We start from the raw sequence: 233987 nt of genomic DNA, 5'->3' as shown, positions 1-233987 counted from the left end.
CACAAATATCAATTAATAAAGTGATAAGAAATGAACTATTTAGTTAGTGTTGCTCACCTAGCTATTTTTCACTTTTATCAAAATTATCATGAATCTAATTTTCATAAAATTTCACTTAATTTCATATAGAATGATATTGTACAAAGATAAACATGACATGATGATGATGTAATATGAATATAAGGATGACATATAATTTAATAATATAAATATATTTCATGCCGATAAAAGTCTCAAATTATGATATATATATATATATATATATATATATATTTATTTATTTATTTATTTATTTATTTATCATTAAAGGTTTGTATATATGTTAATATATTATATGTAGTATCACCTAAGACATAATGTTGTTATAAAGTAACGCTCATAATGAAAATGGCCAACATTTTCCTATCACTATGTATTACTTTTTCTCTTTAATGCTTCTTTTTGACTTACATATTTATTTTATACTCGATGAGTTCACATCCACCATTTTGAATAGAAGGCCTTCTGATTAGAACTTGAACTAGCATGAGTATGGATAGTCATAATACGATGTAGTTGGCCTTTAAATGTTTGAACTTGTACTTGGCTCTCGGTAACGAGTTTAGTTTCAACATTTCAAGTAGAGTTTAGAAAAAAAATGTTCTTTGATGTCATGGTAAAATATTCACGTATATTTGAATTTAATATCTCTTATAATACTAATTTACTCAAATTAAAGCCACGTTTTACTTAATGGTGGCATAATGTCATGTAAATATGGTATATTATAATAACATAATAACATCCAAGTATGGTGAAATTAAGTGTGACCATTGAATTGTTTCTATTGTGAATATAACATAGTCATGGTCTTATAATGAAATGCCAAGATGTCACAAAAGATGAAAAAGATTACATACCTCGACCATCATTAGGAGTAGGAAAGCATTTAGTTTTGTAAAGTTGTGTTCCTTAGTGAACCTGAACCTAGTTAGATTAGCACAGTCTTCACACATGATCTTCTAAAATTTTGGATTCGCACCAAAGTCGAGACTACAGTGTCATTTATGCTTCCTTCGACTTCAATTGGATTTGGAGCATTCTATATACACATATTTTAAAGCAAACTGAACTTAGTTTAATTGTCCAAAACTCAAAACTGGTTCGTACAACATCATCCAACACCCATTATAAGACATCAATGTAAGTAAATATTTTTGGTTTTTTTTATGCAGTCAACAAATTAATAGTAATTTTGGTAGCTCAGGCTTCCTTGTACTTGGCTCAAAAACATGAATAAGGCAAAGAGTAAATCAAGACAACATATAAATTGTGATTAGTAGTCTTGCATGTTCTCTGTAGAAGGAATATAAAGGGAAGGTAGTGCCAGTACTTGTCGGTATGTAATAATCACTTTTGACATTTCACAATTAAAATGTATGATATCAATAGATTGTGCTACTTTCAGGATGATAGACACATATTTACACAAGCCATACCTTTGATTAAGAAAATCAAACTGGGACACATTGATAAGGAGTAGTAATTATTTTGAGAAAATTTTATTAGAAATTGAATTTTAATATAGCCATAAAAGGCCTGCACAATGATGTGTAATTTGTCACTGCTTTGTTAGGTGTTTTATAAATTTTTATTCAATGGTCCACTTATCATAAAATAGTATTACCAGCAAGTAAAAAATGAAAACTATCCTGAAATCTATTTCCAGTTTTACTAGCAAGGAAAAGATCAACTGAAGCTTCAAAGATTCAACTGCTCACCAAGTTGAATGCTTCTCGGAATTTCGTTCAATAAAACATACTGAAAATGTAATAAAATCTGTGTATATACAATTATAATGATGTTTTTATATACAATCACGCAACTAACTACGTAAATAACAAACTTATATCAATCAACATATCACTTTATTAGCGTGTGTTTGCTTATACGTTGAAAACGTGGAAAACCACGTTCAACGTAGAAGCTATTAGTAATAGCTTCTACGTTGAACGTGGTTTTCCACGTTTTCAACGTATAAGCAAACACACGCTTAGACTGGATTAAAGTTTCCATCTTAAATTCGATTTACCACCGATCATCTTAATTAATTATAAAAAAAAATGGTTAAATACAAGAAACCAAAGCAATTCAACATCATTCTCGGCTTCACATACTAATTTTTAATATCAATAAGCATTAATTTTTTATCTAACTATGGAGATGTCATACAATAAAGGTGAATAGTTTAAGTAGCTAGATCTGATCGAATCACAACATGTGACCTATTTCAACCAGATTAGCTATCAGGTATCTCAAGAGTCTGTTAAACAACTCAATTTGATTTTTCAGGTTTTGTCACTAAAATTAGGAAGTCTAGTACTATTTTCAAGGTATAATAGTTTGGATACGAGTTTACCACAAAATTAATTTGCAACGCTAAGTCACATATAAGATTAACTCACCAATTATCCTCCAAATACTATACCTTTTCAATACTTATTAGTTAGAGAGACAACTTAAAACAACTACCCATTTAGAAATCATTTTACTTATTGAAGGGTTTTAACTTGGGCTCTCAAAGCACCACAACATATATCCACACAATAGGATTTTTAGTTTTGTAAAACAATTTTTACTCTCCTCTAACTTTTATGTATCTCAACAAAGACATATATCTTCACCACATGCCTAACATCTTAACAACTTAAGTAACTTAAAATAATACACAACTTTACAACTCAATCATCTATCATCTCGAAACTTAACGATATAAACATCATTAATCATGTATCAATTTACAACATATAGATTCATCATCATACATCATACATCATCGTCCACATAACTTATTCACCATCATTCAACTATAAAAGAACTTAAAACAACAAGTTTTCATCATGCAACTCGCGTCCAACACCATTCATAGGATGCCCAACACTATTGAGATAAGGGGCTCCCTATCTCGCCCATGTCTAACACCAAACTACGCTCGACGTGATTGAGGCAGTTAGTTTTCCACCCTCTCACACCTAGTATGGCAAGAGCCCATGCCCGACCCTAATCAAGTAAAAGACCTTCACTTGACTCACGTCTAGTGCCACTCTACTAACGCTCGATGTGGATCTAAGCAAAGATGATTCTATATCTCTTCATGTTTGACGTCATTCAAATTACACCCGACATGATTTCAACCATAGACAATTCTCTCTCTTCACACCCAACACTATCAATGTTGAGTCCAACACGAACAAGATAGAATTCCTTGGTTGAAACCACACTACACACCATGAAGGTGGGCTTGACGCGACATCAATTCTAAACTTATGTAGAACTGAATTTCACCCAACATATATAACCCTTTTACACCTTCATAAGCAACATGCATGCATCACAACCAAAAATCGTCATATTACAACTCATGACCAAGTTCAAGAATAAAACCAAAACTTAGCAAACCATCATGGTTCAATCAATCTCAACTATAAATAGATGATCCTCAAGCAATTAACAACCATCAAAATCAAAAGATCTTCAATCCACAAACTTCCTTTATCTCCTATCGATCCACAAGCTCTAATCTCTTAGTTCAACTACTTGAATTAGTTGTAGGGAATGATCAAGGTAGGTTTTTAGTAAGAATTAATGATGAAGAATGGGTTTTGTTCTAAAGAACTTCTTGTTAACCTCTCTTTAACTTTTTTTAAAATATGAACTTATGAGGTCCATATCTATAAAAAAAAACTACTTATACCCTTCCTTAAGTTGAGCCAAAGTAGTTTCAAACCAACTACCTCAAAGAAAAACTTAACTCTCAAGGTGTTTGGATCTTAAAGTCCTTAAATCACAACTAACAACTAAACAATCCAAATCATGTAATCACTCATATAATTAAATTAAACGTGACAAAACTTACAGTTTTACAATTCTCCCTTACAAAGAAAACTTTTCATCCCAAAAATTGACTTATTTTGGAAGAGAATCGAATATTGATCTTTCATTTTATCTTCTAGCTCCCATGTAATCTCATTGGTGGTCACATCCTAGACAATTTTGATAAAATATGTTATAAAATTATTGTTGCTTTTTTTAATGAGATTAAAATGAATTGTCTGATAATTTGTTTAGAAATAACTTATTAATGTTATTTTTCAACAAAAGATTGAATTTTATTTATTTATTTAATATTTTATATGAAATTTTGTATAAAAATTTAAAAATTAATATTTGCTGTTGAATAAATTTTAACAAAAAATAAAATTTTATTTAATTATTTTAAATACATTTTGCTAACAAAATTTATTGAAATGATTTTGCATAAATGAATTTTCCATGAATAGAAGAAAAAGAGTTGTCATACCAAAAGTTGGCGGCCACCAGTGAGTGCTCTGAACCTAAATTGGTCGTTCTTCACGTGCCATCTATCATTCTATTTTCCTAAATTAATCATTTAAAATTTAGACTCTATATTCTGCATTTTACTTTTCTATGTTTAATTTACTTTTAACATTGTATTTTTATAATATTACTCCCTCTAATATGTTTTATAAGTAAAAATAAAAAAAAAATCATATGCCTTTGTTTCATAACTCGTATTAACACGTCAAACTTCAATTGCATTCGTAAACATTTATGGCTGTTATATAATGAACTCCAACGGTAAAAATAAAAATGTATTATTAATTTTGTACTAGGATTGTTACCACTACAATCAAACAGATTTTGCACGAATCAAACACATGGTCAAGTATTTTATTCAATGAAAATTAAAAATAATAAAATTGAAAATTAAAACACATGGTCAAAAAAAATGTTTTGAAAATTTAATCTGTAAATAAGGGTTAAATGTAAAAGTAAAAATAATTTTCTCAAAAAATAAAAATAAAAATTGGTCCCATAAATAAAATTGTCTTTGTTCTGTATTTTTCGTAAAGTCTCATTCCCATTAATAAAATTCTCTTTCTTTCTGTGTTTTTGTTGGTGTGATGTTGGATCTGGATTCTCTGACTTTGGAAAAATAAAGTTATGGTAACTTAATACATCTCAACCGTTAAATGTATTAAAATAAATCAGATTGTGACACATGTATAATATATATTTTAACTTAAATGTACACGTGTCACAATCTGATCATTTATTATAAATCTAACGGTTGAAATGTATTAAGTTACTCTAACTTTCCCTCCACAAAGTCAGGAGGTCCATTTCCTGTGATGTTGCCTGGAATAAAAGTGTCTTTGTGCAGGAATCACGTGCCTATTAAAATAAAACTATTTGTGTATTTTGGTGGTGTCACCCTCAAGTGGGGAAGAAGAGATTTCAGAATCTCCTTCAGGCTATCTTTTTCGGTGACAAGAGTTTGGCTATTTTGTTACCATAAAATAAAATTCTCTTTCAATTTTTAATGGGCCTGGGCCTGGGTCCTGGCCCACTTTTTGTTTTGAGTGGGGAAGCACATATTTGGGAAGCATATATTTGAGAATCTGGTAATGTACAAACCTTGGGTTGGGTTATTGTGGCCACGTGGCAGACAAAAATGTCAGAAAAGTAGCACAAGTGACATCATCTTAATTTCAGTTTCCAGAGCCTTATGTAATATTTTATAAATCACTTCTAAGTTCTAACTCAACTTACCCATAATGTTTTGATTACACCATCATTTCGAAAGAGTTTTGTAAATGTCAACTGATGATTGATTTAAAGTACCAAAATGAAAAGTTCATATTTGTTATATTAACAATATTTAATCCTCAGTCTGGTCTCTGCCACCAATATGTCATTCACATCCTTTTCGATAGTGTTGCGTGTCTTTGCATTTTATCAATTTTATTCTATAAGAAAAGTCTATAAATTTTTAGGAATTTTAAATTAAAAATATTATAAATAGATCTTTAATTTTCTTTTTGTAAATTTTATGATTAATTTATCAAAATTAATAAAATCTTCACAACTTGATATTTTATCATAATTTGAAACTGCCACAAATTAACTATCCACAATGTTAATTTGATCTTTAAGTAATAAAGTATTAAATAATTTACAAATTTTAAAGAAAATAAAAATTAGAGTTTGTTTAACTTAGATAGACAGAGAGAGAAAAAGTATTTCAATTTATTATATTAAAGTATTTTATTTTAGGTTTAAATCCTCTTATAGTCTTTATAATTTTGTAAACATGTAATTTTAATTTTTTTTTATTTTTGCTATATATTTTTAAAATTAAACAATGTTAGTTGACTATTAACATACAATCTAAAATTAAATATAAAAAAATATTGACATGTATGTAAATAGTACTACATAAAAGTAATTTGGTCAGGTCGACTTTCATGTGAGAAATAACATTATTTTTTTACAATATAAGTGTTATAGTTTTTTACTTCAATTAAAATTTATAATTAATTAAAATAAGCTTATTTTAATTTTAATTTTTTTATCGTGCGTATTTGTGTAATTATCAAGTAGTGTCGCACGAATATGTCAATCTTTTCTATTTAATTGGTATTTTAATGATTGGCCAACATTACACAATTTTAAAACTTAAAGGACTAAAATTGCAATTAAATTTTTTGAAGATCAAAAGTATACATTTATGAAACTATATGGACCAAAAGTAAATTTAAGTATTGTTTTGGTAAAGAAAAGTGAATTTAAGTCTTTAACTTTTAGGTTACAAGTTTAAGAATTTTGATTAGTATATTAATAATTTTCAAGTATTTTGAATAAATTGATTGTTATAATTGTTTCATATTCGTTTTATCTCGTAACAAATGTTGTCCTACTTATTTTATACAAACCAATAAAACATAATAAGATAGATGAATGAGGGAATAATAATTTTATAAAATTAATTAATCTTATTATTAATATTTATTATTAGAAACAATGCAATTTAACAACTTTTAAAAGAATATAAGTATTACTAGGGATGTAAATAAATAGAAGATAATAAATACTACATTAAAAAACTAAAATAACACTTATTTAAAGACTTTTTTTCTTACAAGACATTTATTATGAGAAAAATGTATTTCATTGTTTAACATAATCAATTAATTAATATATTCTGATGTGCAATTAATAATGACCTCGAAGAACAAAAGATTTGATAAGATCATTTTGGCAAGAGTTGTTACATGCATCGCAAATATTAGAACAAATGAGGCTTATGAGGCAAGAAGGAATAATGAATGGTGTATATTTAGCCACATGAAAGAACAATAGCAAAAATAAGAAGATAGAATTGCTCTAAGAGAAAAATCAAAAGAATAGCACTTAAAGATTTTCACTATGTCTATATTACAAAAAGACTAGTCATCAAGGTGTTGGTGGAGACCTGACACAAAATGTTACAAGTGCATGCAATTAGAACACCTAAAATATCTATGCAAATCTCACGAGCAATAAAAAAAAATCAACATTGTTGAAAATCAACAAGAAAATGAAGAAGAACAACTACTTTCAATGTCATATTTTACAAAAAAAAAAATCCTCAAAGCTTAGATTATTGATAGTGATTGTACAAATCATATGACTTATCACCGAAAACTCTTTAAAGAATTCAACAAAAATGACATCTCTAAAGTTCAAATGGGAAATGGAATATATATACCTTACGACAAATTTAATATCTATATGTTCTTGGTATTACTCAAATTTTGTTGAGTGTTGCTCAATTGTTAGAAAAAGGCAATAGAATGTCATTTGAAGATAAAAATTGTGTGATTAAAGATATAAACAACAAAGAAGTATTCAATATTCATATGAAGGCAAGAGTTTTGCTTTAAATTTGAAGAATAAAGATGATGAAAAATCACCTTCAAAAGAGAAGTTAAAGACAAATACTAAAGTAGTCCCACTCAAGAAGGACTGTAACAAAAGTTACAAGAAAAATAAAAGGGAAAAATTAAACAAAAAGATAAAAAGTAGATTTTGTAATTCAAATTCAAATTAGGTGATAAAATATTCAAACAATGAGGAGTATTGAGAATATGCCTAAATATCTTTAGGAGAATAAATTAGTTTTGTTAAAAAAAAAATTTTATGTTTCAAATAATTAAATTTAATCTATTTTAATTTTTTTAGAATTTGTTTCCTTATTTTTAGAATAAAATAATATTAATATTTGATTTTATAAAATACAAACCTCATGAATAAAATAAGATTACGCTCATTTGATAATAAAAAATATATATGTACAAAATACAAATCTAAAATATCCCATCATTAGTTAATATTCAACTAATAAATTTATAAAAAAAGTTTTTTTAACTATAATATTAATACGAAATATTCATTATAAAAAATAATGACTAATTATGGTAAAAAATTATAAATATATATAAAATAAATATTTTATTTTTTATCCAATAAAAAAAATATAAAAAGAAAGATATTGATAGGATGAGTAATTTTACTTTATCACTAATCAATCTATTATGAAGCATGTGAGTGTACCTCCATTAATTTATTAAAACTGTCACACTCAGTCCTTTAATTAAATTTGGATGCTATCAAGTACGCCCAATGTGCATCAATTTCCATTTACATGCACGAGTACACAAAGTATTATTTTGCATAACAATATGCATACTTAAAGGCAGAGGATGGTAGGTTGATACATATTTAGAATTCCCTATTCGCTATATGAAGTGAGGATGATATAGTATTAGATATGATGAACCCAAATTAGAAATGAACATGCAAGTATGTATTTGTGGAAAACCAAAAGTAATAATATAAAGTAATAACAGGTCAATGGCCTACCATGAGATTCTATATATAGAGCATTCGTCACGTGCTCTTTTTCCATCCCCATATTCCGGTATCTCAGTAAAGCCATTAATTCTCTCTTAATATTAAACAACCTTGGCCCATTACATACGACAAATAGCCTTAGATCTTGCCAGATTGTTTTTCAAAAACAGGCCCACATGTGTTGCTTCAACTTCCCACACATTGCTATTTTACTTTATTTCTTCATTTATTACAGTTAGAAAAAACATACTTTGCTTTGATGTACATTGATTTAATTATTTTTTATAATTATATTATTAATGCAAAATATTCATCTACTTAACCGAGATCAATATCTCACTGATATCGGTTCTTAATTTAGTTATTCTTGGATAATCATAGACAAACAAAATAATGTATATGTTCTTAATGTCTTAAATACAGCAAATGCTAAAAGAAAAACACAACAAAATGATTCTTGGCGTTTAATTTGTACTTAATTGGGAGAAAGTGTGCGTGTCATTGTGCATGTAAAGTTCACAGATATGTTAGCATGAATGTAGGCACAAGTCACAACGGCTTGTTTTGTCATTCATGAACTTTTTAAGGTCATGTGATAAGTTGTTATCTCAACCATGTGATTTGTACGATTTCCACATAACAATGGCAGAGTCGCCAATTATTTTGTCATATGAAAGAAATTTTCGATCACGAGTGTCTTGATCGAATTATTTGCTAAAAGAATTCTGGTATTGTTTGCTAAAGATTTGGGGTATTATAATAAAAAATTATTTGCTTCCTTTTTATCTCCTTCCATCAAAACAACTTAAAAAAAGTTACCCTTTTTTTTTTTAATTTTATTCTACTTCTTTATATTATATTTCTTTCTTCTTGAAATCCTTCTTTGTCCAAACAAAACATTAGTATTTGATATTAGGTTTAAATATTTTTGTCATCCTAAATATTGCTCTCTTTTTTTTTTTTTTTTTTTCCATGCAATTATTTTTTGTCATTTTTAGATCTTAACAATTTTTTAGTGTTCTCTTTTAGTCTTTGTCACTAACTTAAGTTAGTTTATAGGTAAAATAATTAACAAAATATAAAATATTAATTAAGATAATTAAAATAATGAACAATATTTTAAATTAGATTATAGAGCTATTTTACATAATACTCACCAATAAAACCCTCTCATTGACGAGAATCAAATTCATGTCATTTTGGGATATGAGTTTTTTTTTTAATCAATTGGATCAACCTTTATTTTTCAGGTATGGTATTTATTCAAATAAATCACACAATCAATCTCAATAAGAAAAAAAACTAAGAAAGAAAAAATTTTGGTAAAAACTTGATGAAAATTGAAAGAAAAAAAAAACCTTCACAGTTCAATGAAAAATCAATATTTAATAATAAGCATGTTTAAAATTTATTTTTATTCTTAAATAATAACGACGAATAAAATTTATTGAAAAAGAAAATAATTTTTTTTATCCATAAGAATCATAAAGAGAACACTAAGCTTTGAATCTAAAACCTAGACATATTACTCAAATTATTCTACCACTAGTTGGCCGACCTTATATGTAGATCACACATTGTTCAATTAAACATTATTGTACAAGAATTATAAAGACATACTAAAGTTCAAATATTTTTTTTTGTTTTATAAGAAAGTGTAATTCATTCCCATTCAGTCAATTATTGTAAAGGTAAAGTTGTAACTTGATTGTGACTCCATATTCAAGTAAAAAATTGAACCCAATCATTGATTAAATATTTAGTTACATCAGAAAAATACTTCTTATTAAAATAATTAACATTTATCCTCTTGAAAACTTGATTTTACACAATAGAAAATTACATTAAAATGCAAAATGTATTTATAATGTACAATTTTTTTTATACTATCATCTAATATTAGATTTTATGTTGAAAAATTATTTATTTTTATAATAAATACCTTACGTAATATATAAAATGTATTTTTATTATTGATTGATGTAAAAAATCTTTATAAAAAACCTTATACATCATTTACTTTATATATATAATTTTTTAAATTGACAAGTCATTTTAATCCAACCCAAAATCCTGGATGGATGGTTAAGTTAAATCTTTTTTAATTCAATCTTAAAATGAGTTTGAGCTAAGTCGACACTTTTGTTTTTAGAAGTTACAATTAATAGGTTTAGGTTCGGTTATTTGACCTAGGGAAGGTTTAGGTTGGGTTATTTGACTTAGGGGAAGGTTTAGGTTGGGTTATTTGACTTAAGGGTGAGTAGAGGACATGTTAGGTTGAGTTGTGTTTTACCTTAACCCATCCTTACATTTTGATTAGGATACCTTTTAGATCTTAATTTACCATATTAGGCTTAAATGAATTTAATAATTTATGGGTAAAATTAGGATATATATTTTAAGACAATAATGAGTTGATCCGGAATATGAATTCTTATTAATGTTATTGAAATTTCTCATCATTATGCATAACATTTAATAAGTGATAATTACTTATCATATAAAAAAAAATAGTATTGACTTTAGTGTGAAAAACATAAATAAAAGAAGTTAATAGCTATAATTTTTCTAGTACAATACGAATAATAAAATGTGTCACAAAATACAAAGACAGATTGCGACAGGCTATATTTGACGCTAACTCATACTTAAATAAATTTAAATGAGGCCAAAATTTAAAATCCTAACCCATTCTTAGATTCGAATGAAGTTGATAATGTAGTAGTGTTTTAAAACCCGGACCGACCCGGCCGGTCGGATCGGTTGGACCGGGAACCGGTAGTCCAGCTGGTCCGAATCTGAAGTTGGATCGGTTATGTAGTTGACCCGGTTCAAACCGGATTGAACCGGTCAATTTTCCGGTTCAACCGGTGAACCGGTGGGTCAAACCGGTTCAACCACTTTTTTTTAATTTTTTTTTTTTTAAGGGACCATAAATCACAAAAATAATAATGAAAATCGAATCTCTTAATGAAAAAGCAAGGAGTCTTATTAAATATAACAATGACTACTTGTTCTAATATATTTATTTGCAATATATACAACTTAAATAACTTTTATAGTATATTATTAATTTTAAATTATATATTTAATAATTCAATATTTATGTAAATATTACATATATTATTTTGTGATATTAATTGCAAGCATATTATATATGTACATATTATTTATATTTTTAATTTGTATTAATATACCGTTTAACATGTAATTTTTTTATGTATTTTTTTACAAAATAAAAATAAAAATAATTTTAAATAAGATAGAAAAATTTAAATTTAAAATAAGATATGAATTTATTAAAATTTATAAGTATAAATATATTTAATATGAATATTTTTTAATAAAAATAAATAAAAATCAAGTCATGCGATTCAACCAGTGACCCACCTGTTCAACCTTTGACCCACTGACCCAATACCTTAACCGGTTTGATACCGATCCGGTTTTTAAAACTATGAATGTAGTTGATAAATTAGGACGAAGCGTATGAAATCAACGGCTGACCCTTAATTCGAGCCATTGAACATTTTGCATGAGGTTTCAATTAATAGTGTTATTTAATGAAAATTACATGTATAAGGTTGACGAGAGGAAAGCAATTATGTTGGTGAGTTTAAATAAAGATGAAGGAAGAATGTTAGTTAAAGGTAGCGCAGAAAGAAGTAGTGGAATAAATGAAAGAGAAGGAGTAAAGAGGTGAAGATAATTAATTTATTGAATTTATTTCATGGCATTATTCGTCTCTTAGTTTTTCGTCCTCAAGGAAGGAAGAGAAAGAACTAAGGTTGTTGGTTTGGTCTGAAAAATCGGTTTGCGTCCAGTCCTTGAGAACTTGATCAGAGAAGACGTGATTGGCGTGGTCGGAACAAGGTGATAACTGGTCGGGATGAGTGAAGGTGAAATTGTACATGTTTGAAAAATCCAAATCCGTGTTGAGAAGATCAGATAAGCAAACATCTCCGACGTTGAAATCTATGAGCAAATCCGTGGAGAGGTCTTTTTCATCGTTGGGAAATGAGAGGAAGCCGTTGCCGTTGCTTATGGCATCCATTGCTTCTTCTGCTTCAGCCTCAGCCTCGGTGTTATGCAATTTCATTGTGGGGTTAGGGAGTGGGTTTATGAATAATACCTTAGAGCACTTGCTAGCTTTTGTACGGACAAGATGAGAATCTAGGGAGGGTGAGGGAGTGGGCATAGGGATTGGATTCTGTGTTTTGTTTCCATTTCGATAACTAGTAGTAGTGCTTTGGTTCTGGTTTCCATCTTTCACTTTTTTGCCTAGGTTCGTGTTCCAATAATTCTTTATTTCATTGTCTGTTCGCCCTGGAAGCCTCCCTGCTATTAAAGACCATCTGCACACAGAATCAAACACATCATGTCCATGTCACAATCACCATTATAATGCTACACTTTATACCTGTTTCCCAGGAGCTTGTGAAGCCTGATGATGAGCTCTTCTTCGTCTGAGGAAATATTTCCTCTCTTGATATCTGGTCTCAGATAGTTCAACCATCGAAGTCTGCAACTTTTCCCACACCTTTTCAAACCTGCATGAACCAACCATATTGTATAAAAAAAACCTTTTTCATTTTTCAGTACAGAACATTATGATTATATATGTTGTAACAGAAGGAACATACCTGCTCTTTTGGGAAGGTTTCTCCATCTTCCTTCACCGTGGACTCTAATGTAATCTCTCAGAATTTTGTCTTCATGAGCTGTCCAAGCACCTCTGTTCAAGCCTTCCTTTGAACAACAAGGACTTCTTCCCATTCTCTCTCACTGCCCTTCCTCAAGCTGTGGAGTGTTTGGCAGTGTGGATGCTTATATAGCAATCCTTTTAATAATTGTGGTGTGCTCATCAGTGGTCCACACTTGAGGTCACTTCAACTTGCAATGACAAGTGAGCCACAACAGATTTTATAAAAAATTTATATTTATACGGTTTGGACACACTCTATTTCTATATTTATTTCAAAATTATTTCAATTTTAGATTTGAGTCGAATAATTAATTTTTAATATTTAAGGTTTAAATAATTAAACAGTTTCACGTTGAAGCGTGCATCGAGGTCTTTGGTTGGTTTCAATACGGGACTTTGGGATCATTTGTCCCCATGGAAAAATGCAGAATTTCACCCAATGATTCCTTCAAATCATTAAATGCTCCAGAGACTATGCTGCGCCTTTTGCGAAACGAGTCACATTCGAACCAAAATTTATTTTATTTATTTTATTTTTTTATCATCTATAGTTGATTTTTTTTTAGGTATTATTTTTTGAGTTAATCATTTATATATTGTTAGTATAAATTTTTTTTATCCCAACAACTAATTATATTTCTTAATTGTACTATGTCACAGTTAAAAATAAATGTATCTACAGTAACATGACACAATTAAGAGATATAATTAGTTTTTGGTGTAAAAAAACTTTACACTGACCGTATATGAGTGATTAACTCTTTTTTTTTTTCGGTTGGAAAGTAAATTAGTATTTTTAGTTGTCTAAAACGGAGTTTGATTTTTAGTGGAAATTGGTTTTAGTTAAGCATGTGTTATTTTTAAAGACCGATTCTCGTGTTAACAAAGTATATCGGATCAATTAAAAAAATTTATTCTCTAATTATTTTTATAAGACTTAATTACTTAATTTATTATTTAATTAATAATAATAAATTTATCTTATATATATATAATTATTCTAACTTTAATGACACACTTTCGCATTAACTACCTATTATATTAAGGGGGTGTATTGGTTTAGGATTTCGTAGGATTTTAAAAGACTTTTTTTGAGTAAAAAAGTTCATTGGTATTCAATCAGGATTTTATGTCACTTAAAAACAATCCAGTGGTATTCAATCTGGATTTTCAGGATTTTTTAAAGAGTCCATTAAAATCCACTGGTATTCATTTGAGATTTTTTACAACTTAAAAACAATCCATTGGTATTCAAAAATTTAAGGATTTTAAAGGATTGTTGTGTGAGAGGGATTTTGAAAGACTTTCTAGTGTTATCTATAAATACCATATTCATAAAACAATCCCATCCAAACCCATCGGATTTTGAAGGATTGTTTGAAATGATTTTTCAAGTGTTTTAAAAATTTTCAAGTGAGTTTTTCATCTTTTTTTTCTATGCTCCTGTCTTCTCCATTTTTTCTCTACTAATAATACTACACTATTGTTCATTGCTCATATATAATACTATTCTCATACCATTCTCCTATTTTGTGAAACTCTAATATGTAAATGATAGTGTCATTGACTTGTTTTATTTTTCTGTTCGTTCTCTTTAATTGACTTACTTTATTTTATTCTATGTAGTTGAATTTGTTCCTTTATATAACACAAAAAAATACTTGAAATTTTAACTTTTAAGTGATAATTTTTTTTATGACACACGTTAAGAAAAGAAAAAGGTGAAAGATAAAATTGATATCATAATCTCAACAATATATATATATATATATATATAAAAGATGAATTTGTTAGGGTTTTTGTGAGTAGAATGAGATAAAAATGGATCTTAGTAGGGAGAAAAACCCTCTTAGCATAAAAATTGCGAATTCTCTCTTTCCCTTGAATTTGTTACTCTTATCCCTCCTCCTTTTATGACTCAACAATTATTTTATTTTTTTTACTATGAATTTTTCTTTTTTATTTTTATATTATGAAATTAAGATTTTTTATATTTTAAAAAAAGAAAATTAACATAAGACATTGCAATATCTAATTTTTTAGGGTTTAGGATTTATGCCTTCATTAACTTATTTTTTAAAAAAGAAAATATTGTTAAAATATTTGTTAGAATAATTTATATTTATAAATATCGTTAAAAATTATCATATATATATATATATATATATATATATATATTCTCTATATCTAAATACTTCTGTTTATATAAAAAAAATTATATATCTAAATATTTTTTCAGTATCGAATATACTAATTTTTTTATATAAAAAATTATCTTATGTTTCTATATTTTCGTTTTTACATTTTTTTTTTATAATAACTGAGGTATTTGATCCATTTGGATAACAAAAATATATTCGATCTTGTATGATGGTGTGCTTCTAAAAATAATAATATAATTTTATTGATTTTGTCTATTATCCGTAATTATTTATATAACTATTTTTTAACATATATTGTTTTAGTAATTCAAATGGGAGATTCACAAGGAAATAATAAAGAAAAATGAAAAGAGAAAGAAAACTATGAAGCTTGGATTAAGGATGATTCCGATGAATTGTTACAATTGATAGTGGATGCTATAAAAAGAGGATAGAATATTATAGAGAATTATTATTATTATTTATTTAGACATTATTTTTTTTATTTATTATTTTTATCTTTGACTCTTTTTAAATTTGAATGTATAATTTTTTTTAAATCTTATCAAATGTCAAAACTCCACAAAATCCCACAGAATCCATTAAAATCCTAATTTAAAAGTCTTGCAGAATCCATTAAAATTCTGATTTTAAGTCTTGTAGAATCTTGCAAAATCTTAAAAGTCATGAAAATCCTGCAAAGTCTTTTAAAATCCGCAGGATTTTTTTTAACTAAAAAAGTCCTTTAAAATCCTAATCCAATACACCCCCTAAGATAAATGATTTTAATTAAGAAAAACTTCTGTTAAAAATAATTAATTTAAAGAAACACTTTTAATTAGTTTTTGTATAAGGAGTCGAGCGATATTTTTTATTTTTGTCTTATAAAAAGGTTAGAAGTAACTATATATCAAAATAATTTTAGCACGATTTCTAACAAATTAATAATAATATTATTATATTTATTATTATCATATTTTAAACTTTTGGCTAATCAACCAACAAAGTATGACATGATTGATGTATAACACATTTTTCTTAAAATATGTGGTCCAAAGTTATTTACCCAAAAATATCAACTCTTAAAATGAATCTCATTACTTAAATGAATTAATTCAAAATCTACCTTAGTTTTTTTATTAAAAAAAAGTTTTTTATTAATCATGTTCAATTGATAAAATTAAACTGCACTATTTTAAAAAAATGTTTAATATGATTTTTGGTGTTAAATGTGAATTAAATTATGTTGAATGGATAATACTTATTTTATGTGTACTCACAAAATTTCTGATAAATTAGTCAGAACTTTTAATGATAAATTATTTCATATTAATATTATGGATGAAAAAATTCTCTTAGATGCTGTAATTAATTATTATATATCATTATTATTATTGAAAGTTAATTAATTATTAGCTAAGTGGTTTAGCGTAATTAATTAAATAGTTGGTTAATTAATTATTATTAGTAAATTATATAATTAAAGCTTGTGTTACATGTACGCAAAAAAATATAACAGATAAATTAACATATAAATACAACACATAATTAAATTTAGAATATTATCACCCTTATAACGAAATCATTTTAGAGAAAATGAAAATAAGAAGACACATACTTTGAGTTTAAAATGTTATTAGTTCAAATAAACATGAAAAAATATTTTTCAAAAAAAAAAATTTCTTAAAAAATCTCAAAATAGTATTTCATAGTTAATCTCTTAAATATATTTCTTTAAAAAAATTGAAAATTAATTCTTGACCTATAATCGAAAAACATCTTGGGTTAATAAAAGTGATTTTATTGAATTTTTAAATAGTTATTCATAGTTTAAAATCATTGAATGAGATGTTCTATTTTAATAAAATTTTCAATTAAGTTCTTGTTAAATAATTGTACTGTGACTTTTGTTAGTGTGATAAATTTTTGCAAATGAAGAGATTGGAACAAAAAAATTTCATTAAAAAGATCATCACTACGATGATTATGTCCGATATCGTATTTAACTATTACGTTCATCCATAAAAAAAAATATTATATTAATAAATCCTAAAATTTGTAATAATAACCTAACATAGGTTGTTGCGAATTATTATAAAAATTTTCTTACTTTGATTCTAAAATTTATTTACGGTATGTTTGAATAGGAAATTTTAGATATTCAATAGATTTAAAAATTTTGGAATTTAAATTATTTTTATTTTAATTTTCATTATTTATTAAATATTTTGTTTAGATAAATCAATTTAAAATTCTTAAATTTTAAATATTTATTTTGGATAAGAAAATTTAATTCACATCATAGGAAAATTTGATTTTAAAAGAATAAATATATATTAAAATTTTTAAATTAAAATTTATAAAAATAAACATTAGAAAAATTTTATATATTTAATAATTAAAATTTTATATTAGAAAATAATTACTATTTAAAAAAAATTGAATATTCAATAATTAAAAAGTATCTTTATGTTAACATTAAAAGAGAGGAGAGAGAGATAGGAGAAAAGAAAGAAGAGAGAAGATAATTTTAAATTGTCAAAAAAAATTTAAACTAATAATAAAATTATTAAAATATGTATAAATTTGAACCTAATTTAAATTAATGACACATATAACAATTTCAATATTCCTAGCTACTCTTGTTTTCTTTTTTATATTTGAGTTATATGAATAATAAATAAATAAATAGCAAGAGTTATTGACTCGACTATATTAAATTAACGTTTAACGTGACTCATAAACACCGAAGTCTTTTCTCTATTTAAAAAAAAAAGAGTCTTTAAGAAAAAAACATAAAAATTAAATTCTTAATTATTTACATCAACAGTATAATGTACACTTAATATATATATATATATATATATATATATATATATATATAAATTTTTAAAACGAAGAAAATTATCTATTAATATACGACATTATATTATTAATATACACATAAAATATTATATACTAATAATTTAATTTTCTTTGAATAAAGAATATACTAATAAAAGTAAATCGCCCAAAGCATATGCGTTTGTTTTTTAGTAGTATCCGGACCTTTCATTATTAACACGTGTACTTTTGTGCTTTTTTGTCTTGACCTTCAATTTCTTTGTAATAATAAATTTGGAACATCTCCTAACGGAAAATATATAAGATATTAATCTCTCAAAGACATTGAAAAATTCATTTAATTAATTGATCTCTTCTAATAAATAGCCTTGTATATAAAAAGCTTGAAGTTGGAGCTTCTAAATACTTATTTAAGAAAAATGACACAATATTAGGCTAAGTTTGGAAAAGAAAAAAAAAAGTTTAACACCATTCATACTAAACTGATTTTATTATAAAAAATTGATTCATATTTTTAAAAAATTGAATCAATATATTTTATAAAAAAAATAGATTAATTAACTAATTATTTTTTTAATAAAATAAATCGACTCCATTCCATTTAAATTATTCGATAAATTCGATCTATAAATACTCAAGCGTTGAAAAATGCCAACTAACATGCACAACACTTTGGCCTATATCATTTCTAAACTTTGCATGCATCACAATTCACAAATATGATATTCCTTTTCTGCTGAGGTCGAACTTTTCGAAAAACCTGCACTAACTTTCAAAAATCTGTCAAACTTTTTCACGCTACAAAAATGTAGTACCCAACTAATTAATCTGTATGATTAACGGAAGGTGAAATATTAATATTACATTTTTTTTATGAATTAAAATTATAAAAATTACAAAATTTTTCAAGAGTATTTTATTTTTAATGATTTAATTTAAATTTAAATTAATTAAAAAACGTGTTAAAAACATTGTTGTCGTCTTGGTTTACCTAATTATGTCTTGTAATTTGACTGTGAAACTGACTTTCTCACGAAGGTGATGGTGTTGGAAAGTTTGTTGCAGCAGCCTCGGCTGATATGTGCAGTAACAGTCCCAAATGACGTACATGTGACAGCATTTCGACTGTTTCTTGAACCCCCATTTATTGTCCAGACCAAGATGTCCGGTAAGAGGTTTCCACCGTTCACGTCACTGTCACATTTATTGTCACATTTTTTTTATCTTTTACTACCACGTTACACTTGTCCAAATCCAACGCGGCTATGACCTATGAATAATGTTAAACAAGTAACAGAAAATTTTTAATTATTTTTTAAAAAGAATTTTAGGTGAATTTTAAGGTAAGGGTCTTAAAAAAACTTACCATCTTATTTTTAATTCAACCAAGTCTTTTGAGCTACTACCTACAAAGTCTACTTTAAGATAATTTCAAGATCGATTTTCATAACATTAAAATAATGTATGATTAAAAAAAATCATATCTCACAAATATAAATTAATATTTAATTGTTAATTTCTGAATATTAGTTGGAAAATGTCTATGAACCTCAATTTATTTATTTATTTTCTACAAGTATAAAGATCTTTAAAATAATATACAATTAAAGAAAAAAAAATTATTTCAAATATGAATTTTAAAAATATTCATTGTAACATATATATAATTAAATGAGAATGTGTTAATAAATTTTAATATTTTTAATAAACTAAAACATATATATTTTATTCAATATATTAATTTTAAATAGAGAATTTAAAATTATATTATTGTAATAATACACATTACATACTATGTTTACTTATTTGAAAGTTTTATTATCATTAAATCTTATTATTCTAAGTTCTAATTAAATAATTTAACAATATGATTCGATTAAATTAATTATATTGGCATAATTGAAAGAAATTATTAAATAATTTTATCAAGTTCACAGTGGCATGTTGATACGTTGATGAAGCATGGTAGAGAATAAACACTAACCATAACACTTTGAGAGTGAGAGGAAACCTTAAAATAGTAAGAGGAGTGGTACACAAGTTTATATTTCATATATGGCCTAGTTAATGCTTGCTTTTTAACTTTGGATGCTACAAGTGGAAATCAAGGATGTAGAAAAATAGTTGATTAGATTGTTTAATTTTTTTGTATATATTATTGTTTTTCTCAAAGGAGTGACTTGATCACGAGAGTTGTTGCATAATTAAATTTATCATTTTGAATTTCTATTCAAAACTATTTATTTGTACGGTTGATCATTCGTTGAGATGAAACAAAATTATAAGTTCGAGGTTGTGATCAAATTTACCACACAAGTAAATTTGTAGCTACTTCTAGAGAATATATATATATATATATATATATATATATATATATATATATATATATGTTAAGTTCGTTAATTTTTTAAAATATTTTACAATTTTAGAAGCAAAATGCACGGGTGGTGATTGAGTTTTAGATTTGGCTCGGGCAGAAATTTCCAAATTCATCACTTGAAAACCCAAAAGTGAGTAAGCATTAGGATCCAAAGCTAAGTTGCCTGACCTAGAGGTAGGTGTAATATAAAGGATCTTATCATACTTACAAACTCATAATTATTTTATTTAACTTATTTTATAACTTAATTATTTTTGTTTTATATATAATTTTTCTTAAATTATTTTTAACTTTGTCAATATATAATATTTAATAATTATCTAAATACTTGATGAATATTATTAATAGAAAAATATGCTTAACATGTAATACGTGGAATTAAGTTCTTAATTACAAACATTTTTGTTAAATAAAATTATTTAAAAATATTTCACATAATATAGTCATTGATATTTGCTTTCCGAGGGTGGATGATTAACCTAGGGCAAACAACTCAAGTTTCATCAAGGGTCGAGTCTTAATAGTTTGTTTTTATCAAGTCCATGTGAATATGTGATCCGATTCATATGAGTAATATATATGGTTACCAGAGGAGGAAAAAAAAGGAAAAAGTGTTGCATGCAGAGCACGTGCATGGAAAAAGATACGTAATTTGGCAGCCAGCGCGAAGCAATAAACGGTGCAAGTGTGGCAGTGTCATGTATTTTCATCGGTAAAAGAAAAATATATATTTTCATCAACGAATGAATAATTGAGACGGCCAGTTACCATTCAAAGAAAGCAAAACATGAGGTCAAAGAGAGTCCACGTGGAAGTATAGTGGAACTTTTTTCTCTTCTGTTCTTTTTTTTTCATCCCTAGAGTATTTAGGGCTGATAGGCGTGACTAATTTCCTTACTACGTTAGAGACATTTTAAAGATGGGATAGCTAATTCCAAGATTTAACGCGACTACAAACACAGAATATGATTTAAACTCTTGATCTTACTTAAGCGTGGATAAGTTCTACCACTGAACCACAGATATTCCGTTCCTATTCCTATGAGAGAGAAAAGAAAGCTAAGCGTAAAAAAAATAATAAGTTTATTTTCTTTTACTCACTTTTCAAAAGTGACTAAAATTTCATATAATTTACCTGGATACGAAAAGTGATCGGAGATTTGTCTTTCTATATCTTTAGGTAGATCAATTATTGTTGCGGCTGATTATGTTAAAATAATGGATGTGATATTTTTTTAATGATTTTGAATATATTATCTTAAAGTAATCAATCTAACTTAATTTTATAAAATTAGTTTGTAAGATAAGTATTATTCTTCACTTATATACTTTTTAATTATTTTATTTTTAGTCGATGTATGACTTAAATTTTTCGGTTTTAATCCTTTTATTTCTTTGATTGTTTTCTCACATGAATCAGAACTATCCCAAATCATTAAAAAATAGTCACTTATCTTAAATTATTAAAAAATATCACCTACCATTTATTCACGTACCAAACTCAATAATACTGGATGTAAGGAGATGTAATGAAAAAATCTAACTCCTACATCAACTAGAGATTAGACAATTAAATAATATATAAGTGAAGAATAATCTTCATCTTACAAGTTAATTTTATAAGATTAAATTAAATTTAAATCTTCTATTTTAAGAGATTGATTTATTATTTGGAGTCATTTTCTTGCTTTTAATATCATGGAGTGTCCTTTGTCTTTGAAAGAAGTCTATTTTCCTTTACTTCATGATACGTTGGGAGTTAAATCTTCCCATTTAATTATATTCCAGTTACTATATATGTATATATCACACTATTGTCTTTATATTAACCAAAAAAAGTAAATACAAGTAAATAGTAACAAATCATCAAATTTGTCAAATGAAATTTTATGTGACAAATTTAATAATCTAGTTAACAATATCTACCTTTTAATTTCATTTTCATTTTTATAATATTTAATAGTGTGAGATAATTTTAGTCATTTTTAAAAAGAACATAAAAGAAAAAAAAACACATCAAAAGTAATAGTTTTTAATATAAGACAGTAATTTATATACTTCATTTAAAACAATTTTACGGTGAGAAAAAATAATTATTTTTTCACACTTATAATAACAATCAGTTAATTTTTATTCGTGTTATCATACTTTTGTGAACATAAAATCAATTCTTATACCTCTAAACTCAAAATCGATTAGAATAAATTGTTTTATGTGAATTATTGTATCAAGACAAAGACATATTAACTTTAATTGTTTTAGAACTATAAATATTTTTAATGGAAACTAAATTTAAATATAATCATGTCGAGAGTTTAATACACATCAACATAAACATATAAGAGTTAATTATTCCTACACGGTCAGTGTAAAATTGTTTACACTAATAACCAATCATATCTTTTAAAGTTATTTATTTTATTATTATTTCATTAAATAAGCAACTGACATGTCACTATTAAAATATATTATTAGTTGCCAGTATAAAAACTTTACACTGAGAGTGAATAGGTGATTAACTTAACATATAAACACGAATTACTGTTTGTTCCAAGAAAGCCTTAATTGCTAGCGTTGGTTTCAAGCTGTAAAACTTCTGCTCCTCATTTTGTAACTCAACTGCCATTCTTCGTTGACATTGAAAGTTAGATGGTCCGCTACCGTGTTGCAATTCTGGTGAACGTTACTATTCTTTCATTTTTAATATTTTTATTCCTCGAAATGGAATTATTTTAATTCCTAGATTTTCTCAGGGTTTATTCATCTAAAAATATTGTTGACGAAATGATTATGATGGCTGGTCAATAATTAAATAATGTCTAGTACGATGAATTGAAGTATGAAACGCACGAAACAGGTCGTGTGCTATTATTTTTTATTTATAATTATTTAAAAAATGCTTAGTTCCAATTCGCATAGTACGCTGGATCAGACATATGTGTAGTTCTAGGGGGTATCGGCCCCCTTAAATTTTTTTAATTTAAAAAATTGTAAAGCTTATTTGTTTAGTTAGGGTTTTTAAAAAGTAAAAATTAGTTTACTTAGTTTATGAGGTTCTTAATATTTATAGACACCAAGACATTTAAGTACATTTAATATACCTCATGTCAAGGCTTTTGAAATTTACTCAATTCCTTCATGAATTTTTACTTTTTAAATATTTATTATAATAATATAATTAGAATGAAATCTAAATAATACTTATTATTGTTATTTTTTAGTTATTACATTGAAAAATTTAAGGTAAACACTTCCTCATTATTCGTAATCTTTTATTTTATTATGTATTTATTATTCATAATCAAAGAGATTTAACATAAATTTATTAGAGTATGATTAGAATTATGATCATAAATATAAAAATTGCTAAGAGAATTTAGTATCCATTTAATTATAAATAATTTTCGTGATATGAAGGATAAATATTCTGTATTCTGATAAACTATTAATGTAATTAACATTTCGAAATAAATAAATATAAATATAAATATATTTATTTAAAATTTAACGTGCATATATTTAATGAAAAACTTTTTTTTTTTTAAATCGTCTCCCTAAGTCTGGCTTCGCCCCTGATAGTACGAATTACTCGAAATAGTTTGACCACCCATAATTTCTGCTATTTATAAAAGTTTTATTATTTTTTAATTTATATTTAAACCAATTAAATGTTTGGTACCAGTTAGCATTATTGTTTCGAAACTAGTAAACTGAAATGTTAAAAGAGTAAAAAAAAAATGGAGTAAATTCTGAGCTTTTCATTTGATGAAGCAATCATTGGAAACACTTTGAAAAAAATTTAAACTAATTTGGAAAATTTGTCAACATTAAAAGGTACGTAAGAAGATGTGTTAAATTTGAAAGTACGTAGAGGTATCGTGATGGTAGCTAGCAAGAGGACCAGGAATCCGCTGTCAAGCCAGGGAATAATATGTTTTACAGCGTTGCTTTTGAACATACTTTATTTTCATCATTTTACTAGTACATTTCATTTCTAGTGTTAAATAAAATGTGGGAAAGGACCCCATTGTGATGGTGATGCTCGATGCCATGACCAAAGAAAAATAACAAATATCATAGCTGTGTTTTTTAAGTGCAGACTACGATAGGTAAGTCCTTCATTATAACTAGCTTTCTATGCAACTTAAAAGCTCTTTTCAGACTCTTACTATTAAAGACATAATACTTTTTTAATAAAAAAAAAAAAAACTCTCAAAAACATTCCTATATCTATATCTATATCTAATAAGGCTTTATGTATTTAAGGACTTGTTTGAATAAACTTTTCTAAAATATTTTTGAAGGAGAAAAAAAACTTTCTCATCAACTAAAATTAGTTTATATATGAATTAATTTATAAAAAAATCTCTTTAATTAGTTTCTTCAAAATGTTAACTTAAACTTATTTATTATTTTATAAAGAATATTTTTTATATTTTTTTTTAGAGTGGCATAGCCCTAAGCATGTGGGTGTGCACGGATTAATGTAGCATGAGAAGTGGTTTGTGTGAGTAAAGGGAACTTGCTCCTGCGGCTAGGGTACAGATATAAAGTGTTTGATAAATGGCGCATCATGTGCATTATGATTATGAATTGAAGACAAAGCAAAGTTTTACCCTTTTGGAATGAAAGGGTGGCAAATGGCAAAGTTGCTCCATGTGGCCAAGCACATAAGGCTGTCAATGGACAAAACACGACAAATAAAACTGTAAAATGTGTCTAACCAGCTTCAACAATAAAAAAAAAACAAAACACGTTTTCTGCTAATGTAGGCCCAGAGATAAAAATAAATAAAAATAAATAAAAAAAGAATTACACAAATGTATTGTTCTTTGCATTGCTTTATTAAGTATCTTGGCATGAATTAGAAGACGAGTATATAAAACAAGAAAGAAGCTTTACCTCTGTTTTTTTAATTCTTTCAGTGAAAGTTCTTGCAACATTTTATTTTCATTATTAGATAAAAAGAAAAAAGAGTGTAGATTCTTTATTTTAGATAATTAATTCTTCTTAATCTATAATTTATAATATTTGTATTCACATACTCGTTTCAGTATATTGAGAAAAAAAGTTCACATTAAAGATCATCATAGTAGATAGACTTTGAGTAGGATACTATTATAATTATCCTCGTACTCACATTTTTTAAAAAACATTCCTGTCCAACCTTTTTTCTCATGGATATAATAACTTTAATCATCACTATCATACCCGCTACTTTAATAATAACTTTAATTTAAATATAAATTATATTCAAAATATTTAATATAATATAAATTATCAAATTTCATTGTTTTTTTATTATCAATTATTAAATAATTTTTTATAATTAAGTATTTCTAACATTTTACCATCAATATAAAAAAAATACATTATTCAATCATTCATTTAAAGAATTTTTTTTAAAGATATTTAACATGATTAATATCAAATAAATTTTAATTTTAAGAAAACGATGACTACAATAAAAATATTTGTCTATAATATATTAGAAGCAATGCACGTATTTGAAGAAAATATATAAATAGTTTATATAATCAAATATTTTTAGCAGTATATATGAATTATTTTTAAATTTTAATTTATATACACGGTCGTTGCAATTTTTTTTTACGTGTAATAAAATTTAACTATTTTACCATACCTATTCATTAATCTGATCTTGCAATATGATAATTTTTATTGAATATTTATGTAAAATATTTTAAACTAAAATTGCATATATATATATATATTAAACTTTAATAATTTTTTTGGTAGTTCTTTGGATATATTTGTTTTTAAAAAAGAAATAAAGACACTTAATGCTATTACCTATTTTTATCCTTAATCTTAATATTATATTAATCACCATAACTTATTTTTCAATATATATAAATTTATTTGTGTGTTATTGTGAGTATAGAAGGGGTTGGTTACTATAATAGTTACACCTGCAGTCATCTTTATTAAAATCTGTAGGTAAATATTTAGTTTCGGACCCATCTCTATTGAGCAGGTATTTACTCGTTCTGAATATTCTTTAACAGATACCATAGAATTTGGATAGAGTTGATCATCCCTAGTTCACATGAACGGGAAACAGATACTTTAGTACGACAAGTAAGAGTAGGATGGGCCAACGAAGTGACGTAGGGTGGGCAGCGTTGGGTCAAGCTTCCCGACTTGGGCCTTTAATTGATTATTGTCCAACATTCATCGTATTATATTATTTCTAGGCTCAACTCTGTTACTGACGACAAAATTGCGTGTGCTTTTGGGTTATATTAATTGATGAAGCTTGCTCCGACAAGAAAACAAATCAGAAAAATAAGAAAGCTGAGTATAAATAACAACTTCTCTTCTAATATGAAAGACACTAGGCCCTCAAGTATCTTTCTTTTTCCTTCCCTATTTTACCAAAAACAAAAAAAATAATATCACATTTATTTATTTATTTATTTATGTAACATTCGATAAGTGGAGTCTAAAAGGGTTGCTAGGCTTTCGTTTTCAGGCAATTAATGTTGTTCTTGTTCATCTTCACTCTTTATTTTATTTTATTTTTATCGGAATAAGTTCAAAAAACTATAGTTCTGCGTTTAGTTAATGTTATAGGGGCCGTTTCTAAGGATGTAATTTTCTTCTTCTTCTTCTTCTTTATTTTTGGATTATTTATCTTCCTTTATCAAAATAAAAGTCAGCACTCTTCCTAACTAATAAGTGTTATGCAACAAATTATTCTATTTTCTAAACCAAATAAAAATTATTGTTCACTGTTGCATAATACTTAGTACATTTATGTGGCCTTGTACTAAAAATAATATGCATATAGTAGTCAAGCTCAAAAAATTATGACGTCTTTGCTAAGAAAATTTGAACTATACCTTCACAACAACGATTATTATTATAAATATTATTATTTGATAATTATATTATTGATAAGAAATATCTATTATTAAAAATAGTAATTAATTTTCGTTAAAGATCTCGTGTGTTTACAAGATAAATATTTTCATATCAATATAATCTATTTCATATTCAAGATCATGATTCAAACTTTGAAGATCTTAATTAAGAGATACAACTCGTTACAATTTATATTAATTAATATTGATTAACAACTGTTATTATAATTTATATCTATTATTTCTTAACTGAGAAAAAAAATCAAATCAATAACAGAATAAATTTAGATCATTGCTGTTTAGGGAATTAATTTTTTTTTCTTCTTTTATTTCTTTCTATTTACAATTCTCTATTACTTTTTATTTTTATTTTTTTTCTATCTGTTCTGATGAGAAATTGGTTAAAAATAATAATTAGCATCATAATAATATTTTTAAAAATAAGATAAATTAAAATAAAAATATCTATCAATAATAACGCATAAAAGATGATAGTAAAAACATTTAATTACACTACTATTAATGTATTTTCATTATAACTTATAATGTACCCGACGTGATTTTTAATAAAATTGTTCTATTTACTGTAAAAAAAAAAAATTGTTCTATTTTTTAATTTCTTAACTGATGTACGTTTTTTTTTTTTTTTTTACTGAATTTTAACTGATGTACTTAAAACACTAATTATTGAGATTTTTATTAAAGGTAAAAATAATTGTTTTATGAGACTTTCACTTTCCTAAATCAAATTTTTTTATGTCTTTTGAAATGCATTAAATAGGGAATTTAATTGGAAAACACTGTTCGTGTAAAGATTTTTTTTATTATTATTTTTTTCTATGAACAAAGTTGACGTAATCTTTCGACGATCAAAGACTAAATAAAAACTATTGATTTTTATAATAATTATTCAAGAAAATAATTTTTAATTAATTAAAGATATAATTTCTTTTACGCTACCATTATATCAAAATTAAACTCTTAAACGTGAGATATAGACAAAAATTTAAAGGACCATTCAAAAAAAATATATGCTGATAAAATTTTCATGAAAATCTAATGACAAAGTGTAAATAATCTATAACATTAATAAAGAAAATATCTTGATATCCAATTTTTTTTACTCCTTTACCTTTAAATATTCTTCAAAAAGTTATTATAACCAAATTTATAATTATAGATTTTCAACTAACACTTCTTTTTGAGTAATTATATGAAGGTTTTTAGCTTTTTCTTTTTAAGTAACCACATACCACCACTTCTATAAAAAGACCACTTTTTATTTTTAAAAAAACATTTTTTATTTAAATAAAATCTATAAACACAAAATATATCAACCCCAAGCGTGTAGTTCAGCGGTAAGGGTTGATCCACGCTTAAGCAAGCCTCCAACGTAACGAGGAGATTAGTCACTGCTATCGACGAACCAAAAAAAAAAAAAAACACAAAATATATCGATACAACTAATCCATACTAATATATATAAGAGATACTCTTTTCAGTAACTACCTTGATCTCCATTTTTCTTAACCATTATACCTTTTTATTTTAAAAAATTATAAAAAATATTTTTTAATCAAATTTAAAAACTTTAATATCAATTAAATTAATATATTTTTATTTTTAATAGAGGTACAAAATACCTCAACCTCACTAATATATATATATATAAAGATAGTATAAAGATTTTTTATATTATCATTCAATCATAAGTTAATGACTTTTAAAGTCATATGAATAATAATTTCGTAATAACTGATAGTCTAAAATTTCTTACACAACTAAAGTGTATAAATTAATCACTTGGACAATATGGACTTACTTTTGCAAGGGTGGACAGCATAAAGCATAAACAACCAATATTTAACACCCACAATTCATACACTGCCCTTGTAACAGTAGATATCTTTTTATCTCGCTTATTTTTTATAACATCACTCGTGTCGTGGCATAGTATTTCTCCTGCTCCTATCTCTCTCCCTCCCATGAACTTATACAACTCTTACGAATGTAAAACAATTTTTATTTAATCTTAAGTGCTCTCTGAAATCTGAATCTTTTCTGTTTCTACGAAAAGAAACAAAAAGAAACATAATTATATTATTCATATAATGTTCTTTTACAACACTTTTTAAATTATATATATATATATATATATTTTTTATCTTTTACAATAACATTAGACATTTTATATATTTCTTTTCCTTACCTTCCTATCTTTTGTTCATTGTACAAAAAAATTATATAAAATACAAAATACAATTTCTCAAAACAGATAACTATCATTTTCATTGCAGCTATGGCCATCGCCATTGCCTGAATTGCTCTAGCAACACCACTTTATCAATATCATGTAAATCGCAATCTTTCACTTTTATATTTCGTTGTCCTTCGCAATTAAAAAAAACCCTCTCCAACCATCAATAGCAGAGAACAAGACGTTGTATATAAGTAATTATTAAATAAAATACCCCTGTAAATGTAAACCTATTTTCAATCACAAGGATGGGTTAAAGGGTTATGAATATAATTTTTTTGTTTGAAAAAAAAATAATTCTTTTCATAGATATGAGAAAAACCATTCATAATATTTAACACTTACTATTTTTTGAGTTCTTACCTGTGCATGGTGTATAAGATAGGAAAATCGACATTTCTAATCTAACGAAAGTATAGGCTCGTCATAGAAGACTACAGTTGAAAGTACATATATTCATCTCAATAGAAAAAGGAGAAGAAAAAAATACATGAATTAAGTTTAACAAAAGGGAAAAGAAGGCCCCGAGGGGGGGTGGAGTTCAAACAAAAAATAACAGCTACAGACACTCAAGACTTCAAATATGGCAAACATCAAGTTCATCAGAGATCAGAAATTAATCAAGGTGATCTGGTTAAGACACTACGATGACATGCGTTTCGGACAAAAAAAATTCCATGACATTGAGACTGTCAGTAAACAAATTCACAAAAATATTACTATGAAATTAATTTTAATAATTTTCTCTAATGTCATTCTTGGTTTGCCTCTATTCCTTTTCACATGGCTAAAAATCAAGTACTCTCCTTGCTAATGTTTCCAGTGGCCTTATGTATAATCGAAGTCGATTAAACTGGTCTTTATCTTTTCTTCTACAGGTATCACACTAACATTTTCTCATATGCAATCATTTAACTTTTTCTTTCGATAGCCAAACATTCACAATCATGGAACATAAATAGTAGTATAGCCATACAGTAAAATTCCCTTTAAGCTTTGTAGGTGCTTTGTGGTAAAAAATCGCCCCCAACGCCATTGTTTTCTTCATATTTTAACCATCCAGTTTGTATCTTGTGTTTTGACATTTTACTAATTTCTCCATCTTTTTGCAATATCAATCCCAAATAAACATGGCATTATCTTATATTTTTACCTCCATATCTTTTTCTTCTTATTTCTTGCTAAAGTTGCCATGCATATACCTATATTACTCCTCGAGCAAAAATACTATGATTCCAAAATCTATCTCCAAAGCTCAAATTTAAAGTTAACCTCTTCCTTTAATTCTTCATTCAAAGACTATATCGTCCACACAAAACATTCATTTAAGAATAATCTTTTTTATATACCCAGTAAATACATCCAAGATTAGATTAAACAAGTACTAAGACCGAGCCTTAATACAAAGTTATCACAACAAAAAAGTCTCCAAGAAAAACCACACTAAATTATCACAACAAAAAAGTCTCCAATAATTCACACTGATAGTTATTCCATCATAAAGTGTCTTGTACAGTTATGAGCCCCATACTAAATGAAATAAGAAGCTTATAATGATACTTAAGCCACTAGACTAATGGACTAATCTTCTGAGTTAAACTTCTCTTGTGTCTAAGTCATAACAATTGGTATTTTTATTGAGGGTCAAGCTATTGAAAAAGCTAACTATAATTTAAATTAAGGTATAATGTACTTAATACTAATAGGTGAACCAAGTTGTCGATGTAAGGGGGAAAATGGCCACCATGAACATCTATTCTTAAAAGAGGTGACAATAGTAAAAATCTTATTCGAGTACAATAAGAAGTTTAATGTAGACCTAGTAGTTTATGTTTTGAAAGCTTAATCGTTTGTGTTCTGAAAGCTCTCTCAAAAAGTTAGACAAAAATAAAGCATTTTTATTTAAAATAACTTGGAATAAATATGCACTCAATCTTCACCTAGAGTACAGTGAGGATCAAGCTGGCCTCAAGTATGATACTAAGTCATTGTAAAGGCTCCCCGAGGATACATAAAACTATGGTGTGGGGATGACACCTCTGAAGACCTAATTTCACACGTCCAAGGAAAATGGAGACCTCTCAATGGGATATGTATGCTTGGTAAGGACACGTTAGGCTTCCTCTTGTGAAGGAGTTAATGAGCTTCAGGCCATGCGTGTATTTTAAGGTTGCACTTGCTGAACATGTTTATAGGTGAATTTGGGTAGTACTCGTGCACTGCAGACTGAATATGCTTGATAAATAAAGAATGACAGAAGCGATAATAGTCATGTTTAGGCGATAACGATGAAGAGGGAGTATGAGCCGGGTGAAATGGGGAAGGAGGGGTTAACTGTGTAACTGTGTATGAAGTTGCTCTTGCTCTCATACACCATTTACTATTACTACAAACTGGTTTTGAATAATAGCCAAAAAACTAGGCATTATAACATTATTATGTCTTCCCCTCGATATCAACTTACAAATCAAGCAAAAGATTAAAACTAATAGTTACTAGACAATATTAAACTTGGTGCCATGTATATACTACTGGAACCTTTCTATCATTTAATTTAATGTCTAAGACGCCTAGCCCCTTCTGCTTTATTTTCTAATACGAGAATCATATAACCAAATACACAGTCCATTCTGAAGCTAAAACACACAAGCAGCAAAAGACCAAACAAGTAAAGTAGAGTCTAATACAATGTGACATAGTGAGTGAATCATAATTATTAAGCATCAACACTCACGAATCATTATCCTGGCAAAAAGGCACAATTAAACAGAACAGAGCATAGCAATAACCTCGTCAAAGGCTTGCACTCTGAGCAGGAGGCGGCACCACATAATCAACGACGACCACACTCTCGATGTGATCCCTAACCTTATCCTTCTGGTAATTCACCAACTCCTGGTTCGAATCCACCGCCTCCAACTCACTCGCCCCGGGAAAAACCGCGAGTGAAGCAATCGAGAAACCCTTGGCCCTAGCCGGCGAGAAATTCTCCCCGAAACTGAAGTCACTAATCTGCTTGAAACTCTGGGGAATCCCTCCGACCACGCCCAGCACGTCGTCCTTAGCAGCGTCCTCCTTCAATTTCAAGAAGCTGACTCGAATCGCGGAGCCCTGCGGCGGAACGAGGGCGGAGAGGTCGTGGGCGAGCCAATCGACGGCCATGATGTCGTCGATGATGGGGAGCACGTGTCCCTTGACGACGCTGACGTGGCTAGGGTGCGCGGAGTAGGCGTCGAGATCCTCTTTGGACTTGTAGCGACTGTGGAGCATGTGAGTGAAGGTTAGGGATGAGGATCGGTTGCGGAGGAGTGGGCCCACGCTGAGGTGGAGGACCTGGTCCAGCGAAAGGAGGGAGCTCAGCCCATTCACCATCTCACTCACCTTCGAAGCCTCGGTTCCCTCTTTCACCTTGAACAGCACAATGTGCTCCACCGTTTTCGTTGACGTCATCTTCACGGAGGACCGTACCTGAACCTTGCTGCGGATGTGCTTCGAGGCTGAGAATGTCAGAGAAAACGGATGTGACAACAACGGCGTTCTCAGACACAGCATCCTACGCTTTCAACGATTGTGATTTCTGACCCAATCAATTATGACTCGCCTTAGAATCGAATCGAATCTACCTCACGCTTTGCACGTTCTCGTACATAGGGGCTGAGGCCCGTTCATTTTTTTATATGGGCCGAATGACCCAAACGAACTTAATTTATCATTAGAGAGCCTTTTTTTTTTAATAACTACATTCAGTGGAAGTCATTAATTTAATTTATGGGAAGAATTAAAATTCAAGATACACAGTGCAACCACACATTTTCCTTTTGGTTTTAAGTATACAATGATAGATTTAGAACACGACACCACGCATATCTTTATTGGTTTAGTGTAACAACAAGTGACAAGTCAAGTAATTGAAGAAAAGATAAAATATATTTTTCATTTAAAATATTTTTCAAAATTACTTTATCTTTTATAAAATTTTAATATATTTTTATTTTCAACATTTAAACAGAAATACGTGTTCTTTTAATTTCTCACAAGAGAATAAATATAAACTAAAAACATATTAAATTTTTATAGAGTTTAAAACTAAATCTTAAAATATTTTGAAGAAAAAAACATGTATTTTTCCCTTAAAAAAATAACCTTATGTTCGATCCAAAACATGTATTTTAAGAGAATAATGTATTTTTTTAGGGCCTTCATAATTTACTTATTTGGTCCATAAACTTTGTGTTTACTTCTTTTGTTTTAGATTTTCTTATAGAGACATTAAGAAAAGTTAATAAAACATTTGTTTTTTTTTTAAAACATCTATAAAATACGTACATTTCTTATACATATTTTAAAACAAGCATGTATTTTATTGACTGTTCATCTCTTTCAATTTATTCTTTTTCATCTCCATTCGTAAATTAATTTTTTATATTTTAAAAAATATGAAATAGCTAAAAAGATGTGAAAATCGATAAGATTGGATGTGAAAATGTAAAAATGAAGAAAAAGCATCCTGAGGTTATATTGAGAAAGAATAGAGATGTAGCGCAACCACGTGAATTTGAAATACCGAGATTCAAAATTAGCTCGGTATGAAGTAATGAGTGATTAATTAAATCACATGAATTTGTATAAATTATACAAATATGAACACACATATATATATATATATAGTTATATACATTTGTATTTGTGTTACATATGTTAAAATGTTTAAGTGATTCAATGGCAAGTAACCCATTTATCTTGTGAAAAAAAGTTGTCCATTTGCTTGTCGAGGAATGAGGGGTCCGTCCAAGGTTGAAACATAGTGACAAATATTTTGCATTTTCTGTATGTAGAGACACGACGTAAAGGTACATGCACGTGAGTGGGAATGATTACTGAATAAAACTTACAAAGTATGGTGTCTGAGTGAAAAATACAACTGCAGGAGTGGGATTTTAAGCGGGAAAATATAAGCGGAATAGATCGATGAACTAAATGTAAAATTAGCAAAACTACTACAATGTTAAACTTAATTTAAATTTAATGAACTATTATTCAGGCAAAATAAAAAATCGTTTGGAGATGATGCAGTAACAGAGTCTATGCGTGAGTTTGTTGAATGAGAGTACCATTTTTTTTATGAGGGAGAGAATACTCAAAATTTTGTCACTTCACTTCCAAATAAGCCAAATTCTACTGAGCCGTCACAATTTGACGTCATTGTTTAAACCAAAATTGTGAGAGGTGTGTCTGTGCAACTTGTGCTGGTGTGTGTTGTAATATAGTGTTGCATTCTGAGCGAGTGAGAAGAAAAACACGTGAGAAAAATAGTGTTGTAGTGTATGAACGAAAAAAATTTATAAAAATATGTGTCATTCTCAGTGAGAACTTATTTATTTATTTATTTAAATAATCTAGACCCCTTTTTATTTATCTAAATAACCAGGTTAGGAATGGGTTTTTTTTTAAAAAAATTTAAGTTCATTAAGAAATTAATTACTCAATTTCTCAAAAAAAAAATTATATATTTTTTCTGATTTTGAAAATTATAAAAAATATTTTAATTTATTTTAATTTTCAGAAATAAAAATAAAAAATATTTCAGTTTCAAATTCTGAAAATTAAAATAAATTAAAATTATTTTTAAATTTTAAAAAAACTGAAAACAAAAAATGAAAAAAAAAAAAAAAAAGATCCATGAAAAATCGATTATCTATTGGGCCTGTCAAGTGGATCATTTGTGTGAATAAAAAGGGATCCAGTATATTTAGATAAATAAAAAAATTATATATTTATATATAAAAAAGAAAGTCTCTCAGTGAGAGGGTGCGTGATATTGTGAGACAAAACGAGTATGGCTGAGGAAAAAATAGAATATTCTAATTTGTAAATGATAAATGTGTTACCCCATTTCTGTCGATCAAAAATGTGACATGTTGCCGCATGTGATGTGCCTGTGCCTCGGAGGAAATTACCTCAAGCAGAATACTGAGAATCGTGTGAAAACATCTAAGTATTTTATTATTATTATTATTATTTTTTAATGTCTATCCTCTCGATCTGAACTAAATATAAGTTAAGAAAAATTTATTTACGAACGAGGATAAGTGATTGAACCATAAAAAAAATACTCTCTCTATTTCTTTTTAACTGTTACTTTTTAGAATATCTTTATTTTTATAATTTGTTTATTATTTTCAAATTTAAAATAATATTAATTATTTTCAATTACCCTCTTATTTTCCACTTAACTTATAATTATTTACACATTTACATTAATATGCGTGCATTTATTATAGAATAAAGATGAATAATATTATAATAAAGACTTCAAAACATAAGAAATGGAATTACTCCAAAAAATTAAGTAATTATGAAGATATTATTTCCACCCGTCCTTCTTAAAAGACCCAAATACCTACTCAATTCACTAGAAATCAAGGAGGTTAGTTTATGTGGTAGTTTTAAAATTATCGTTAATTTATATTTTTAAAAAAACTACAACTAACATTAATTAATGAGATTCTTATTTTACATCATATAATTTTTAATAAATTTTAACTAAAAATAATGAAAGTGTACGTTAGAGAGTATAATCAAAGCATAAAAAATAATTAAATTTAACCTATTTATTGAAATCAAATATCAACTAAAAGTATTGTTTAAATAAATTATTACTTTTACATTTTCAAGTAATTAATTTAAATAATACATATAACTTAGAATAACTCATACAATACATTCAATATATATAAAAATAGCTTATTAGATATAGATATCATATACAATATAATACATGAAATAAAATTATAGTAATTAAGTTGAGAATCATAATAATTAATTTAATTTAGAGTAAAATTATATATTTTAAAGGAATAATATAAAATAATAAAATATGGGCAATTGTATTGGTATATGTTAGTAATCTTATTTTTAATTTTAATATTTATATAAAATAAATAATTTCATTTTTTCAATTATTAAAATATTATATATTTTTATAGTGAAAATGATTATAAGACTGGGTTTTATAATAATTGTTTATGACGTCAATAAACATACAATTTTAATGTGATTACCGTTTCAATATAAATATTAAAACTATATCCTTTCTATTTATTTTGTAAAACAATAATGTTAATAAGTATGTTAAACGGAAAAATGTGTATAAAAAAAGAATACAAAAAGAAAATTGTGAATAACAATAAGAGTATAAAAAATGCACTAAAAATTAAAATAAATAGTATATAATCTTTAAAGCCGTCATGCTTTTAAAAATGTATAGGAAAATCAAATAAACAAATGTTTTACCAGATTCATTTTGGTTAGAATGTCGTATGGTTAAAAAAAATGTGCATAAAAAATAAAGACTACAAAAACAAGTCAAAATAGAAATGAAAATGAAAAGAAGTATCTATTCTATAAATAGAAAGAAAAATGTATATTAATATTCGTATTCAAAATTGAGATAAACTTAAACTATAAATAATTTTATTATAACTTAAAATATTTACTTAAAAATTTTATTTAATTTTAAATCATGCTATTGAAATACTAGTTGATGAAGTTGTGAACTTTATTAATTAACAAGGGAATGCACACGATTACAAACACAGAGGAAGAACCTCTTAACTAGTCTTTCTCACTAGACTCAAGGAGAAAGAATGAAGGTTGTTGGAGAAATCTATGAGAACTTCATGAGAGAACATGGGATGATGTTGGTCCGAAGAAGGAAGGCGATAATTGGTGGGTGTTGTTAATAATAATATTACCGTAAGTAGGTGAAATCATAGGTGTCTGAAAAATCTAAGTTGAGAAGGTCAGATAAGCAAACATCCCCCACGTTAAATTCCATGAGCAAATCCTTTGAATCGTTGGAAAACGACAAGAAGCCGTTGTCGTATTTTATTTGGTTACTGACGTCATCCACAACCCTAGTTGCTTCTTCCTCGGCTACAGCCTTGGAACTGTTAGGCACTTGCATTGCTGGGTTTATGAATAATGCTTTAGAACACTTTCTAGCCTTTGTACGGACAACGTGGGGAGTGGCCACGGGGGCTTCTTGCAACTTTGTTGGATTCTTTGGACCTGAAATACTCGTTTGTTCCTCATTTTTAACCTTTTTTCTTAATTTGCTATTCCAATAATTTTTTATTTCATTGTCTGTTCGCCCTGGAAGCCTCCCTGCTATTAAGGACCATCTGCATGCAAAATCAATCAAAGATTTAATTACCAGCCATTATGTCCAACACCCTTCTCATGATTCATGTCTATATATGTACGAGAAGAACAATAATTCTATATTATGAAACAAACTTTGTTATTAATTTATATATAAATTTAATATCTTAAAATCATAAAATACATTAGAAAGTCGATCTCGTCAGAATTAATTAGTTACTCTAGAAAAATTAAACTTTTATTTATGGTGCATGTAGTAATGGAGACCTGTTGCCCAAAAGCTTGTGGAGCCTGATGATGAGCTCTTCTTCATCTGAGGATATATTACCTCTCTTGATATCTGGTCTCAGATAATTTAACCATCGAAGCCTGCAACTTTTCCCACATCTTTTCAAACCTGCATAGCCAGCCATCATTTTCAAAATAAAATAAAATATTATTGAGATTTACTCATCTCACTTTAATTTCGTACAACAAAAAATTATTATTATTATTATTATTATTATTATCATATATTTCTTTTTAACAAATTATTGATTCGAGTATTATTGTAAATTATTATTTTTTAAATAAGATCTCAAATTTAAATCTTATATATATAAAAAAATATAGTTGAAAATGAAATTCTACTAAAAATAACTAATCAATTTTTTTTTTTAAAAATAATCATTAATAACTATAAAAAAATTATATATATAATAAAAATTTATTGATACAAATTCACTTATTGCTTAAACCAACAATGAACCTGCACTTTTGGGAAGGTTTCTCCATCTTCCTTTACCATGGAGTCTGATGTACTCTGAGAGGATTTTGTCTTCTTGAGCTGTCCAAACACCTCTATTCAAGCTCTCCTTTGAACAACAAAGGCTACTCCCCATCTGTCTATCTATCTACAGGAGTCGGTGTGTGCGCCTTTCTCTCTCTCTCTCTCCTATAATTTGATGTTATGCTCAGGTTGATACTTAGCTTCCATCGAAGACACTTATATAGCAATTACTTTATGTTTTCAAGAGATCCACTCTTTATTTTAGTATTTTCTTAAGAGAAAAGTTTAGATTGGGACAAAATGTTATTCATACAAATGCATTAAGCATCAATTTTTTTTAGAATTACGAATTATTTATTCTCATTTATACAAGTTTATAAAAAAAATATAAAATACAAAAAAAAATTGGATTCAATCTCAAGTAGTAATTTATTGGAATAAATGAATTTAATCTATTGTGTCTAAATACACTTTATATATATATATATATAGACATAATTCGCATAATATTATAAAACTAAAAATCAATTACTAATTCGTATTTATAAGACATTTTTTTTTGCCGGCAAAATATTACAGGGGAATGACTAATAAGAATATATGATTAAATCACAAAATATCTCTGTACCAAAAAATATCACAAAATATTTAAATTATTAATCAAAAAAATTATAAATACCGTCATCACATTCACGTGCAATCATGGCCCTTGGAGTATTTCGATTGCATATGCAGTTAGCATTAGGGATGGCAATTGAACAGGTCGGGTACGGGTTTCATGATATTCGTTCCTGTTTTTGTGAGTTAAATCTATTACCGTCTCTGTACCTATACCTGTTGAGTATGTGATTTTTATTTCCATTTCTGTCTACGTCGGGCATCAAGTATACCCGTACCATCAATTTTTTTATTTTTTATTTTTATAAAAAAAATGATATTTTTAAATTATTTTTTATTATATTATAATTATAATTAAGTTATTTTTCTATTTTATATTATAATAAATAAGCACACATTAAAAAATATTAAAATTCTTTAATATAATTAAATTAAAAACGGGAATTAAATTAAAAACGGGTATTAAATTAAAAATAGAAACGGGGACAAGTACGGGTACGGGTACGGGACGGGTAAGTACATATCCGTATCCATACCCATACCTGATTTAAAATATCAGGTTTTATCCGTACCCGTATCTGTACCCGGTCAAACCGGGTATTCCTCGTCAAAGTCGGGACGGGTTCAAATATTACCTGCGGGCACGGATATATTTGCCATCCTTGACATCATTTGTCTCACTCGAAACAGCGTTATAGTGTGTTTGGATGAGGAATTTTAAAAATTTAAGAAATTTTAAATTCTTGGTATTTGAATTACTTTGATTTCAATTTCTATCATTCTTTAAATATTTTGTTTGGATGAGTCAATTCAAATTTCTTAAATTTTAAATTGTTAGGTTGAATATGATAATTTGATTCTATCATAGTAAAATTGATTTTAAAAATATATTTATATGTTGAGATTTTTAAATTAAATTTTATAAAAATAAATATTAATCCTTTTTTAAATATTTAATAATTTTAAAAATTAATATTAGATAATATTTAATAATTTTAAAAATTAATATAAGATAATATTTAATAATTTTAAAAATATTTTGAATATCCAATAATTAAAAGAATGAAGAGATAAGATAAAATATATAGGTGAAATAAGAAAAACAAATATGAGGAATTTCAAATTCTCCCATTTTTGGGAGAATTTGAAATTCTACTATTTTAAGAAATTTCACAAATGCTTGGATTTCAAATTCTTTGTAAATTCCTCATCCAAACAAAGCATTTCACCTCAAAGAATTTGAAATTCTTCAAATAAATGAATTACCCTATATAAATTCCTCATCCAAACACACCATTAGGGTTGGACGCCAACGATTTCCTATCCCTGCAACAACTTTTTTTTATTTTCTTTTAAGATATATGTAAAAATTCTCGTATTTAGTATATAATTTTAAAGTGTCATTAAGAAATATTATTTCTTATATTTTATTTATTCATATTTCTTACGGATTTTTTCTTATATAGGAGGGATAACAATCTAACTTTTTAAATTAAAAGAAAAAGTTTTACTAGACTAAAAACATCACGTTTTCTTCGTTAATTTATTTCATTTAGTAAATAATTAAATATTTTGATAAAGTTTTGTTAAAACTAAATGTAAAGATGTTTCATTCCTAAATATTATATATAAATATTTTTAAAAATATCAATCAAATAAATTTTATTCATTCATAAGAATTATATATAATTCTTGAAATTCTTTTTTTTATATTTTATACGTTAAAGTTAGCCTAGTGATTGAGATTTGAATAGTATATATAAGGTCTTAAGTTTGAATCTTGTTGTTGTCGTTGTAATTCATACTCACAAAAAAGTGTTCGAACTTAAGGATATATATGTATGTTAGCTTAACTTTAGCTACTAAACTAACTCTAATAATTTATATTATCTTAAGTCAATCTCAAAGGTCCAGGTTCTTATTAAATAGAAAATCACAAAACAAATCTCCAAAAATTGGACTTTTTTAGTACTATTAAACTTTTTCAGTTTAAGTGATGAAACCTGAGAAATTAGTATAAGTTGTCTACTAGGCACTCTAAAAGTCCTAATGTTGTATATACCTGATATGGTTATAATTAATAGGCCAATTAATTGTAATAATTCGATAAGATCAAACCACTTAGACTGTTCACTTTTATTGTAAGAGATCTTTGTAGGTTGATATATGTGATAACACATTAGTTACTTAAAGTTGTTCATGTTGTGAATGTTGTTATATGTTGTAAATTGTTGCACTAGTACTCTTGTGTTATTCTTACAAGTTAAAAAGTTGTGTTGTGCTATAAGTTGGTATTGTGTTATAAACTAGCTTGAATGTTGCTTGAGTTGTTTATGTTGCATAAGTTGAAAGTTTATGCGATGTTATTATATTGACTCTTTCACAAACTTGTCCTTTCTTTTCCTTGTGATTAAATTACAATTATCATATTTGATATATGAGAATAGGACAATGTTATTTTGATGGCTTGAATGTTGGTGGATGGTGACCTATTTTGTGTATACAACTACTTTGATGCAGTATTTATTGTACAAAGACGCTAATCGATAATAGGATTGTTTTGTTTACAGTTTCGTACATTTCATGTATATTGCATACATATACAAGATATGTAGGTAGATCCTTAAGAAACTTTATATTTTCAGTCGTATTGATAGGAATTGTTTTAAGTTTTTTGTATCCTATATATACTTATATTTGTTACATAAATGTTCAAGTAACTATTGCATAATAATTTTAACAGTCAAATAGATTATGTTTTTCGTTATTTAATTATTGTGTTATATTAAGTGTAATGAAATGTCGAATTATTACGCTTATAATATCAATCATTAATTTTTTTACCACTTTAAAAAAGCAAAGTCGAAAATTCTTTTTAGATTCTTCTAAAACTATTAAACAGTTTAAACTTAATAACTTGTCTCAAATTTTTAAATTTTTCTTAAAAAAAAAACTTTAAAACTTTTTAAACTTTAAAATTTTGTAAAATTATAAAAGTAGATATTTTATTTTTTTTATACGAAAGTATAATTATTTTTCATTATATTAATTATTATTATAGTCTGAACTTTTTAATTAAAAAAAATGTATTCGATGACAACTCTCTATATATAAGTAAGAGAAGTTTAATTTTCATTATTTAATGAGCATAGCGAAAATAGCAGAAAATCCAACACGTACTTAACTGTTAGCAGGTTATTTGTTTTTTCTTTTACACTATTTAGTGTCTGGACCTTCAATCTTAATACACGTTTCCTTTTGACTATGGTTACAATGTTTAACTTGCGGAGGGGAAAGAGAGAGGTCGAAACAGATGCATAAGAAATTTGATAGATGACTATCTTTGTAATATTTTGTATGAATAAAAAATTAACGGTGATTAACTGGCTTATACTATTTCCAAACTATCCATGAATCACAAATACGATCCTAGTTTTGGTCTGCTTTGGCACCTCATAAGGTCTTATAAACTGACTTTCAAACCAAGATCATGGCCATATGGAAAGTTTGTTGCAGTAGCCGCCGCCGCCTCAAATCTGTCAAGTATAACGGCAACCGTGTTAAGGAGGGGTACAAGGTGACACTCTTATTTTTTTGCTGCATGTCAACACCAAATGGCCAAGAACGTGGTTAATTTCAACCAACGTGTCCCTCTCACATTTATTTTTCTTAACTTTTTCTTTCTATTCTTGTAGCCACAGGTCCCTCTTTTTCACTTTCAACTTTCAACCCTAACTCCACTGTAATTTTCTTTCGAAAATTTTGCAATTACTACTTTATGCTCTATTATTTATATTTTTATTTAGTAAATTATACAACATTCTTAAGATTTTGTAAGCTTGTGCACACTATTTTGTTTTAGGTTAACATTTAAACTCATGTATAGGGATCAATGTTATATTTTTAAACAATTAAGTTAAGTTGGTATAATATTTAAAAAGTGTTGGTCTAATATTTTTTAAATAATTTAAAGGTGTTAGGTTGCTCTTTGTAGAGACCTGATATGTTCTATCTCTAAACAAGTCTTTTATTTTCTTGTAGTGTTAGTAAGAGGTATAGTCCAAACAAAATGCATTTTTTCTACAAAACTTCTCAACAATACGTTGAATTCCTTGACCATTTTAAAAATAAAAATAAAAAATCTTTCACCTTAACAATTAGGTTGTGTTTGGTATCTTTTAGAGCAGGTGTTTTGTTATTTTTACATAGAATAATAAAAAGGATTGTGTTTATATGAGCCAAAAATAAAGGAAGAAAGAAGAGAGAACGAAAGTGTTAAAATTATTTGGTTACTCATTAATTAAAAAGAGAATAAAATAATATTTAAAGAATAAATGTTATTTCTACAATAAAATATGCAATAAATTTTGTAGCTTAAAAAATATGAAATTCAATTAATAAATGATATGATAGAAAAAATAACTAATTAAAAAGTTTATATATATATATAATGAGTCTGCTTCCGAAATATAACCCTTTCAATATGGTCTACTAACATCTCGAGATTGATTTATTAATCTGATTAACCCAATTATATTTTAGCATGCCGGATTAGATTATTTCACTTAAATAACAAATTCCAAGTAGGTATGCATATACAATACTTCACATACAATACTCATCAAATATACATTCATAAAATATATCAAAGAGAGAGATATATGTAGAGAATTCGTGATTTATCTCCTACGCTAAACATAATTGATATTGAGAGTTGCTTGAAAATGCAGTTGCCTAAGGTGCCTAATTGGTAGGGCCATCTTTTTTAATCTATCATATTTCAAGAAAAAAAAAATAGAAAAACTTAGTGTTTTATTTTCATACGCATGTTAAAACCACGAACTCATTTTTATATATTTTAAACGTTTTTAGAAAATAGAATTGCATGTTCGTGTTTTAACTGTGTTTAATTTATTTATTTATGAAAAAGAATGGTCATTAGGTTTTACATTAAACAATGATACTAAAAAAATTGTTCTGAAATAAAAAACAAATTACGCTCAATAACACATTACATTCACTCATTAAGTTTGATAAATCCAAACACCAAAAACTACACTTAATAAAATATGTACTTATACTTGATAAGACCGTTTTAAAAATAAGAACTACGGTTAGGAATGGAAATAGAATGAGATGGGTGTAGATTTTAATATTTTTGTTCTTCATACTACTCATTCTTATTCTCGAGTTTGATAGGTATGAAATTTGTATTTCATACTCGTTTTTATCGAGTATCAAGTATACTTATACACAACTTGTATAAATCTAGAAATTAATTAAATATTTTTTTAAAGAAAATAATAAGAAAAAATAAGGGATTTTTTTATCTATTAGAATTACATTGATAACACAAGATTTGAACCCTATACATATTATGTTAACCCCTTAGTACTAGGTCGACCCTAGTGATTCTAAAAAAGTTACATTAATTAAGTTTCACTACAATAAAATAAATTTTTAGTGGCATTTAATATGATTTTTAGTGGCAATAAAAGTTGTTACAAAATCTTTTACCGGCAGTTTACACATTAGTCATTGTATGCCGTGTCGCTAAAACATTTACCGGCAATTATTCTACATGCTGGTAAAGACCCTCATAATGATCGGGAAAAGTGTATAATTTTTTGTGTCATTTGTTATTGGCATTTAAAATTGTCGCTAAAAGTTTAAGAAAAGATTTATAATACTCTTTAATTATCTTTTTTCTAGTCAATGTAGGACTTGTAAGATGAGTACAAATACTTTTTAGTTACCTTATTTCTAATTGATGTGAGACTTAGAAGATGAAGGTTATCTTCTAAGTATATATTCTTTAATTTTTTTAATTATCTTATCTCCTAAATACCAACTTAGAATAGTTATAGGTCCAACTCAACCTTATAAAACATACTTGTAAGGTGAGAGTTATCATTCACTTATATACTCTTTAATTATTTTATTTCTAGTCGATGTGGGACTTTAGTTTTTTCTAACAAATAATTATCGCTAATAGTAAATTTTGATGTGATGTAAATACATTTTTAGTGACAATTATATTATAGTCATTAATATTTTTATTAAATAATAAAATAGAGACAATTAATTTATTGTCATTAAATAATTATCGGTAATACTAAATTTTGTTGTAGTGTTTTTGACATAAACTTAAAATAGAGTAAAAATTATATAAATCCTAAAAAAATATAAATTAAGTTTTTAAAAATTTAAAACAAAGATTGAAACAAAGATAGATAAATATATATTCCCTTATCTTCGTACCCAATTTAATAAATCAAATATTATTTATACTTATATATGCTCGCACCTAATCAAACCAAATATTTTTTGTTAAAGTTAGAAAAGATTCAAATATTATAGTGAGTACAAATTTATTTATTATCTCTAATTGTAGTACATACTATTATTATATATTTTTTGATCATCTCTAAAACTATATTAAGCACTTAATATAATAAGATGTATAATTTTTTTAATAAAATTATATATCTATTTATCATATAAAATATTTATACTTAAAGAATCCTAATTTATTATTTTACCTGAGACTCATAAAATTTAGCGTCGAGACAAAGTCGGACTGGGATGATTAATTTCCAAAGTCACGCATGATGACCAAGCCAAGTAGCCAACACATGCACGAAAAGATTTTGTCCTATAATTGTATGGGAACTGGTACCCATGATAATTGAAGGGTTTTGATACCTTAATTTATGTGAACAAATAAATTTAAAAAAAATAAATTTAAAATAACATAAATTTTAGATTAAAAATTTGTAGAAGATGAATCTATTAAAAAGACTAATTAAAAAAAATAATTAAAAGGTTAATTTTTATAATAAATTTTATTTATATGTAATATAATTAAAAAAATTAAAAAAAAAAGTATAATAAAATTATAAAAATATTAAAATAAGAAAGAAAAATAATAAATAATACAACTGAAAAACTAATTTATACTATAAATTCAAAAAATTAACAAAAAAAAACTAAAACGTTTTAACAAAATATTAATATTAAACTATTTAATTATAATAAATGCTATATTAAGATAAAATTTAAAAATATAAAAATATAAAAAAATTTATAAAGATAAATTATTAAAAATATTAAATTAAAATTAAAATAAAATAAATAATTACAATAAAAAAAAATTTAAACGGCTGTACCGGTACCCAGTGGGTACCGTAGAATCTTCCTAATTGTATTCAATTGGTTTAATAAAATATAAGATGTGAAAGAGCATATATATATATATATATATATATATATATATATATATATATATATAACATCGTTGAATTAACTTTAACTTTTTTTTTTTTTAATTCTTCATGAAGTTAAAAGTAACAAAAGAAACACACAACATTTTGTTTGTAGAAAGTACTCCAATAGTATATGCAAAAAACAAATTAGGCACATCCTATGGACAATCATTAAAAATAGCTAAATTTCCTTCAAGTTGAACCCTCTTTTTAGCTAGTTCAGTTGCCACATAATTCTCTTCTCTAAGGATGTGCTGAAAGGTAAAGTTCCAATCTTGAGTTATGTATGAACATAATTTGTCCACCAAAGGAACAAGTGGATAAGTAATAACTACTCCTAATTTGTGATTAAATTCAAAGCAGATTTGGAATCCGATTCACAAATCAAATTCCTTATTCCCCTTGACTATAAGCAACGCAAAGACCATTATATATTCCTTGCATCTCAACATTCATACTGGTAGTTACTAAACAAGATCAAGCAAAGCTAACTATCCAATCTGCACAATCATTTTTTGTGCCACCATCAAAATCTAATCAATCCAGATTGCCAACTGAACTGTTGTCTGTATTCAATTTGAATACACTTGCAATATAAGAAAAATGTTAATTATCGAGAGCCAAAATTTGTTAAAATTATGGTTTGGAAAAAATAGTTCATCAAAATATTTGAATGTCAAAAAATTCCGTGAAACATTCTATGAAAAATAATCTAGTAGTTACTGATGGTTGTTTCAGTCGAAAATTAATAGTCATATCTTTTATCGATAAATAATTTGTTAGTGACACATTAATTTTTTTTATAGGTATATATCGATAACAATTTCATCGATAATCATTAAGTAATAAGTAGTTTGTCGACCAATAAATGTGTCAATAAGTATTAATTAGATTACCGAAAAAATTTCGGTTTGAATTCCTTTATTTATGTTATGGACAGATTAATATCTGTTGATAGTTTATGGTTAAATTTTCTTTCTTTTACATAAATTTATTAATCAAATTATTATTCAATATTACAACCTGACTAACAATATTTTTTTTTATTAATTAGTAAAGAAAATATATATTAATAATACTATATGAAAGGACAAATACAAAGATAAGAGCATTTAGAACAGCTTTCATCCTAATAACCTGACTAACAATATTATATAAACAAGAAATGATACTAAGAAAGCTAAAAGTAAAGAAGAATTTAAATAGCATAATTTAAGATAAAAACTTAGATAATATTTAATAACATACATCTTAAAGTATTTAAATATAATATTTAAACATAATTTAAAGCAATTTACTGAAATCCATCTTAAATTAAATCTCCAAAAAATTATCATAAAAAATGAATATATTATTATTCAATCAGCCTCTGCATGATGATACCAATATCAATTACTTATGAATTTAATTAAACATTAATAAAAAAAATTAATACAATTATAAATAATAATGATAATAATAAATAATACAATTATAAATAATAACAATAAACTAATACAATTATATATAGTTGTGCATAATAGACTTAAAACAGAACTTCAAACTCGCCAAGAACGAGATTGCTTCAATTCAAAGTCATGTCATGCAAATTCCTCTCTAACTCTCCAACTTTGTCCAAGCATACGACCTTGATCTTTCAATAAGTATTGTGGCAGGTGAAACTTGTAAATGATAATAAAAGAATCTCAAAATGAAAGGAAACTCAACAATATTAAGAATTTAAATCTGCAACAAAATCAACCTAAGAAGACAGTTAGTTTTCATCACATTTAGACAGACAAATAAATACAAAAAAAAACACATATAGAAACAAAAAAAATATACATCCTTCATACAAGCTCTTTTTTATCTTAGCTTTCTTCAACAAGCTTCATGTTAAAGCTTATCAACTCCAGATATTTCAACCCCATTAATAGTTTCATGCAAACATGTCTTGTTAGCACATTAACCAATACGAAGGGTGGAGGGGGCCGATAAATGTCAAAAAAAAAATTCAAGCAGATCTTTTCCACACCTAGTTAATTTCAAATCCTCTAATTCAACCAACAAAATAGTCAGAAAGTACAATTTAGGAGGAATGTAAATAAGCACGAGAGAGCAATAAGTTAATTAAAATGATTATGAATTTTAAGGACAACATTGGTATAAGTACTACCTCTAAACTATTGGAGATTTGAATGAACCATGAATGAATAATATAGATGTTGTCCAATATGTATCACTGCCAAATAAAAAGGAAATTAAGTATAACCGATAAGCAAGTTACACCACTCCCACCTGAAATAGTCAAGGAAGAGAACGAATTTGTGATCAAGCACACAGGCCTTACAATTTACAAACTAAACTACATATAGTAGAGATAGTTAACAATTCAGCATATAAATGTTGGTAAAGTCATGAGCATACCACATGTGTTACAAAGCACGTACGTTTGTTTGAAATGTTTTTGGTGCATCCCTGGACAGCTTCCATAAAAGATAGTTCGACGAAAGTCTGAAAAATGGAACAAAACAAGTCCTGGCTCACTTAAATTGTGTCCAAAAATGTACCCCATTAAGAAACTAAATAGACCTTTCTGCCTTTGGATTGGACAAGTAATTAATGTAGTTGAATGATTAGCATATGACTGTTTGTACAACACACTATCATTAAAACTATATACAAAGTTGACTACTATTGCTGTGAAGCACAATTTCTAATAAAAATTTATACAGCAATGAAGACTAGACTATTTAAAAAAATGAAATAAAATCAACCTATATACAATTATAGATATCACCAACAAAAAGAATATGAGAAATGATTCTTCCTTTCAAACTTAACATTCGAAAATTCTTTCGAGAGTTTAAAATTTCAAAATATTATAATTAAAAAATATATATATATTATTTTATCTAAAATGATTGACACATAAAAGTCATTCGCTGATTCAAAAGATTTTTCGGAAGATAACATTTCCCAAAGAATATAAAAGCTAGTAACTCATTACATGATCACGAAATATCTGCCCAAATGGATTAAAGCTACTGTTGCCTCCAAAACCAGAACTTTGTTGGTTTACAAACCCATCATGGCCAATCTACATATCCATGATAAACAAAATCAAATAAAGAGATTGGAAATAAATAAATAAAATAACAACGAACTCAAAAAAGGATGCCATTGTTCTCTAACCCATTCCATCTACTTTTTTTCTCTCAAATATCTATATCCTCTAATATCCATAAAACAGATATCTTTTGCTCAAGTCCTACTATTATTTCCTTTTTATGCTCTTGTGCACCTATATGCTCTTTTGTTCAAGGTTTCTCTTTTTAAGTATTTTTAAGTTTTATTTTTTGCTATAATGTGTTTTTATAATCATGTGAGTGTTTTATTCACATAAGTGCTTAGTTACAATGGATTTAAGATTTCTATTTTTATATTTTGTATTTTATTTTATAAATGTATGTTATATAATATGAATTATTATACAATAAAGATTTAATTATTATTTAGGTACTTTAATTTATTTTTATTCTTTAATTTTTTATGAGGTTCAATTTTTGATAACTTATTTCTTTTAATTAAGTTTGTATTTTTTTAAAACATGTTAAGTTTGATTAAATTTAAAAATTAAATTTGGAATTATTTTTGAAAAAATATTTAGAGCTCACTAAGAAAAATGAGACCAAATTAAACTTATCTTTAAAAAAATAAAATATGAGTATTAAATATCTACGAACTTTTTAATCATTTCAATAACTTATTTACCAAAGGACATTATAAATATAATGAGTTAATGTACTGATTTTGAACATTAAGCGTGTAATTTGAAAAATATGATCAGAAGGAGTTAGTGTTAGTATTAAAAAAAATTACAATACATAGTTATGTGTAATTTGAAAAATGTTCAAAAGTTACAAGTGTCTCCATACTAATTAAGATGGAAATATTATGGATATTTGACCTAAAATTTATATTAGATGAATTGATTGCTAATTGAATAATTAATGATTGTGATTAGAAGTGGAGGAGGAGGATATAATCACTTGACTTCCCCTTACATAAGGTCTGGAACGAGAGTATTTCAATAAGAACAGTGTGAGTATGCAGGCTACGTATTTGAATAATTAAGAACAGTATGAGTATTTCAAGCAAGGTCTTGAAAAATGTGCTTGTTTTTTGACTTTCTATATGCATTAGCAAGTAACTGGAAAAAAAAAAAAAAAAAAAAAAAAAAAAAAAAAAAAAGTCTCCCATCACCGCCTGTTGAGTGGTGACGAATCCAAATTGAGCTGTCATGTTGAACTTGATGTTGCTAGACTTCCATATATTCATATAATTCTAGACAACCCTTGAAGTTAGGCAGTCTGATAGTAGGTGCAAAATTGTCTCTTGAGGGGCACGTACCACACCTCCAAGCCAAAAATAAAAAACAATTTTTTTTTAAAAGTTTTAATTAAAACTCAATTTCAGATTAGTAATTCAGTATTACTATGGAGAGTATATCGTATCATTAGTCATCAATGATGTAATTAATTAAGCTCCATGGCCCATTTAATTAGCTGAATATATACCTATACAACTAGTAAAGTTTGGAGAATAAGATTGAAATTAGATACATCTGGGAAAGCTTAACTCTTAACCCTAAGTAGGTGGAAGGAAAATATCCGAAATTTTTGAAGTCCATATATTATTATATTCCGACAGGAAGTGATTATTATTAAATAAATAAATATAACATGATGATGATGGTAGTGGTAAGACATAATGAATTAGTCCGTCATCAGGAAGCGCTTCATTTAGTTAGCGTAACCTTCATGGGAAGCAACAGAGAAGCCTTTGGGTCTCTTTGAACTCATTCTGAATCCCTCTTATAGCCTCTAAAACCTCATCTTTAGCGTGATCTTCAAGACCCTCTCCTTGAGCTTGAAGAAGGTGACACGCAAGGCGTGACCACCGTGGAGGGAGCGTCGATCGGCGACCCAGTCGAGGACCATGAAGGGCATGTTGAGCTTCGCGACTGCCACGTGAGATAGGCGTCAAGATCTTCTTTGGAGTTCAAACTTGAAACGGCAATGGAAATTTTATAGCTGTCAACCCTGGCCTATCCAGGGGTTGAAAAAAAAATCACATCATTTACGTAAAATAAATTTTTAAAATCAAACTACATTCATAATTAAGCTTGGTGTAACATTTCTTAAATAATAAAATTAAAATAATTTATTTATATATTTCATCTTTTATAATTCTGTTTCATTTTTTACTTTTTTTAAAAACATTTTATTGTCGTTAGACTATTAAGTTAAATGTCAGTTATCAAATTATGTTTTCCAATTAAATTTTTAAATGATGATTATTATAATTCTTTAATATTTTTGAGTTGATTTTTATGAATTCGTTTGTGTAAATTTTTTTCTTTTAAAAAAATATTATTTATCAAATCACACCCTCATTCCCTCTCATTGTTTTTCAAAAACCATCATATCTATCTACCTTATTTGTTTGACCAAGTCACACACCCACCCCTTACGACATAAGACCTTTCTTTGTTAAGTGAAGACACCCACAGGACTTATTTATCAGATTCAGACATTAATTTCTTTCACCCAACTTAATCTCGTACGTCTTATTCCAAAAATTCAAGCATTGGACTCATGCCCTCGCTAAGCCCATTGCTTTTGACTCCATCCACTTTCTTTTAATTCTGTTTGTGCCCTTTATATGCTTATTTTGTCTGTGATAAGGGACACATTTTTTGTTTATTATTTTAACCTAGTTCTAAAATTCTTCATAATGGATCTTCCTTTTAATCTTTCTATCTGTAAGAATTATATATCCTTTAATTTTTTTCTACAATCAATTATGACTCTTTTTTTTATCACATATACAATCTCATTAAAAAAACAAGTTAATATTATGATTTATTTGATAATACTTCAACCGAGTAATATAAGACGTAAATAAATCTTAGTGAATTTTTTACACTTAGTACAATAAAATGTTGTGCGGGAGCACAAGACCATAACCTCTAGACCAATAAAGGGAGGTGTCTGTCATTAATAAATAGTATGCTTCTTATATTTGTTGATTAAAAACTTAGATTTTAGACTGTGATAAGATGGAAAAAAAATACTTGATTTCTTAATCTATTCATGCCTTCAGCAAGTAACTATTCAATTTAAGTTCGTGGTTCTAGATCCACATAAAGTATGTCTTTCTTGATTTATTATTGTTATTTTTCCTACATTTGATATTGGATGGTACTTTATATTATAGTAAAGGATAAGGTCTTGCTTTAATTATTTAATTTTAAAAAAATTAAAAGTGAAAGATTTTAACACTTGAAATTCTCAATTTGCCCATTTAAGACCGATTTGTTAAGTATTGTTATGCAGTTTCATTAAATTATTGGATTAAAGTCTTGGTCTTGAACTTTCAGATCAGGGTTTTTATGGAGCATGATCTCTATTCAAAATTGGGAATTTCCCCTTATTTGCAGAAGGAGCCCTTAAAAGGCTTGGTTTATATTCATTAACAACTCTACATGCTTTCTTTTTTATTTGCAATTGAATGTACCTGGTGTCAGTTTACGTTTCAATTGAAGGGTGTACGAATAAACTAATGGCCCACAATATGGAATTTTGATTTCAATTGAATGCGTTTAAATATTATTTTGAATTTCAATTGAATTACGCTATGCGATATTATGCTATTAAAAAGATGTTAATGGTTGTCAATTATGCGCTACCTTAATTGTTTGCTTTGATTACAATCCAATCTTATATATTATTCAAGACGAGAATCTTGCGCGTAATGACATCTTTATATATACTACTACTAGCAAGAAAAGGCACTCTTTACCTATATTATATTAAAATAAAAAAATTAAAAAAAAAAAAGAATAAAAAGAATAAAAAGTTACTCATATAAAAAAAGTAGTTATTAAAAAATAAATAAAAGATAAAATAACTTATATAAAAATAAAAATTAAAAGTAGTTATTGAAAATAATATCTCCTTTATATATTAACTAACAGAAAAAATGCACTCTGTATCTGCATTATATTAAAAGAAAATAAATAAATAAAAAAGAAAAAATAAGAAATTACTCATAAAAAAAATAGTTATTGAAAAATAAACAAAGAATAAAATAATTTATGTAAAAATGAAAATCAAAAGTAGTTATTGAAAGTGATATCCCCTTTATATATTAGTATAGAAGTATAGATTCATTAGTTTTAAATTCTTAAATTTAATTAAAAAATATTTTTTTTTATTTTTTGAAATAAAAAAAGTATAATAGTCAAAAAAAAATTAGAGACCAAGGTAGTTACCGAAAAAAATATATCATTTTACCTTATATATATATATATATATATATATATATATATATATATATATATATATATATATATATCGCAATATAAATTATTTATCTTAAATTTAAAATATATTTTATATACTTAAAAATATATATTTATATAAATTTTAAATATAATTTATATATTTAATATAAAATTTATTTATATATAATTTATTATAAAATTTAGTTCTATATAATAAATATTTTGTCAATAAAATACATAAACTAAAATATCAATTTTAATTATCGTGATAGTCGATTTAATTGTTATAATAATACTTTATTTATACCATTTTTATTTATATGATTGGAAATTTTAACTGTTACTCCCTCCACCTCACTATGAAATGTAATTAAAGTTTTTACAGATAGATTAAGGATAATAATACCTATATCTACTTTTAACATAATTTTATTAAAATCTTTCTATTCTTTGAATGAATACATTACTTTTAATTACGGTGATTAAAAAAAATTATGAGAAAATAAATTATTTTTTATTAATATTACATTAAAAATAATAACATAAATTAGTTTGAGGTTTTTTTTCAAATGATAAAACTGGAATGTATTTAAGATGGAGGCAATATCTTTAAATTCACTTACGCGTCACACTACTTCCTACTCGGATCGATATTGAAAAATAAATGCAACTGATGCACGTGTCTCTATTAATTTTTAGAATGTCTGCTTTATAAGATTGTTTCTGGTAACTTCTTTATTCTTCTTATTATGTTAAATTTAGTGTTGATGTTTATTTAGTTGGATTTTATATTACTAAGTATAATACTTTCAAGACTTTTTAAGTGCGAGAATGGTATTAATGATTGATGTATAGTTACTAAAGATATTACTACTTTCATTTTTTTTTATAATAGTTATTTAAGGTTTATATTTTTCATAAAATGATTTTAATATTTCTTATTATATTTTCTCTTTTTTTATTTCATAATAAATACATATTAGTTGACACGTGTGAATTAAGTAAAAGTTAAGTTGTAATACGGTTAGAAATATGTTGTATGTTTGGTTGTAAACTTAGCTAAGTTATATTAATTTAGGAAAAATATATAAGATTTTCTTAAAATTAGAACCTCATAATTTATTGTCTTAGAAAATCTTAGAGAGAAGTTAGTAAGAGTTTACTCAGGGAAACCTGAAATCAGTTTCCTCTCCTTTTAAACAATAACTTCTCCACTTTCTTCTTGTAGTTAATCCTTAGTAGTAAAGCTTTAAATATGAGATTGAGGGGTTGAAGATTTCAAGTCGGGAGCATACAAAGCACACTTTTTCTCCTTCCCTTTTTTTGTTCCTAGAATCATTGAGAGGTATGAGGAGCTTGTGTCTTGGATTGTTGATGTTGATTGTTTGCTAGTTGATGTTTAAATTTATGGTTGCATGTTGGATTTGACAAAAAATACAGAATAGAAAATGGTTATAGTAGTGCTCTAGGATATGTTGTTCTTGAGTGAATTTGATTTGCAGTAGTTGCATGTTGTACATTAGAGTTGTTTTTGAGTTGTTGTGATGCCTATATGTTGAATCTTTACACTGCATGTGATTGATTTTCAAATACATGTATGAATTTGAAGTTGGGAGATAAGAATGGAGTTGTTGTTCTTGCTTTTGTTCTTAAAGATTGTGTAGATTATGGGTAAGCTCGCTTAAGGCGAGAACTTACTCGCTCAAATTGAGTTAGGTAATCAAGCGTAGGTGCTCTATGACTTTTTCTCGCTCATAGTGAATTGTGATCGCTCCAAGCGAGATTCCATCACTCAAAGTGAGAACTCACTTGCTTAGAAATAGGGGACTAGAGGTTTAGGGGATAGTCCTTGACTTTGCTCGCTTCAAGCAAATTTTGGGGTGCTTTGAGCAAGTTTTGTTAGCTCAAAGCGAGGGTAACATCACTTTAAGCAACTAAATTGAGGCTTCTAAAGGAGTTCGTTGTCTGGGCTCGCTCCAAGTGAATTATAGGGCGCTCTAAGTGACTTTCCATCACTTAGAGCGAAGACCTAAGGCGTTTGAAGCACTTGTGTCCTCTTTGCTTTTATAAGTTGCAATTTTAGAGTGATGCATAATGAAAAGTGAATGCAATACCTTGTATATTGACCTGTGATGATTTAAGTTGTTCTATAGATGATTGATGATGATCAATTGTAATTTGAACATGATGTAAAGTTGTGTGTTGTTTAAGTTGTTCAAGCTTATAAGTTGTAAGTTGAGAGTTGATAAAGTTATATAAGTTGCATGAATTTTAAAATTGTTAAGTTATGGACATGTGGGTTAGATATATGTCTTAACTACGATACATAAAAACTAAATGAGAGTATAATTGATTTCAAAACTAAAATATCCCACTATACAAATATAAGTAGCGCTGCTTTGAGAGCTCGTATGAAACCCTTTTGTAGGTAAGTTTATCTCTAAATGGGTAAGTTGTTATTCAATTATCTCTTTTAGATTTTATGTTGTATTCATATGGGGGTCAGGTTAAACTATGTGTATAAATTGGCCAATTGAGTAAAATCTCAGGTCAGAGACTTAGTCTCTTACTTAGTATCAGAGGGATGTAGTACTTAAAGAGTAGTTGGTAGGATAATCCCATATGTGACTTAGTATTGTAGACTGATGTCATGATAGATTCATACCCAAACTGTTTTCCCTTAACAATAATACTAGACTTTGTAGTTTAAGTAGCGAAAACATGAGAAATCAAATTAGGTTATCTATACCTGGCATTTTATGAGGCATAATGTCTATACCTGACATAGTTGAGATAGGTCAAACATTGTAGTTCGGTATGGTCTAATCACTTAAATTGTTCATTTCAGTTATATGAGATCTCCATATGTCGTTATGTGTGACAACACATTAGTGGTATATTTATATATGTTGTTATATTGATTGTGGTAAGTTAATCACATTGTATAAGTTGTTTAAAGTTGTTTTTGATGATATTAAGTTGTTATCAATTATGTGATTTTAAGTTAAATTCATTTCACGAGCTTACTTTGTGTTTTTTCTTGTGATTGGAACTACGATAATCATGATTTTTCATGAGAGTGAGACGAAATTTTTGGAGCAGCTTGTGCAATCAGTGGTGGCTTTGTTTTGTTGATGGCTACTCCAATGTAGTCAAATTATGTATAAGTGTTGATTGACAATGTAGTATCTATTTTGTATACATTTATATATTTATGTAATACAGGGTATTTATATGACATGTGAGCTTTTTTCAATAGATTATCCTTCTATCCTATACAGATATAACTTACACGTTATTTATATAACTGTTACATAATTATCCATAAATTATATTCTTGTTGTGAAATAGTTGAACAGTCATAAGTGTAATGATCTAACGAATCATTACATGAATGTGATATAAGAGTATAACTGATAACATAACAACTATTGTTATCTTGAAATTTAAAAGTGAGAAGTAAATTGAAATAAAAATTCACTAAAAATTTGACATATAAAAAAACAGAGAATATTTAATAATATATTTGTTTGTTGACTTAGGTTACAATTTTTAATATAAAAAAAAAAATTTGTGCAAAAAAATCTATGAGTTGTTATAAATTGTTATTATTAAAGTGGAACTAGTTGTATTAATTTGTGAATTTTTTGCAATTTGAAAGATGTTTTTTCATCTCTGGGTGCAATTATTTGATTAGGTATTAGATAATGCACCGGATTAAGGGATTTATTTACTGTTACTAGAAGTATATAATTTTATGAATTTAGTGTGTGAGAGTAACGTGGAGCGTGTAAGTCTCTATCCGTTAGAGCATTTGCAATTTATAAACAATCTCTTGTGTCACATCATATCATATTTATTCTTTTTTATTTTATAAATTATTTAAATTTTAATAAAATTATTTATAGAAGTTTCGGTACTAAAACTTAAGTCATTCATAAAATAAAGAAAAATTGATGTGACATAATGTGACATTTAATTAGCAGTGACACAATTGTGTTTGAGAGTGGGACCCACCTTCTTCGACATTATTAAACAATCACTTTAGAGAATGGTGAAGGTGATACGTGTTGGCATCTCACTGGCCCCAAACAGTTGCCCCCAGATTTGGTTGTACCTCTTCATTTCTCTTTTTTATTAATACACCCAAACTCGTAGAAAGAAAAAGAAAAATGGTCATTTGGCAGACGTGGTGAGAATCACGTTGGTGTTGACTCCGTTTGGATTCCCACTATCCTCATCCATTTCCCGTACAATTATATACGCTATCCATCCAATTATTAAAGACAAGTTAACAATAAAATATCTTATTAAACCTCCTCTCATCGCCACCACGCCCACCAATCAATTATTTTAATTAGACAAGCGTTATTTTATCCCAAATAATATGCTTCTAAATCATTAAAAAATAATAATTTAAATTATAAAATAAATATTTATAATTAATGTTAAAAGTAGTTTCAAAAGAAAAATAAATAAATTTAAGACAAATTTAACATTTCCAACTAGATTAACTAATTTATTTAATTTTAGTGAATTAAGTAATTGAATTTTATATAAAAATCATTGTGAGTACCACCTTAATTCTTAATTATAATTTTTTTTTAACTAAATTATACCTTTTAAGAAAATTTGTTAATATAGTTAAGAATATTAAATCTCTCAACAATGTAACAATTCGTCAAGTCCTTACGATTAACAGTTCAAACTAGTAGCTAGAAACATACACAACTTTTTTTTTTAGGGGAAAGAAACATACACAACTAATCATCTAAAATTATTATTCAAGGCCTATCTGAAAATAGATATTGTAATATATACAAGTAAGAGTTCCAACAATACTAGATAATAATCCTAATAGATAATCAAACTTATTAGATGCAACTGATACACCTACACGTGGGTAACTCCACAAGATCATAACTGTCATGCAACATGGCCTCTAAAGGACTCTACTTGAAAAATCTAACTCTATTCTATTCCCATACTAAATATAATCACTGCAGTCTAACCACATGAAAACATATAAGAATAAATTACAGTTTAAAAGAAATTAACATAAAAAAAATATAGATGTAAAAGCAATTATACTATCAACATAAACAACTTGGCTTAATTCAACACAATATCAACTTACAATTTCTCAATACAATACAACATATTCTTCAACTTGAACAACACAACAACACCTCGATGCAACTTTGAACTCATCACAACTTAGCATAACATATGAACAACACAACTTAGTCAACATATCATATGCAAAATACAACAACTATATACGTTATCGTGCATTTCAACTACAAGATCTCTTACAACATATATGAATAGTATAAGGGACTTGATCCTACTAAACCAACAATCCAATATTTTCAATCTAGTTCGATCAACAACCAAATAGGATAAAATCCAAAATACAACATGGTTGCTCGAATTTTTCCACTAAAACTATAAAATCTAGTATTTTTATCATGGTAAAACAACTTGGGAGTGAGTCTACCACAACATTAGCTAGCACAACTAAGTCACCTATGAGATTAGCCCACTAACTACCCTTCAAATATTGTGTCATTTTAGTACTTAGTTAGAGATTTTAACTCTTAACCCAGTACTTTACTCTAATTTGGTCGGTTGTAGTTGGTATGCCTCGACCTTACCCACATACGACATCAAATAAAGTCATAGACACAACTATCTACTTCAAGGGTCAACATCCCGAGAAATATTTTCAATAAGCCAGACTCTTAAAGTACCACAATACAATATCCTCACAATGAGATATGCAACTTCAAAAAAAAATTCTCCTTTAATCCTGTGTTGATCAACACATTAGAACTTTAATGCCAAAACATTCTTAACACGACTACTCAACTAAATAACAAACAACTCAACTCAAACTTTCAACCATTAAATTAACTTATACAATATACTACACCAATGTATAAAGATTCAACATCATTTATCAACATATAATATAAAACACAATTTAATCATCATATAACATGTCATACATTCCGCAAGCCTATACACATTCAACCTTTAACAACACATATTTATAAGGTAGTTTGCGCCCAATGTCACTCTTCCCGCACCTAATTAATGTGAAATGAGGCAGAGATACTCTAACTCGCCCACACTTAATGCCAAATTTCCCATGCTTGACGTGTATGAGGTAGATAGCTCTTGTTGCTCTCACACTTGGTGTGACCAAAACCCACGCTTGACCTCAGTTTACCCAATGAGTCTTTGCCTGACTCACACCTGGTGTCACCATACTGGTGTTCGACATTATTTAGGCAGAGAGTTCTTACTTGGCCAGGTTGGGTGCCACTCAACTTGGGGCTCGACGTCACCAAATTAGAGATGTTTCTTTTTCCTCATGTTAAGCGCCATTCAAACCACATTCGACTAGGGGTAAGCAGGAAAATCTGACTCGGCCTGAACCTGAAGACTTTGATTGAAAAAAATGATTATAAATGGGTTATACAGGTAGAAAAAATGGATTTAATTAGGTTGTATTGGGCAGGCTTGGTTTTAGGTATTTACATCCACGGGAAAATGAACTTAGTCGATAAAAAAATTGATAATTAGATGAGCCCAATAGCCCATATTGTGGGGTCAAGGTCTAGTGTTGATGTGAATAGCTTAGTTAAAATTGTGTAACCTTAAAATTATTGTTTGATTGCTCTTCTCGAAATCCTAGCAATGTTTACATCGTTCTCGCCTCCCTCGCCTGTCGCCTCTCTCTCTCTCTCTCCCTCTTTTGTCGAGGTCCATTGCCACAATGCAGGAAACTAGACACCACTTGACCACCTTTGCCTCCTCCTTTGAACAACCCTTCTCCTTCCACCAGTGTAGGTTAGACTCCAACAAAATGTTTCAGGCTTTGTCACTAAAAGAGGTTTGTGGAGAGGTTTTGGTTTCACCGAATAGCACTAATTTTTATCATATTTATTATTATTTCTGTTGTCTTTTCTTTTTTCCCTTCTATTTCCTTCTAACATTGAAAACATAAAAGAGTTGAAAACTAATTTTATGAAACTTGGATATCATTTTTTTCAACCAAAACTTAAATTTATATATAAGATAAAAAAGACTAATTTCATATAAATTAAGAAAGGTAATTAAATATATTTAATATTTATGATTTTATATAAAATATATATTATATTTGCTAAAATATATACTACATTATAGATAGGTTATCATTTATTATTTTAAAAGTATTTTTAGATTTAATGCGTTAAATAAATTTAATTTAGTTAAAATTTATTTATTTATATAAGTAAGAAGGAGTAGGTAATATTTGTTTAAGTACACTGCTAAATGTAGAATTAATTTGGAGTTATTCGATTCCATGTGAGAGGGAGATTTTATGTTAGAGTGGTATGATTGCCGCTTGCAACCAACCCCCATGGAAAGGTGAGGCAGCTGAATGAGCTGATCATGCTTTAATTATTCGTTTCATTTATGATATTTCTAAAAAGTCGGGGAAAAGTGAATGCAAAATAAAAAATAAAAATAAAAAAAGTTATTATGACCCTTGTATAAATGTGGAATCGACGACTTTTTATTTTGCTAATGGTAATGACTCAACCCAAGTTTAATAGGTGGATTTCTTGAAACGATTCAAGTATTTTAAAAATTAATTTAAAATTAAGGTCTAAAACATTTATTTAAAAACAAGATAAATTAAATATAATTGCACATATTTTTTCACAAATTATTTTTATTTGAAAGTAACTATTTTTTCATATTTTATCTTTACTTTTTAAATTAATTTTTAATATTTTAAGAATTAATAGTTAAAATACTATTGTATCAAATATAATTTTTTAATCATGAGTTTAAAATATAATTTACGTAGTATTTATTAAAAATTAATCATAATATAACTTATATATTCAAATCTCATTGTTTACTATAAATATTATTCATATAAAATAAAAAGTTATATTGTGTAATGAACATATTAAGTATTAATTTACTATATGTCTGGAATAATTTATTTTATTGATTATTATCCTTTTCTATTTATTAAAATTATAATGATAATTTAAATATTAATTATTATTTTTAAGATAATAGTTAAATAATTAAAAATAGAAGGATATATATTTAATAAATAATTAAAATTTATAATGAATTATATATACAAATAAATACTATATTTAAATACATAAATTATATTTAAAATTTATATAAATAAATATTTTAAATATATAAATTATATTAGTACTTAGTGTGTATATTTGAAAGATTAAATGTTTATCATATCTATAAATATAAATTGTATATGCAAATACATATTATATTTAAATATATTAATTATATTTAAAAAATTATAAATAGATATTTTAAAAATATAAATTATATTTTAGATTTATGATGAACAAATTATATTGTTATACAAAATCATTTTTAATTACAAATAATTTATTTAAAAGTATTATAATTTAATTTATGAATAAATATGATAAATAAAAATTAAAATGAATAAAAAGTTAAAAGAAAACCTAAAAATCCTCTCATTAAATAAAAGAGTCTTAAAAATTTAATCATTAAAGAGAAGTTTATAAAATTGTTATAGTGTGTGCCAACTGGCTCTGTCCCCAGCTTGCACGCGTTGTTCTGCGATTGAGGAGACCACCCTTCATGTGCTCCGCGATTGCCCACATTCGAGTGAACTATGGTATCGGATGGGCATTGCTTCTACGACAATGATGTCGACTCTCAACCTACATCCTTGACTTTGGCATATTTTCAATCATGAAAAGCGAATTTTGATCCTATCTACACTTTAGTGCAACTGGAAATGGCGAAATACCTAGGTAATCGCCAACACCTCCTGGAGTGTCACGTATGTTAGTCAACTAGTTCGACGACAGAAGCTTGAGTGTCATCTTTATTTCTCAAAAACACCCCAGGAGCAAGATGGTCACTAGGCCCCTCCTGGCCAGGGAGACGCGAAACTTAATGTGGATGGCTCTTGTTCTAACCAAAAGTCGATGGGTGGCGGAGGTGTTCTCCGGGGTGGCCGTGGAGATTGGCAATTTGGATTCTCCACATGCTATGGCCAAGACAGTCCTTTTCTCACATAAATTCTGGCAATAAGGGATGGATTAATGCATGCTTGGAGGTTGGGATATAGAAATATAACTTGTGAAACTGATTGTATGGAAGCAGTAGATGCAATCAATATTTATGATATGAGGGAGCTGTCACTGCATGCGCATAAGGATAAGCTTTTGCAAATACAAAATATTTTAAGGAAGAACTGGAGAGTGAAAATCGTGCATATCCCTCGAGAGTGGAAAACAGTGGCGGATTGCTTGGCTCATGAAGGGGCCAATGGTTTGACTAAAGAGTTCATTACTCCTCCACCCCTAGCCCTTTAAGTTTTCCTTCAAGATCTAGCGAATGTAGGCTAGTTAGCTACATACTATTTTTTTCTCTTATTTTCCTTTCTCTACCAAAAAAAATTGTTATAGTGTAAGTAGGGATAGCAATGAATAAAGTCATATTAAGATATTATAATATTCTTTCTTATACTTGTGTTTAAAAAGTTATCTATACTCGTTTTTATATCTTCGTAAGTAAACAACTTTAATTATCATCGTCATGTCCATTAAGCACCTATATACTCATACTAACATCCATTACTCGTACTTTGCTTGTATAAAATTAATAAATCAATAAAAAAATTTAATTAAAAAAATTATTACAACTAAATTGAAAAATCATTCTTGAACTATTTGAACACAAATTTAAATCATTCAAACATAATTCATAATTAGTAATCAAAAAACACTAGAAATATAAATTATAATCATTTAAATATTATTATCCTTAATAGGAATTAAAACATGACAATTAGACTAACTTTAAAGAGTTTGAATCTAATTTGTCCTATTTAGACATTATAAACATTTTTATTAAAGGTCTAACTTAACCTTTATAGAATTATGCTTAGCTTGAAAGCCTATTTCTATAGTTTTGTTTTATACAAGATGTATAAATAAACTTATAGACTCAAGTAGGCCAACAAGCCTTGTTCTTCACCAAACTTATTGATTTTTTTTTTTTTGTATATAATGGTTAAAATGAGATTCAAACTTAAGACCTCTTCTATATAATTTTTCTAAAAAAAAATGATCTTTGATATACTATCCCTCATTGAGTAGGCATAGTGGTTCTCATTCATTATTTACAAAGACTAATAAGGATGCTCCCACTTGACTAATAATAATAATATTATTAAAAAGATGTGTTATGCTATTATATTAAAAAAATTGGTCTTTTTTTTATAAATTTTAAATTTTAAATTTAGTGATAAAGATTATATATGTCAAATATGTATAGAAAAATTTTAGAAATTCAAAATCACTATTTAAAATGGTCACTTCCTTATAATAGAAAAAAAAAACAAAATGTGAGACAAAATAAATATATAATTATGAGAAAGTTAAATAAAATTTATGGCACTAACCTCACTATCTTATAATAATAGTAAAACTTTGGCTTAATTGCGTTTTTATCCCTCAAGTATTGTAATTATGCAATTTTAATCTTCAAAGTTTTAATTGGGTAATTTTAGTCCCTAAAAGATTGTAATTGTGCGATTTTGGTCCTTCAATCTTTAATTGAACAATTTTAGTCCTTCAAATATCATAATTGTGCAATTTTAGTCTATCTCATTAAAAATTTAATAATTTTAATATATATATATATACAATATTTTAAAATTATACAATTATTTATCTATTCAAGTTAACGCATATTATAATATTGTTCAATGCATCAAATTATATATATTTATTATTAATAAATAAATAAAATTTATATATTATTATTTTTATAATATTACTGATAAAGTAATATCAATAATATTATTAGTATATTTATAGATAAACTAATAATTTGATAAATATAATTTATTATATATTAATATACTTTTACAAAAATATAAGTATATTAATTAGAAATATACATATCTTTTGTTATATATTTATATTTTTGTAAAATTATATTAATATTTACTAAGTCATATTTATCAAATTATTAGTTTATCTATAAATATACTAAAAATATTTTTGATATTAATTTATCAATAATATTAAAATAATATATATATATATTATTTATTTATTTATTAATAATAAATATATATCATTTGATATATTAACAAAAAATTATAATAGACGTTAACTTGAATAAACAAATAATTGTATAATTTTAAAACATTGTATATATATATATTAAAATTAAATTTTTAATGGGAGATACTAAAATCGCACAATTATGATATTTGAGGGACTAAAATTATTCAATTAAAAATTGAAGGACTAAAATCACACAACTACAATCTTTTAGGGACTAAAATTACCCATTTAAAACTTTGGGAATCAAAATTGCACAATTATAATACTTGATCGATCAAAAACACAATTAAGCCTATAACTTTTAAAATTCAGAAGTTGATTTTTTTATATTTAAAACTTATTATTAGTAACTATATATATATATATTAAATATAAATATCACACGAACACATACACATATACACATACATATATTATACATATTATATATTAATTTCATTATAATGAAATATGGCGTAAAAGTTTATCTCTCAAATTTAAATATTATTTTGGTCTAATAATACTTATAAAAAACAAAAATATGATAAGATAAGGATTAAGCTAACTAAAATTTAAAACTAAAAATAAAAAGATACAATAATTCTAATTGAAATAATATATAAAAAAATTCTATAATTAATTATAGATTAATAAAGGTGTGGGGTAGCGAGGTGGATATCACTTGTACCTATCTTTATTCCTATTAAATTTTGCAAGTAAATTTATGCCCATCTTATCTCATTCTAATTTATGCATGATTTTATCTTTCAATTGAAAATATTTTTAATACATACATAGAGTCTAGATATATTTTGTCGTCCTACGTATAAGAAAATAATTTGTATATAATATATAAGGTTTTTATTAAAATACTATAACATTCAATAAAATAAGTATATTTTTACTCTGATTTTAATAAAAATAATAATTTATTATTTTTGAGAGAGATAGATAGCAAAACTATTTTTTTAATTTGTTAAACATTATTTTATCCCATCGATAGTCGATCTTTATTATTTTCCTTAAAACAAAATTAATAATTTACTTCGATGACCGATCAACTATTTACAATTCATATAGGGGTTTTATTTTGAGATATTACGTTACATTCCCATAAATACTATATCTAGAAATATTATCTCATGAGTCACGATTATGTTTGATTGATATTTTGTAATTTTAGTAAAATAACGTTTATTTAATTAAAATTTGAAAAAAAAAGGGAAAAAATGTAAAAGAGAGAAGTGAGGTTTGGTAGGAATTATATAAAGTAAATTTTATTTTTACAAGATTATAAGATACGCTCATTTACTTTTTCACCATGATAATAAAAAATAAGGTGAATGTGAATATTTTATATTTATGTGAATCAATAATATTTAGGTATCAAATGTGATATTTTAAAGTTCATTTTTTTAAAATAAATGTGTTTGGATGAAGAATTTTATAAATTCAAGGAATTTTAAATTTTCGGTATTTGAATTACTTTGATTTCAATTTTTATCATTCTTAAAATATTTTATTTGGATAAGTCAATTCAAAATTTTCAAATTTTAAATTGTTGGGTTGGATATGATAATTTGATTCCACCATGGTAAAATTAATTTTAAAAATATATTTATATGTTGATATTTTTAAATTAAATTTTATAAAAATAAATATTAACTAATTTTTAAATATTTAATAATTTTAAAAAATAATATCAGATAATATTTAATAATTTTATAAATATTTTTAAATATTCAATAATTAAAAACATGAAGAGATAAGAAATAAGATAAAATATATAAGTGAAATAAGAAGAAAAAAAATATGAGGAATTTGAAATTCTTATTTTTTTGGGAGAATTTGAGATTCTACTATTTCAAGGAATTTTACAAATGCTTAAATTTCAAATTCCTTATAAATTCTTCATCCAAACAAGATATTTCACCTCAAAGAATTTAAAATTCTTCAAATAAATGAATTACTCCATTTAAATTCTCTATCCAAACACACTAACTAGTGTGTTTGGATGAAAAATTTTATAAATTCAATGAATTTTAAATTTTTGGTATTTGAATTACTTTGATTTTAATTTCTATCATTCTTAAAATATTTTGTTTGGATGAGTCAATTCAAATTTCTTAAATTTTAAATTGTTAGGTTGAATATCATAATTTGATTCCATCATAGTAAAATTGATTTTAAAAATATATTTATATGTTGAAAATTTTAAATTAAATTTTATAAAAAAATATTAATCCATTTTTAAATATTTGGTAATTTTAAAAATTAATATTAGGTAATATTTAATAATTTTAAAAATAATATAAGATATTAATAATTTTAAAAGTATTTTTGAATATCCAATAATTAAAAGAATGAAGAGATAGGATAAAATATATATGTGAAATAAGAAAAATAAATATGAGGAATTTCAAATTCTTCCATTTTTGAGAGAATTTGAAATTCTAATATTTTAAGAAATTTTGCAAATGCTTGCATTTCAAATTCTTTGTAAATTTCTCATCCAAACAAAGCATTTCACCTCAATAAATTTGAAATTCTTCAAATAAATGAATTATCCTATATAAATTTATCATCCAAACACACCATTAGAGTGTTTGGATCCTAGAGGTCCTGAATCACAACTAATAGCTAAACAACACAAGTCATACAATCACTCATATAATCAAATTAAACATCACAAAACTAATGGTGTTACAAATGTAAAGAAGCAAATGTGAAAAAAAAAATACAAAATTTTAAAAATAGAGAATAAAAATTGTAATACAATTCATTCCTCTTCTTATACTTGATGACCATCATGTTATTAGCCATGCATACTACCACATTATAAATTTATATAACACCACACAGTAACACATCTATAAATTTTAAATTGTGAAAGCAATTCACAGTTAAATGTATAAAATTGTAATGTCTAAAATATAAAATAATAATAAAAACAAATGCACAAACAAATATAACATATTAAAAAAATCAAAGCAACTTTTTTTAATAAATAAAATTATGTTATCTATAACTATTACAAAAGTAAAGGAATTTTTTTCATTCAAATACTACTGTATATCATAACAGAATGTTTGATAGATAACTTTAACAGGAAAAAAAGAAAAGTAAAGTCAATTATTTAGTACAATGAAAAGTGAGTAAAAATACTTATATATGATATATCACATATATTGAGAACAATTAAAATATAATAATACATATAATATTTGAAAAATGTGAAATATTGGGGGCAATTGCCCCCATAACACTAGCTGCAGATTCGTCCTGGCACCACTTATCATGTGAATAATCAAATAATCGAAATTGGATATTCAACTATTAATAAGATAAAATATGCAATACTTTAGTAATAAGATGTAAAAAAATAATGATTGAGTTACAAAATTAACGAAATCATGAAATGTATAACAAGATGTATAATTATGCGAAATGCCAAAGCATAAATGTTATAAATGAGTATTATAAGAGTATTAAAAAATAATAAATAAAAAATATTATAATAAAATATTTGAAGAATAATTATTATACTAAGATTTAACGCTAGTTAGCATTCAGCAGGGGGGGAAAAACAACGGCCGACACATTTTTTAGAACTCCTGTCATCTGCCATCATAGTATGTTTGATTCTCAATATTAACGAAAGAATTGATATATGGTTTGCTGGCAAAAGTAGGGCCCTTTCATCATAGAAATCTTGACATCGTGATCGGGCCACGTGTCGTGAAGGGAAAAATATCGTTTGTGTTCTTCCCAAAGAGGAAGACTTTTTTCTCCTATACTTCTAAACTAAAAAATATTCAATTGAAGATTTATTTTTTAAATTGTATTTCAAAAATACACTAAGAGTAATTTTATTGTCACTGAGAGTGAAAAAGTGGGCGTTTGGAGAAAATTTTATTTATTCTTAATTTAGTTAAATTATAAAAATAACTAAAATACATGCAGTCGTATAATATAGTCATAAATACTTAAATGATAAGATGTTTGATTTTTATTATTTTTATTAAATTATATGTAATTTTTTATATTATAAGAATTTCTGTACATGATACATCGAATTTAAACTCAAATTACAATTCACAATGTTTTAGGCATAAAAATAAAATTGTAGCTTTGAATCTAATGATAAAAAAAATTAGAATTCACTAACATCACATTTTGTATATATTAAATATAAAATAATAAATAATAAAATTTAAAATGAATCCCAACCGTTAGATATAAAAGTTACTAAAGTATATTTTTGTATATACTTTTAAGATGTTAATTAAGTTATAAAATTACTATACAAGGACAGCTTAAATTAATTTTAAATATTGAAAAATGAAATTTTAATTTAATTTCAACCCTGTTATGTAATATCATTCCTGACTAATATTTTTAGTCTTTATTTATTGTTCCAAGACAACTGATATTTTAAAATTTAAAAAAGTTTATTTATATTTTTTACAATTATATCCTATTTAATAGGTATTTTCTCCATTAACTATTATTTTTTCTAATCAAATAATAAGACATTAAATAAAGGTTTTTATATATTTAAATTTAAATTAATAACCCATAAAGTCACTAAATTTAACGACACAACTACTAATAATCAAATAATATAAAATTACAATTGACTAAAATTAATATACTGGTAATACTTATATATACAAATGGTAATACATATACATGTACAATTAAAAGTTTATCAACTATCGAAACATATACAATGTATACATATTTATACAATAATCTAGTACTAAAGTATGAAAAAAAATCTTAACTATCGATTAAGCAAGACTACTAACAACCAGTCATACTAGGGTAACTCAAAAGATTCGCACTACCATCGTCCAACATGGCCTTAAAGCAAGTTCCAATAATAACCTATCTCTATTCTACTCCAATACCAAGTATGATTATCACAGTTCAATCATATTTACAAGAGTAAGCTAGTATTTAAAGAATCAACATAATTAATATATAAGTAAAAATAACTATACTATCAACATAAACAACTCAACACAATTCAACATAACATATGCACAACACAACTTACTCAACATATTATATGCACAATAGAGCAACTATATAAGTCATCACACATTTTAATTAGGAGATTTCCTATAATAATACATGTGAACAGTTTAAGTGACTTGACTCTAGCAAATCAACAACCCAATCTTTTTAATCCAACTAAATCAATAGCCGATTAAGATACCAATCCCTAACAACACAATTTCTCGAATGTCGCAACTTAAACAAGGAAGTCTAATATTCCTATAAGAGTATACAACTTGGGTGGGAAAGGTCAGACTTTGAATATATAGGTCGCATCTTTTATACAAAATTAAAGCTTAGGTTTGATCTATTATCTATCATAGACTTTTTATAGGTATAATTTGGCCTATTAGTCTATTTAAAAGCCAATTTTATATTAAAGATGTTAATTAGGTCAGTAAATTATATTTTTAAAAGTCAACTAATTAATATATTTTTAAGAGTTAATAACGTATACACTGCCAATGTAAAGTTTTTTTACACTGACAACCAATCATATATTTTAATAGTGTCATGTCAGTTGCTTATTTAATGAAATAATAATAAAATAAGCAGCTTTAAAAGATATGATTGGTTGCCAGTATAAAAAACTTTACACTGGCAGTGTATAAATGATTAACTCTATTTTTAAATATATCACTGTGAGATTTTTTTTATTTGTGGGATAATTTTTTTTTACTCAATATTATTAAAATTTAGATCTTAAAAGAAATATATACAATGACACAAAAAATGAATACTTTTTTGTTAGTGGATTTCGGGCAGAGAGTCTTTGCCTGACTTAGGCCCAACATCACCATATTGGCACCTGGTGTCGTATAGGTAAAGAGAGTTTTGACTTGGCCATGATGGGCAACATTCAACCTGGGACCTAAAGTCACCAAGTCAAAGATATTTTTCTCTCTTTATGCACATTGCCATTCAAACCATGTCTGATATGACCAAGTTAGAGACTTCTCCCTAATCCACGTTTGATGCCACCAATCATGTGTTTGACATAAGTGAGACAAAGAGCTTCTAACGTGAGCCACGTTTGATGCCATGAAGGCACGCTCGGGGCAATAGTGAAATATACACTTGACAAAATCATGATCTTGCTCAATCCACCTAAGCTCAGCCAAAATCAAACATACAACACAAAATATCATGTATTCACATCATCAACAAATTATTTTCAGCAACAACTTCAACATGCAATTAATAAGACGATCAAATCATCAAATTTTCTCAATATGCTTCATAAAAAAAAAAACCCCAACTTCAACCATTTAATCAAAATCCAATCAATACAACCACAAGTTTATGGAAGTAAATAAATATATGGCTCAAACAATTCAACAAGAGATACAACTTGACTTCCCTCACCTCAAAATCACACTGAAAAAGAGGAAGAATGAAGGAAAGAACTCCGAGCACTTCACACAAATGCTCCAACACTCTAATTCTTAGCTCAAAAGGCTTTGAATCACCTGCTAGCTATTCAATCAAGAGCTTTTACGACTTCCATGACTAGAAAGAAGAAGAAGGACTTGAAACTTTAAAAACTTTATATACTTCTCTCTTTACAATCAAACTTGACCTCTGTTTATAAAACTCTCTAAATATCTAAAACTCATAAGGAATCATTTAATCCCATAATTTCTTAAGAGCTTAACAATAAATCAACACAACACAAATTTTAATAAAATCGATAACTATTAAAAATGTATAATGCTACATTAAATATTTGTTATGCATGTACATTAACCTTAAAGATTTGTGATGAGTGTATAAAAAACATTTACATAGTTCTATAATATTACATGCTATTCTTTTTTACTACATTACAACAATAATAAAATTTAAACTCAAAGTTTTGTGTCTGCACAAAAATAAATCTTTAAAACTTTATGCAAATTATTCACATGAACAAAGTTTAAATTTACATGCTATTGATGAAAACTTCATAATTTTGTTATTTCCGTACAACACATAGTCACTCTAGATCGAAATATAAACAAACAAATCTCATTTGTGGTGGACTAAAGTAGTTATATATATATATATATATATATATATATATATATATATATATATATATATAATTGAATGATATGTAATCAAGGACATTCAAATATCAATTAACGCGATTTTTCGAAATTAAGATTCATTTTTGAACAACTTTTATTTTTCATTGTTGATAACAACTTTAAGTGAAGAACAATTTGAGATAAAAATTAATTTTTTTAAAAAATTAATAAAGTTAATTAATGTATATCAGTTTTTTCTTTATTTATCAATCCAAAGAGAGTATTTATTTATTTTATTAGATTCTTCAGAAATACATTCAAATATCAATTAACGCAATTTTTTTCATATTTAGTTCCACATTAAAGAATTTATTTTGGATCTAGAATTAATTCTAAGTTGAAACAATTTTCTAAAATTTTTGCATTGGATGATGTAAAAAAAAATTTATAACAAGTTTTCCTATTAAATTATTTAAAAAAAAAATTAATCAGTTCCAAATGAACTTTAAAGAAAAGCCAGTGTGATAAATTTGATGAATTATAGAAGGCATGGAAAGTCGAAAGAGAAGAAATGTATGAAAGTATAGCATTGAGGTACGATAATTAATTATGTAGAGTGACAAATGAAATTGAAATATTAAATGAAGGGCGTGGGAGTAAAGGCGTATCTAAATGAGAAAAGAAAGAAAAAAACAGGTGGATATTCATTATAGAATAGTGCTAAATATTAAGACACAAAGGGGTCCGAGCGTGACTGTCAAATCTACATATTCTCTGTTTTCTCTTTCTCTCTCTCTGAATTCACAGGACAGCCCCTTTGCTCCGCAGATTCGATTCAATCGCCGATCTTTATTACTCACTGCTCCTCGGGAATCCCTCGTCTCCCCCTTTCAATCCCTGTCTCTTCTCCCTCAATATAATGTTCCAGATTTTCAAGGTACCATTTTTCATTCATACTTTATATTATAACCTTTTTTAATTTTAATCATTAATCTAATTTCACCTCCTTATCAATTAATAAATACTTTCATAAAATGTCAATTTTGTTCTTTACTCCTTGTTTCTATCTCAACTTTCCTCCACTCTTTCATGATGACTTTGTTTCTTCGTCTCCGTTTCACCCAGACATTGGTTTTATCAGCTCTTTTTCTTTCTTCTTCTTCTTTGGTCCACTAAAATATTCGCTCGAGATCTCAGCAATTGCAATTTACCTGGTTTTGAGATGCGTTGATTCCACTAACTCAAATGGGTTCTTTTGTTTTTATTTGACCAATTTCTGTTTCCTACTCAAAGGAATTTATGTTTCTGCAAGTTTTCCAAGTACGGTTGGAACATTTTGATTCCTGATATTAACACGTTATTCCGGATTTTCCTCAGTTTTAAGTAATGCCAATCTGAGATTATTAAATGGGTTTTTGTTTTCTTCAACGTGTGTATTCAACAACATTTGGACGGTTACTTCTTTTTATTCTAGTTTTTCGTAATTTTGCTTCAAAAGGGTTAATGATACTGTCTCTGCTGTGGTACTTTGTAATATCATCTCCTCTGCATCATTGATTGATTTTTTTTTTTTTGGGAGGGGTGGCTTTTAGATTCTTCTTTGGAACTCTGTGCTTTAGGTAGGTATTTCCTGAGTACATTAAAAAAAGGTTCCTTTTATGGAAATGGGATCTGCTTTTTCCCATCTCATCCTTTTTAAAAAAAAAAAAATTACCCCATCAATAAAAATAATAGCAATAGTAATAATAATAATAAGTGGAAAAAAAATAATAACTACAAATATTAATATTTAATAATAATAATAATTGATGTTTATAATCTGATTCCTCTGGAAAAGGAACTCATGGTGGTCATGATTTCAACTACAGAGCTTGTCTCATCTGCCCAATGCCTTAAACAATTCCAAAACTGCTTATGTTTTGTCTCTCTGTTTAGGTTAGTGCAGGCAGGTACACCTAGGAGGACATGATTATGGATAGATTAAAAAAATATCTTCAAACGCTTTCAATATTTCACATATTTTGTTTGTTCTTTCTTCTCATCATCTTCTTTTCGCCATGATGCAGGGCCGATTCTGACTCGATCAAGCTTTTGACTCCAAAAGAAATAAAAATAAAAATGGAGGGTGACACATTCTCTGGCCTGGGCAACGGTACCCAGATTGATAGCAAGATCTTGCAGACATTTCAGAAAAGCTTTGTTCAAGTCCAAAACATCTTGGATCAGAACCGGGTACTCATCAATGAGATAAACCAGAATCATGAGTCCAAGGTTCCTGACAACCTCAGCAGAAACGTTGGACTCATTAGGGAGCTCAACAACAACATCAGAAGAGTGGTTGACCTATATGCGGATCTTTCAAGTTCTTTTACCAAATCCATGGAAGTTTCTTCAGAAGGGGATTCTAGTGGTGCTGTGAAATCTGATGGCAAAGCTGGCCACAAGCGACACAGGCCTCTTTAGGAAGCTTTTTATTTTTATTTATTTTTTCTTATCTTTTTGCTTGGTGGAGATGCACGACATAACAATTGTGTTGAGGGGTAGAACAAGATTAGGTTCTGTAGCCAAAGCCCTCTTGTATTACAGAACTTTCTCTGGCTCATCACTTACTGCTTACATTTCAAATAAAAAGAAATGTTTTTCCACTATTATAGGCTTGTGACTGTGAATCTAATAGAAATGTAACATGTTTGTGTGACTAAATATAATCATGCTGCACTGCTGTCTTTCAAAAGGTAAATGAGAACCCCTTTTTCTTTTCTATTCAACGTGATTGCTTTTTTCCTTTGGATTTGAACATGTGATAGATTATAATGAGATGGACTTTTTCTTGTTTATCTGTTTTTTCTATGATATGATTAGGTCTTGCAAGAGATAAGGGCTTTTAGCTTTGATAAACTTTTCTTGAGTTTATGTTTGTCAAAAGGGGCTAAAGGCCAAAGGGTCTAAATAATTTTTTTTATGAGGACTATCTCTTATCTAGTTTTGATGGAAACTCGTCATGATAGCTTTATTCCCTCTATATCTTGAACCAAAATGATGTTCCCAGATCTTACTTTACTTAAGAACTGAAAGTGAGAAGGGGTTGCAGCCACTGTTTTTGGCCTATGCGCATGTAGCCAGAGGTTCCTTACCAAGAAAACTACTCCTGGTTTTTTCTGTTCATGTGTTTCCCTGTGGGAGTGACAACTGAGAGAACTGAAACCTGCACACATATGTGTGAAGATGCTCTGTAACAGATGGAAGAAAGAAGCTTTAGAATATAAGATAAAAATCTTTTTGGTTCCCTATCACACACCACCACAAGAACAGAATCTCAGATAAGCGATGAGGAGCTTTTGACTAATTTTTTATATATTTTATTTTCTTATGCCCTATGGCTAGTATTGGCCAGGAAATTAAAAGTATTCTATATTATCAGCTCAAAACAAAGCACTACAGTCCTGAGAAGCAGATATGCGTAAATAGTGACCCCCAACAACATGACAAGGGACCCAAAGGTTCTCTTTTGGGGTGGAACTGAACTTCTCCATGTTTATCCCCTCCTACTTCTTTTTTACTTTCCAATTCCTCCCCCCCCCCCCTCCTACTTTTTATTCTCTTATAGATGTCCTATATGACATGCTTCTAATTGATACTTTGATAATTCCCTGACTTGTATTTCTCTCTCACTCTCCCTGATTGCGCAGATGTCTTTATTGGTGGACCCAGTTTGTGGCTGCCTAATTTCCTGATCTTATAAGAGAGGCCCACATGAGTGATTGCTGACGATGGCCTGTTTCTGATTTAGATTTTGCATTTTGAAGAAGTGGACCTTTTCCTCCTCGGTAGATTGATACCTTTGTCAATACTCTCTATTCATAATTAACTCATTCAGACCTAGCTATATTTCTTAGACCATTTTTTTTTGGGTGGTAATTGTTAGACTATCATTTATCCATGACCTCAGGGCTTTTTCGGACCGTCATGTATAAAGTTTTTTTTTTATTATATGAAATAGAGTTATAAAACTTTGATGTACAAGATGCTGCCGTAGTTACTCTCAAGATTGTAATACAAAGTCACTTTTTAAGCTTAACTGTTCTGTACAATTAGAAACAGCTTGGATATTAGGGAATATTGATTTTACCTCAAAATCATGGTGATCTTGCGAAAAAGTGGAAATAATTATTTATTGTTTTAGCTTCAACTTGGAGAGTTAATTTATTTTTTTCTTACCGAAGTTGTTTCAAACACACTAGTAGAAAATATGTCTGCAATAGATACTTTGTTATAGAGGTACATGGAAAAGTGGAATTCTCTTGGCTAATTGTAAATTTATGAACTAATGGCTTTTTACACTATACTTATGGCAGAATAACGTTTTTCCACAACATTTTTTTTACGGTTCTTTCTATCTCTTTACCACATTCACTTTATTTCATATTTCTCTTTCTTATCTTTCTGGCTCTCTCCTTGTTGAAAAAACTCTTGTGAGAAATTTTGTGGAAATAACATTACTCAAGATAAAATGCTGATTCATGATCAAATGAGAGAGATTACTATAATAATATATTGGGTTATTCAAATTTGTTAAGCATTACCAACCGGATTAATCCAACAGAAGAAAAAAAATCCATAGTAATTGTAGTTAGCAGTGTGAAATAATGTGTGCCATGTTTGAGGATGTAATCAAGGACTAGAATATCTCATATAAAAATGGATTTGGTCCCTAAGCAAGCCAAGACAAATTAGACATTGTGTAGTACAGAACATGTGCGATGGGAATCTACTTTTGCTTTTATTTCCCTTTGTTCCTTGCATTTCCAGCAAATAGGTTGGAAAGGAGCTCAACTCTAGTTTGCCCAATGAAAGCTAATTTTTTATAATAATGGAACTTGTAGATATCTCCATCATTGGTTGGACCCAATTACAGCAATCCAACTATAATAATCCACGCCCCATGCCGGAAATGTTTAATTATGGCCTAATGACACTTTTTAATAATTTGACGATAATTTTTAATATGTGATCATCCTTTTATTCCCTCTCTCTCATGCCTTTTATAAAACTAAACTCCACTGGGTCGTGGCTTCAGAAAGACACTCATTCACACTTTTGAAAATTGCATACTTTAAGAAAATCAACTTTACAATGTTGACATCACTTCTGTTAGGTGACCCGTAAACGTTGCAAAGTTGCGTTTCAGTGATTCTATATTGGATTGTTTGGTACAAAGATCATGTCTCATTGAAGTTTCACCTGCCAACAGGTAACGAAATTTATCCGTAATTTTGTTTTCCCTTAAGAAAAGTACAGTACATCACTATCCCTTTTTATGTTTAATTGCATGTGAGTGCCGGCTTAAATCTTCAAAAACTAAACCATTAATTACTGCTAGTTTAAATCTGTACCAAGTTAACTTGGTACTACTAGTTTCTGTAATTCGGAAAGACTAGTAAATTAATAATTCTCTGGTGGGTGATATCTAGTTATAACGAGAATTAACAGCCACAACTCCTATTCTATTCGGTGGGTTGTGGGTGAGATATTTAATTATAACGATAAATAACAGTTCAAACTCCTATGCTACTTCAATCGAGTAGCTTCATCAATATCAATAAATGGTTTTGGACAGTTTAATTACTTTTAAGAGCTTCGTGCCCATTGATAATGACGCACGGCCTACCAATACATTCAAGTCAGTATACATGCATTACAAACTCCCAAGTTCCTAAATAAAAGATAAAATCACCATCTGGCCCAAAACTGTAGGTCCAATTGAAACATATGTCCAACTCCCCAATTATTTTAATATTAATTATCTTCATTTATTTGAACCAATCAATGGAATGGCTAGGAATATAATCTTGTGTGAAATATTACAATTAATCAAAGATATTTAACATAGATTCATAATTATTTACTTTTCACTTTATATAGATAGGTTGCGGTGTGGGTGTGGTTGTTCCTCTATTTTCGTTCTATTGTGATTCTAAGTTGATTATGAATTATATATATTTAGCTATCATTATTTTATCAGTTATTGGAGTCATGTATATTTAGTTAGAGTCACATGTGAGATTAGTTGGTAAATAATCAAATAGATCCTGATATATAAATTGCTCTTATTACATTAAGACAATTGAATATTAGTTGAAGAGGTTTTGAAAATTTAATCCTCGATCAGCGCGTTACTGCGCGCGTGATTGAATTTGCATTAAATTATTTGAAATTACGTCAAAATATTAGTTAACACAGCTTTTTAAAAAAGTATTTACATGTTTATGTTCCTGTATGAAAGACCACATGCTATTCCTAAATCTAGAAATTTCTTTACATATTCATGTTTAATTGTGTGGCCGTTTTCCAATAGATAATCTTGCAAATCCCTATTATATGTGATCTTACAAATCATGACATTACATTGTTCTTTCCTTGAGTTGTAGCTTAACGTGATCATCTACAGATCAAATGGACTAAAATGTATGTAAGAGCATTTTTAGTGAGAGTTGCTTATAAGCAATTCTCTCTTATACATCATGTCATATTAACTCTTTTTCATTTTATAGATTACTTAAATTTTAGTACTGGAGCTTCTACAAGTAACTTTGCTAAAATTTAAGCAACTCATAAAATAGAAAAGAGTTGATGTGACATGATATGACACAAGAAGTTACTTATAAGCAACCTCCACTGCAGATGCTCTAAGACATAAAGAATTGGTCGGTCGAAAGTTAAGGTGCCTCAAGTAATAGGGCGCAAAGAGACTTAGACTAAAGAATTAATCAATTGGTTGACGATCAGAATACTAGTTATAATTGTTACTAAACTAACAAAATAGATTTTAATAATTTTATAATTTATAATGTTTACACATAATTTTTTTTAATATAATCCTTATTATAGATTTTAAGTATCGGTTATAATTCCAGTTTGGAAATTCTCAAAATCTCTGTTCTTAACCGTAATATTTCTCATTTCTTTCCATCTGTTTATTTTTTTGGTAAATGAAAATTTTAATTTTATGAGAAGAAAAAATAATTCCCTTTTATTATTATTATTTAAGAAAATGTCATTTGAGCCCGGTCCTGCCCAAAATGTGGTTGGCCATATATATATAAGAGCCGGGACGGTTCGTTATGCGCGCGGTTGCATTTCATTTGAGTTTGAAAATCCCCATCGATCGCATAGAGCCTTCCATCCCTCCAAAATCTCTGTGGTTTGATTCCGAAATAAGAGCATGTCGGTGAATCTGACGCCGAATGCGATCCCGGCGATAGTGTCCGGCGATATGAACTCGAAGCCTCTGGTGCAGGTTCTTGATATCAAGTTGATTCCGAATAGCAAGCAGCAAGAGAGGTACCGGATTTTGCTCTCCGACGCCGTTTCCTCTCAGCACGCCATGCTCGCAACTCAGCTCAACGACCGAGTCCAAACCGGACGAGTCAAGAAAGGTTCCGTCGTTCAACTCATCGACTACATTTGCAGTCCTATTCAGAATCGCAAGTCAGTCTCTCCTCCTTACACCTATTTTCGCATTTGATTATTGCAATTATAATTAGGATTATATACATCGCACCATGCTTGAGAATTAATCTCCATTTGGAACAATAATCAAATTAATTCAATCCGGATAAAATTCAGTTGCTAATAAGGTACTCTTCGGTTCCAAGTACATTTAGGTTCTGGAAAGAGTCGAATCTTGATGGTGAAGTTAATCACGGTGAAGACGTGTTATGCACTTGTAATGCATGATAAGTTGATAACTCACAAAGAGTATTATGCACTTGGCCTAAAAGACACTATAATTGAAAAAAAAAAAAAAAAAACAATGTGACAAAACGATAAGCAGTTTATCGACAGCGCTTTAGCTTCTTTTCTGATTTGTTTCGTAGTGATTAGTTTAATTGCGGAGAACATCCTCAGAGACAGGTCGCTATAGATTGGAAAAACCCTAACATTGGTTGTGAAAGTGAGAGTTAAAAACATGTTGCAGAAGGAAACTAGCCTTTTTCGTATAAAATTAATTTATGTACTTAAACTGCTTGTCATGGTGACGGTGATCTTGGTGTGGAGTTAGACCTTGTTCTCCTTGTACAGGATTGTTGTGGTGCTCAACATGGAAACTATAATACCGGATTGCGAGATCATTGGAAATCCAAAGACGTTTGTGGAATCTGATTTACCAACTCAGGGAGCATTACCTAATAACAATTTGGAGAACTCATTCAAGAGTAATAATGTTCATCTTCCAGCTCAAAATACAAATTGTAATATGCAGAATTTCCGGCCAACTGTTAAACCTTCATACCAACTGCCGCCACTGCCAGTTTACAAAAGCCATGGTGCGATTGTGAAAAATGAGGCCCCAGCACATATTATTCCAATAGCTGCTTTAAATCCTTATCAAGGTCGATGGGCCATCAAGGCAAGGGTAACTGCAAAAGGAGGTCTGCGCCGCTATAATAATGCTCGGGGAGATGGGAAGGTTTTCTCATTTGATCTCCTTGATTCTGATGGAGGTGAAATACGGGTAACCTGTTTTAATGCAGTTGTGGATCGCTTCTATGATGCAATTGAGATAGGTAGAGTTTACTTGATATCCAAAGGCAGCTTGAAACCTGCGCAGAAAAACTTCAACCATTTGAAGAATGAATGGGAAATTCTTTTGGATTTGGCATCTACTGTTGAACTTTGTCCAGATGAAGATGGTTCTATACCAAGACAGCAATTCTCCTTTAGGCATATCAGTGATATTGCGAATGTTGACAATAACTCTATACTTGATGTTATTGGCGTTGTGACATTTGTCAATCCATCAGTTCCCATTTTGAGGAAAAATGGGATGGAAACCCGTAGAAGAAATTTAAATATAAAGGACTGCTCTGGCAGGAGTGTTGAGCTAACTCTTTGGGGTGAATTTTGCAACAGGGAAGGCCAAAAGTTGCAAGAGATGGTCAATGCTGGGTTTTTCCCCATTCTGGCAATCAAAGCTGGGAAGGTCAATGACTTCACTGGGAAATCTATTGGGACTATTTCTTCTACACAGCTTTTCATAAATCCAGATTTCTCTGAGGCACGTAGCTTAAGGGACTGGTTTGATCGAGGGGGAAAAGATTCTGCTTCTGTGTCCATTTCTAAGGACATTATACCTGGAGTACCCAAGAACGATGTACGTAAAACTGTGTCTCAGATCAAGAATGAAGGTCTGGGGCGGTCAGATAAGCCAGATTGGATAACGGTGAGGGCAAGAATTTCTTTCATCAAGACAGATACGTTTTGTTACCCAGCTTGCCCTCTTTTGATTGGAGATCGGCAGTGCAACAAGAAAGTGACTAGGTCAGACAACACAAGATGGCAATGTGATAGATGTAACCAAGAATTTGAGGAGTGTGACTACCGATATCTCCTTCAAGCTCAAATTCTGGATCCTACAGGAATAGCTTGGGTAACTGCTTTTCAGGAATCAGGGGAAGATATTTTGGGTTACTCGGCTAAGGAGCTGTACATGTTGAAGTACGAGCAGCAGGATGATGAGAAGTTTGGAGGAATAATCAAGAGTAGACTCTTCAACCAATTTGTCTTGAGGCTAAAAATTAAAGAGGAATTGTATGGTGATGAACAGAGGGTGAAGATTACAGTAGTGAAGGCAGATAAGGCGGATTATGCTTCTGAGAGTAGACACATGCTTGATTTGATTTCGAATTTGTGGAGGCACTAGGAAGTATCTGTAAATCAGTTTCAGCATCTTCATTCGACGAATCATACCTTTTACTATTAGCGTTCAGTTTAACATAGAATCCGTAATTACTAATTGTGAGTTACCGTGGTACCTGGATGCGCTTGCAAAACTTGGATTTAGTAATTAATTCAAGTTCTAAACTTTCTGTTCCATACATTGATCGGTATTCATTCATATTTCATAGTTCTATAGTATTTTGAAATGAGCGTTTTGCATTGCTATTAATTTTTATCAACAATCTTTCTACCGTATGAAATGTTTAATTTTTTTGTCCGCAATGTTCATACTTCACATGCCAGAGCGTCCTTTTAGTAGGATTATATAAAAAAAGAAAAAGTTATCTATCTTGCTTACATGTACTTTTAAACATCGTTCCTATGCAGTCAAAACATCAAAAAGTTATCCATCTTGCGTATACTTTCAAAACTTCGTTCCTATGTAGCAGAAACATGCAAGCAATATGTTTCGTTGATACGCCAAAATGAAATTACATTGTAAGAATTGGAAAGCTTCTGCTCAAGAGGAGAGAGTCAGATATTACACACAAGAGAGTTCAATAGTCAAGAACAATACAGATACATATGGTGATGAGAGAAAGGCTAGAAATCCCCGTGGGGCTCAGAATTTTCTTAGCTTCGTTTGACTGGATCGAAATTGGAAACACCAATCACGGCACCAACAATTGCTGCAGCCACAACTCCACCAGCCGCAATGCTGAGCAAGAAGTTCTTGAGAGAAGGTGTAACGGCAGCTTCAGCCACATCTGGAACCATCATTGAAGCTGTCAATGCAGCTGCTGTCAAACCCGTCACAAATTTCTCTTTCATGGATGCCCTCACTTGAAGCCTTCCATTGGCTTTTGATGTTGCCACAGCCTTTGATGGCCTCAGAGGCAACGGTGCCTTAAAGAACGCCTCAGAGCTGGGCACCACCCTCTTCTGGCTGGCATAAGATAGTGGCACAGCCATTGAAACTGCCGAAGTTGAAGCCATTCCTTTCTCCTGGTTCTGCTTACCCTGCAAATTGCTTACTCGGGTGAAATTTCTTTGAAGAGTGAGGAAATGAAATGGTTAGGGTGCGTGTGTGTTTTGAGAAAGGCGACAATGGAAACGGTGAGAACGAGAGGTGGAAATTTTTGGCATATTTGCTTATGTCTGACGTGGCAGCTTCTCCATTGGATTCGATAGATAAGGTTATCTTATTTATCCAGTCACAGCCTATTGCTTCTAAAGTATATAATCTGAGATCCTCGCTTGGGTTCTTTTCTGCCTTTTGTTTTTGTCCACCCTCATATGAGTTTTGGTCCATCATCCATTGGGTCTTGACCGTTTGTTCTACTTTTTGGGCTTTTTGTGTTCAATGCCCACAGGTATTGGAAGTTGAATTATTGTTTCATTACAGCCCAAATTTGATTGCACTTGCGGGCTCTGTCTTCAGACTTCAGCCACATTTTTTCCCGCCTGTTGTTTCGACCGCTCCAGAATCTGTCGTAGCCAGAAAAATTCATCACACTTTGCATTAGTCATTTTTCCTCCTAAAAACAATTGGCATAATAAACAAAATTAGTAGGCGTGTTGAAAATGCTTTCGACTCAATCACGAGACAAGTTAATTTAAACAATTATGTCTTACAAGTAAATTATTGGTTAAATTAATTTAATTCTTGTGCTACTCCATAAAATTCTGAAGAAGGAATTGACCTTGATGAATAAAATCTCTAATTAAAAAAGATGCAGAACATCTGTTTCGACTTTGGAGCCGATTCAAAAAATAAAAAATTGAAAAAAAGATTGATTTAGGGTGGGCAATACCAAAACTATCTATCATTTGATATATTAGAAACATTACTTTTCCAATTATGGTATGATGTGGAAAATAAAATACATGCCCACTTCTGTTGTCTTTTGTAACTTCACGTCTCGAGTGTTCATATTAATTTTCAACTGGAAGAACCATTTTTCGCAACTCCAAGTTATGCCTTCTAACTTTTCATTGAAAACGAAAAGATAAAAGAGGAAAAAATCGGAAGAACAGAAAATTCTCTTCCATATATTTATTTATCAAAACGTCCCTGTATGGAAATAGACATTACAAAGAGGAAACTTGTAGAACGGTAGCCCCGTTCACTGATGAATAAATACAATTCTGCTTTCTCAACGGTACAAAACTGGTTTTTTTTTATTTTTTATTTTATATATTAACTAAGAGTATTACCAAACCCGCAGGCAACGGAGAAAAAGTTTCAAGAGGGACAGCAGAGTTATCTAGAATTATGGTCGTTCTCAGTTCTCACCCATCTCTGTAGTCATTATAATATATTTGCTACATTTCTCATCCTCTCATCTCTCAATAGAATAAATATTGTTATATGGCATATTTTATGATATCTTGAAGAAAAAAAAAACATCATTTTCTCTTCTTCAATGACAACATAACCACCACGGCATTTAGATTAACTACTTTGCATTAATTTAATTTGATAAATAAATAAAAAGTAATGTCTATAATTATATAAGCCAGGCCCTAGCTAATAGATGAGATTTACTTTGATGTCTAGTTGTCGACAACATATTCTCCAACTTGTTCTTCACTCAATTTCCTCTGCCCATTTCACCCCAAAATCCTGAAATGGGTGATTTCCAAGGCCCCATCATTGTGTCACCCCCTCCTCCCTCTTCCTCGGACAAGTCCAGCACAACCATGTTATATTATGGCCTAGTAGTAGTAGGGATTGCAGCCATGACATTAGCCCTATACAACTTCATCATCATCAAGCGAAGCAGGAGGCGCCACATGCAATCACAGGCTGAAGGGTCAAATGGGTTGGTCGAGGTGGTAATGGAAAGGAGCATTGATGATACCAACTGCCAAAGCAACTCCAACTTGCTCACAAGCTTCAAGTACAAGGAGAAAGAAGCAGGAAAAGAAGGATTTGGGGATGATTACGAATGCCCCGTTTGCTTATCCGGTTTTGAAGAAGGTGAAGATGTGAGGAAGCTACCACAGTGCAAACACTCGTTCCATGCTGCATGCATAGACATGTGGCTTTACTCTCACTTGGATTGCCCAATTTGTCGAACACCTGTTGGACCATTTTGTGAGCAGGAGAATTCTGGCTCCGGTGGTGCCCTCTTGGTATGATTTATGGGCGTGGGACCTGCCATTGCGCTGGAACTGTGACCACTCAGTCCTTCACAACGCCCAAGGAACAGAGAGCCAACTTTGGATACCTTGTTTCTGATGTTACGTGACAAAAGAGGTTCAGTACTCACTTTATTTTTTCTTACTATATAACATAAGTGCTAAATTTATTCTTTCATACGTTAATATAGACCTTAAAGTATATTTAATAACATTTTTTCTTTTGAGACGGAGACTTTTCCTAGTCTTGGACTCAAAGACTCGGCTGTCATCTCATCTCTCAAATTTATCTGTACCAAAAATGTTTATTTAATATTCATATCGAGGAATTGATTTTGATTCCTTATTATTATTTTGAAATTATACTATCATCTATTATAAAAAAATCTAAAATATATTTCCTAGTAATAATAATATAGTTTAACCCTAGTGAAGAACTATTAAATAGTCATAAGACAGTTGGAATAATATGTACTCAGTCTTAGTTCAAACAAACTTTGTCCCACTCCTTATATGGGAAAAAAAAATTAAAATTACCATTCACTTTAAGTTTAAGTTGATTAATAAATAAGTATATCTTTATTTATGCACTTTATTGAAGAGTTGTCCTTATTTAATGATATATCTTATCAGATCTTTCAATAATTTTATTACGCTGACAATTATATAAATTGACAAAAATATATTATATCTGTTAGATCTTATATTAATTATATTATTCATTTTTCGACTTGCAATAAATTAGGTTGATTTTTCTCTTTTTTGATATCCTGCTATTCATTGGTTGAACATGGGCTGTTCAATTGGTGCAACACGCCTCCATGGCTCCATGTCATTCTCTCTTTTTCTTTTAGTCTTTCATCTTTCGGTTTAATTTATTATCTGGCTTTGCCTATCGATTCTGATTGGTTCGATGGCATTCTTGCTTGTTGGATTCTAGCTTTGGAGGAGTTTTTAAATTTTAAATCATTAGTTTAACCCTTTGAGGAAAAAAAAGATGAAATGGAATATATTGTGTTCGACAATATATCAAAAGAATTTATAGTTTAGCTTTGACTTAATGTGTTTTTTTACTTAAGTATAATATTTGTGTGATTTTAGTTTCTTAAATTTTAATTAAGTAATTTTAGTGTTGAAGTATTTTAGGACTTATATCTTATATTTGTTGTAATGACTTTTTCTTAACATTTCATTCTTTTATAATTAAGAGGTATAATTTTTTTCCACGCTATAAGTGAATATCAAACACTAGTACTCACATTACAAAAAATCCTCCAATTTCTTCTTACAAAATTGGCTTGCATTACAAAAATTCTTTTGCTATACCATTTCTCCAACAGTAAATTTAGTTAATAATAATTCAATTATCGCTTCACAATTTATATAAATGGATCAATGGACCGATAATATTTTTAACTTACATATATTTTTTTAATATTATTTAGCTAAAAAGAATGTAAGAGTAGAACAAAATAATCCAAGGTTCCTCATAAACCATGTTTGTATTAGTAGATATTAAATGTATGTTTGAATATTAGTTGATATTAAATGTAGTACACAACTATCGTGATTTTTTTTTAATTTTATATTATAGTATAAAATATTCATTAACTTTATCAATTATCAGTGATCTTTATATTACTTCATACCTATATTTACACAAATGTATTTATATATCTATAATTAGGGATAGCAAAAATACCCACACCTGTGGATATTTGCAGGTAAAATTCGTTACAGATAATAAATAGATAGGCTAATTGAGTACCCGTGGATAATGAGAACGGATAATTTTTTACCCGTTTATAAACGGGGCAGGGGCAGGTATGATGATATTCATACTCGTGGGTACCCGTTTAATAATATTTCTTAAATATCCTAATTATTATAACTTATATCACATAATCCTAAAACTACACCCTCTTATCTTTTTTCTTACAAAAGTGAGGTTAATGAAGTTACCAACATGTGTTAAGCATGTTATAAAATTATGTTGGATGTAATTTGATTAATTTTCTAACTTTGATTAGACCAATAAAATTTATGTATTTTAAGTTGTTTACTTTCGTTTAGAATTATGAGATTGAATTATTGTAACTTTGTGATGAAACTTTAACTTACTTGTGAGATTGATGTATTTTAAGTTATTGATTATCTTGCATTATTATTATTATTTCAACAAAATTAAAGTTAAATACAAGTTCAAAATTAACATTAAATTTTTATTTTTAATATTTCAATGACATTAAATATAAACTTAAAATTCTTTGTAATATAATTTTTTTATTTTTTAAAAAATTTATAAATATCTATGGATATCTATAGATATCCATGGGTATTCAAGAAATTCATAGATACCCGCTTAATAGTTACCCGTGCAGATATGGAATAAGTATGGGCCTAATTTTCATCCAGCTGGACGGGAACATGTTTACTATTACCCGCCCCCATGAAGCCCCATTGCCATCCCTATCTATAATAGTGATTATTTAAAAAATGTACCTTATTTTATTTTTTCAAGTCTCACATTGTTACATTTTATTCAAGCAACAAATTATACTTTTATCCTAATAATAAAATTTTAAACACTTCTTACAATACTTACATTTTTTTTATTGTAAACAGCTCATGCTAACGATATTTTATTATAAACAACTATATTTTATATAAGATCCGGTGCTTAAAATTAAGCAACGCACCATTCCACCTATATTATTTTTAATGAAAAAAATATTTAAGATCTAGTATTTTAAAATACGACCATTGTGAATGCTTTTACATTCGTATTGTTTTGACAAAACATTATTCAGGCATTAGTTTAGAATATCGGAAGAATTATTTGAACTTTGAACAAATTACAAAAGTCGAAAGAAAAGTTTTGGTCCCATAACTGTAACCACAAAAGAACTCACGGCTTAGCCAATCAACAGTGACAGAACACAGGCAATTTTTTTAATAAAAATCCAATTTTCTTATAATCATGAATTTAATAGCTCGTTACTTACACTGCATGTTACAAATGAGCTCTTGTTTTCTCAGTAAAACTGTTAGCTGGAGTCCCTGCATCTGAATGAAGATTACATTTTTCGTAAATTGTCTAACCTTGCCTGTAAATCACTATCTATCCCGGCATCATCATTCCCACTAGTTTCAACTTGAGGCACCTTAGTCTTTGCAGCTGGGGCAGCAACAGCCGTTGATGGTGCATTCAAAAGCTGCATATCATATCATAACTTGTTAGAGTGACTAGGAACTTATTTGGATATAAGTTAAAAGTACTTTTAAGAATTTTTCTATTTAAAATAAAGAGTTATTTATAGAAAACTTCTCAAAACACTTTAAACTTGTTATATACACGCAGCTCAGCTGAAAAAAGAAGGCAACAAAATAAATATACCTCTTGATTTATGTCAATTCCAATCTCATCAAGAACCTGATTCACTAATTCTTCTGTTTCTTCTTCTTCCTCATCCCCTTCCAAAGCATCATCTATTGCATCTCCCATCACCTCTGAAATCAATTCCATCCTCTCATTCTGTCTCTCAAATTCTTGCAAGATTTTATGCAAAGATGGCAAGTTGATCTGCCTATTCATCTGTCCCATTGCCTTAGTCACACCTTTCATTGCCTCACCCATTGCTTGTGTTGATTTCAAAGTCTGAACAATTGTAATACATTAGAGACCAGCTTCTAGAATCGACAATCAGTAAAGGCATGAGTATTGATCAAATTTTGTTAGGAATTTAATGACAGTCAGTCAATCAGTTTTCAAGGAAAACGAAATACCATGAGCTTTAATTAGCTCGTAACTAGAAACCTATAATGATCATATGCTACTACAAACCAACAGATACAGTTACAGTGTTACACCTTCGAGCACATACTTGAATTCTGAGGGATACACCCTGGAGCTGTGATTTGAGCTTATAAAACTTTTCAATCTGATGCTTTGTTCTAACAAGATCTTTTGCCATCACTCTAACAGCTCCCTGGAAAACATTACATGAAATAAAACATGGAATCAAAGCATATGTTATCCAACTTAATGGCTATATCAAGAATTAAATTTATACCATGATGAACATAATTGTGAATTGCTGACAATATAAGGTTTGTCGTAGAAATCAGTTCATTGGTTAAAACATTTACCAAACTATATTACTAGAATAAAACAGTTTTCTTATATCCAAAAAAAAAAAAGAGTTTATCATGTGCAACCCAATTTCAATCACCCAGCAAGAATCATATGTAGTTAAATTTCACATTGTAAAATTATGGTGAAGTCCAATATTTTCCAAAGAGACAAGTGGAGTTCCACTGTAATAAAATGACAACTTTATTTTCTTGCAAGTCATTTAAATAAGTAAAAATTAAACAGCACACTTTTTTAATGATGATAATAGAACTTAACGTATCGTTTGAAATATTAGTAAACGAAAGAAGAGACCACTTTTCTCTTTCCTTATCTTGTTTTTGTTTGGAATAACTAAAAAAGTGAAAGAACAGAACCAAAAAACTATAGGGTCATAAATAATTGCATTTTCTCATATTATGAAAGAAAAGAGGAAGGAAACATAACTTACATAATAAAAACTAAAAAGACTAATTTTTCCTTACTTATGTACACTTTTTCTTTTATCGTAGATATTTATGTGATTTTTATATACAATTTTTTTCTTTCTTCTCATTTTTTATCCAACCATGAAAAAAAAAACATTCATTTTCTTATTTTTCCAATGACATACAAAATCATTCACTTTCTATTCTTTTTCTTTCCTTTCATTTTCTCTCTTAAAACCAAAGTATCAAACACATTAAAGACACCCTAAATTTAACAATTCTCATCCATTGCTTTCTTTCTGAAGAATGGAGACTCACTCTTCAACAATTTTAATACACATGCTACTTTGAAAATTGACTGTTATAAAAATTAAATTATTTTAATAATTTGATTATATATATATTTATTATAAGTATCAATTATAATCAAAATAGATTTTTATTTAGGTAAATTTGTTAAAGTTATTAAAAAAAACTCAACTTTTGCACAATAATTCTGCTTTAAAGGAAGAAAAAACTATTAAAAAATTATTATATGTTTCAAATTTTTAGATGCACGAAAACAATTTGTTGTTTTAAAAAAAATCATTTTACAAATTTCAACTATTGTCTCAAACAAACAACTTATTTTGTATACAACTTTTTTGCTCAAATAACAATCGAAATCTCCAAAAATTATTGCCAAACACACTCTAAACATACTTAGGACAAATTAAATTTAATGGTTTCGGTTGTGTTTTGAATAAAAAAGTTGTTTGCAAAAGAGATTGTATAATTGAGGCAACAAATGAAATATGTAAAAAAAAAAAAACTTTTTTCTAAAGATAATCTATTTTCATACATTTGGAAATTTGAGATTTATGATTATTTATTATTTTAAGTATAATTGATCACTGAAATAATTTAATTTTCACAATTGCCTGTTACACACTCGAAATGGACAGTTTTGAGCCAGCAAAAGCATTAGAAAAGCAGTTGTTTGAAGAAAAACCAACAGCCAAAGTAGTTTAATCCCCATCATTAACGTGAATACCAATATCAATGTGTGTTTGTTGTTATAACACATGGAGCACAATTTTCCTCTCATAAATATTGATAGGGAAAAAAGTACATGAAAAAGGAAAAATATGAACATTTAAGTGAGCAGCCATCATCAACATACCATCTGTGACTAATGAATAAAAGATGAGCAGAAAACTCAAACTCCACCAGATGAGGGTATAATATGTATGCAACAAAAAACAGCTAAGGTAGCATGAGTCATACTCATAGACAATACGCCAACCAAAAACTAAGGCAAACAAGGCAACAAATACTAGCAAAAGTTCAAACCTCGAACACCATATACATACCATCTGGCCTTGTTTGGCACTTTTCTTTATCTCCAAAATCAGTTTCTTCTCCTGTGACTGCAAACCTTGTCTCTCTCGGTCTATTTCTCTAATTGATTTGTCCAGCATTCTCTTATTTTCCCGCAAAAGTTCTGAAAGTCACAGCTTTACAATCATATACAGTGATGTCAACAGAGAGTGCATCAGCTTATAAACATTAAATTGGATACCACCACGCCAACCTAAAGGAAGGTTATACATATGTAAATGCATGAGTGAAACTAATCATCATTCTCAAGTACCCATTTGCATAAAATTCACAATATGCCATATAGAATATAGCCGAATATAATTTCTGATTGTCACAGCTACAAAAATTACAGCACAAACTCCTCAATGTGTTATTATTCACGATGTCAAAAACATATTACACTCACACGTGACGTGACTGAAATTGTCGAGTAAACAATGTGATGAGACTTGATATTTTGTCGAAGAAAATATTAACAACAGACAAATGCAGAGTTTAATGACATGCATAAAATTTGAGCAATGAATCGAAAGCAAAATGCGGAAAATTTAGAGATTTTAATTTTCTTGAAATTGATGTAATAAAATGGATGAACATGACGAAATAAAGAAACCTGCGGGCGTTTTCTTATTTCCGAAGATGAAACTCATGATGTCGGAATCAACAGAATTCGAATGAAAAAAATTGAACGTTAATTGCGTCGAAAGGGTGAGATGAGATTGAGAAGTTTGTGTCGTGTTCTGCGTTTGGGATTTTCAATTTCATTTCATCCTCCAGCTTTCTTAGGCTGTAAGCGTTAAGCCACTGAATCATCCTTCTATGGGCCTCAGACTGGGCCTCTTTTTCCACTATATACAATTTTGGGCCCAGAATTTTTCCTGCTACCTTTTCATTAGGGTGGGGCTGATGATAAACACACCTCCACTCTCGTATAAATACACCCCCTTTTTAAAAAAATATATATAAAATATCTAAATTATCCTTTAAAAAAAATAAAATTCCTAAATTTACACCTCCCTTCCCCGCACCCCACATTCCACACCCCTCTTCTTCCCAAAGTCTCTTTCCGCTCAATTTCATTAAGTAATATACTTTTACAGTCATTCTGAATAGAAAAAAGGACTAGCCTCACCATAACCAGCATAAGAAAGACTTTTTTACAATCATTAGCATTCCGGAAAGTACTTTTACAGTCATTAGCATTCCGGAAAGTACTTTCCAGAATAGTAAAATTATTGTTCATATAATTCCGGAAAGAACTTTCCGTAATAGTAACTTTAATATTATGGAAAATACTTTCCGGAATTATGTAACAAAACATTTCCGGAAAATACTTTCCGGAATAAGAATTTAATATTATGGAAAGTATTTTCTGGAACATTTTTATATAATTTCGGAAAGAACTTTCCGTAACAGTAAGAAGAAGAAGAAGAGGAGTGCTAGAAAGAGAAAGAAGAGGGGTGTGCGAGGTGCGGGAAAAAAAGAAGAAGAAGAGGAGTGTCACAAAGAGAAAGAAGAGGGGTGCGTAATGTCAGCAGGTGGTCTTGTAAGAGAAAGACTCTTACTTGTTCTATGGAAAGAAACACTAGTACAAAAATGACTTTTAAAATCGGAGTTTTAAAATCAGTCATAAAGTAGCCATTTTAAAAGTGACGCGGTAACCTGTACTGCAACAGAACGGCCCCAGAACGGCCAGTTTTGCAAGCAGAACGGCCCGTACTGCAAGCAGAACGGCCCGTACTGCAAGCAGAACGGCCCGTACTGCAAGCAGCACGGCCTGTACTGCTTGCAGAACGGGCCGTACTGCTTGTAGTACGGGGCGTTCTGATTGCGGAACGGGCCGTTCTGAAAGCAGAACGGGTCGTTCTTCTTGCAGAACGGGTCGTTCTTCTTGCAGAACGACCCGTTCTGGTATCGTTCCAGACTAAAGTTTACATGCTTATACAGGATAAGGAGATGCGGGGAAGGGAGATGTAAATTTAGAAATTTCATTTTTTTAAAGGATAATTTAGACATTTTATATATTTAAAAAAAAAAAAAAAAGGTGTGTTGATACGAGAGTGGAGGTGTGTTTAACATCTACGTGGTTCTATTTGCATTTCCTTGTTTTCTTAATACACCTCCTTTTTTCATTTTTATCTTTCAATTTTAGAGGAACTGCTTCTATGTGGTCATATTAATTTATGGTTAACTTTACATTAGTGGGGCATCAGACATAAGAAGCACACACACGTGACCACGTGCCTTATGCCAACGTGAACCGTGGAAAGTACGGATATTCATAAATTTGGTTACAAAAAGTTCACTTTATAATTTTTTATTAATTATTTATCTCACCTTGATTTGATAGGATGAATAGTTAATAATAGAATGAGATTAAATCAATACGATTTATAAATATATTATATCAGTTTTAACATTATATAAATAAATAATGTAATTAAATATAGTCAAAAACACGCTTTTAAGTGTTCAACATTGTTTTTTATGCTAGCATAATTAATACAAACGTAATGTAAAATAAAATCCATTTTTCAAATGATATAAGATCAAAAATTGCCCACAGCCAAGGTGTCCTGCTGTACCAACTAATTATCATTTTGTTTTTTATGTCTAAATTCCTTTCACTTGATATTGGATTGTTCTTGAATACTTGATCTGATACTATTCCAATTATTTTCACATGCCAAATCATATAAATTATGGCGGTCTTAATAATTGTACACCAAACAGAAATTAAGAATTATTGCTAATAGTATATGATGAATATTTTAAAAAGTGAATATATATAATATTTTAATTACCCTAAAGAATTTGGATTTCTTTTGCAAAATAATAAGGTATAACAAATTAAAGCGCCAAACAAAAGTAAACAATGTGTTTCAGTAATTAGTACACAATTGTTTTTAAGATTCAACTAAAATAATATTTGTGTGTTTAAGCATATGCTTGGTTGAGGATGAAGAATAGGAGGAAGTGTACAAAATAGGTGATAATTAATTTGATTAAAAAAATAAGAAATAGAGTGAAATATAGTAAAATTTATAAGTAATTGGTAGAGTAAAATTATATATATAAAAAATAGAGGTGAATTGATATTTTAAAATTGTATTTTATTAAGTTAGATTTTTATATAAAAAATAATATATAAAATTATCATTTTCTTCTTTCATGCATTAATTAATGCCTGTTGGTATATTTTTTTTATCCGCGCAATGCATTAGGATGATAGTCCATTGGAATATGGTGAGAGTGTTAGTCCATTTTTTATGCACATAATTGAATATCATATACCATAATCACATGTAGACGATCATAATGAAATATCATACACTAACATAATGAGATATAGGTAAAATATCATAGACAACATTTTCAAATATAACTTAATATAATGGAATATACGTTATTGTACTGGCCAGTCGAGTTGTCGACTTGTCCCTCACCAATCTGCTGACTCGGTCAAAGGTTTACCAGCCTAACCAAGCAGTAAACTCATTATTGCTGAGCTCTTCAGCTCGACCATGACACATGGCATCATGATAGGCAGGTATACGCGAAAGGTCACTGTTTCCTGACGAGCTCGGTCTTAACTCCTTGACCTACGGTCTTCGGAGCTCGGGGGGCTAGTGTACTATCCGTACTGCGAAGCTGAGCTCCCAGCTCGGTATCACATCACAAGACGACCTCGGACACGCGCTATGTGACGTCAGCTCGTCACCCAAATAGGTCATAACTGATCTCGGGCCCAAGGCCCAGTAAAACCCTAATTCATACTAAGGTACGTGCATTATTTATACGAGACTAATACTCCCACAAACACTAACTTTAGCATCGGAGTCTCTTTTGCAGGTACCACCCCCATCTTGGAGCATCAAGTGTACCAGCGAAGGAGGCTCACCAATCTTACTCGGAGGATCATCTCTACAGCAGATTTCCGGTAAGAACATTTGGCGCCCACCGTGGGGCCGATCAAGACAGCTCTTATCGGCTACGCTTATGGTATTCACCAGAAGCCATAGCAGACGCGCAATAGACGACGCAAACCACTCAACTACCATGGACAAAGAAGCCACATTGAGGAGACTGATCGACCAGGTCGAACAGATGCGACGGCAACACGACACCGATCTTCGAAACATGCGTGCCCAGCACGAAATCGACCTAGCTGCGATGCGGACCGCCAATGAAGCAGATCTAGCAGCGCTACGCGCTGAAAACGAGCGGATTCGCGCCCAGCTCCCTCGGCGCCCCTCTGATCATCCTCCTGAGGCGAGCAACCTCCACGAGGAAGAAGGGCACTCGGTCTCTCAGCCCCGAACTGTGACTAAGGCACCGACTCCACGACTTGCCACGCATCGGTCTCATGTTCCGACGAACAAATCGGTCCATGAAGTCAGCAAAGCCTCAACTCATGTCACAGGGGGTCAAGCAACCTTCCGTCGTCATCTCTTTGTGGACGGCATCATGGAGACACCACTCCCTCAGGGGTGGAAGCCTCTCCACCTCGACCGTTACGACGACACGACAGACCTAGACGAGCACGTCGATCTATACATTACACAGGTAAACCTATACACTAATAAAGATGATATTCTGTGTAGGGTTTTCCCGACCTCGCTCAAGGGGGCAACGCTCAACTGGTACACTCAACTGCCGGTGGAGTCAATAGACAACTTCGACACTCTGGTAAGGCGATTCACGGCGCAGTATGCCACGAGTCGACCTCACCATGTCACATCAGCTGCCTTGGCTAGTCTCAGACAGGGCGACGACGAATTACTAAGGGCGTTCATGGAACACTTTGCTAGTATCTCGGTCAAGATTCAAAAATTGAACCCCGAGGTCGCCCTACACGCCATGCTCATGGCGCTCAAGCCTGGACCTTTCGTGGACAGCTTGTGTCTACGATCTCCTCTTGATATGGACGAACTCCGTGCCCGAGCTGCAGGGTACATTTAGATGGAAGAGCACTCTGCTTTTCGTGACCAAGTTCGCAACAAACCATAAGGAAAGCAAGACCAAGGTCAAGCCACAAACATTTAAAGTTGGCGACCTTTTTGGTGGGGTGAGAGATGCAAAAACAGACCCCTCCAAAGGAAAATTTGGAACCTGGAATTCCACCCACCTCAAATTTTATTTCTCTTAACTTGTAAATTCAGGTGATGTACTCTTTTTCCTCCTCAGCCCTTTTTCCCACTAAAGAAAAGGGTTTTTGGCCAAGGAAGGTTTTAACGAGGCACACCTCAGAAATAAATCAATAAAGCAACTCCATTCCCATACATTTTTGGTATTGGCACATTAACCATGACGACTTGCCAAGGTCGAGTCCGAACCTTGAGAACACATTTTCTTAACCGAGATTGAGTTCGAATTTTGATATGCCAAGGTCGAGTCCGAACCTTGAGATCACATTTTCTTAACCGAGGTCGAGTTCGAACCTTGATATGCCAAGGTCAAGTCCGAACCTTGAGACTACATTTTCTTAACCAAGGTCGAGTTCGAACCTTGATATGCCAAGGTCGAGTCCGAACCTTGAGATCACATTTTCTTAACCGAGGTCGAGTTCGAACCTTGATATGCCAAGGTCGAGTCCGAACCTTGAGAACACATTTTCTAACCAAGGTCGAGTTCGAACCTTGATATGCCAAGGTCGAGTTCGAACCTTGATATGCCAAGGTCGAGTTCGAACCTTGAGACTACATTTTCTTAACCAAGGTCGAGTTCGAACCTTGATATGCCAAGGTCGAGTCCGAACCTTGAGAACACATTTTCTTAACCAAGGTCGAGTTCGAACCTTGATATGCCAAGGTCGAGTTCGAACCTTGAGATCACATTTTCTTAACCGAGGTCGAGTTCGAACCTTGATATGCCAAGGTCGAGTCTGAACCTTGAGACTACATTTTCTTAACCAAGGTCGAGTTCGAACCTCGATATGCCAAGGTCGAGTCAGAACCTTGAGACTACATTTTCTTAACCGAGGTCGAGTTCGAATTTTGATGCGCCAGAGGTCGAGTCTGAACCTTGAGATCACATTTTCTTAACCGAGGTCGAGTTCGAACCTTGATATACCGAGGTCGAGTCCGAACCTTGAGATCACATTTTCTTAACCGATGTCGAGGTCGAACCTTGAAGATCACAAGGTCAAATTTGAACCTTCAAACAACAAATTTGGGAGCTCCTCAAAAGCCCCTTTGCTCTTACATCACTCGGTGCTTGGGGGGCAAGTGTACTAGCCAGCCGAGTTGCCGACTTGTCCCTCACCAATCTGCTGACTCGGTCAAAGGTTTACCAGCCTAACCAAGCAGTAAACTCATTATTGCCGAGCTCTTCAGCTCGGCCATGACACATGGCATCATGATAGGCAGGTATACGCGAAAGGTCATTGTTCCCTGACGAGCTCGGTCTTAACTCCTTGACCTACGGTCTTCGGAGCTCGGGGGGCTAGTGTACTATCCGTACTGCGAAGCCGAGCTCCCAGCTCGGTATCACATCACAAGACGACCTCGGACACGCGCTATGTGACGTCAGCTCGTCACCCAAATAGGTCATAACTGATCTCGGGCCCAAGGCCCAGTAAAACCGTAATTCATACTAAGGTATGTGCATTATTTATACGAGACTAATACTCCCACAAACACTAACTTGAGCATCGGAGTCTCTTTTGCAGGTACCACCCCCATCTTGGAGCATCAAGCGTACCAGCGAAGGAGGCTCACCAATCTTACTCGGAGGATCATCTCTACAGCAGATTTCCGGTAAGAACAGTTATTATATTTTAATATCATACACAATATAGGTGTTTAGCTATGATAATTGTCAAATATGCATACATATTTTATTTAATTTAGGTGATTATTAATATATTTTATGTTTGTAAATCTTGTTTTTTTATCACAAAACACTTAGTTAAGAGGTAATTTCAATTTTAGGGTTTAATTATTTAAATATTATATATTTTTAATATTTTCCTTTGTTGAGATATAATACAGACAAATAAATTGAAAGTTACAAATCTCAAAGGGGAATTATAGCTCTAAGATACATAGAAGATCACTCTGAGTGCGCAAAACTCGTTTAGAGCAACCAAATCATTGCTTGAAGCGAGTAAAATCAAATAGCACCCCTAGAGGATCACACCTGCTCACTCAAAATGCCTAAGTAACTCGCTTTGAGCAAGCGAAATTCATCCAAAACTATCATAGAAGCACTTTGAGTGAAACAAAACAGATGAGAAAGTCACATGGACTCTCTAAGTAAACATATTTAACCTAAAAGTCTAATAGAAAATATTATAAAAACAGGATCTTTAAGAGGTCTCTAGATCCATTCATGACTTTTCTAAGCACAATTTTAGAAAGATTAAAGAGTTATTGTGAGAGCATTCTTGTAATCACGGATCAATTGAAGATCCTTTATTCGCTTATGTAATTCTCAATCATGGGTGACTAAGTTATTTATTGTTAAAGATTGATGTTGTTGTACTCATGTAATATTCCCTATTCTCATTCAATATATTATTTTTATTCAGCTAATTATTTTTACTTAGTACTTAATGTGTGCTTTGCCTAATGCATGATTTTATAATTTTGTTTAAGGTTAGAGAATCCTTTAGAATTACAATCTAAGTAAAATGCTAATAACATTTATTACCAATAAATTGGAATAAATCTTATTAGTTGATTTTTGGTTGTTGACTTTAACACATCCTTGACATTAATACATGATTATTTAACAAAAACTACTAAGAAATCAAAATTTCTCTTAAACAATCTAGAATCTCTCATATAAGAAATTAGGATTTAAATATAATTGTGAATTGTTGAATTAATTAATTACAACATTGAATGAAAATTAAGGAGGATTTACATGAAGAAGGTTAGTGAGATCAATCTTTGTCTACTCTTATCATTTTTTAAATTCAAATTCTTAACTGTTTTATTACATGCTTTTCTATAAATTTTTGTATTACAATTTAAGCAATTTTTAAATTTCTTTTATACATCTATTTAGTATTAGAATTGTATTAAACAATTATAAATTTAAGTCCTTGTAGATTCAATAATTTGAACTTTTGTCCTCCTTACCACCTGTGAAAATTGGTATATTTATTAAATATGTATCAACCCTTACACAACATATTCAAATATGATGCACAATAAAGAGGTCCATAATAAAATATAGCTTAACATAATAATATGATCTGTTTCATATTTGAATATGAGATACAATGAAGGTGTCCATAATAAAATATAATCTTACATAATTGCATATGGTGTGTTTCATTTGAAGCCATGTTATACTCAAACCAAATTCTATCTTTTACTCACAAATATGTAACTCCGTCACAAGTAATTCAAAGAGACATGAAAATAATATTAATATTTTTAGTCGAAGTTCTACTTAAGTCACCCATTTTTTAAGGTAAATATTATTTATGTGAAACTCATCTTAAATCCACTTAAATCATTCACTCTTTTCATGTTTATGACACGGTTACTTTTTGGCTCATTTTCACTTACATGTTGTGTAATTTTTTATTTTTTTAATATGCAAACGAAATTGAATCCTATGAGGTTGCGATATTTTCAAAGAGAAAATGGATTGACTATTAGTTTGTCGATTAAATTTTTAATAACTATATATTTTTTATAATTAAGTTTTTGTTGGGTTAAAGTGAAATGAGTGAGAACCAGGAAGGAGAGAGTGAAAATAAGTTGAGAAGTTTGGTTAATAAGAAATAAGAGGGTAAAAAATTAAAAGGTGGTAAACTCCCAATCCACTCTCTTTCCTCATATATATATATATATATATATATATATATATATATATATATATATATATTTATTTTAATCAAACAACCAAATTTTTATTCTATTTCTTACATATTTTTACTCACCTATTTCTCTCTTCTATTTTTCTTCACTTTATTTCTTACATGTTTTTTTCCTCTCTACCAAACACAACCTAAATCTCATAATCAATAACAGCAATGAAAAATGAGAACAATTTGCATACAAACATTTAAGGAGTTTAAACGATCATCATCTAACGAAAACGTATTTGAAAATTTTACACGAACATGTATAAGAACTTAGTTTAAAAAATTTAGATTAACTATGAAATTTATGTTTTTTTTTAGAAATCACAAATAGTTATTAAACCATACCTTTTAGACGTGACAAATGACTCAGAGGTTGATCGATTTAATTATAATACAAAATTATTTTCAGAACTAATTGCTATTAAAAGTAATTACTTCATAAAAAAGCATTAGCACAACAATTACTTCACCAAGAGTCAGGTTCATTCTCACTTCTTATAAAATTTTGATTAAAAATATTATTTTATCTTATAGGCATTGACCAATTAAAAAAAAATCATATCTCCTTATTAAAAAAAATTCTCATGATAAATTTTCATTGTACATGATTCATAAGAGGACATCGTGGAACAATTAATTACGTTATCTTTTTAATATTAATACTTGAAAGTTGAGACCATCCAATTTCCTTTGTTTTGCACAATATTGAAGGAAAAAGTGAAAGTGCGGAAAAAGTTGAAATTCTAGGAGATTTTTTCACTTAAAAATCTAATTGTGTTTCAAATTGAGGAGCATGGTGGTGCATATAAATATTACAATCATGCATACAAGTTCAAGATGTTTTCACTCAATAGATCTAGCATGGTCGTGTTAGTTCCCAACATATTTGTGCTTCAAAGTAAAGACTTTGCTTCATATTAAGAGCACACCCATGCATGACAGAAACATGCCCTTGCAACATAGAGCTCGGTTGTGCTCGTTCAAATGCTCAGGCGTGATTTTGGGTTGTGGTGTAACTTGCAAATTCCCAACTTTACGTGAACCCTTATTTTCATTCAACTGATTAGATTAATTATTCTATTGTTTTAATTTGTGTCGAGAATTGATCACTTTTTTGCATGTTTAATTTATCATACCACAGTTGATTAATATATAGGCGCCTATGGGCATTTGAGTGTACGATTGATGTATTTTTTTTATCCTACTATCAATATCTTCAAGAAACTAGTTTTTTTGTGATACCATAACTGTTATTGGCCGAAAAGTTTCCTTACACGATGAAAATTGAACAAAGGATTATCTGCTAAATAATAATAATAAATTATAAACTAAATTAACATATTAAATTCATGGAGACCGGGCATAGACCAAGTTGCTCAAGTGTGTACCCGTTTTGGGTAACAAATGGCGAAAGGAATCATATATATATGTGTACGCAGGCATAGGGCTGGTATGTGGTCCTTGGACCATGCGATATAATGTGATGCTGCTTTCACATGCACTTGCAACGCATTTATAATCTTCCTAAGTACGTGGCACAGGTTGTGCTTGGTTGGTGAGTAACATCCCAATTCTGCTTACTGGCAATTCGTGTTGTGTAATTGGTTGGATGCACCGTTTTAACTCGATTACTAACCTCAAATGGGCCATGTCTTTAATGAAATGCAAGATTTACAAGGAACTTGGCAATCATGAAATGCACAAGGACTCAAATGACATCCTATGATCCCTTCAATATTCATGTTTTGGCACTTGGCAGTGTATAAATCATTAGTTAATTTTCTTGGTTTGCTTTTTTTCATTTTTAATCTTTTACATCAAAGGGATCATTGGGGATGGTGTTTTTGTCAACCAAGGTGGCCATGGTGTTTCATATATGGAGATTAAGTTTTATCACTTGCTTTTATTTTTCTCCTACAGTGTGAAAACATCCAAACTATTATGCTTGATTATATCCTCCTACCATATGTTGACTTCCCCAGTTTCTTATCAGAGGCCCTACCTTGTCTGCTACGTTCATACAAATGTTTCTTTGATCTTATCAGATTAGCTTCAATTTTGGCTTTACAACCAAGAATATCAGTTCAAATCACCCCGTAATCGCGAATTTCAAACGCTCAAAAAGTTGTGGGTTGTAATCATTTATTTAAATCTTCTATGACGTTAAAGTGGTGGGGATTTTTACCACGTCTCACAGAGGCCATGTGCTAAGCCAGTGGAAAAGCGTTAGGCTTTTTTAACTTTTCTTTTCTCATTGGATAGGAAAAAAAATGAATCTGCTTTTACTTTTATCTTTTCAGTTTGTCTTAGTTTGCTTTGACAATAGTTGTGCAATTGAACATGAGGTTCATTCCTACCTTTCTCTCCAACTCACAGGTATCCAATTCTATCCAAAAATTGTTAAGCCCTATAATTCCTATCCTACCATGCATAAAGCCTATATCAGAATCTCAACTAGGAAGCAAAGATGAATATTAATCGCAGCTTACAAGAAAAATATAAGAGAACAATGAAGTTGTTTATAAATTGAGTAGCAAAAACTATGGAAATAATTACAATTAATGTCGTTTTTTTTTTTTTTTTTGAAGTGAACTAAACTACAAACATAGACCACTAGCAATGGCTTTATTTGTTTCCAAATTGGTAGTTTCATAAACTGGAAGCTCTTCTTGGTACCTTGCAGCTCCAATGAGATGATCCAGCTCAAACAAATCCGAACTTGAACAACTCACATCATCATCCTCTTCTTCATCATCCTCGTTCTCATTCTCAACATTATCATAAAAACCTCTAAAATCAAATTCAGTACCCGTATTATCAGAATTTCGGTATCCTTTAATAAAACCACGCGCCGCTGCTTCTTCAATTCTATTTTCTTTGGTGTTGTTGAGCTCCTTGATCGAAGAATTTCTCGTAATCTTTCTGACACTAAGACTAGGTTGAGTCTCATAAACGTTGTTGCTGGATTGTGGATGAGGATCCTCACCTAGGATTACGCTAACGGGGTAAAACCTGACGAATCTTTTAACCCCATCGTTGGATTTTTTGGCGGAAGAAGGTGTTTTGCTCATGCAAGACCTTCTGGAGAAGGAAGAAGGCGTGGAAGAGAAAGACGGGGACTTGGTTTTGTGGTCGAAAGTAACGTCTTCGACAGCACCCACGTAACACATTTTGGCTTTCTTCACGTTCTGAGAGTTGAAGATGGAGCTAAGGAACGTGGCTATTCTACTCCCGGGTGAAACGGGTTGCTTCACTCTCTGATTGAACTCGCCGTAGATTTTCAAGGCCCTTGCAAAACCACCCTCCTTCTTCTTCTGCTTCTCCGAGGTGGGTCTTGGTTTTTGTTTCTTTGAGGTTGTTGTCGTGTCAGTTTCTGAAGAGGAGAATATTCCCCCGGAGCTGCATTCGGAGGAGCTTGAACTCGAGTTCAGCAAGTGAGAACCAAGGGAATGAGAATGGGAAGTGCGCTTCTCCATCCAATCTTCGAGCATGACGGCACGGCGAAGATTCATTCTCTCTTTGCCACGTGTCTGAGCGTTGTGGCTGAAAGTGTGGGTGGTTTGACCCAGATGGTGATCCTGGTGAAGATCGGATTTTGTGTCGTCGGTGGAGTGGTAAATGGCGTCGAGAAGGGAGGAGGAGAAGGAAGGGGTTCTTCTCCTGTGTGGGGTGGGTTTCTGTCTGTCCCTTTGGTGCATTATGGTGCGTGTGGGGGTACAGTGAGAGAGAGAGTGAAGTTATAGAGAGAGGAGTTGAGTTAAAGGGAGAAAAGGGTGTGGCACGTTGGCGCAGAGAATGTGAAAAGGTGGAAGAGGAGAATAGAAAATGGAGCAAGTGGAGAAGAGATTGTGTTTGGTTTGTTTGTACAAGACAAGAGCATGTGTAGGAAGGAGCAAGAGTGTACGTACAGCTTTCGGTGATCATTTCTTTTTCTTTTTTCTTTAAATTAATGGGAAATAGGAGACGGTGACAGCGAGGAGGTTTGCTGTGATTTTGATGGGAATGACATGTTTGGATTCGGAGAGGAGAAGAAAGTGATGCCAAAAAGACGCACTATACACTATACATAATATTAATACATCACTGCAGAGGCTGTAAAAAGTCCCGCGCGTGCGGCTCATCTTTTCAGTTTTCAGACTTCAGTTCAGATCACACTTTTTTGCTTTTTAAACATATATATATTTCATTGATTAAATTTTACGTAATGAGTCATATTTTTTTTTTATTTATCTTCTCTTTATTTCTTCTTAACTAAATACACAAATTATTATTGGCTCAATTATGTTTTCAATGTTTTAAATTTGGTCTTATATTTTTTTATTTCTTAAATTTTAAAATTTTTGTTTTTATGTTCTAAAATATCAAAATTATTATTTTGGTCTTCAAATTTTAAATTTACTTTTTAAGTCTATGTAACTAAAGAAAATATTATTTTAATCACTAATATTATGGTTGATAGGTGATAAATTGAGAATTATTAAAATAATATTTTTATATTTTAGAGACTAAAATCACAAATCTCAGATTTAAAAGATCAAAACACTATTTTTTTTATAAAAAATATAGAAACTAAATCCATATAATTTTTAATTTGGAGAATAAAAAATATATTTTTTAAACCTAAAAAACTAAATACATATATAAGTATTACTCACATTTTTCACTCTCATGTAGTATATTTCTCACTCATTTCTACGGTAGCAAAACGAAACGTTAACAACATATTGCAAAACCAAAACAGCGCTGAAATCTAATTAAAATGATAATTTTTTTAATAATAAAAAAGAAACATGAAACCGGATGTCTCAGAATAAAACAAGGAGAGTGGATGGAAATGTTTCAAATAAAACGCAGTTTTGTTGGCATAAACGAAAGAACTAAAGAAGTTTTGGGTTTGTTAATCCGAAAGTATAGGCTTGTGATATATGCACCTCCTTTTTTCTATAAGTCCTTTTTAAAAAAAAATAATTAAATTTTAAAATATTCTTAATTTTTTTATTTTAAATTTTAAATTTTACATCCATAATATTTAATTTAGTACTTTTTTTCACATATATTTTAGCTTTTTTTTAATTTTTACATGCACCCCCCTACCTTTCTTTCACTACACCTATTTTGGTAGCATGTGAAAACTAAAAAGAGAAAAAAAAAAGTGTGTGAAAAAGGGTACTTACCAGAGTCAAATCCTTTACCGGCAAAGAGCCTTTCTTATGCTAGTTATGATGGGGCTAGTCCTTTTTTTTCTATTCAAAATGACTGTAAAAGTATATTCATATTACTCTTAGTGACATTGAGCGGAAAGAGACTTTGAGAAGAAGAGGGGTGCGGGGAAGGGGGGTGCGGAGAAGAGAGGTATAAATTTAGGAATTAAATTTTTTTTAAAAGGTTAATTTAGACATTTTATATATATTTTTTTAAAAATGAGGATGTGTTTATACGAGAGTGGAGGTGTGTTTAACATCTGCTGAAAGTATATTTTCATCCAAAATTGAATATAAGTTTAAAGGCCCATGCGAGTTTTGGGTCAAAATTCGTGAGTTCTCTTTTAGGGTTTAACAGGCTGCACACCAGAGCCTTTTTTTATGACCCAAAATAAATTATTTTAGCAGTTCTTTATATCACTCCTGGCTTTTTATTGTCGGTTTTCTAACTGTTGCCTTTAAATTTTTTATTAAGATTTATGGTACAAATATTGAAAGCATTAAATATTATATTTTTTTAATAATTTTATCACTAATTTTTTTAATCATTATTCGTAGAATAATGGTTAGTAAAACTATTTTTATTTTAGAAGTATTATTGTATTGATTAATGCTTGGAAGTTTCATATGATCATTTTATCGGATGTCCCCTCAAAGGGAATGTACACACAAAATCATAAAACTTTGCAAAACCAAAAGAAACAATTGAAGGGGGAATCTGACTCCCAATAGTCATATAACCATATAAATTATAAATTCTTATATTTATAATTTTGACCATATATTTCACCAATTCAATTACTCAAACAGTCATATAACCAAAGACTTAACTGGCAGATCAGAGACCAACGGAGTACGGACTAAGAAACGAGGTCATTGTCCTGCCATTTACGAAATATTTAGTAGGGAAATTGTTAGGTATTACACATGGTTCTAACTAATCTTTACATTTCATATATAATCAATTTCTTATTATTTTTTCTTATATTAAAAAACCTAAATATATGCTATGTAAAATTGATGGCTCATTGAATACTCGGTGATTATGAATTGCCTAATTAATAGTCTCTCTCCCAAGACTGCTACCAGACCGGTACACTAGAAGCGTGAAGCTAGTGATTAGCAGTTTATATTTCCTTAAAAATACTTCGTTCTTTGTGACCCAAAATAATTCAAATATATTTATTCTGAGTACAGAATCAGAAATGGAAAGAGCAGAGATATTAAGAAGACATACGTATGCAAAAATAAATAAACAAACAAACAAATAAAGAGTATGTCAAGGAGACAATAATCCTGGTGACATATCCATTCATTTGTTTGAGCATCATAACTGATATGCATAGGGACAAAATTAATGAAAGTAGATCCATTCTTTGTATCCAATTTGAATAGTAATAGAATTTACACCCACCATACTTAAGCTTTTTAAGTAAATCATTGCTGCACTTGATCCACCAGTATTTTTAACTACTAGAAATTATATTTACCACTCACATGTGATCCAAGAGAATATAACTTGAACCGGTCGCACAAAGACGAGAAGTGTGAGTAGAGATGTAAATAGCCCAAAAAAGGCAGAGATGCGAGTAGCACCTCATCTGACACCTGCACCTATAACGAGACTTAGTAGTATAACAAAACAAATATTGAACAATTTAATAAGCAACACCAGCTCCACACTTTGTAAAGCATCAGCAGCCAACCCCCCTTTGTAAAATCTCATAAATCACAAGTATTGTTCATGTATTCTGGCACGGTTCTCCTCCCACCATAATCTAGCATGCATCTCCCCAAATCTTTCTCGGCTGCGTAACACATTAGAATACCAAGAAATAAATTCCGTAGAATTCTACATCAAAATTCAACCATGAAAAACTAACACAATAGACAGAAATCAGCACACAGATTTGGGTATTGCTTGTTTCTTAATTCTTATACTACAGGCCAATTAGATATTTGACATAATAATGAATTGGTAAAGGGCATTGTCCAGCCATAATATTGGCAGCAAGCGTACCTGAACCTGACTCGTTTGAGCTCCCTTGCGCCACCTGGCAATGCTCTGATGGTAATGTAAACCCCAGGTTCATCCTGTTCAACCCATTCTGTCTCCAAATCACTAACATTGCTGATTGATAGATCACACGAGCGATCGGCCTCTCTCGATGAGCTACTTCTCATAGAAGCATCCATGGATGATATCTCTGTCTTAGCCGCACTAATGGTGGACACTTTTGGGGTTGAGTTCATACCATTTGAGTCATAGAAATGCCGGGATTGCATTGATTGGTGATCAAAGGAATCTGAGGATGAGTATCCCATTCCCATCCCTGTTGGACGATACATATTACGAGGTAACCGTTCCCTGCTCAGTGGAGGCGTTACAGGGCTTTCTTCCGCTGATTCAAGCTTTGAGCTCTGTTATCAACCCAAGTAAAATACAACAAATTAAAAACAGTATAAAAAAGAACTTTGAATTCAGTAATTACGAGAAATTTGAGAAAAGAATTATTACTGGAAGTGATTATTGTTTTTAAGGAAAAGGCAAAACTACTAAGAAGGCAATGAACAAAAAAGGGAGAATTGTTACAGTGAAGCATCCGTAACTTTTACCTAGACTAATTGTATTTAAGACAGGTAAAATTAATGCTTCACTCCTTAGACGATTTATTTTATTTTGCATTACTACTGTCCAAAATAAGCATGGTTGAATCAATGCTGAACTTCAATCAACTATAGAATACTGTAATTTATTTGACCCATAATTCCTTATGCTTACATATATAATTGAAGTACCTAAGCATCGCCCTTAGTAACATGCATGCAGCAGCCAACTACTAAATTGTATATGATTACATGTGAATGAGCTACTTAAATTACCTCGTCTTCAGATCTTGGTGGCGTTGGAAGAGGGAATGCTTGCCGGTTAAACCTTTGAACATTGTAAAGTTCCATGACCTTGTCGTAGTTCTCTGCCCACCATCTTTGAGCTTGCCATTTATTGAACATCTCTCGACTACACATAAAAGAAAATAAACCAAAATTCATCTCTCTTCTCTTTAGTCTCGATGTCATCATATGAACTAAAAGACCAATGCAAGTATGCAACAGTATTATAAAACAGTTAAAATGACCCTGTTGTCCTTCCCATGAATACACATCCTGCTTTCCCATATATTTTTTTCATGTGTGATGTTGGGTAGACTTGTAGAATAATGATTATTTCAAGCTAAACGATATCAAGTTTATATATATGTATATATATATATATATATATATATATATATATATATATATATATATATATATATATATATATATATATATATATATATATATATTCTTTATGAGTGGTCCGCGTGCCTATAACTCAAAACCTCAACTAATTTCAGTTTGTTGCTGTTATTATGATGTTATTTTGTTGACCAAATAGCTTTCTTAGATGAATTGCAAGTTATTTTAGTGGTTTATGACACTGTAATCCATCATGCTAAGTTACTCAACTGGATACTTTTTGCCAAAGAATTCTCATATAAATAATTAAAAGCAAAACCGGTCATTCGGTGCGTGGAATAAAGTTGTTCTACAGCCAAATTTGACCTTACATTTTAGGTTAATCTAGACAATTGGAAGCAGGTAGGCCCAAACGTAATTAATGACAAATACATAACTAAACGCACCAAAACACGAATTGATTTAGAATTTTAGATGGTTGAAAAGGTTTTAAATTTAATATTAGCTTGAGATAAATGTCTTGAATTTCTGCGTTGAGGTTGTGGAAAAGACAAAATGAAAAAAGAGACACAAAATCGTGCGTACATAGACCCACCTACTAATTCCACATTGGTTGGGATTGCATCACAAGTCACCAAGTAGGACCAACATGCCCAAATGTCATTCATGTTTCTATCCTACAATAATTTAAGAAAAAATGTGATAAAAAAAAACATCTATAAGACTTTAATCTATTCTATCTATCTTTAACTTCATTTCGTGCCCACGTCGTAGACGTTCGTAATTTTGTCTTGTATATATATCTGGGTTGGACGATGATGGGAGCATTATTCCCCAGCATATTGCAGATTAAAAGACAAAAAATACTGGTATATATTAGACGAAGACAAAGTCGCGAAGAATCAGGCATGACACAACAAATTTTGAAAAAGAAAAAAAGAAAGGAAGCAGAAGAGTTTCCTCCGACCACTCGACAAAACTGGGTTAAAAGGCACCAACACAATCAAAAACGACCCACCGGGCCACCACCACTTATAGGCCACAATAAGTTGTCTTTTGGATACCTTTTTTGATTGCTTTTGGCAAGGGCGTGAAATTTTACTGAGAAATGTGGGACCCAAACCTACACTCTATCATATTTACGGAGGAGGGAGAGGAATCATTTATAGCAGTGGGGGATTTGGACTTTGGATACTTAAATTGTCAGCGACAAGTGAGCATAATTGTGATCAAGCCGAAGCTCAAACCTGTTCCCACTTATCCAAGTTCCATTTCTGACCAAAAAACACAATGCCGTTTGAATGGGCCTGAAGTTCCAAAAATTCGGATGATTTTCTGGTAACGGCAATCACTAATTGTAGGATCATCACTCACTGCATTCAAAACTCATCAAAATCATCCATAGGATATTAGTTTAAATTGCACTAATACGACTTAATATCTGTCTACATTGTAAATATCTTATTTTAAATACTACAATACATTACATTTTAGGCAATGCTACACATAAAATCAGAGATACAAAATTTTATATCATGTCACTAAAGGAATTTATTCTAAAAAATTAACATTACACACAAAAAATGTAACAAATCCACAAACAAACAAAAAAACCTTTTATACTAATGTTTTTCTAAAATTATCTCTATATATTTTGAATGTAAATAAAATTTTCTAACTACGTATATCTCGCATATTTTTAAATAAATTATTTTCTTTAATTACATTGTTATTATATTAGTGTTTTAAAATTATAATAATTATAATTATCAATCCTTTTATATTTTGAAAGAATTGATTGTATACAATCTAGAAAAACATGACAAAAAAAATAAGTTAACAAGCCCCAACTCCAGGTGAGAAGCTGTTCCACTTCCACTTCAAGATATACTCCTACCTAAGACAGAAGGGAATGCAAATTAAGCAAAGGCGAAAACGACCCTACAAGTGAGGTGTGAGAAATTGACTCTCATTGTCATCATCAATGTCTAGACGATCTAAATAGCGACCAATCATCACCCTACACTCACGCTCACCGTCCGATCAGCACCCCCAACGGCAACGAAAACAACGACACCACGGGTACTGTCGCCCCGATTACAAACACAGCACGAGACGAAGCCCCTAACGCAACGTAACGTAACATAACATACGTACGTACCTGAAGCGTATGCGCTTGAGATCGTTCCCGCCACGTGGCAACGACACGAACGTAATCAAAACGCCGGGCTCCACCTGCGCCACCCACTCCTTAGGCTCATTCTCCTCGACGAACAGCACCACCGGCTCCGTCCGCCGCCCGCTGGTGGAGTTCGGCGTCCCCTCCCCACTCGAAATTCCCTTCAGCCGCGCCTCCATCTCCTTCCCCCACGTCCTCGTCGCCGTCGAGCTCGAACTCCCTGTCCTCCGGTACGACCACCGGAAACGGTCCGAATCCGCGTCCGACTCCGTATTGCTCCGCACTCTCCCCTGCGCTGTCGGCCCCGTGCACGGAGCGCAATGCTTGTACGCTCCCGAAGCCTTCAACGCCATATCCCTAATCTAAATTCACAATACACAAAATTAACAATCGTTTTCGGTTTTCGTTTTTCAATTTTGAATTTCATCGCTTCTACCTGAGAAGTGAGTGATTTGACGGCCTGAGTTTTCGCGGCGCTTGTCGCGTTGTTCGGATCCGACTCATCAGGTTTCTTTGGACGAGCTATGCACGTCAGCATTTTCAGCTCGTAATAAACTAAATCACTGCAAAAAAAAAAAAAAAAAAAAAAAAAAAAAAAAAAAGCGGAGTGACTACGCATTGCAGAATCGGATACGAGAAATTGAAAGGAGAAGAGAATAGCGTACAGACTGCACCTGAGCGTGAATTGGTGAGGCGATAGAAAGAGGAGAGAAGAGAATTAATAGAGCGCGAGAAGCGAGATGGCGCTGGTGCGAGTAAGAGCCATGCGCAGCGAATTTTAATACGCGAATTGAATTTGGAGATCAGAGAATCTGTGGTGGAGACAGGAATGGAATTTGTGGCGGAGTCAGTGGTGGATGCTGGTGGCAGAGTGGGCGTGTGTTTATTGGTTTTTGGTTTGTTTCGCTTTGCTTGGTTCGGTAGAAGCTATAATGGTGCAAGAGGAGTGCTGTCTCTTACTGTGGATTTCGCTTTATTTTTTTTTTTCTTTGTCTTGCGGTCTTACCTGTTACCGGGTGTTAACTGGCTAGGACTCCTCTCGCGCTTGCTGTGTTTTTAAGTTTTGCATACTTGTTTGCCCGGTGTTCAAGGAACTTAGTCCTCGCATTCTTTAATTTGGGCTCAGCCCATGGTGTGCGCACTGAAGGCCCAACGCAATCCAATAAAAAGAGGCCGGGTTTATATATTAGTGCTATTAATTAATTAATTAATGTTATGTTCTTAAATGAATGAATATTACCACTTCTGTATCCAAAAGTCATATCCATATACTGTACTAACGTTTTTGAAAGACGAGTAATCCACACAAGAAAAATAGATTCACAATGTTGTTTGGGGAAGAGCAATGGTCCGAAATTGATATGCCTATGTTTGTGTAAATAGTGATAATCATATAAATATTGATTACGTGGACCATAGTCAACATGTATCACAGTATCAGTGGCACGTTTGGAAAGGTTTCATGGTATGGAATGGTTTGGTTTCTCATAAAGTATACTCCTATTCATTAATTAAGATAAGAGTTTTAATGGAAAAAATCTCAATCAACACACTTTTCATTAAATATCGTTTTCATGTAAATATGACTTTTCATGCCAAATAAAAGAGTAGATTTATAGTACTTTTCATAACTGTAAATTGAGATTACTAAGGAAGTTATTGTTAATTTTCTTAATTTAAAGAGATTTTGTTTATATATTTCTTATTTTACTCTTTTTAAATGAGATGTTTTCACAGATTTTTTAAAATTAATTATCATCAATTTCTTCTCTCACATTTAAAGTTTTTAATGATTTTTATTTCTCCCTTTAATTAATATTGACTATTTATCTTTCACTAAAATATACGTAAAAATTAAAGGATATTGATTAAAGTAGGTTGTTGACTATTGGCTGAAGTAATATAATTGTTTATAAAATAATTTAAAAAAAATTCAAGGGTATATAATGTAAAGAATAAAAAAATTAATACTACATTTGAAATATGAACATGATAAATAATATTACCTTCGTTTTGAAAACAATTCCTAGAGATTAGTGGTTCGTCGACAAACTGTTAACTTATGTCTTATGCCCAAATTACAAATTATACAGACATAGTTAAAAAATACTCAAAAAATTATTTAATATGAAAATTTTGTTTGTTAAAGTGATATTTTTTTAAAATGAAGGAAAGAGGTATGAAGGAAAAAGATAATTTTAAAATAAAATTTATTTTGAAAAGGAAAAAGCTAAAAGAATATTTAAAAATATTTTTGGAAAAAAAAAAAAAAGGAAAGGAGACACTTATTAAAAGGATAAGGTATATATATCATTTCGGACTATTTAAAAAAACTCTTTCATAAATATTTATGGAGAAAAAAAAAAGTCTATTCGCAAGTTAAAATTAGTTTAAATTTTTTTAAAGAAATTATATAATCATGTATTTAACATCGTTAAATCATTAAAATAAATAAATGAAATATGAGATTAAAATGTGCTACAGTAGTTTAATGTTAATTTGTTTCCATTTATATTAAAAATACTATTAAGGCCCCCAATTAAATATTCATCTTTGGTAATACAGTGATGCTACTTGGAAAGAAAAATAAAAATAAAAAAGGGAACCCTCCCAATCTCGTATGCATCATTCGATGGAGCAGTTTAATATTTAATATTTAATATTTAATTGCTTATTGTAGCTCCATTTCCATTCTCCACGCATCAACCACATCATATACAAGTTCACGCTAGAATCTCCCTGTAAACAAAAATATGACTAACATATGATGTTTTAAAAAGGTTCGAACATTTTTTTGCGGATTTATTTTATTAAAATTATGATTTTTAAAATTACAATCCATTATTAAATATAAGACTGACTACCATATTCTTATTGTAAATTATTTAATTAAGTATTTTATGATAAATATAAATTAATACAAATAAAACAAAATTCAGTAATCAAAAGGTTCATATAACATAACATGTCCCTAAATTATAAAATTAATTACTAATCTTAAATAAAACCTAACAAAATTAGTAAGATTAAAGTTAACTATAAATCGAACCTGAAAAATCAGAAAGGTCAAACTAAATCTACATATATTTTTCAAATTTTTAATGTTTATTTATAAAAAAAAATTAAAAATAGACTATATTTATCTCCCAAATATATAAAATTTGAAATCAAGATAAACAAAATTAACAAGATCAAATAAATTCTAAAAATATGTTTTATATTTGTCAAAATTCATATCGGCAATAAATGAAATGATAAAAAGATAATGTGACAAATTACGATATACACAAAATTTTAAGTCAAAAATAATAAAATAAAGTAATTTGAGTATAAATAATAGTAATATATAATAATCAATGATATGACAAATAAATGAAAAATTATAACAGATTGCGTGGCAGATTACAGCACTATATCAATCCTAGACTGTACGATATAATTTTTTTTTTTTAGTGATTAATCTTCTCGCTACATTAGACTGTGTATGATATAATTTGACAATTTATTTCAAATTTATTATAATTTAGCAGTTGGTCATGAATATACTCTTAATTGTCTGAATAATTTCATTACCAAATTATTTTTATTTTTAGAAATAGAAAAGGTAATTTCATAAGATTTTATTTCTTGCGTAAACTTGTTCACTTTTATTAATGCTTTTTTTTTGTGAATTACTTTTATTAATATAAAGATAAAGATATGTGTAAGCGTTGCAAAAATATTATAAATAGTTTTTTATTTAAAATTTTTGAATATTACCAATGCTTTTACAAAATAAAAAAATACAAAATTTTGGATTATAAAAGCAAAATAAATTTTTTTTATAAAATATAATTAAACAACATTGACATTAGACTATAAGAAATACTGTATTGTAAAGTTAAAATACATAACTAAATATATATTTTTTCCCAACAACAAAAAAATATAATTAGTTATAAAAATATAAGAGTAACATATTCTTGTTGGAAATGTTAATTAAGTATTTTATGATAAATATAAAAGTAATACAAATAAAACAAAACCAAAAGGCATAAAAGATACCATATAACTCTTCAAAAAAAAAAAGATACCATATAAATTATCCCTAAATTTTATAATTAATCAACAATTTTAAATAAAAAATACAGATTAAAACAAAAAAATTTATTTATCACTATAAAAGTTGTAATTGAAATCATGATAAATAATTTTAGAAAGAAAGAACTAATTATAAAAATATTCTTATATTTGTTGTCTAATTCTAAAAAAAGTCGAGTATACTTATCACTAAAACATACAAAATTGAAATTGAAATCAAAAAGATCAAAAAAGTATATTCTTTTTCATATTTGTTAAAATTCAATTCAAATTAAAATAAATAAATATAAAAAGAATATATGACGAATTATAATACATATAAGATTCTAAGTAAATAATAATAAAATAAAAATAATTTAAACGAAAATAATAACATGTTAGAACAAACTTTAAAATTTAAATTTAAATTAAGAATACACGAAAAGAATAAAAAGAAATGTGTAACACATTATGTTGGAGACATCTCAATCTTCTTCCGTATGAGATGAAACGACTATGTATTCCAAATTTACTATAATTAGTCCCAAGCACTTTTTCTAAAATTAATCCTCCAGAACACTTTAATTAATTTTTATTGATTTTGTTAAATTATATGTAGAGGTGATTTTATTGTTTAATTGTTAAGAAATTTTGAAATTAAATAATTTTTAAAAAGTTTTAGTTATTTACTAATTTATCTAAACAGAGGTTCAATTTGACCAATAATAAGAAGATATATATATGATTTTTTTTCAATACTTGAGTTTTATTAGTTCATTTTTTAAAAAAAACTTATAAAGATAGTTTAGAAAAAGAGACTTTGAACCATAAGTAACTCTACTTCCATAGTGACCTTTAATCCTTCCCTATAGCTAAGTGAAGTGTAATGGTGTTGGTTCAAGCTAAGAATTAGGGTGTGGTGTGGAGCTTCCCAAAGTTAACTCAGAGCTCGATTTCATTCTTCCTGCTTCTTCTTCTTCTTATGTTTGATCTTAAGGTGAAAGGAGGTAAAGTAAACTAGAAATTGATTCCTTGTTGATGGATGAAGTTGAACGTTGTTTGTTTTCATTAAATTTGGGGATGCATTGTTGAATATTGAGGTTAAATTGGTACATGGTAAGTTTTGGTGTTTTGATGCATATTGTGGTGAATTTGATGATTTTAATCATTTGGTGGTTGCATCTTGATAATCTAGTTAAATTCAAGTTGTTTTATGTTGCTTATGTGTGGTTTAATACATTGCATGTGTGGGTTTTCTAAGTTTCAAGTATGGAGAACCAAAATTGGGGTTCTACCAAGTGTATAATTCCTCATTGCACAAAGAGCTTCAAGGCGTCGGGCATGACATGGGTTAGAAACTCTCTACCTTACCAATGATGGACTCGAGATAAGTAACGTCGAACACGAGTCAAAGGAAAGCTTTCTAACTTGATCACGTCGGATATGGGTTAAATGGCATCGGGCGTGAGAGTCTTAAAGCTCTTTGACTTGGTGATGTTGAACCCTAGTTGAGAGGTGTTAGGTGTGATCAAGATAAATGTTTTTTTCCTATACAACACTAAGCACTAGTTTAGTGATGCTAGATATGACTTAGGTTGAGACTCTTTGCTTGAAATGCAACTAGGCATGGGTTTAGTCATGTCAAGTTCACAAAGGCTCTTTATCTCTTTCACACCAGATGCGGTTGAGTAGCACCAGATATGGGCCACCTTGAGAATTCTTTGCCTCAATGATGTTAGGTGTGGGAAGATTAGTGTTGGTCATGAGTTGCCTTAAGAAAATGTGTTGTTTTTCTTGATGAAATGTCGAACATGTATGTGATAATTGTATCTATTACATGTTGTACGAGGATAAATGTTGGTAGTTCTTTGTACATTGATTTGGGATAATGTATATTAATGATTAGCTTGTTGAAATGTTGAGGATGCTTGAGGCATTAGGGTGTATTTGTGTTAATTGACTTAGGATTAAAGGGGAAAATGTTTTAAAAAGTTTGATATCTCATTTTGAGGATATTGTTGTAGTGTTCTACAAGTCTAGTTGTTGAATAGTTGACTCTTGAAGTTGATAGTTGAGTCCCTTTTAGGACCTTTGTTAATGCGATATGTAAGCAAGGTCGAGGCATACCGCCTATAAGTGCTAATGATATGGTAAGCTCACACCCAAATTGTTTCATCCTAATAGAAATACTAGATTTTCATAGTTTAAGTGGCAAAATTTAAAGATTCATGTTGTTGTGAATTTTTATTGAAATTGGCTATTGATTTAACAAGTGTAAAAAAGATCGTATTATTACTTCAATAGGGTCAAATCGCTTAGACTGTCCATTATTATCGTAAGGGATCTTTTAGGTAAATGTGCGGTGACGCATATAGTTAAGGTTTATGCACATGATATGTTGATTGTGGTATTATTCATATGCTATGTGAATTTGTTGTTGAATGGCATGATTGTGATGTAAGTCAAAAATTTTGTGATGTGATTAAGTTGTTTATTTTTTTAAGGTTGTGGAATGCCACGTTGAGGTGTTATTGCTATGTTGCTAAGATGCAAGTCATGAGGTGTTTTGTTGTGTGATTTACATGATGATGTTAGTAGTGTAGATGCATTTACTTCTATACTTGTTTATGATTGTTTTTTTTTTATTACTTCTATGCTTGATTACATGAGGTGTATGTTTTCATATGGTGGAATTGTAGTGATCATACTTGGTATAAAAACATGATAGAAATAGATTGCAAGTGGAGTTTGTGTTAAGGTCATGTTAGTGATAACAATGTTAACCTTTTGAGCTTCCTTGATGTACCTGATTCTTAATTGTCTTGCTTGATCAACAACTATAATTCTTCATACTTAAATACCAAATTATTGTATATATATATATATATGTGTGTGTACTTGTCATATAATTTCAGTTGATAAACTTTCACACATGTGTATATATATTATGGTACATATATTTTATATTGTATGTATGTTAATTTTAGACAGTCGCAATTATAACTCCACCATTAATAGTTGAATTGTTAAATGGATGAACCATGTCAGATTGTTACACAATTCATATAAATACTTATAATTACATAACACATTTCTTTTTATATACCCCACATATATATATATATATATATATATATAATTATAGATAATTTTATTTAGGGGTGTTCATGGATCAGTTTTTAAAAAAATCTAAACCGAACCAAATTGAACTATTTTATAAAAGTGGATCGATTAACCGATTCATTTTTTTTAAAATTCAAATCGAACCGAACTGGTTCACTTTGTAAAATTAGATCGGATAACTGAATCAGTTTTATAAAGTAGTTTGGTTTGGATTTTTTTTCCAAAATAGATCAAATTTTTCAATACGGATCAAATCGATTATGGATTAGTTCGGATCAATTTAGATTTTTTGCACACCCCTAATTTTACTAGAATTGAATAGAAACTCGGAATAACAAAATTGTTCCTCCGAATGAATTATATTTTGAATGTAAATAGAAAAAATATATTTCCTTAAGAATTTTCTGCCAAAATGTTTCTAGAATTACAAAAATAAAGATATCACGGTATCATCGATTACGTATGGTTCTAAATTATTCGATTTATCAATTTTAACTGATCATACCTAATTGTCTTTTTATAAAGTTGTATGAATTTTGATTTTTTTAACAAAATAAATATAAAATAATCATGCGTGTGACACTGTTTCATTCTAATTATAATGGAGATTAGTTATTATTCTTTAACGTCATAATTAAAAAGTTAATAAATAATATTGAATTTAAATTTATGAAATATTTAAAATAAAAGTTTTAAATATATAGTTTTTGGGCATGCATTAAATTAAATAGAGTAACAGTACTACCACTATAAAGAAGATATTCTGATTGATGATGATATGCTGGTGGTATTAAACAGTATCATAATTCATAATAAATGTTAGAAAAGAATAGCAGTTTGAGGTTGGTTGTGGTGTTCGAGGAAATAAAATGAGCAGAAATCGTGAAAACCTTCCCCACAAAAGCCAAAAGGAGTACCAATCAGTCTTTGGAATACCAAACCTGCTTACGTCATCGCTTGAATCGCCGCCGCAGTAATTAACGTTCCTTCCACCACCGTCAACACTCCACAAACAACCCCTCACGATCGCGCCACGTGTCCGAATCTCAAAAGCTGTCTTACTTTTCTTTGCTCACACTGGGTGGGACTCACACCCACGCCCTGCCACAACAACATACTCATAAACGAATACTCCACCCCGCAGGGCGGCCAATCGAATCCTTCCACGCCGAATCGGCGATTCTTCCTCACCGCTCACCGGCGGCTAGGGTTCCGGCGCCGAAACCTCGCTGTCACGGAATCCGCCAGCTCAGACCCGCATTCTCCATTAATGAACATTCCGCAATTTCGTTTTCGCAGCATTTAAAGCTTCTCCTCGCTTTTCTCTTATTTGACGCCTTTATACGATGTCGTTTTTGCGACAGAGAAAGGCCACCGCGAATCCCGTGCCACGCGAGGAGGAAGAGGAGAAGGAAAAGGAAAAGGAGAAGAAAAAGGTTAAGGCGAAGAGTATCGAAGGCGAAAGGATAAAGAGATGGTCGTGCGTGGATAGCTGTTGTTGGTTCGTGGGTCTCATATGTTCAATTTGGTGGTTCTTGCTGTTTCTCTACAATGCCATGCCGGCGTCCTTCCCTCAATACGTCACGGAGGCCATTACAGGGCCGTTGCCGGATCCTCCCGGCGTGAAGCTGAGGAAGGAGGGGTTGACGGTGAAGCATCCGGTGGTTTTCGTGCCCGGAATCGTCACCGGTGGGTTGGAACTCTGGGAGGGTCGCCAGTGTGCGGAAGGGTTGTTCAGGAAGAGGTTGTGGGGTGGCACCTTTGGGGAATTGTACAAACGGTACTTTTTCTTTTTTCTTTTTTTCCTTTTCTGTATGGGTTGATTTGGTGTTGGGTGGGTGGCGTGCACTATGTAAGGATTTTTTTTTATTCATAGGAATTATAATGAGTGCAACAACACCAACATTTGAACATAGGAATTGTAAGGACCACAGGATTCGAACATAGGAATTATAATGAGAAGTGTTTGCAAGGTGGTTTCCACTTTCTAGTTTCCGCTATTAGAAAAGATGTTTGAAAATGTTGTTTTACTTGATCGGGAAGTGAACAAGTGGCGTTTTACAACCATGGTTATTTTGTGTTAAATGAGTTAAATACTATCTGCTCGCACGACACGGAGTGGGAGTGGAACGGGGGAGTAACTCCAGTGAGTTGAAATGAAACTGACATTGTATTGTTTATCAACTGCGATGTTTCTTGATGTTGAAAAAATGAAAAAAGCACGATTCATTCTTTACTGGATCCTGAAAACCGCCAATGCTGTTTTGATGGATACTTTTAAGTTATGAATTATAACCCAGGAAGATGCAGCGGAGATGGATTAGGCAATATTCTCTATGAACCTTTCTTGAATCCTTCCATCAAGTTTACTGATTTTGTTAGAAAACACAGTGCCATAAAATGAATAACAACATTACAATCTAATCAACAGTTAACTCTTTGTCCTTTTAGGATGACATTTCTATGCATTTCCTCCAGGTTTGTATTATACTATTATGTACTTTTTTCTTTTATATTTTTTGTAATAATATGTTCTTCATTTGGTAAAGGGAATGAATTTCCTGTCCTTTGTAGCGTTAACTGTAAGGCAGAATTCTTAGACACACAAGTTGATTTTGAGCTGAACCTTTTTTACCAGTGGTTATTCAATTTGAAGTCCATCTGTTAGGCCCAGTTTGCGGAGTTTGATTCAAATGTTCAATGATCATAGCCCTTACAACATATGTCTTGCAGTGCAATTATCTTCCTTTTGTTATTGGAAAATATATTTACATCAATTTCTTGTTTTATGGATGTTTAGTGTCTCCTATAAAATAATCAGCTCCTTTTGAATGATATATGATTTTTATTTTACCTTCTGCAGACCATTATGCTGGGTTGAGCACATGTCACTAGATAATGAAACAGGACTAGACCGTCCAGGCATTAGAGTTAGGCCTGTGTCTGGACTTGTAGCAGCTGATTATTTTGCACCTGGTTATTTTGTTTGGGCTGTTCTAATTGCTAATTTAGCACGCATTGGGTATGAGGAGAAAAACATGTATATGGCTGCTTATGATTGGAGAATCTCATTTCAGAATACAGAGGTAGTTATCTTTTACTTACTAAGATTTATGATTATCTGCCCTCCCCTATATTTTTGTCGTCGTATTCATTTATGGTAAACCTTCATATGGGTTTTTCCCCCCTGCATCATTTGATCAGGTGAGGGATCGAACTTTGAGCAGGATAAAAAGTAATATAGAACTCATGGTGGCCACAAATGGTGGTAACAAGGTGGTTGTTATTCCACATTCAATGGGTGTTTTGTACTTTTTGCATTTTATGAAATGGGTTGAGGCACCGGCGCCAATGGGTGGAGGGGGTGGGTCAGATTGGTGTGCCAAACATATTAAAGCAGTGATGAACATTGGGGGACCTTTTCTTGGTGTTCCAAAATCTGTCGCAGGACTTTTCTCTATTGAAGCCAGGGATATTGCTGTTGCCAGGTTCTTTTTTACCACTATAATTTGAATGCTTGGTTCTGTGTATGTTTTTCTGAAACCCAAAGTTTCTTCTGTCCGTGTCTCTTGACAAGTAGGTTTTGGAATGTGTTTTACAAATATCTAGATTATATATATATGAGAAGTGGTTGTGTAATTTCTGTGCCTTTTGAATGAACAATAAGTCTCTGTTTGAGTATCTGTATTCTGTTACCCCTTGAAAGCTCTAGTTTTGATCAATAGTCTTAGTAAGTCTTTTTTTCCTTCAAAATGTAAATTTATAATGCAGCTGATCAGTTTCTAAGCTTTCAAAAAATTTGTTTCCCCCCACATATATGGGGATTTTCTTTTCTTGCCAGTTTTGTTAGAGTGAAAATTTATATATTCAATTGATGATATTGTTATAAAATGAATCATGTTAGCTGTGAATACATACATACATAATACATATAAATGAAGTCCTTATTCATGAATCTCTAAACCTCATACAGGACTTTCGCACCTGGTTTTTTGGATAAGGATGTTTTTGGCCTTCAAACTCTACAACATCTAATGCGGATGACCCGAACATGGGATTCAACCATGTCAATGATACCCAAAGGTGGGGATACTATATGGGGTGGTCTTGATTGGTCTCCTGATGTATACTATAACTGCAGTGCGAAGAAGCACAAGAACAATGATACTTACAATATATTTCAAAATGACAAAGAGAATCTTGGGTTTATGAAAAATATTAATTATGGGAGACTCATATCATTTGGGAAGGAAATAGCTGAGTTACACTCCTCCAAGTTTGAGAGGTTGGATTTTAGGGTAATGTTCCTAATATATTCATTGAGCATTTTGTTTAAATCTCTATTCTTCTTTTTAATGTTTGAATAATAGTATTTACAGAATTGCTGTCAATCTGCATAGGTGGACATACCTGATTTGTCCTTTTGAATATTGAGAATTCAGATATTTAACTTGAGTATTTGGTTAAACAGCTGAGCTTTCAGTTTGTATATGAATATTTAGTTATATATCTTTGTATCATTTATCAATTTCTAATAACAATTGCTCTGTACCTGACCTTTCATTTCCCCTCAAGTTGAAGTGCAAGTTGCTCCTTTACTATTGCGTTTACAGATGGAAGTTCCTCTGTATCTGTCTCCTGATATTCTCAAAATGTGTTTATTTCTTAACCATGTGCAGTTAGCATCAATTGTTTTTCTGAATGGCATTGTTATGAGATTCATGTATTGTTTGTTGTTGAAATTGACAGGGTGCTCTTAAGGGTAGGAACCTTGCAAACACATCTAGCTGTGATGTGTGGACAGAGTACCATGAAATGGGTGTTGAAGGAATCAAAGCTGTTACAGATCACAAAGCTTACACAGCTGATTCAATTTTGGATCTGTTTCATTTTGTCGCCCCAAAGATGATGAAGCGTGGAGATGCTCATTTTTCTTATGGGATTGCTGATAATTTGGATGATCAGAAATACAGACATTACAAATATTGGTCTAACCCCTTGGAAACAACGTGAGGTTCTTTAATTTTGTTCTTGTGGTTCACTCTTTATAAAAGATATTTACTTTTCCTTCTCAAATGCCTCTCTGACCATTTTTAATTTTTAATGTTATACAAAGCAAGCACAGTAAGGGGCTGGGGGGCAAAGAATTCTACTATTACCTAGAACTTAGCTACTGAGAAATTACTTTGTTACCTGGATTGGTGGAATTAATGGATTTTTTTTTTTAACTATTGTCAATAATTTCATATCATTCTATGTTTGAAAATATGTTGTTTCTATCTGTTCTGTGGTTTGTGTTATTTTTAATACTCTCCTGCTGTTACAGATTACCAAATGCTCCGGATATGGAGATTTACTCTATGTATGGGGTTGGGATCCCTACGGAAAGAGCATACGTCTACAAATTCGCCCCTCAATCTGATTGCCACATTCCATTTCAGATTGACACCTCAGCAAATGGTGGAAATGAGCACTCATGTCTAAAGGATGGAGTTTACAGTACTGATGGTGATGAAACTGTTCCTGTTTTAAGTGCTGGTTTCATGTGTGCAAAAGGTTGGCGAGGAAGAACCCGCTTTAATCCTTCAGGAATACGTACATTCATTAGGGAATATGATCATGCCCCTCCAGCTAATCTTCTAGAAGGTAGAGGAACCCAGAGTGGCGCTCATGTTGATATATTGGGTAACTTTGCATTAATTGAAGATATTATACGAGTAGCAGCTGGAGCCTCTGGTGAGGACTTAGGTGGAGACAGAGTGCACTCTGATATATTCAAGTGGTCTGAAAAGATCAATTTGGAGCTCTAGATTCACATGGTAACTGGTAAGTTCACTCCTTGGCCTTTTGACATTAATTGTGGTCCAAGTGTAGCTTGTCCAACTTCTTTGTCCTATCTTAAGTGAAAAATTAGGTTATAATTGTTAGGATCAGGGTAAATATTTTAATGCTCCTGATATTCACTGGTGTTTATATTGCATCTCATGTGGCTGGATCACTAGTCTTTTGACCAATTTTAATAAAATTTACAGGATATTGAACTGGCTGTGGTCAAATGGTTTAATTTGTAGTTGAACCATGATTGAAATGCAGACATAGTCTGTTCATTGTCTGCCAGTTCGACTGACTGGTTTTGTCCAGTTTTTAAAATATTGTTCTCAACGTTTTAAGTTCTTTATACACTGGTGGAACTCGTTTAAGTTCTTTATACACTGGTGGAACTCGTTTAAGTTCTTTATACACTGGTGGAACTCGCCCAGTTTATAAATATCATAAAATCTTTGGCTTTGGAATCACAAAATAGCGGAGTCAACATATTAGCTTTATTTATCAATATCAATTGGTCTAAGGCCCTGTTTGAATAAACTCTTCTATAAACACTTATAGAAGAAAAAAAAATGTGTTTCTCTCATTAGTTAAAATCAACTTATGTACTTAAATTTTATATATAAGTTTTCTCATCTAACTTTTTCAAAAATTGAGATGGATAAATTGATTTTAGTTTATGGGAGAAGTTCAATTTATTACCTTATTATTTAAGTAATTCTACATTTACAACAAAAATTGTACAACTTACACAACATTATTTTTGTGTATATTTATCTCTATAATAAATGAAGTGATAGACGAAGATAAACGCGAAAGTGATGTACAATTTTTTTTGTACATTTAACATTTCTCTTATTTTATTCTCTTATTGGTACTTATGAAGAAGTTTATTCAAATGGGGTCTAAGTGGTTTTGGGGTTCTGTTTTGTTAAAAAAAAAGTACGGGTGGAGCTTTTTCTCCTGTAACAGGTCCACTTGGCTTGATTTGAATCAGTAGCAAGTCCAATGTGACTTTCAGATAACAAGGGTCTAAGATCAAAGTATATTTTTGCTTTAACTTATGATTTTGGCCAGTTGGCTAATTGACTTGTTTTCAGTGTTTACATTTCTCTAAAACTAATTTCTGACCAGATATTACTATCTTCACGTCATTACTTCACTACTTGATGGAATCCTATATGCTTCAACTGTTGTGCATTAAGATGGAGATGATGTTATGAGCTCTGGAGCTGATAGAGCTGTTGCAACAACAACGGCAGCTTTCTTACCCAGATTTTTTCCATATAATTTCATCCTTTGAGGAAGTGTTAAATCTGTTTACAACCCCATCCCCATCCCCCCCCCCCCCCCCAAAAAAAAAAAAACAAAAAAAAGTTAATACCAAGCTTAGTTTAGGTGAATGATTCATGCTCGATGAGAATTTTGTCGATTCCATTCATTAATTTTATTATTGTCATGTGTATTAGTTTTAGTCTGCTCCCGCTTTCACCCTACTAATCTTTTATACTCTGCACGGACGGCATTGTCTTGTTGGTCAAAGGGCTCAAGAATGTGAACAGATTATGAGCCAAAGCCTCAAGTAAACGGAATAACACTGGCGTAGGAGTAGTTTTATTATTATTATTATTATTATTATTATTACTACTACTACTACTACTATTATTATTATTATTATTATTATTATTATTATTATTATTATTATTATATGCTGACACTGGTGTTACAAATATTGTTTGTTAGATCACGCTGTACCTTCCAATTTTCATTATGATGGGTTTATAAATGCATGATTTTGATTTGAAACCATAAATTTTCTTTAAATCGGTGTAACTCTGCTGTAGATTGTTATTGATGAAATTGGTGGCAAGACTTTCACGAGTTTTTTCTTCATTGTAAACTTTTCTTAGGTTATAAGATATGCTAGTGTTGTCTCCATGCTCATTAGGAAGTGAAAACAAAAATAAGGTGTAAAGAAAAGTTGAATCTTGAAGCCAGGAAACAACCGTCGAGTTGCATTTTGTCCATGGTGCAAACAGAGGATTTGAGTTTGCACGTTGGGTGATGTTTCCCATCTATAAAACCCAGATTATTTTTATATAAAGACACTTACTTGCTTTGTGTATTCTTGCCATTTAACACAGGAGATAGAAAAATCAAAGGGGGTTTCGTTTGGGTGAAGGTATAAATGATTTCAACCATGGACCAAGAAAAAATCCTAACCAACTAAAAAAATTCAGCAGAAGGAAACTAATTAAAACTAATAGCTAACAATTAATTTACCATTCATTGATAATATACATAAAAAATTGAAGTCAAATATAAGCGGTAAAAGGCTAAACAAAGCAATTATGATTATCACATTGGAATCGTATATGCTTTTATTTAATGATTTCCTTTGGTCATTTATAATTTCACAAGTCAGAAAATCAGGTTGTTAGCACATACTCACTAGCAAAATATATATAACTTGTTCGCATACTCTTCGTTTAAATTCTGTCTTTCTCTACTATTAATAGCGATCACATTTTTTTTAAATTTAATTTCTTTAGTTAATATTTACATGTTAAAAAATAAAGTCATTTTTATTTTTAAAAAAACTTACATGTTCAAAAATATTCACAGTTAATATCAAAGTAAAAATAAAATAAAATCTTTTAAGCCAAAGTATGACGCTACAGCGTCTGAAAGTCACTATAGGTCATGATGACCATATTTTTTTAAATTTAAATTTTTTAGTTAACATTTACATGTTAACAGTTTTAAATTAAATAATTACCACCCGGTTAAAAAAAGCTTACTACAAATTAAATATAAAAAAAATTCAATAAATAAAATCAACTAAAGAAAAACTAAAGTGCAATTAATATTTAACATTTTATTTAATTATAAAAAAACATAAGTATGGTTTATAGCGGTCAAATTTAAAATTTAGATAATAAAAAATGTTAATACTAAATAATGGTGTAAAATACTTTGTTTTAGTTATTTATATAAAAAAATGTTATTTTCTAACAAAATAATAATTTGTGCATAGGGTACTGCTTGAGATAAACATACACACTAAAAGGAGAGATTGAATAGTATATATAAAAAAACTTGCACTTTTACAGTGAAAAATGTATATAAATGAGATACAGAAAGGTAATCAAACGAAGTAGTAGAAACAAATGAAATGATACAAGTGTTTTTATACTGGTTCATCTCCAACCCAAAAATTACATCCAGTTCTCAATCCAACCCGATTGAGTTTCACTATCTTCAACAATATAAAAATATTATTTACACAAGTCACTTCTGGCTCAAATCAAGTATTCTTTCACCAAGCCTCTCTAAACTTAAACAAAATATTTTTTACACACGTCTCTTCAGACTCAATCCTTACAAATACAATTGGCAAGAGTTACAAAAATAGTTTCATCTCTTTTACATGGTGCTATACAAATTTGGTACAAGCAGCCTATAAAAAACTCTATGAGATTTGTATGAAGATCTTCTTCGTAGGACTTTAGCTATGTATTTCTCATTTAGTGAGTTTGCTCTGTATAATATGCTCTTTATTTTCAACGCTTTTCTTTTATTTTTCTTCACACTTCCTCTTACTTCATAGTTCACATCATGTTCATCTTTCTTGTTCACGCAACTTACTTTTTCTATTAGGATCATTGTATTTGATTGAGGATTTTACCTTTATATAGTAGCTTTTAGGAAGGTAACTGTTGCAGCAACGTTCAAAATTTAAACGTTTAGATTTCCTTCATCTGTCTTCCTAATTGTTCTTTAGAGGGTACTATAGGTGCATTTAATGCTTGCATGATTAGAGATGCATATATCCCCTATTTGATCTAGGCAGCTACTTATCATCTCTTTCTTTTGTTTTGAGTGTGGCAGAGTGGTGTCGACATAGAGCAATTGAAGTTGGTGCAAAGCAATCCTTTTTAGCGTCTTGTCTGAGATATTTTGGATTTTCTCTTTCTATCATAACACAATGATTTAACATTCCCTTATCGAAAGCTTTTGTTATCTACCAAGAAGCTTTCTTGTTCAATCTGCTAATGAATAAAGTATTAATTATTTCTTCAAATATGGCATTGATTCCAAATCATATGCTTTGTGTGGTGTGTTTTGTCTTACAGACAAAATATGTCACTGCTTTATTTGAAATATATTTTTTTAACTTTGAGTTTCTTATTTGTTATTTATAGAAAAATATTTTAATTTTTATGAAACTCTAATCTGCTTAGAAAATTATTTGTTATCATAAAAACTTATAACATTTCAAGAGATTCCAGATTGTCTCATGATACTCTAGGCTTCTTTTTGATCTTAGAGACACCATAGGACTATAGACCAAAATGACCAAAAAATAATAATAAAAAATTGCTATATACCTTGTAGAAACTTTTAATAATAATAATAAAATTTAAGTCCTACATATTGTATCATTTCACAAGTTGTTATAACAAATAATCTTATTTGTTGTTGTTATTAGCTATAGCAACTACAAAATAAATCATGCACAATAAAAAAAGAAACTATGTATTACCTATGTCTCTGTACCTCATAGTAATATTGTAGATAACAATTTAAAATGTATAAATAGTTTTATAATAATCTTATTTACATTAATAATTAAAAAAAAAACTACAAGAGTGAAAAAAAAACTTTTCTTTTTGTTTAGTGAGTTTGGTTTGGTCTCCACTTTATATTTATTTTCATTTTTAATAACAGATGCATATAATAGACGTGATATGGTAATATCTTAATTAAAATATCTCCTTGCATAATGATACTATACGACACCCATCTTTAAAAAATAAATAAAAAATCCGTCCCTATCTTAATGACTACTTACAATCACAACAATACTACTTGATCGTATTTACTAGTTACTACATACTTTTATCAATTTCTCATTGTAAAGTCATGTCACGAGTCGTTGAATATGTATCTTATCAGCATATTTAATTAAATACTTCATAAAATTCAATTTATTCCAAAACTCTATATTGATTATTGTAAAGATTGACAAAACCATTATTCAGTGTGATGCATTTCCTTATTGCTTATCCATGCGTCTCTTCTTCAATATCTTGGATATTCTTCTTTTATCAAATGATTTTTTTTTAGCAAAAATTCCTCAATTTGGCTTACACAAATACGAATATCGGAAATTTCTACATTATTTTATTTTTACAGAAAAATATTGCTATGCTTTGTTCATTTTGCTTTAGCTTAATTTCAGACAAATAATTTTTGTACCCATTAAAATCTCTTCTTAAAAATGGTAAAGGAATGTTTTTTTTTTCTCTTCAAAATAATTATAGCCTAACCACACAATTAATTTTGTAGTGAAAGTGCTCAAAATTAAAAGATAAAACTTTATAACTCATGAATTAATAAAATATATCATATTATCATTTCCACCAAAAAATAATAATCCAATTTATCTATAATCTGTTTCTCTTTTCCTGTTAGCTGGTCTTCCCCATCACAACAATATCACTGTCTAGTTATGGCTAACCAGGAATCAACTTCCCCTGTCTGATCAAGTAAGGAAAAGGATCACATCACTTTCGCCCCCTCGTTTTACTTTTTTATTACATCATTCTTTCTTTATATATGTGGTTTATATCTTTGGATTCTCTTGTATTTATCCTTGATTATAGAAAATTAACTTTACTTTTGCAGTGTGGAATTTTTTTGCACATTTAAAAATAATGAAAATGATTCCCTATCTTTTATCATATTTTACTCGTAGGTTGTTGGTCTAAAACTAAATTGTTTAGTTCCATTCTGCCGACATTTCAGCGATTAATATTTTTTTAAGGAATAGAAACTTTAGTACAGATTCTCTTTTGCATAGTGAAACCTTATCCACAATCAATCCAAATTAATTTATTTGAAAAGTCAATGAGAAGTGAAAGCGTGGAAAAGGTGACATTGTTACCAAACGTTAGTTTTAGCTTATTAAAATTTTTAATATCATTAAAATCGTTTGAGGATAGACTTGATCAAACTAGTATAACATTTCTTTTGTCCTTTTAAGATGAGCCTAATCCACCATATATTAATAAATTACCCTATGCCTTTCAAGTTTCAGCAAGAAATAATAAATTACCATGTGGCATCCAATAATGATCCCTTTGATCATTAACTAAGTATAGAAAATGAGAAACTCAAAAAAGACCTGTTTGGGCCACTTACCCACTTCTTTAAGCCTCAGTTATTCACAGTTTTGGTCCAAGATTCCAAGGAGTAGTCGAATTAAATATAATGTACAGAAATGGGCAAATTAGTCATTTAAGGACATCAGTTTGCAAAATATCAGTAGACTGAGAATGTGGAAGGTGGTGGGACATTTTCGGAATTAAGATCACTTTAGTATTATTATTATTATTATTATTATTATTATTATTATTATTATTAATATTATATCAAATCAAATATAATACATAAATGCAAATATAATCAATACATGTTATTTATATGATAAATATGGCCATTTGGAAGTGATAGATGTACAGAGTTAAAAAAAAAAATAGTTTTATTATAATTTTAAATATGTTAATCCAACTAATACTAAGATTGATTTTTAAGTCTTAAAATATTGAGAAATACAAATTTTTGACAAGATTGCTAAATATTTTTTATCAATACCATGAGAAGAAAAATATCTTAAACTTATAAGATATGTCAATGATAATAAAATACCTTAAACTTATAAGGTATGCTAATTTAAATCAATAATAGATATACTTTATTTATTTTCACCCATGTAGTCATTTTCATTTGAAAAAGTGAATCTTACCTTAATGTATATTTATTTTTCATCAAATTTATGATAATTTATATAGTGTTAAAAAATATACTATATTGAAGTCCGCAAATCTATTATTCGTTGAATATATTTAAACTTTAAGAAAATTCAATTTAATACAATTTTTTTATGTATAAACGACAGAATCCATATAAGTAAATAATAATAAATAAATTATCAATTTTAGAAAGAAAAAAAATCTAATTATTTCTTATGTTATACTAAGTAACTAAATACACAAGTAGATATGTGAAATTTAAATTTAAATTTAAAATATAATTTTGATATGATTTGGTGCAATGAAGGATTGCTAATATTGGAACGACGCGCGGTGGCAGAGCGTGGTTGAGTGATTGTTGGAGTGGGTTGAACATCACTAATAGTAATAGGGTGGGGGCAGCGCGTGGCGTGTATGCGCGTGAGGGAAGTGTGAACAGTAAAGGGCGGCTGAGAGGTGAGTGCTGAGGAAGAAGGCCCAAGGCCCAAGGGTTGAGGAAGGGTGTACGTGGGCCACTCAGAAAACGACGCTATTTAGAAAACATAAGCAAACCAAAGGTGGGTTGGTTTGGTTCCTTGCGAGAGACTATTTATGGACCCCGTCGCGTGCTTCTTCTTCAACCAGGCGAAGAATTGAAGAGAGATTGTAGAGTGAGAAAGTGTGGAAGGGTTTCGATAGAGGAGACATGCTCCAACTCAACCGACAATTCTATTACTCTTTGCTTCTTTCTTCATGCATCACCAGATCCCATAGGTATTTATTCTGCACTACCCACCTTTCTTTTACCTCACTCTTTTCCAATTCTTCTTTCTCTTTGCTGGATCCTACTCGCCACTTTTCGGTTTTCCGTTTGTTACCTTTTGCATGTCCACTTTGAGTTCACTTCCTCTTCTTCTGCTTAACAGTTTTTTTTTCTTTCTTTCTTTCTTTTGTGACGGCGCTCATGGTCATTGTGGATCAAATATAGGTTTGCGTTGGTGTGTTTTTTGTTTAGTAGATTGTCTGCATGCTGTTATTGTTATTATTTTTCATTGCGTTAATCTTTCTATGTGCCTCCTCACTAAAGAAGAGTGTCTTTGAGCGCTTCTTACGCGTTTGCTTAATTTTTAGGTTGCTCGTTTTGTAGGGTATGATTGAAGGTTTTGAGAATTAAGGCTGCAATACTGTACACATTCTACACAAGGAATGGTAAGCTACATTTCATGCTACGATGCTTTTTGTTTAGAATTTTCCTTTTGGGTAGGTACCTGAATTAGCATGTCGCACTTTAGTCCTTGAAAGATATCATTGTTTCGTTTAAGTTTCTAAAAACAATCATTTATTGTCATTTTAATTTCTAAATATATGTTAATATTATTATTTAAGTCACATTTTTTTAAAATTTTTTTTGGACTAAACTGAGTAATGATTTACACTTTTAGGGTTTATTTTGTTTGTTTGTTTGTTTTGATTTTTATACTTTCAGGATCAAAGTGCCAACAACTTGCATTTTCAAGAACTTAAAGGGTGTTTTACCCTTTCCCTTTTGGTAGTGATATACATTGTAAAATACCTACTATAGCGGTAAAAATGTTGATAGCTGTGATTTAAGTAGCAATAAGAACAGTGTAGTTGTGGCAATGGTGTGGTATAATAATATATAAGGAACTCGGCCATAGTGGTTTGAGGTGACTATAGTGGCAGTGACGATAAGAAAGAGAGTATACTTGATATATTGTTAAAAATTTGTAGAATTACTTGAAATGTGAGAATCCATGGTTGAAATTGGAAACTCGACTCCCACGTGTCTTGGGTATCAATCCTTGTAAAAATTATTTTTCAAAATGGTGATAATAGGTTCGTCATTTATCAACAACATAATAAGTTCTAGAAAATTCTTGGGTAGATAAATATCTCCGAAAATAACAATAAAAGGGCTTTAATTTGGTTGAAGTAGTGAGTTTTCCGCTCAAATGACTGGAAGTTATACCTGATAATTGAAGATGGGAACATCAAATTCTATGGCATCTCATCTTATTTTCATTTTTACTCCTTGGTAGTTCGGATGTATAAAACATAAACATGTGGTAAACTGGTTACTCTATTATTCTGTTTTCTTTTCTGGTAACTTGCTGACTTGAGATTAAATATATTCTCTTTTTGGCGATTATCTTTTTATCCATCCTTTAGTCTATAGATATCCTATTTTAGGAACATTTTGTCCCTCTCTCCCAACCTTCTGAAATAAATGCCGTTGTTCTATTCTGAGGAGTTTAAGTATGTTCTTGTTGTTCCTCTTATGTATATCATGCATATTCTTTTAAAGGGAATCGATATTCCTTGCCTTACATAATTTCTAATCCAGTCTAACTTGTAACTATTCCTGTGTCTGGTCAAGATCTAGGAATTTGCTATGTTGAAGGTTAAATGAAGTCGCTCTTCTTTTCAAATCCTCCTGACACTATGTACAATTATTCACAAGTTGATTGCAGTGATTCAATGGTAAGTGAAGCTGCTGTTTATGGATTAGCTGCTTGCAGTTTCAGTATTTAACTTGTTATTGTCCTTCCATTTCAGGCTCGTACTCCTTATCCTTGTGGTGATCCTTATTTTGGTAGTTCATTTGTTGCTTATGGACCACAGGCTATTGTAAGTTTGGTCAAGTACATTTTGTAATGCATAGTCTTCATTTTTGGATGAGATTTTAGTACACTTCCATTTCATAGTATATTATTTAATATGATGTCACTGTCTTTTTTAAATTTATTAGAATCAACCCCAAATTTTACCCCAGATGCTGGGATTAGCATCCACCAGAATTGCATTACCAGTTGAGCTTGCAGAAGATGGGCCCATTTATGTCAATGCAAAACAATACCATGGTATACTGAGAAGGCGACAGTCACGAGCAAAGCTTGAGGCTCAAAACAAACTCATCAAAAGTCGTAAGGTATGCTTCATAAGTATTGTTATGCATTGATTCACCCTGTTTATCCATCCAGTTTACCCTTTTCATGTATGGTCATGTATTATTTTTTGCGATTTTTTTTTTTGGGTGGGGGGGGGGGGGTTCTTTGGAAAGAATGTTGGTGTGGAGGAAGAGATTTTAATTGGATACGGGCTTGGTTGTATATGTATATTTCACCTGTTTACCTACATATGGTATAAATTTAAAATGTAGTCATAGTAATAGTAATAATAAAGGCTTATTTCATTTTCTATATAAATTTACATTATTTGAGCTAGGGTATGAATGAGAAAAAATGCACCGGCATTGTAGAGTATTCTTTTCTTGTTTTGTTTGGATAAAGAATTAAAATAGCGTATACGGAAAAATTACATGTTAACTACAGCCTACATGTGTTATTTATCATTCCAAGGGAGTGTTAGGGGAATTACAGTTGAATTATATATTGCGTTGTTATTATTCTGTGATGTAGAATGTTCGGTAATATGGCAATGCTGTTTTGGACTAAAAGAAATGGTATTACTCCACTGATTTCCCTCCTTTTCTAATTGATCGCAGCCATATCTTCACGAGTCTCGGCACCGCCACGCATTGAAAAGGGTTAGGGGGTCTGGGGGACGCTTTCTTAGTGCCAAACAGCTGCAACAGTCTAACACAGAACTTGCCACTAATGCCCATTCAGGTCCGGACCCTGTCAACTTTTATCAGGAGAAAGATGCATCAGAGGTGGAAAGTCATCCCTCAAGAACTGGAGAAAATGCATCTATCACAGCCATCTCTGGCTTAACAAGTATGTCCAGTAACCGTGTCAATTTCAGGCAGCCTGAGCACAACTTCTTGGGTAGCTCCCCAAACATGGGTGGATCATCACAGTGGAATGGGGGACTAACCTTTGGGGGTGGAGCTCGGCAATGTGCTTCAGTTGGCCGGTGAGAGGTGGAACCAGTCAAAACAAGTTCACTGGTCTGGCAAATCATCCTTGGCTTAGTCACTTTGCTTTCTGTGTTTCATCATTCATGTACGCTACAGAAATGTTGTCTTTTGGAAGACTCTGCATTAGCCCTCAGACCTTTGCTAGTGCTTTGCTTTGCCATGTATTTTAAAGTTTCTATTGCTTCTGTTGTTGAACTGGACCAGAAAGTTTGTGCTTAATTTAACCACTTTCTATCCCACCGTGGAGGGTCCTTGCTTTGCCCAACCCAATCTTCAAAACCCCTATAAAACAAAATGGAGAGAAGAAAATGAAAATTTGAACAGTACTGACATCAATATGTTATTGGATGAAGTAAACACAAACTTTTAAAGTAAATTTTTACCATACCAACTCACACATACATATCATTTCCCTTGTCTTCGAGCGACAATAGAGCTTTGGAGTAATGTCTGAACTTGTCAGCATCCAGAATATTATGTTCCCCGAGGCACGAATCAACGTAAGTTCCTAATAACAGGCGATTCTCTTTTCTCGCGTCTTGTCTGTATCGCTCGGACATTCTCATGAATTCGTTGGTTCTTTCTGTTTTCTCTTCCTCCTTCACTTGGGCATCTTTGTAACTTGGTTTCTTTCTCATTTATTTTCGTTCTTCATGCTTCAATCAATGATAAGCTGATAGCAAATTATTGTTGTTCCACTGTTCTGCTAAAGATTAAATATCATTAACAAAATTTTGATATATTCTTTTACTGATGGATAATGATTTGTAATTGGTAAGCCATGTCTTAGAGCATCTACAATGGGATAAGCAACTCCCAACCACTTTAAATGGGTCCCACTGTGCCACGTCACTCATAAGCAACTCATACTATACTTTTACAATTTTTGCTCCAATGGAAATTGCTTATAAGCACTCATACTTTTTTACAACTCATACTACACTTTTTGACACCTCACACTACACTTTATGATAAATTTTTATAAAATTAATTATTATAGATAATATATAAATATAAATAATTAACAAAATAAATTACATAATTAAAAAATTACAATAATAAAAAAATACCAAAAATTACAATAATAAAAAAATATTATAAATTACAATAATATTATCATTTCTTATTATTTTGCTATTTTTTTAACTTATTACCTATTTAAATATATCATTTCCATATCTATTTTTTTTAATATTTTCAAAATTTTACCAATAATTAAAAATAATTTTACATCACATTATAAATTATTTATCAAAATATAATTTATATATTAAAAGTTATTTTATTATATAATAAAATATATAATAAAAATGTTTATTTACTATGATTTAATTTATATATTAAAAGTTATTTTATTATATAATAAAATATATAATAAAAATATTCATTTTCTGTTTATCACCTTCGTCTCTTTTTCTTCTCTCTCAAATTTTTCATTTTCACCCTTCACTCCCTCTCTCTCAAAGTTCCACCTAGGATGAGGAGTCTGGTGAGGCTGAGCGGCGCGCACCAGATGGGGCTGGTCAGGGGGAGACTTGCACGCGGCTGACAGGGACTGGTGGGGCGGAGCCGCGCGCCCCAGAGGAGGCTGGTCGGGGGGAGTGCGTGCGCAAGAGGGGGCTGGTCGGGGGGAGTGCGTGCGCGCGGCTGAAGGGTCTGGTCGGGGGTTGCGCGCGCGGCTGGGGGGTTCAGCGGGGGGTTTCCGCGCGCGCTGCTGAGGGGTCTGGTCGGGGGTTCCGCGTGGTCGGGGGTCCGGTTGGTCAGGGGTTGCGCGTGCGGAGGAGGTTTCATACATGCATGCGGTCGGAGGGGGTCCACCAAGAGCAATAGCAGGTGCCACGTATGTTTAAGAACCGTTGCTTCTGCAAGCAACAAAGAAAAAAATTTAAGAACCCTTGCTGCCACGTATGCCTGCTCCAACGGGAAGTTCTTGTAAGCACCGTTGCTTACAAGTAAGACACGCACTAAGCACCTCCCGCTGGAGTTGCTCTTAGTATTACTACTTTTTATGGTAACGTCTTAGTGTACAGTTGTTGAGGCTTAAGTGCTTATTTGAATACAGGCAAACATGCGTTGGCGTTAGAAAAGTAGGTTCGCCTTAATTTTCAAAATTAAGTCAGCGGTGAGTATGATTCATTCTGAGAAATATTTATTTTATTTTATTTTCAGTTGGATAAAATTGATTTTAATTAAGTGATTTACCAAAATTTTAAAAATATACTTATATTTATACTCTAAAAATGTTTTCACTTTTCATTATAAAATTTCTTACCATATTTTCGATTTATTTCTTGTTTTTAAGATTTGTTCATAAAGTAAAAAAAAAAAGATTTTACTGTTTCCATCGTAAATTTTTTCAAACAAAAAATAGATTAAAAATAAATGTCACCTTTGTAACTTAAAAGTAAAATAAAGAAAATAAAAAGCAAAATAAACTCACAATAGTTACATTTCAATGTTTCACTGAAAAAAAAAGCACTATGTATCTTCGTTAAAAGAGAGAAAACAATAAATTTATTATGACAATATTAAATTATTAAAAGTTATGTATAATATATAATTATTAAAAGAGACTACGTGTCTCCATTAGAAAATAACAAATTTATTATGATAATTTGTAAGTTTTTAAAAATTATGTATAATTATTAAGTAAAATGAAGTAAATAGAAAAGGAGATTTTTTTTTGAATCATCGGTAAGTATGGTAAAAATTCAAACGATGATGATGATAGCAAATATTGAAGAGTTAAAAAGAGAGAGACATTTTATTATAGTATGCAAGGAGGAAAAGGTCAAAAAGGGAGAGAGAATGAGGCATCCCATAACATACATAATACATACACACATGACATGTTCCTAAACGCTGGGAAAGGAAATCCTAATGGCATGGTATGTCCGTATGGTGATGGCATGATATAAATAAAAAAATCGATGGGCATGGCATGCGATGTTGAAACCGGCTTGCACCCATTCGATTCCCATTGGCTCGGTGTTTCCCGAGAAAGAAAAAGTGACCCCAATTTTGAAACTGAAATAAAATCCCAATCAATCCGGGCACTTGTTCACTCGCACTCAGTGGAATTCTCTTGTGTGATGCGAGTTGAAACCGCGAATTGAGGCATAACAGAGATCGGAGAATGGTTTCGTATGTTAACATCTTGCTGTACGGCGTGGGAGGGTTGGTGGTGGCGGGGATGGCATTGCTGGTGGCGTTTCAGGAGAAGCTCGTCTACGTTCCCGTCTTGCCTGGCCTCACCAAGTCCTACGCCATCAATCCCTCTCGCCTCAGACTCTCCTACGAAGACATCTGGCTCCATTCCTCCGACGGCGTCCGCCTCCACGCTTGGTTCATCAAACTCTTCCCTAACTGCCGAGGTCTCCGATTCCCTTCCTTTTCGATCTCCTTACGCTTTTCTCTCGCATGCCACAATTTTAGATCCAATACTAAAATAACGCTATTATTATGTCGCCCAATTACGATGCTGATCCAATTCTATGTGCTTCGTTTAGGTTTTGTTTATCTCCTGTCCTATGATATGAACGAACTTACACTTTGAGATATGCTGCACTTTGCAGGTCCGACTGTTTTGTTTTTTCAAGAAAATGCTGGAAGTATCCTGGTGGTGGTAGATATTAGGGATGATTGTCATTGTTGCTGTTATTGTTTTGCATATTTTTTGTTGATCAGGTTCAGTGTGATTTTGAAGGCCTTGACTGCTCACTTTTAGATATTGCGCATCGACTCGAAATGGTTCGCATAATGTTGCAGCAGTTACGATGCAATGTTTTCATGCTTTCTTACCGAGGGTATGTAATGTATCAACCTAGGCTCGTTGATCATGGCACTTTCTTATAGCTCTGTGTCAGCAAGTTAATGACTTTAAAATGCGCTTGTCACCTTCTCGCTGAATTGGCACTAATATTTCATTCAATTACACAGTTATGGAGCAAGTGATGGCTATCCTTCTCAGCATGGAATTATTAAGGATGCTCAGGTATGCTTTTTATTAATAGTAATTCGAATTCCCTGATTTTGGTTGTCAAACTATTTACTAATATCTTCCCCCCAATTTTATTACTCCTTTTTCCCAGGCTGCATTGGATCATCTTTCTCAAAGGACTGATATTGACGCATCTAGAATAGTTGTATTTGGACGATCACTTGGTGGTGCAGTTGGAGCTGTACTAACAAAAAATAACCCTGACAAGGTACCCCTTGGACCTTGGGAAACTATATAATGTTTAATGTTCATGTTGTTCTTCGTAAAAATCTAATGATCTTGGATTTCAGTTGTCGCCATGGACAATTGCTTGCTAGATTTCAGTTGCCTGAAGATAAATGTTTCCTTGGAATGTTAGTACTATATGTAATTATAGTTTGCTAGGTTCACAAGGCATACAGCAAGACCATATATATAGCTGCAAATTAGTTTGCTAAAGTTTCTTTTCCTGTTGATAGATTCATAACTCATTTCATGATTTTCAACATTATGTGAGAAAGGAATATTCAATTAATGTGGATGCATTTGTGGGGAAACTATATCAACTGAGGAAAAACAACGTAGTTTTTAACTAATTAAAATTATTTTTGATAATTAGGATCAGGATTAGTTTATTTTCTGAATTTTGTTTATGTTTTTTTGTCTCGATAAGATTCTAAGTTACAGAATCCTTATCTGTTCTGTTTTTTTTTTAATTTTTTTTTAGTTATGATCCAATCAATTAGGATCCCTTTCTTATATGTAGCCTTATAAAAGGACAGACTTGTATCGGGGGAATGAACGAAGAAACTATTAGTCTAGGAGGGGCTCTGTCCAGAGTCTGTTACTAACTTTTACTGTAGGTCGCAAGTAGGAGTCTTCTATATCTAGGCTAGTGACTTGGTCTTACGTGGAAGTCTACAAGTTAACATGATTTTAGGTTCCAATTGCAAAGTATTCGACATGAGTTTCACTTTGAAGTATGAGAATATAGTGTGCAGTTTTTAAGGCCTTGGGTTCTCAAAATACAACAGCTAGCTTCTGTGACATGGTTTTCCCATTTGGTATCAATCAGACTGGTCATCTGTGCGTTATAACACTGTTATAGTGGCGTCACATAGTGATGTGGCCATGGGCTGCTCTGTGGAAGCCCATCATGTCACAGGCCATTGTTGTGCCTGAGTGTGAATCAAAGCTGCTGTTGCATCTGAGACAAAAACCCTTCTCTTTTGGCCACTAACAATGTCGTTTGGTGCTCTTTAATGGGTGGGAGGAGATCTCTCGCCCCCCCCCCCCCCCCCCGCCATCTTTTTATTCATCAGAAAAAACTGTTTTTTGTACTCTCACTGCTAAATAATACTGGGCCTGGTCTCTTCTCTCTGACATAAATCAAACTTTTTCTTAAATAACTTAATCTTTTTTGTTTTGCGTATGAAGAATTTCACTTTTATTGCTTTAGTGACTATTTACTAATTAAATTAATTAGAGAGATCTCGAGCAGAGGCTTTTCCCTGCTACATGTCAATACCTTTCTTCTTCAGACATTTATTTTATGTAGAAATAATTTTGCAACTAATTTTAAAGCTACTGGTTTAAAGAAAGACTGGTGCAATCTTCTATTCAGAAATTTAGCCCAGCTTCTCCATTTTGTTATTCTCAACAACAATTTTTTGGTGCACCTTTAATCTACATTCTCCTCTGATTTTCATTTTGTGTTTTAGGTTGCTGCACTGATACTAGAAAATACTTTCACATCTATAATGGATATGGCTGGAGTTATGTTTCCTTTTTTGAAGTGGTTTATTGGAGGCAGCTGTTCAAATGGTCCTAAAGTACTCAATTTTCTTGTTCGTTCTCCATGGAGTACAATTGATGTTGTTGGCCAGGTGAGGGATGCTGGAAATTTAAATTGTGTATGGCTGGATTCACGTGTTTGTGCATAACCTTTTTATTAAGATATTAAACATTAATTGCAGGTCAAACAGCCTATCCTTTTTCTTTCTGGATTGCAAGATGAGATGGTCCCTCCATCACATATGCAAATGCTTTATGCCAAGGCAGCTGCTCGTAATAATCAGTGTCTGTTTGTGGAGTTTCCTACTGGCATGCATATGGATACTTGGGTGGCTGGTGGTGATCACTACTGGAGAACAATTCAGCAGTTTCTTGAACAGCATGCCCCAGAGCAAAAGGAAGACAGTTCATCCCAAAATGGAAATGGTAATGATAAAATTTTTTTTCTCTCTTTATGCTGTGTTTTAAAACTAGGGGATTATGGGTTAAGAATGTGGGATAGCTTATGCTTAATTAATTGCATGAATAATATACAATTTTTTATTTTCAGATGTGGAATTTTTATGTTCTTGTTCTTTTTTGGTCTTTTCCTTTTGATTTACGATATGTCCTTCTTGTGTCATTCTCAAACTTCGTCTATCTATCGTGATCAATTTTTGCGCCCCGCCCACTTCCCCCCTTTGTTGCTGTTTCTCACTTGTTGTTTTAATACTGCTTCCAGATACTGGGGCGAGGTGATTGGCTGACATTAAATTATTTCAATGATACTAATTGGCTAACTAAGGATTCAAACAGTTTCTGCCCTTTGAAGTTGCAGCCCGTAAGAGCTCCCTGTGAGAAGATGCTTCCTACTGGGACATGCTGCACCACGTCAAGGTATATCATTGAACAATTTTGGTTGGGTTGTGGTTTCCAGAATTTGGAAGATGCGCAGACAATTTGTGCTACCCTTTTCTATACTGTATGGCATCTACATTTTGGGTGCCTGACCGAATTTGACAAATGACAAGTAGAATAATAATTATTTACCTAAGCTATATATACATGTAGTGTATGTACTATGTACTGTACTTTATCAGTTTATCTATGTTCTTTTTAGTGAATGAGTTCATTGTCATTCATACTAGTGCGTACTTATATATATCGGTTGATTCCTATTTTCTTTAATGTTAGTATCTTTTATTGATTCTTATAGCAAGCTCGAATGTCCAATTTAACGCGTGATCTTTTTTCACGAGGACTTCAGCTACATGGTACTAAACATGTTTGAGTTAGGATCTCGATTCAAGAATGAGTACTCGTGCAATAGTTTCTATGCAAGTTTAAAGTATGCTGACAAAATATTCACCATAGAACTTAATAAATTAATTAGTTTGATGATTACTGGATATATGCACCGTGCTGTTGATGCATGATAATCTAGGAAGTGTGAGGAGAAACAAGTGTTCCAGTTCCACACTCTTTCAAGGTTACGTCTCCTTTACACTCGAGCATGTTATCCGTATTTTTTAGGCTAAAAACCTATTTTGGTCTCTTATAATAATTATTTGTTTTAATTTAGTCCTACTTTTATTTTTGGTCTTAAATTGGTCCCTAATAAATTAATTGGTTGCAATGTGGGACTTTCGTCTAAATTATTTAAACGGAGTTAACTGTTGGTCACGTGGATGTCATGTAGATGCATAGGTGGATGTCACGTGGATGCCAAATTTCTTGAAAACACCTGGAACCAGAACGGTCCATTCTGAAACCAGAACGGTCCATTCTGAAGAAATATTTAAGTGTCACTTAATAATTTTTTGCAACTTATTTAAAATTAGAGGAATAAAATGATAAAAATTAATAGGATAAACATAATGAAATTATTAATTTGTTTTCTTTCGGTGTCCTCTAAATTTTTACACTCATTTAAAGTAAAAATATTTTATTTGTTATTTTGAATTAATTTAACGAAGTATCATATGATTTTTAATTTTTTTAAAAATTTATAAATTTGATCTATACATGAAAAACTTTTTAATTTAACAATTAAATTTTTAAAAATTTGATATAGAACATTAATTATTAAGTAAAATAAATCTATCAAGACTTAATTTTGAAGTAAGTAAATTTTTTCTTCATTAAAAATGAAGATAATTTTACCACAAAATAAAAAATAATAAAATAATAAAATAAAATATAAAAAATATATATTAATGTATTTATTATATTAGATATAACAAGATAATTAAAATATAATTAATAATATATATTTTATAAAATTATTAATATTTTATATATATAAAAAAAAAAAAGAATGAAAAAATTTTAGTGGGGGCAAGTGCCCCCACTATGATTAACTTAGATCCGTCCCTGCATGTGGTTGTATGGTGAAATGTTAGTCCTGTGTATCATCTTTTACTTCAAGTTCTACCTCTTCAAGAACAGGTTGTTGTTATTGGGGTACATCGTTAATGACTTCAAGAAAAAATATCATGTCATTTCATCCTTTACTGTATAGTGTCAATTTGGTAGTAAGTGATTCACTTCAGTTTGACTAACAATGAAATAAAATCTGTTACCATTATTTTTAGTGATACACTGCATTGTCTTTAATGATACACTATATAGCCCAACTGTTTAGTAATTGAAGTTATCAATTTCTATTGACAATATTACCAAATTCAGTATTTGAAATGCTTTGTACTTTGGGTCTTTTTCCTTCCACGATTCACAACCGTGAACTATAATCATTGATCGTTTGTGTCTACCAGTCTGGAACCAGAACGACTCGTTCTGGTTGCACTTTTAGTGTGTTAATTTTGCACCTGGAACAGGTCATTCCGGATGCAAAATTAACACACCAAGAGTGCACCCAGAACGGGCCGTTCTGGTTCCAGGTGTTTTCAAAAAAATTTGGCATCCACGTGGCATCCACCTATACATCTACGTGGCATCCACGTGCATGACACGTGACCAACAGTTAACTCCGTTTAAATAATTTGGACGGAAATCCTATATTGCAACCAATTAATTTATTAGGGATCAAATTGAGACAAAAAATAAAAATGAGACTAAATTGAAACAAACAATTATTATAAGGAACTAAAATACTATTTTAGCCTATTTTTTAAGTCATGACATACGTGATATACCCATTGTTTATTTTAGGGGAAATAAGGCAGAAAGAAGTAGAAAGGAGATAAAATAAAAATATTATTTTTTTTATTATTTGTTTGAGAGAAAAGTTGAAGATTGAATAACTTTTTGGATCTTTAAAAACTTTTTCAATTGAAATGATTGGAAAATGAAATATTTTTTTTTTCTTTTATCTTTCTAGTCTTTTAATATATATATATATATATATATATTATTTTGGATGTATAGACTTTTTAAATAATTTTTTTAATAAAAATGAAACAATAATTTTATGTTAAGAAAAATTAATGAAATGAAAAGTTTAAAGTTTTTGAATTAAGTTTTATATTTGTAATTACTATAAGAATACTTCTTTATATAACATTTATTTATTTTCTTACTTTTTAATTCATCAAATAAGTGAAATAAAGTTCTTCATTTATTTGTTTATTATCCTTATATTTTTCCTCGGATTTATCTTTAATTAAAAAACAATGAAGTGAGTATTAAAAAAGAGTAATGTTATTTTAATAAATTTTCCACACGAGATAAATTAGAATAAAATAGTGACAAAATGAGAAAAGATAATGTATATATATATATATATATATATATATATATATATTATTCTAAAGAAAATGTCAAAATACATTAGTGCCACTTAAAACCCATGTTTGAGCGGTTCACTTATATTCACGAGCCAACCTAACTCAACAAAAGTTGCAGAGGATAAGGGTTGGTGGTGTTGAGGTGCAATGTCTAAACCAGTGTCTCTCTTGTTACCTTGAGTCTTTTTCTTGCTTTCATTTTGATGCTATATCTACAAATGTATTTCTGCTGCTCACCCATATTCAATCTTGATTTTCATAAATGAAAGGAGAGACAGCACCACAAAAGGAATCATACATAGAGAGAGAGTGATATTTAGTCTAGTCCTGAGTCCTCACGAGAGCTGAGGAAGGTCTGAAATTGAAATGGAACCGGGAGGAGAGGGAGCAAGTGTCATGTACAGCATAGCAAGCCCCATTGAGTGAGAACTGTACAACTATCTCCTAAGCCAGCCGCAGCAACAAACCGCAAAAAGTTATTACTATTCTTTAATTCTACAAATTATCATATTTATATATCATAATCTCAGATTTTTTTATATTAAAAAAGGAAAACACAAAGAAACAAGCAATCTTAATCTTATCTTCTATTCCATCCAAAATTACATTTAAACTTTAATAATTTAGTATGTATTTAAATTCAATAATGAGTTGGTCAATTGATTATGATTCTGATGTTAAGTAAAGAGACGAGATGATAAGAATTTATTTTTTCATCTCACCCGATCTTTTGATATGATCATCTTTCTCTAAATCTGAACTTGACTAGTTAAGACACGAAATAAATGATATAGAATCGGGTTAATATAATTTTCAACACTATAAAATTATATGCAATACAATAGTAAAATAAAGTGAATATAAAGCTTAAATTAAGGTATACGTGTTTTTTATATATATTTCACCACAAACAATTTATAAATATAATATAATATTAAAAAAAATTGTATATTAAAATTAAAAAAGTTATTATCAATATAGAATAGTTAAAAAATATATACTCACTTCAGACTGGATTATAATAAGTAAAATTGATTAATTTATCTGTGAATTAAAATATTTTAATTCAGTAAAACTTAAAATAAATATAGGCACGACTCGGTTTCCTTCTGGATTTAAAAGTTATAACTGACCTTTACTTGGCTCATTCTTCTGAATTTGTCTTCTCTCTCTCTCCGCTTGTTGGAGGACAAAGTTTGTGATGGACGCTGGAGCGCACTACAACCCTCGTACCGTCGAAGAGGTTTTCAGGGACTTCAAGGGCCGTAGAGCCGGCATGATCAAGGCTCTCACCACCGGTTTATCTCTCTCTCTCTCTCTCTCTCTCTCTTTTCTTCCAAACATTCGCACCCACTGTTTCTCACTCACTCTCCTTCTCTTACATGCTAATTCTATCACTTTCGCTTTTACTGTTTCCTGTTAATTTATCCCTTCTTTTGCGCATTCTAAAATCAAACTTTCCATTGACAGATATTGAAGAGTTTTTCCGGCAGTGCGATCCTGGTTAGGGTTTATTTTGCCTTTGCAACCACCTTCACTTTCTGCTTTCTTTTTTGCACGTGTTGGACTCTGTAACCATAATTTCAAAATTTTGGTTTCTTTTACTTGCATTGCATAATAGGGTAATTAATTGATGATTATTTTATGCTTGCGACTTGAAACTTAATTTGACTTCAATTGACTTGTTTTGTTAAACAAACTAGGCTTTTGTTTTTTAAATCTTTCCTTGTTTGCTATGCACAAAATCTTGCGTTATGTCGTTAATCAATTAGATTTAGAGTAGAGCATGCTAACTACGCAAGTGAGCTGCATTGTGATAATTTATTGGTGCTTCGTTTGTTTGTTTTACTGTTGTGTTTGATGTGCACCAGAAAAGGATAATCTTTGTCTGTACGGGTTTCCCAATGAGCAATGGGAAGTTAATTTGCCAGCAGAAGAAGTTCCTCCGGAACTTCCTGAACCTGCGCTGGGCATTAACTTTGCTAGGGATGGGATGCAAGACAAGGACTGGCTGTCTTTGGTTGCTGTTCACAGTGATGCATGGTTACTTGCTGTGGCTTTCTACTTTGGGGCACGATTTGGTTTTGATAGTGCTGACAGGTATAATTCTGTTTTCTAACCCTTTATTGTGTTGTTTTTTCACGCAATCAAACTCTAGATTGGACAAGGAATTTTTTTCGGATGTCTACCGTTTTTCATCTATATTAATCAACTTTTGTCGCATTTTGTGGCAATGCTGTTTTGATTTAGTTAATGGGAAAACATTATGAGTTATCTTGGAACACAATAAATAATGCTTGGAATACCTTCGGTCAAGTCGGTTCAGGTTATGTACGTTTTTCTTATTTTGACCTGACTTGGTCAAGTTCTGGTCAAAGCCAGTCAGATCTCAGGTTATGCGACAAAAAAACTAGAACAGGAAAAAGAATCAGGGGTTGGAACTTGAGACAGGCCAAATGAGATATCGCCACTCACCAGCAGCACGTGCCTCCAACTCAGCATACAACCACCCCAAAATCACCCATCAGAAACCAAATCCCCCTTCCTTGCTGCATAGGAATCACAGATTCAAGGTAAAGATATTACAAAATATGGGGTTGGAGGAAAACCCCAAAGGTGTACCTGGGGTGGAGTATTTGAGGGAGAGGTAGGTGAAGGAAAGAAGGGTGAGGATTGCATGGAAGAGAAGCAAGCTTCACGGAGAGAAGAACCAGGATTGTTGTTGGCCTTGCTTCCCAGACGACTTCACTATCAGATTCACCCGAGCTGTGTGTATAAGCTTTGATTTTGATCTATCAGTTCAGCAATTTGAGGGGTTAGATTAGATTGAAGAGATTAGAAGAGGAAGTGGATGGATATGGGTTTGTTTTGTGTGAAATTTGTGATGAGAGGCTTGGAATCTTCTGTACTCTGACATTTGTCTATGCTGCACTGGTTCTTCCTCTAATTTTCTGTTTTCGAGGTTATATTTCTCGGATTGGTAAATATAATCCTGTTACCTGATTTGTGTTGGTTACTTATTTTATAATCTGAATCTACTTGCATGTTTGGTCAAACCATGTCATATGGGTTCAGCGCAAGTTGGGTTGGTTGGGTTTATGCAATCCATGTTCTCCCTTAGTTATAATGGCTGAATAAGCATATTTTCAATGGAAAATATTTTAAGGGAAAAATAAAATTCACAAGCATTGTTTACTGCTAGTAGCATAGTAGGTTAGAGTATCTGAATTCTTTGTTATGCAAAAGGCAATGTTATCAATGGTGGATGGTGGAAGGCAAAAATTCCACCATATAAACATGCCATTGCAGCGCATAGCAGGCCTCCATTCACAAATTGCCTATGGCAGTTGGCAAAAAATATGCCACAACATTCCACCACGGTGGCCATGGTGCCGCAATGTATTATTGGTAAGAGGGTAAAGTCAAAAGTGCACAAGAAAAACATAAGCAAGGCAATATTCTTATGCCAATGTCTTTCTTATGCCAGAATCAGTCTTGTTCTTCCTTTTCTTATGGTGGATCAACATGTATTTCTCTAAGGGTCAATTTAATGAATAGCTCATGATGAGCATACGTAGCCCTATAATTATAAAGAAGGAAAAATATCTTACATTTTGGATTCTAAGTTTTTATCTCTGGGTTAAAAAAAGGGGGTTGAGACCTTTATAGTGTTTAGGCATAAAATTTCCATTTACGCCAACCCCCCCATATATTTTTGGGATTTGGCTAACAAGTATAACTATAAACCTTTTGGTCATTGTTCGGTATGACCTTTTCATTTCCAGATGGTGATGGCAAACAAGTTGGTGGAATACAATATGTCTGATATAATAAATGTCTAGAAAAACCGGTTCATTCAGGGATAAACTGTGGCCTGTGTTTTATCATGGTATATTATAATCTGCTATTGTCTTTGCAGGAAACGTCTGTTCACTATGATTAATGATTTACCCACAATATTTGAGGTTTTGACTGGAAGTGCAAAGAAACAGACGAAGGAAAAGTCATCCATTTCAAACCACACCAACAACAAATCAAAATCCACTTCAAAAGGGGTAAAAATATCTTAGTATCTCCACACTTATCTGCATATATATATTTTTTCTCTATATATTTTTTATTGTCATAATTGTTCCACTAGAAAATATTGTCATAAAAATATCTAGCAATGCATCAACTCCTCCAGCTTTTCACTTTTTTAATTTATAGATGTTTTTTCTTTCTTTTTAAATGGAGTTGTGGTGCCACATACTTATAATTTCATTTCCTTCTTTGACATGTCATTTATGCATTAATTTGTTATTGGAACAAAATAGCGAGGATCTGAATCAGGGAAGTATTCAAAGCAAACAAAGGATGAGGAAGATGAGGTACTGGATGAAGAAGATGATGAGGAGCATGGGGAGACATTGTGTGGTGCATGCGGGGAGAACTATGCATCTGATGAGTTCTGGATTTGTTGTGACATATGTGAGAAGTGGTTCCATGGTAAGTGTGTGAAGATCACTCCTGCAAGGGCCGAGCATATCAAGCAGTATAAGTGCCCCTCGTGCAGCAACAAGAGAGTTCGACCTTGATATAGTTGGGATGCGAGTCACTTCTCACCCCTTGTAACTAAATCATGTTGGACTTCTTTCTAACTTGTTAGTGACTTAGGCTTCGTTTGCCATCCCATGATCGTGTGGCATATATATTCAGTTTCAGTACTTTGGGTCTAGTGAACTTTGTGGATATAATTTTTAATATTGATAGTTTTTAGCTTCTGGACATGTCTCAATCTTTGTCGTTTTCTCTGGATACATATATTCGTAGTATATGATAGCACACGCGGGCGCATATACAAGTATGTATGCATGTATGTCATATATGCTAGCTTGATGCATTGGATTGATTAGCTTTATGGTTTACCCAATGTAGCAGTGTGGCATCTACTCTAGCCTTGGACGAACGACAGCAGAGTTGGCTTGAGGTGCAAATTACTGTCAAATTTTTTGTTCAGCATTTTACGTCGTGTATGTAACTAAAATAATTCTGGGTTTTTCCTTAATGCTCCGCTGAGCCACTGGAACATGGAAAATCTTATGGTAGGGTTGGCTGGAACAGTTGATCCGTTGGAATGGTCTAATAACGTGTTCAATAGTCTGATGCATCATGCCCTGGCCTATTTTAGTACATTCGACTGAGAAAAATAGCGGACAGGGGATGGATTTGTAAGAGTGATGTGTTTATATTGTGCATTAACCATACGAATCATGAGCAAACAAGCTCGTCTGAAGAATTTCAATTCATTAGTACGTGAACATGGTCGTAAAGTAAGTGGGTGTTCTATTGGAAGGAACAACAAAAGCCAAATATTTTCATTTAGACAGACACTGTTTATAAATCTATGATATAATATTGCATACTCTTCAATAATATTTGCAATACGTACAACAGTTCACGCAAACCGCAAAACGATATCCACCTTTTCGTGGACAGCATTAAAATTTTATAATTTATTCGATGTGATTACAAATGTGGCTGCAAAAAGGGGCTCTTTTTAGAAAATCACCCATTATGTTGTTTTCTCCACATCTCACAACGTGGCAATTTTTCAACACCCGTGTTTGATCAATGCTCCGAGTCTGCTTCCTTCCCAGGGTCTCGAGTCGATAAGAGATTAGAATCAGATGGCCAAATCAAGCAACAACTCCAAGCATTGCCTCTTATGGCAAAAAGCAGAATTGTGCACTCCACTCACCAGTCAACTTACTCTTGTAGTTTTATTCGGTATAATGATATTGGGATTTCTTACATGTGGATTTAGTTCTGCCAATTCCTTCCATCTTGTTCCAGTACCAAAAATACGAGATGAGATGCTCCACAATGTGTCACTGTGTTGCACGTCTTTGGTGGTTGGAGCACTAGTTTTAGATACAGGCTTTGACTTCATAAATAAATTATTACTGTTCTTCCCCATTCCATTAGCAATCAACCAACGGGAACCAGACTGTTGTTGTCTTGAGGTGCCCCAAACCTTCTTTTTGCGAGCCTCAGCCTCAGGCTCGGTCTTTAGACCTGCAACATGTACTTCTGTAATTCTGAACTGAGGAATGGCCTCCTCTTCAGAACTTTTATCTTCTTTGTTGACCTTCATCTCCACCTTGGCTACTATTTCACACTCATCATCCTCATCATTAATGTTCCCCACCTCAGACACACGTCTATAAATCTTATGCTTTGGTGGGACAAACTCCCTTTCCACTTGTATAAGAGCAAGCATCGGTGTTCCAACAGCCTCATAGTTTCTTAGAGGATCACGAAGTTGCACCATTAGAGCTACTGTGAAATTGTTTCCCAACAAACCACATTTCCTGCCAGAGCCTTTGCCTCGTTTCTTCTCTCCCTTTGGGCTCCCACGATTGAAGTCAAACGAGTTAGCATGATGGGCAGCAAGAAGTTTGGAAGTATGTTCACTGATGTTATCTATATCATCAAAGTCACCAGAATCCAGCCTCATCCATTCATCAAGAGTTAATGATAGGCCCATTATCCCATCAACACCATCATTGCTGCTGTCTTTTAAATTCAACAAGTGCAATGCAGCAGCTCCATCCAGGCCAAGGGAGCCATTAATACTGACCCCCTTGCCTTGTAGAGCTGATATGTCCCCAAAGGTTTGTGCAATGATGTTTGATGGTGCATCCTCTTTTGACATCCCGGATTGAATTCTCAAACCCTCCACTGAAAGTGCTTCAATTTTATCCATAGCTAATGGAGAAAGATCTTCCAATGAAGCAAACTCTGAGCCTTTCTGGTCGTCAACTGAACTTGAACAAAACTTGTCAGTCTTTAGTCCACCAGGTAATATTCCTTTCAAGCCCTTTTGCGCACAAGTAGATTCTTGTTCTGTTACCAAATCATGCTGCAAATGGAATTGCCTGCTTAAAACGGAGCAAAATTCAATCAGTAAATCATTTAAAGAAATGACAATTAAAAACCTTACTTCCAAGACAAGTACTGGGGAAAAAAGATAGAGAAACCTGTGTGTTCCCTCCAAGGCTGACTTTGCTTCCCATGATATTTGTTGCATTGTCTTCCCTGTGATTTCTTCCAGAGGCATTAACTTGTTTGCTTGCATGGAAAGCTTTTCAATTCCAACTGAAGCCAAACACTGCAAAATCTCCATTATCCTAGAACCCATTTCAGCAGGCATCACCACAGGGTTGGAAACCTGCATGATTAATCTCCCACCAGTTTTACTATTCCTGAAAAGTGAGGGATTCAGTGATCGTAGAAACCCCCCATCTTTGGTCTGAAGAAAAGGACCCATCCCCTCTTCCAGAGGAGGTAATGGTAGAGGTTCTTCGGGTAGAAAATATATTGGACTTCCAAAACCATTAAAATCTTTTGGAGGAGAATGCTGAAAAGCTTTCTCATTCAAACGCCACTCATGCATTAAGGCTTCTGTTTCCAAGTCTACTAGCATCTGGACCTTCTGTTTGCTCCTCACATCCTCAGACTCAATTAGATACTCTTTCTGCAGATCTGGCAATGAGGATACTGACTTAATACCTGCAGAGAACTTCCACTGCTCAGATCCAAAAGAAGCGCCATAGCCTCCATCTGCTTCATTATCATTGCCTGTGTCAAAATTAAACAACGAGAAGCCCTCAGAAAGAACTTCCTTTTCAAATTGTCTTAAAAGGCGCTCTCTTGGAGACTCGAACTCGCTTTCAAAACTCACACCCATTGGACTATGGTCTATTCCTAGCTTACTTAAAAATTCACTCGCGACTGATTCTGCAAAATCATCCAAGCTCTGTGACTTTCTCAACCTATTCTCATATTTGGCTTCCACGGTGATAGGAGAATCCACTGCCAAGCTCTCCAACTCTGAGACTCTATTTAAAGCTGATTCTAGTTCTTGCATTATTTCTTTCGTGCACAAGACACCCATTCTGTTAGAAATTTCAGGTACCGCAGCACTTTCCCTAGAACTATCATTTAGCTCATCCAAGGAATCATGTTTAGCACTATCTTCAAAAGATACTTGAATAACGTCAGTATCAAATCTGTCAACTGTATGGACATCAACAACAGCTTTTATGATGGATTCCTCTAGTTTAACATGTTCATTTGATGAAAAATTGGTGCCCTGCCCCTGATCAACAATAGAAAATCCATTACCTTCACACTCTTTGGAACTTTCTATTCCTGAATCAGGTAAAGGATAATCATTTGTCCCAACTATCTGCAGGTTTTCTCTAAACCCATCAAATTCAGGTTTGTGATGCACCAGACTGCATGTTTTCCCTTCATTACCAGGAGTCTCTTCTGACTTTCCTTTTTCACTATCAGATGAAAAACGGACAGCCGGTTTGATTGGCTTGGGATTTTCTTTATATAATTCAGGTTCAGGTTTGTCATGCAGAAGATTACACCTCTTTTCTTCATCAAAATTCTTGTATAAGCTGACTCGTGCTGATTCTGATGATGGTAACACCTCATGAAGATCTTTCACCACATCTACCACATCTTGAGATGAATAATGAGGACTGGTAAAGCATGGCAAACTACCGGCACGTCTAACGTTCCTCTCAACCTGACTAGGTTTTGTATCAGGGTCCATCAAAGGCATGCTATTTACCCTGGAAGTGAATAAATTAGGAGGAGTACTAGTATTATCCGGAACAATCGCATATCCAAAACTGACATTCATTACTGCACCCTTTGCAGTTCCTGATAATCTAAAAGTTGTAGTCCATTTCCCTGAGGTTTTCTCTTCTTCAAGCTCTTCCAGTGTGAGAGGAAGCAACCTTGTGAGATCCACCCGGTGCTTCCCCAAATCAAGTTTTGGGGCACCAGGCGTAGAAGCATAGACCAAAAAATACTTAGCTTCATATTTAGCAGAATTATGGGGTCCACTCTTACTTCCACAGATTGAGCAAGTATGAGCCAAAATCTGTTGAAACTCGGCCACACCTTGAATCACCTTGGCTGGAGGGGTCGCCAAAAGCACATCCTTCCTCTTCCAAAACACACAAAGGCTAGAATTGTTGAAACTCAATGGCAAACCTTCAATCAAATGGACTTGGAGAGTAAAACAACAATTAAACCTCTTGTTGCGAGTCAGGGAAAGGGCCTTCAATGGCTTCCAACCCCATATAGACTTCTTATCCTTACGCAAATTGTCTTCTTTGTTAGCTTTAGCCTTTGATTTGGGATCATGTAACGCGGTTTTGGAAGATGTTGAATTCGTGGAAGACTTTTTCTCCCTGCACGGAGCTTCGTTTATGGTTTCAACATCTTTTGATAACAACTCGTTCTCCTTTTCACCACTCTTTTTACCACCTTCAACTCTCGACATTATCTAGATAGGGAAATGACACAGAAGAACCCAAAATTAAATAAATAAATAAATAAAAACAAGGAATTCATCAAAAGTAGCAGATTAATGAATTTCATATTAAAAATGGAACAAGGAGATGAAGGATTGATAGGTGATTACTACCGGGTGGCGTTGAAAAGGATCGAAAACATGAGGAGGAGAAGGTGGAAGCGAAACTCAAAATTCAAACTCTGCAATCAATAAAATAAAATAAAAATCCAATTTTTATTCCAAAAAGAGAAAGATTGAGGGATGGGTATGGAAAGAAAACATAGCATAGGAATAATGTTGTTCCTTCGTTTCTCCAATGTCTTGGTTGCCGCTGCTTTTTTCAAACTGAATAGAATATTAACGGCCAACATTTTTATTTTCAATTTATGCCCTTTTATCTATGCTCAATTCTTATTTTCATACTCTTTCTATTTATGCCACATTATTTGAAACATACTTTTTTCACTCTTTTATTACTAAATAAAATTTATTATAGAAATCAAATTCACGTGATTTTGTAAAAGTATATATTAAATCATAACATGTGATAGCACATAACCTACTCAAAAATAAGTAAATCATAATATACAATAAAAACCTAAATATCCATATTTATTTCATTTTGCACTTCAATAGATTGATATAATTACTACATCAATTATTTTTAAATAAAGTTAAACCAAAACAAACAAACTTCAAAATTAAAATAGTAATAAAAACATCATAAAATAGTAACAACATAAATTTGAATTTTACTATTTCTTTAACTTGTTTTCTACATAGTATTTTTTCAATTAGCTTTCTGATGAGTATTTCTACTTATTTCATATGTAAATTTTTTGTCTTCTTCATCCTTTATGACCACATTGTTGCACATTCACGTGAATAAATGCAACAAGAAACTTTGCATAATGGTTATATTTCATTCAATGAAAAAAATGTCAATATAGCACTATCCAGGGACGGATTTACTTACAAGGTAGTGGGGACACTTGCCCCACTACCATTTTACATATATATAATTTTTTATTATTTAAAAAATAATATATTTTAAAAAATAAAATTTATATTTTAATATATATATATATATATATATTTAAATCATTGTATGTATAAAATATAAATTCAAAATTATTCATTTATTTGATATTTGTCAAACTTTTGAATAATATTAATTTTTATATGTGATAAAGAATATTTCTTAATAACGAACTAATATTTTTAAAAAAGTTTAATTATAATATATATATATATATATGTATGTATATATATTAATGCTCACATGTATAATATAATATATTATTTTTTGATAAAATAAAATTTACAACATGCATGTTTACCTTTTGTGCTTTCTATTTATTGTATATGTTGATAAAAAAATCAAAATAGTAAAAATTGTAAGATTGTATATGTTGATTTAAAAAATCAAAATAGGAAAGATTAGAAGATCTATTTATAATTTTTATTATAAAACATGTTTTAAAATAAATTATCATCTAAAAATTTATATCATATATTAAAAACATGTTTATATCATAAGTAAATTAAACTTGATTTTTATAAAGTTTATCATATTTATTTTTATATTTTTATTAGTTTTAAATTATTATAAAGTAGGTATTTAAGATTGTAGTTTTAACTAAACATTTAAAAAATGTTTATGCAGATAAATATGTCATATTTAGAACATGTATTTTTAAAGAAAGTTAAGCTCAAATATATTAAATTATAATATAACATAGTCTGACCTAATTTATTTCCATCTTTAATCGTGATTATAGATATAAAAATTTATAAAAAAATAATTATAATATATATTTATACTTTTAAAAATTATATATAAAATTTTTAATATTAAAAATATATGAATAAATATTGTCCCCACTATCTAAAATTTCTGGATCCGTCACTGACACTATCAACGACTATTATTATTGCTAATAATACACAATAATTTAATCATATAATTTGACCGATTACAATGTTATTTGTTTGATTATTTTCTTTTTTAAAATACACAATCCTTAATTTATTATAATTATTATTCATAAAATATATACACATAAATAAATACGTTAATTTTATTTGTCATTATAACATAAGTTAAACATTAAGTTAACCTAAAATTAAATCAATTTTTTAAAAAACATTATAATCCTTTTAAAAAAAAATCAGAAAACGGTAATCATATGCTATAATAAGATTGAAACCTTAATATATTTTTTTATGTATAGATTGAAATGTTAATATATACTATAATTGAAATCTTAATCTGAGATTATTGTTAGATTTCAAATTATATAATATCTTAACTTTTACGTTCAAATTTAGTAAGAAATAATATTTAGGCTAAATTTACTTTAAACTTCAAATTGATTTTTTTTTATCATAATATATATAAATAACTTCATTATTTTTGTTTGTCTTTATAAAATAAGTTGCAAGTTAAATTAGCCTAAATAATTTCCGTAGAATTTATTAAATTTACATTGAGAAATTAAGACAAAATCAACTCAATTTAACATTTTTTTATAAATAAAAAAAATGTAATTCAATTGTCAAAATATATACTATAATTAGATAAAAGTTTTAATATACTATGATCAGATTAACCTAGGTATCAAACTAAATTAACATATGATCGATTTTATATCAGATTTCTAATCATATAATATTTTAATAAATCTTAATTCAAAGTAAGTCAGTTTGAAATTGATTTTTTTTAATATTAATTGTATTATATCATATAAATTTTTTTTTATATTAATTGTATTATATCATATTGATTTTTTTACATCCAAAAATTCAAAGGCAGTAATTAAGGAAGATTTAAACTAAATAAACATATTTTTACTATACACCCATTTCATTTAACTCAAAATTTATGCCATAAAAAATTTACCTGTTATATATCTCCAACTTGCACACGAACAACTATTCACACATTCTAGAGATTTTTCTTCTTCTACAAAGTTGGAGAACAAATCGAATAACAACAAAAATAAGCAAATGAATAAATCCAATTTAGTGATTTAATTCAATTTCTACTTATTTTAGATATTAAAATAACTATATACTCTTAATAATTAGTATTTTCGATTTAAATTTAAAATCATTTAAAACAAATTGAACTCATCATTTAAAAATATTATTAATTAAAAATTTTATCTATAAAGCATAAAAAAGACCTATAAATATGTGTAATCTAAAATTATGTTGAAAACTCTACATAATAGTTTTGTCATAATTACATTAAATGCATTTAATGGTGTCTTGCATATCTATACTCGTGTAAAAACAAGTTACATTAAAAAAATTAAAAATTACAACTCATTTTAACACTTTAATACCCAAACTTCATATTAACATAATGCATTATATTATATTTTATTTTTATTTTTTTAATGATAACATTAAGATGAAAATCTAATTCTTTTTATATATGCTATCTTAATTTCTCGTATACTTATTTATTATTAAATCAATTACCAAATTATGATTGAGTTATTAATTTTTAAACAGATGATTTTACTGATCTAAAGATTAATCTAATTTTAAAGATATTAACATTTGTTGTTGAACACATTAATTAGTTAACATAAAATTGTTGCTACTTAATTAGTCTTTTTAAATCTAAATTTAAATTCTAACACAATTAAATTAAATACTTAGTATTTTTTTGTGGATGATATCATATTATAAGATGTTTAGTTTAGTTGATTGATTGAAAAGTATGAATGAGTTTTGTAACTTATTAGTATTTAGTTCGGTTCTTAAGAAAATTGAATAAATGGATAAGAATTATGTATTCTCATGTTTGTTATGAGGTTACAAAATTTATTTCCTAATATAGAGCATTTCCACAAATAAAATAATTTTGATATTCCCATGTTTTTATTTCCAATGAAAGAAGCGGGGAAGTTGATTTCCATATTTTATCTCTTAAGCTTTCTTCACATTTCACTTTTATAAAAGCATTCTCAACATTATCCAGATGTATAAAGTAATTATTATAAAAAAAACACAAGCTAATAAGCATCAATAATAAGTCTAAATAAATTACAAATAAAAACAAATATTATCGACAAATAAGTTGAGAAGAAAATGATTTTAATAATTAGTAAGAGTTGTCCTTTCAATAATTTTTAGTAAAATCATCCTTTAACTGTTTAGCTACATAACTTCTTAGTCCTTTATTTATTATTAATCATCATACTATTTTTTTCTCAAATATAAAAAGAAAAAGAAATATATATTTGTTGGTCTCAAGTACTACCTCCATTATTGCAGGAGATTGAGATAGAAACACGAAGATTTACTGATTTAAATTTAATCTTTATTATTGTGGTTGCAATATTTTTATTAATAAAAATTACTACCTTTATTATTATATATAAGATTTTTTTTCACTTAATTGTTTATCTTTTTTTTACAAGACCCTTTTCTAGTTGTCTCTTGCATTAATTTTTTTTTGGTAATACCTATAATTAATAAACACTAGAAATTAGTGAGATAAAACTCTTCCTTTCTCTAATATTATAATTGAAGAATATGTGAAGGCATAGTTAAGAAATATTTAACTAATTAAGTGGTAAATAATTAAATGGGAGATGAATAATTTCAAAGTTGAGAAGGATCATTTAAAAAAATAATAATTTAAATTATTGACAAATTTAATGTTATTAACTAAATTAACTAACTTTCTTAAGGGGTATGAATTAGTTGAAAAGATCTTATAGACAAAAATAATATCAATAAAACTCAACTAATTTTACTTTATTTGATAATATTATTCTCAAAATACTCTTCATCTAATTAGAATCGTATTTCCAATAACCATTCTTTTATTGTTCATATCAAATTATTATGAAAGGTAGTTTGGAGAGAGTATTTTTTGTAACTAATAAAGAGATATTAAATATACTAGAGATCGATAATTTGTTGTTTTGTATTTCACCCTTGCAAGATGTGGTTGTCATAAAGTTGTCAAATGGCCAAGTGCAACAAGTGAAGCCATGAAAACTGGGTTGGAGTTGGGCAAAATTTCTTATGGGTTGTAATTCTAGTTTGGCCTAGCCAATGAAGCACATCAAGTTGGTGTAAATCCTATTTTATTTTTTATATGAAATTTATAAGGAAGTTACACACACATATAGACAGAGAGCCAAATAAACTCAATTATGTTTTGATTTAACCAATTTTGGATTCGGCCAACTCATTGGACCTATCACATCAGACCAATATGACTCGATATTTTCATTTCATGCCTACAATTTTAGAGCTCAATTCTAACCTTTTTAACCCATTTTTGGAGCTAATCCATTGGCTCAAAAATTTGCCAGCCATAGGTTGCCATCTGCAACGCCCATGAGGTTTGGTCAACCCATCAACAGGTTCATACTTAATTCATATACGACTTCATACTTAGTTGTACAGTTGTACCCGTAGTAATCTAGGGTTATATACTTTATCTTAGGGTGAACGGTTTATTTTTTTAACTATACCAAATATTTAAATATTAAACTTAACGTGTGCATGATTGACACTATGTAACCATTATATAGTCATGCAAATGCAAAAGATAACATAAATTGTTGGCTTAAATATATTTTTAGTCCTTCAAATTTATGGTAAATTTATTTTTGGTCTCTCAAATTTAAAATTATTATTTTTAGTCTATGTAATTTAAAAAGATCTTATTTTAGTTATTACATTCAAATTTTATTAAAAATTTATCAAACATTATTACATAAAATCTACTTATTTATATTTTTATTAGTAAAAATATCACATTAAATTTGATTGATATTGTATAATTATCTTAATTAGTCACTTTTAAATATGTTATTAGTGACCTAAGAGATAAAAACAAGATTTTTGAAAATTATAGGGATTAAAAACAGCAATTTTAAATTTGAGGGACCAAAAATAAATTTGTCTTCAATTTGAAGGACTAAAAACATATTTAAACCTAAATTTTTTATTACAAATATATCTTTTTTAAGTTAAAGTTTTTAAACTATTAAAATAATTTTATTTTAAAATTTGAATAATATTATATTTTTTTACGTGACTAACTAATTATAGGTAATAGCACTCATAAATACTTTCTGATATTTAATATTTAATTTTAAATGACATGTTGATGGTGAATTAATATAATTTAATATTGAAAGTCGCGGTAAGTAAATTTGTAATAAAAAAAAATTGGAACAACTAAATTTATAGAAAACTATAAAAATCAAGAGTTAATTTAAGTCTTAATATTTTTTTTTTGTGTTTATCTATTTTAATATATCATTTTTATCTTTATGTCTTAAATAAATTTCAATAACTTAAAAAATTTATTATAAATTATATATTTAAATTCAAATATGAATTATATATTTAAATTTATTATAAATATAAGATTTTAGTTTAAGCAGTGAAGGAATAATTTGAGAAGTTGTCTTACACGTGTGACGGTGGGAGTGGGAAAACGATATGAAGTTGAGGAATATGAAAAATAAATTAAAATGATAAAAGAAAATGTGTTCGGTGTCCGATTAACCAGAAAGTTCCTTTCAGGAGTTAAAAAGTTTCCATGATTTCCGTGTCGTTTCAATTGTTTGTGATGATAGCATTGCTCCAATCTCTTCTCTTCTGTGTCTGTGTAGTAAAATATGTCTGACACTGAAGACCATGCAGCACACTATTCCAATAAACAGAGGTTCAGGGACAGATCTAAGGTATCACCCAACCCATTTTTTTTTTTTACGTACAATAATTGTTCTTGTGCTTGTGCTTGTTCTTGTTCTTGTTCTTGATTCTTACGATGTCGCTCTCTTTTTGGCAACGAAGGAGATGCTTTCCAAACAGGCCGTTAAGATTGCCAAACAAGCTGAAGAGCACGAAAGGTTCATCAACAAGGTGGGTTTTCGTTTACCCGTTTCATTTTTCCTCTAAAAATGCTTTCTTTTTGAAAACCTGTTATCTGGCTGTTGAACTATTTATTGGGTTTGTGGGACCCACTGGATATTCAATATTGAACGTTCTTCCATGAATGTTCAGGTGACGCATCTCGTTGGGGTCCTTGGTTTTGGTGGCTTTTGCTTTCTTTTAGGGGCAAGTAAGTTGAGAAGTCTCACTGATACATTTGCAATTTTTTTTAGTGTTTTTCTTTGTAAAAATTTACAGTTTCTTTCTTTCTTTTTTGCCATTTTGTTTTTCCTGCCAGGACCGCAAGACATCCCCTATGTATATTGTTTGTTCTTCGTCATCTTTGTTCCTCTTCGTTGGATATACTATAGGTTCAAGAAATGGCACTATTATCTACTGGTGAGCTAACATATCTCAAATTCTGTTCCTGAAGTGCACTGTACTTGTATGATTATTTTATTCTGGAAGCTTATGTTTGTTTCTAGGATGAGTTTGAGTTTTGTTGATACTACTTTTGGCAGCTTGTATTGTCCACTATCATTTTTTTTTTTCACAAGTGACTGTAATCAATAATCTTTTACTGTCAAAACGTAAAACTGCCGACTGGTATATTAAAGAGTACATTATTAAAGGTGATTGGGGCCTTAAGGAACACAAACCAGATTTGACAGAAAAAAGAAAAAGAAAAAGAAAAGAAATAAAGAAAAGAAAATCCAGATCGAGGTATTGGGCATCTATTCTATTGATATAAGCCTTAGACAGGGGCAAATACTTGATTATGAATGTGTCACAGTTATTCCCAAATAACAAAGATGGTTGCATACTAAATATTTGCTTATCATTTTATTTTTCTATCTTATGTGGTTTAATTATAGAGCAGTTAGCAAAAAGAATGGTTAAGTGAATTACCAACTACTGACATGGTTGTTATGTGCAATAGAGCATTTAGAAACAATAGACTTTTAAAACATTAATCTGATTGGTCAGATCTTTTAGACCACAAAGTTCTATTAGTAATTACAAAGGCTTTGTCAATTTAAACTGCGTTTCCCTTCATTAATAATTAAAATGGCTAGAATAGTGTCTCAATTCCCATTAATCAATAATATAATCCACTATCACGCTGATCCAGTACTTAATATTATTATTTTATGAGTTTCCTGCAATGTAAGTAAATTATTTACATGATTTCTCGTGTTTCAGGATTTTTGCTATTATGCCAATACAATATTCTTGGTTGATCTTCTTTTTTATCCATCAAACGAGAAACTTTTCATGGTTTGCTTTTCTTTTGCGGAGGTAAGAGAGTTATTCATGGTAATTTGGCTCCTTAGCCAAAGAACGATTCATTTGTCAATTTTGCATCTTATTCAAGAGCTTTTGCAGGGGCCATTAGCATGGGCTTTGATTGTTTGGCGCTGCAGCTTGGTTTTCAGTTCTCTTGACAAAATTGTCAGTGTTCTTATCCATCTTTTACCTGGTAAATTATTAGACTTTCATGTAAATAGTTTCTATATTTTTTTTCAGCGCGAAAAAGAAATTCTGGGAAATTGTAGGCTTCTGTTGCAATAATTGTTGAAGTCTACCTTCAATAGTCAAATATTGGGTGTAAGATTTATCTGTTTTTTATCTAGAAAAGAATGTTAAGTGTATGCTGTATGAATGTTGTGAGAATGTATGAAAAATATGACATCATATCATATAACGTCATTCACACTAAATCAATATTAATTTCATGTTATTGAATCTATATATATCTATTCTTCCTTCCCTACCCAAATCTCTGCGATTATAACATGATATTAGAGCAGTAACATGCAGTTAGGCCTAATGTCTCTAGTCCCAGATACTTTGCCCTGTCTCCATCCTAGATGCAAGCGTTTGTATTCTCTTCATGGATGTTCTGGCACAGTTACCACTCCCCAGTCCCAGATACGTTGTCCCCCCCCCAGTCAGTCTATGTTGCAATGTGACCCTATCTCCGTGACAAGTTTATTTCCATTTTTTTTTTAGCTTCTTTAAGTTTTTTTGCTGTGTAAAGCTTCCAAAATGTTGTTCTTGATGAATTGGAAGAAGTTTTAGTTCTTGTTGTTTATAACTGTTAGTCAAGAAATTTCCAATAATATCTTGATGATCATTCTAATGAAGCCTTTTTCCCTGATAATGCAACACTCCAACCAACTCTTTGGGCTGATGATCATACCAGCTATCTTGCCATGTTAAATTTCTTACAGCGCTAATCTATCTGATTTCTCCAGCATCCACAAGTTACCTTTCTAGCCACGTTTTTTTGGATACTGAATTATACTTTTCATTTTTAAAGGATTCATATTCATTTGTATCAAAAGCTTAAAACTCAGTAAGCTTTAATTTGAGGAAGAGGCAATATATGAAAATATCATATCACATAATATCCCATCCTTCACATCAAATGAATATCAATATCAATTTCAGATTGTTTAGCCTGTGTTGTCTCTCTTCTTCCTTCCCTACCTAAAGACCTATAATTCAAACACATCAAGTACAGAATTCTAGGAGATAGAACTTTACTTTTTGATGAAATATTTATGGTAAAATGTAATCTTCTTGCTTTGTGTTTAGATTCTATTATCTAGATGATTATTCTATTCAAAGTTAATAAGTTTCTGAAGTGGTATTAGGCCTTGTTTTCATCGGCCATTTTTCTGCTTCCAGATCCTCATGTTAGAAGGTAGTTGGAAGTAAAAATGGTGTTCAAGAGTCGTATTCTAGATTTGATGTGTAATCTTTGGTTAGCATTACGAGGAGACAGGTCTAATCAGTATTCATAATTCTTCAACTTTTATTAAGTGTGTTCAGTGATATGATATAAATTAGCTTTCAAAGTCAGAATAAAGTTGGACAATTTCATGCAATATTTGTATAGAGCTCACAAATCACTTCTGAGTACTGTTATATTTTCTTAGTTTCTACTTCCATAATAATTTTAAGCAATTCCTACCTATGCCGGGGTGTCTATTTCTTCCAAGTCCATGCTTCCATATGCAACCAGTGGGTTGAACTTGTGATAGATTTACTAAATCTTCTTCTATCCATTTTAGTATAGTGATGCCTTCAACAAAGTAGTTCTGTTGAACTTCTATTCAGATATCTCATTGTTAGAGATATGCAACTAGTAGAACAGATTTATGATATGAGCCAATTGTATCTGTTTGCTTTTTATTATGCCTTTAACGCAGAAGTTCTTTCCAGGATTGGTTTTCTTTACTATTCGATGGTGGAATCCTGCAACCTTTGAAGCCATGCATCCAGAGGGAACTGCTCGAAGGCCTACATGGCCTTATGTCGAAGATAAATCCTTTCTCTGGACATGGCTGTTTCTGGTTCCCTTGGTAGCTTACACCTTGTGGCAGCTTCTATACTTCCTCATTGTCAACGTCTTACGCAGACAAAGGCTTTTAAGAGATCCTGAAGTTATGACTTCCTACAGGTAACCAATGAATATACATATACTCCCCTATCCCTCAAACTCCAAGGTCATAAAAAAACATTTTCTACTCAGATAGAAGTTCTGATAAGTGTTAAAACTTCCAAGTTTAAGATGATTTTATGTATTTTAGAATTTGGTGGAATAGATCTTCCCTTCACCTTTCTCATTGTTGTTTGATAGGGAACTCTCGAAAAAGGCTCAGAAAGCAAACAACATATGGTGGCGCTTAAGTGGGTTGCTTGGGGATCAAAATCGCATGCTAATGTACATTTTTCTTCAAGGCTTATTTACTGTGGCAACCATGGCACTTACTGTCCCCATATTCTTGTCATATGAATTGCATGTAGTTTTTCAAATACTCAAGGTTTCAGCCTCAGTATGGAACGGAGGAAGTTTTCTGTTAGAAGTAATGCCTAGGCAGGCAATTCTCAAGGAGAAAATGAAATCAGAGGTGCAACCTCAATCCATTGATCAATAGTGATGGAAAATGGTAGGATGTTAAAACAATGTTGTTGTGACATCTCACTCCTTACTCAACTAATATCAACGTATTTTGTTGAATTTGTAATTGTATTTGTTGATTTGTTTTACTGAGAATACGGATATGGGGTGGGTGGGGAGAGAGGAGGGGAAGGGATATAGAACGCATATTTCTCTTTCCTTTCTCGTTCAACGTGCTTTCCATCATTTGAATATACTTTTAGAACAGTCTCCTAAGTGCCTGTGCCTTCTGTAGCTTTTTCTTTTTACTCCAGTTTCATTCATTTATTTGCACAAGTTTCACTCTGCCCATGTCTCAAACTCCTTTCCATGTTTGGTTGTCTCAAATCAAAATTGTTTTTTTCCTTACCTTCGTTTGGATTGGAAATCCCATGATGGTTTTTATTACGAAGTTATTCTTGGAATAAAAATTTACAAGCATATATATCGTCTTACTTCAAGCTGTTAAAAAGTGAATAGGACTTGTATCTAACGGTAATGGGTACCTGTAATTACGATCTCTAATTTAATGATTCATGAGTTAATTGGACAAGTAAACTTAACATGATATGTAACTTAAGACTTTAATACATTAGATGTATAAATATTGCTACTTATATATCACTCAACGTTCATCCTTATAATTTATTGATATTTTGCCTGTTTCAAAGATTCACCATTTCAACTTTTGCGCATTATTGACAATTTGCTTGGTGATGGGTGTTGTTGGGGTTAGTTGGGGAAAATTGGTTGGGTTGGGGACTTTGGGGATAAGGCTGGTAGGAGGGCCTTTTGACCATGGCCCATGGGGTTAGGAAGAGATAGAGAGAAAGATGGCGGTGCCAAATCTTTCTTCTTTTTTTTTCTACAAGGTATTAAATTTTTAGTGACTTGTATTATAATATCATATTGTAACTTTGTAAATAAATTTATTGACGAACATTTGTATTTATAAAATTGAGTTAAATTTATAAACAGTAAGTCGTTAATATTTATATTAATTCTTATAAAATTTATAAAATATTATGCTTAATTTCTTTACATCTCATCATACAATGATAAGGGTATCTGTATTATTTCGTATAATTATACATTTTATTTTCTTAATTTTTCATTTTTCACCTAAATTATGATAATCCATCTTCAAGACTTTTTTTTCTCTATTCATCTAGATAAAAGTTAATCATCTTTTATTAACATATATCTATTTTTCCACTTTAAAAATAATGAGCTTTATTTTTTTCACGATTTTTTTTACACGTATTTAAAGCAAGTATTTATTAACCAATAGGAGAAAATTGTTAGTTGTTATTATTTCTCGACCTAATTGTGCATTGCTTTCAAGATTTCATACTTTACATATATAAATAGGCCCTTCACTACCAACCACTATCATCGATTAATTGAATTAACCTTGAATAAATATTTCTAGATGTAAATTTCAAGTAGAAATTTTCTTTCATAGTCCACAATCCACATTACGCTAGTCCTCTAAATAGTTTTCGACATGACATTCCAAGATACAATTAACTCCTTAAAAAAATGAAACTCAAATAAATGATCTCACGTCTGTACAGGTGCACTGAGTCATCTTCCATTATAACTCAGTCGTTCAAAAAAAATAAAAACCTATCTTAAGTTTAAATTTGAAAAAAGAAAGAAAGAATATTGCACAAGTAAATACAAATAGCAATCGCGTGAAACAAATATGCTCGCCTATAAAATACATGGGAGTCGCTAATTGCATCCACCTATAACACTTGAAAACAAACCATATGAAAAAATAACCTTGGCAGGTGTGACAGAATGCCTGGACACCAGCCTTTACCTATGAACGCCATTTGTCACTTGACTCGCATCAACAGTGACATGGCTTCTTAACAAAACCCCTCGTGTTGATGAAACTTGAGGGGTAAAAATGAATTAACTCAGGCAACAAACCAATATTAGAAGCCTGAATTGGCTAAGTTTACTACTATACACGTGACGACAACGAAATATGCACAGCTTGGCACCTGCACCATGGTGCAATACCCCAGTGATAGCCACAAGATGGAGCATGAGATGCAATAACCACCAGTCATTTGTATCACTCTGACCGTGCTAGTAAGAACCCAAATCCTGAGTTCTCACGTATCAACGGAGGAGGATCCACGTCTGCAACCTCTACTTGTTGCATTGATTTGGAAATGTCATCCACCGAAAATGGAATGCTGCATCCATATTCAAGGTTTAAGAAATGATACAGACCAAGACAAGCAATGACACATTAAACTGTTTGATGAAGTTCCGTACCTTGAATCATCATCCAATAGGAAAGAAGTGCTGACAGCATTATTAGAGTCCTCAGACATCATTGTTCTCATGCTTGTTATAACCTGCATATAATCAATCAGGAGAGATGATTTGAGATTTATGAACATTGCAAGTGCTCCAACTTCGGAATTGCTCACAAGATGTACATATTCATTATTCAACTGGTGAAAATATTACGAACAGATTAGTAACACAAGTTTGCAAGGATAACTTACGTCTGTAGACACACTGTGAGTGCCGTATTTGTCATCCCAGTACATTGTACTTATCCTGTATAACTGTTGTATACTGAGAACCTGTAGCACCAGAAGATTATACTTAGTAAGAGAATCAGAAGTATGATCTCATTAATAGTTGACAGAAAGGAAGAAGGCACCCACAGGGCAAAGCTCCTTTGTTATTTCATTCAGGGACTTTTTGGGTTTTTGGTGTATCACCTGAGATTGAAGAATGAGTGTCAGAGGTTTCCGCTATAATCAATAATGAATTGAAGTTGAATTAGTCTAGAAGTGAATCTTACCAGGAATCCAACAGCTTGCCTGATATGTTTCAGTTCCTCCCAAGCTGAGCCGGTATACTGCACAGGAGAGTTTGAGGGGAGATTTAAAAATGGAAAAAGTAAAAAAGATCTGAAGTAGTTGCTTGTTTCTCACCTCCTCTGTTGCCTCGACGCACCACTGCTCTAATTCAGCCAGACCTGTTTTTACATATTCCCCATTGCTGAATGAACAACACTCGCGACGCAACAGAAGGCTGCAGTAATTATAATGGGTCAAGTCCATGAAAAGGTCCGCATTCCACAATATGCATGCAATGCATGGGGAGAGAGAGATTTACCTATTGAATAATTGAACATTGATGAATGAGAATATTTGTGTAAACACTTTACGTACCAAGAATGCGGGCACCTGTTAAACCAGATCTTGGTTGGTTAAGAACATATATCCATATTTAGACAATGGAAATACAGATATTCAAAGTGAAACCCACATAGTTTGCTTTCATTATCTTTAGATAACTGTTTAAGCTTTTCACAATACTTTGCCAGTGAGCAATTAAAGCTTGCTGAGCAACTGCATTTGCATGTGCACGTCCCTTTACTAAACTTTGACGTGAGGTTCTCGGAGCCTGCAATTGATCACAAAAATAAGATAAATAAACAAACAGAAACACCCAGAGTTAACCTTGTTAATTACTGGGTAGCTTGACCCTTCATGTTGACAAAGGATGTAAACAAAATCGAACTAAAATTTTGGGATTGCTTGTAAACAATTTATTTCAATTGCAATTAGCAGACAAAAACTGTTCCTTTCTATGGATTTCTCTCTAATTAATCATGTAGAGAGGAAAATGCTCTCTTTAATAGTTATCAATCTTCAGCAGTAACTACAGGCACCGGTGCCTCCTTCATGTGTCCTGCATGTCTGATATTCTATAAAAAAAAAATTCTTTTGAATTTGAATAAATAATAGTTGTGATTCATGTACAACTAATATAATATTAGATGATATTCACTTAAAACCCACATGATTTGTTAATTGCTAAAGCCCCTTAACCAATGAGAATTTCACAAATTTTAATTGCTACCCACCCCCCTCCCTCCCCAATTTTTTTTTTTTTACATATCTAATTACCTGTATACACAGTCCAAGTAATGGAGATATCTCCTTTTTTAGATTGTCTCTTATCATTCCATATATCTTTTCAAGGAAGGCAGTAAGCTGCTGCTTAAAAAGCAGTGCTGGATATTTAGCTTCTACTTGTCGTAAATCATCCAGTCTATTAAGTCCTCGACCATTTATAAATGGCAATCCAGCAGTTTGGGGAGATGCCCTTAACCCCTAGAATCACAGAAGGCAGCCAAAATTGTAATAAGATAAATGAAATCCACATAAACTGATAAAGTTTTCTTCAGAAAGGATATGCAGTTGCTTCATACTTGAGACATTCTTCCAAACAGAGAAGATGATGCTGTTCTCCGCCGTTGTGGTGTTAAGCTAGCAGCTCCACTAGCTTTGAGTGTGCGTTGGAGCAGCAACAACAAAGTAGATGTATTAGACAACCAATAGGCTAATACATCAGTATTATCCTGGGCCTTCAATGGTGAAGAATTTACTGTTAGTAACATTTTTGGTATTTCAGAAATTGACACAAGTACTTTTAAATGCAAAAGCACTGCATCATGAATAATATACTAATAAACCAAAAGAGTTTAGTTACCTCAACAGCCGAAGCTATTGTTTGAATGATACGGTCAAATACACTTGTTCTTTCAACTTCAAATGATCTCCAGTGAAGAAGGCATTTATATATGACACAAGCAGCAACAGGTTTTCCCCCAGAAAATCCCAAATCTTGTGATATGCACTTGATCAATAAGTCCTGGTTTTCCTGAACAAGGGAAATTTTTAAGAGAAATTAACTAGGAAATGAGGGGGAAAATATTTAAATTGATAAGTTGGTTTTAACTATCTGTAACAGATTCAGATTATTCAATGAATCTATGTAGCCACTCACTTGCTGCTTCTCATTGAGAGATTTTTGTGGTTTTCCCTCAGATTCAGGCTCACGCACATTGGATACAGCAAGAGTCATATCCTGAAACATATAGAAGGTAGGAATTTAAAAAATTAAACAAAACCACCCATCACCAAAGTTAATTGCTGTTATATACTTATCAAAAACAACAGTTTTCTTACAGATCCAATTTTTGGTTCACCATTTAGAGCATTTCCATTTTCAGGTGTCCTCTGCATATTGTATAAGAAATCTCATTGTGAATCTCTCTTCATATACTATAATGTCAAGTAATGACATTGTGTTTTATTTCTTACCTGAATAATTACTGTCCTTGGTCTTGCAGACAGAGCCTTTCCAGTTGGTGATACAGCCAGAGCTTGCTGGCGAAGAACTTGATTTTCTGACTCTGCATTGGAAATTTTTTCCTCCAATCTGCATAATAGAAAGTTATTTTAAAAAGTTAATTAGATTATATATGAAGGTATAGATGGTTATTAATGGGGAATGGGGAGATATAGAACTGTATCATGCATCCAAAGGCATAAAAAATAGTTACAAACAAGAATACAAATGTAAGAGAATTGTTGATAACAGTTGCAGACAAACTATGATATGAGTAATTCCTAGATGCATTGCAGGGTTGGGGGATAGAAAAGTTAATGTTAGTTAAATACAAAATTCAATATATTTAGGCTTTGTATCATAAACCAACTATTTCAAAAGCATAAGTTGTGTGAAGGAACATGAATGGTCTTATATTTAACAATAACATCCCTCCCCACATGAGCTCTTTAGACTTTTAGTGCAGATAATGCAGTCTCACATATAGTGTGCTTGATTTCAATTTTTTTTTTTTTAATTTAAAAGATTGGGGGCAGCAAGCAAATGAATGGATCATTCAGTCTTATGAAATAATTTAAACACTATGGAACAAGTGTTAATAACTACATAGATAATTTTTGCCTCCACAAACTTTACTAACCTCTGAACCATTTCTTGAAGTTGATCCACTTTGCGGTCAGAATCTTCAACCTTTTTAACCATTTCTTTATTTCTAGCTTCAGCCTCAGCCTGAGCTTTTCTGGCCTTTTCTTTAGCCTCTTTTTCCAATAGCAGCGATTCCTGTATCGGTGATTAAATAAGGGTACTCAATAAATTTGCAATTGTTCATTGTAAATATGTATAATATTAGTATCCCTACAACTATTACATAGGATAACTCCAATTTTAGTTGAACTCAGATTGCACGATGAGCTGTGAGCAATTCAGCGTATAATATATAATTACAATTACTTTCATATTCCATTAATATCTTTTGAAAGATGATTGAAAGCCAATGATTCCTTGGAAATTAATTTGAAAGAACAAATCAGAAACTAAGCTAAAGGTTAAAAATAATAATAATAAAAAATAAAAAAAGTAGAAGCATTTCTAATGAAAGCATCAATTTGCCTTTTTAAACATTTTTTATAAGAAACTTGTAAATAATTCATATCAGAAAATGCTATGAAATTATGCATTAATAAAATTACTGATGATCAATTGCCTACCTTCAAACTATTGACTTCAGCCAGTAAAGAATTAATCTTTTCAGTATCTTGAATGATAACAGGAGTCTCCTTAATAACTGGAGGTGCTTCTTCAATGGCCTTTCGTGCCACCTCACGCTCTTTGATGACTCTGGCATTTGCTTCTTCTACTTGTATTTGCATAGCATGTAAAGCATCTTGTAACTTAGCAATCTCTTGTGTCTTTTCCTCTTCCAAATCAGTCTGTAATTGATTCCATCCAATAAGACAAGTTTGTGGTATTAAAAATTGCAACATTAAGATCAGCAATTAACATGGAAATAAAAACATGTGTAAATATGTGATAATGAAGTTACTCTCAAACGCTTCTCAATTTGTAAACGCCAAGTAAGTTCTTCCACACGCTTTTCTAGTTTGTCCTTAGCTTCTTTGAGGGCCCCTGTTTCTCTAGCAGCCTGAATGCAGTTAAAAAAATATTACTACCAAGGAAACTTTTTATAAAAGACCAAGCACACCATATAACACAAACACCATAAAAGAGAGTATTATTCAAACCATTTTAAGCATTCTAAGTTCCTTTCTAGCAACCCTTCTCCTCCAACCACATTGAGTAACAACTGCAGCCTTTTGCAATCTTTTATAATATGAATATGCAATTAGCCGGCGCAAATCAGCCTGAAGAGACAAACACAAACAATCATTAAAGTGAGGCAATTAAAAAGGTTGCATGATTTCATTATCTTAATTAACAGTCTAACTATGAAGAAGATCAACAAGAGCACCTGGATGTAAATTGCAGCCTTTGTTTGCTTTCTAAATCTAAATTCATCACGGGCTTTCATAGCCCTTAAACCGGTTTGCAGTATAATAGCAGATGATCGTGCTGCTATGTATGATTTCCTGGCAATGTATCCTTTGAAGTTCTTCTCTATTTTTACAGCTGCTGCTTCACGCCGCAACTGCTCATAGAGCTTCCGGGACAATATTCCTATTTGTTATTGAAAAACACCATATGAATCAGCATCAGTTTAAGATACATAGTTTATATATGATCAAACTAATTTAAGGCTGCATGAATTTTAGAATGCCATGAAAACTAATACAGTATACCAACACAGGGATTGATGGAACACAGGCTTAACGTGAAAAGAAACAAGACTTAATTGTTGATAGCGTGCCCAATTTGTTAGAATGTCCATATTTCCCTTTAGTTCGTAACTTCATTTAAGGGAAAAGATGGGTAGTTTTCATATTTGGTGGATTTAGCCTTTGTAGAGACACCTATAGTTCTTTTTAATACCATTCCATCTCACTTCAGCTTTAGTAGTTTATGAGTTGATAATTCAACTGGTATCCATGGAGGAAGAGTTTTAGATAACATCATCAGACATTACCAGCTAATGGAGTCTACCCAGCAGACATACCTGAATAATACTTGTAAATACAAACATCTTGTACATACAAGGGATTGTCTCGATGTATGTTTGAATTAGTTCATTTTCATTCAAGACAACTTACTATTAACATCCTATCAAAAGAAATTCGAAGGATGAAAAAAACATTTTTGTTCTAGAAATTAGTTAGCCTAAACATGCAGTTAAGTTAATAAACTACTAAACAAAGAAGCAATAAAAAAACAAAGCAAGCATAAAAACGAAGGAATGAGGATACCTCGCAAATTAGATTGCAAACAAATTGCAGCTTGGCGCAATTTAATGAACTCCTTGCGTGCAATATGGGTACGTATTTGTCTCTGGATGATTCTTGCAGCATTTCCAAGAACCTCTGCTCTTCTTGCATCCAATTCAGCCATCTGGCCAGCTCTAAGGAAAACCTTTGTCTTGCCTATCTGGTAAACCATCATAAATCTCATGATTACATGGTTTTTAAAATCTATTTATACAGATTGACTTCCATATTGTTTAATGTTGAAAAGGTGATATTAATGAAATAAAAAATAAAACAATTTTCCAACTATGAAGTTCAGGAGTCACTTGAAGTTATACAGAAACTAGAAGTTACCGAGTTGATCAAACAAGCAGATATGCAATAAGCTTATACTTCTATTTGGTCTTTAAATAAATAAATAATTTTTTTCCCTGGGATAGTACACATGAATTAGCATAAGCTTGTTTCCGAAGCTCCATAAGTCTCTTAAGTCTTAAGACAGTTGAGTATTTTAATGCTTCAACATCATAACCGTGTTCTTTGCTATTTCGAGAAATTATTTTAGCTGAAAATGTTTGGCAATGGATTCACCACCACCATATATACGTTAAAAACCCAAATCAGAGATTGGTATATAAATGCAGGAAGACATTTATTTAGGAAAGTAGTAGGGCATGCTCACTAATCCTCTTTTCTAAAACCAACCGTCCCACACACAATTATCAACATATCAAGTTGTAAGGACCAAGGAATATCACCTGATAGCCTTTCATACCCATTTTATCCAGGATCATTTGGCAAGCGACCTTGTCATCATAGCTGAAAAGGAACAAGTAAAACAATTAGCATGCAAATGGAGACAAAATGCAAGTAAGCGAACTAAGAGTTAGGCAATAGATAATAACAGTCCAAAAAGGAGATGAGCTTTACTTTCCATCCAAAACGTCAGGAGCAAGTACACCAAATCGGTTAAGAAATTCATAAAAGGTCCTTCTGGTAGGATATCCAGCACAACTGATTCTAATTGCCTCAAGAACCCCCTAAAGCAAATAACAATTGGACAAACAATCACCAAGTGTAAACAGGTGCTAAAGATACTATTCCTTCTTTGCTTAATTATGTAAACAATAAAAGACAAAGACCATGATATACTCACACCACAGCGCAATTGTTGGATAATATTGAGATTTTCAAAAATAGCAGGCTTGAGAACATTATTTGGCTTCACACATCTGATATAGTGAGGTTCTGTTGAATTCAGGGTCTCCATCAAAGATTGAAGTTGTAACTGTATGTTTCAGAAATGTGTCATTTACTACTTGCATAACATAAAAACAAAACCCCTGATACCTGAGACAGAAATGTCAAAATCTGATAACAAAGTATAATAAAGTGGTAAAAAATAATTATACCTTGAAACGAGATCCTATTGAAGAGAACTTCGATGATTTTGAAGACTCCTCTGGAGAAGGGGGGAATAGACCAGCTACAAATGGGCATTTCGAGGCTGTCAGCAGATCCTGATGTTCTGCCACCACATAATCCTTGTTTTTGTCAAGAAACATATCAGCCAGATATGTCACCTAGACAAACAAAAAATAGTCAAAAAGAAGGAAGCAAAACATTCAACCAACAGTTAAAAAAATATTTAGAAAAAGTCATAAGAGGGAACATGTAATGAAAAAGACCAAATATATCTACCTCCCCTGCATAATGGGATATGGTAAAACTAGTCCGAGAAAGTTTAGGTTTGATGAAGCGCTTGTTGTTTTTGAATGTCTGGTACAATTTCTGAGCAAATGTTTCGTGTGTAGACTTTGGAAACATACTGTGTCACACAGAGAGGCTAATATGAGTCCAACCATATTACACAGTTTAAGCAATGCCTGATATCCTACTTTAAACAAATTGGAAACAGCATACAGGTATTAAAATAAGATAGCAAGAGAAAGTAGCGTCAGGAAAGGTAATGCATCTAGCTTCTATTTAACTTAAAAGCAATGTTAGATTAACAATGAAATCACTCCCACTCGCATACCAGGCTTCATCAAGAAGTGAAATTATTCCTCCAGGTTTCTGAAAAAACAATGAATATTAAAATCATCATTACCTGAATTTATTGAGTAGGAACACAAAGAAAGTATAATTGGTCATAAGGCAGCAACAGTAAAATACCTTCTCTATTAGATCCAAAACATCTTGGTTGTCAACAAACTCTATGTAACTCCAATCAATCTCTTCTTTGGTGTATTCTTCTTGTTCCATTTTAAAGACATGCTGCAATCATTCAGCAGGGGAAAACCCAATTATCCAGGGAAAAAATTATAGAATATAGACCACAAATTGTACCAGAAATTACCAAACCTGGTTAAAATGTTGTTGCAGCTTCTCATTTGTAAAATTAATACAGAACTGCTCAAAACTAAGAAAAATAAATTTATCAGATACAAGGCTAAAAGACTAAACCGTAGGTGCTATATGAAATCATTAGCATTAGATTACCTATTGAACTTAAAACTTTCAAACCCATAGATATCAAGAACTCCAATAATGGATTTTGAATTTGGGTCTTGCCCAATCGAATTGTTAATCTTCTCCACTAGCCTGTAAGCAATAATGAGAATTTGTCAGAATATAACACCCTTAAGAAAGGAAATCTAGAACAATTATGGTCCAATCACAAAATCCCAAGACCACTGCTAACATCAAATAATTCCAGAATGTTAGAAAAATGTGGTTATTTCAACTATAAATGTGATTACCATAATTCTAAAGTAAGTTATAACCAGCAATTAAAATTCACAGTTGATAGTCAATTTAAATGTGAATAAACAGTTCTTTAGTAAGAATAAAATTGTTAATGTTCTATATAATAAACTTGAGTTACAGACCTTGTCAATAGTTTTTTTTTCTTTCAAAACATTAATGCAAGAGAAAGGATCTATATACAATTTGCAATATTATAGTTAAAGCAGTGTTAAAGGTTCATTACCAATCAAACAAACGGGAATAAATGGTTTTAGCTAATGCATCCCTGCTACCAAGAGCTGCAACAGGATCAAGGGTTCTTGTAATAACCTCCTCAGGCGTGACCATCACACGCTTTATCAGTGCATCTTCCAAGCTCTTACAATCACAACTACAATAATTTTATGTTAAAATGTATACAACATTGGTGAAATGATAACGCAGTAATGCATATGAAATGCATAAAAGGATTGTGTTGGGCATACTTTAGAAGTTCAGCAGTCACATTAAGATGGAATCTAGACTTCTCGTTCTTGATGACAGAGGAGTCGATCTCCTCTCCTTTTGCAAATTCAATATTTCCAAGGTGCAAAATTGCTGCAATAACCCTAAAAATAGCCTCCTGAAATACAGTGCTATATCATTGAAGCAACTTTAAAAACTCACATTTTATTAACAAATAGGATGTAGGAAGACCAACCTGCTCCTCTTCACTGATTCCAACAATATCCATTGCCCTTCGAGTTGCAAGATATTCTTCTGCATCATCCACTCCATCCAGCACATAGCAATTGGATTGATTTAAGTAATGAAAGGAGCTAGGACTTTCAAGCTTATACTTCTCTTTTTCCTATAAAATAGAGAGTATTTAATATATGAGCCAGTCTTCGTGTGACAAATAAAAGAGAGCATTTCATTATCAAGAAAGAATACTTTACCTCAGCTGGTGCTGCACAGAGAAGGTAAAAGCAATGGTAATTTCTTTCAGGATTTGAAATTTGACAGACACGGGACCGTTCAAGCAAATATGTCCGAATAGCTGCCCCAGAGATCCTTCCCTTGTTGTCAAATTGTATCTCAACAAATTTACCAAAACGACTGCATCTCAAAATAAGGAGGAGTATGACAAGAATGAATTATATTATATCATGTTTGAACAAGAAAACACCACATTTCTTTATTTACTGCTTAGTTCGAAATATAGCAAACAAACAGAACCTACAATTCTAAGAGTTAATAATACATTTTAGCCAATGACAAACCGAACTAGTTTATCACAGTTTATTTTCCCTCTCTATAAATTAACATAGTCACAATCACTTTTCTTAACCAATTTATTACAATTTTCATCTTACTTGATATGCCATGTGGCTGCCAACACTCACCTTGAGTTATTGTTTCTAACTGTTTTAGCATTGCCAAATGCTTCAAGAACTGGATTAGACTGCAAATTAATTAACCCAGAAACAAGTATGAGAAAACAGTTTCCACATTTTTTATAATACCCTATATATATAACAAAATCTAGAATAAAATGAAATAATATAAAGGAACTAAAAGTTATGTAGTAGGGCAGGAAAAAATAAAAGATGGAGTATGCAAAACAAGAAAACACAACTATCATACTTCTAGAACTTGTTGTTCAACTGTCCGCCCTTCTACTCCAGACCGGCCCCCAAGGTATGCAAGATACCGCATAAGCATTTTTGTTGTCTCTGTCTTTCCAGCCCCACTCTCACCGCTAACCAGGATTGAGTTGCTTTTTCCCTCATTAATCATTGCCCTGATGAATATAAAAATGGACATTAATAAACCATACAAAAAGAACACAAAATAAAATGATATTGACATCTATCAGTCACCTGTATGCAACATCCGCAACTGCAAAAACATGGGGACTCAATTCTCCAAATGCAGCTCCTTTGTATTGTTCCATCATGTGAGTATCATATAGATGTGGTAACCTTTGAAAAGGATTTATCGCAATCAGGATATTTCCAGTATATGTCTGCAGTGATGATGGAGGAGTAGCATGATTGTATCATTCATAAGTTTCAATTCTTACATAACATAAACAATCTCAGTATCAGATGAAAAAATAGATATTTTAGAATCTTACATAGATTTCATTGAGTTCATATCTAGTTGCCAAGTTATGCAGAACTCCTGGTTCATGCAAGTAAGACAATTTTGTCATGTCATCTACACCTCCAGGAGGGGCTTCATTATCCTTGGGAAAAACCTTTGAGATATTTTTGACAACCTGCAACCAGATTTCTAGACTTAACAATTCATGATATTAAACCCTAGTATAACTCGTTTTATTCCTGGTGAAACGAAAGGATATAGATAATAAAGTAGGAATGAAGTTGGAATATCTGTAACATAAGTTATATGGTATGTGAAAAATTTTATATAATTTCTGAAAGTGATCTAACAGCATTAGAATCAGAGTACTACAAAAGCAGTTGCAATAACACAAAACAATATACAGAACAAAGAATCTGTGCAATAAATTTCTCACAAACACCCAGTACAGACAGTTTGACTCACTGTTTTCCCATCGTTGGTGCGAACATGGACTTCTTCACCATTGATTTTAGAAACTTCTCCGTCAATCCATGCTTGTTTTGGATCTTCAATCCAAACATGAGAACCTACAATAATATTCACTGGTGCAGACTGCAAATACAATATTGAACATTCACAGAAAAAAAATGTTAATCAGGGAAACAATACTGCCACTCCACGTATCAACCACAAAGAATGTATGAATTCTGAAAATAAAATAATCTTCTATCAAATAGGTATTTAAAATATACTTATATTATTTGCTAAAACTTATATAATCTCTTGTTGAGGCTAATATTCCCATAAGGCGTACACAGAATGAAAGATAGAGTAGTTATCTAAACTAAGTAACTGTAGCTTATACGTAACCAAGTTGTTGCAGAGAAATGAGAGGAAATGAATGCAAGCAAATGTGCTTCTGGCCATAAATGGCATTTCCAACCCTATAAAATTTAGTTTACAGAAGTATGCATACCACATTTAACTTTATTAGTTCATCTAATTTAACACCAAGAATAATAATTAACGATTGAAAAAGGAACAAAAACCAAACAAATATTTAAATAAAAAAATAACAAATGTTAGATGCATAAATAAATAATGGCAAATGATCAGTGCAAGCAATTACATAATTTCAGGAAGATTATGTGCAAATTATTATCACATTTATGGTCGGCCTTTGTCATCATATCATCTTGCTGATCAAAATGCTAATCATCATAGATACTGTTGTAAAAAGCTTGGACTCTGACATGGAAACTGTTAACGACATTGACACAAACACTTTGAAACAACTTATATATATATAATCAATATTTGTATATATTCTTCTATATGCACCATGCTACGGTAATGAGCCTCACAAAAACATACCAAGAAACATCATTTTTAATATTTTATATTTCATTTTAAATGGACATTTTCTGAATTTAAAAATATATATAAATATTTTTTTTATTATACTAATGACCTTAAAGTGTCGATCCACATTTTTTCAAGTGGATGATAAACAATGAGTGTTCAACATTAGTCATACAGGTGTCAGTGTGGAAACATCTCCAACATTCCAACACCTCAAACATGAGGAATGTCCGTCCTTCACAAGCTGTATGGGTTTCAAAATTTGATAGTGTTAATGATAGGACTTGGGGTATTATGGGGTGTCTAAGTCTCACGTCAAGTAGAATAGGATGTTTGGTGGACTGGTAGTGTACGTAAGTGTTCTCCACCCTTGACAACTTGCTGTTAAGCTAGCGTTCTCTAAGTGCTTGAATGCCAATCAAATGGTAGCAGAGATGGTTGCCAGTGTCTCAGAAAGAGCAATTTATGGAGGGGTTGACTAGAAAGACCGAGTAAAAAGCATTGTAGAGTGCAACTGCCAAGACATTGACTTTGACTCACTGAGGCGGTGTTATGATAGGGACTTGGGTATTATGGGGTGCCTAATTCCCAGATCATCAGATGTTCGGTTAAGTACTTAAGTGGCTAGGTTCTCCCCCCTTCACAACTAGCTTTTAAGAAAGGGATCCTTAAGTACTTGGGAGCTTATCAGTTAATTTAATTCTCTTTTTTGTCAACAAGTATTTAGTGCAAATACACGAATGTTGGCATTCAGCAAAGTTGTTGTAATACTCGTGTCATGTTACTCATGTAACTGGACCACCATACATCTTCGAACTAGCACAATCACTGATAGTCAAGCAATAGTCAAGTTCCAAAGGGATGCCAGCTGACCTAGCTCGATGCTTTGCTAATATATTTTCAACTTCTATAGTTTGAAATACCACAGTGAATGAACAATTTCTTGCAAATCTATTCAGAATTTCAAGTTAAAGACTGTATATCAAATATCTTTTACTTACATAGGAGTTTGTAACTATTGTTCTTCCTTTATACCAAATCATCCTAGCTAAGCTATCTATCAATCTATTTATCTATATATATTAAATGGCCTTTGCAGGAGGAAAAAAAAAAAAAAAAAAAAAAACTCCCTTGATAATATAGTTCAAAGAACTTCCTACAAGTTTCGAAATACCAAAATCTCACGCCAACCCTTTTTCTCTCGCAAATGCCATGATAATTAGTATTGAAATTGAATCAATACTAGTTAGCTCCCTATTTAAACAAACATGTAAACCTTACTACCTCATTTATTTTTATTCCACGAAAGCATATTATAGGGCAATATGCTCAGCTTAATAATGAATACACTCATTTTTCTTAGTATTCAGCTTCCCTCCAATGACCAATCTAAGTCGCAAGACTCTATGATTAAATCCATCAAATAGAATTTTCATGCAACTAGACTCAATCAAATTAAGAGCAGCGCCTAGCCAAAATTGCCCCAATCTTACTTATCATCCATTCATATTCGCCAAACTCCATTTCACACGATCTTCCATTACTAAAGCGTGGATCGACTAACATAACATTTACCTCAAGAAATAAAAAAAAATATCAAAAAATCCAAACGCCGAGAAAAAAAAAATAGTCTAGAAACAAAGCAATATCCTGCGAATAAATCAGAGTCACACGGAAGAATTTTCAAAAAAAAAATAAAATAAAAAAAAATGAAGTGGAAGAGATTGAACGAAGAAGGTGGGAGAGTGAAAGGAAAAGCAAAGAGGCGATAATCGGAAATTACCATGGCGATTAATGCGGCGCGATCTTCCGGTCTAACTCATCCGAGTGGAAGCGGAAAGGGAACTGAGTGAGTCAGATCGGACAGTAGAGAACGTTGGCTTTGAAGTTTGAACGACAATTCTTAGAGAGAAGAGGCTAAAATTAGAAGCTGAAGAAAACGATAAAGAAGAAGAAAACAAAGGAATCGATGGAGCGAGCGAGCGACTTGAGTCTGGTTTTTTCTCTTTCTCTCTCTTCTTTAGCCTTTTTCAAGAAATGAGGTAATAAGAGGACAGCTACTGTACACAATTATTCATTATTCATTATATTTAATTTACGGTTTTAGTTTTAGTTTTAGCTTCTCTTTCTTTCTCTCTATGTCTATGCAGACACAGAGTTGCTGCGTCTCTCTCTCTCTCTCATTCTCTTTTTTTTAAATTATTTTATTTTAAAACTAAATTATTAAAATATTATTATTGAGCTTTCTTGTTGGCTGAATGCTCAGGTGGGCCCAGTCAGGCTATTGGCCCAGCCTCGACATTTTCGTGGTCTGCACTAACTTGCCGGTTTTGGCTCTACAATCCATGAATATTTTATAATAAATAAATATAATACGCTTAAAATTACAGAAAAATAATTATATGAAAAATAACATATCAATATTGTTCTTCAAAACTAATACTAAAGACATATTGGGGAAAATAATATTTTATAATAACGGACGACAAAATTATGATTTTAATTAATTTTGCCTCGTGTCTTACGGCACAGATTGGATGTTAATTACGAAACTAACATCGATCAAGATCATGTTTTACTTGTTGCAAATTGAGATTAAGTCGGTTTAGTTTTTTTTTTAAATAAATAAACTGAGGACCTTTGCCATTTTTTACGTTTTTTTCTTTAACAATCAACGAATGGAATATCTCTGTTGTCATGTATATTTTTATGATATGTGCTGAAAAGTAGTTATGATAATTTTGATATTTGGACAAAATAGTTGACAATAATTCTTTGTCATGTATATTATTCAATTCATCAAAGCATGTGTTCAATAGTGTAGTTAGTCACGCAGGAATTTGAATCCTAAAGAATGCACCCTATCACCGGATCAAATAAAATCTATTCATTTTATATTCTTTATTTTTTTTTTTTTAAATATGTGTATGTATGTTTATTATTTATTAAGCATGCATGGACATGTTGCCCTTTGAAATATGGATTGGTTTTCTAAATTTGTGTTTTTAACAAATAAGTTCCTTGAACATTCATTTCATTGTAAATAAATTTTAAATTTCTATTATTGTTGCAATAAACCATTATGTCCATCATTAACAACATTGAAAAGATAAACTGGGTTATAAAGTGTGAGAATTCAAGACGTGTTCTTAATTAATAGTAAAAGGCGAAATAAAAGGTCTAATTTTATTTATTACAAGTTTACAACAATGGTAAGAATTAAAATGTTATTGGAACTAAATAAAAGTTTAAGATATATTTAAAAATAAAAAATGAATAATAAAAAAAACAAAGTTTAAGGTAGTTGTAACTTATCTTTCCTTTTTTTTTCATCTGAATATACATAGTATACGGCTGATAATGTGAGTTTAATTATTATTAAATTATGTCCATTGGATACGTGCGTGCAACTTACTTCAACTTTATGTCATGAGTGAAGCAAGATAATTCTAACCCTCATTAATCTTTTAATAAAAATAAATAAAAACACGTATCTTCCTAATTCTAAGAGATATAAGTCACTTTTATACGCATCCTATAGACTGCGCTTTAGCAAATAATTTAAATGCAGCAAGTGAATTATAATCATCCTATCATTAATTTATGTATGTGAAAAGTTGTAACTTCTATATATATAAGACCATAACATAAATATTTTTTCTTTTTATAATGACATCAAGTTTTGAGGGAAAAAGTTATATCTTATTACAACATCAGTATAATTCTTTATTATTTTAAGAAGGAAAAAAAAAGGAATTTCCGAATTTGAGGGTTCCAAATAGACAAATGATGATTTTTTTAGCAAGAAGAGAGGCATTTACAATTACAGACATTTTTCTTTTTTTCAGGAAAAAGTTTTTTTGGACAACCCAACGAGATGTCTGACTATAATTCGCTGACACTTAAATATTTTATTAAAAGAATATTTGGAATAGAAGAAAAAAAAACTAATAGACATTACGGTCGTCAATGATGTATAGCGTGTTTGAATTCGCGTCAGGAAACCACGTCTTGCTGAATTTGACGCGGAAGTAACATATAAAAGCTTCTGATTTTCACGTTTTGGACGCACCTTAAGTTCAATAAACGTGAATCCAAACACGCTAGTAGTATATGTAAGAAGTTATGACATGGCAATCACGTTCAGTCTAAAGTCCATAAAAGTCGTAACAATGTCTGCAACTCAAACTCCCAACTCATGTAACCTTGTTGTTGTTGGATCGACTCCAACACTGACCCATCAAAAAGTTAAAAGGGATAAAATTTTTGAAAATCTTTCAAGTTTTTGTTTCAATTTTTTTTATAAAAAAATAATATTTTTTATTCTGTATTTTAAAAATATTAAACTTTTGAACATTTCTAACATGAAACAGTTGAACCAATGCCTCATCCATGAGACAGTAAAATGACTTACAATAGCAAGTTTTCCAACTTGTTTATAATTATAAAATAGTCCTTATGCTAAATAGTTTTATGCCAGTGGACGATCGGAAGGTGGCGGTGGATGAGGGAGGTGATGCGGGGGTGGGGGGTGAGAACCAGGTGGTGGAAGTGGTGGTGGCGGCGGTGGCAACGGTGGTGCTGGGCACCGTCGTGGGTGATGGCTGAAAAAACCCTAGCGATTCCTCTCAGCAAGCAATGGACGGTTAAATCCGCTGCAGCGGTTCATGTATTGGCGCGGTTGGTGCTTGGTGACGGCTAACGCCGCTGACATCAGCATCGACGACCGGTTTCCCCATGGTGGAGTCAAATCCAGTGGGAATCCCGAGCATCTTCATCATCTCCACCTCGTCCTCGTTCCCCTCGTCTTCTCCTGCGCCTCCGTTCTCCTTTTGCTTATGCTTTTGTTGTTGCTCCTTCACGATGCCTTCCACGAAGTCTGACACTGCCTTCTTTGTCTCCTTGTGCTCCTCATTCGTGAAGTCTCTCCGGTGGCACTTCCGCAGCAGGTCGAGGGAGGGAGTTCGGTGGTGGCGCGGCGGCGGTGGGAGCGGTTGGTGGGCGAGGGAGAGCGCACGTGGCGAGAGTAGCTACGATCAGGCGAACGCGATCGGGATCTCTTGCTACGAGCTCAATCACGATCATAGTCGCAGTCATGGTCGTCCTTGTCTCGTCTTCGTTCTCTGTCTCTTTCTCTATCGCGAGTTCTGTCACGGTCACAAACGGTGACGACGGTGGTGCTTGGCGCCGTGGTGGGTGGCGGCCCGTGGGTGAGTTCCTACGTGGGGTACTAAACTCAGGGGCTAATCTGCAAAACATAAAAACCATTTTTTCCAAGTTACAGATAACAAATATGAATTGTTGATTATTATAATATTAAATCTAATGGTTAAAAATAATGTTTCATTCACGTAACACATTATTTGATACTTCATGTTAGAATTTTCGTAAACTTCTGAGTTTGATATCTACAAAATACACTCTTGAAAAAGAGCGAGAAGTTTTGAGAGTGACCAAACCCTTAGAATTGAAACATGTAAAAATGCATTACCTGGTGTACCATTGAGGTCAAAGACCCTAATTATGATAGTACTTAAAAAAATAACTTGAATTTAACTTCTTAAAATTAACTTATTTTCTTTCTGTGTATTTAACAAAGTTTAAGTATTTTAAAATAAAAAATAAAATTAATATTTTAAAGTCATCAACAACAATCAAAATTTAAATTTTTTTAAAGACTAGAAACAGTACTAACCGAAATTAAAAACTTAGATTTGGCCATGGTAATTCTCCATTTTTTTTTCTATTTTTGTGTATTGGAGAAAACAAACGAAATGAAAATAATATACATTGCATGCAATGTATAATGAAAAGTATCATTTTTTTCAAAGAATAATAAATATAGTGGTAAAATAAATAAATAAATAAATATTCTTCTGCGATTAAATGACCGATGATTGTTTATAAGTTAATCACAAATTTTATTTCAATTTTAACATATAGTTATCAAAAGTATTTAATATAATTGTTATGAATTTATAATGGTAGAGATTGAAGTACAATGTACAATGATATTATATATTTGAACTTTGTTGATGTTATTATAAATAAAAAATAAAAATGTTGAAATTGGAGTCTCAAAAACAAAATAATATATATATATATATATATAAAGAAAAAAAAATATAATACTATCAAAGAGTGTTAGTGTAATGTCATGCATTTTTTCTCTATTTTCTTTATTATTTTTTGTTTCGTCATATTTCTCTTATTTTGTGTTCAGTTTTTTTTACTCATTTGTTATATTTACTTTTTATATATTGTAGGAGTGATTATATCATTATATGATTTTTACAAAATTGTGTTTTTAATTCTTCTAATTATTTTCTTTTATAATCTAGTTTTTTTTTTCCGCCAAATAATGTAGTTGTTATATGTTTAATTCTTTTGCTTTATATTAGTGTATTCATTGTATTTAAATATTTAATTTTTATAATGTTAGCACTATAAATTTATTGTATTTAAACTTATAAAATAAGGTTACTTTCCTTTTGATTCTCTTAAGTTTCGTTATTTTCAATTTGGTCTTTTTTTTCTCTCTATACTTTTCTATTTTTTCTTATTTTGGTCGTGTAATTTTTACGGTTAGGTTTAACATCCAATGTGATGGAAAAAACTGAAATAAAACAAATTTTTTTAAGGACAAAATTATTTTTTAAAAGGATGAAAAATAAAAAAACTCTATTTTTTAGGAACTAAAAAGTTGTTTAAGCCTAAATATCTTATATTGTGGTAAATGTTATTTTTAATTATTGATATTTTAAAAAATATTGAAATTCAATTAAAATTAAATATGAAATGAAAAATCAAAAGAGGCAAGAGATTAAGAAAATGTTAAAAATTTCTAAAAGTGTTCTCTTTTAAAAATAACTACCAATGCTCTGGTCAATTTAATTATATATATATATATATATATATATATATATATATATATATATATATATAATAACCATTTTAGTGTGCATATTTTACAGGTAGATGTTTATCAATTATAACTAAAATTTATATTAAATTATATATAACTAAATAATATAGTTAAACATATATAAATAATACCTAAAATTTGTATAAATAAATTTTTTTAACATATAAAAAATTATATTGAAGATAAATATTTTATATTATAGTGCAAAATTATTTTATCTATTGATAAGTTATTTTAAAATATTAAAATTTAATTCATAAATAACAAAATAATAAATTAGATAAGAAGTTCAAAAAAATCTTTAAAAATACTTTCATAAAAGAATAAATTATTAAAACAAATATAAGAAGAGTTTATATGAATTTTAATTATATAAAAACAAATATTCACACTGTATAATATACATACTAAAATACAAGTTATAATTAATTTATTAACATATTTAATTATACCATCATACATTGTTCCAAATATTATTTTTTTCAAAACTAATAAATAAAAATTACAATATTAAACATTTAAAATATTTTTTATACTAGAGAAAATTAAAATTTTATGTTTAATACACTAAATTACAAAAAAAAAAAAAAAAGGAAAAAGAACTCAAACTCGTTAAAGGTGATCTAATAATAAATTTTTTAAGTAATTTGTATAAAATTATATATTAAAATTTTGTTATATATATTATATATATTTATTTATTTAAAAAAAAAAACTCCACATCGTCTATGTTTATGACAAGAAATTGCGGGAAAAAAAAGAAAAACCACACAATAAATTATATTTAATAATTAAAATTATAAGCCGTAAAAACAAGAAAACTTCCATTTATAGTTATAGATAGATTAGAAGCACGTTTTTTAAACCCTTCACAGCTACGAAAGAAACCGTTGGCAAAGTGCAAATTCGTAGCCTCTCGATTAGATCACATGGTTGTGTCTCCTACCTAGAAGACCTTTATTTTTCCCTTTTACCTGTATGCCCCATAAGATAAATAAAGTATCCAAGTCAATCTAGGTTCTTCGGCTTGATTAATTGTTTTGAACTTTTGGGGTGACATGCTAAACTTAATGTATCAAAACTATTAATATTAACATGCAACCATCCGTCATCCATATGGTGATTATACTTCATGAAATCATCATTAACAATGGATATTAATCTATTAGAATTATAAAAGTTTAATTAATAAGAAATTTATATCTTGATCACGCTTATTTCATAAATGCGTGCAATTCATAATCCATTCAATGCATTTAAGCCAACATTCATTAAAACATTTCCTAACTTCCCTTATCTTAAATTCTAACCACCAAGATGAAGAAATAAAAAAGAGGGAGAGAAGAACTTTGAGAAATTCCACACCTACACCAAATCCTTAGCTCCTACTGCATCACTATTCTAAGGATCAACAAAAACTTCTTACGTCTCTAGGGAATCTAAAAAGAAGATAAGAAGTATCAAGACTATAGAGTTTCTCACTCTACCTTCTCTTTAAGGTCTATGAGAATTTGAGTTTACAAGACTTAATTTTCAAAAGAAACCTTATATATCGTCTCCCATCACGGTCAACTAAACTTCTAGTTAAAGACTTTTATATTCACCTAACTCAACCTAGGTATAATGTTATAGTAATTAAAGATTAATCTTTATTTGTTGGACATATTTTTTGTTGAGTTAGTATTATTTTAACACTTTTCGATAATAAGTTTGTTGGCATTATTTGGGTAATTGTGCTTGACGTATTGTTTGTTGCGCTCGTTGAGCTGATACAATTTTGTTCTTTAAAAGGTACATTAGGGAGTTAAGGAAGGTGGTGTTTATAAACTACTTTTGACTTCGATTCCTAAGTAATGTAAAACATTTAAGCATATTGGAACAAGTCCCCAATTGAGAGGCTAAGGGACAAGAGTGACTTGCGCCTTCCTTCTAGTGTCAATGCTTTGACCATAAGTCCCTTGACATTGTTAGGATCATCACATTTATTGTTCGTTTTGGTACTCTTTACACTATCACGATTTTGTCCTTAAAAAATGCTTTGGTGGGTTAAAGAGATGTGACGATTATAAAATACCCTTAGTCTCGACTCTTAAACGATGTGAGACTTGTATGCATACCAAAACAAGTTTCTAGTCGATGCTAAGAGGCAAAAGAAGCCTGGACCCTTCTTTTAGCGCCAATGTTTCAATCGTAAGTTCGTTAACATTGCTAGGATCACCGCATTTGAGGTATTGTCTACTTTGACATTCATTGAATTGTCATGGTTTTATCCTTGAAAAGTTAAGTTGAGGGGAAATTATATTTATAAGTTGTCCTTAACATTGATTCTCAAGTAATGTAAAATTTTTAAACATATCGAAACAAATACTAATAGAAATTGATTAGACCATCAAGTCAATTTTTTCATGTCTTACAATTTTCTTAAGTTTTATTTATCATCTTTTATATCTATTTAGTTAAATTCTTTTACATGTAGCTTTAGAAGAAAAAAGAATAAAACAAATCTATCAAACAAATTTATGCTATTTTATTTTAAAAATATTTAAAATCTATTTTTCTAAAGTAATATTTTAAAAGACTCTTTTATTATAAAAGACCTAGTGATATTTAATTAGGATTTTTTAATATAAAAAGTAATTTAGTAGTCAATTAAAATAATTATAATTTTTTTAGGAGTATGTCAAAATTTATTAGTATTTAATTAAAGTTTTTTTTTTTACTTAATAAAAGTCTATTGGTGTACTTGTAGAAAAAAGTGTTCATTCAAAGTTTTTGAAAGTCTTGGTGGTTGTACATGCAAAAAGAACTTTGATACTTAAGTTAGCAAATGTTTGAAACTTAGAATGAACATCCCCTTTTGAAGACAAAGTGCAAAAATATAAATATTAGATGATAGATTACCATTCATGTGAGAGTAATAAAAAATATTTAAAACATTTAATTAATGAGTAACACTTGAATGTTATGTTATGTTTTTTTTTTTTGTATTTAGTGAAAATTAAGTTTTTGAAATTTAAGAAACTTAAATTATCCCATCAAAATAATTAAAATTTCAAATATATCAACGTTTAAGTTTCTTTATCCAAAACACAATTTAAGAAAATTTTTCAAGTAGTTTATAAAATTAGAATGTGAAACATGTCTTCCAAAGTGATAAAAATAGATCTTTGAGTGTGTAATTATGAGAATGAATGTTTGATAAAAATATATGTAACATGAAAGCCGTGACAAAGGCACTGCGAAAAAAGCACAAGATAAGTTTGATGAAGTATCTGTCTAAAGAGGACTAGGAATAGGAACCTGGAACCTGGAACCATGGAACCATGGTTGCTCACTCAAGCTTCTTGCCACCGTCCAGTGAACCTGATCTGATTCCATGCTGTCCAAAACCAAGAACAGGAAAAATAAATAGTAAAAATGTTGGCAAGTAACATTCAATTGAATTATGGATGGTGAGATGAGAGGAACAATCAGCATCACTTTCCTCCTCACTCCTCACTGCTCACTGCTCAGCCTCTCACTCAATTAATAATTATCCATTTCCTACCCTACCCTACTACCCTACAACCAACCCAAGTTTTCAAAAAACAACAAAATAATTTACATAATCTCACCTCATTTAACTCGAGCGCATTAGTTTATCAAGACCAAAAGTTTCACACGTTCCACGTGCGTACGATCCATGAAACAAAACCCTTTCTTTCCAACCTAAGATAAATCAACAATAACCATTCGTTCGCATTTCATCACTATCCCTCACTTCGCTTCTCTAGGATTTCTCCAAATCCTTCAAAACAACAACAATAGTTATAGTTAGTAAAATGATGCCGTCTATGTTGAACCCTTCCTTCTCCACGCTGTTCCCAATCCATTCAGTTCCAAACCCTAACAGGAAAAACAACCGCTGCGCCTCCATCGTGGCGTCAAGCACATCCTCCCAGTCTCCGCCGAACATAAAAGACGAGGCGCGGCGGCACCCGGCGGCGGCGAACAACTTCACGGCGAAGTACGTGCCGTTCAACGCGGGGTTGGACTCGGCGGAGTGGTACTCGCTGGACGAAATCGTGTACCGGAGCCGCTCGGGCGGGCTCCTGGACGTGCAGCACGACATGGAGGCCCTAGGGAAGTTCGACGGCGCGTACTGGCGGGCGCTCTTCGACTCGCGCGTGGGGAAGACCACGTGGCCGTACGGGTCCGGCGTGTGGAGCAAGAAGGAGTGGGTCCTACCGGAGATCGACTCCGACGACATCGTGAGCGCCTTCGAGGGGAACTCCAACCTCTTCTGGGCCGAACGATTCGGGAAGCAGTTCGTCGGAATGAACGATCTCTGGGTGAAGCACTGCGGAATCAGCCACACCGGAAGCTTCAAGGATCTCGGCATGACGGTTCTCGTCAGCCAGGTCAACCGTCTCCTGAAAATGAACCGGCCGGTGGTTGGGGTGGGCTGCGCCTCCACCGGAGACACCTCCGCGGCGCTCTCGGCTTACTGCGCGTCGGCGGGGATTCCTTCGATTGTTTTCCTGCCGGCGAACAAGATCTCGACCGCGCAGTTGATTCAGCCGGTGTCGAATGGGGCTCTGGTTCTGAGCATTGGGACTGATTTTGATGGGTGCATGAAGCTAATTCGTGAGATAACAGCGGAGTTGCCGATATATTTGGCGAATTCGTTGAACAGTTTGAGGTTGGAGGGGCAGAAGACGGCGGCGATAGAGATTCTGCAGCAGTTTAATTGGGAGGTACCGGATTGGGTGATAGTGCCGGGGGGGAATTTGGGGAATATCTATGCGTTTTACAAAGGGTTTAAGATGTGTAGGGATTTGGGGCTGGTGGAGAGGATTCCGAGGCTGGTGTGCGCTCAGGCGGCGAATGCCAACCCTTTGTATTTGTACTACAAGAGTGGGTGGAGTGAGTTTAGGGCTGTGAAGGCGAACACCACTTTTGCGTCGGCGATTCAGATTGGGGATCCGGTGTCGATTGAGAGGGCGGTGCATGCGCTGAGGAATTCGGATGGGATTGTGGAGGAGGCGACGGAGGAGGAGCTCATGGATGCGATGGTGCAGGCCGATTCTACTGGCATGTTTATCTGTCCGCATACTGGGGTGGCTCTCACGGCGCTCATTAAGCTCAGGAACCGTGGAGTTATTGGACCCAGGGAGAGGGTCGTCGTCGTCAGCACTGCGCATGGCTTGAAGTTTGCGCAGACTAAGATTGATTATCACTCCGGGGCCATTCCCGATATGGGCCGATTTGCCAACCCACCTGTTTCTGTCAAGGCTGATTTTGGATCGGTTATGGATGTCCTCAAGGATTTCTTGCACAACAAGTCTCCCAAGTTTAGTACCTCTTAACTCCTCCCATCTTAGTTTCATTTCTATTATTTCTTTCCACTCAACTCTTCCTTCTGTATAGTAGCACTTGCTCGTTACTTGTACCAGAGGTTTTACATGTTTTCTTTCAACTTTCAACTGTAATCACATCAAATAATTCAGCTTTTTCATATAGCTTAGCGTCGCATCAAATGGACATTTAGGATTCGAGTAAGATTTTGTGCAATGGATTTTGCTTTTCTGTTTCCCACAATCGCCTCCCAAGTTGCTATGCTATACTCTTTTATGTATTTTTATCACAAACGTTTTCCTGCTGAAATTACATTCTTGTACAGCTCACACGATCATGCTGCGATGTTCTATTGCTACTGATTATTTTACCATCAAGCACCTTAAAGAAAACAAAAGACTGTGTAGGTCGTAGATTTCATGTTTTGTTTTTTCCAGCTTTTGAAATAAAAATTTTCAAACGTATATTGCTTGATTTGCTTCAATTTAACAATAAAAATTATTTTTATAAATTTTAATATCATCCGTAATCAAGTTTGTAATGATTACCCAATCAAAAGAGATAAAATCAATCACTTGCGCTCTCGATGCAATTTAAGGAAAATAAAACATTCTCAAAGTCGCAATCAGGAGGAGATTTGATACTTTCCCATACGGCTTTATAAAGCAATACCACATATTTGAGCAATGTACTGTCGGCTCGCAATTTTGCTATAAACGGTAACCTACGACTACGAACATCATCTTCCAAGTCAACGATAAAAGAAGAAAGTTTTGTTCAGAAATAATAATAATCGCTTGCCCAATCTACAACACGGTGATTTTGGGTCAGGCAGGATCACACCTATTTATGCTTGTTGGCAACAAAAACTAATTATTGAATGCAATGCGGGCAAAAATAACTAATAAAGGATACTGAATCAAAACACATTCATTTTCTTCAATTCAAAATCAATCTGTAGGGAAAGCATTAATTAATAACATTCCACAAAAAGTAAAAAATACATAGCGCAATATCTAAATCAGGAATAATCATACAGCGATATGCTCTTGTCATCTGATACACTAGCAAGCCGACCACCTCGCACATCACTCCCTCCAGGTGGTCTAAATGCCACACCCCATACCTGGTCTGTATGGTTGCTCATCGTCTGTACAGACGCCCTCATGCTAAGATCCCATAGCCTTACAGATCTATCACTTGAACCCGTGGCAATGGCCGCCCCATCTGGGCTCACGTCCACACACAATACCCAACTAGCATGACCTGACATGGTCCCAACTAACGCTTTCCCCTCAGCATCATACATGTGGACATTACCATCATCCGAAGCTGTAAACAGCAGCCTTGGATCATAAGGAGAATAAACAAGAGATCGCACAGGCATGAAGTGACCTTCAAGGTGATGTAAAAATTTGGCACGTGGCACGTCAAAAACAGAAATGGTGCCATCCATTGAACCACAAGCAAGTCGTTTCCCATCAGGACTCCATGCAACTGACAGAACAAATTTCTTGCTGCCACTCTTGTCCGAGGGCTTGGGTCCTTCTGGACGAGGAATTGATAGAGTCGCAATGATTTGCCATGAGGAAGTGTCCCAAAGCTTGACTGATGCACTACCTCCACCAGCAACTGCTAGAATGGATCCCTGAAGGTAAGGAACTTTGGATGATTAAATAATTATTGTATGATAAAATTAAAGACTCGGAAACAAAATGCTCATTTTCATTAGTATTACAAGGCATCAAGGCAATGAATGATTCCTGCTATACTGTGGAACATGTACAAATTCCATAGACGGGGAAGGGCACGTACTAATGGCGAGTCAACACTCAATAGAACAATATTAAATGGGTTTGGTAGTTTGTAGGGTATGGGGGAATTGAACAAGTCACTCAATGCAATAATGGACTATTTGGGGATTGAGATTTCATGCTTATAGTTACTTTCATAAATCCTTTAAGAATGTTGATAAAAAAATAAGTGGATGATTCATGAGTTTTCTCGTAAATGTTTCACATAAAATTCATCCCTGAAAACTTCACCCCGTGTTTAAGGGTTGTAACAAATGAGCCTAAGCAAGGGGCTTAAAATGATGAATATTAACATGACTGCAGAATCAAACTTCAAAATAATTGTGAAAATCCAAATTACAAAAACCTTTGCATAGTGATAGAGTGGCAACAAGTTCCCATGTGGAAGTGTCCCAAAGCAACAAATGATATAAAGGATTGAAGCTAGGGAACTTTGGTTGATTCAACAAATATTGTATAATATAGAAGGAAAAAATTAAAGACTTGGGATAAAATGCTCATTTTCACTAGTATCACAAGGCATCAAAGCAACAAATGATTTCTGCTATACTGCAAATTCGTAGTGGAACAAATACAATTTCCATACAAAAGCACATACTGACAGTGAGTCAACAAAACAAGGTATTAAATAGTTTAGTATTTTGTAGTGTAAGAATTGGGGAATTGAGCAAGTCACATTATGTACTAATAATGGGCTAGTTGGGGATTGAGATTTCATGCTTATAGTTAGTTTTACACATCCTTTAAGAATGTTGATAAAAAATTAAGAGGATGAGTTTTCTCAAAATTTTCACATAAAACTCATCCCTAAATTTTCGCCCCATTTTCAAGGCTTGTAACAAATGAACCTAAACAAAGGGTATCCTTTGAAGAATATTTAACATGACTGTAGAATCAAACATTTGCAAACTTCAAAATAATTGTGAACATCCAAATTACAAAAACTTTGCATCATTGAATATGGTAGTGGTCTTGGACAGAAAAAAAAGGTTAGAGAACTAAGGATATAATTATATAAAAAGAAACACTGAACAAACCTTCAGTGGCAAGTTAACCAATCTATTTTTTGGTGTACGATGATTGCAACAAAGTTTAAACCTAGGATCTTGTGCAAATGCAAACTACCCAAATCCCCACCATTAGACTGACTCTGGCGAATAATTAATTATAAGTTAACCAATCAAATTCACATGATGAAGAATTTAAGCACGCAAAATTGTCAATGCACAAGTGCCGACAAAAACAATAAAATTGTCAATTTCAACACATGCAACAATTGTTAAGCTATGGCTATATCACAAGAAAAGAATAGTACCACAAAAACCGTTACCAAATAACATAATTATAACAAGCACATGTTTCATTGAAAGTGAATTTTTCTTACTTCAACCAGTAAGTATGGTTATGCTTGTTTGATTGGTCAAAAACACTATCCTGTCGTAAATTTCTTCGTATCAAAAAGCTCTTGTGCAAGAAAACATGCATTCACAATATGGAAATTTCTACTTGCTATGAACTTAATAAAACCATTCCTACAAAACATCTTAAAAAGTGGCAGGGTAGGAAGCACAACAAAACCTTCTCAGTTGCTATGAAATTAAGAATTGCCATTTGATTAAGAAACACCACTTCAATGATCACAAATTTCAACAATCATTGGTAACAAGCACATTACAAATAAAAGCCACAAACATTCAGAATGTAAACAATTTGAGCCCTGATGCAGCAGGACAAGTTTTATTTTTTTTAATTTTTTTATTTTCACTTAGGGTTCACGAAACAATTACGAACACTGGCAGTTCTCTACGATCATTAACATCAGAACTAATCACATGTTTTCATAAAGTACAGGCGAACGTGAGATTTTCATACATTAACAAGTTTCCTTCTCCGTTGACGAAGTTTCACTGTTTTAGGTTTCCGCATTAGCACCAAATAAAAGCGAATCGTTAAGTTTGAGATAATCGTAGGAGGCAAAGTGAGGAAAAAGGCGTATACCTTGGGATCGAAGCGCATTTGCCAGACTTCGGAGGGGGGAGCCTCGAGCGTGGCGATGGTGGCGTTGGAGTCGACGTCGAAGACGCGGACAAAGCTGTCGAGGGAGGAGGAGGCGGCGACGGAGCCGAGGGGGTGGGCGGCGACGGAAGCGACGCCGAGGCAGTGGCCGGTGTTGGTGCGCTCCAAAACGAGGTCGTCGGAGCGCCAGAGCCTGACGGTCTCATCGAGAGAACCGGTGAGGAGGAGCGGTGGGCGGTTGGCGGTGGCGGGTACCCATGTGACCGCCCACACGGAATCATCGTGCGCGTTCTCCTTGGATTTGATTCCACCCAGCTTCATTCTAATTCTAATTGCAATTTGCAAACAAACTCAACTCAACTCTGCTATGCTATGCGATGCTATGCTATGCTAGCTCTTTCCTCACTTCACTTCCTTACTTCTACCGCAGCCTTTTCAACTTCCATGGGCCTCTCTCTTATCCTAGGCCCATTTATATTACCTTTATTTATTATCATTTTGCTTTGGATATTAGGAAATAGGAATTGTAATAGTACAAAGTTCAGGGAATTGGGTAATATCTAAATAACATATACATAGTATTTTGTTTTGAGAAAAAAATTATGCCTAATTTGAGTTTTGTTTTGTTTGCATGTTTTTGGATATTGATAGTGACAGTTCGTATTCATATTTGCCCGACTGAAAATAGGAGAAATATAAAGAGAAAAAATTAAAAAAGAAAGTAATAGAAGTTGTAAATGATATGATAAAAAAAATTACAAGATAAATAATGCTTATAGAATATTTTTTTTTTTATTTTTTTATAAACATTGTACTCATAGATTCTTTGTTGAATAATTGAATTAATCTTATATTTTAAAATGCAAAACAAAAAATGTGAAGAAGAATCCTGTTATCCTACCAAACATTTTTTTTACAAAGTATACAGCTTTAATTTTATTTTAATTAATGAATTATGAATTCTGATCTTGAAGATGGCGAATATAAATAAAAAATTATAAAATATAAAATAATAAAAGAAAATTGATAGGAGGTAGGGCAGAGAGAAGAGGGTACAATTATAATTTATAATTGGAGCGAAGCGGAAAACCCTAGCCAGCAGTGCTCTTTTGTTAAGCTTTAAACCCCCAAAGTTGCAGAACAGAACCAACGTCCTTGCTCACGCAACGCAACTTCAAAACTCAGACATGGTTTGGTTTCAATGCGAAGATTGTGGAGACAACCTCAAAAAACCCAAGTTGTCTAGCCACTTCCGAACTTGCTCCGCCTACAAAGTTCTCATTCAATCCCACTTTTCATTAATCGTCCTTCACAACTTGTTGCGAATTGCGATGCTCATTTTTTTCTCTGTTGATCTGTGTTTTGCAGTTGTCGTGCATTGACTGTGGTGAAATATTTGGGCGCGACACCGTTCAGGATCACATGCAGTGTATCACAGAAGCGGTGAGTCTCTCATTCTCATTTTTATTCATCGTGGTTTGTTGAATGATGCATGAGTCACGTTCCTTCCTTTTTCTTAAGTATAAATAGACGATGTTTTATTTTTTTTCTTATATATCTTCACTTCTTAAGTGCTGGGATTTTGCAAAATGGGTGGTCCCTTTATATTTCTGAATGGGGTTTACTCTGTGCTAGTTCTTTGGTTTCCTCAATGTGTCCTGGGAAGCTCCTTGAAAGTTTCCTTTCACTTATGATTGTCATTTATTTTTTTGATCAATTGGAATCAAACACAGTACTATGGGGTTTTACAAACACATGCACTCTGCGAGTTAGACCTCTTGATTGATTATCATTTATTTCCCCTATTGTTGCTGTCTTCGCTTTTATTATGATCACATTCTACGAGTGAGGGGTGCATTTTTGAGGATAATGTGCACTTATCCATTCTCTATATAGGAGCTAGATTTGTATTAATATGGTTACTTTGTTTTGGCAGCATATTGAATTTTCACTCAAGTCTTAAAAAATATATCTTATTTGCTCTACCTCCTACTTGATAAGATTTAAGTTCTGGAGTTGTTTAGATTTGTTTAATAATATGCCTATTTCTAAGGATAGTGCAGATACTTGTTTCTAATTCTGTTTAGATTTATCATATAGTTAGTTATCTACGTGGACTGCTAGTTTCTCTCTTTCTGTTTTGTAAAGGCTTATAAATAGCCATGCTTGAAGTTTAATAAAGTGAATTACTTTTCAGCCCAATTCTATTTGTTTTGTTTACTGTTCAGCGAAGTTCTTTACACTACTTTTGCTATGATGTCCAGGAAAAATATGGTCCAAAAGGCCAAGGCAAATCTTTGAATGTTGCAACAGCCAAGCCAAATAAGGATAGCAAGGAAAGGCCTGAAGTTGATATTAATGTGGGGTTATCTGAGCGGCCTCCTTGGTTCTGTAGGTATGTAATCTATAATCTATTGGATACAATTTCTAGTACCATGCTAGTAGTCAGTGTATTTACATTACATTACAGATATATGTTTCAATGGTTATAAGAGAAAATCATAATTATCATGGTCTACACATCCTGTTTGTTTTGATCGGAAGACTTCTAAGTTCTTACCTCTTGCATTGTTGCCTTATTTTTTTTGTGGGTTCCTCGGATCATCAAGGTGGTCTTAGTTACACCTTTTTATCCTTCTTTACTTAATATAAGTAAAGGATGTAAAAGGGCACTTAGTTGACTGTGCATCATTTGCCTTTTATTACTGGAGTATGTGAGATTAAGGATGACAATGGGTAGGGTACCACAAAACCCAGACACATACCTGCAGAGCTAGCAACTTTAATGTATGTACACATATCTGTTGGATACTGAAATATGCGTACCTGAATCTGTTACCTGCACTTTGATTAACTTGAATACGGTCTCCATTATAGTGTTTGTTTGACTTGCTAATAAAACATAAATGCTATTATAATACTAATATTAATGATGAAAAATTCAATATAAAAGAGCCTTAATTAAAAATAAAATACAGAACTTAATTGAACAAAAATCAAAGATGATCTTATTCCTAATTATAAATCATATCAAACAGAACTAGTTAAAAAGTAATTTATTGGTTTAATTGGTGTCTTCCACCTCATTTGAACATGCTATTCTGCCTAAGACAAATCTAAAGTATGTTATACTAGAAAGAGGGAGATGTATAGTGCCCAGAATCTTTACCGAGATTGATTTTTTTCTTTGAATTTTACATCACCATTATGGCTTTGTCTGATTTATTATGTTCAACTTATTTGTGGCATTGTAGTCTATGCAATACTAAAACTACAAGTAAGCAAACACTTCTTCTCCATGCTGATGGAAAGAAACACAGGGCAAAGGCCCGAGCATTCCATGCTTCAAAGCAACAACCTGTTGAGGCAGACAAATCTTCCCCTGATGCTAAGGTTGTTGCGGAGACTGCTCCTAATGATGAGGCAAGAGACAACAAAAATGTTGAGCTTCCAAAATTGCCAGAGTCTGCTAAACAAGATAACTTGAAACCAGGGAATGAAATTTCTTCAGCAAAGAAAAAGAGGAAACTTGATGAATTGGAGGATGACCTTGTTAAAAAGAGCAGGAATGACACTTCAGTTGACATGGGAAATGGAGAAGTAATTCAGGGTGAAGAAATAAAAGGAGAGAGCAATTTGAAGAGAAAAGGGATGTTGGAATCTCACTGTACAAGTGCTGTAAAAAATAAGATAAAATGGAAGAAGTTTATCAAATCAGCCTTGAAATCTGTACGTGTTTTGAGTTTCAGAATGACATCCTTTCTTGTTCTGTGCTTAATTTATCTGTGATGTTATATTGATCTTTATACTGCGAGCATAGGGTGTTTATATAAAGAATTTTAAGATGGACTTAAGTAGAGCTTTGGTATCTATAATGAGCTTGCTTAAAATTTCCATTTTTTGGTGTTGGTCTACACGGCAAAATTCCTTAGTGCAATTAAATGTGCTTATTTTTCTGTTTGTGACAGCATCCTGATGGAATTTTGAAGATGAAGAAACTGAGAAAAGCTGTTTTCAAAGAACTGCAGGAGTCTGGCATTGTAATGGATGAAGCTGAAATGAGTGAGGCGCTTGAGCAGAAGGTATGCCATGAGCGATCTAATGGATTGTTGTTTTTGTTAATTTGTCCTTCTAAAATAATGAATGTGTTTCTTATGAAAAATTTGTGCTGACAGATCAATTCCAGCTCCAGATTTGCAGTTGAGAACAAGTACGTGCGATTGCTGGCCAAAGATTGAACTCTAGTTAGCATTCTTATGGCTAGGAGTCCATGCAATTTTGATTTTTATTGATTATCTTGCTGCTTGCTGGACGTTCATTTATAAAAAAAAAAATCCCCATATAGAGAAATTTTGTGAACGGATGCTTTATTAATTGTTGCTTTGTGCAAATATTCTATTATTATCATGTAGGAAAACCAAAGAAAATATTGAGGCAGAGAGATCGATTGATTATTATGTTGAATTACAATCAAGTAGTTGAGATTAGCCGAACATGGATCTAAAATGACCTTATTCTCTTGCGTGAACTGATTTAGCGGTTTAATAATCGAGTTTTCCTTTTCATGTGCCTTTTAATTGACGAAAGTTTATTTAAATCAGATAATTATATTGGTTGGTTGGTTTAGCTCAATTGGTTGGTTGAGTAATGTGTGAACAATGGTAATTATACATAAATTTTGCTTGATATGAGAATTACGTCTACATTCTACGCCATTCCTTTTTGCATATTGTTTATATCCCTTAACACTTTATTTTTATTTAATTTTAAATTAAAATATATTTTTCCTATTGTTAATACGCATAATCTAAAAATAACAAACAACAAACGAGATGTACAAAGGTGAGTATGATTTTTAAATTTTGTCTAAATTTAATTTCTCCTAATTTCAGGTGAGGTTCGTATAATTAGCCACTTAAATAACTATATATGATACCGCTCATTTTCTAGCATTGATTACTATTTTATTAGCAATTAGTTTTTAAGAATTGCAATTTACCCACCTTCCTTCCGAATGAAAAGGCATACTGCTTTCAAGTTTGGTGGTTTTTGAAGTAAGAAGAAACTAAATAAGAATGATAAAAATAGAAGAGAAATAATGGTAGATGTGCTATTTGAACGAATCGAACTAAGAAAAGTGAAGTAAATTTTCTCGAATGAATGGAAAAATAAAGTAAAAGTATATTATATGATAAACATTTTTATATTCATTGCAAAATTCCTCTTAATTTTTCATAATATACAAGTGTTTTTCTAAAATTTATGTCATAAAAAATATTTACAAATTTTTAAGAAATTAAAATAAAGAAAATTTCCTTTCCATTTCATTCATTTGGGAAGGGTTGGAGGCTTAATATTATTCGGTGAGTCTTACAAAACTTTTCCCTCTTTCTCTCCTATCAAACAGTGAAATTTTGATACTTTTATTTCATTTAAAACTCAATTTCTTTGCAAACAGACAGAGAACGTTTGTCTTTTCTCTTAATTTAAAAAATAAACTATTTTTTTTAATTCTCTTTGAGAAATCGAGTAAAAGAAAAATATTTCGATAAAACAAGATACACAAAAAGTTTTCCATGTTTGCGGCTCAGTGGCTCACATCACCAAACACACTACGAAGGACAAGTCTGAAACGACTAGCAGGGTTTATCAGTGGTCCTTATCTTAGATAGTTAGGTTAGTTTCTTATCTTTGAGTCTTGCACTTTTCTTATCTAGAAGAACTTATATAGCATTTCAGCATCCCAAGGGTAAAAAACATTAACGGTGATTTTTGGAGATTCATAAACACTCGTCAAAACGTTTCTTTGAGTATACATCACTTCAGAAAAATAATCAAATAAAGGATATGACACATCATTTTCTCTTAACGTATGGTATAGCCGACAGATTTCTTGCTGTGAATTACTTCACAAACAATATGCAAGCTTTTTTCCATCTATTTGAAGTTCTTATATACATATGTCCAATTGTTTCTAATATGCCGCCAGAGTTGCTTCCAAATGCTTTTGCTTCTCAATTTCCACCTTTGCACATAAAATTAGAAATAGTGGGACCGCAATTTTAACAAATGAATAACTGCAATTATCAGCAACGCTACAGAGCACAGTAATGCCTGCAAGTTGATCACCATGCCAATTTAGACATCACTGAAGCTAAGTGAAATAAAATAATACTTAATATCTGCAATGCAGAAAACGAACATACATAGCAAGAATAACTACAATCAAATTGAAGAGCAATCCTCAATCCCCGCTGTTCATTTATAACTGTTCAAGTCATTATGCTAGATCAAGTTATAGTTTGTTTGGTTTACATTTCTCTTGTTGAATTGATAATTTGTGCATGAACCCAAAACCATTCAACAAAGGGAAAAGTTACTAATGCTGGTAGCATTGAAAGACATCTCAAATGAGCGTATGCTAAGTCATTTGGCTTGTTTACTGATATAATTCATGTTCATAGAAGTGTGTTTGATCCTAAAAGCTTGCCCTATAAACTGGAGTTTCTAAAGCTTTTGTTTATTTTATCTTGAGCCAAGCTGAGGTAGGTAGTAAGTACAGGTCTCTTCTCAAACCAATTCTATTTGACAGCATATTTTACTCCATTGCACAACGTTGTTAAGATATGCAAATGTATGCATGATCAAACACAGACAAATAGACAGAAAGATCAGAGAGAAATGGGAGAGAGATTACAGCAATGGCAGAGGCTCCCAGCCCTGCTCGCTCCCTCGGATCCTTCCGATAGTGATTTCCAAAATAGAGAATTGTAGCATAGAACCACATTGGTGGGCATAGAAATCCAAAAAGAAATCTGCAATTTAACAAAGACATGAGACAAGATGAGGAAATTGGAGAAGATAGTTGATTAAAATTACTTACGAGAACCATCCGACTCCACATCCAAAAAACGGAAGGGGCTTATCATAAATTCCCATTTGGAAGTCCTCTGTGTCTCTGAGTAAGGCATGCTTTCCCTTTCCATGGCCACTTCCATCTTTCGCTTGTCCTGCCATGAACATAAAAATTGTTATTTCGGGTAAAAAAAGAAAATTTGAATTGTGCAGCTGTCTTTATTGAATTAGTGCAGCACATTGTCACTTGACTTGTTACTGTTATCCCCAACCCTGTCATTGATGTTGTTTTTCAAGGAGGAGGAGCTGCTTGGCCCAAATTTATGCATATTTGTCATGGTATCTAGAAGAGTGCGTTTTTTACACTCAGACTGAACTCAAAGGACAGAGCTTCTGAAGGAATTTATCTATATCAATATAATGGAAAAAGAAATTAAGTGTCACTGAAAACACGATGCAGAAAAAAACAGACAGTTGCATTCATCAATTATGCAAAGAGGAGCTCGTTCTTTATGACATAATAGTTACAAAGGAAAAGGAAGAAAGCAACTCAAACAAAAAAATAGCTTCCAAATTCGTTACATTTTGAAGAATAGATGCAAGATATATTATTCAGTAACCTATTCCTTGCTGCATCCCCTTCCTAAATTAAAAAAAAAAAAAAAAAAAAAAAAAAAAACGGAGGATGATACATGTCCATTGGAGATATCAGCTTTACTAATTCTAGTGTTCCAAAATCAACAGATCCAATTGGATAATAAGCTTTGACAATAGGAAAATCATTAAAAAGTAAATCATAAATGAATACTTGGAAACAAATAGTAATATTTTGCATTCCAATATATTGACAAACCATCAATTTTGTTACCTCTTGTATAGTTCCGAGCAGAAGGCCTTAAAAGATCATGATGCTTATCAGAGACCGATCTCACCAATTCCGCATTGGTTAGCAAATCAACAGTCTCTTCCACTCTAGCATCTGCAACAACAAAGGAAATCTCATTTCACGACAAGCAAGTGCTTTGAGTTGCATTGTTTCTTCTTGAATGCAGTTATATTCTCAAAGTAAAGTCTACAAGTAAAATAACATGCTAAAAAGAGGTGACAAAGCTTGTTCCTTTGGAAACCATGCTTTCCTTGATAATTTGATGTAGGTTTCATTCGTTTAGATTTTAGTCCTCATGTGTATCTATTTATTCTTTTTAGGGATAGGGTCTCTATATTCCAAGCATGAAGGTTTTGGTCCTTTAGGAGCTGGTACCTTGATAAGTTAAAACTATAAAGTATCAATCCATCATTGAGAATAGGGATCAACACTTTAACAAATAGGAAACTACAGGGTCTAAAATCCAATTAAATGAAAAATATAAGGACCAATATGTTAATGGCAGGGACAAAAACCCAAACGAGTGAATACATAGGAACTAAAACCTAAAAGAGGTACAATTAGGACTAAAATCCAAATTGGAGGGTGTATGTATATTATAGTCTGATGACAGAATACATGTACTCTTTCCATGAAAATTTATTAGATGGAGGTTAATCCTCACGATTTGGCCATAAGAAACAAATTATATTATGAAACCCTTCCTTGTTTTACGCAGTTTATTATTAGCTTGTCAAATGTATAGCTCAATTATCTAAACAATGATAACTACGTGATCAGGCTGGAAATCAAGTAGATCAGATGTTGTTCAAAATGCAAAAAAAATTGTTTGGATAAATTCTAGTAATGACTTATGTGATATAATGTGATAATTTAGAAGGATCAGTATCTGTATCTGAAAAGAATGTTGTGCATATCGGAAAGAAGGGATAAATAATGAAGTAACATATACAATCAAATAAGCATGTGCAATTGTGCTTGTATGACCCATAGGATTTAGTTGGTTAATAGTAAGAAAAACGTTAAGACTTAAGAGTACCTTTATCCATGGATTGTAGAGTTAGATTGCACGCTCTGGCCTCCAGCAATTCAAATAACACTCGAAATCCCTGTTTGGCAAAATCCAACAAGATAAATATAAAACATGATTTGTGACTCCAGCGTGATTCCACTTACATGCAAATAAATGAAAAGAATATGTGACTCTTGCGATGCAAGATGCATATTGGTTTGACAACTTTGAAGCTCTTCAAATAAGGGCAGGGAAGCAAGGCCTCCCATATTCTGAGAAATATCTGATGTTTTCACAAAAAAAGCATACACAACCCTTCATGTTTTCAGTTATTCTGAGGAATTGGGAAATTCTACTTGTGTCACAGAAACAAGTCAACAACCTTTGTTCTTGGTTCCCAGTAGAAGCATGAGAGTTTTGATTATGTATGAAACCTAAGCATTCGAATCAACAAAACTTTTCTCGTCTAAAACAACAACCTTCTTAATTAAGATACAACACACTGCAATTGATATCCACCGCAATTCAGAATTTAAGCTCACATAAAACGCATTGAAATTTCAATTCATGCAGACAACAGATGTAAAGAACACGCCAAAAGGGGTGATGGGCAACAACCAAAAGAAGGGAAAATCCCTGAATCTACCCAAATCATCAAGAAAAGAAATAATCTTGGATCAAGAAAAGAAGAACCAAAAAAAGAAAGAAACTTTTTTCTGCATCAGAAGAAAATATGGAATACCCATTTAGGAAAAAAGAAACAGAGAATCAAACAAACAACATAAAATTGAGAGAATTAAAGAGATACTGGCCTTTGAAGAGCAACAAGAGCCGGTCAGAAGGAAGAAAGGAACAGAAAATAATTAAAAAAGAGAGTTTCTTTGCATTCGATGGAAGAAAAGTTGGTGCTGCTTATTTTCTAATTCATCTGCCCTTGGCGCAACACCCTCCTTCCACATTCAACAATTCAAAGCTCAATAAGATTGACTATGCTGTGTACTTGAAATTGAAATTGTAGTTTAGTTGCGGGTTAAGAAAACTTTTCTATATATCAATTATCAGAAGAAAAAAAAAATAGACATATTTTTAGTTAAAAAAACAGTGCTAAATATATACCTAAATTTCATCAAATGATGAGGTTTCAGTTATTTATGCAGATTCCTTGGCTGCTTTCGCGTGTTTTTCTCTGGCCTTTGTTGTTTTATGCACATATTCTTTGATTTTGTGTAGTTTTATTGCTTAAACATCAAAAGATTAATATCTTAAGTAATAATATACTGCTATTTTTAATTTCATAATTATCTTATAAATATGTCTTAAAACAACATTTTAAAATAAAAGGCTAATTTTATTACTAATAATTTTTACATAAAACAGTTTCTTTGATAAACCTAGTGCAAAGAAGAAAAATAATTGAAAAAAAAAATGGCGATTGACTATTCATTTTCTGCATAATAATGTCTTTTGCTTGGTCTGTGGCTGGCTGGCTATTGCTTTTAGTGGTTGTGGAAATTATACTTGTTCACTTTTGCCTCATAATTTTTCTACAAATTTAAATTTATAAAAAATGATATTAAATAGTGCTATTTTGGAGAAATAATGAATGGGCCATTATTGGCGCAGACAATGACTGCACTTAGGCAAAATGGGGTAAATGAAATAGAGTAGAGTAAAGTAGTTTCATAATTGAAAAGTTTCTTTTCATGCTAAACTGTTAATATTTCACCTAACTGTGAGTTACTAACTTTAGCAAAATAAAATTATAGAATCAGCTTTACTTATCACACTAGCGTCTCATCATTTTGAAATAATAAATTGTGTAAAAATCATCACATCAACACACTATCAAACAAAGCATGTATGACAAAAATAAAAATCATTTTGTTTCTTTTTATTGTGCACTTAATAATACATGAATTAAATATATAATTAATATTATTATTTCATGCTATGAATTTATTCTATAAGTATATGAAACATCTGAAATTTAAGTACAAAGAAGAGTAGCTGTAAAAAAAAGTATAATTAATAAGATCGTAATTAATATTTTAAAAAAAATTAAATGGACTAATATAAATAAATAGTTTTTCCTTCTAAAAAGTAAATTAAAAGAATAATAATCTTAATAATAAAATAGTATTATATATGAATGTTCAAATTACAATATAAAAAGAAAAACGTTTTGTTTAATCGTTTGACATTAGGTGATTTTTAATTTTAGTATTTATATATAAATAAAAACTAAAACTAAATATAATCTTAACCATTTATTTTAATTATGTAACCGAAGCCCTTCATCTATTTCGCAACAATATCTAAAATTAAGCAATTGTATTGTATTACTGCAAAAGTTTGCTAAAGTTGGCTAAACACAAATCATAACAAAGTATAGACTCTTCAATTCATTGTATATATACAAAATTAATTAGAAGGGAATATTTAAAGATATAATCATTATTTAAATTTATGTTAAGGAAATGAAAGTGTATATAGAAAATTTTTATATAGAAATAATTTTTAATGAAGTGTGTGCACGCGTGCGTGTACATCATGTGAAAATATTTTGCTATCAATTTACGATTTATTCTAAATAATTTGTAAAAAAAAAAAAAACATTTTTAAAATAACATGTATACAAAGGAATGTGAAAATAATTAAATCTCAACATTTGTTGGTAAAGAACTGGAGTGAGACTAACGTAGTTAATTAGCATTTCTCCCAATGTCTTTTATTCATTCGGTGTATTTGTCTAGATAATTATTTAGTTTTCCAAACTAATAAAGTTTAGATTTAATATATTGTTAATGCAAACTTGCAAAGCTTTCACAGTTCATAGTGTTTTTTTATCAATAAATAATCTAATACATGTAACACTGCGTATTTTTATGTTAAAATTTAATTATATTTGATATATAATTAAATTGTTGAATTATTATTTTAATTGTTGTTTTAGAGTTTTGGGTCAATGAACCTCGAAGAGTTAAGTTGTTTCTAAAATAGTTTTAGACAAAATTTAGTTAGTATAACCTAAGGAAGAGTATGCGAGGGTTTACTTAAGATTTGCGCTTCATAAATACATATTTTAAGAAAATATGAAAGAAGTTCTTTGAGAACCCAAACCTCCTTCTTCCCTTGTTTTCTACTAAAATCCTTCTTTCCTTCCATCTCATAGTTGAATCTACTTGATTGAGTTGAAAGATCCAAGCTTGTAGAGTTGAAAATCTAAGTCAAGACTAGATGATTCATTTTCTTTCTCTTTCCTTTTCCTCGTCTTGGTTCGAATCAATAAGAAGTAAGGAAAACTTTGCGAATTGAATTGTGATGTTGCATAATGGTTGTTTTTGCTGCCTAGATTGATTCTTGCATGATTAGAGGGGTGAAAATGATGAGTCTAAGTGTAGTTGAAGAAGTGTTTTTGAAGGTGTTTTTGAGTGATATTGAGTTTGGATGTTTGCATGAGTTGGTTTGGGGTTGTTTATGGTACATATATGTTGTATGTTGGTTTGCATGTTGTCTTGGCTATTTGCAGACATCTGGTGGTTTTGTTATGTGCAAAAACAAGCATTACATTGGGCACGTCTTCATTGTGCCAGACTGGGCATGGCTTAAGTTAAGAGGTTATTTGTCCTGATCATGTTGGGCACGATATTGATAGCGTCAAATGTGAATCATTGAGGAGTTAGCTGACTTAGTCACATTGAGTGTGGAATGAGCTAGTGGCGTCAAACGTGAAAAGTCGAGAATTCTCTAACTTTGTGACATTGAATCCTAGAGGTGTGGTGTCCAACGTGATCAAGCTAGTAGATCACTACCTAATTGGTGTCGGGTGCATGTTGAGTGACACAGAGCGTGAGTTAGACAAAATCCCTTTGCCTAATTAGGACTGGCCTAGGCTGTTGCCAAACTAGGCATGAGAGAATGGGAGGCTCTCTGCCTTAACCACACTAGGAGTGAATAGTTTGGCATCGGGCGTGAGTAAGACAAGGAACCCCTTGCTTTAATGGTGTTAGGCATCCAAAGAATGGTTTCGAGCGTTGATTGCATGTTGTTGAGTATGATGCCTTTAAGTAGGCTATGATGAAAGATGTTGATTAAGTTGTATGGGGAATATGACATAAAGATGATTTATTATGATGAAAGTTGATATATTGTATGATGATTTTTATGTTGTAAAGTGATAAGTTGATAAATGATGAAGTTGTATGACATTAAGTTGATTAAGTTGCTAAGTTGTTAGGCGTGTAGTATTGATACATGTCTTTGCTAATATACATAAAAAATTTATGAGAATTAAAAATTGTTTTAAAAATTTAAATATTTCATTGTGTGGATATATATTGTGGTGCTTCGAGAGACTAGTTGAAACCCTTAAGTTAGTATGTTGGCTTCTGAAGGATAGTTGTTTTAAATTGTCTCCTCTAAATTTTATGTGGTACCTATACATGGGCAATGTCGATGCATACATATATAAAATGACCAATCGAGTAAAATACAAAGTCAAAAACTTAGTCTCTAACCGAGTATTGAAAGGACATAGTATTTGAAAGGTAGTCAGTGGATTGATCCCATATGTGACTTAGTATTGCAAGCTAATGTCATGGTAGACTTATATCCAAACTATTCTACCTTAACAATAGTACTGGACTTCATAGTTTAAGTGACAAAATTTGATAAATCAATATAATTGATGCTAGCCGTTGTTTCAAGTTTTATACCAGTTGTTGTTTTTGTAACGACCCACCCTAGGCCGTCACATCTAGAACCAACCAAAGATAAATAATATATATAAAAGAAAATAGAATAAGAGCCAGCTACGCTAGAGTGTAAATATACAATAACATATAAATTGTTTCCAAAATATATAACATAATCTTTTATAACAGAGTCATCATCCTCAGTAAAGTTATACAGTAATCCAAAAAGATAATGTAATTACAATGTCATTAAAACATCAAAATAAGACACCCTAGGTGCTGGTCAAGCTCTAAACCTAGCCACTTCTCAAGAAACTATCCAAAAGACTCCTTGTTATCCCAAAGCCTCATACCTGATCTACTCCCCTACATAGTGAGATCATCACAGTCCACATCATGGAAATATAAGGGTTAGCACATATAAAACCAATCATAGTACATCATAATAAAATATCATTAAACAGATATTTATCCACAGTATTTATCCAGACCAACAAGTCATTTTCAAGCTAAATATAGACCAACCCAAAATATAATATATACACGTCCATGCCAATGTATACATATTTTATGATAATAAAATAATCCATAACCAATGTATACAATCCATACCATATGTATACATATTCCATATCCAAAACAAAGTCACACCACTGTATAATCCATGATGTAACCAACACATCCAAACCAAATGTTGGCCTCAACACCATCCAAACCAAGTGTTGATATGGTGAAACATGTCATCAACCCATGTCCCACACCTAACCTCTCATGGAAAATATACAGTTGGATTACGTCGTCACGTAACCCTGGTGAGGCCACCTCAACCATCGGTATGACTCGGCCTAGACCCATACCGGTAGCAAATAGAATACTTAGAGGAGTACTTCAGAATCCACCTAACATCTGAAGTGGTTTATCATATAATCTTTGGAAAAGTTCCACATTGGAATCCTCACCATGGGATTCCCAAATTTCATATTTTTCCAAAGATTATATCCTGATCTCACCAAGAGATCTATCCATACCATAACCTTACTCCTTTAAGTCCTATTTACTTTTCCAAACCACATACACATAGTATATTCCATAATTAAACATAACCATAACCATGCCAATTTGTCAATATAATAATAATATAATTAATTAAATATTTAAAACAACCATCAATTGATCCAAATTATACTATGTGAAATGAAAATCTCCACATAAAGTAGCATATTAAAATTATACTATTCCTATCATGTTCATATGTACTAGATTAATTTTATAAGCACTACCCTTACTTGGATAAACCTGAACTGAAACTCGGGCAGAACCTTCTCCTCTTTCTTGCTTAAACAAGAACCGAAACTCGGGCAGAATCTCCACCTCTCTCCTTAAACAAGGATCGAAACTCGGGCAGAATCTCCACCTCTCTCCTTAAACAAGGATCGAAACTCGGGCAGAATCTCCTCCTCTCCCTCCTCTTTTCTCTCTCTAGGATTCTCTTCTCTCCAGTTATATTTTTTTCACCCCCCTGCCTCCTATTTATAGGCAACTTGAGTCACCCGGAACGGCCGTACTGAATTCGGAACGGCCCGTTCTTAATCCTTCATATGTACGCAAATTTTTAAACTGGAACGACCCGTTCCAAAATCGGAACGACCCATTCTAAAATCGGAACGGCCCGTTCTAAAATCGGAACGACCCGTTCTAAAATCGGAACGGCCCGTTCCGAGACTCATCCAGAACGGCCCGTTCTCCTTCCGGAACGGCCCGTTCTCCCTCTAGAACGACCCTTTCCAAAACCAGAACGGTCCGTTCTCCTTTTGGAACGGCCCGTTCTGGGCCCGTTCTGAATCTTCAAACTCAGTTCATTTTTAATGCTTGGAACGGCCCGTTCCACGTTACAAAAATACCCTTATACCTTTAATAAATTTACTAAAATGTCCTTAATAAATAAATAATAAAAAATGGATATTACAACTCTCCCCAACAACAAAAATTTTCGTCCTCGAAAATTCACTTACTCTAAAAGAGATATGGGTATTGATCCTTCATCCTTTCCTCCAACTCCCAAGTGGCTTCATTAGTAATTTTATCCCAAATAACTTTCACCAAATTGATAGATTTACCTCGCAACTGTTTAACTTTCTTATCTGCCACTGAAACTGACTGTTTCTCAAAAGTTAAATTCTTCTTAACTTGCACTGCCTCTGATTCCAAGACATGACTTGGATCGTGAATATACTTCCTCAGTTGTGAAACATGAAACACATCATGTAGATTATACAGGAATGGAGGTAATGAAATCTGATATGCCACTGGTCCAATCCTCTTGAGAATTTGATACGGCCCCATAAACTTAGGGTTCAACTTCTTAGCTTTGATAGCTCTTCCCACACCTGTGGTAGGAGTTACCTTCAAAAATACATGTTCTCCCTCTGAAAACTCCAAAGGTTTCCTCCTCTTGTCTGCATAAGACTTTTGCCAACTCTGAGCAGCTTTCATTCTTTCCTGAATTTGTTTCACCTTTTCAGTAGTCTGTAAGATGATCTCTGGTCCCACCATCACTGATTCTCCCTCTTTAAACCAACACAAAGGTGTTCGACATTTTCTCCCATACAGAGCCTCAAAAGGTGTCATTCCTATACTTGCGTGGAAACTGTTATTATAAGTGAACTCAACCAAACGTAACATTTCTTCCCAACTCCCTAGATGATCCAAAATACAAGCCCTCAACAAGTCTTCCAAAGATTGGATAGTCCTCTCAGACTGCCCATCAGTCTGTGGATGATAAGCAGAATTGAGTCTTAACTTAGTCCCTAACGCCTGATGCAAACTTTGCCAAAATCGAGAAGTAAAACGAGGATCCCTATCAGAGATGATACTGGAGGGCACACCATGTAATCTAACAATCTCCTTAATATACAACTGAGTTAACTTTTTCAAGGACCACTTTATATTCACTGGAAGGAAATGAGCACACTTAGTTAATCTATCCACGATCACCCAAATAGAATCACAATTCTTAGCAGACCTTGGTAATCCAACAACAAAATCCATGGTTATACTATCCCATTTCCATTCTGGCACTTCCATCATTTGTAACAAACCTCCTGGTTTTTGATGTTCTACTTTAGCTTTCTGACACACAATGCAAGATGCAACATACTCGGCTATCTCCCTCTTCATACCATTCCACCAAAACATTTTCTTCAAATCTTGATTCATTTTTGTCATACCCGGATGTACACTCAACTTGCTCTTATGACCTTTCTCAAGTATCAACTTCTTCAACTCCTCATCTTGTGGAATACAAATTCTACTCTTGTACCTTAAGATTCCATCCATATCTTGTTCAAATCCTTCAGCTTTCTTAGAACCCAACAACTCTTTAACCTTATTCAATCTCGTATCCTGAACTTGTTTTTGTTTCACCATCTCCAAGAAATCACTAGTTATGGTAGTCATACCACAACTAATAAAATCTGGGGCAATCACAACATTAAGATTCATATCCCTGAATTTCTCTATCAACTCCATCTCTCTAACCATCATATAAGACATATGAAGAGATTTTCTACTCAAAGCATCTGCCACCACATTCGCTTTGCCTGAATGGTACATTAACTGAAAGTCATAATCTTTCAAAAACTCAATCCACCTCCTTTGCCTCATATTTAACTCTTTCTGATCAAACAAATATTTTAGACTCTTATGGTCACTGAACACATCAAATTTTGCTCCATAGAGATAATGCCTCCAAATCTTTAAAGCAAAAACCACCGCAGCCAACTCTAGATCATGCGTAGGATAATTCCGTTCATGAGTCTTTAACTGCCTAGATGCATAGGCCACAACCTGTTTATCTTGCATAAGAACACATCCTAGACCTTGATGAGATGCATCACAATAAACCTCAAAAGATTTATTAGGATCTGGCAGAATCAACACTGGAGACGAAGTCAACTTTTCCTTTAACTCTTGAAAACTCTTTTCACACTCCTCCGTCCATATAAAAGAATGATCCTTCCTAGTCAGCTGTGTCAAAGGCATAACTATTTTAGAAAATCCTTCTATGAATCTTCTATAATAGCCAGCCAATCCCACAAAACCTCTAACTTCAGTAACTGATTTTGGACGCTCCCACCTCAAAATCGCTTCCACCTTAGTAGGATCAACTGCAATTCCTTGTGCAGAAATCACATGACCCAAGAACTTAACTTCAGATAGCCAAAACTCACATTTTGACAACTTTGCAAATAACTGTTTCTCCTTCAATACCTGCAAAACTATCCTCAGGTGTTCTCTATGTTCTTCCATAGATCTAGAATAAACCAGAATATCATCAATAAACACCACCACAAACTTATCCAGAAAGGGTCTGAAAATCCTGTTCATATAATCCATGAAAATAGCTGGAGCATTCGTCACTCCAAAAGGCATGACAACATACTCATAATGGCCATACCGAGTCCTGAAAGCAGTCTTTGGTATGTCCTCCTCCTTTACCCGAATCTGGTGATACCCAGACCTCAAATCAATCTTGGAGAAAATAGAAGCTCCCCTCAACTGATCCACCAAATCATCTATCCTAGGCAATGGATATTTATTCTTGATTGTCAATTTATTTAACTGCCTGTAATCCACACATAACCTCACGCCACCATCCTTCTTCTTTACCAACAACACTAGTGCTCCCCACGGAGATACACTAGGTCTGATCATTTGCTTCTCCAAAAGCTCTTCAACCTGCTTCTTCAATTCAGACAACTCCGCTGGTGCCATTCTATAAGGAGAAATAGACACTGGTCCCGCCCCTGGTATAAGATCAATACTAAACTCTAACTCTCGTTTTGGTGGTAATCCCGGAACATCATCCGGAAAAACCTCTGGAAATTCTCTAACAACATCAATACTATTCAACAACTTTTCATTCTCTATACTAATAAAAGATAAGATCATAAACCCAAGAGCTCCACCCTTCAACAACCCATCCACCTGTCCACTAGAAATAAATCTCTCCTGTTCAACAGTAGGAAAGATTAATCTCTTTTCTGAACAATCTATCAAAATCCTATTGGCAGAAAGCCAATCCATCCCTAAAATCACATCCAACTCAGATAGAGGTAAACAAAACAAATTCACTTTATAACAACGCCCTTCCACCTCCACTGGACATTTCAAACAAACCTCAGAAGTCAAAATAGACCCTGAAGCTGGGGTAGAAACAACTAGATCCACACACAAAGAATTCACAACCAAATTTAACCTTGCCACGCACTCATAAGAAATAAGAGAATGTGAAGCACCAGAATCAAATAAAATAGAAATATCATTACCATCAGCTTTGCCCTTTCCCTTTACCAGCTCAGATGACGTTTCAGCTTCAGCACCTATCAAAGCAAAAACACGACCTGCTGTAGTAGGCCGATCCACTTTCTGGTTCTCTCTAGCTGGAATATTTCTGACAATGCAATCTTTAGCCATGTGACCCACTTTGCCACATTTAAAACACACATAGTTCTTTGTAGGACAATCCCTCATCATATGTGGGCCTCCACATGTGTAACATTTAATACTCTGAACAACTCCTGTAGTAGTAGTCCCCATCGATTTCTTATTAGCATTTCCAATTTGAAACTGAGATGGTCTCTTTTGAGGATGTTTCCCCCTCCCAAATCCAGATGATCCCTCTGGACCCTTTGCCACTCTATTTCCTCCTTCAAATCTCTCAACTGTTTTTGTCTTTTCAACTAGAACTGGGAACTCCACAATCTCCATAGGAACAATAGTCTTTTTCAGCTCATATCTTAAACCTTCACTGAACTTCCTGCATCTCCAGGCTTCAGTGATAGCTTGAGAATAATACCTAGCCAAGTGTTCAAACTTGACCACATACTCTTGTACAGACATATTCCCTTGTTGCAGTCTCAAAAACTCAGCTTCCTTAGCATACCTGGCACTATCTGGAAAATATTTCTCTAGGAATACCTTTTTGAAATTTTCCCAATTTATCGCCTCCCCTCTAGCGTCCATCATAGCTTGAGCACCTTTCCACCAGAAACTAGCCTCACCTACCAACATATAAATAGCATAAACTAGCTTCCTCTCCTCGGGGCATTGCATCACCATGAAGATTTTCTCCATCTCTTCAATCCATTGATCAGAAATTTCAGGTCCATCAACACCTGTAAATTGAGGAGGATTCCCTTTTCTGAACTCTGACAAGCCCCTATACTCATCAGGTACCTCAGCTCTAGCTGCTTCAGCTGCAGCCCGGTTGGTCTACATCTGAGCCAACAAAGTATTCTGTTGTCCAATAGCAGCAGCAATTAGCTCCATAGCTTGAGCAATCTGTCACTCATCTACACCTGAAGATGGATTAGAATGGTTTCCCCTACCAACCATCCTAATAAAGATAAAAAATCAAGGAACCCATAAGTTTACACCAAAACACATAAGAAATTCCTTTTCAAAAATCCATTTCCACACAACAGAAACATAACAAGACCATTTCCCACAAACCCTAAAGAGACTCGACCAGGCTCTGATACCAAAATTGTAACGACCCACCCTAGGCTGTCACATCTAGAACCAACCAAAGATAAATAATATATATAAAAGAAAATAGAATAAGAGCTAGCTACGCTAGAGTGTAAATATACAATAACATATAAATTGTTTCCAAAATATATAACATAATCTTTTATAACAGAGTCATCATCCTCAGTAAAGTTATACAGTAATCCAAAAAGATAATGTAATTACAATGTCATGAAAACATCAAAATAAGACACCCTAGGTGATGGTCAAGCTCTAAACCTAGCCACTTCTCAAGAAGCTATCCAAAAGACTTCTTGCTATCCCAAAGCCTCATACCTGATCTGCTCCCCCACATAGTGAGATCATCACAGTCCACATCATGGAAATATAAGGGTTAGCACATATAAAACCAATCATAGTACATCATAATAAAATATCATTAAACAGATATTTATCCACAGTATTTATCCAGACCAACAAGTCATTTTCAAGCTAAATATAGACCAACCAAAAATATAATATATACACGTCCATGCCAATGTATACATATTTTATGATAATAAAATAATCCATAACCAATGTATACAATCCATACCATATGTATACATATTCCATATCCAAAACAAAGTCACACCACTGTATAATCCATGATGTAACCAACACATCCAAACCAAATGTTGGCCTCAACACCATCCAAACCAAATGTTGGCCTCAACACCATCCAAACCAAGTGTTGATACGGTGAAACATGTCATCAACCCATGTCCCACACCTAACCTCTCATGGAAAATATACAGTTGGATTACGTCTTCACGTAACCCTGGTGAGGCCGCCTCAACCATCGGTATGACTCGGCCTAGACCCATACCGGTAGCAAATAGAATACTTAGAGGAGTACTTCAGAATCCACCTAACATCTGAAGTGGTTTATCATATAATCTTTGGAAAAGTTCCACATTGGAATCCTCACCATGGGATTCCCAAATTTCATATTTTTCCAAAGATTATATCCTGATCTCACCAAGAGATCTATCCATACCATAACCTTACTCCTTTAAGTCCTATTTACTTTTCCAAACCACATACACATAGTATATTCCATAATTAAACATAACCATAACCATGCCAATTTGTCAATATAATAATAATATAATTAATTAAATATTTAAAACAACCATCAATTGATCCAAATTATACTATGTGAAATGAAAATCTCCACATAAAGTAGCATATTAAAATTATACTATTCCTATCATGTTCATATGTACTAGATTAATTTTATAAGCACTACCCTTACTTGGATAAACCTGAACTGAAACTCGGACAGAACCTTCTCCTCTTTCTTGCTTAAACAAGAACCGAAACTCGGGCAGAATCTCCACCTCTCTCCTTAAACAAGGATCGAAACTCGGGCAGAATCTCCACCTCTCTCCTTAAACAAGGATCGAAACTCGGGCAGAATCTCCTCCTCTCCCTCCTCTTTTCTCTCTCTAGGATTCTCTTCTCTCTAGTTATATTTTTTTCACCCCCCTGCCTCCTATTTATAGGCAACCTGAGTCACCCGGAACGGCCGTACTGAATTCGGAACGGCCCGTTCTGAATCCTTCATATGTACGCAAATTTTTAAACTGGAACGACCCGTTCCAAAATCGGAACAGCCCGTTCCCAAAAAGCAGAACGACCCGTTCCAAAATCGGAACGACCCGTTCTGGGCCCGTTCTGAATCTTCAAACTCAGTTCATTTTTAATGCTTGGAACGGCCCGTTCCACTTTTAGAACAGCCCGTTCCACGTTACAAAAATACCCTTATACCTTTAATAAATTTACTAAAATGTCCTTAATAAATAAATAATAAAAAATGGATATTACAGTTTTTGATTTTATACTAATCATTGTAATTTGGTAGGATTAAGTCACTTAAATTGCTTACTTCTATTGTAGGAGATTTCCATAGTTAACATGCGTGATAACGAGTTAGTTGTATATTGTGATGACATGTTAAGTTAAAGTTGATGAAATTGTTTTACATTGTAAATTGTACGAGTAGTATTGGTGACATGCTAAAGTTGTATGATGAAAACAATGTTGTTATTATGTTGATCATGTTGATATGGATGTTGTGTTTGTATGATACTTTCATTTCACAAGCTTACCTTATGTGTTTGTTTATTTTTTTGTGGTAATAATTGTTAATTATGATCATACATTAATATGATAGCAGATCAAGATTAACATGATTTTTTAGATGATTTGGTGGTCATTCATACTGGTTGTGACCCATTTTGTTATGGTTACTCAGAAGTAGTCAAATCTTATATAGTCATTTGATCGATGAATAAGTTTATTTTACATATAATTATATAATAATGTGGATTATATATGTGTACATGACATGTATACATTTGTAAGAATAGATATATACCATGTATAATTATTTTTTACCACATACATATATAATTTTTATGATTATCTATATGACTGTTACATGATAATCCTATATAAATTATTGTCTACTTTACTTATTGGATTGTTACAAAATTAGTGTATTTGAATTAAAATAACAAATGTCTTACAAATAATTTTAGTGAAATATCTTAGTGGAACAATTTTATGCTGTCGAAAGTGGATTTTTTTTTTCTTTTTCTTTTTATACTTCAGTAACTTTATGCAAAGTCATTATATTGCTGTACTTTGTATCCAGTATCAAAATTTTCACACATTACATGGGGACATCTATGGGAGGTTGAAAATTACTAATGACTATTGTTTGCTTGGAAGTATTCTTTTGGCACACCGCATAGACGGGCCACTTGTTTCGAGAATACTCGTAATAAATATTTGTGTAAGCATACACATATGCCATCATATATACAATTGTTTTCACGTCATCCATCACTCAACTCAACATTTATGTTATGTTACCCTTTCAGATACAAAAATACTAAATTAGGGAGATTTTCCCATTGCCCACCTCTACATGTTACTACTTTCCACCGGCTAATTTTGACCATATATCAACATCGACTATTCCAACCGACTTCCCTTTTAATTCTTTAATTTTCTTTAATGTGAGGTTCTTATATGAATTTTTAAAATAATTAACTTTTATTATTAGAGTATAGTAACTTGTTAAAACTGATTTCTATATAAGAACTCGCAATAATCAGATTTTTGTAACAAAAAAATAGAAGATAATGAGTTTATTATTATTTTTTGTTGTTGTGAATAAATGAATTTATTATGAAATTCTGAATTAAGAACTTAAGTTAGATTTTTTTATTAGAGATAAAATAAAAAAAAATCTTAAATTACACATAACATTAAGGGACTCATAAAAATTGCATTAAGAACTCAAAATAAATTATACTATTATAAATGCTCAAAAAAATAGATTAGATCAAGTTGTTTGTTTTAAGATTAGGTTAAAAATTTCACCTCAATTCCATTCGCAGTGGGTTAGTCCATCAATTTTCTTCAATTCTTCTACATTTGCACGCGTTTACCAGGACACTACCCTAAATCGGGGATTTGGGCCCAAAGCCCAAGACCAGTAAAACTTTGGGAAAGCCATGTGCATGTTTTTTTTTTTTTTTTTTTTTTGTAAAGATAGGAAAGATTACAAAGATGATCGCAATTAAGATTGAACTTAGGTCCTCATGCTTCTAACCAGTGACAGATCCAGAAATTTTAGATAGTGGGAGAAATATTTATTTATATATTTATAGTATTAAAAATTTTACATATAACTTTTAAAAGTATAAATATATATTATAATTATTTTTTACAAATTTTTATATCTATGATTACGATTAAGGATGAAAATAAATTAGGTCAGATTATGTTATATTATAATTTAGTAGGTTTGAACGTAACTTTTTTTTTAAAAAAATACATATATTAAATATGACTTATTTATCTATCATAGACATTTTTTAAATATTTAGTTAGAACTACAATCCTAAAAATATACTTTATAATAATTTAATACTAATAAAAACATAAAAATAAATTTGTTAAATTGTATAAAAATCAAGTTTAATTTATTTATGATATAAACATATTTTTATATCTAATATAATTTTTTGGATGATAATTTATTTCAAAACATATTTTATAATAAAAATTCTTAATAGAATATAAATCTTCCCATTTCCTATTTTGAATTTTTTAATCAATGTATATAATCTTACAATCTTTGCTATTTTGACTTTTTTTAATTAATATATACATAAATAGAAAGTACAAAAGGTAAACATACATGTTGAAAATTTTATTATATCAAAAATTAAACTTTTTCAAAAAAATTAATTCGTTATTAAGGAGTATTCTTTATCACGAATAAATCTCCTTCGAAAGTTTCATAAATATGAACAACTCTTTTAAATTTATATTTTATACATATGATAATTTAAATATATATATTTACTTTATTAGAATATAATATTTATTTTTAAAAATATATATTATTTTTTATAAAAAAGTATATGTGTAAAATGATAGTGGGACAAGTGCCCCCACTCTCTTATACATAGATTTGTCACTACTTCTAACTACCTCAACCCCTCCCCACTAACCACTAACCCTAGTAGCAGCCATGTGCATGATCGGAGCAGCAAATAAACTTTTAAACATTGCAGGAGAAGAAAATAAAAATAAATTAACTATATATATATATATATTGGTTTTATTTTCTGAAGTTTTAATTCATTTTATATCATTATATCTCTCTCACATATATTACTCGTTTTATATTCTCCCACTAGTGAAAAAAATTGTTTTCCCATATTATTATTAAGCAGTGTGCCACATAAATATTTGAAAAAAGAGAGAAAATAATACAACAATGAACCAGAATAGGTTGTCTATTAATATTGAGTGGCGCACTTTACCTTAGATAGTTGCAGAAATATTATTATGAGCAAGGCAAGCTTAGGCATTTATTTAGTAACAGCGCATGGTAGTATGATATTTTGATCCATGAATTGAATTTTAATCAATAGTACAATAGTAGTAGGCCCATTCCAGCCAGGTAGCAAGCTAGCAATGAATGACAATGATTGAAGGGCCAATTATATTATATGGATCAAACACACTTCAACCTAAGTCTTTCAACATGCATATATATAATATCTCTCATGATTCCTTTTCTAGCCTTTTTCCAACCACGTGTTTTCTAGTGCCTTCCTTGCAAGTTTCTTTTATATTTTTATTTTGAGATTTCAATTATTGCTTCCTCCCTTCTCTTTTCTTTTCTCGAGTCCTTGGGTGGTCATGGAATTTGATAAACAAATGTTATTTATTTTAGATTATTGACTAGAAAACAAGCCAGATTGAATTTGAAACGTGTTTTATTTTATTTTCCCTGTGGGCGTCATAGTTATCTAATGATGCCACTAGCTTTTTATCACACATGTTAACAAAGCTGCGCGTTTAATTATCACATTAATTGAAGGTATTAATTGTTGGAGCTTTTTCTCAAAATAAAGCAAAAAAATATAAACAAAAATTCAACGTTTCTATTCTGACTTAATCTTAAATGTAGCATGTTGAATAGACAACTTTATATCGACATTAAATACTCGTCTTACTTTTTTTTTTTTTACAGTAAATAATCGTTTTACTTAAAAAAAAAAAACGAACACGATATAGACGTCAGTGTTATTGTATAATGACATGTATAAAGATGGTGAGAGACTGTTTCTTTTCCACACGAATTTGAAAGTATCGGAGGACACGTGTTAAAAATGTAAAAAATATATAAATAAATAATTAACAAGTATGTACTATTTATTATTTAAAATATTTTTTATAACATAATTAACATAGTAAATAATGTATATCTAATATTCTTTAATTACTGACCATGAATATAAATTAAAAAAAAACTGTATATCATCATTAACTAAAAAAGGAAGGAAAAAAAAAAAAATTTGGTAACTTACTCTTCTTGTTAATGTCAATAGAACTGGTTACTTTATTATCGTGAACAGAATCTTAAAGAGACGGCAAAGAAACTTTTGGAAAATTTAAAAATAAAGAACATGACAGTGTAAGGGTACATTAGATAAAGGATATGATTGGGAGATGCTAATCTATCTATATATATATAAATTGGTAGCAACAATATCCTCCACAATTTATAGACACTATTGCACATTCACATTCAGCACAAAATATCAATTAATCTAACCATTATATGAATCATGAATGTGTTTTTCTATGCAATGTATTTGCCTTATTGTCATATATTAGTGTACGTATATGTCACAAAGAATATTGAAATGTTTTATCCACATGATAAACATATTATTTAAGTATACAAAATAGGTTATGCATCGATGTAAAAAAATATTTAAACATCATTCAATCAGAAATTGTTGTATACTTGTGTATAATAAATTTAGTTTTATAAAAATTACTCAAAAGTTAAATATATTATAACTTGTGATTAGTAGAGGATGTAAGATAATTTTATATTTTTGGTGCACAATGTTAATCTTATTTAAGCACGCCATTAGATTCAACTTTTAAGTTTATATATGTAAAAAAAAAATTGTTGATAAAAGTTAATTTTTTAAATAATATTGATATCTCGCAAAATTAATCTATAAATATCAACTATATATCTATAATTTTTAAAAAATAATTTAAATATATTTCTAATCTCCTTAATATTATGTTCTTAGTCTTTATAAAATGTTCTTATAAAATTTTATTTTGTGATTTTAGTTTATTATGATATATTGTTAATGTTTATAATTTTATTATAAAATATTTATTTTAGTCTTCATTATTTAAAAAATCACCATATTTGTTATTTTTTTTTACCGTATCATCAGTCAAAATAGAGAAGAATTGAAGTCATAAAATTAAATTTTGTGAAGACTGAAATTATAAAAATAAATAAAATTATAAAAGCGATATATTAGATGATTGACTAGAAACATATTAAAGGGAAGAAATTGAAATGTTTTATTTATATTCTCAAAATAAGAATGTGGGACCCGCATAAATCGGCCACAAAGTCTGAAAAGTCAACAACAGTTTCATCTTCAAAGCTGCTTCTTTCTTCAATCCTCACTCCTCAGTTCGTCAATGGTGACTGCTCTCTTTGTCAACCAATCACAAAATTTAGAATTTTCAATGCCTCGATCCTCCAATAAAGTTATGGTTTTTTCCTTAAAAAATAAACACCAGTACTAATAGTATATACTATACTGTGTCTTCATCATATATATACACTTAGAGAGAGAGAGAGAGATTCTAACCAGAAAGTTTCTTCCTTTCAATACCTAGTTAGACTCTGTGTCAGAGAACCCCATAATCATGAAGAAAGGAAACTTGGGGCCTGGTCTCAAACTCTCAGTTCCTGTGTCTGATCAATCTAATTTTGCCAAGTTCCTGTGAGTCTCAATCTCTGTGTGTGTGTGTGTGTTGTGTGTGAATGTGATTGATTGTGTTTGGCTTTTGACCAAATAGAATTGTTGGTTGTAGGACTGAAAGTGGGACTTTTAAGGATGGGGATCTGCTTGTCAACAGGGATGGAGTGAGAATTGTCACTGAGAATGATGTCGAAGCTGTAACATATTTCTCTCACCTTTTCTTTTTCTTAAAGATCGTATTTTTTGTGCATTCTTGCCTTTGCAATTGTTTATTTCAATTTATATCCAGTCCGGTTGCTCAATTGTTTCTTTTGTTGCATTTGATCTTTAGGATCTGGTGACAAGGGATTCCTGAATTTTCTGTAGATTCCTTATTCCTAGGTTTCCAAACCATAGTGGAGTATTATATGTTTTAAAATGACACAAAAATTTATTAGATGGCTCTTTGCTGGTTTCCCTTGTCCCTTATTTTCTTGGTAAAATGAAAAGGAATAATTGGGGGGAGAGGATGATCGAGCCTGCTTTTACTTTTCCTAGCCTTTGCTATTGTTTTTTAATTGAGCCGGATTTTGTTAACGAGGTTATAGATTTCTCATCTTATTTGCCTTGTGTTTTTAATCAAATGGAGAACAAGTTGCAAGTTTATGAAATGAAATTGTGCACAGCATGGTCATCCACTTCATGAGCCACTAAACAAATTGAGTCTTTTAAGTTCAATTTTACTCTTGAAACAGAGTTTGTTGCATAAAATTGTTTGCATTCTGAGTTAATGTTGGATCCTCTTCTTCCTTCCTACATCTTACTTTTTATTTTTTTGGTGGGGACTGAGGGAGGCTGCTAAGAAATACCTTTTTGTTTCAACACTTTCATCAATTTCTGATGTATTGCAACGTCAATCATGAAAACAAATATCATTCTGACTAGTTATATTGGTTATGGTTTATGGTATAAAAAGAGCAGGACTAGGGAGGCTTGAACTCCGTGCATTTTTTTAATTCGGTCCAAGTACACAATACACATGCGGGATGAATTCTGACAATTGTTGTATATAGCTTCAACGTTCATGTTATGTTTTCAGCCACCTCCAATCAAGCCTTCAGACGACCAGTTAAGTTTGGCAGACATAGATGTGATCAAAGTTGTTGGAAAGGGAAATGGAGGGGTAGTCCAATTGGTGCAACACAAATGGACAAGTCAGTTTTTCGCATTGAAGGTACACTTGCTGCATGTTGCATACCATGCTTTGAATTTCTATATTATGTTCTGTCTTTTCTAGTTAATTTATCTTTTTGTGTTGGCTTTGTCTACCTATCTTACATACTTTTTTGATAAAGTCATGCCACTCTCCCTTACATCTTTTTCATTGAACAAGGATGTTTCAAAACATATTTTCTCTGGTACAAATTCAGTGTCCCTCAAAGGTTCTGTACGTTTCAGAAAATGTTATTTCTTTCAATTAGTGTTTAATGATTTAATTTCATTCGGAGCAGTTCATTCTCAATCAAATAGTAATTCAGTTAATTGTTATTTTGTTGCTGGTGGTTTCTTTCTTTATTGTGTCAAAACATAATGTTTTTGTTCAGCCAACTTTGGACCTTTGAATTATGTTTATCATACTGATTGAAATGTGGGCCTCTTCCCTAGGAATTTGTATATATTAATCAATCTTTGAACAAGACAAATTTAATCTTGTGTTTAACATCTGGACTAAGGTCTTCAATCCCCCCTACCCCTTCATTATTGAAAATGTCTTTGTTCATTCCTTTTGTTTATTTTTCCTACTTGGTTTTGATAATGGAGGCGCAATGATGAAGTAACATCTCTCATATAGGTTTCCCTCCTACTTTTACAGTGTTTGGTCAGAGGAAAAATGAAAGGGAGAGTAGAGGGGAGGAATTTTTATAAACTTTTTGGTTCAACTTTAAGGAGGGGGGAAGAGCAAATCCCATCTTCATCTAATTTTAGCTCCCCTTCAATATTGAGAGATTTGGAGGAAGGAGAGGGGATTTAAAACATTATTAATATAATGTCTAAAATATCCCCACTTATGTTTTTAAATTCAAAAGTTTAAGGATACAAAGGAAAATTAGTTTTCAAAATCTCTCTCCTTCCTCTGGGAACCAAACAAGAAAAGAACTACCTCTTCTCTCTTCCATTAAAATCTCTCCCCTCCTTTGAACCAAAAAACATACCCTTAGTAATTTTAAATTTCATTTGTTTCTTTGTATGCCTTCTTTTTTTAACAATCTAGTATTGTAGTCTATTAGTTTGAAAGTCTGTCTCTTTATCACGATATTCCTAATATATGCACTTGAACTAATAAACTAATTTTTCCCTTGTTCTGATATATTCACAAGTCACAACCTTAATGTTATCATTTAAATCTATTATCTTTTTTCTTTTGTCACTTATGTATGCATTCTTCACAATTCAGGTAATTCAAATGAATATTGAGGAGTCCATGCGCAAGCAGATTGCACAAGAGCTGAAAATTAATCAACAAGCACAATGTCCATATGTTGTTGTCTGCTACCAATCATTCTATGAAAACGGTGTCATATCAATCATCTTAGAATACATGGATGGAGGTTCCTTAGCTGATCTTCTGAAGAAAGTTAAAACAATTCCAGAGCCTTTTCTTGCTGCCATCTGTAAACAGGTAAGGAGTAATGGATTTTCCTCCTGTCTTGTTCCTATCATTCCTTTTACCGAGTCCCAAAACAAGATCTGATCCCTTTTTTCTTTTTTAACGTTGTAGGTGCTGAAGGGTTTAATCTATCTTCACCATGAAAAGCACATTATCCACAGAGACTTAAAACCTTCTAATTTGTTGATAAATCACATAGGTGAAGTAAAGATTACTGACTTTGGTGTGAGTGCAATTATGGAAAGTACATCTGGTCAAGCAAATACTTTCATTGGCACATACAACTATATGTCTGTGAGTAATGTGTGCAAGTATATTTATCTTTTTTAGCACCAAAGTTTACCACTATTGCCTAGAATATAACATTCACTCTGCCAATTTTACAGCCAGAGAGAATCAACGGAAGCCAGCGAGGCTACAACTACAAAAGTGATATATGGAGTCTGGGACTAATACTGCTCGAGTGTGCGTTGGGGCGGTTTCCATATACACCGCCTGATCAAAGTGATAGATGGGAGAGCATTTTTGAGCTTATTGAAACCATTGTCGATAAACCTCCTCCTAGTCCTCCATCGGAACAATTTTCTCCAGAATTTTGCACATTTATCTCAGCATGGTAATTGTTAAAAAAGATACTAGTTGTGTGCAGTCAAGAATCTTAATCCACCATAAGAAAATGGAAACACACAATACACACACCTACAAGCACGAAATGCTATTTTCTTTCTTTTTGAATGTATCTTTCATAATTTCATTGAACAAAACCTCCATGTTTAGACATATAAAACTAAGTACCTTCCATCACTATTCTGTTGGCTATTTTGCCATGCTATAAATTCTATTTCACTGTATGCTTTTTATGTGTCTTCTGATCTTACTTTTTCAATCTTCTCTTGGTTTAGTCTACAGAAAGATCCAAAGGATCGATTGTCAGCTCAGGAGTTAATGGTATGTGTAAATCTTGTTTATGTACACATACCATTTACATTATTGTCTTTCTGATGCCTATATATTTTATTGAAACTCCAGGGAGATCCTTTTATCAACAAGTACGATGACTCTGCGGTGGATCTTTCATCTTACTTCTCCAATGCAGGATCTCCTCTTGCAACCTTATAAAAGTTTGTATGTTCGAATCTTGAACTCTGATAAATTTAAGTAAAACGTTATTCTTTTTGTTCTGTATTTTCGAATCTATCAGGTGTTCTTGAATGTAGATCACTATATGAATATAATGCATTGATTTGTCATAAGCAGAAGTAATTTTTCTTCTATTTTGAGGATGTTGTTTGTTGTTCTGTAAATGATACTAATGATAATGATTTGAAGCTCACTTTTTTTTTTCAATTGATACGATCCTTTGTGATGAAAGCTTATCCTAGGTTGCTTAGGAGACTTAAAATCAGATATTATTTCCTAAATTACGAATTATAGGATGTGTTCTCATGCAACCATCCAGTCTCAGATATTAATATCTCTGGATGATGAGTACTTTTCTTTCTCTCTCTCTCTCTCTTTTCTCTAAACAGTTGGAGTTATTTGTGACTGCAGCTTAATTCTTCTTCTATTGTAGAGCACTGCTTGCATATGACGAGCGTTTGGAGATGAGTTGAAGAACCAGATCCTAGAGTTACACCAAAGATTCTGTATTTAGTTGTTGAGTGATTTTTGAGTTCAAGAATTTGTTGAGAAACTCAGATGCAAGGGTCAAGGAATTGCAATAGTTGGCATTTAAAGAATTTTAATGGTGAAAATTGAGTATCTGGGGCTACTTGCAACAAAATGTTTGAAATTTTATTATTGCAAAAAATGTATCACCAGGATTTTCTTAAATTGCTGATAATATCATCTGACGTACAGTTTTTTATCAGGTAATGTTTAGTGAGGCTGCCCCAAATAAACGTAAAAATTTATGCGAGTCACGCTAGTTGAACAGTCCCAAATCATGTAATACTTTTTTTTCGATTAAAGCTTGTCAAATTGCCTTATTGATTTTGGGGTTCTTATTGCTTGCATTGCACATTACTAATAATAAAATTAGGGATGACAATGAGATTTCATGAGAGTGGGTAATAGGATACTTGTACTCCTGTTAGATAAAAATCTGTCCTGTACTCATCTTATACTTTTGTGGGTTTCCATTTAATAAGTACCCGTAAATTTTATAAATGCTTATGGGTATCCATTAATATTTGTGAATTATTTTAAAAATTAAAAAATATTATAAATAATATAAAAATAAGATAAACATATGAATATTTAAGTAATATTATTTAGTGGATATTCGTAAGTATGAATATTATCATATCTGTCCCTGTCTCGATTATAAATGAATAAAAAAAATACATGTATCCATTATTTGCGAATATTCATTTAAACTATCTATTTATTATCCATGACGAATTTTATCTACAAATACATGCAAATACGAGTATTTTTGCCATTTCTAAATAAAATATAAGATTGGCTCCAAGGTCCCATTTAAGAGATTATGTGCTGATCATTTGTGCAGCTAACTCAAAATATTGGGTCATAAACTTTATAGAAAAAAAAGAAAAAAAACTTTAAGCTTGGAAAGCTCTCACAAAGGTATCCTTGTACAGTGCGAATTTTAGCATATATAACTTAGCCCTGGCGAAAAACTGACGGACTAAAAAGTGCCAATGATTCTAAAATACAATAAATCAATAGCTTAAATGAAGACATTCCAGATGCAAAAAACATCACTTCATGCCTTTCTCTTAATCTTTCTTTGAGGCTTTAAGTCTATCACAATTACAGAGATGTTATCTTGGCTTCCCCTGTGGATGGCAAGTTTAGTTAGATACTCAGCAGCAGACTGAGATGCAGGATCAGCTCCTTCACTGTGTTCTGTAGCTCCGTTTTCACCATACTTCTTGTGCCAAAGAAGGATTCGTTTCTTTGCAACCTCGCAGGCTTCTTCATTTGTCATTACATCCCACAAACCATCACTTGCTAGAATAAGACACTCATCGTTTTTCTCTCGGCGTACAATACTCACTTCAGGATCTGGAATTATCCATGGTTTCAGGTATCTATCACCTGTTGAGCAAGAAGAAAAATTAGACAACAAAGATCATTTGAATAAGAATTTATATAGCAAAAAAAAATTGTAGAATGAAATCACATTGAAGTGTACTAAAGTCACTTTCTGCTCCAAAGGTTTGTTGAAGGAAGTGGATTAAGGTCCTTAAAGATAAGAAATTATTACATAGTTCATGAGAATGGCAAATGCCCGGATTGGTATTTAAGGGGACCAAGACAAAAATTCTCTCATTTTTTCTCTAACAGGAGTGCCATAAAATACTGTTACATAAAAAATTTGCAGGAAAACTTTTGGGGGTGATCGGGGCTCCGCTGCAGGTCCAAGACCATCACGCTTCCAACCAATCTTCACTTGACACGTAATTGAGTTTTATTAATTCTTTGTTGTAAATTAAATATCTTAGTTATATGTCACGTAAAAATTAATTGGGATCATGAATGCCTGGTAATCTTGATCTTATACCATGTAATAATTTCTACTTTCAACATGGAGTAAAAGAAACTTGCTACAATGTACCAATAAAAGGACACTTACTGCAAAAATAAGTTACTTTTAAACTTCAAAAATTAAAACAAAACGCATTAATGACATGCATAAAACAATGTTTGTCCTCGCGTCCAACTTCAGCATGACTCATGATAAATAATATTGCTGTAGAGATGAATAGCTGGAAAAATAATGGCTATACCGTTTGATTAACTTAAACAAACACCAAACTGTTTGCAGTAACATGCAACCACATAATATAACGTTGCAACTTGCAAGAAAACCAATCAGTTCTGGAGATCATGCAACAGACACATACCTATGGACCTTGACATTGCCAAGACACCAAGAACTCTGTATCCTTTCCAATGTATGACTCTTCCTCCTGCAGCTTCTATCCTTGCCCGCTCGTCCTCTCTATTTGGCTGCAAAACAGGAAGTGATATTTCCTCCATCAGACAACTTCAACTTCTATTAGAAATTCAATAAAAATACTATGAAACTAGAATGAAATTCCTTACTTTGTGGTCAGAAGACAACGGCATGGCTTCTTTTCCACGGTATAAGACAGTTCTTGAGTCCCCACAATTTGCAACTATTATGTAGGTTTGACTTAAAATGGTTACCACTGCAGTGGAGCCAGCAGTCTCGGGAGCAACAGGTTCAATATTAGACTCAGATCCACCACTGTTGTTTCCACTATTTCTTGCACCAATTCCTCCAACCTCGTTATCTACTTTCTGAAAACAATTGATGAATGCTTTCTTCCAACGGTCTTGCCAATCTCTCGCATTTGTTTCCACCAAACTTGATTGTGCAGCCTCTATCTCCTCAATCAATACCGAATGAAGATGCTCCTGGCAGTAATTAGCAACCTGTGAAAACAACACCCCATCAGTGAAACATTAATTTCAACAATATACATTTTGTATAATTTGATAGAGTATTGTTTTTGAGACATACCTGAAGGCCCCCATGTCCATCATAGACACCAAAAAAGTGGGCTAGTGAATGTTTATCATTCTCATTCACATGATCATTCATTAGCATCTGTGAAGGAACTTGAAAAAGTTGAGGCCTAACAGAAATAGCATCTTCCATCTCTTGTCTCATTCCACAAATTGATGAGCAACCCCAGAGAGGGCCACTATTCAAATCCAAAGCATTCTGGTTGCTTGTTCTCATTGTTTTATTCTCCCTTGGCAACTGATCAAGAGGCATAGCAGATGGTTTAGGATCCGACTCATCTGATCCACATTGATCCTCACTAGTAATATCCATTGCAACAGAAACTGTGTTCTCCACCGGCTTCATTGATGGACATGCCTCCTTTATCCCAGACTTGCCATGAATATCAACATCATCAACCTTGATGATGATTGGTGAATCTATTTCAGAATAACTAGTCTTCAACAACACAGCTTCCTCCCTACAAGGATCACTTTTGCCATTAGCCACAGGTTGAGAGCTTGAATTACGAAGACACTGAAAATCCACTGCTAACATTATTTCATCTTCCTTTCTAGCCATATTATGGCTTTCATTCAAGACCCAATTACTCTCACATTCGATAACCATTTCTGAGACAAGGGAAGTTCCAACTTGATTCTCCTTTACCTCCGCAGATACTGTAATCTGATGCTGCAGACTAATATCTGCATGGTTTTCACTTCCAACAGAACATGATTGACAACACTCCACCGCAGGATTCAACATCAAAGCTGCTGCTGCGGTATTTGCCATAAGCTTCAGCCCAGTTATCTCCATGTGAGTAGTCACTGCAGACTCCTTTTGAATCAAATTTCCAACACCAAGTGTAAAAGGCACTGCAACACTCGAAGATATTTCCTCCATTGGTTTACTTTGCCTTGTAGCAATAGCCTTCTTGTCCTCCAGTATCCTACAAGCAGCTATCCCTTTCAACCACTTTTTCCACTCTTTTCCCTAAAGCCTCCTTTCTATGATATAATTTCAATCAGCATCAAAACCCCAAGAAGGCTCCTACGGCAAGAAATTTAAGGAGTTCAGAACCAAACTCCTAAGAAATTAAACCAGTAAAAAATACAGTGTAACAAATTAAATTCAATTCAAAGGTTACTATTCTCTCTTAGGGCATTAAAGACTAAAACAAACAGCCCACAAGATCCTTTCTGAATTCACCTGTTTTGGGCTTTTTATCAACCAGGACTTTCTGTATTCCACCTTATGATCCCTGGAAAACCAGACAAGAGATTATTGACGAAACCAGCAGCAAATAATTGACAAGGTAAATGGCTTGTCTCTCTCTGGCAAACAGAGACAAGGGAAATGGGGTCATTGAAAATGAAAAAATAGCAAGGAAATAGTACACATATGAGAAGAGGGTTTCCTAGATCTGAGGCAAGTCACACCAGCCACTGAAATTTCCTTGCCCTGGTTTTACCTCTTCTGTTCCTTTCATGTGTCAACAACAAGAAGCCTTCACCACCCTCAAAATGAATAATCATATCAAAAGAAAGGCAAATAATTTTGGTCATGTCAACTCATACCCACTTTCTGCTTTCACCACCATCTATGCCTAGATTCCTCCTCTAAAGTGCAATCAGTTAATTTAATCTCTACAAGTAATGAAAGGACATAACATGAATTCAACAATCTGAGTTGTGATTTATTTACCTTCACAGAATGAAAACAGTGCATGGAAAAAATGAGGGAAGGGGATGAAAGAAGGAACAGAAACCTCAACAAAACTATATGCAGTACGAACACAGATGAATTTTTATTTTTGACAAATAAAAAAATGAGCAGTCTCAGCTTTTGAAAATATAAATAATTACGCAACAGATGACTATGTTTTTCTTAAAAAAGAAATATTTAACTTTCATTTTCTTTACCAACAAAAAGTAAATGTATTATTAGCAGGCTTTCCATTTCTTGACCTGCAGGATCGACACATAGCACTTTCTTTTTCTAAAATAATGATTATATATATTTAATGGTTGGGTTGAGTTTTGATACATGGTTTCCTAAGGAAAGGAACTATTTGTTTATGTAGCAATACAAGATTAAGACGTGGAAGTCATTCTAATCTCACTCTCTCTCATCCATTATGGACTTTACTATCTTTTCCAAATGTGCTCTTTATTTATTTATTTATGATGAAAGATGCAACGTTGAACCATCCACATTTCCACAACATTATCATGTACTATTGTTTTCTAATGAGGAAAACCTCGCACAGAAATAAAGAGGGCCAGTACGAGGAAGCCACGTGGGCGTGAGAATCGAGATGGGGGTTCGAATACCCAAGTTCCAGGGGGGATGTACAATGTACGAAAGTAACATAATAATACCAAACCAATATGTCTTTATACATTATTATTATTATATAATAAAAATATAACAGTTTTGATATTCTTTGAGATTTTCAATTTAAAAAATCAAAATAAATAATAGTTAATAATTAATTTCTTTTTGTCTTTGAATAAATTTTATTTGATTTTAGTTTTTATAGCAATAAAATCTTGATAATTAGTATGTATGATAGTTGTATTAAATATGAATATAATTAATTATTTAATGTTGGATTGATAATGCAAATGGAGGAATGAAAGAGGAATAGGAAGATGCATGAACTGAATGGACAGAGGCGTGAGAGTTGACGCGTAGAACATGAGCAATACAAGTCCAAAAAAGATATGTTATGTTATGTTATGTTATGCTGAGAGAAGGAGAGAGAGAGAGATTGATTCTGTTGAATAAGAATTGCATATAGTTTTGTGCCGAAAGCCATGACAGACAACACAACACCTTCCCTTTGTCTCCACGTGTTCTCCATCTTCGCTGCTGACCAACCGACCATATCATTTTCATTTCCATCTTTCTCTATCTTATGTCTATGCATACACTACGTATTTTAACCAAAAAGGAAAACTAACTATAAATTTTAGCCTAAAAATCTATTTTGATCCTTATAATAATTATTTATTTTAATTTAGTCTCACTTTTATTTTTGTCTCAATTTGGTCCCTAATAAATTAATTGGTTGCAATGTCGGACTTCTATCCAAATTATTTAAACGGAGTTAATTGTTGGTCACGTGGATGCCACGTAGATGCATAAGTAGATGCCACGTGGATGTCACATGGATGCCAAATTTCTTAAATACACCTGGAACCAGAACGGCCTGTTCTGAACCCAGAACGGATCGTTCTGAGTGCACTCTTGGTATGTTAATTTTTCCATATGAAACGGACCGTTTTAGATGCAAAATTAACACACCACGAGTACATCAGAACTGCTCGTTCTGAAACCAGAACGGCCCGTTCCAGAACGCCAACTTGTTAAGTAGGAGCAATAGAATATTCTATATTATTTTTATTAAAAAATATAATAATTTTGAAAAATATTTTTTTACGGTAAAAATTTTAAAATTACTTATTTTTATAAAATACAATTGTCTTATAAATAGAGTGATAACTTTTCCTTTTTCTCCTTCTGTCTGAAGAAATATATAAGTATAACTTTATAATTTTTTACAACTTATTTATAATTAGAGGAATAAAATGATAAAAATTAATAGGATAAACATAATAAAATTATTAATTTATTTTCTTTTAGTGTCCTCTAAATTTTTACACTCATTTAAAACAAAAATATTTTATATGTTATTTTAAATTAATTTAACGAAGTATGATATGATTTTTAATTTTTTAAAAAATTTTATAAATTTCATCTATACATGAAAAAAAAATTAATTTAACAATTAAATTTTTAAAAATTTGATATAGAACATTAATTATTAAGTAGAATAAATCTATCAAGACTTACTCTTGAAGTAAGTAAATTTTTTCTTCATTAATAATGAAGATAATTTTACCACAAAATAAAAAATAACTAAACAATAAAATAAAATATATAAAAATATTATTGTATTTATTATATTAGATATAACAAGATAATTAAAATATAATTAATAATATATATTTTATAAAATTATTAATATTTTATATATAAAAAAAAAAGAATGAAAAAAATTTTAGTGAGGGCAAGTGCCCCCACTATGATTAACTTAGATCCATCCCTGCATGTGGTTGTGTGGTGAAATGTTAGTCCTATGTATCCTTTTCCTTTACTTCAGGTTGTACCTCCTCAAGAACAGGTTGTTGTTATCGGGATACATCGTTAATGACATCAAAAAAAAAATACCATGTCATTTCATCATTTACTGTATAGTGTCAATTTGGTAGTAAGTGGTTCACTCCAGTTTGACTAACAATGAAATAAAATCTGCTACCATTGTCTTTAGTGATACACTACATTGTCCTTAATGATATACTATACAGCCCAACTGTTTAGCAATTGAAGTTATCGATTCTCATTGACAATATTACCAAATCCAATGTTTGAAATGCTTTGTACCTTGGGTTTTTTTCCTTCCACGATCCCAACCGTGAACTATAATTGTTGACCGTTTGTGTTTGGCATTCTGGAACCAGAACGGCCCGTTCTGAAATCAGAATGGTCCGTTCTGGTTGCACTCTTAGTGTGTTAATTTTGTACCTAGAACAGGCCGTTCCGGATGCAAAATTAACACACCAAGAGTGCACCCAGAACGGCCCGTTCTGGTTTCAGAATGGACCGTTCTGGTTCTAGGTGTTTTCAAGAAATTTGGCATCCACATGGCATCCACCTATGCATCTACATGACATTCATGTGGCCAACAGTTAACTCCGTTTAAATAATTTGGACGGAAGTCCGACATTGCAATCAATCAATTTATTAGGGACCAAATTGAGATAAAAAATAAAAGTAGGACTAAATTGAAACAAACAATTATTATAAGGGACTAAAATAGGTTTTTAGCATAAATTTTATCATCCATTGCCTTCCTTTTCAATTTTTATTATATAACACTCCCTCACTTTTTTACTAATACAAAATATTAAAAGTATCTTAATGCAACGAGACTCGGATGAAAGAAGGTCAACTATAAAAATTAAAATTCATCTAACAAATATATACAAATATCAAATTTTATGAATATTTTATATATTTTTTAATTAATGAAATGAAATATTAAATAATTTTTTAAACTTTGTAGACTAAGAACTTTTGATTCTATAATAACTCGACGCAATCCTTACACGTAAGAAACACATATAAAAAACATATA

General features: G+C 31.3%; 23 protein-coding genes and 1 pseudogene across 49 annotated transcripts; 11 read left to right on the top strand and 13 right to left on the bottom strand.

Moving 5' to 3' along the window:
- Positions 1 to 12428: 12428 nt before the first annotated feature.
- LOC109808504 (transcription factor MYB1) lies at positions 12429 to 13551 on the bottom strand. Its single transcript, XM_020371534.3, has 3 exons — positions 13380 to 13551; positions 13157 to 13286; positions 12429 to 13091 (listed from the first exon to the last, which is right to left on the bottom strand). Exons 1-3 carry the CDS (start codon positions 13510 to 13512, stop codon positions 12473 to 12475), a joined length of 882 nt encoding a protein of 293 aa, XP_020227123.1. The 5' UTR covers positions 13513 to 13551; the 3' UTR covers positions 12429 to 12472.
- An 18904-nt stretch (positions 13552 to 32455) lies between these two features.
- LOC109808561 (Stress responsive alpha-beta barrel domain protein) lies at positions 32456 to 33569 on the bottom strand. Its single transcript, XM_020371605.3, has one exon. The coding sequence runs from the start codon at positions 33500 to 33502 to the stop codon at positions 32744 to 32746; it is 759 nt and encodes a 252-aa protein (XP_020227194.1). The 5' UTR covers positions 33503 to 33569; the 3' UTR covers positions 32456 to 32743.
- Positions 33570 to 37498: 3929 nt separating this feature from the next.
- LOC109808562 (transcription factor MYB1) lies at positions 37499 to 39513 on the bottom strand. The gene is made up of 3 exons (XM_029273482.2): positions 38862 to 39513; positions 38381 to 38510; positions 37499 to 38133 (listed from the first exon to the last, which is right to left on the bottom strand). Exons 1-3 carry the CDS (start codon positions 38992 to 38994, stop codon positions 37701 to 37703), a joined length of 696 nt encoding a protein of 231 aa, XP_029129315.2. The 5' UTR covers positions 38995 to 39513; the 3' UTR covers positions 37499 to 37700.
- Positions 39514 to 73027: 33514 nt separating this feature from the next.
- LOC109808760 (protein ELF4-LIKE 4) lies at positions 73028 to 74957 on the top strand. Of its 5 annotated transcripts, none has more exons than XM_020371890.3 (2): positions 73028 to 73246; positions 74376 to 74957. In XM_020371890.3, the coding sequence occupies exon 2, from the start codon at positions 74428 to 74430 to the stop codon at positions 74770 to 74772; it is 345 nt and encodes a 114-aa protein (XP_020227479.1). In that variant the 5' UTR covers positions 73028 to 73246; positions 74376 to 74427; the 3' UTR covers positions 74773 to 74957. The 5 variants fall into 5 exon arrangements, with proteins under 5 accessions (XP_020227479.1, XP_082931909.1, XP_020227478.1 ...); XM_083075783.1 differs by lacking the exon at positions 73028 to 73246 and adding an exon at positions 73357 to 73629; XM_020371889.3 differs by lacking the exon at positions 73028 to 73246 and adding an exon at positions 73689 to 74244.
- Positions 74958 to 77227: 2270 nt separating this feature from the next.
- On the top strand, positions 77228 to 82603 carry LOC109809736 (replication protein A 70 kDa DNA-binding subunit A). 2 transcript variants are annotated; one of them, XM_083075781.1, is made up of 3 exons: positions 77228 to 77560; positions 79358 to 79797; positions 80392 to 82603. In XM_083075781.1, exons 2-3 carry the CDS (start codon positions 79532 to 79534, stop codon positions 82010 to 82012), a joined length of 1887 nt encoding a protein of 628 aa, XP_082931907.1. In that variant the 5' UTR covers positions 77228 to 77560; positions 79358 to 79531; the 3' UTR covers positions 82013 to 82603. The 2 variants fall into 2 exon arrangements, with proteins under 2 accessions (XP_082931907.1, XP_020228711.1); XM_020373122.3 differs by having other exon boundaries at positions 77228 to 79797.
- LOC109808899 (uncharacterized) lies at positions 82484 to 83165 on the bottom strand. Its single transcript, XM_083075784.1, has one exon. It carries the CDS (start codon positions 83023 to 83025, stop codon positions 82663 to 82665), a length of 363 nt encoding a protein of 120 aa, XP_082931910.1. The 5' UTR covers positions 83026 to 83165; the 3' UTR covers positions 82484 to 82662.
- Positions 83166 to 83309: 144 nt separating this feature from the next.
- On the top strand, positions 83310 to 85406 carry LOC109809732 (RING-H2 finger protein ATL52). Its single transcript, XM_020373118.3, has one exon. It carries the CDS (start codon positions 84661 to 84663, stop codon positions 85171 to 85173), a length of 513 nt encoding a protein of 170 aa, XP_020228707.1. The 5' UTR covers positions 83310 to 84660; the 3' UTR covers positions 85174 to 85406.
- A 2634-nt stretch (positions 85407 to 88040) lies between these two features.
- Positions 88041 to 91885, bottom strand: LOC109809524 (vacuolar protein sorting-associated protein 2 homolog 1). Of its 2 annotated transcripts, none has more exons than XM_020372858.3 (5): positions 91709 to 91885; positions 91086 to 91216; positions 89058 to 89162; positions 88571 to 88831; positions 88041 to 88388 (listed from the first exon to the last, which is right to left on the bottom strand). In XM_020372858.3, the coding sequence occupies exons 1-5, from the start codon at positions 91743 to 91745 to the stop codon at positions 88251 to 88253; spliced, it is 672 nt and encodes a 223-aa protein (XP_020228447.1). In that variant the 5' UTR covers positions 91746 to 91885; the 3' UTR covers positions 88041 to 88250. The 2 variants fall into 2 exon arrangements, with proteins under 2 accessions (XP_020228447.1, XP_082931908.1); XM_083075782.1 differs by having other exon boundaries at positions 91086 to 91229; positions 91709 to 91873.
- Positions 91886 to 102418: 10533 nt separating this feature from the next.
- Positions 102419 to 104172, bottom strand: LOC109809378 (protein BIG GRAIN 1-like B). Its single transcript, XM_020372673.3, has one exon. The coding sequence runs from the start codon at positions 103615 to 103617 to the stop codon at positions 102517 to 102519; it is 1101 nt and encodes a 366-aa protein (XP_020228262.1). The 5' UTR covers positions 103618 to 104172; the 3' UTR covers positions 102419 to 102516.
- A 2302-nt stretch (positions 104173 to 106474) lies between these two features.
- On the bottom strand, positions 106475 to 111554 carry BRXL4 (BREVIS RADIX-like 4). The gene is made up of 6 exons (XM_020371638.3): positions 111211 to 111554; positions 110973 to 111099; positions 110519 to 110898; positions 108004 to 108139; positions 107141 to 107541; positions 106475 to 106928 (listed from the first exon to the last, which is right to left on the bottom strand). The coding sequence occupies exons 2-6, from the start codon at positions 111072 to 111074 to the stop codon at positions 106850 to 106852; spliced, it is 1098 nt and encodes a 365-aa protein (XP_020227227.1). The 5' UTR covers positions 111075 to 111099; positions 111211 to 111554; the 3' UTR covers positions 106475 to 106849.
- Positions 111555 to 118578: 7024 nt separating this feature from the next.
- On the top strand, positions 118579 to 127457 carry LOC109808306 (phospholipid:diacylglycerol acyltransferase 1). Of its 4 annotated transcripts, none has more exons than XM_083075778.1 (7): positions 118579 to 119498; positions 120582 to 120804; positions 120923 to 121206; positions 121692 to 122016; positions 122468 to 122727; positions 123045 to 123544; positions 127436 to 127457. In XM_083075778.1, the coding sequence occupies exons 1-6, from the start codon at positions 119065 to 119067 to the stop codon at positions 123526 to 123528; spliced, it is 2010 nt and encodes a 669-aa protein (XP_082931904.1). In that variant the 5' UTR covers positions 118579 to 119064; the 3' UTR covers positions 123529 to 123544; positions 127436 to 127457. The 4 variants fall into 4 exon arrangements, with proteins under 4 accessions (XP_082931904.1, XP_082931903.1, XP_020226832.1 ...); XM_083075777.1 differs by lacking the exon at positions 127436 to 127457 and adding an exon at positions 125455 to 125669; XM_020371243.3 differs by lacking the exon at positions 127436 to 127457 and adding an exon at positions 123751 to 123930.
- A 3473-nt stretch (positions 127458 to 130930) lies between these two features.
- Positions 130931 to 134481, top strand: LOC109806794 (nuclear transcription factor Y subunit A-7). Of its 4 annotated transcripts, none has more exons than XM_083075779.1 (6): positions 130931 to 131115; positions 131489 to 131550; positions 132746 to 132843; positions 132919 to 132990; positions 133112 to 133291; positions 133868 to 134481. In XM_083075779.1, the coding sequence occupies exons 3-6, from the start codon at positions 132769 to 132771 to the stop codon at positions 134240 to 134242; spliced, it is 702 nt and encodes a 233-aa protein (XP_082931905.1). In that variant the 5' UTR covers positions 130931 to 131115; positions 131489 to 131550; positions 132746 to 132768; the 3' UTR covers positions 134243 to 134481. The 4 variants fall into 4 exon arrangements, with proteins under 4 accessions (XP_082931905.1, XP_082931906.1, XP_020224880.1 ...); XM_083075780.1 differs by having other exon boundaries at positions 131473 to 131550; XM_020369291.3 differs by having other exon boundaries at positions 130932 to 131115; positions 132740 to 132843.
- Positions 134482 to 137109: 2628 nt separating this feature from the next.
- WAV2 (alpha/beta-Hydrolases superfamily protein) lies at positions 137110 to 141118 on the top strand. 2 transcript variants are annotated; one of them, XM_020373295.3, is made up of 8 exons: positions 137110 to 137616; positions 137818 to 137853; positions 137970 to 138048; positions 138182 to 138236; positions 138334 to 138450; positions 139943 to 140107; positions 140198 to 140441; positions 140833 to 141118. In XM_020373295.3, exons 1-8 carry the CDS (start codon positions 137379 to 137381, stop codon positions 140850 to 140852), a joined length of 954 nt encoding a protein of 317 aa, XP_020228884.1. In that variant the 5' UTR covers positions 137110 to 137378; the 3' UTR covers positions 140853 to 141118. The 2 variants fall into 2 exon arrangements, with proteins under 2 accessions (XP_020228884.1, XP_020228885.1); XM_020373296.3 differs by having other exon boundaries at positions 137120 to 137616; positions 140737 to 141118.
- A 3756-nt stretch (positions 141119 to 144874) lies between these two features.
- Positions 144875 to 148509, top strand: LOC109807731 (PHD finger protein ALFIN-LIKE 4). The gene is made up of 5 exons (XM_020370328.3): positions 144875 to 145038; positions 145211 to 145243; positions 145612 to 145840; positions 147660 to 147795; positions 148057 to 148509. Exons 1-5 carry the CDS (start codon positions 144942 to 144944, stop codon positions 148315 to 148317), a joined length of 756 nt encoding a protein of 251 aa, XP_020225917.2. The 5' UTR covers positions 144875 to 144941; the 3' UTR covers positions 148318 to 148509.
- A 604-nt stretch (positions 148510 to 149113) lies between these two features.
- LOC109807730 (protein PLASTID MOVEMENT IMPAIRED 1-RELATED 1) lies at positions 149114 to 153436 on the bottom strand. Of its 2 annotated transcripts, none has more exons than XM_020370326.3 (3): positions 153234 to 153436; positions 150763 to 153092; positions 149114 to 150663 (listed from the first exon to the last, which is right to left on the bottom strand). In XM_020370326.3, the coding sequence occupies exons 2-3, from the start codon at positions 153087 to 153089 to the stop codon at positions 149484 to 149486; spliced, it is 3507 nt and encodes a 1168-aa protein (XP_020225915.2). In that variant the 5' UTR covers positions 153090 to 153092; positions 153234 to 153436; the 3' UTR covers positions 149114 to 149483. The 2 variants fall into 2 exon arrangements, with proteins under 2 accessions (XP_020225915.2, XP_082931902.1); XM_083075776.1 differs by having other exon boundaries at positions 149114 to 150660; positions 153234 to 153434.
- A 6143-nt stretch (positions 153437 to 159579) lies between these two features.
- LOC109808364 (glycerophosphocholine acyltransferase 1) lies at positions 159580 to 164271 on the top strand. The gene is made up of 8 exons (XM_020371347.3): positions 159580 to 159829; positions 159942 to 160010; positions 160152 to 160209; positions 160318 to 160418; positions 161223 to 161318; positions 161406 to 161499; positions 163251 to 163488; positions 163669 to 164271. The coding sequence occupies exons 1-8, from the start codon at positions 159764 to 159766 to the stop codon at positions 163964 to 163966; spliced, it is 1020 nt and encodes a 339-aa protein (XP_020226936.1). The 5' UTR covers positions 159580 to 159763; the 3' UTR covers positions 163967 to 164271.
- A 1223-nt stretch (positions 164272 to 165494) lies between these two features.
- On the bottom strand, positions 165495 to 180232 carry LOC109808824 (myosin-17). The gene is made up of 39 exons (XM_020371975.3): positions 179965 to 180232; positions 177303 to 177431; positions 176869 to 177012; positions 176612 to 176757; positions 176376 to 176532; positions 176135 to 176193; positions 175688 to 175847; positions 175450 to 175599; positions 175235 to 175371; positions 174994 to 175140; positions 174504 to 174605; positions 174366 to 174423; positions 174177 to 174278; positions 174040 to 174077; positions 173703 to 173829; positions 173414 to 173584; positions 173158 to 173289; positions 172932 to 173041; positions 172760 to 172820; positions 172005 to 172182; positions 171116 to 171321; positions 170889 to 171008; positions 170690 to 170788; positions 170355 to 170576; positions 169787 to 169926; positions 169119 to 169236; positions 168984 to 169034; positions 168802 to 168882; positions 168505 to 168675; positions 168224 to 168379; positions 167919 to 168125; positions 167275 to 167412; positions 167122 to 167192; positions 166938 to 167037; positions 166805 to 166861; positions 166665 to 166721; positions 166500 to 166580; positions 166264 to 166346; positions 165495 to 166181 (listed from the first exon to the last, which is right to left on the bottom strand). Exons 1-39 carry the CDS (start codon positions 179965 to 179967, stop codon positions 166058 to 166060), a joined length of 4593 nt encoding a protein of 1530 aa, XP_020227564.2. The 5' UTR covers positions 179968 to 180232; the 3' UTR covers positions 165495 to 166057.
- Positions 180233 to 180450: 218 nt separating this feature from the next.
- LOC109807345 (uncharacterized) lies at positions 180451 to 183684 on the bottom strand (annotated as a pseudogene).
- A 5057-nt stretch (positions 183685 to 188741) lies between these two features.
- LOC109808088 (threonine synthase, chloroplastic) lies at positions 188742 to 190686 on the top strand. Its single transcript, XM_020370919.3, has one exon. The coding sequence runs from the start codon at positions 188928 to 188930 to the stop codon at positions 190452 to 190454; it is 1527 nt and encodes a 508-aa protein (XP_020226508.1). The 5' UTR covers positions 188742 to 188927; the 3' UTR covers positions 190455 to 190686.
- Positions 190687 to 191355: 669 nt separating this feature from the next.
- VIP3 (Transducin/WD40 repeat-like superfamily protein) lies at positions 191356 to 194727 on the bottom strand. The gene is made up of 2 exons (XM_020371345.3): positions 194256 to 194727; positions 191356 to 192091 (listed from the first exon to the last, which is right to left on the bottom strand). The coding sequence occupies exons 1-2, from the start codon at positions 194592 to 194594 to the stop codon at positions 191465 to 191467; spliced, it is 966 nt and encodes a 321-aa protein (XP_020226934.1). The 5' UTR covers positions 194595 to 194727; the 3' UTR covers positions 191356 to 191464.
- Positions 194728 to 195338: 611 nt separating this feature from the next.
- On the top strand, positions 195339 to 198766 carry LOC109808955 (zinc ion binding protein). Its single transcript, XM_020372156.3, has 6 exons — positions 195339 to 195547; positions 195642 to 195716; positions 196538 to 196668; positions 197528 to 198002; positions 198242 to 198355; positions 198449 to 198766. The coding sequence occupies exons 1-6, from the start codon at positions 195461 to 195463 to the stop codon at positions 198509 to 198511; spliced, it is 945 nt and encodes a 314-aa protein (XP_020227745.1). The 5' UTR covers positions 195339 to 195460; the 3' UTR covers positions 198512 to 198766.
- Positions 198767 to 200023: 1257 nt separating this feature from the next.
- Positions 200024 to 204221, bottom strand: LOC109809675 (uncharacterized). 3 transcript variants are annotated; one of them, XM_020373051.3, is made up of 6 exons: positions 204143 to 204221; positions 203054 to 203123; positions 201997 to 202107; positions 201157 to 201283; positions 200971 to 201088; positions 200024 to 200387 (listed from the first exon to the last, which is right to left on the bottom strand). In XM_020373051.3, exons 2-6 carry the CDS (start codon positions 203061 to 203063, stop codon positions 200313 to 200315), a joined length of 441 nt encoding a protein of 146 aa, XP_020228640.1. In that variant the 5' UTR covers positions 203064 to 203123; positions 204143 to 204221; the 3' UTR covers positions 200024 to 200312. The 3 variants fall into 3 exon arrangements, with proteins under 3 accessions (XP_020228640.1, XP_020228638.1, XP_029129413.1); XM_020373049.3 differs by lacking the exon at positions 204143 to 204221 and adding an exon at positions 203839 to 204132; XM_029273580.2 differs by lacking the exon at positions 204143 to 204221 and adding an exon at positions 203506 to 203814.
- Positions 204222 to 221313: 17092 nt separating this feature from the next.
- LOC109808893 (mitogen-activated protein kinase kinase SIPKK) lies at positions 221314 to 226150 on the top strand. Of its 5 annotated transcripts, none has more exons than XM_020372069.3 (9): positions 221314 to 221654; positions 221746 to 221830; positions 222712 to 222846; positions 224068 to 224292; positions 224392 to 224574; positions 224667 to 224896; positions 225183 to 225228; positions 225310 to 225401; positions 225854 to 226150. In XM_020372069.3, exons 1-8 carry the CDS (start codon positions 221578 to 221580, stop codon positions 225397 to 225399), a joined length of 1071 nt encoding a protein of 356 aa, XP_020227658.1. In that variant the 5' UTR covers positions 221314 to 221577; the 3' UTR covers positions 225400 to 225401; positions 225854 to 226150. The 5 variants fall into 5 exon arrangements, with proteins under 5 accessions (XP_020227658.1, XP_020227657.1, XP_020227656.1 ...); XM_020372068.3 differs by having other exon boundaries at positions 225832 to 226150; XM_020372067.3 differs by having other exon boundaries at positions 225310 to 225405.
- Positions 226151 to 226818: 668 nt separating this feature from the next.
- On the bottom strand, positions 226819 to 230854 carry LOC109808668 (protein phosphatase 2C 50). 7 transcript variants are annotated; one of them, XM_083075774.1, is made up of 7 exons: positions 230707 to 230854; positions 230182 to 230430; positions 229994 to 230045; positions 228797 to 229834; positions 228355 to 228708; positions 228153 to 228258; positions 226819 to 227343 (listed from the first exon to the last, which is right to left on the bottom strand). In XM_083075774.1, exons 4-7 carry the CDS (start codon positions 229685 to 229687, stop codon positions 227009 to 227011), a joined length of 1686 nt encoding a protein of 561 aa, XP_082931900.1. In that variant the 5' UTR covers positions 229688 to 229834; positions 229994 to 230045; positions 230182 to 230430; positions 230707 to 230854; the 3' UTR covers positions 226819 to 227008. The 7 variants fall into 7 exon arrangements, with proteins under 7 accessions (XP_082931900.1, XP_020227343.2, XP_020227344.2 ...); XM_020371754.3 differs by having other exon boundaries at positions 230182 to 230403; positions 230489 to 230822; XM_020371755.3 differs by having other exon boundaries at positions 230182 to 230291; positions 230489 to 230822.
- Between the last annotated feature and the right edge of the window lie 3133 nt (positions 230855 to 233987).

This window comes from Cajanus cajan, chromosome 5 (assembly GCF_000230855.2).
Source record: "Cajanus cajan strain Asha chromosome 5, NIPB_CcT2T_4, whole genome shotgun sequence".
Taxonomy (NCBI): domain Eukaryota; kingdom Viridiplantae; phylum Streptophyta; class Magnoliopsida; order Fabales; family Fabaceae; genus Cajanus; species Cajanus cajan.
This window is presented reverse-complemented; position numbering and strand designations above follow the sequence as displayed.

Excerpts from the sequence above, each read along its gene's own strand:
- LOC109808562 (XM_029273482.2), bottom strand. The coding sequence starts at position 38,994 with ATGGGGAGTAGCCTTTGTTGTTCAAAGGAGAGCTTGAATAGAGGTGTT. Across the intron at positions 38,511-38,861 it reads AAACCTTCCCAAAAGTGCAG|GTTTGAAAAGATGTGGGAAA; the intron begins GTTCATTGTTGG and ends CTGGCTATGCAG. Across the intron at positions 38,134-38,380 it reads CACAAGCTTTTGGGCAACAG|ATGGTCCTTAATAGCAGGGA; the intron begins GTCTCCATTACT and ends TTTTGCATGCAG.
- LOC109808824 (XM_020371975.3), bottom strand. Across the intron at positions 169,237-169,786 it reads CTTCAAGAAATGGTTCAGAG|ATTGGAGGAAAAAATTTCCA; the intron begins GTTAGTAAAGTT and ends TCTATTATGCAG. Across the intron at positions 166,722-166,804 it reads GGCAAGCTGTTGGATTCCTG|GTGATACACCAAAAACCCAA; the intron begins GTAAGATTCACT and ends CTTCAATCTCAG.
- LOC109807730 (XM_020370326.3), bottom strand. The coding sequence starts at position 153,089 with ATGTCGAGAGTTGAAGGTGGTAAAAAGAGTGGTGAAAAGGAGAACGAG. Across the intron at positions 150,664-150,762 it reads GCCTTGGAGGGAACACACAG|CAGGCAATTCCATTTGCAGC; the intron begins GTTTCTCTATCT and ends CTCCGTTTTAAG.
- VIP3 (XM_020371345.3), bottom strand. The coding sequence starts at position 194,594 with ATGAAGCTGGGTGGAATCAAATCCAAGGAGAACGCGCACGATGATTCC. Across the intron at positions 192,092-194,255 it reads AAATGCGCTTCGATCCCAAG|GGATCCATTCTAGCAGTTGC; the intron begins GTATACGCCTTT and ends CCTTACCTTCAG.
- LOC109808760 (XM_020371889.3), top strand. The coding sequence starts at position 74,153 with ATGGTGGTCATGATTTCAACTACAGAGCTTGTCTCATCTGCCCAATGC. Across the intron at positions 74,245-74,375 it reads TGTTTTGTCTCTCTGTTTAG|GGCCGATTCTGACTCGATCA; the intron begins GTTAGTGCAGGC and ends GCCATGATGCAG.
- LOC109808561 (XM_020371605.3), bottom strand. The coding sequence starts at position 33,502 with ATGCTGTGTCTGAGAACGCCGTTGTTGTCACATCCGTTTTCTCTGACA.
- LOC109806794 (XM_083075779.1), top strand. The coding sequence starts at position 132,769 with ATGAAGTCGCTCTTCTTTTCAAATCCTCCTGACACTATGTACAATTAT. Across the intron at positions 132,844-132,918 it reads TTGATTGCAGTGATTCAATG|GCTCGTACTCCTTATCCTTG; the intron begins GTAAGTGAAGCT and ends CTTCCATTTCAG. Across the intron at positions 133,292-133,867 it reads AACTCATCAAAAGTCGTAAG|CCATATCTTCACGAGTCTCG; the intron begins GTATGCTTCATA and ends AATTGATCGCAG.
- BRXL4 (XM_020371638.3), bottom strand. The coding sequence starts at position 111,074 with ATGCTGACGTGCATAGCTCGTCCAAAGAAACCTGATGAGTCGGATCCG. Across the intron at positions 108,140-110,518 it reads CTCAAGCGCATACGCTTCAG|TCGAGAGATGTTCAATAAAT; the intron begins GTACGTACGTAT and ends TTTTATGTGTAG. Across the intron at positions 107,542-108,003 it reads CACCAAGATCTGAAGACGAG|AGCTCAAAGCTTGAATCAGC; the intron begins GTAATTTAAGTA and ends GGTTGATAACAG.
- LOC109808088 (XM_020370919.3), top strand. The coding sequence starts at position 188,928 with ATGATGCCGTCTATGTTGAACCCTTCCTTCTCCACGCTGTTCCCAATC.
- LOC109808364 (XM_020371347.3), top strand. The coding sequence starts at position 159,764 with ATGTCTGACACTGAAGACCATGCAGCACACTATTCCAATAAACAGAGG. Across the intron at positions 160,011-160,151 it reads ACGAAAGGTTCATCAACAAG|GTGACGCATCTCGTTGGGGT; the intron begins GTGGGTTTTCGT and ends ATGAATGTTCAG. Across the intron at positions 160,210-160,317 it reads TTGCTTTCTTTTAGGGGCAA|GACCGCAAGACATCCCCTAT; the intron begins GTAAGTTGAGAA and ends TTTTCCTGCCAG.
- LOC109808504 (XM_020371534.3), bottom strand. The coding sequence starts at position 13,512 with ATGGGAAGAAGTCCTTGTTGTTCAAAGGAAGGCTTGAACAGAGGTGCT. Across the intron at positions 13,287-13,379 it reads AAACCTTCCCAAAAGAGCAG|GTTTGAAAAGGTGTGGGAAA; the intron begins GTATGTTCCTTC and ends TGGTTCATGCAG. Across the intron at positions 13,092-13,156 it reads CACAAGCTCCTGGGAAACAG|ATGGTCTTTAATAGCAGGGA; the intron begins GTATAAAGTGTA and ends TTCTGTGTGCAG.
- LOC109809378 (XM_020372673.3), bottom strand. The coding sequence starts at position 103,617 with ATGCACCAAAGGGACAGACAGAAACCCACCCCACACAGGAGAAGAACC.
- LOC109808668 (XM_083075774.1), bottom strand. The coding sequence starts at position 229,687 with ATGGAGGAAATATCTTCGAGTGTTGCAGTGCCTTTTACACTTGGTGTT. Across the intron at positions 228,709-228,796 it reads ATGGACATGGGGGCCTTCAG|GTTGCTAATTACTGCCAGGA; the intron begins GTATGTCTCAAA and ends TTGTTTTCACAG. Across the intron at positions 228,259-228,354 it reads CGTTGTCTTCTGACCACAAA|CCAAATAGAGAGGACGAGCG; the intron begins GTAAGGAATTTC and ends CCTGTTTTGCAG.
- WAV2 (XM_020373295.3), top strand. The coding sequence starts at position 137,379 with ATGGTTTCGTATGTTAACATCTTGCTGTACGGCGTGGGAGGGTTGGTG. Across the intron at positions 137,854-137,969 it reads TTTTCAAGAAAATGCTGGAA|ATATTGCGCATCGACTCGAA; the intron begins GTATCCTGGTGG and ends GCTCACTTTTAG. Across the intron at positions 138,049-138,181 it reads TTCATGCTTTCTTACCGAGG|TTATGGAGCAAGTGATGGCT; the intron begins GTATGTAATGTA and ends TCAATTACACAG.
- LOC109809732 (XM_020373118.3), top strand. The coding sequence starts at position 84,661 with ATGGGTGATTTCCAAGGCCCCATCATTGTGTCACCCCCTCCTCCCTCT.
- LOC109807731 (XM_020370328.3), top strand. The coding sequence starts at position 144,942 with ATGGACGCTGGAGCGCACTACAACCCTCGTACCGTCGAAGAGGTTTTC. Across the intron at positions 145,841-147,659 it reads GGTTTTGATAGTGCTGACAG|GAAACGTCTGTTCACTATGA; the intron begins GTATAATTCTGT and ends TTGTCTTTGCAG. Across the intron at positions 147,796-148,056 it reads CAAAATCCACTTCAAAAGGG|CGAGGATCTGAATCAGGGAA; the intron begins GTAAAAATATCT and ends GGAACAAAATAG.
- LOC109809675 (XM_020373051.3), bottom strand. Across the intron at positions 201,089-201,156 it reads TGTGGAGTCGGATGGTTCTC|ATTTCTTTTTGGATTTCTAT; the intron begins GTAAGTAATTTT and ends GTTAAATTGCAG. Across the intron at positions 200,388-200,970 it reads TGGGAGCCTCTGCCATTGCT|GCATTACTGTGCTCTGTAGC; the intron begins GTAATCTCTCTC and ends ATCAACTTGCAG.
- LOC109808306 (XM_083075778.1), top strand. The coding sequence starts at position 119,065 with ATGTCGTTTTTGCGACAGAGAAAGGCCACCGCGAATCCCGTGCCACGC. Across the intron at positions 122,017-122,467 it reads TTGAGAGGTTGGATTTTAGG|GGTGCTCTTAAGGGTAGGAA; the intron begins GTAATGTTCCTA and ends TGAAATTGACAG. Across the intron at positions 122,728-123,044 it reads TCTAACCCCTTGGAAACAAC|ATTACCAAATGCTCCGGATA; the intron begins GTGAGGTTCTTT and ends CTGCTGTTACAG.
- LOC109808899 (XM_083075784.1), bottom strand. The coding sequence starts at position 83,025 with ATGGCTTCAACTTCGGCAGTTTCAATGGCTGTGCCACTATCTTATGCC.
- LOC109808955 (XM_020372156.3), top strand. The coding sequence starts at position 195,461 with ATGGTTTGGTTTCAATGCGAAGATTGTGGAGACAACCTCAAAAAACCC. Across the intron at positions 196,669-197,527 it reads CGGCCTCCTTGGTTCTGTAG|TCTATGCAATACTAAAACTA; the intron begins GTATGTAATCTA and ends GTGGCATTGTAG. Across the intron at positions 198,003-198,241 it reads TCAAATCAGCCTTGAAATCT|CATCCTGATGGAATTTTGAA; the intron begins GTACGTGTTTTG and ends TGTTTGTGACAG.
- LOC109808893 (XM_020372069.3), top strand. The coding sequence starts at position 221,578 with ATGAAGAAAGGAAACTTGGGGCCTGGTCTCAAACTCTCAGTTCCTGTG. Across the intron at positions 221,655-221,745 it reads TCTAATTTTGCCAAGTTCCT|GACTGAAAGTGGGACTTTTA; the intron begins GTGAGTCTCAAT and ends TGTTGGTTGTAG. Across the intron at positions 224,575-224,666 it reads GCACATACAACTATATGTCT|CCAGAGAGAATCAACGGAAG; the intron begins GTGAGTAATGTG and ends CCAATTTTACAG.
- LOC109809736 (XM_083075781.1), top strand. The coding sequence starts at position 79,532 with ATGTCGGTGAATCTGACGCCGAATGCGATCCCGGCGATAGTGTCCGGC. Across the intron at positions 79,798-80,391 it reads AGTCCTATTCAGAATCGCAA|GATTGTTGTGGTGCTCAACA; the intron begins GTCAGTCTCTCC and ends CTCCTTGTACAG.
- LOC109809524 (XM_020372858.3), bottom strand. The coding sequence starts at position 91,745 with ATGAGTTTCATCTTCGGAAATAAGAAAACGCCCGCAG. Across the intron at positions 88,832-89,057 it reads GTGTATCCCTCAGAATTCAA|ACTTTGAAATCAACACAAGC; the intron begins GTATGTGCTCGA and ends ACAATTGTTCAG. Across the intron at positions 88,389-88,570 it reads GAATTGACATAAATCAAGAG|CTTTTGAATGCACCATCAAC; the intron begins GTATATTTATTT and ends TATGATATGCAG.